At 41.6% G+C, this 245,687-nt stretch overlaps 6 protein-coding genes across 22 annotated transcripts; 3 read left to right on the top strand and 3 right to left on the bottom strand.

The window, feature by feature from the left end:
* Positions 1–2,272: 2,272 nt before the first annotated feature.
* Positions 2,273–8,300, bottom strand: TADA2B (transcriptional adaptor 2B). Its single transcript, XM_061587421.1, has 2 exons — positions 7,176–8,300; positions 2,273–3,698 (listed from the first exon to the last, which is right to left on the bottom strand). The coding sequence occupies exons 1-2, from the start codon at positions 7,443–7,445 to the stop codon at positions 2,706–2,708; spliced, it is 1,263 nt and encodes a 420-aa protein (XP_061443405.1). The 5' UTR covers positions 7,446–8,300; the 3' UTR covers positions 2,273–2,705.
* CCDC96 (coiled-coil domain containing 96) lies at positions 7,027–10,508 on the top strand. Its single transcript, XM_061587407.1, has 2 exons — positions 7,027–8,819; positions 9,537–10,508. Exons 1-2 carry the CDS (start codon positions 7,743–7,745, stop codon positions 10,080–10,082), a joined length of 1,623 nt encoding a protein of 540 aa, XP_061443391.1. The 5' UTR covers positions 7,027–7,742; the 3' UTR covers positions 10,083–10,508.
* A 3,099-nt stretch (positions 10,509–13,607) lies between these two features.
* KIAA0232 (KIAA0232 ortholog) lies at positions 13,608–66,217 on the bottom strand. Of its 4 annotated transcripts, none has more exons than XM_061587384.1 (12): positions 65,993–66,217; positions 46,661–46,702; positions 34,494–34,631; positions 32,275–32,341; positions 30,413–30,497; positions 25,850–29,120; positions 22,427–22,535; positions 19,907–20,008; positions 19,516–19,578; positions 19,182–19,280; positions 16,869–16,966; positions 13,608–16,093 (listed from the first exon to the last, which is right to left on the bottom strand). In XM_061587384.1, the coding sequence occupies exons 1-12, from the start codon at positions 66,038–66,040 to the stop codon at positions 15,914–15,916; spliced, it is 4,302 nt and encodes a 1,433-aa protein (XP_061443368.1). In that variant the 5' UTR covers positions 66,041–66,217; the 3' UTR covers positions 13,608–15,913. The 4 variants fall into 4 exon arrangements, with proteins under 4 accessions (XP_061443368.1, XP_061443351.1, XP_061443379.1 ...); XM_061587367.1 differs by having other exon boundaries at positions 46,194–46,702; positions 66,045–66,217; XM_061587395.1 differs by having other exon boundaries at positions 66,045–66,216.
* A 7,327-nt stretch (positions 66,218–73,544) lies between these two features.
* On the top strand, positions 73,545–192,837 carry FAM193A (family with sequence similarity 193 member A). 8 transcript variants are annotated; one of them, XR_009758207.1, is made up of 17 exons: positions 73,545–73,633; positions 80,205–80,349; positions 85,339–85,413; positions 110,699–110,811; positions 112,629–112,877; positions 125,587–125,740; positions 125,894–126,076; positions 129,081–129,332; positions 134,750–134,936; positions 136,000–136,119; positions 150,123–150,387; positions 153,856–154,042; positions 177,624–177,854; positions 182,524–183,301; positions 184,215–184,296; positions 187,174–187,266; positions 190,534–190,620. XR_009758207.1 is itself a non-coding variant. In XM_061587236.1 (16 exons), the coding sequence occupies exons 1-16, from the start codon at positions 73,560–73,562 to the stop codon at positions 190,625–190,627; spliced, it is 3,189 nt and encodes a 1,062-aa protein (XP_061443220.1). In that variant the 5' UTR covers positions 73,545–73,559; the 3' UTR covers positions 190,628–192,837. The 8 variants fall into 8 exon arrangements, 7 of the variants coding, with proteins under 7 accessions (XP_061443220.1, XP_061443230.1, XP_061443259.1 ...); XM_061587236.1 differs by lacking the exon at positions 187,174–187,266 and having other exon boundaries at positions 190,534–192,837; XM_061587275.1 differs by lacking the exons at positions 73,545–73,633; positions 187,174–187,266 and adding an exon at positions 73,839–73,949 and having other exon boundaries at positions 190,534–192,837.
* On the bottom strand, positions 187,564–225,456 carry ECSCR (endothelial cell surface expressed chemotaxis and apoptosis regulator). 7 transcript variants are annotated; one of them, XR_009758213.1, is made up of 9 exons: positions 223,350–223,513; positions 223,074–223,258; positions 208,796–208,843; positions 207,407–207,532; positions 206,591–206,689; positions 202,182–202,218; positions 193,778–193,860; positions 192,785–192,879; positions 187,564–188,463 (listed from the first exon to the last, which is right to left on the bottom strand). XR_009758213.1 is itself a non-coding variant. In XM_061587327.1 (8 exons), exons 2-8 carry the CDS (start codon positions 223,402–223,404, stop codon positions 192,845–192,847), a joined length of 483 nt encoding a protein of 160 aa, XP_061443311.1. In that variant the 5' UTR covers positions 223,405–223,451; positions 225,325–225,456; the 3' UTR covers positions 187,564–192,844. The 7 variants fall into 7 exon arrangements, 6 of the variants coding, with proteins under 6 accessions (XP_061443311.1, XP_061443288.1, XP_061443328.1 ...); XM_061587327.1 differs by lacking the exon at positions 223,074–223,258 and adding an exon at positions 225,325–225,456 and having other exon boundaries at positions 187,564–192,879; positions 223,350–223,451; XM_061587304.1 differs by having other exon boundaries at positions 187,564–192,879.
* Positions 225,457–240,121: 14,665 nt separating this feature from the next.
* Positions 240,122–240,505, top strand: SMIM33 (small integral membrane protein 33). The gene has a single exon (XM_061610445.1). It carries the CDS (start codon positions 240,122–240,124, stop codon positions 240,503–240,505), a length of 384 nt encoding a protein of 127 aa, XP_061466429.1.
* The last annotated feature ends 5,182 nt before the right edge of the window (positions 240,506–245,687 follow it).

Below are 245,687 nucleotides of genomic sequence, written 5' to 3'. Positions count from 1 at the left end.
CATATGTGCATGCACTTTTTTACTGTTAAAAATTGTTTCTTAAATTTCTCTAGTAGATTTCAGTCATTGTAGGTGAGAAGTTCTAAATGATTGATTTTAATGCAACATTAGTTATATTAAAGTATTTATTCACTATAGTTTTGTTAAAAAGGTTTTGCAGGAATGTTTCCTTTCATGTGAAAGTGCTCACTGTAAAAATCCTTGCAGAAGTGTAATAAATATTCACACATTTAAAAATTGTTCAAATTATCAAATAAGTTATATTTAGCACCAGTTGCTCTTCTCAGGCAACATTAAAAGGGCTACCACAAAATGTAAGGCATACATGAGTCTTGCGTAGCAGATGTATTAACATACAAGGGACTACAATCAATTATGGATCTAGAGCTAAATAAAGCCATTTAGATAATGGCACCCATGTAACAAAGTTTAAGAATGTTTAAAAGGGCAGGAAGAACAAGATAATTCTGTCATTCAGAAGGGTTAGTTGTGCTTCAGTCCCACCGGCAACAGGACTAACCTCTGGAAGGAGCAGTATTTACCACATAACACCTCATAGCCTGTGACCAGAGTAGACTTGCTGTCAAAACAAAGCAGCATAATTAAAGTCACTTATGAGACAAAAACTGAACTTGGACAATCTGAAAAGAAGCACATACACTGATAAGGAGCCCTAATGTTTCCTCAGGGACCACAGCATTTGTGTCATTAGTATTTCATTAGCAACTGGAAAGTGGAATGTGCTACAGTTGCTGAACTATGCATGTAGAGTTGAAAAGATTAGGGATTAAAAACAAGCATCTACAATGCCAGACTACTCAAAGCAGATAGGCTAGATCTACAGGTGCAAAAGAGTGAAATGGTAGTGTGAACTGTACTACTATTAACTACAAGTGGTATGTCATTTCTAGACACTTCTAACTACCAGATGTGTAAGGAGCCATACATCAATGAGAAGGCTGTGCTACACCACCCTCTGATAAATTATTGATTGCATTGGGAGGTGAAACCTTTAAAATGCATCGCACCTGCTCGTGTGTAAAAAGAATTCTGTGTAAGATGTATCTCAGCTCTAAATTCACAAGACATAAGGAACTACGTTTGTAATCCTAAACACAGTCGGGACTAAGTCTTTCTTAGTCATCAGGGAACTACTGATGAAACCTACTTAAGGTTTTACTGTACATGAAGCCTGCATTCTTAAGGCCCAGAGATACACTTCATTTGTAGACAAGTTCAGTAACAAGCAGCAAGGCTCACAATTCACCACCAAAGTTAGTAGACCAGAAGCATCACTTTAGCCTCTGGCATTACCACCACAAGCCATTGAACCCCTTTGGCATGCATAGGTGGGCTTGCATACATGCAAGGGTGCTAACTTTTTCCATTTACATCATCCAGGGAAACCACTTAGCACCCCCCAAATTTATAAATCAGCTTATAGGATGGTGCAAGAGGTGCTGTTCTTATAAACAAGGCCCAGCCCGGGGGGGAGGGAAGAGAGAGAAGATCCCTCTATTTGTTCCAATTGCTGACAAAAGAGAAACAAATGTGTGAACATTTGCATTTGGCATAGCTGTTTTGAAGCTAACAGCCCACATCTTTGGATTTAGATGATGAATATGCTACCTGTTAAGAGAAAGAGGCAACTGGTCCTAAATCAGGCCTGCACAACTTGTAAATCAAGCAGCTGCTCAGAAAACCTCAAATTTCTGCTTCTTGCCAAAGACTGAAAAATTGTGCCCCCCTCACAATTAAATTGGTGCTGGGCTTGGTCAGTTTCAAGGGGTGCAAACTTGCCATAAGCACATTTTGTGGCAGTGGATTCCACTGAATACAGTACTGCCTACTGTCACATAATGGATGCAGTCCAAATAATGTATGTGTACAGTATGAGGTTTCTACTTGAATCAAAAGAAACTCTGTGCATGCTCAGATTCTTCACTGTGTTTCTCTAGTCATAGAAAAGGCACACATCAGAGCTCCTACACAACCACCTCTGTGTTTAAAGTTGCAATGCCAGTTATTTGCCAAATGCCATATTCAACTAGATGGCAGAGCCAGTCTACCATGTGCACTCAAGAAAGTGACCAGACAACCTTTAACACCCTCTTGCCTTGAGTTCTTTATGTTTTTGCTACATGTAGCAAAACACATAGCTTTGCCAATGAACAATAAGGGTAGGCTCACAGCTGATACTCAATAAAAATCCTAATTTTCTGTGCTTTTGTAGTTCAGTATCCATGGTTCAGTAAAAGAAGACACATGCAGCCTAATCCTATGCAAGTTTACTTGACAGCGAAGTTCTACTGAATTTAGTCAGATTTACTCCCCAAGTGAAGTGTGCAGAGGATTGCAGCCTCACCCAGCACTATGTCCATAACACAAGCTCAAGTTTTTCACCCTCAGTCTATACAAATAGCTTGTATAGCACAGGTGGCGCTCAGTAACTACTATCACATTTGCTATACTAGTCAAAGTTAAGTGAGTCACCTGTCCCACAATATTTTTCGAAGATGACTTCCTCCCCCAAGGAAGTTGTGCGGATCACAAAGTGGGATTTAGTATTTGCATGATTCAATACAGAAGAATCCAGTTGAGGATTTTAAGCTCTTACTAGAAAAATCCTGTTTTAAGAAAAAGGGACGCAAGTAAACAGACTATTTGTTCATACTGATGCTATTTCAAAGCAGACAGAACAAGATTCAAGAAGCATCTCTGGATATCCAACCGCTTTCAGTTAAGAAGTTCAAAATTCTTTTCTTTAGTACCTTATCTAAGTAACTAGGAAGGCGACTTTTTGACGGAATGCCCTGCCTTTTTTGGAGATGATCTTTAATGATAATGGTTTTAACAGTCACATAACGTGCTGGACTCAGGTTAATAGAGCTACAGAGTACTTTCTCTCGGTCAGATAACAGTTCAAATCCAGGTAGGTTTTCAATTGCAGCAAATTCCCCATCTTTACCATCTTCTTTTCCCCTCTTAGTAGTACCAATATTTTTATTTTCTTTCCTTTTCTCTCGTTTGTGTCTAGCTGCTTCATATTCTGCAGATTCTTCCATTTTTGTTATACCATTCCTCCGATACCGCTGTAGTTCCCTAATCTTGGTTCGAAGTATCTTCTCCTTGTGCAAGTTTTCAAAGAAATCATCAAACTCCTTGCAAGACATAAACTGATAGAGAGACCTCAATTTTAACCTCAGTTCTTTTTCTTCTTTTGTGATCTTGCGTTTTGAAGGTTTTTCTTTGTCTCTTCTATCCTTGCCTAAAAAAGCAGGGACCAGGTTGTAGTCACGGGCAATGTTCTTTCGTCTCTGCCTTTCCTTCAGTTTTCTTACGTACATGTCTACATGAGCTCTTTTTAATTCTATTTCCACATCATCATCATCATAGTTTACTGAAAGGCCACTAATAAGGGTCTCAGCATCTTGGTCATATTCAATCTCATAATCATCTCTAAGTGGCATATATCCCAGTTGTTGTTGTTCAGCCACTGATATGTCGAGAGGTGGCAGAGGCATGGTTAAGCTAGGAGAAAGTGGGCCACCACTTGGGCAGGTGTGATCAGTCACTCTGTTTGGAATAATGTCAGGGATGCAGGCTTTCCCAAGGTTACCATGTATATACATGCTTACATAGTGTTCCATAACTTCCTGAGGTGTTCGTGATGCTCCAACATGAGCAGCCATATCTTCCTAAAATAAAATTAAAGAAATGAGAAACCTTAAGATTACAAGAACATATATGTACTAAATATCAATTTATAGATATGAGTACAGTGACGTTCCTTCATAAAACTAGGGTAATATTCCACATTATTTTCAATTTTACAGCTGCTGAATGCCAGGCCTTGTTCATACCAAGGAAGTATCCCAAAATAGCAACTATAGTTTATTGCATTCACAGATAAAGATTACAGTCCCAAAATGGAGCTTTTGTATCCATTCATTTCCCTATAAATTCACATTTTACTACGTACACATGAACCTGGAGCTCTAACAAAACATAGTAAATTGTATCCAATTGTGGCTTTGTCTTAGTGTAGGGGTTCTCATATTTTCTACCCCCAGGCCCACTTGGGATGGCTGTAAATTATTGCGGCCCACCACTTGCAAAATAGTAGGGGAAGAGTTTTGCCAGTCACAAATGATGACAGATGAAGGCAGTTTGTCCTAATCAACTGGAGGTTACTGACACCATTTTCTACTGATATTTGGAAATTGCTTAATTATTTGCTACAGCATTTTCATTGTGGTAAGAAATTCTGTAAGCTCAGCTTTCTTCAAGCTAAGTACCAACATTATTAGTATTGAGACAGCCTTCCTATTTTAGGCAGAATGTATTGATCCAGAGACTCTACATGGAGGCCTTTTTTTTATATTTTTCCCTTCCCACTCCCACAAGCCCCCATTCACCTTTCACACTCAACTTGTACCATATTCCCCACCCACAAACTACCACATTCATCCCTCCCCCTTGGTCCTTCTACACTCATTTCTTCCTCCTACTACAGCTTTCTTCTTGTATCCTTTCCAGTCCCAATTAATTATTAATAAATATGACCCTTTTATTTCATTTTCTGGTTTCCTTCAACACCTCAGGTCCTTTCCCCTCAGAGGAGGGAAATCTTTCCTCCCATTCCTATCCCTCCCCTGAACTTTTCTGTCTCCTGGTCACTTTTACTCAGTATGCCATGAGCTGCTGTTGTTGACACTGGCCCAACCAAGGGCTATGGCATAGCTAGGGGGCGAGACAGGCAAATGAGGAGCTACTGGGCAAGCCGTGGCACTGAGGTTCACCTGAAAGTGGCCCCAAGTCCACTGGTGAGTTCCAGCTCACTGTTTGAGAAACACTGTGCTACTGGAAAACACTTTTGTTTGCATAAGGTGAGGCATCTGATGTTCACATAACCCCCCAACCCAGCCTAGCCTCCCACATCCCCTCATATGTTGCTCCTGATGATTGGAGAAACCTCTGGAACAGTATGGGATATGGTGCAAAAGACTGCACTAAATGGAGGGAATTGGGGAAAAATTGGAGTCCTGCCTTGCACAAACAGAAGCGCTTTCTACTACCACAGCATTGAGCAGGGGGTTGGACTGAATGGCCTTATAGACCCCTTTCAACTCTACTATTTTGTGATTCTACCACAAAGCCACCATTGGCTACAATTCAATATTCGCAAAATTGCATTGAAGTGAGGACCGGAAGTATTTTATTTACCTTGCTTCTGACTCCAAGAAACATATTTATAACAGATTGCACAACTGTTGCCTCAGAATGCCAAAAGTGTAAGAATTTCCAAGACAGACTATTTTCAGACTGCAATTCTATGGGGCAAGGGGAGAGAGAACTGAAGACAGATTAACCACTTCACCCAGTGCTCTGCTGGGTTTGTGGAAGAGATGGAAGAGTATTCTAGCATTCCTTTGGCTTTTTCCAGGTTTTTAAAAAAACTAATTTCCCTCCTATTGTGAACCAGGGGAGGGAAATAAAGTAAACCAGCTCCTGGGCTGGAGTAGCTTTCTTGGGGAGTGTCAGGGGACTGGGAATGTATTGGATTTTTCAGATCCAAGTCTTCCTTTGATCTGCCCTTTTCAGCCCTATCAATGGAGCGCCAATGCTGCCACAGGAAGGAGGAAATCAGATACCTGGTCTCCCTCTCAAAACTCTCTCTCGGGGATTATAGAATTACAGGGACCAAGTATTAAGATATATTTAACTGTAATGATAACACCATCTCTGCCATCTTTTCGGCGCCTTTTGAAGACTTTCCTCTTTCAACAAGCCTTTTAAGTTGAGATCTATCCCAGTCTGCATCTGTGTTGGAATTGCTTTTTAATATGTTTTTTAACCCTTTTTTAAAGATGTTTTTAAAGCTTTTTAAAAAATGTTTTTAAAGTCGTTTTGTTTTGGTGTATTTTAAGGTCTGTTTTTATGATGTTTTGATGTGTTTTTAGTGCTTTTGTTTGCTGCCCTGGGCTCCTGCTGGGAGGAAAGGCGGGATATAAATCAAATAAAAAAATAAACACAGAATATGTCAATAGGCTCAAGGCAAGACCCTCAAGCAACCTTAATATTTCTTGTTTTAAGAAACAGAAAGAAAACTGAATTCTCCAGTTTTATCTATATAATCAAATACTGGCTTTGGAGCAGATATTCAGATACAAATAAAAAGAATTTCAGTGGAGAGTGTTACTTTATGTTACAATCAAATAATGTTATATCAAGTTTTTAAAGTGATGTTGTTGGGTAATGTTTTTATTGCCATTTTTCAGTCTGCCTTACATAACAAACAATACATACCATACGTAAGTGTGCAGTGATATATATTAGTATGCATGAAATACCCACTAAAACAGTAAAACAAACAAACAGAAAATGTGGTAAGAATGATTTTATTTTTCTTCAGCTGGTAAGTATACATTTGCTTTGCCTGATTTTATCTATACTTCTTTAGAAGTACATTTTACTATACTTGTCAGGCTCCAAAAAGCAGGTCTGTCAGCTCTGCAACTGCAGCACTCTGTCCCAGCTGAATTTTCAGAACCAAAGCATACATGTTACCAAGGTGGATATGACAATGATCATATGCCTTTTGCAAGAAAAAGTTGTGCAAAAACACTCCTGGCCACAGATGCCCCCTGACCATCCAGGACTGCTCCTAAATTGCAGCTTTGGGCCTTTAGAAGTGCAGCTCCATCAAAATCCCAGATCAGTTGTCAATTAGGAGAAAACACTTGGAATTAAATTACTATTTCCTCTTACAAGAAAGTTAACTTGGGAAAGAAGAACTTCTCCAAATAAAATTCACATAGCCAAAAGCAAGTACACAAGGCCACGGGAAAGGTTGGGTCAACAATTTGCTAATTTTCCTCAGAGAATTCTCACAATTTTTACCATTTCCCAAGGCATGATTAAAGAATGGTGCGGAGGGGAAAACTGTAGAGGAGGTAGCCGGTTATATTTGGAACTGGTGAGGACGCCACTTACTATCAATGGACCCTGAAAGGGGATATTGAGCCGTAACACCAGCTGAACAAGGGCCCACTACCCTGAGCTACAGCCATGGGGGCGGGGGGCGCCCAGGAAACCAGAGAGGCGCCCCCCCCCCGATGTGGGGAGAGCTGGATAATAGTTTTGGAAACGACCCGCTTTCCTCTCCTCCTCACCCAGTTGCCGAAGCCGAACTGTTCAATGGCGTCCAGGAGGAGCTGCTCCTCACGGCTGCTCCAACCGCCCTCGGCCTCAGCACCCCAGAGCGTAAAGCGCCCGCCGTCCACCAGCTGGTAGCCGTGCCAGCGCCGATGAGGTCCAATCTCAGCGCCTGCCGAGAAGCACTCAGGACAGAGCTCGATATCGGCACACTCGGTGCAGCGGAAGCGGAGCGAGCTCACCTCGGCCAAGCAATACACGCAATACTTTTTTCCTAGCTCCGCCATTTTGCTTCCCCTTCAAAGGAAAGAACTGGCGCAGCGCTGACGTTACAGATCGCGACGGGCAAGCTGCTCGCCCCCTATTAGCCTCCAGAAAGCTCTGTGGGCGCGGAGGGTTCCCCAAGCGAGAACGGCCAATCAGCTTGGACTCTTAGAACGCGTTTCCCTCGCAACCTCCAACCGAACCTCCCTCGCCTTTGATCGAGCAAGTGAAGTCTTGTTGCCCTAGAAACGGGACGAAACAGGTGGACTGGGAAGGGGACCCAAATCAAGAGATCGCTAAGTTGGATAAGCGAAAAAAGGATGATGGAGGCGGAGGGGGCAGTCCCGCCGATTCCCACCGAACCAGCGGAGGTGCCTGAGCATGCGGCTACGGCAGAAGTCGTGGAGGATTCCCGCGCCACTGGTACCGAGGAGGCGCCACTAGCAGTAGCGGAGGCGGCGGCAGAGGTTGCTGCTGCTGCTGAATTGGCGAGCGAAGGAGAGAGGATGGAACCAGTCGCCGAAGAGCCACCAGCATCGGAGGAAGCGGGCGAGGGCACGGCGGCGGACGAGGAAGAGCCGCCGCCGCCAGACGGAGCAGCCTCCAGCGATGGCGCGGGAGGAGGGGAGGGAGAGGAGGAGGAGGAGGGCGAGGGGGGTCCGGCTCCTCCTCCGGCCATAGTGGAGAGCGTGGTGAGGGAGGCGCCCTCGAACATCTCCCTGCGCGACGAGCTGCCCACCAGCGCCTCCTTCACCGAGGTGGAGCTGCTGGAGCCGCCGCCGCTGCAGGTGGGCGTGGAGCTGGGGCGCAGGATCAGCCTCAGCCTGCGGGAGCTGGAGCAGCGGCGCTTGAGCGGGGCATCGCTGGACGTCGGCAGCAGCTTAGAGAGCGACGAAGTCGAAGAGGCGGAAGCGGAGACCGAGCAGCAACGCGAGCAGCGCCTGGCGCAGGAGCAGCGGCATCGAGCGGAGCTGATCGAGCAGTACCGGCAGCTGGTGGCGGAGCGGAGCCGCCTCCACATCTACAACACGAAGCTGCAGGGCAAGCTGGGCGAGCTGCTGAACAAGGCCAAGGGCAAGGAGCGGGCCCGCGCCGAGCTAGAGCAGCACATATCGGACAAAGAGCAGCGCTACAGCCGCTACTTGGCCATGCTGGACGAGCTGCGGAACCAGCAGGCGGATGAGGTGACCTGGTTCCAGAAGCAGATCGATGCCGCTCAGGGCTCCTGCCATGAGAAGCTGACCAAGGTGGAGAGGGAGTGGAAGGCCTACCAGGCGGTCAAGAAGGAGGTGGCAGTATACACCATGGGGCGGCGTTTGGGGGGCAAGCAGGCGGCCATCCAGGAAGTCGACCAGATCCAAGCCAGAGAGCAGAGCAAAGAAAAGGAGATGACGGAGGTGAGACCAGTCTGCAAAAGGATGACCTAGATAGCCAGGTGCCACAGTGTAATGTGCTTGCTACTGTGATCGTTCACTCTAAACACCCCGCCCCCGAACCTCCGGCAATTTCATATCTCCATCTCCGTTAGTAGAGTGAACCAATGCATTTTAATCGTCTCCCTAAACGTAGATTGAAGGTGCCAGACTAATAAACTGTAAATGTCTCTCCTAACAACTTCTAAAGTAAAATTTGACAGTGGGAAAAATGGAAGGGGAGAGAGTTGGAGGCAGCGGCAAACAGGGAAAGACTAGTCATTTCCATTACCTGTATGTGGGCTTAGTAGCTATAGATGATGGAAGGAAGCTTATTACGGTGAGAGAAAAATAACAGATGACTTCCCAAGTTTCTGGTATTCAGAAGTATTTTAAAACTCAATATGATAGAGGTTTGTTCTTGGGGATCACAGCTGGTAATCACTGACAACATTCATGGGTTTGTAATAGAGTTTAACATAAGCTTCCAGCAGTTCCTATTACATCCCCAGTCACCACCCCCACCACCCCGCAATACTTTCTCTCACCTGGAAGAATTTAATCCCAAGCCAACTGTTCCACACAATCTCAGTGGGGGAATTGTGGCTGCTTCTATTCCATTTTTCCAATTCTTCAAATCTGCTTTGAGTTAAATTCTTTGGTAGGAGATTAGTAAGCTCACTTCAGCTTTTATCATTCTAGGTTCATCTGGAAAATATAAAGTTGAAACACAGGATCCAAAAACTTGAAGTAAGTTTAAAAGCCCAAGAGGAGTTGGCGGAAGGTCTGCATTTGATAGACTTTGAGCAGCTGAAGATAGAGAACCAAACCTACAATGAAAAGATTGAAGAGCGGAACGAGGAGCTTCTGAAACTTCGGAGAAAGATCACTAACACAGTGCAAGTTCTGACTCAAGTGAAGGAAAAATTGCAATTTGTGGAAGCAGAGAATCATGGTAAAAAGACTCAGCTAATGGCAATTGAGGCTCTGGTAGCCCAAAAACGAGATCTCCTGACTAAGACTAAACAGGCTCGGGATAAGCTGCGAATGGACAATCAGAGGCTTTGCCAGAAGTGTGGCTTACTTGGGAATGCACTATTGCTAAGGGACTTTGAAAGTAAGGTGGCTGCTGCTGAAATACTGAATGATAGGCTGGAGGTGCTGAAACGTCATCATGCTGCACTCTCCCTTACTTGCAAAGGAGTAAAGAAAAAAATCAGAGGGGTGAGATCTTTTCTACCACTCTAAACTATTTTGCTTTAAATGTCAAAAAGGGCAAAGTAGAGAGTGAATATGAGAAACTATAAAAGTTATTAAATAGCACATTGTTGTTTGTTCCTAGAATCTTTGTTCCAATATTGTGTATAAATCAGGAGACAAATCAACTTGTCTACAACTGTCAATTAAATTTTTTCAAAGTCAAACAGATAGTTGTGCTTAGTTTAATTAATTTCAAAAGGGTCTGGATCTGAGGATCAGTGTGAAACTATTAATGCCTTGATGTAAAAATAATTTTAATCAACTATTTAGGTGCTTCAGCACCCTTTCTGGGCCCTTTGTTGCTTTCAATGCATTTCCACCAAGCAATGTGGTAGATAATGTACCTTTATTTTTTTACTTGCCTTGTTCAAAAAAAATTAAAGGAAATATGTCATCTTGTCCTTGCCATTTTAACCAACTATCTGTTGTATGTGTATTAGCCTATATTTAAAACTTCAATGCATTTTGTGGTACTAATCTAATGCTATGGTTGCTCTTTACTTCCTTTGACTTTTCTAAGAGAAGCCTTTTCCCTCAGCAATGACAGCTCTTGAAAGTTGAGAAGCTGCCCCTAAGTAGGTCAGAGAAAAGTTGGATGTTCAGTGGAGGGTGAGAGAAATACTCGAGAGATTGTAAGGAGCGCGTGTATATGTTTGAAGGGCTTGGGGGGGGTTGTGAACAGCTTTTGTTTAGGTAATGGGGGTGGAAGAAAGATCCCTTTTCAACCGGGTTGAGGTTGGGAGTGATCTTTGAGTAGCAGAGATCGTTTCCCTAACCCACAGCCTAAGTATTGACAAAGGGAGCCTTTATTTCTAGCTTCAAGAAAGAAACTCAAGTCATGAATTTTCTAGATGTTTTTAGACAAACTCTGTGTGTCAAACCTCCAGTTTCAGGGTAATACTGACACACCTCAGTAATAACAATCCTGTAAGGTAATTGACATCAGTGTGGTATAAGAGGGGGGCCAGGACCATGAATAAGGGCCCCACTAATGGTCTGTTTTTGCACGGGTTTCTAACCTTTGAGCCTGTGGGCACATTTGACATTTTGAAAAGTGTTGGAGTGTTACCCCAAAATGCCGGGGGGGGGAGGCATGGCCATTCACAAGATGTTGGGAGTGACCTCTCTCGCGCGCACGCGCGAGAAACTATCCTATCCATCTGCAATCCTGTGTTCAGTGGGACTTCAAAGTAGTTCTACATAAGATTTGCTTGTCATCCCAAGGAAAGGAAAACGCCCCAAGTCCCCAAGAAAATAAAATGGTGCTCTTACTCTTCCCACTAGCTTGGCCATTCCTCCTGGCTGGTTCTGCTGCCATCAAGAGTCACCACCTTGGGATGTGGAGAAAGAGTGAATAAAGCCGGAAGCCAGTTTTTCTAGGTTTTAACAGTCCTCTCCCTCAACAGTCATCACCAAGCTGCTCCATCAGGCTATAGAAGGGCAGAGAGATGGGACTGTGGGCCCTTTGCATCAACTCTGCTGAAAAACACACATTTGGCTCCTCCAAATTTTCCCATGTGTGCTATTCACTACAAGAGCTCTGCAACTAAGCACCAATAGTGCCTCAGCTTGCTTGTCCCTTTTCCTTTTGTATAACATCTCCTGCTGGGAGAAAGGGCGGGATATAAATTTAATAAGTAAATCAATAAATAATGTGCCTGAGGACAGCTGATATTTGTGGAGCTTGTTTTTGTTGAGGAATAAAATGACAATGCTAACAGCACCAACGAATCTTCCAGTGCCTGTACTGGTGCACAGTAGTTCAAGAGCTGGAAAGAGAGAGCCTGGTGCTTTTTTTTTTTTTTAGCCTTGAGAAAAACCCATCTTGTTGAGAACTTGCTAGGTGCTTTGGCTATTGTTCATGTGTGTATAGTGTCTGAAGGACACTGAGTGACCAGCGTCAGAACACCCAGAGCACTCTTGATGACCAAGTAATGAACTGAACCTGGACTGCACCCAGCATTTCATGTATATGGTAATACAGGGCAAGTTGCTAAGTAGGAAATGATGAATGTAACACTTAAGCACTGTTTGCTGCTTTAGTTAACATCTTCTGAATTCTTCAATATACATAGACCTGCACAACAAAGCTGATATACAAAAGTGGTTCCTTCCCTATTTGTGGCTAACAGGAGAAATTTCAGATACCTATTGCTTGGCACCCTCTCTCATTTCTTTGTGGGAATAACCAAGGCCTGCTCAAACCCATCAAAAAGATAATGCCTAAATCACAGTGTCTGCATTGCTTCTCCTTTCCTTGGATTAATAGGTGTGCAAGGAAGCTGGTGTCAATTTTTCTAGTCTTTGCAGCCATCCATTTCTTAGGAGAGCTTAAGTCCATGAGAGCTACTGATATCAAAGCAGATGAGGTAAAGGGCAAGGTGGGAACAAAAAAAGAAACCACACTAAACAAAGTCTGAAGAGAAAAAGGAGGAAATGGGGAGAGTTGTTTGCAGTGGACCTATGGAGTGCTGAGAGCAGGGAAGAAGAAAAAAGTGCTATGGGATATCAAAATATCTGTGGGATGGGGAAAAGAAAAAGGGTGGTAGCAGACCTGTGATGTGGGAGAGTGAAGAGAATCCACAGAGAAGAGAATATTCTATAGGGCACAGAGAGAAAAAGGGGATTAACATAAAATGAGTTAAAAATAACAAGAATGGTGACAAAAATACTTTCTTACAATTACTATGTGGCCAATCTTGAGTTAATAGAAGTGACTACCAGCAAATTTTGAATTGTCTGCCCTAGGCTACTTAAACAGCTCATCTAACTAAAGGAGTCTGAAAAGAGTGGAAGCACAGTGTTACAAAGAACTTCAAGATGAAATAAAAGGAACCAGTAAGGAAGCTTTACAACTGCAAGCACAAAAGCACAATAAACTAGAGACTCAGATCTTGATGGTATAACTGCTGTGATTTAATCGGTGAACAGAGATGAGATTGCTGGTTATGACTGTGAAATGTGGCACCTACCCTTTGGAATTTTCTCCCCATAAATATTAGACAGGCACCATCTGTTATCTTTTGGGTGCCTACTGAAGACCTTCCTCTTTTAACCAGCCTTTTAAGTAGAGACCTGATTCCAATCTGTGTCTTTATTGGAATTGCTTTTTAAGATATTTTATTAGATGCTTTGTTTTAAGATACTTTAAGGTCTGTTTTTAAGATATTTTAGAGTGTTTTTAGTGCTTTATTTGCTGCCCTGGGCTCCTTCTGAGAAGAAGGGTGGGATATAAATTTGATAAATAAATAGGTGTACAGTAAGGCCCCGCTTTACAGTGCTTCGCTAATGCAGTGGTCTCAGTTAGATGCAATTAGACTAAAGCGCCTCATACGGCGGTTTTCAGGCATCGTGCACCATTCTATTCAATGAGTTCCGCTTTTCAGCAGGGGTCCGGAACATAACCCGCCGTATGAGTGGGTCCCTACTGTATTAGAAGGCTCAAATCAGTAACAATGTTGCTCTGAGCAGAAATTTTGTACGTTGATAAGAATACAGACAAAACAATGGAACTGTTCTTTTATCTTTTATTTGGTGTTAAGTAACTCCACAAAAAACAAATTCAGTTACTCTGGTGTATGTGAAATCAGAACAATACCACCACTTGAAGCAAAAAAGTAGAAACAAATTCAGCCCAGGAATGAAAAACTGATACTTCAGTGCTATGGATATGCAATGCGCTTCATACCACAGTGCATTTCAGCATCTCCACTTTTAAATTATCCTTGCGAAAAAACAAAAACAAACTCACACATCAACCTCCTCACTGGAAAGCTTCAGAATTTTATCCATTCAGTTACAGAACAAATAAATATCTGTTATTGCCCACATGTGTAACGTACATTTTCAAAGGTGTTAAAATATTAAATCATAATGTAACCAAACTGCCTTTCACTGAGATCTATCTAAATAAGCTGAGTTTTAAAAGGTGTGGGTTCTCCCCGCATCCTAATGTTTCCATTTGGGCATTTCTTATGCTAATAATGACTTACTAGTTAAGTTAATCATTATGATTTATCAGTTTCATTCTTTTTGTTTTCATGTTGACAGACAATATTCTCAGTGCATGTGCTATACAACATTGTTAAGGAAGCTCCAGAAGAAAGTAAATTTATAAAAATTTATCCAGAATCCCAAATAAGAAAAAAAACCCAACACTGTAAAGATTTGTTGTATGAATGCTAAAATAATGTAGCTTAAAAGCAATTATTAACATTTCCCTGGAAAGTACAAACGAAGCCAATGGAGTAAAAGTGTCAACAGAAAGCATACATGCAAGCTTACAAGGTGTTGATACCCTAGATCTTAAGTCATGTACTATCAATTAAGAAAAGGCAACAAAACTCAGACTCAGTTCAGCTCACTAGCACAGAATAAAAATTTCAAAGCCAGTTCTGCTTACTATTTCAAACAACTATAATTGTTAGGAGTTTCTTGCCTATCAAAATTAATGGCTTAGCATTTTCAAGTCAATAGTAAACTTTCTGCACTTTCCGATGTCTTAAACATGCTGCTATTGTATAGATCTTTTTTAAAAATCATGAAATGGTATAAACCAATATTGCTCCTCCTGGCTCTTATGATTTGCATAATACGTTAGTAGCACAGGGAGTTGATAGTCTTGCACAGTTACAACTTGACAGATGCACTGACATGTTAAAATAAACTTTAAGAGCAAGTCACATAAAGCAACAATCACTACTGCAATCATACATGTAAGTCGTCATCATGTTCCCCACTCCCACCCACAACACACAACTTACTCCTAACATTCTCTCAGGACACAAAGATCGCTACAAGGTTTACTAAATTAGAGCCACAATAGCAGCTAACTGCAGGAGCCACTGGATTTATTTTGAGTGACACACTAATCTGTGCATACAAAATATTGAACATTGACTCTTGAGATTGTTTCATTCAGGCCAAATCTTTGCAGCTTGTGAAAAAGCTCATTGTCTGCTAAATTTATCCAAGGGGTTTCACAATAGAATCCAAAGTACACTTACTAGTAAGTACCATTGAAATAAGTGTGCTCGGCAATCAAGCCATAGAGTCATTTTGTTTTTAATCTACTTTACAGCAGTGAGCCTTGAAAGAGATGAATGAGGAAGAGATGAGAGGGAAGAAAAGAAAAAAATAGTGTCTTTCTCATGCCAGCAAAAATCCTTGGCTTCTTCAGTTAGCAAGAACAAACAATAATTTCAACTGTGTTAGTTTATATTGAGTTAAGAGGAGAGATCCTAGAAGAGAAAACACAGTTTCTGAAAGTCTCTAAAGCACAGCCCTAGTATTCTTACTCCCAACGTTTTATAAGATCTCAAAGACTGGACAAGCCATACATGCTTTCCTCTCACATTCAGAAAGGCACTGATAGATTACAGTGTTAAGTATTTATCTCCCAAATCTTAAAAGCCTAAATGTGCCAAAAGATAAAATCTCTGAATAGCTGTAGACACTGCAATGCTAGTAAGATAGTAATACTGATAGGGCTACAGTTAAAAATAAAAATAAGTGCAGCTAGGATGCAAAGAGCAGTGATACTACCAAGACAAATCACATGCACGTCCATTCTTGATTTGACAACACAATCTACTCTAGGTCCAAATAGCCAAGGAGCTAACAGTTTGGAGGGAGAAAAAAAGCCTTTAATGGGACCATGTTCAATGGGACTATTGAAAATAAAATATCAAAAAGAGAAAGATAAATACACTTCTGAATCCATTAACTGAAGGGGAAACTTAATTCATTGTTGAGTCAGACCCTCAGGAAGAGTTTTCCATCTCATGTTTTTAAAGCCATCTTTTTTTATTCTGCTGTTCTTATAGGTGAGTTCGAGAGAAAAGCTCATCTTCACAAGGATCTGCCCATCCATTTCCACCTTCTGATGCTGTGCCTTCAGAGCTGGAGCTGTCACTGGAATACAGTTTCTTTCTAAAGCCATTTGATTTTGTTTCAGAACTTCTAGGATCCGCACACCTTGCTTCATGTACAGAGGAAACCTAAAGGTTTAAGAAATCTTAATGTTATTACATTATGATTACACATCTTGACCAGGATCCATGGGAAGTTCTATGTACATAATAGGGGCTTTCCTTCTCCATCACCATCCTTCTAACAGTATCCCGAGGCCTGTCAAATCTATAGTAGGATTCAATATGATGTGAAGAGCTGTGGCTGAAAAGGAAAGAAAGCAATCCTTCCCCTGCAACCGGAAGTGTTTCCATTCACACATGAGCCCTCTTTAGGCATTCTTCTCATGTAAACATACTCAAGTAAGGGCATGCTTACTAAGTCCCCCCACCTTCAGCCCTTTGCACAAGTTGAGGATCAAACTTTTGAAGCAGGGAGCCACTTGTACTTGTGAAGGCTCCCTGTGCAATTTAGAACCCAAACATTCCAGAGCTTGTCCTTGCTTGCATGCTGGTTTTGCACATGAGTAGAACACCTGAAGAGGGCTATGGAATTCTTTGGATCTGAGCCTTTAAACTTTTCATTGAGAATATCTCTACCACAAACTTACAGACTAAAAGGATGATTCTCATCCCATTCCTGATCTTATCGCTATCTTACAAGAAATATGGCATGGCTTTATTCAGCTGAAATAATGTATTTATTTTAGATGAATCTGTCCTATTCTGGCAATATTAGATGACAGTAAATCCTTTTCATTCCTAACCCTACAAAGAGGGGAAATTCTGAATTCTCTCTTTTACCTTATTTCCAAGTATGATTGCTATGGTGAAATAGATGCCATAACCATTTTTTTAAACTTACCATGTTAAAATCTAGAAGATGTTCCTCACTGTGCGGCATTGCTTTTATATCTGTGAATTCTCCAACACCATTCTCCCTCTTGACATTTGTACAGCATTCTTTCAAAGTTTTATTTCAGAGGGGGAGGGGGAAGAGAAAACACAATTCCATTACAAATGTTTTTTTTAAAATAGTTACATTTAATATATCTTTATGATGTGCTAAATAAAAGTCTCTGGTTAGGACAATGACAATGTCAAAAGACAAGCAGAACTGCAATGCAGGCTAGTGAAGGAAACAGAGGTGTCCCTAGCCAGTTCAACTGGTCAAATGACTAAACAGCTGTCATGATTTAGAAATATTACTACTTGTACCTTATTTTTTGATATCTTATTTTCATTTTTGCCCTCTTGTTCAGGCCAGTTCCATGATGCTGCCATGTCGGTGCTTATAATGCCCACTAATTATGGACACGAACATGTGATGGTCAAGACACCGTGATGCTGTCACAGAATCCAGTCTAAAAACACAACGCACATGCATGCACCCAGGAAGAGTTCACAGTGTCTACTCATCAGAGCCACTCATAGCTGTATGGATAGGAGGACAGCAAGTGATATTTGCAACTGGAAGCTCAAACACTATGGCAGCTTACAAAGTAACCCTTTGCCAGATAAGCAGCCACACCCGGACAGAGAAGGAAGGATTACCATTCCAAATCTCAGCAGCCAGCCTGCATACAGAACATATACGTAGGTAACAGGCCGCCCAGGAGATAGTATCTCAACAGCACTGAAACCCAAGGATTCCACATAGACAGTGTGCACTTAATAGCACACATGTTGGATATTGGTGTCTGCCCTCCCCTTGTAAAAGGCTTGTTTCCCCCACAAAGACATGGAAGAATGCATATTAAAAAGTGAGGAGACAACACTTTGTTTTAGCTGACGGCTCAGTGAAAAAAAGAGTTATGGTACTGTGAATGGGAGATGAGAGTTCCAATAAATGAGGCTGCCATGACACTAAGCAAACCCTGTGGCACCTGCCACAAATAATGATTTGCACAGAAAAGGGAGAAGCTGCAACACTGAAGCCCAGTCCTTCCACCCCTAAGAGCAACTGCCACAAGAACAGACAGAAGCGGAGCTCATTATGGGATTTTTGTACTCTCTCAGAGCTTAGCCCAAGACATATTCCCTTCCCCTCATCCCCGAGAATGCGGTCCAAAGATGTCAATCATATTGTCTAGTACCAAAGAGGCCTTATGTAAGGCTGTAGTTAAATGGAATACCACATAAGCAGTACATAAAAAGATCCCAGATTATCTCTTGCTACAGACTGGCAAGACAAGACACTGGAAAGAGCTGCCTCTCCCCTACAGTTCAGGAAAATGTACCATCATACAGACTGGCAAGGACACAAACCAACATTCAGGTAACTGCCCGACTCACTCATGCCCAGGAACATCTTCCATTTCATCTAGCCCTGGTCACTACATTTAGCAACTTTTATTCTCCCATGCTTGTTTTGATGATAGCCTGTTATTCTTCATAGACATTTTGTTATCAGGGCCAGCCTGACATTTTGCTGCCTAAAGCAGTAAATGGTGCTCCCACACCCAGTCAGGGTGAACAGTACTCAAGGCTAGTCAACTTTGTTTTGGCAGAAAATCAATCTCAAAAGTAAAATTACAATGACAGAGAACAATTTGCTGTGCATTCATGACACTCAAGATGAGCTGGTTGAGACAGCCAGTTCAGTCTGCTCAATGGGAGGGCCAGACTTGTTGTCCATTTTCCCCTCCACATAATGGCAGCAGTACTGTTTATCATAGTAACATTAACAGAGAAGGAGGGAGAGTTAGGGCGACACAGAATTGTTGGGACTGCCTCCCTTACTGGTGCTCCAGTAGTAAGGCCATGGGTGATACACAGACCTTCAACCCTGATGGGCTGTTGTGGTGGATAATCCCTTCCACTGTATGCCTTCTGATGACATCTGAGGTGAGTAATAAGGGGAAGGGTTTCTTTAACTGCTAAGCCATCCTAAGAAAAGTGATTCAGCCACAGATTTTATCGAACGGTATTAGTTGTGGAGTGAGGTGTGACAGTACCACAGAGTGGGGGTTGCCACATTTTCACAGGATTCCTATGCCTTTGAAAACAGCATTAATAGACAGAGGGGCAAAGCAGTGCAATTTCCCCAACATTATATCCCTACGCTGAGTACAGTTGCACCTACTGCCACTCTGCCTGTCATATAGCTTTCAAGGGCACAGAAACCTTGTAGGAACAAAATGGTGGTAACCGCAGAGAGAAATAGTTGGCTTCTCACTGGTGGTTGCTGAAGCTGTAGACATCCCTTGTGGCCTGCATGTCATGGCTTGTGAGGAACATTCTTGCTTCTTTATATGTGGGATGGCTGCCTGGTTGCCTGTGGGTAGAAAAGAGAAACATGGGGAAGGTGACACAATTGACATCACCTGTGACCCAGGCAATGAGCAGTAGTAAATGAGAATGGGCACCATCACTTAAGAACCTTTCCATTCTACTTGCCTCTGCCTGTTTCCTTCTCCTTCCAACAACAATACACTTGCCTATTAGCTCTCCCGGTGTCTATATTTGGAAAGTCCCGTTGGAGATAACATGGCTCTGGACACAATACTTACTCTTCAAATGTACAGAGTCTCTCTCCAGTGACTGTTCTGCTTCAACATGTCCTGGTTCTGATTCTGCAAGGAAGAACACATCATAGGAGTTTGGCTGGCATTAACAGAAAGGAGGAGTAGATTGGTTGGTTTTTACTAACAGGGGGCTGCCCTTCCCATTGCCTTTTCCACTGCATGGGGGGCACTCTCTGGTTACTCTGCATCCTGTTTGGGAAAGGTAGTCTAGCTATTAAGTAAGGGAAGGTTCTTCAGCCATTTTAGACTCTTTCTATATTCTAGGCCACGGGTGCAAGGGCTTGCACCTTGTGGGGTACTTACAAGGAATAGATTATGTTCAGGAATCTTTGAGGTACCATCCCATCTCTGGTTGTCCACCCCCCACCCCAATTACCTATGCGAGGTGGCTTGTCCTTTAACCTCCAGCTGCAGCAGAGTTGGGATTCCTGGTGCATGTGTGCGTCTGGAGTCCGGAAGCAGAGCACCTGTAAGGGGTCTGAGAACATAAAAGTTACCCATCTATCTTTCCTATATTTGCTATTAGCATTGGTGCTGTATTGTTCATACAGGCGAGCAGGTGGTGGGTGGGCAGGCAGCAGCGACAATGTGGGAGACAGGTAAGCATTTGAGGTGGGGCAAAAGCAGCAGCCTGGACAGGCACGATGCCAGTAAGCTGCCTTAACAGGGTGGCAGTGAGTGCCTGGGGGGGTGGCATTTTGGGTGTTGCCTGTGTGTGTGTGTTTGGGAGTCCTGGGGGGTTGAGAGTCCATGTGTGGGTATATATATGTGTATGTGTATATGTATGTGGGGTTGGTGGGCAAAGGATGCAGGAACAAAGCCCCTAGTATAAAATATTTCTTAAAAAGGTAAATGCATCATATGTTCATCCAAAATAAGGCAGTTAGGATTCTTCCCATTGTTTCATTCTTTCAATCTCAAGCTGAACCAAATCAGTATCAGGTAAACACAAGTGGGTCCTGCAACAAAACTTTGCAGTGTATCCTCAGTCCCTTACAAAAGTGCTCCTGTTCAGGATTCTTGCCAGCCAAACAGACAGGCTCTCCTTCAGGGAATTATAAGATGAACTGGCCTGACTGAGCCCCTCTCATTCTCCCCGGACCGTTTCCAATTTTTCTTTTCAAACTGGTGATGTTCTTGGAGACCACTGAGTGTGCTCAGTCCTCATTGGGCTTTTTTTTAATAGGGAAAATTATCTCCTTTTGGTATTTTTGAAACATGTCTGTACCTCTGCATATCTTTGATTCACCAAGCATGCTCTCATGGGTGCTACTCTGGCTCAAATCCTGTTGGCACTCAGCCATGTGTATTCACTGTTAGAGGAAACATGAGACCTGCAACGAAGTGTTGGTAGAGTATTCTCCCTTCCTAAGAGGACTAGGTAGCCATTCCCTTCAATCAGGATATTCTCCTCTTTCCCCTTGTCCATTTCAAATTTTCCAACCACCATCCAACACTCCATAGTTACTGAGCATCATCAGTAAATACCTATTATTTGCCCTATTATTTTTTTAAAGCTTTTTTTTTTGTACTTCTGCAAACAAGGTTAGGCAAAATCACCTGCCAGGCTCTCCACACTCTGGTGAGTAAATGAGGTGATCACAATGCTTTCAAATACATGGCTCAAATTAAAAAGGTACAGAGAATGGTGATTGGCTCTGCTTCCTCCTCCTCACCTATGCTAATCAGAGCAAGAAAAGAACCCACTGAGGGCATGGAGGATGGTGTGTAAGCTTTCAGTGTCACAGAAAGAACAAAAAAAAGTAAGTGAGGAAAAGAATCAAACAGAGGTGAAGTAGGAAGCCAATTTAAATGTAACACTCCTTCGTAAGATTGTTTGCACTTCTAATTTAAAGCTAGAAGTTGCATTTCAGCTAGCTGAAGAATCGTTGTTAAAACTGTGTGTGTTTTACAAGTAAAACGTAAGCAGTAGGAAGTAAAGCACCACCAAGTTCAATGAGGCTTACTCTCAGGGAAGCACACGTAGAATTGTAGCCGTACCACAAAAAAGTTTGGTCTTTGAAATAACACAGGACTCCTTGAAATACTGGTTATTCTTAAAGAAAAAAGTATTAAATAGGCCAAAATCCACATGTTCCCATATTCTGAGGTTTATACTAGAAACATTCACATTACGGTTTTTAAACATTTTAATATATAGAATGGCATTAAATGCTAGTCTTAGTCAGAGTAGACCCACTGACATTAATAGACAAAATTAACTAAGGTTCATTAATTTCAATGAGCTTACTCTGCATGAGACTTAGGTAAATACAACCAATAGTCCTCAAAACATGAAGAAAAAAAACCTGTTAAAAACAGTGCAATTAATTGGAAGTTAAAAGTTTAAAAAATCATGTAAAACTGTAGCTATATAACTCCAGTTTTTATCAAACAATACAGTGTTGATAAAATGCTTATAGTATTGTTGTGCTCTGTGAAAAGTTAGACATAATTTGTAGGACACCCCTCCCCGTCTGAAACATCTCAGAACTTGCCCCTAATGTGCCAATGCCTCCCTTTTGTTTTTCCTTTGCTCCATTGTAGCTCCATTCTCTGTCAGCACTCACCACCTCAATTTGCTATTAGAGAGTGATGATGCAGACCACTTGTTAGATGACAGCTAAGATTAAATACAGGTGACCATTAGTTTTCTTGGTATGCATGTAACTATTTGGGTAACCTAATCAGAAGCATCATCCTGTCAAGTGTCTTTTTTACCACACTACTGCAGTGGTAAGAAAGTATGGGAAGCAGATGAATGGCAAAATTTTCCTGAATGTGGCTGGTATACTAAGTTGTTACAACTTGGTACATGCTCATCTGTATTCACCTTCTATTTCAGCCCAACTGTAAAGTGTTCAGTCCATTTTTAAAAAGTTAAAAATGCTGCTACCTTCATATTGTGATGCAGGAAAGAGTGGTGTATAAAGAGCTTTCTCCCACCAGCACTGTTTCGCTTGATTGTAGCTGATTTTCTGAAGATCATTATTCAATATAGGAAACTGTTTTGAGAATAATGGTATTTTAGTTTAAGGCATAGAACACCACACTATGCTACACTTCTGGTTATAGATTAATCTGTCACCAAAATAAGTTTCGATGCTGTTAAAAAATTACAATGGCAAAGTAAGCTTTTTCATAGACTGGCTATATGCACAAGTTCTACTAAAACTTATGCAATGCAATCTTATGCATGTTTACTCAGACATCAGTCTCACTGAGGTTTACTCCCAGGTAAACATGCATAGGATTTCAGAAGCAGAGTATTTTCTTGAGCAGTTTTAGTGGATGATGCTTAATCTTAGTTATGAAAATTCTCTGGAAAACCCAAGTAGTCTTGCTCTGCATTTTTTGGCTGCATATTTTCATATTCAATTGCAACTCTCTCTTCCTCCTACTTTTGCTAGAAGCCAAAAGATTAAAGACTTTTTGGACTGGACAAAAAGCTTAACAAAGCCTGATGCCTAGGCAAACGATTTCCAAGAAGGAAGTGTTGGAGCTCAACACACCATCACTTCCTACAAGATCAAAGGCATGGCATCTCTACAGGCTCCTTATACTTCTCCTCCATATACTCATCTATGAGCAGGTTTCATTTTCCCTTGCAAATTCATCTTCAGCGCAATATTTAAAACAAAATTATACTGCTTTTCGAAAGGAGTTGAAAAATTTAGAGAAGTACATAAAATATGGGACATGTCCAGTTCGAATTATTGATTTTGCTTGAGAGACCGGGATAAAGCAATCATCTATATAAAGCAGGGATAGGGAATCTTTCAGCCTAGCATTCCCTCAAGACCAAACTTCTGGGGGCCACACAACATTAGTGGCCTTAGCTCATTCACACATATCCATCCATACACACTTGCATTCTGTCACCCAATTCTCTCCCCTTCCTTTCATCATCCAATAATCTTCTCATTCATTTTCACCATACACGCACACACACCTATTTGCCTATCAACCATTCTTTTACATCCCCCCCATCTAGATATCTAGTTATTCAGTCACACATAATCTCTATTTCCAGCACTGTGTTGTTCTTTTAAGAAACATCCAAGGGGTTGTCCTTCTAAGAAGCTTGGATGCTGCAGTTGTTCTTAATCGTTTGTTAGACAAAGGAATTGAAGGCAGCTTTAGAGATTTAATTTTGGCGATCTGGGCAGCTGTTACTATCTTCCTTCTCATGTTTCCACCTGAAGAGCCAGATGCAATGGGAAACTTGAAGAGCTTCCTATATATTAAGAAGTGAATTGGGTAATGTTTTTCTTCTCTGCTCCCAGCAGCTTGCTTCGAGGGTGGGGCAAGATTGCGGAGGAGAGAAAAGGTAATGGGCCACACAGAACCCTCTTGGGGATGTGGGGTGCAACATAAAGGATTGCTAAGCTGAACTTGCAATATGGAAAGACATCTGATATTTCTCCTAGATACCAGGATGTGACACTGAAATGACAAGTCAGGAGGAGAAAAGCAGAGGGCTTTTATTCCAGACATTCTGAGGATAAGAAAAATATGAATGTAAAGGCAAGGGAAGAGGCATGGGTTTGGTGCCGTCTCAGCTTATGTAGGTGGGGGCAGTGATTAAGTTTATCTGAATTATACCAGATACCAGGGACAGGGGTCAGTTGCACTTGGGGGCTCCTGATCAGGAACTCTGGAGTGCAGCCAATCCCAGCAAGAGTTGCAGGCAGTGCAGATCAGCACTTTCAGCAGGGCTTGTTTGGCCCAAGTGGAACCAATACCAGTGGGGATATTTGGCACCAAACTTAAAAGGCTTGCTAAAGAGCAACTGGGAGCACAGTTTAAGACTCCCAATTGTTCCACAGCAGCTGTATCTTTATTTGGTCCATACCTGGTGTCATATGACAATTCATGTAGGTGTAGTTTGGGGAAATGGACTCATAAGCCAAATTAGAACCCTTGCTGGGCATAATTTGGCCCCTGGGCTGACAATTGCTCACTGATGTTAATAAGGCATTAAATAACCAGTTTAAGCATTCTTATATGCAACGATAACTTTAGGGCTCAATCTCTATAGCACCCTTATCTCATGCTGGGAGACAGTACATTGTTCATGATCACTGAGCAAGCATCATGGCTGAGCTGTGGATTTAAACTCTCAGTTTTAAGTTGAACATCATATCCAGTGTACCACATTGCTTTGGCTCCCTTTCCTGGCATGGCAGTCTCTGCCCTCACCTCTCTCCTCAGCCTGCAAGCCCTTGCAGCATCCTCCTGTGCTGGGAGGCTCACAGAAGAGCCTTTAACAGAAGCCCCCATTTAAGAATGCTCTCTCTTTTCTTTTCTCCTTCATTCTGTGCTCCTACTTTGGCAGCTTTTGCAAGAAGCATGAAGTTAGCCAAGGGGACATCCCCAAGCAGCAGCCCATTTCTCAAGATGCAAAAGCGAACAGGAGAAGGCTTAGGATGAACACCAAAAATGGGGCTGGGGTCCTGCTCACATTTAAGACCTGTTTGGTGATTATAGGTGGAAAGCCACGTGTGTGGTCTTTGCTGCTCTGTAGTTCTCTGGCTTGGGAGCTTCAGAAATTCTCATCTCATACTGATAAAAGGGGCCATTTAAAAACCCACATGGCTAATACTTAATGCTATCATTCAGTTGGATCAGTACCATACATTTTAGGCAAGTCCTCCAATAAGCGCTGGCTAACTTTTTTCCCTTTCCTTCCAAAGTAGATTTATGCCTGTTTCAATAATTCTCTATTAATCCAGGTATTTTATTTTGGACTACCCAATTTAGACTATTTTAGTGAAACCACTTATTCGTCAGTTTATCCATCCCATACTTAGCTAGATATTTAAGGAGGAGGAAAAACACATAGTAATCAAATTAGGGAAAGAATTAATACCTGCTCTAAAAAATGTTCCCAAGAAAAGGAAAAGAACTGAGTAATTATTTTAGAGCACCTTGGAGTATTTGCACACAACCTTCCAACTGATTGATATAGTGCAACAATGTCACTGCCATAGGAAGGGCAGCAATAACAGGGGTAGACAGCAAGCTGCAAGACCACTCGTACAGTGCCTACTAATGGAGTCTCACTCTCTTAGCAGTTTGGATGTCAATCCTATCTCCCATTTTCCACTAGTGCTTTCCTGAGCACCCTTGAATTTACAAGCACATGAACACTGTTGATTGCAAACTTTATCTTTTAAGATTTTAATTTGATTTATACCAAACATGCCTTTTGCAATGGCATTAAGGGCTTGTTTATCTGGACAATGCTACCTCTTTATTGACAAATATCACACACGCGCGCACACACACACACAGAATACATCTCTGAAGAACATACCTCTTTCAACTCTGCTGAAGTAACAAGATTATCTTCATATGAATTCTCTCTATAATCGCAAGACTTGTCTTCCTCTTCTTGCGGTTCTACAACGTTGCAACTAGCTTTAGAGTTTTCCACAGCCATCACATCTTGCAGGTCTTTTATACCACACTCTAAACAAGAATTATCATTTTCTAATAGCAATATTCCAGATGATTCTTCCTGGGAATCCAGAGATGTCTGTGCACTCTTTTCCATTCCACACTTTTTTAATCTAGGAAGGAACTTTCCAGATTCAAGTTCCGATTTACCATAATAATGCCCTTCTTGTTCTGCATCTTCTTCCAGTGGTTTGAGATCTGCTTGTGGATCATCAAACACTTCTGCTTGAGAAGGGGCAGGAATATTCCCCTCGTCTTTCTCTGATTCAAAGTCAGATTCACTTCCACCACACGGAGAAAGTTCAGATGCAGAAATAGGGCGAAAATGAGTTCTAGGAGAAATTCGTATAGCTCTGTATTGTGTCCTCCCAGCACCACATATTCTAGGATGAAAAACTTCCCTATCAGAATCGGAGCAAAGAATAGATTTGGGTTTAAAGCAAGGGCTGAAGGACGCAATTCTTTCTGGTTCAAATGTACATTCTACATGAAGAACTTGCGAAAATGGATTATTCAAATCAAAGGAAGAGAATGAATATTCAAGACCAGACTCTTCACCTTGAAAATTACCACATGCTTCTAACAAGTCTTCATGGAAGATAAATGAAAAACCCCTATTTAATCCACGATCACCACACTTCAACTGCTCACTCTGTTCAAATGATACTAAGGGTCGCCATAATTGTCTGTGACCTGGGGCAAAGCTGTTTCCTGGTGTCATGAAAACATCTGTACCAGCTATTGTAACTACATCAGAAGCTGCACATTGCAGTAAGTTTCCTTTTGGATGGCTGGGTGGCACCACTGCCCACTCTCCATCACTGTTAAAAGTTTTGAGCTCCCCATACACACCACCAAGAATAAATGAACTTTCTTTATCTTGGTTAACTTCCCATGGTTTGGAGGGTGTAGTATAATCCCCACAATCCACTTTTGATAAATTGTTTGAAGCAAAAGCTCTTTTATCCAAATTCTCTTTCTGTCCTTCCCACAGATGATATTCCGATCTTTGCACTGCTTTGTTAGGATGCTGAAGAATTTCTACCTTTGCGTCGTTCAAACAGCAATAATGATTCACATCAGTTGAAAATAGCTCCTCTTCTATTCCATCTATTTCTATAATTGCTGCAGAATTTCTGTCTGTCATATTTGTCCAGATGTCTTTAATAACCCCTGAGCCATACTCATCTTCATGTGGACTGCTGTCACTACACACTTGTGTAGTTTCATATTCTTTATCATCAGCTTTTTGTTCTAACTGAATACCACAGATAGATTCTAGTTTAGATTTTTTTGTAAAAATTAAGGTAGGCATTTCTCCTAAAGATCTAGCCTGTTCCTGGCAAGTTTCCTCCTGCAAAAAATCTACAATTTCTTCATCTATGTAACCTGAAGTTACTCTGGGAACTACATAATTAATATCATCCGAGTTAAATTGAGGAGATTCTTCAAATGGAATATTTAGAGTCTCATTGTCTGAACGTGTTTCTTCAGAGTATGACCATGGACTACAAGTTCTTGTTGATAAATTAGAACAGTGTTCATTTTCATCAAAGGCACTATTTTTGGTCCATATTAACAATCTAGACTGTGTTTTCCCAAACATACCAACATTGCTACTAGAATCTGTATTTTCATTTCCCAAACTGAGTTTTTCAAAAGGAAATGGTAAGACAGAATTACTGCATTGCACTTCAAACACTGAAAAAGAATTTAAACCAGACCCTTCATTAGTATCTGAAAACAGCTCTTGATTGCCTGCAAGCATGTGAGAATTAAGCATTGTGCTGTCTAAAGGAGGAGAAAGTCTAACAGGAGAATCTCCTCCAAAGCTTTCCCCATCTGCATCACCAGAGCTAGAAGATGAACAGCACTCCCAAAATTGAGCTAAATTACTAAGATCTTGCAAGAACCATCCTTCAGCCCCAGTAGTGGCTGAATCTGCCCATATTGCACTTTCCCCTTGCAACTCCATTCCATCAAACACTATGCAACATTCTGCCTCAAAATTAGTCCCCTCTTTACTTTTCTGCCGAATCATATTCAAAATCCGACTTTCTCCTTCCATCTTGCCTGAGGCACCAGAATCCAACATGGATTGGTCAATATCCACTTCATAGAAGTGTGTTAGTTCTGACAGATGAACACCATCTAAGTGTATATCGTCCTCTGGTTGAGAACACATTGAGGTCCTAGTGAGGCCAATATCCTCATTTAGAACTGCAGGCATTTCCACAAAATGGCCATCGATGAAAGTACCTGCTGCGAGGTATGTTTTATTAATATTATTGTTGCTAACGCAGAGACCTTGCACCGATTCAGCTAATTCTTCTACAGCCTCCGATGTTGCATCACATGCATCTTGCCTGTTGCGGTACGTTGTCTCCAACTTACTTTTTCTACTCAGGGGAACAAAGTACTCTGTAATTGGCTCAGTATACCATAAGGGCTCTTCCTTATATTCTTTCTCATTTCTGCTATCAAAATATAGCTCTTTTCTCTCATAGTTCCCAGATTCTTTTCTTCTAATTTCTTTTAATGGCCGTTTACCTCTTTTACAGAGTTGTTTGATGGATCCACTGCTGCTGCCACCACCATGAAATTTTCTTTCAGCCTTCTCACCAAATTTTGCCAAATGCCTGCTCTGTCCATTCCGTCCTTTTTTACTCCGAACCTCCCTTGTTTTATGCCTGACTTTAATACATTTTGTATTTGCCTTTAATTCATCTTGATTACCACTAGAATCGGAACCTTCTTCACTGGAGCCAGAAGACCAGGATCGGGGACGTATCTTTCCCTCAGATTTATGTCGCACTTGCTTTTTATATAAAGCAGGTTTCTCTTCAAATCTATTTCCAAATTTATTCTCTTTTTCTATTTCATCTTTATCTTTTTTCTGTGTGGCTCTCTCATGTAGAGTGACATGTAGTTTGTTACCATTTCTCTCTTTGGATATTTCACTTTCACTAATACAGTCCTTTGGAGATGATGTATCTGTGCTAGTTGCTGGGGCAGTAGAAGAAGAGGAGGAGCTGGAGTAAGAACAAATTTTGGATTTATTCCATACTGTCATAATTTCTTGCAGGCAAACTGGTTTCTTGGAAAGAGGTGGAAATGCTTCATAATACCTGCGGGGGGAGGAAAAAAAAGATCAATACTAACTTTTATATGCTGGATTTCTGGAGGGAGGTGAGGAAGAAAGTGAGGTTTACCTATTTGGTAGATTGGGTGGCAGTAGCCAGACCACAAAATGGAACCAAAAGAGGCCCAGGAAGGATCAGGCCTCTAGACTCTGGCTCACACTGGTGAAAACAGGGGTATATATAAGGTATAGAAGCCTTTAGATTTGTTATGTACGTCTGACAAGGATTAACTCACCTAGGCCTTTCCCAAGTCTTGGTATGTCTCTGGGTGGCAGAGAAAGCCTACTCAGCACTGGGGGGAGGCTAGTATATTCTGAAGCCTCTGGGTTTCAATACACCTCTATATAACCAGACATGGATATGGCCCTCCCCTCGCTTCCTCACTGCTTACCAGTGGAAAGTGGATGACAGAGAAGGGGCAAGTGGAATGTCTCACAATACTCCTATACATATATTCTGTGTTTGAGATGGACGGGCATCAGGGAGAGCATGATTCATCATACCCAGCCATCCTGGATCATGTACATGCACAGAGGATCCAAGGTGTCACTGTGAGAATGGATGGGTTCTTTCTGCCACCTCTGAAAAGTTGTGTGAAGTGGGAGGCAGCAGGAAGGGCTCCACTCATGTCAGAAGGGGCACAGGGAGACCTCTGGAGCTACTAGGCTCCCAATGTTGTCATCAGATAGAAAGGGACAAAGAAGACAGGCTCATTTATAATTCATCCAGCAGGATGTCTGGACAGTTATCTTGTTATTTCTCAATGGCTGGTGTCCACTCATCACTATACTGCATATCATGAAAAATCCAAAGAGTGCCACTGAAGGTAACATGTTTGGCATGACAAAACTAACATCTCCAGGACAAAGGGTTGTGGTTCAGCCAATCAACAGCTTGTCGCTGCCTTTTCTTCTCATCCTCAGCAACTTGTTTGGTAGGATTGATGACAAACTGTATACCTGGGAAGCCTTAATAAATAACTGCTGTAATTTTGAGATATAGATGCTATTGCTTGAGGATGAAAGTCAATATTGCCCTTCATTTAAGCAAAAAGTAAGGAGGATCTGTTGTAATAAGCTGTGTTGCTCAGGTACTAAATAAAGTTAGATTTTAACAAAATGATTCCTATGCAGAAGGAAACATTTTAATACAAAATAAGAGACTGAATTCTTATTTTAAGGCAAGTAACTGTACTCAATTGCCTGTTTAAAATAGCACTTGCCTTTACATCTGCATACCAGAAAACAGGATACTTAAATTTAATGAAGGATACATACATTTCCACTTGATCCTTTGCTGCAGGAGATAAATCAACTTCAGGAGGCAAAGGGCCCTCAAGCTTTTTGTGAATCTTGTCCTCTGCTGTAAAAATAAAGAAAATCACCTGAAAATGTGATCTCAAACGTTCATGTCCAGTCTATCTCCTTAGTGTCATTATATTTACAATAATATAATTCTGTATGTACTAGCTTAAGCCCTTTAAAAAAGACCTTCCATAAAATGAAATTTGTCCTTTTCCAAATGTGATAAAATATTATCTGAACACACACAATCAGGGTGGGTTTGTTTAAATTATTGATTTAAATACATTTTCTTTTAATAAATGTATCTTCTAAAATATACTCGCATGTTCATGAAGGCATTAAATATACAGGATTTACAAAAAGAGCCTTCATATCAGCTAGGAGTATTTCAAAACTTTTGCTCAAGTAATCCATATTCCTTTTACAATTTAGTATTCTGCTTGGAGACAAGCTGGAGTAGTTACGAAAGTAATGGATTAATAAATTTCAAGGAAACCAAGCCAGTTTATTTACTTGAACTTTCCAGTAGCGATAGCTAGTAGATACAGATAAAAAATACAGATTGGTGGATAGAGTGGATTGGTGGATGGAGTAAAACACTTGGGGTTTGAGAACTGAACTAAACTGAGAGTTCAAATAGTTAAGAGCATTCATTCACCCAGACAGGCCTGGTTGTTTGTTTATTCATTCAATTTTTATCCCACCCTTCCTCCTGAAGGAGCCCAAGGCTTCAATAACATTAATGAGACACAACATGCCATTTTCTGGAGCCAATGCATGGACCCTAGTGGGATGCTGGCTTGCCAGTATCTGGCCCTTCGTATCAATCCCACAACTGTAAATACAATACTTTACTACAAATATCACACCTTAAGTATATAGCCTGAAAAGACAGATATTGAGGATGGATCCAGATGAAATTATTCATACTTAAGTCTCTTTGATTTCAATAATACTAAAGTTGATCATGGCTAACTAAAGTCCTGGTTTCAATGAGACCTAAGCATGAATAAATAAATCTGAATCTAATCCACTGTCATCATCATTCTCTCATTATTCACTTGAGTGATGATTCAGAGGTTAGAACCTATACTTAAACTTGCTTATGTTTAGATTTCATTTTAATCTAGGCTTAAAAAAAAGATAGTAACCTGATGTAATATACACTTATTTTCTTAGTTTTGTTATATTTTTTCAAGTGTATCTGCAGACTTTTAACAACCACCATTAGAAATCCTAGATTACACTGAGCTGATGTGGCACCCTCCAGATGTTGCTGGTCTACAACTTCCATCAGTCCCAATGATAAGGGATGATAGGAATCACAATTCAGCAATATCAGGAGGGCACGGTCACCCCTAGATTACATTCTCCCAATATGGCTTCATAACGTTTTTTACATAGTGTAAGGATCTCAATGTTACTAAGAAATGTCACACATTATGACCCAACATTACAGCTACAGTCCTGAAAGAATTTAGATATAGTTCTCACAAACAGCCAATAAAGTAGATTGTACTATTTCAGGCTGCAGTGGAGACTCACATGACTGAATGCTCTGCCATATAAAAAAACGCCTGTACTTACCAAACCAGTTGCCAGGGAAAAGGCTAGACTTCAATGTCTACATTTGGGGGGGGGGAGCACTTTAACATGTGAACTCTCACCAGCAATTGGAATGTCACGGTGCAAACCCAGATTTACCACCTCACTATTTGTGAGAACTGGACCTTATTCTAGTCTAGCAGGATCAGTACAATCATGTGAGGTATTGGCCTAATGCATCTCAGAAAGGTCTAATCCCTGAAATCATTTATTCTAAACGTTTCTCTCACCTTGTTCACTCTGGAGATCTTTCAGCCTGCAGCAGAGCTCCTCCACTAGAGTCTCGATCCCAGAGCTCTGTACAATGATAAAGCTTAAATTACTACCTGGCATTTACATAATAATTTCAAATATTGGAAGTGATTCACATACATTATTCGCAGAAATCTTTACAACAGCCCTTTAAGTATAGTCTTAGTATATATACACCCTACCCCAAGATAATGCTGAGAAAGAGAATAGTGGCTTGTCTCTAGCCAAATGGTTAACTTCTGTTTGCAGCATGATGAAGTAGACCCTTCCCCAGTATTTGCTCTAATCAAATTTGGAGCAACTGCAGCTGCTTTTAAACAAATTAGAATAGTCATGAATCTCAGTGTAATGTGTAGTTTGACCTTAAAGTCAGGGGTGTCAAACTAAAACAGAATGGATTGGAGGGCCACCTTACCCATTCAAAATATGCCTAAGGATCACACTTCTTTAAAACAAACAAACAAAAAGTCAGTATTTGTTTCAAATTCTGTCCCAATTAAACAAAAAAGGCAATTTCCAACAACCTTCTAATTTTGAAATACTAGCAATATTTCAGAGTTGGGACTACAGATATAGCAGTACAGTGGGGGACAGTGACCAAGCAGCTATATTTTACTTGATCCTCACATCGAATCACCCACTGCTTGTTTTCCTTAACATTTAGTCTACAAACTGCTCTACTTGAGTATTTCCAATCATTACTTCAACCCAATTCTCTAGCTCAAGTCTAGCCTTTAGCACAACCATCTAGATCATTGGTCTTCAACTGGTGGGACAAGATCCACTACTGGGTCATGGCCTGATCTAAGACTGGTCACAACAGCAGTACTACCACCATACAAGTACACGGTAAAAGAAATTAAGAAATGGGTCCCCAAATGCATGTTTGGCTTAAAGGTGGGTCCCATATCTAAAAAGGCTGAAGACTACTGCCTTAGATCCTATGTCCTACTGCAGTGGTGCAGAACCTCTGGCCCCTGGGCCTAATTAGATCCACCAAGCTGCTGAAGTTGGCCTGTAACAACATTCTGGCTAAGCCACACTCATCTGACATCAGGTGCAGTACAGGAAAAGCTGCAGTTGTATAAGAATGTTCATCACCCTGTGATCAAACTCCTGTTTCCTCTGCAGCAAGACTTGCATTCCATTTAAAAAAAAATGGCGTTGAATGCTAACTGCACTACTTTTGGGCAGATATCAAGTCCACTCAAAAGCTCTGATCCTTTGTTCCTTTACAGTGGCCTGCTGAAGACTGGCCACTTTTGGATCTGGTCCTCTGTGCAAAAGTGGTTCCCCACCTCTGCCTGACTACAACTCAGCTTGCAAATACGTCTAAGCACATGCATCCTGTTTACCCTTTCCTCCCCTTTTTATATCCCCTGTGCCAATTTTAAATTGTAAACTCCTTAGGGTAGTATCTTGTTCTCTAATATTCAGTAAAGCAGCATGTCCAATTATGGTGCTACAGAAACAACAGACATCTCTGCAAAGCAACCCAAAAAGCTTATTTAGAGCTATTAAAATTCCACATGGCAACTGAAAATTACATGTAACCACTACACCCTCTACATGCCCCATTTCTTATTGCTTCAAACTGCACAAGCTGCAGATGTGGGAGAAAAAACCTATCCTGGGTGCATTCTTTGTTGCAGAGTTTATACAGAAGTAAATTTACACCATAGGCTTTCTAGGACATTGTTTGCTACTGTGCATGTGACAATGTCCCCAAATTTCAGCCACTCATCATTTACAATTTTCTCTCTGTAAACAATAAAGTCTTTAAAAACAAACAATTGATGTCTTGGGATATTTTGCCACCAGATGCTTTTTTTTTGTCCCAGCTAGCGTAACATACTGGAGTAAAAATGTTTCAATTTAAAAAAAAAAACTTATCCAAGTAAGCAGACTTAAGTGTCCTTCTACATATATGGAATTGTCTTGAAACATTTTACTATTCTAAAATACATTGGGATTTGGCTTGGGGTGGTAAAATATCCAAAATAGTGTTTGTATATGGTTTTCAGTTTTGGTTTAAGATTTCATGTTAAATCAGGTTATTCTGAAGGATTTATTGTAACTGAAGTTAACAAACATTTAAAATCAGGTTTAAATAAAAAGTGAATTAAATTTATCCACCCCAATACCAGAGTTAAGAATGAGAAGTTAAAAAGGATTCAATAGTAGTGCTAATTCTTACTTCATCAGAAGCAGAGCGAAGACACTGAACAGCAGCCTGTTTTTTCATTTCTTCTAGTGTTAGATCAGAACATTTTTTCTTACTCTTCCCCCATTTCTTGTAAGCTCCTTTTTCCCAACCCAGGAAGATGTCATTCTCCTAAAATAAATGAAGGAAATAATTAGTTAACAGAAGTATTTTACTGTATATTGTTTTAAGATGCTGAAGGCTTTTCTAGCAGGATGGCACAAATACCAGGCGAGAGAAAGAAGCACAAGTACATACATGGGTTCCATTATCCTATCTCTTACCCTCCTGACTCTTAGTTTTGTTTATAGTACATATTTATACCCATCCTTCAAATAAAGTTTGCCAGTACAACTTTACAATAAAGGTAAATGGAAATGAACTGCCTTCAAGTCTACACAGATGTAAAAATGCCTACGTGAATAAGCATCAAAGCTACATCAAAGTAAGCTGCAGGAAAGCCTCACTGGGAAAAGTATTCCAGAAATGGAGTGCAACCACAGAGAAGGCTCTTCCCCTGATCACTACCTGATATACCTGTGACAGCAGAGGCGGCAAAAAGAAGGTCTCTAAAAGGTAAGCTCAGTGCCCAGGTAGACTTATAAGGAGACAAGTGATCCATTATATATCCTGCCTGTAAGCGGTGAAGGACATTTAAAAAACTAAATGATCAGGAACCAGTACAGATTTTGGTAGCTTCAGAATGTGTCTCCAATGCCTGGTCCCGGTTAGTGTGGAAATTTTGAAGTGCCTTCAAAAAGCAGCTGGATATATAATGCAGTACAACTAATCTAATCTGCAGAATACCAAAGCACAAATAACTAAAACTAGGCTGTCCCAGCAGTTGGCATACTAGCCAAAGCTGATAAAGGTACTTCATTCCACGGAGGCTACTCGTACCTCCAGCAAGAGCACCAATCAATGAACTCACTCTTATGGGGATAGTGCAACTCCACTTGAACAGTTTGAACATTACCAACCAGGACAGATAAACCACCCACCAACAGCTCCTCCATCTTATCTGAACTGAACTTCGAATGAAGTCTTTATTGTTCAGAGCCATAGGCTACCACAATTAAACAGATATAAAAGAAGATACAAAATACATATTTAAAAACAGATCATATTACAATAATACACAGTTCGACATCATAGAGTGGAAGAGCAGCAGTACAGTTCAAATAAAATTTCTCCTCCTGAGAGGGAGATACGCTGCCCCACCCCACAGAGTATAGATACTACGGTCAGAATAGCACAGGGGAACATCCCACTCACCCCACAAGGTGTTTTAGGTAACTAACTAACTTTTCCTGCAGCTAGAGCAAATTTATATTTATAGTTATAAATATGTCATTGCCTGCTAACAGGGCGCATATCTGCTCCAGGGGAGGTCTATTCAACAAGGAGCGAAGGATGCAGGAAAGAAATTTTAATCGTCAATCTACTGATCCTTATCCAGTCCATTACTGAGCTTATCGATTCAGTACTTCTGCCACCTCACCTAATGAATCTAATATAACCTAGATTTGTTCCCAAGGGTCCTCTCTGGTGCTATGGAGATCACAGTACTCCCTGGTATTCCACGGAACTAGAACTGATGAAGTGGGCTGGGTGAAGACTGGAGCACACATGGTAGAAATCTCGCTCCGAAGCTGAATGAACATGTGTTAGGACAAAATTGCGCCTACCACAAGGTAGCAAATTCTTACTCCACTACATCCATTGCATCCTTGATGAGTCAGCCAGATTTATTCATGTGGTCTAGAATGCCTTTTACCAGCTTTGTTTGGAATGTCAGCTATGGCCGTATCTGGATTGGACTAGCCTGGCCACCGTAGTCCATGCATTGATAACCTCAATATTGGGTTACTGTAATACACTCTACATGGGGCTCTCCTTGGGCCGGGTCCAGAAGCTCCAGCTAGTGCAGAGTATAGTGGCTAAATTGCTGATGGGGCCAGACGGCTGACAGCATGTCTAAAACACTACCCATATCCTACTGGGCCTGATTCAAGACACTTGCGTTGACAAACAAAGCCCTGAACAATTTGGGTCCAAGATACCTTAAGGACTGCCTGAGGCTTTATATCCCAGCTCAATCAATGAGATCATCTGGGGAAGCACTGTCATTGTTCCCTACTTCACTGAGATTTGACAAGCCTCAACAAGAAGTTGGGTATTTATTGTTCCTGGTCCTATGCTATAGAAAATTTCCACTCTTTTGACTTTCAGGCATCTCTTGAAGACTCTTTATGCTGACAGGCATATGCAGCTGTTTAAAACATTTTCATTAGCCACTTTTGTACTGTTTTTAACTGAATTTTGTTTTTTATTATTGTACACTGCCCTGATATTTTATATGGCGGTATAGAAAGTTTTATAAATAAATATCTTATTTGTATTTATAAATGACCAGTAGCATTTGGTATTGTCAGTGTATTGCTGACCACTCAACTTGATCCAAGTTACTAGATGAACTCACTCCACTGTTTCATATAGTTATAAACAGCATGGGGAACAAGATGGAATCCTGTGGAATGCCACAGCATAGGGGCCATGGGGTAGTGCTAAAGAACAGTATTCCCCTAGTACCACTTCTTGAAATTCGCTATCTGGGTACGAACAGGACCACTATAACACAGTGCCCCCAATTCTCAGCATAGTAAGCCTAGTCAGAAGGATACTATGCCAGTGGTATTGAAAGAAGCTGAAAGGTCCCAGAAAATTAGTATGGTCTCACCCCTCCTTATTTGTCTCCCAGCATTAGTCATCCCACGGTGCAACTCAAATAGTTTTTGCATCAAAGCTATATTTGCATTCATTTCAATCAGATTTCAAGTCATCAGTCTCATCCAGGAATATTTGGACATCCGTAACACTTCAGAAAGGGAAATTATCAGCAACCAACTGATAGTTGCTAACTTCTGGATTCACAGAGTTTCTTTAGGAGCAGCTGTAGTTACTTCCTTCAGAGCTGGAAACCCTCCCTTACAAAGTGAAGCATTCATCACTTCTTGGACCCAGCTAGTCAATCCCTCCCTGCTTATTTCTTGTCTTGATACAAGAAAAGAATGGCAAGGATCAAGCATACAAGCAATAGTTTGTCCTCATTCACACACCCCAAACAACTGAAATTCATCTGTAGCATATTGGATTTGATTTAAATCATGATTTAAATAGCTTCTCTGAAGGACCTAATTTTAATGATTTAACCATTTTTATTAATTCTATTAATCATTTTTAGTAGAAGTATATTATTGTTTAATATAATCTTAATACATATTCAGAGATGTAGGTTTCATTAGAGGGCAAGTACACACCAAGCAATTATTCTGAATTGTTTTCAAATTAATTTTCATGAATAAACGGGATGATAATTTAGTACTAAAGCAGAATGAACTTGTAAAGTCATTTAGGAGATGAACCAGCTCCAACTTTCAATTAATCATGATATTTTTGTCATGATGTGCCAACCACCAAACAGGCATTTAAATTGTACTAATAAGATTGTTTAGTCTTCCGGTTAGTTTTCTTCTTCAACAACTATTTCAGTTTTTAAATAAATGTAAAGTTCTTTAAAATGATAAAATTTAGGCAATTTCAACCAAGTCAACCCGAAACTTAAAACACTGGGTGGTACAGTTAACTCAATCTTTTTCACCTTTATCTTCCTTGTTTATTATCTGGTAAATAAATACAAACTTTCCTGCTTTTCCAGTTCCCAATTTATTTCTCAATTTAGAATGAATTAGTCCAAAGGAAGAAAAAAAAATTCTCTACACCTGCAGAAGAGGCTACTGCTGTTAAGAACTGGATTACCACTTCAGTGGTCTCCTCCTTGTTCAGATCTACTCCATCTCCCCAAATTCTCTATTCCTTGATCTTGCCTCTCTCTAAGTGCAAAGACAGAAAAGGCCTTGAAAAAGAGAAAGTGTGTATGCACTTCATATATACCACCTGCAGAATAGAACTGATCCCATCTCCATGAACTGCTAACATATTCATAGAATATAATTAGCAGTTGTGTAATTAGTATTCCCCTCTAGGATGCACACCTTAACGTGGTGAGGGGGTTTGAGAGTGTTGAAGAAGCTTAGAGCAATGCTGTCAGGAGTCTAAAACCAAGGAGTCTATAACCAAGAGGCTTGACTCCTAGCAGGGGCACCAAGATGGAATGGCACCCAAAGCTGAGACACCAGACTAAGATGTATCCAAACTCAGAGGATGGCAATGGTAAACCACCTCTGAATACCTCTTACCACGAAAACCCTATGAACAGAGTATCTAAAATGCAGCACGAGATAGTGCTGGAAGATGAGACCCCCAGGTTAGAAGGCACTAACCGAGCTACTGGGGAAGAATAAAGGATAAGTATGAGTAGCACTGTGACTAATGATGCAGCTGGGTCAAAGCCGAAAGGAAGCCCAGAGGCACAGATGCACAGATGCAACAGGAAAGTCCAGAGTTGTACAATGCACACAATAGAAACATGGAATGTGAGAAGCATGAAACATGGAAAGAAATTGTCAAGCAAGAGTCCCTCATGTCCCCCATGCTCTTTAACATCTACATGCAGCCTCTGGGTGCGGTCATCAGGAGTTTTGGAGTGCGTTGCCATCAGTACGCTGATGACACGCAACTCTACTTCTCCTTTTCACCTTCTTCAGGTGAGGCTGTTGATGTGCTGAACCGTTGCCTGACCGCGATAATGGACTGGATGAGAGCTAATAAACTGAAACTTAATCCAGACAAGACTGAGACACTGTTGGTGAGCTCTTTACCTGCCCAGATGGTGGATGTTCATCCTGTTCTAGATGGGGTTACACTCCCCTTGAAGGAACAGGTTCGTAGCTTGGGGGTCCTTTTTGACCCTTCCTTGTCGCTTGAGGCTCAAGTGGCCTCAGTGGCACGGAATGCGTTTTACCATCTTCGCTTAGTAGCCCAACTACGCCCCTATCTGGACAGTGACGATCTCGCCTCAGTTGTTCACGCTCTGGTAACCTCTAGACTGGACTACTGTAATGCGCTCTACGTAGGGCTGCCCTTGAAGACCATTCGGAAACTTCAGCTAGTGCAAAATGCGGCAGCCAGGTTGTTAACGAGGACCCGCTAGTCTGCGCATATAACATCTGTCCTGGCCCGCCTGCACTGGCTGCCTATTTGTTTCCGAGCCAGATTCAAGGTGCTGGTTTTGACCTATAAAGCCTTACATGGTGTGGGACCACAATACCTTGTGGAACGCCTCTCCCGCTATGAACCTACCCGTTCACTTCGTTCAATATCCAAGGCCCTCCTCCGGGTACCAACTCATCAGGATGCCCGGAGGATTGTTATTAGATCTAGGGCCTTTTCTGTGGTGGCCCCCGAACTGTGGAACAGCCTACCTGTGGAGATACGCCTGGCGCCTTCGGTACTTTCTTTTAGGCGCCAGGTTAAGACCTGGCTATACTCCCAGGCATTTTAATGTTCAATGTGTTTCATTTAATTTTTTTTCCGTTTAACTTGTTGCTGATTTTATTGTAATTTTATTGTAATATTGTATTTTAATCTTGTTTTGTTCACCGCCCAGAGAGCTATTCGCTATGGGTGGTTTAAAAATGAAATAAATAAAATAAAATAAAATAAATAAGAAATGGAACGTATCAACATTACAATACTTCGTATGAGTGATTTAAAATGGATGGGAATGGGACATTTTCAATCAGGCAACTACAAAATATTTTATGCAGGAAATGAGAAATTAAGAGGAAATAGGGTTGCTTTAATAGTGACAAGTGATGTAGCAAAAGCAATGAGGAGCTACAACGCACGGTCTGAGCAAGTTATATCAATGAGATTAAATGGGAAACCTATCAACATAACCATCATGCAAGTCTAAATTCAACAGCAAATGCAGAAGAGGAATTGGAGAGATTTTATGCAGATGTACAGGAAGAAATTGATCACACACCAAAACAAGATGTGCTGATAATCATGGGGGACTGGAATGCAAAACTAGGGAACACAGAAGAACTAGGAATTGTGGGAAAATAGGGCTTAGGAGACAGAAATGAAGCAGGAGAAAGACTTATTGAATTCTGTGAAGCCAATAATTTGTTTCTTGCAAACACATTTTTCAAGCAACCGAAAAGATGACTGTGCACGTGGACATCACCAAATGGTCAATATAGGAATCAAATCAATTATATAATTGGAAGCAGAAAATGGGGAAGTTCCATACTTTCTGCAAAAACAAGACCAGGAGCAGACTGCGGTATAGATCATGAACTAGTAATATCGAAAATCAGAGTAATTGTATTGTAATTTTTATTTTAATTTGTATTCTAATTCTGTTCTTATACATGTTTTATAATCCACACTTGTTCGTATTTTAATTGTGGTTTTATCTTGTGTACACCGCCCTGAGAGCTTGTTGCTATAGGGCGGTTTAAAAATGTAATAAATAAATATAAATAAAGCTAAAGAAGAACAAACCAATCATAATGCCAAAATACAATTTAAATAACATCCCAGAAGAATATAAAAATCAAATAAGGAAAGGTTTGAGGCTTTAAACTAGCTGACAGAGAACCAGAATAACTATGGAGTGAAATCAGAGACATTATCAGGGAAGAATGCAAAAAGACAATACCTCTAGTTAAAAAGAGAGAAAGACCTCAATGGATGACTGAAGAAACTCTTAAAATGGTTAGAGAGAGAAGGAAAGCAAAACCAAAGGGAGATAGAAACACGGTCAGAACCCTAAATGCAACAATACAACAACTAGTACGTAGGGACAAAGAAAACTATTACAATTGTTATTGTATAGAAACAGAAGAGGACAACAAAAAGGGAAGAACAAGGGCCCTATTCCAAAAAATTAAAGAAATGAAACGGAAATTTAAATCAAGAATAGGGATGTTGAATAATCAACAGGGGAACACACTGACTGACAGAGATACAATAAAAGGAAGATGGAAGCAATACACGGAATAACTCTATAAAAGTGATGCCAGCATGACAGACTCATGAAGAACCAGAAATTCTAGAATGTGAGGTGAAAGTTGCTCTTAAAATACTTGGAAAAAACAAATCACAAGGAACAGATGGCATACCAACAAAGTTGCTACAAGCTACTGAGACTGAATCTGTCCAAATTTTGAGTAAAATCTGTCAAGAAATATGAAAAACTAAACAATGGCCCACAGACTGGAAGTATTCCATATACATCCCAATTCCAAAGAAAGGGGATCCCAGGAATGCAGTAATTTGAACTATTGCCTTAATATCCCATGCAAGTCAAGTAATGCTCAAGATTCTACAACAAAGGCTCTTACCACATATGGAGCGAGAAATCCCAGACGTCCAAGCTGGATTTAGAAAGGGAAGAGGCACCAGAGATCATGTAGCAAACATATGTTGGATAATGGAATGGACCAAGGAATTTCAGAATATAGGTTACATCAAAGCCTTTGACTCTGTAGATCATGAAAAACTATGGAATGTCTTAAAAGAAATGGGGGTGCCACAGCATCTGATTGTCCTGATGTGCAACCTATACTCTGGACAAGAGGCTACTGTAAGGACAGAATCTGGAGAAACCGATTGGTTCCCCATCGGAAAGGGTGTGAGACAGGGGTGTATTTTATCACCCTATTTATTTAACCTGTACGCAGAACATATCATATGGAAAGCGGGACTGGACCAAGATGGAGATGTGAAAATTGGAGGAAGAAATATCAATAATTTTAGATATGCAAACGATACCATACTACTAGCAGAAACCAGTAATGATTTAAAACAAATGTTGATGAAAGTTAAAGAGGAAAGCACAAAAGCAGGACTACAGCTGAATGTCAAGAAGACTAAAGTAATAACAGAGATTTATGTGACTTTAAAGTTGACAATGAGGACATCGAACTTGTCAAGGATTATCAATACCTTGACACAGTCATTAACCAAAATGGAGACAATAGTCAAGAAATCAGAAGAAGACTAGGACTGGGAAGGGGAGCTGTGAGAGAAGTAGAAAAGGTCTTCAAATGCAAAGATGTATCACTGAACACTAAAGTCAGGATCATTCAGACCATGGTGTTCCCAATCTCTATGTATGGATGTGAAAGTTGGACAATGAAAAAAGTGGGTAAGAGAAAAATCAACTCATCTGAAATGTGGTGTTGGAGGAGAGCTTTGCACATACCATGGACTGCAAGAAAAATAGAGGAGTTGGAGTCGAGGGTTTGGCGTACCGATTCCACAGCCCTGGCTTTGATCACAGAACATGGTGAACAAACAGAAGATTGCACCTGTGCTAAATTGTGTTGCTTCTGTCTACACAAGACATGGCAAAGAAACACTGGCTCCTCTTTATTTGCTATGTTCAGACCAGTTACTTACTCCTCTCAGGATCTTCTTGTCATATATTTGCCCTTTCTCCTCTGCCCAAGACTCCACTGCCAAAGAAATTTGTCCCTTTTGTTGCTCAGAGTATGCGATACAGGTTCTCAGCTCCCTACACTGATATCCCATCCTTTTCCACAATCAACACAAACATCACATCTTTACTTTTTAAAACTTCCAAAAGGCTCGCCATCTCTGTATGCTTCCAGTTATATCCTACTGAGGATTTTCTGCAAGCAATAACCCCACTGGACGTTGCCATGTTTTATTTTCAGAAGTTCTCTTGGAAAGATGCTACATAGGAATGCTCAGATGCATTCTGGGATGGGAAAAACTGGCCATCTGCCACTAGAAAGAAAAAAAGTAACATTTCCGTTTTCCTCAGCTTATTTTTGACTTCAATTTGAATGCACTTGAATGTTTTTTATTTTCAAGTGGCAGCTGTAAGAAGTTGCAACACTGAAATTTATTACATTAGATGCTGCAGAGTAATTATATATTTCATGCAAAGCCATGTAACCAACTTTCACAAACATACTCCTGTAACCTCACAAGAGAAGTGACTGGGGTGGAGGTGATCCTATCACTTCTGTGCTCCAAAACCTGGTGCTTCTCTACTGCAAATCATCCCCTCCTGAAGCTGCTTTTCCTACGCATGGTATAGTCTTAACTATACACTCCCAGGTAAGTAGCTATTGTTGTGGTTTGCTGAGACATATTTGCATTGAATATATAGTTAGGACCTACATGTAATCCTTTAAGGATTATGACTCTTTCTTTAAATACATTGTATGTTACAAAAAAATGTTTATGAGCCAATAAAGACGTAAAGAAAAGCAACGAAAAATCTTATAATACAGTTCAATAATACCATAAATTAATCCAAGTCCCCAGTGCAGCCAACAGCATTACACAAAGCAAACTTTGTTGCCGATTTTTTAACAATAAATGAGGAAAATGAGCCACTATGTTGAAGTTACAGATGATTTACCTACAGTGGGTTGCATCTGAGTTACACAAGCAGGACACTTGTGCAAGCAAGTTTCTGTAACACTCTGAATACTCCCAGCTCTTTGCTGAGGGTCCCCAAGATTCAGGAGAGGCTTTGAGGTGGAAAGTCTTGTTGCAAGAGCAGCCTTCAGCCTGTATAACATTTGGATGCATCTGTGTGAAGCTGCTGGGTGAAGCCATCAGGAGTTTTGGAGATGACCATCACCAGTATGCTGATGACACCCACTAACTTCAGAATCAGGTGAAGCTGTGTAGGATCTAATGCTTGGGTGCAGTGGTGAGCTGGAAAGGCAATTAGCCGAAACTGAATCCCAAGAAAACAGAGGTCCTGTGAGCGAGTAGTACCCAGGTCCAATAATTAGGTTGGCCTGTTCTAGATGGAGATACATTCTTTTTAAAGGAGCAGACTGTTAGGGTGCTCATGGATTCATCTTTAGCACTGGAAGCCCAGGTCATTTCAGTGCTAGGAGTACCTTTTACCAGCTTGGGCTGTTTCATGAGCTATGACCACTCTGGGACATGGATAATCTTGCCACAGTGGTCCATGAACTGGTAATCTCCTGGATAGAGAACTGTAATGTGCTGTGTGGGGGTATCTTTGAAAATGGTCTGGAAGCTGAAGATTGTGCAAAATACAGCCATTCAATCAGGGCTGTGGAGTTGGTACACCAAACCTTCTACTCCAACTTCACTATTTTTCTACTGTCCGACTCCCAACTCCAACTCCACCCAAAATTGCTTCCGACTCCGACTCCACAGCCCTGTTACCATATATTGTTATAATAATATATAATAAAATTTATTATAGTATTTTTCATTTTGAAGCCGGAGTCAGAACATTTCTACTGACTACAACTCCACCCAAAATTCCTTCCGACTCCACAGCCCTGAATTCAATTGAATGAATGGGAATTTAGGTACAATGTAAGACCAAACCTAATGGAGTTGCATTGGCTAATGGTTTGATACCATGCAATATTCAGCATTCTGACAGTGGTTTATAGAGTTCGAAATAATTCGGAACCTAAATACTTAAAGAAGCACTTTCTCCCATATCAACCTACCTGCGAGTTGATCTGGTGGGGAGGACTCCTTGGTTGTTCCACAGCTGAACAACATCTGTTATGTGACAACCTGGGAGAGGGATTTCTCAGTAGCAGCACCCCCACGTTTGGAATACCCTTCCCCTTCCAGGTATAGTTGGTGTGACTTTGTTAAGCTTTCAATGACAAATGAAGATACATCTTTTCCCCGCAACATTTGTTGCTTGTATTGATATCAGATTTGTTGCTGCCTGCAGCTTCAACTCATTGTTTCACATGCCCTACTGATGCTGTTTAACTAGGAATTACTTTTGGTCTGCTCTGCTCTGAGATAATTCACTTGATGAAAGGCAGGTTCAAAAGGACAGTTAAACACAGCCGGAAGCTTACACACTTGCTGGAAATTAGCCTTCCTATCCATCTGAATTGGACATCCTTGCTCTCTCCCTCTCTATATACTCTATGTATATATGATTATGACTACCAGTTCTGTGAACTTGCATATACCAGAAAACAAATGAAAGATTTTTTCAAAGCTTACATTCCTCATCAAAACCACCATGTTCTTTATAGCTGAACAGATCACATATGAATTGGATCTAAAAATCTGCACAACTCACTCCATGTTGAATCTATACTGTTCTGGTTGGAACAGTTTCATTTGTTTTTATAACTGTATATTGTTTTGTTTATAACTATATATTACAGTGAAGATCAGGTAAGAAGTCTTATTACAAATAATAACTCATGTTGCCAAGGAGATTTTTTCCAAAAATAAGCCCTGCACTACCATGCAAGCTACTTTTGAAAATGAAACGTTCTAAAGCAGTTCATGGCAATTAGTTCATCAAAGTCATAAGATATTGTGTAAGGTCTTTAACATTGGATTGTATTACTGAATAATTCTGATTCACTGGCTGTGGCCAGAGTCTTATATGTGACATATATCTATATAGCCTACTGTGTAATCAATAAAAAGTATAAAATTCTTTCGCTATGGAACTCCCATTATTTTTCTTGACACACCCTCAATCCTGTGTTCACGAGAAGGAGGTTGTTCAGGCGATTTCACATCTAATTCACAGGGTATGCCCAAACCCTTGGCAACACGGAGTTCCATGTGTTCATTTCTATCTGTAATCAAGATTTACTATTTAAATAGAAATCTGAAATTAGTTAACACAGAGAATTTCAAGAATGTATTACACAAGCAAAACATGCACTCATTTTCATTCAAACAATATCCAAAATATGCAAATACCTGTTCCTGCAGGTCGTAGTCATAACTATCATGCAGTAGAAGACTAAGGACATAGCGAGTATAAATCATGGCATCAATGCCACATTTTTCTAGCTCTTGTCCCAGCCAGGTCTGCACAGGGCCCAAAGCATGAAGCAGAGACATTTCAGAAACAGGTACAGGGCCCAGACAGGAGCTTGAGGAGCTTTCTGATGGCAAACCATCCACAACAACTGTATAGATTGGGTGCATGAATCTAGGTGGCTGTCATCCTTAGAACATGATGCATTTTCTGTAGACGATATTCCGTAGGAACCTGGAGATGGATATTTTTTCACTCCAGTAAGGAGGAGAGAAGCTTGACTTCTAGGATAATCATTTATATTTCCTGGCAGTTATCAGTCTAAAGACAAGACCCACTCTTCAGGCATAACCACTGAGTACACTGAATCTTAACAGGAAACACACGTTTATGTGCATTTTTCTACCTTAATTTCACATTGACGCCAGATGTAAATCCCCAGCAGGACCTGTAAGAGGGAAAAAAAGGCTGTGATGCATATGAAGAAAAAATCACAAATTAAGTAAAATACACAAATGTATAAAGATAACTAGAGTTTGTTTCCTAGAAATCTACATTATAAAAAAACAAAGCCTTTCATAAAGAAGGAACTGAGACACGCACCTAAAGTGAATACTATGAGCTTGACAACTAAAGAAAGCCTTGAGAACTTTCAGTTGAGGTGAGGGAGCCTTATTTCCCTCTCCCTAATTCTGGGCAAATCTTTATTTAACCATAATAAAGCAATTCTTAGCTCAGGGGTGATTAAATATTATAATGCAAGATCCATCTGTAAAACTTACTCAGCTTTTTAGAACTCACTTGAACACCTAACTACCTATGAGCACTACTTTCCCAAAATACCACATCAGAAGCTAACTTTGAACAAGTTTATATTTCAGTTCTGAATTTAATCTAGATATATTTAGGTAGCATACATTTAAACTGAAACATATGATAAGAAGAGAGGGAGCATGTCTTTTAAAGGTGACATAACAGTAGTGGTGCGCTGTCAGCCTGTTTAAATAAATGAGTCCCCAGAAAAGGGGGGTAAAACTCATTGTGCAATCTACCCAGAGACACATTGGAACCCATCTGCCAGTATGAACTCAGTTTGACTAAAATATTTAAATACTGAATTAAGAGACTGAATGATGCATTTTAAGAATGAGGGTTTCTTCAAAGAGGTAGGATGAACTATGATGTAGATCACAGCACACCATCATGCTGTATTTTTTTTATTAAAAGTGCGGTCTACAGATATTTAAATAAAATAAATAAATACCCAAGTCCTATGCAATTATGGCATGCCAATTGCTACCCACATGACTACTAGTAACTAGAAGTTGCTCTGTGTAATTAGCAAATCACTTCCTCACTGCAGGTCCTAGTCGTAACTACGTAGTCAAAGGCTGGTATATTTGAGGTTCTATATCAGCCTTTGCCATCCTGGTGCCCTACAACTCTCATCAGCCCCATGCTGGCTGGGGTTGTAATCCATAACATCTGGAGGGTACCAAGTTGGCAAAGGCTACTCAATACAAGTACAGAGCAAAGCCCATCACAATAACCAGGAAATATAGACTGGGCAGAAAAAGTTGGGTCCATAGAAGTTTGAACTGGCAATAAGGAGATGTAGTCAGAAAGGAAACAAAGGCAGCAAGCAACTCAGCAGTCCCATTCCATTCAAAAATTATTTATTGCATTTATATCCCACCAATGAGCAGCCAAAGGTGGCATATATGGTTCTCCCCCTCCATTTAATCCCCACAACAACCCTGTGAATTAGGTTAGGTTGAGAGGCAGTTACTGGCCCAAGTTCACCCAATCAGTTTCATGTCCGAATGGGGATTCACCTGGTCTCCCAGTCCAACACTGTAACCCAGCCTTTCCCAACCAGTGTGCCTCCAGATGTTGTTGGACCACAACTCCCATCAGCCTCAGCCAGCATTGCCAATGGTCAGGAAAGATGGGAATTGTGGTCCAACAACATCTGGAGGCACACTGGTTGGGAAAGGCTGCTCTAACCACTATACCACATTGGCTAAAAATAGAAAGAAACCACACACAAAAAGAGGATGAGAGAAGATAAGAAATTAGAGGACAAACAACATTCTGTAGTGCAGGAGAAGAAAATGGAAAAAGTATAGGAAAAAGGTAAACACAGACAGCAGTTTTGTATTTGAATGATGTACAAATTAAGTGTCTCCGTATTCTGGATATAAGATAAACAGATTTGTGCAAGAAACACACCAACAATCTTTATACTGCATTTACTGAAGGAATGCTATGTAGGAATGCTATGGCGTGTTTAACCACTCTAGTTGTATACAGGCATACCCCGCTCAACGTCGCTTCATTTAACGTCGCCTCGCTATAACGTACATGCTCCATACGCCACCATACCCCGCTTAACGTATGCGTGCTTCGCAATTATGGACACTTAATGGCATGACGCCACTGCCATCTAGTGGCGATTTCAGTGCAGTACATGCAGATAATTGCTTCACTTTAAGTACATTTTCACTTTACATACACGCTCCAGTCCCATTGCGTATGTTAAAGCGAGGTATGCCTGTATCCATGCTCCTCTATCTGGTTTTAGCAAGATTTGCACTCCCAGTAGATGGCTAGTTTTGTTTTTTATTTTTACCAAGAGAAGCCAAAGGTTTTATCTTTTGGTCTTGGTTTTATTTTATGGTGGCATTTTAAACCTAGCAATCCTAGAGTTTGAGCTGAATATAAGGGAAATGAAATTTAATTATGCTCATACACACAATGACAAGATGTACAGAAATAGACGTTAATGTGCTCTCTGGAGACATCTACTCTGACCCATTCATATTGCTCCTTTGTCTTACACATATATGGTTCTCAGCTCTGGGATCACTTTGTTGTTTTAGGGTCTAAAGCTGACCTTTCTCAAGCTGCAATAAATCAACTGCAGTTTCTGTCTGAGACTGAAGGACAGCATTAGCAAGAGGCTGCATTTCTTCATCATAACCATTAACAACATTAATATTAGATTTTTAAAAATCCAAACTCCATGTTGACATTCTATAGAAGCAATGTGTAACTAACTTGTAGAAGCATGTCAGTAATTAACTTTGAGCGTAAGTATTGTTGTGGGCATAAGGTTGGCAGCCCTATCAGAGCCCTGTACATCATACAGCTAGCATATCAATCTGAGTTCTACAAGGCAATTCGCAATGCTCAGGCATCAAGATTCACTGAGTTACAAGTCCTATTTCTCATCTTAATTCGACTATGTGCCAAGAACTAGGGGCTGTGCCCCATTTACCTTCTCTCCTATTGCTTGCCAATCTCATGTTAGAGAATCAACAATTATAACTAGTTTTATACAAGTCAGCTGAATCTCACACTCTCTCTGGCAAGAGAATTGTACTGGACAATGCAGACAGGGGACCACAAAGCAGCAAGTTAGAAGCAAAATAATTCAGAAAAGCCCAGAAAATATTCTGAAGTTACACAGAGGCAGTGCCCAACTTATTTTGAATGGGCAGCACTTCCCCTAAAGGGCCAGGTTTACAATCTGAAGCTGCTCAAATATTCAGCTTTGCCATTGGAAACCCTAGAGGTGGACAATATATTTCAGCAGCTGAGGCTAGCATGCCAAATGCAATACCTCCTGGACATAGTTATCCGGAACAACCTCCTGATTAGTCTGTTGCAATCTGATGTATATGGGACTACCTTTGAAGAGTGGCCAGAAACTGCAGTTAGTTAAAATTGCAGCTGCTTACTCCAGGGCTGACTAATATTTCCCAAGGACCCCACTTACCCTTGGCTAGCCATTGGGGGTTGCATGCCAGTGGCAGGTGTGACCACCTTGCTTCATTCTCTCTCAACTTGATTAACTATTTTATGCTGCTTTTTTATTCTGGTCTTTTATTGTTCTCTCTATGTGAACCAGCCAAAAAATACTTACTGAAGGATGCCATACAAAACCAATAATTAGGAAAGGGACAGAAAATAAGACAGCAATATCATATTACATTTTAAATGTATCTATGCATATTTGTATGATGTGGCTGGAATACAAATATCAGGGATGGGGAACCTGTGGCTCCCTAGATGTTTTTAGACTACAACTCACACAATCCCTGCCATCGGCCATGTAGGGGCCAATGGGAGTTGGAAGTCCGTCATTCAGAGGGCCACAGATTCTCCATCCTTGTATATAATTCTGGTCACCTCATCTTAGAAAGGATATCATAGATCTAGAAAGGTTGCATGGGGGGGGGGAATCAACCAAAATCAGAGAGAATTGAAACATGTTTACTAAAAACAAAAAAGCTAAAGTGTTTGGGGCTTTTTAGTTCAGAAAATACAACTAAGCTGGGGGGAGGGGAGGAGAAAGGAACATGATGGTGGTATAGAGAAAGTTGTTTTTTCTCCCTCACTAAACACTAGAACTTTAAACAGACCAATGCTAATCAAGGAGCACTTATTCAGGCAATTTATTGAATTTGCTTCCACAAGATGTGGTGATGGCTACTATCCTGGAAGGGGGATTAGATGTACTGAATGCATTGCAAATGAAGGACTGTTGGTATGTTTTACTCAGCTTCAGATGCTCTTGGAGAAAGTGATTATCTTGACCCATTCCAGTCTGGGTTCAACTCCATTTCTGAGACCAATTCAGCCTTGGTCACCTCTATCAGGATGACCCCAATGAGAAAAAGGACAGGGCTGTTTCCAGAATGTGAAATTGGAGCACTGTACCTCAACCCCATGGCACTTTGTGCTTTGGAGTTCCAGTGTTTTCATTTTGTCCCTCGTGCTATTTAAGCCACTGGGAGCGATAATTAAGAGATCTGGAGAGAGGAGACACCAGTATGCAGATGGCAAACCAGTTCTATTCTTCATTTCAGTCAAGCAAAGCTGTACAAGTCCTGGACCTGTGCTTGGGTGCAGTTGTGAGCTAGACAAAGGCCAATAAAGGCAGATTTAATTTCAACAAGACTGAGGCCCTATGAGTGGGTGGTTCCAGGGTCTAAGAATTAGGCTGCCTGTTCTGGATGGGTTCACTCCCTCTGAAGAAACAGGAGTGTAGCTTGCGGGTGCTCCTGGATGCAGTACTGTTCATTACATATGTATGTTGGAATCACTGTGAGCATGTTCACCACCCCCATGACCCCTAAAACACATTTCAGAAGAATATTTAAGGGTTTCATTTAATTAGGTCTGAGATACTAGCCAACAGCAGGCAGACACTGGCAGTCATCAGCATGAAGCTATGCACAGAGGTGGGTGGGAATAACACGTGTACAGGAATCTTTTGAGAGGCAGATTGTCAGCAATGAAAAAAGGTAATATTCATTGGAGTCACAGAAAAGACTCTGTCATATATGCCGCCCTGGGCTCCTGCTGGGAGGAAGGGTGGATATAAATCAAATAATAATATAGGGGGCAGATTGCCAGCAGGAGCAGTAGGGAGGGGAAAATAAAAATATTATCTCATATTAATAATATCCACTGTGATTAGCAATTGAAACTAATGATGATGATGATAATTCTGAAGTAAAAAAATTTGGCTAACATGCCCACAAGGTTTGGCAGGTTGGCTGGCTAACAATATTAAAATAAAATTATGTAATCCCTCTAGGTTACAAAACACAAGCTGAGTCCTTCTTATGGTCTATGGCTAGCAAGTGGAAATAATGATAACAACAGTAACAACAACAATAATAAATTCAGAAGGCATTCTAGGCTAGCCCTGGAGTTCTCATTAACCAAGTCCAGCACTTCCCCGCAAACACTGTACCTTCCTTGAACTTCCCTCTTCCTCTCTAGCATTCTCCTTATATGATGTTGTAATTAATAAAGTATGACTTGCTGAGAAACTGTTTCGGGCTACAGCTTGGCAGAGATCTCTGCAAATAGATTTGGGACACGCTAATCCGCTCTGTAGCGATTTGTAGCTGCTTCAACCTGATCGGGACAGGATACAAACAGGCCCGATTCAGTTCAGGATTCAGCCAAATCTGGTGCACAGCCCTATTGTTTATTATAAAGAGAGAATTTAACAATACATTGATTAAAACAGTGCAGCAGATACATGAAATCATGGGTGCACTTAAACTGATATTCTAACACATTCATACACCTAGTCTAAAGCAGCCAAAGTTCCTATACTACGGCTGCAATCCAATACATGTCTACTCAGAAGTAAGCTCCATTGGGTTCAATGGCACTGACAGGTATGTGTGGACGGGATTGCAGCCTACACAGGAATATATCATGAGACTCTCAAGAAGATATAGTTTATCAAAGTTATCTATCCTGCCTATGTGAGGTAAGGATGAGATGAAACCAGGATCCCGACTCAAGGTCAGGAGTCCTACACCTGGAGTGATTTCAGCTCTTTGAGGTCTATCTGGGGCCTCCAGTGGCCAGGCGATAGAACCAAGCCTCAGGATCCAAGGTCCAGTGCTGCACAAAAGTAGTTCTGAGAGTGATGTGGAGTTTTGTGCAGTTTGTTGGAGTTACGAAATGGCTCTCTCAATTAGGCTAAAACCTAATTTTAAATAGACTTTTGGGGGATTCAAAAGTGTGCCTGTTTATGGGTGTGCATATTGGCACAGTGACCAATAAGGTCAAAATGATGTCATGAAGGGGGATTCGATAATGTATAGGTGGGTGTGTATGTGCACAGGGGAGGGGTTTGGTGAGGCAGATATTAGTGTGCAAGGGGGGATTTGTGTGTTGAGGAAGTGGCATCAAGAGAGATCATCTCTCAAGATGACTCCTGAATAATTTTCTGGCTGGTACAGACACCTGGAGTGACCTGCCATTGTTTTACGCATACTACATTTGCATCTCAACAGTACCTGAATCTGACAAGAGGAAACCTGGTTCTGGAGGTCAAGATAAGGATCTCAAGTTTTGCATTCAGTGACCTTTACTGTGCCAATGTCTTTAATAATGTCAGCATCACAATCCAGCAGTTTTAGTTTACATCAGTCACTTTTGCTAAAAAGACGGTCTAAAAAGAAACAGGCAGGTGAGAGATTATCCAGGGTCCAATGATGCTCTTGCCAACTCTGGTCCAAATATGAACACAAAATGGAGGCTGGCCACAGGCCCTCCTAATATGTTGCTTACGTGGCCTCTGCGGTAAAGAGCACCTTTTGCCAGCTATGGGTGTTCCTGGATTGGGACAGCCTGGCCATGGTGACCCAGATGCTGGAAACAGTTCAGAAGCTGCAGCTAGTACAGAACGTGAAGGCTAGGGTGCTATCTGGGACAGCCTACCAGAAGCATATGCTATTTTGAAAGAGCAGCATTGGCTGCAAATTGCTAGTGAGCCAACTTCAGGATACTAAAGCCCTAAACAACTTGGAACCTGAATATTTGGAGAATCTTCTCCCATACAAACCTGATATTGTTGATTAAATTTGTTATTATTTATCTGCTCTGAGAAAGCTAGGGCAATCATAAATGGGTAATAATCAAATATTAAAAAATAAAATAAATTTTACATTGAGGAGAAAAGGTTTTTTCCCCTCAGCAGCACATTGAACTTAAAGGATCGATTTGTTCTTTGCAACACCTGTAGAAAATAGACTAAGGCAGCAATCCAATACACGTCTACTCAGAAGTAAGGTCTATTGGGTTTAATGGAACTTACTCCCAGGTAAGTGTCTATTGGATTGCAGCCTAAGATATTAAAGTAAAATATATCAGGTCTTGCTCTACTATATATAAAGATGTGAGTAATGGAACAAGTTGATATGATAGAGTTAAAACCAGTCACTTATAACAGATACCAGCATAGCAGATAAACTGCATAAGGAGGTTTAGGCTGCAATCCAATACACACTTACCTGGGAGTAAGTCCCATTGAACACAATGGAGCTTACTTCTGAGTAGACATGTATTGGATTGCACTGTAAATTGTTTTTTCCAATTAATACCATTTCAGGAACACAATATATTTAAATGTTTCCACAGAGGGTATTTTATATCCACTTCAGGCTTTAGAAGCCAGAAAAGCAATGGAATGAGGGGCAGCATTATTTTAAAAATGAGAAATGCAAGGAATAAGATAGGAAGAATGGAGGGAATCAAAAATACTCCAAGAGCAATTAAAGATGCTAGAAATAAGTGAAGAAGTCTGTCTTTGGTTTTCTCAAAACAAAGGTTTTTCAAGCTGGGCAACAGATCAGGGAAACTGTTGGCTCATATGGTTAAACAAAGAAAACCTGTTAATACTATCAACATAAACTTGAGCTGGGATGAGGTTAAACAGCAAATTATTTCTGGAGAGTAAAGAATTTTATATACAGACATTGAAACAGACAGTCACGACACCAAACAGAAAAACTTCCAATTCATAATTTCCCAGCAAACCCACATCATAGATAGATATCTTTTAAACTATTTTTATATAATTGGAGTTCTTTTTTACAATTATTGCAACTCTCTCTCATGCACAGAACGGAGAGTGTAAAAATTTCTCTGAGGTTCTATGACAGCTAATTGCCACCAAGTGACCAGATGAATCCATAAACTTTACTGGAGTAGGAAAGAAACAGCACCACCACTAGAATGCATATTTTTGTTAAAAAGGCTGCAGTCTCTCATTCTTCCTTCTAGTCTTTAGACGACACCTCTCTGAAAAGATTGCCTCATGTACAGCTCCTAGCCACAATGTCTTCCTCTGGCCCTCAGGAGAATACAGATATCAGCAGTTGTGTTTACAAGTTAAGAATCACGGCTTGGATATAACCTCCCCCCCCCACGACTCGAGTGTAGCAGCAGAGAGACATGGAAGATAGCAGTTGCCCAAGTGCCATGCTACACTCTGCAATAGTTTCTCCCCTCTCTGTTGGGACATGATAGGGATATAGACAGCTGTAAAATGCATGGCCTGGCACTCAAGCAGCTGCTAGCCATTTGGTACTTTTAGGTTAATGCTTGAAGGCATGATCTCCATGCCTTCCTGCCTTTACCAAAGTGCAGAGCGTACTAATTGGGGCCAGGCCATGCACTCTGCAGCTGTTCTTTCCCCATCTCCACCTCTTGACAGCGAAGGAAAAAGGACAGCTGCAGAGTGAATGGTACGTGCTCAGGTGGCTGCTAGGCTGAGAGGACTGGGGCCAATTCATACAGGAGGAATAAGCTCTTCTTATGATCCCCACAACTTTGCCTTCTGGTCACATTCCCTACATGCCTCTGAAAGGTATATGGCAAGGGACAGAATGGAGAAAGAAGGGGAAGAAAACAAGTAACACCACCTTATTTACATCACTGAATGCAAGTAAGAAAATGACTTTTTCTTAATAGAAAAGATCTATACAGGATCTATATGATTTTTGTAGCAAAAAGCAAAGACACTAGAGCAGCTCCTAGTAATTTATTTTACATCTATCTTGGACAGGAGTGGGGAACTGGATTTAGCCAGTGTGCCAGATCATTATCTCCTCCAAACTTGTAGGCTGCCCACCTGTTAATCACCTGATGTCACAACCCACCTGCCAATCATATGACATATCATATGACTGACAGATGGGTTGCCCTGCCCATCTGTCAAAGCTGGCCCACAGAATAGGGCTGGATAAAAACAGCCCTTGAAGCCAAAAAGATCCCCCACCCTGATTTATTGGATCATCTGAACCCAGCCCAGTGGATTAACCATGGTTTATTAACCACAGACAAATCACTTCCATGTGCAATGGTTGTTATTAGTTGTTAACCATGGTTAGCATTATGTGTGAACTCAGCCCAGAGGCTTAACCAAGGTTTGTGCCCAAGCTACAGGTGTAAGTGAAAGCAGTTGGAAAACTAAACTACTCAGAAGGCTGAGTAGATCTCATTGGTGCTTTTCCAAAGGGCCCAGCTTTCAACTCTGTCTGGCAACAAGCACTCTTCTCCTACCCCCTCCTCTACAACGAGCACTTTTCTAGCTTCATCTCATGGCTTCTACACTGTGCAGGGTCAATTAAAAGGAAATTTAAAGGGACTGGGGACCACACTGGCCAGCTTTCATCTATGGATGGAGTAACAGGAAAATGCCAATGCACAATAAAAAGCTGCCCAACAAGTAATTAGTTTAAGTCACTTTTTAAAAAAACCCATAAACCAATTTTAAAAAAACCTGTAAACCAATAAGGAAGATTTTACCAGTTGACACATTTTAGAAAAATAAGCCCTAAAAAGATGAACTCTTCCCATGTACCACATGGCCAAAACTTCCATGGTTTTAAAATTTCACGCTTCCTAAGGTACCCACCAAGGGTAAAAAAAAATCCCCATCATTTTGCACTAAAAGGCTGTTGACGGTAGCAGGCAACTAAAGGGCCATCTGCATCTTTTGTTCAACCACAGCAAAACAGTTAACAGGGCGCCTGCACTACCTCGCCTAACCTTGGTGACTTGATGTGCATAGCTGCTGGAAGAAAATGGTTTAGGGAGGGAAGCAAGTGATCCTTTAGTACTAGAGGTTCAGCATTTTTTGGATCTGAGCCAGTGACCATTTCTGGGTGATCATACCAAGTCTAAGAACACATAGTTGACCCTCAAGCTAAGGCCTACAGAATTCCCAAGTCTAAGGCACCCTCCCACATGGATGAAGAGACCCAGAACAACCAGTCCCTGGCATCCTTGGAGAACCAGCAGTTGGCTTACTACAGGCTAAGGGGCAAAGTGTGGTGTGATTAGGAGATTAAGCTCTTCACTGAACTGTGGGCATCTTCACACAACCAGGAAGAAATAGTTCATTTCGTCTGCAGAGATGCCACATTCACCCTGCTCCCTGAGATGTGCTGGTGGGGCTACCACAACAATGCCGTCCAGTGGAAAATAAATGCCTGGAAGAAGTCAAGGAAATCACCAACAACAATAAATGCTCAGGGTTTGAGTCCAAGTCTATGCCTTTTTACAATGAGCGGGAAATTATCCTTCTAAGCTGGAGGGACAAGGCCACAGGAAACACATGAGGAAATAGTACCGGTGTTCCCAATCAACATCAGAGGACCTGTCCAAAACCAGCCACAGAGGCAGCAAGTATTCTTTGAAGCAGTTTTCCATCCCTTCAAAGATCACTCCAGCAACCTTTAAAGGGGGATAAAGATCTGACCCCTGGAGCCGAGAAGGTTCCGCACTCCTGGCTTAGTATTTCAGGCAAACCAGGTCAATGTCCAACTCCTGCTTGTCACTTGCCTCTTCCACATCAAGTGAGGTATACTAACAAATGTTTGAAAATACACATGCTATCAGGAACAGATTAACATGCAAAAGTTGAGAAACTTGTTCAGTCCCTGGACAGTTTCAATTTTCTAAAGTCTATGAGGCTCAAAGCTGAAACAGAACTTTTAGACACCAATTCTAATTAAATCTGAATTAAGCCAATTACACCCCCAGCAGCATAGACAAGCTGTTCATAGAGACAGGGCTTGCCAGTTCAGGATAGCTAGTTTTCTCTAGTTACTAGGATACTGGGCAGCCTGATTCCATGCATATTTACTCAAAAGTCCCACTAAGTCCAATGTGTTTAGTGCTAGCGTATGTGTGCATATGAATGAAACTTTACTGTGTATGGTGACACACTACTGAAGGGTTAACTTCATAACATTTAACTGAATGAGCAAATGTATTACTGCTTCTTAGTTATATTATAGAGATTTTCTGAGCTCTTTAAAAGTGAGGGCTTTTTAAACAAAATAATAAATTTATTCAAGTATATCTATCATGGCAATAATAAACACAAGAAGCAAATGAACTGGAAAAATTAAGTGTTATGCTATTTAATGACAGAGGTGGGTGAATTAGAACTGCATGCAAGTCAGGGGTTGCCAACCTTTTTGGCCTAGTGGGCATATTTTGAATTTTTAGAGAGTACTGTGGGCACCAGTTACTACATGGCTGTCAGGGGACTTGACATAACACAAAATTAGAAAGTACAGTTATGGTGAAGCTTTTCCATAACTGTATTTTCATACTAGAAAAAGCTTAACCTGTTGAGGTTCTGCCTGCAGTACAGCTGTTAAATGCACAAGAACCTTGTTTCTCCTCCAATGCCAACCCTAAACCAAAGCCTAGGTTGCCCCATTAAACACAAAGAGACTTAGTTTTGAATGGACATGGATGCTATACTGTAAGTTAACTATACAATGAATGATTGCTTGGTCTTTAGCTCTTGCACAGCAGGAGACATGCCTAAGCCTCTCTGCAAAGTTTCCACATTTGCTTTTTTTTGGGGGGGGGAGGGAAGGTGGATCCTTTAACAGCTACCCACACTTATTCTGTAGGTGTAATTGCAGAAAACATCTAGAGCCCAGCCTGCCTCTGTGTTGGAATTGCTTTTAGTATGTTTTTTAAAAAAAATCTAAACAATATGTTTTAACACTTTTTATTTAAGATGTTTTTAAAGCTTTTTTAAAGAATGTTTTAAAATGTGTTTTGTTTTAATGTATTTTAAGGTCTGTTTTTATGATATTTTAAAATGTTTTTACTGCTTTTGTTTGCCACCCTGGGCTTCTGCTGGGAGGAAGGGCAGGATATAAGTTTAATAATAAATAAAATAAATAACTAGAAGCAGAAAACAACATCTGATCTCAGATGAACCCACCACAGGAAAGATACATCCTAGTTGCTAGGGGAAAAGGCCTAGAAAGTGAGACAGAAGCAGGAGAAATGGACCAAAGAAAGGGAAAAGCAGCAGTTCTTTAAGACCCCAGTGATTCCTATTGCCTGGTGTCCAAACAACTTATCAATCACAGTTCTGACTTCACTCATTAGCTAATAACATTGACAAGCAGAAGCAGTGAGGCTGGCTCATTTCACAGAAATTGCCTAGAAGGGTACCTGCACATTTTCTAGGAGGACTAGAGAGGAGTTGTTTTTTTTTTAAAGGAAGTTCAGAGACTCAAGGCCCTGCTCAGGGGTGTCATCACAGGTGCCCTGGTGTCCATGGGTGGCAGGTTGGCAACCTCCAACTTATGCCACTTACTCCATTTTAACTTCACTTAATACACATTATCACTGTTCACTGATTATACTTCTCAGCTCTGAAATATCACCTCACCCCTGCAGCCAGGGCCAGCATTAGAAAGAAGCCAGGTGAGGCCCTGGACAAGGGACCCAGTGGCCCAGAGGTGCTCCTGAAGGGCCCCTCTTGAGGGTGGGAGGGTAGAGCTCCCATTCCATGGCTGCAACAACCCTTGACCCTGCCGCAGATAGCGGCGTGGAAACTCCCAGGTACCCCCTCCATACAGACTGTGCGAGCTTCAATAAGACCACATGCATGACCCAACTACCTCTTCCGCTGCTGTGAATGCTGTGCGCACACATGCCTACCATCCATCAAGATAGCAATAGAGGCTTCCCTATGGGGCTGGCACCCCGGCTGCCATCCTGGTTGATAGTAGGCATGCATACCCAGCATTCATATGAGGCAATGGGAGAGGTAGGTGAGGTGTGCAGGTGGGCACAGTGGGGCCAGGGCAGGCTGGTGCCCAAAAGCCCAGTCATGCCTTGTGCCAGCCCTTCCTGCAGCTAGTGCAGGAGAAAAGACTTCTAAACTATGAGTGGTGCCTGATTAAGTTAAGACAATTTATTTCAATAGGTCTACTTTGAATATGACAAATGAGATACTATGTTAAGCTACTCTGAATGTTTGACCACACTGCACTGCAACTAAATTGTTTTAAATTGTTCTAAATTTTTAAATTGTGTTTTAAATTGTTTTTAAAAGATGCGTTTTTAAATTTGTATATTTGTTTTAATTTTTTTAGTTACTGTAAATCGCCCAGAGAGCTTCGGCTATGGGGCGGTATATAAGTACAATAAATAAATAAACAAACTAGATTTGGATGTAATTCCATCACAACATGGCTAGTGCTAGTTTTATAGTCTAAAAGCCTACAAGTATATAGGCTCATTTTCTTCATTACTTGCTTATATACCCCGCTACCATTTCCTTCCTCACCTCTGGTCTTCAATGACACTGACAAGGTTGAGGGCTGGAAAAAGATGTGTCTTATTGCAATGGTGGCGTGCTCTTTGTCTCCCCCTTCAAAAGGACAGATATGTATGTAATAGCACTCGTGTGCATAAATAGGAGCTTTCTGAAGGAAACAGGCTAGAAGCCATTCCATTAAATTGACATGACTATCCATTAAACTTGCCAGTTCTACCAGAAAACACAAAGAAGCAAACAATCACAATTGCTCACAATCATAAGGAAAGAGCAGCGATGTAGTAAAGGAGCACTGTCAAACTTGTCAACATTGACCAAATATTAGTTTTCCTACATGATGTTGACATTAAAATACGAGAACCACCATTTTCAGACATGTATGTAGAAAATGTGGCTGAGAGAAGAATAAAGATGCATTTCACTGACATGTCTATTTACACTAGGTTTTGTTTTACAATACAGTAAGGCTTAAATACAATGGTAAATCCATTTTACTGTGCAGACAACAATTTTGAAAATGTTATACAAGGGCTTTTTAAATCACATTTCTGTCTTTCAAAAATTTATTATTTATTTATTAAATTTATATCCCGCCCTTCCTCCCAGAAATGCATACCGGCAATACAAGAAAGGATCAAATGTGGTTTTAATGTAATGTGTGGTAAAGGTCCAAGTCCTGGCTCAATTAAACCCTAGTGGTAGCAGTGGAGATTTATTATAGCCAGCATGGATTTTTTGCATTCTGCAATTTTAAATTGAAAATACCCCCCATGCCATTCTGATGCTTCCCATAAGCTCATTTTAAAACAAAACCTTACAAAACGTATAGTCCTGAACTCAGAAATGTTTGCTTAACAACCCTCTAAATTTTCATGGCAATACACAAAACAGTCAGAGAGAATAGAGAGTTCAAAGTGTAAAAAGAAAGACAAAAAAAGACCCCTTTGGGACTTTTTTCTGTCAGAGTTCTCATAATTTATTGAAATTAATTAAAAAACAGCCATGTTCACAGAGCACCTGTAATCCTATTACTGACCTTATCCCATAGTCTGACTTTCATCTTCTGCACTTTAAAAAATGCATGTCTGTTTTTTAATTAATTTAAATTTAGCGCTGAAGTTAATGATAAGCCTGGGCATGTTCAGTAAGGACAGCCAGTGTGGTGTAGTGGTTAAGGTGTTGGACTACGACCTGGGAGACCAGGGTTCGAATCCCCACACAGCCATGAAGCTCACTGGGTGACCTTGTGCCAGTCACTGCCTCTCAGCCTCAGAGGAAGGCAATGGTAAACCCCCTCTGAATACCGCTTACCATGAAAACCCTATTCATAGGGTCGCCATAAGTCAGAATCGGCTTGAAGGCAGTCCATTTCCATTTTTCATGCTCAGTAAGAACCAACTGTCAGTATTTTAAAAGCTGGAGCCACAGCTGCTGGGCTTGCCTAATCAGGGGGCCACACCCACCACACCAGACCTTTATTTCACTTTAGATAGTCATGGCTTCCCCCAAAGAACCCTGGGAAGTGTAGCTTGTGAAGGGTGCTGAGAGGAGACTCCTATTCCCCTGACAAAGCTCCAGTGGCTAGAGGGGTTTAAGTCAGCCACTCTGATTGAAGCTCTGTGAGGCGAACAAGTCATGTGTTGAAAAATGGTCTTGATTCTTCTGGATATTTTATAATTTTAAAGTTTTTTTAAAAGTTTTAAATTTGTTTATATGTGACCTATTGTATTTTTATGTTTGAATGTTGTGCACCGCCCAGAGAGCTTCGGCTATGGGGCGGTATAGAAATCTAATAAATAAATAAATAAATCTCCTAGAAACTCTCAGCACCCTTCACAAACTACACTTCCCAGGATTCTTTGGGAGAAGCCATGACTGTCCAAAGTGAAATAAAGGCATGGTGTAGATGTGGTCAGGGACAGCTTTGGTTTAAATTTCGGTTGAAGGCTACATGTGCGTGCTGTAGAATAAAAAGGTGGGGGAAACCCTGAAAAAGAATGATACTGTTCACAATGTTTTCCTTTTGGAAAGGAAAGGCGCTTCCCCTCTACCCAGTGCCCACCCACCCAATTTCCTCCCCACCCCTCCCCCTCGTCAGTTTCACCTATCCTAAGCATGATTGCAGGGTAGTAAATCCCATTGAGCTCAATAAGCATGCAAATGATCAATCCACTCTCAGCAAACTTGGACAGGATCCCACTTCTTAGCTACTGGATTAAAAAGTAGGGAAATTAACTAATATGCAAAAAACCTTACAGTTTAAGAACATACCTATAGCCAACAGATATTTCTATCAAACTTTAAAAAGCAGGGAAATTGGGCAGCTATAGTGAGCAGGAGACCTGACCTCCTCTCTGAGATATTGTACTGCCCTACAAATTTGTAAAAATGCAAACACAATTTGGGTTAGTCTTTCATAGTCCAATCCACTTCCTGTGTAGCTTGGAAGAATTTGGTAACATGTGCCTCTGAGCATAGGGTGAGTGGTGGCAACACCTGTAATCAGCCCAAAGAACAGAAACAAGACATGTGCTGTGCTCATCTTGTTTCAGCAGGGAAGAAGCAACAAAATTAAGACAGTTGATATAGTTCAGATGGTCACTTTAAATCTGTTTGATTTACTTTGCAATTTTAGTGAAGTTTCCTATGGTAAATTACTTTCTTTTGCTTCTGTTTCTGTGAGTATGTGAAGTACAGCAACATTTTACAACACTAAAAAAAGCACCAAAAACAATTGTGAATAATGGCACTGACTATTCTGCAGAATAGTTTCCAATGGACGTGAGGAGTGTCTCAGTTTGCACAAGATAAAACAGTGGGAGGTGAAATATATTCTAGCAAAATTCTAGGTGTGCTCTATGTTTTTAATTGACCATGCCCACTTTTATTTAAGTGGAATACTTTAAGTATAGCAGGCTGAAAACATGCATCTTGGGCAGGCCAAGTTTGTTTTTTCCAACAGGTAGAGCCATTGCTTAAGTAGCAACATATTGTAATCAGTCTGATTTTACAGCAAACTGCAGTTTCAGATTCAACTGTTAATGCACCCAAAATAGAAAAAGAACATAACCTCTAGTTTGAAACACAAAAAGCTGTCTTCACCATCATACGACACTGACCAATCAAAAGGCTTTGAAATGAATAAAAATAAATTTGACACAGATTTCTAGGATGAGTAATGAAATATATTTTTCTAGCTGAGATTCTCTGTAGAAACAGTAGTAACACAGGAAAGAAGCAAAGTAAGAAGAACACCAACAAACATACAAAAATATAATTCTCCATCTTTGGAGATGGCAGGTGTTGCCACCACTCACCCTATGCTCAGAGACATGTTACCAAATTCTTCCAAGCTACACAGGAAGTGGATTGGACTGTGAAAGACTAACCCAAATTGTGTTTGTATTTTTACAACTTTGTAGGGCAGTACAGTATCTCAGAGAGGTGGACAGGTCTCCTGCTCGTCTGGTACATTCACTATAGCTGCCCAATTCCCTGCTTTTTAAGGTTTGATAGAAATATCTGTTGCCTATAGGTACGTTCTTAAACTGCAAGTTTTTTTGCCTATTAGTAAATCAGCATTCACCTTGCAAATACTTCTATAAGCTGTTCTGCAATGAACTAGGTACTTCTCTGGGGCAAATAAAAATTAGTTATTCCTCAGAATTTAGTTAAAGATGGAAATACAATTTTAAAACTTTTTCGTTAGGTTTTTTAAAATCCTGTATTTCCACAACAGCCACAGCTTTCTTTTCACCCATTTCTTACCGAAGTCTTAAACAGTAAGATAAAGAACTAAATACAAGTGTTTTAACTGTCTGTTCAGATTTGTTACTCTGTTGATGTAGAATATTCTGCATATGTTCAGAAACAAGTGCTTGCTTAATTCCTAAAAGAGACAGCCATGAGGGCTCCAGAGTGCCTGAAACCCATGCCATCCATACCTATAAATGCTGCTTCTGAACTTAATCTGGTGTGTTGGGTCATACTGTCGTTGTCTACTTAGTCTTAAAGGGACCAAGGCCCTCATACATACTCAAAGACATTTTACTGCTACTTCAGTAGCAGGGATTGAATACTGTACTGTAATATATGGACACAGATTCTGAGACAGAACAAGTTAATCTGTCAGAGGCACCCTTTTACTCCACATTAGCACTGGGGCCTAGCAAGTCCTGGTTTAATTAGGGGTAGGGATGGTCGTTTTTAGTTACAACCCCTAATCTAAACAATACTTGTAAACAGGTGTCAGCTGGATAAGAAAACTATTTCACGGATATGTAGAAAAATCCCTCCTTTGAAATCTCAGGGCAGAAGTGAAATGCCAAGTATTTTTCCCTTTAGATTTTTCTTTTCAATCCTGTACAGTGTCAGAATCACTTTCCCCTCTCCCTAAATTCTGAGATTAAAAAGTTCTTTAAATAAAACAAATTCTATAAGCTTTTCCACCATCATTTTCAGAGCAGCCACAGCAGTCCTCCTCAGGACTTCAAGCCACATTCTAAAGGAATGTTAAAGCAGCTCTATTACAAAACACCAAGCTTTGCTTTAAAGCAGCAGCACTCTTTACAGTGTATATAATTCAATCAACTCAAGTTATACACTGCCCTTTTGACTCATACTTTTATGTGTTTAAACATACCAATAATTTGGATGTTTGGCACAGGTACCTAACCTTTTCAACATACTGATGTGCCATAGGTGATTAACAGCACAAACATACCTATGTATGTTTGCCCGAACTAAATCCCACTACGTTCAGTAGGGCTTACTCCACATTGACTGTGTTTAGGATGTCAGCCTACATATATGTTTTAAGGACAGGCAAACTACTAAAATTATTTGGAAAGGCTACATTAAATACACACTTAACTTAAACTATCTGTAAAATATGCTACTGATTTAACTAATATTTTCAAAACCAATATAAACCAAGGATTACATAACCTAAGTTTGAAACCAAAATGGTTCTGTAGTTTTCTAGTCAACTCCCAAAGAAACTGGATAATAGAGGAAATGAAAGACTATTAAGAATATTAAGATTCTACATACTTCGGAAGTTATAGTAAAGCTAGATAACTATACTACCTCCACCGCACTTAGCACAAGAACCGCATATAAACAAAATACCAAATACATGAGAGCACTCAACAATACTTTTTTAGCAATCCCACCAGATGCAAGGTCTGCAAGATCAACGCGGGGCCCCAGTCAAAACGAGTTGCACTCCCACAGAAAAGTCTCTGGCCCGTTTTTACCCTTATCTGAGTCGGCACCGTAGTGCCATATCAGCAACGGGGGAAGAAACAAACCCACAGGAACGTTGTTAAATGAGTGCAGAAGCATTTGTTATTTGCGGAACGAAGCCGATAAAATCCAGAACAGAGAAAAGGCCACCTGCTGAGGTAACAGATGCCGAAATAGCCTCCCCTCCAAGCCCACCCTAGCCTCTCGTCCCAGTTTGCAAGGTCTAGTCACGGCGCGGATAGCGCGAAGTGGCGGGGCCCAGCTACTCATTTAATCACCCTTCCCCTCACCCGGGTCTTCTGACACCGCTCGCTCAGAGGGCAGCCGGGGAAGCTCAGTCGACCGACCGGCTGTCGGTCACTGTGCCCTCCGAGTACAGCCGGGCTGCCTCCATACCAACTCGTCTCTGAAAAGCCGGCGTGGCCCCAAGTCACTCCACAGCAGAGGCCTTCAGGTCAACTCAGAAACCAGACCAGGCCGCCCCGGCTAGTCCTGCCTGTCGCCCTACCGCGCTGCAGGCCTCAACCCAGGTCGAGGCGGGGGGGAGAGAAGACAGCCACGACATACCACAGTGTCCCCCTCGACGAAGCGTAGCAGCCTCCCCCAAGGTCGCATTTACCTGCTGGGGCCTCTGGCGACCCGTCCCGAGTCAGGCGGCGGGACCGAGCCGGAATTTGCCCGGAGAGGCGTTACGTAAACCGGCGCCGGCCCCGCCGAGGGGAGGACCAGAGGAGTAAGGCGGAGCACTCTCTTCTTCCACTGCGCAAGCGATTTAAAGCAGCTGACTTAGCCCATATCCTTCCGCCTGGCCACCCTGAATGTAAAGTATTTGTGGCGGAAGGAGGAGGTCGCTTTTCCTTGGGCGCAGCTGAACTCGGAAATGGGGAGAGACAACGGCAGGACCTCTTGGCTTTCCTTTGAGGGTTTTGGCTATGAGGGAGGGATGGCATAAAGCGATCCGATTATTCATCCTCTTACATTTCGCCTTTTTTTTTGGTCAGTTTCTGCCACATTGATGCAATTTAGTATAATCTAAACAAACTTCAAAGGAATAACCTTTTCTGAGATAATTTCAGAAGGATTTTCTTGATAATTAATTTCCATTAACAAAATGCAAGTGTAGAACAACATAGTCCATAAATATTAAAATAGCTAGATTATTTAGAATGGAAATACTTTTTTTACTTCAAGTCTGCACAGCGTGACTACACCCCACCAAACACGTATGGTCCCCCCACCCCTTACTAAACCACCTGGTTTTGCTATAGGACTGGACAAGCAAGCCATGGTGAGTTTCATCAGCTTGTAGTCTTACCCTTTCTAGAGTTGCAAGTGCTTAACCTCATTGATTTAGGCTTTAATCCTGAACCTGAACACACTAACCTGGGACTAAGCCCCACTTAACTCTGAGTAGATATACAGAGCTTTAGAAGTTGCCTTATGCCAAATCAGACAGCTGATTGACCAAACTCAGAAGTATCTATGCTGACTGAGTGTGTAGCTCTCTAACATTTTGGACAGAAGTCTTTCCAAGTCCTACTTGGAGACATTGGGATTTTAACCTGTATATGATTGCCCTGTATATTGTACAAGCCTGATCTACTCTATTTGAATAATGCTTTTCATCATTCCAGTACTTTACAAATAAAACCCAGTTTCTCTTAAAAGGAACGTTACCAGCTTTTCTTTCTTCAGTAAAATAAGTTAAGTGTAAAACTATATAGTTTTCCAGACTTTCACTAATTCTTGTTGATTGGCATCTTGCAAACAATACTGTTGCTGGGTATAAATTCTATCTTACGTTTAGGAATAACTGGAAATTCATTTTGTACTGTAGTCTGCATTGCTTTCCTATCTTGCCCCCTGGCTCTTGCTCAACTTTTATTTCACAGTTTTATTTTATTTATTATCACAATTACATTTATATGCTGTTTTTCATAATGGAACTCAAGGTAACATTCATAGGGTTCCCAGGTAATCTCCCATCAACCATTGACTGGACCCAGACCTTAGCTTCAGCAAGAATGTGCCTTGAAACCATTCTCTGGGCCTTGGAATTTCTTTCTTTCTTTCTTTCTTTCTTTCTTTCTTTCTTTCTTTCTTTCTTTCTTTCTTTCTTTCTTTCTGGCTAATCAGTGGGCCTCCAGATGTTGCTAGAGTACAACTCTAGTCATCGACCATTGGCCATACTGGCTGAGGCTGAGGGGAGTTGGAATCCAGCAACATCTGTATGGCCATAAGTTAGTCACCTCTCCTTTATTACAAGATCCCCCTTGCTGGATCGTCACCTTGTAGTGGTGAGTGGGCTTGCGTGTTCCAATGAACCCTGTGAGCGATGCCGTCGGGAGTCATGTGCTCCCAGCAGGGTCACCCATGGTGGTAAGGTCGAGGGAGAGGAACCAGACAAAGAGCGATCCAAGAATGTCCTCAACAGCAGAACAGGCGGAGGATAACAATGTGTATGTTACAACGGCTGTGAAGGCGGATAAAAGACTTTCAATCGTCGTGGCACCCATGCCATTGGATCAAAGTCTTTTTCTGTCAAGACTGTGTGTTGATCATCATGCGCCCATCTACCCACATAAAACAAATTCACGCACAGGCATCCTCCAACCAAATTATCTTGGAAGACAATCTTACTCGGCCACGAGTGATCACCAACCAATTACAAGATCACGCCTAGCCCCTCAGTGACTTCAACATTCATATTAATAATTCTAAAATTAAATAAAATGTTTGGCTTAATCAAATAATTATTTACAGTTCACTCATGCACCAAGAAGCACGGAAGTTAATGCTAAGGTACTCGGGCTTAACATAGGTGTCATGTAAGCAATAAATATGTTACAATTTTATGCATTATGCTCAAAACATAGCCTCCTTGCACTCCCACTTTCCTTTGTTCTTTCAGCCCCAATCCTCTTCCTTTGCAGGCTGAGTTATTGATGGAACGTTTATTTGAAAACATTTATAAACAGCTGAATATTTTAAAAATCTCTAAGCAGTATAAAATATAAAAACACACAATATCATTAAAACAAAAATACAACCTAAAACCAATAAAAGAGTAGTATAAAACCATGTAAAATCATATAAAAGCAAATAAAACAAAATCAAAAGATTCAAGCACATAAAACAGGATCCAATCGTATGGGTCAGGGAAAGCCTGGATGAAAAGACAAGTCTTTAGTCTTTACAAGCAGCTAGTATAGCACAGTGGGGAGGAGAGCCTAGCTGGGAGCCCAGAGTCTGTGAGTTCAAACCCCCACTCATGTCTCCTGGGTGTCAAGGGCCAGCTAAAGATTACAGTGAGTGGCTCAGGGGTTACGTGCCCTGCCACCTGTGCAGCCGTGGGCATAGTCCCAAGGAGCCCAGTTGCCCCTCAGCTGGCAGTTGGGGTCAAGGAAGGGGCTGGCTTGTGCAGCTGTGGAAAGCTGAGCAGGCCCAAGCCAGTTGGGGAGGACTAGCCTCGGAGGCAATGGTAAACCCTCTCTGAATACTGCTTACCATGGAAACCCTATTCATAGGGTCGCCATAAGTTGGGATCAACTTGAAGGCAGTCCATTTCCATCTTTTAGTCTTTACAAGACATCTGAGGCAACTGATGATTGCTCCATCACCTATAGCAGAGAAGAGCATTCCATAGTATAGGACCAACAGCAGATAATGCCTGTTTTTGGATCACCACCCTATTATATTCTGTAGGATGCAGTGCTACAAGTAGAAGTTCTCCAGATGATGTAAGTCAGGATTGGGGACCCCTTGGACCCCAGATGTTTCTGAACTACAATTCCCATCACCCCTGGCTATTGGCCATGCTTGCTACAGCCGATGGGAGCTGTAGTTTAGCAACATCTGGAGGACCAAAGGCTCCCCACTCCAGATCTATTTAGGGACAGGTAGTCTTTCAGGTAACCTGGCCCCAAGTAGTTCAGGCTTTTAATGTTAGCAACAAGACCTTGAACATGATCTGCTAACTGACTGGCAACCACTGCAGTTTCCTCAACACAGCTATAATGTGTGCGCACTCAGGTGCTCCACACAACAATGTAGTCACAGCATTTTGCACCAGCTGCAGCTACTGGACCAATCCCAAGGAAAGCCCCACATAGAGTGCATTACAGTAGTCCAATTGTGAGGTTGCCAACACATGCATCACAGTGGGTAAACTATCCCTGTCCAGGAAAGTACACAGCTGGCATTCCAGTATAATAGAATTCAATGTCTTGCCATCAGAAACAAGTTTATAAGGGAGATTGGTTGTTAAGTAACTGCGCTTCTATTTCAAGCAATTATTTTGCAATCCACATTGCGTCTGAGGTCTACAAAATAGCAGCATGGGCATATAAACAAAAGAAGAGTAGAGTCTTGCTTACAAGGTTCTTCTACAGAAGAGATGTCTGTAGGAAACAAATGGTTCTGCTTTCTTTACAGCACTGAGAAAGAAGTTGTTGCAGTGCTATCCTATATATGTCTGCTTAGAAGTCCCATTGAATTCAGTGAGACTTACTCCAAGGTAAGCATGTTTTAGGATTGCAGCCTTTGTGAGCTTTTGAATTAGATAAAATAGCAAAAAGGAAGTATCAGTTCCCTTTATTTTAACAGAAGGAGAGTATACCTGGGTTCTTACATGTAGTGACATGTACAAACAGTGCAACTATGAGGAGAGTGACACACATGGCCTTTCATGATGTGAGATCTTTCTCTTCCATACTGGTGGTGGTATCCATCAAGACCCCAGCCCAAGAGCAACAGCCAAGGCTCTGATTAAAATGAGGAGGGCCCAGCTGGATTTACCAGCCAAGTGGCTTTGGAGACAGATTCTCAGGACCCCTGCTTGAAGCAGCAGCCTAAGCCCTTACTTCAACTCTGATGGGCAGCCCAAATCCATGAAGTCAGTGATACTGGAGAATTTCCTAGCCCCTAATATGATGATCAGGCCTGACCCAGATAATCAGGGGCTTTAGAGCTTGAGTCCCCTGGAGTCTGTACCCTCTCAAATGGCACCTCTCAAGGAAGTGATCTATCCATCTCAGGTGTGCACACCCCTAACTATCAATGTATGCAACATTCCTAGAGGAACTTGTTAGAAAGGAGACATGCTGCTTCAAGTAAGAGGGCTTATCTTCTATGACGGGGTGTAGTCATCCGGGATCACGGGACGATGTATACCTGTTACTTTTTTGGGAGCAGAGTCCCAGCCAAGTCCCTATCTATGAGCCAATCAGCATGAAAAGGGAGCATGTTAGCCACAGAGGTGAGTCAGCCACTGAGAAGACTCTTCTTAGTAGCTAACACACAATCTCCCCTTTCATGCTGATTGGCTCATAGGAACATCTGGGGTAGTGAAGTGGACTTGGAGATGACATGGAGAGCAAGGGAGATGAAGGAAAGTGGAAAAGGGGGCATGGCTGTGAGAGGGGCATGGCATGACTCTCATAAAGAGACCCTGCACTTCTGAATTTGTCACTATACTACTGTTCTAAGGTCTTCCATCCTTCAAGAAGGGGGTAGAACTTTGGCAAGGTCATCGGCCTTAAGTCCACTCTAAGACTCTGATAGAATAAATTGCTCACTTGGTGGTGTGCGTCTTGCTGCATTATGCTGCGTTGTTCTTCCTTAAGGACAGGACAGGCTATAGGTGTTCTTAGTTTACATGTATTCAGTAACACATGAGATGGAAAAGTTGGAACCATCGTTTGCAAAAGTGAATGGAGACCCACATATTAATGCAAAGATAATTTGTGACATCTTATGATCGGGTGTCTACCTGAGCCTGTCTACCATATATGCAGCTATTTGATATAACAGGTTTTTTTCTTATTTAGAATCAGCAAAACAAAGGCTTTAAAAACATTATATGACATCCAAAATGAGTAAGCTTCCGCCAAAATAGCAGACTGAAAGCCAGTCTCAGGGAAAAAAAAGTTGGACAAGGTGGTATGCGGCTCCTCCAGTGCAATTGTTATGAGGATAACAAGGACTAGGATTTATAATAGGGAGGACCAAACAACCCAGATGCTACTTCCTGATTCTGTAAGTGCACTGCAAGTTAATTAATAAATAGATTAATATTGTAGCATACTTTTGACACAACTACATCAAATCAGTAGTTGATTATCCATATTCAGATGCCAGTAGCTAGAGACGGGCAAACTATATGGTTTGCAGTTCGTGGTTTTCAAAGTGTCAATGGGAGGGAGGGAGAAAGTAAAAGTTGTATTTTGTTATTTATATCTCAGGTGTGTTAAAGAGAATGCTGACAAAGAAAGAAAGATGCAACAAAGCAGCCAGAAAAACAAAAAGCTGCTTTGGAAGGTTTTACCTACTACACTAAACAAGGTATGAGGCATATACTGATATTAATATATTAACCATCGCTTACCATGAAAAGAAGACAATTCATATAGCAGTGAAAGTGAATTCACCTTGGAAAAATCAGACTGTGATGGTGTAGACACTAACACTGAATATGCAAGTCTTAAAACTGTGTAGAAAGGTAGAGGCAAAAATGCAAGGTCTGCTCTTAATGTACCTGTGTACATGAGCTCCTCACAGAGTTTCATGTTCTGATAAGGCAGGGTTCCCAATGGTGCTGAGGCTTCTAAGTGTGTTCAGTGGAACACACTCAGAAACCCACTCCAGACCTTCATGCTCACTGTGTTTGGGGACATTAGGAATGGGGCATATTTGTGTGCCATTGCCCATCTACACAGGTTTAACCTCAAGTGAGTGCCTGAAGACAGAAGTTTGTAGAACTGTATTGGAAACAGTGGTTTAAGTGTGTAGCTGTCTTTTATTCCAAATCTAATGCTTATTTGTTAAATTAATTGTTTAAATAGCAAATTTAACAAAGAAAAAACAAAAAAGAGACAGAAAAGTAAAGGGAAGGAGAAAAATAACAAAAAAAACACTGTCAGTTCATATTAAGGATACAAAAACCATCAATACATCCATCTTAAATTAAAATGTAAATTGATACAGTATAAGCTCTCCAGATGTCCACATAGGTGTCCACATGAGAATGATGTTCATAGGAAATATGTTCAAATGCAACAACATTGGCTACTAGCTTATGAACCTAGGAGACACTCTGCCCCAACATTCCCTGTATGGTTTTTAAATTGGCTTCACTTTGGTTCACTTTGCAAAGAGGCTGCTTGACACCTAAAGGAAAAAGTAGCTGAAAGAGTTAAGTTTGACATATCAACTGAGATGATGTCGCCAGTCACATGCACAGGATGTGACCTTTGTAAACCCAGTCAATGTAATCCAAAATGATTGTAATCATTTGACCCTCTGGAGATTGTTGAATCTAGATATGATAATCAAACTAGCTGATGGGTAATTACCACCACCAGTCTCCACAATAGAAAATCCCATCACCCTGACCACATGACTCATACTGTACTAGGAATTGAGAAATGATTCCTCCCTGATCCAGTTAATGTTAGAATTTAATTTGAGGCCTTTGTTCAGAAAGGTGTTAAAATCTGGAGTCTAGACTCCTACAGCCACTTTTGTTCTGTATTCTAGTTATCTAGTTCCCCTATGAACTCACTTGCTGAGTCATTTGTGTGGGTTCTAGCTTTCCAGTTCCACTCTGCTGAGTATCACTGCGTTATGTGACCGCAAGGAGCTGCAGGCCACGCAGGATGCACTGCCATTTCATACTGGTGTATGATTTTTCCTGCCACACAGGAGACTTTGGAGTGGGCACCCCCAGTTACTTTTTTTTAAATGTTTTGGTTATTTTGGTTATGCATAGATGCCCATATCTGTGCTGTGTGCCCAGGTGGGATGCACTGGCATCTCAAAAAGGACACCTTCCCCTTTCCTCAGGTGTATGATTTGTCCTGGCCCAGAGCAGATTTTAGGGTGGGCACCCCTGGTTAATTATTTTATGACATCATCATGCATTTATGAGTATTTTGGGAGTCTGATAATTTTGATTCAATAACTTTATAGTTGTCCTTGAGGGGGAGAGTCCCCCAATCATAGATTGGGTATATCCCAACATGTATTTTGGGGTTCAGGGAGTTGTGAACTTTCCTCTCTTTTTTTAGTGTTTCCTTCTCTGAAGCAAATAAGGAACTGGGAACTAGTAACCAACTTGAGTTATACAAACAAGTTTATGCGGCTGATGTCTGCCATCTCAGCCACCATGTCAAAGTCCATAAATGAGGTAGACGGATTTGGATTCGGCAGGTAATAAAAAAAAAAAAACTAAAGCAAAGTATCCTCAAATAAACTCAAAACTTCAGAACTCTCTCTGATTATTCGGAGTGGAATATTTACCTAGGCTACAAATAGAAAACTAGCACCGGAGGGTTTTTTACATGTGAGAACATTCAAAATGATATCCCCTTCCTGCAGCCTAAAGTCTACCTCAGGGCTCTACTACCTCGTTCTGTGGCACTAAACCGTCTTCCTTACAACCCACGGGATGAGTTTGGTTTTGAAACAGAAGCCGCAGGAACTGTGTGACGTCAAGAATAAGTCTCAGTGGTACCACTCCGCCACTGTAAGTAAGTAAATACATAAATAAATAGTGCTTCCTCAGCTACACGATTTGTAGCGGATAAATCTTTCCATGAATAGAACTGGAGCGGCCATGTAGAACTTTGCGCGGGGTGATATGATCATAGCACCTGGAAAAAGAGGAACGACTGCCTCAAGTGGAGCCGGCAGGAATTGCTCCATCCCGCCGCTGCTTCGTCTTCCTCCGCAGTCTCTTGCCTCGCTTTCTGGCCTACACGCGCGTTGCCGCTGAGGACAATTCCTGAGGTGAGATGGGGTGCCGAAGGCCTTTTGAGCCTCCCGCTTCACCTGCATGCCTGCCGCGGTGCCGGATTGAGAGATGGCCGGCATTTTTTTCCTCCTTTCTTTACAAGCCGCCGTTGAAGGGTGGAGGAAAACTCTTTAGCCGCCTCCCCCCTTGGAAGAGCTGAGCCTGCTTATGGGCGGCCTGGCGTAGCTTCCTTCCTTTCATCTCCCCAGGCCGCTCTTGACTTTGGGCCTATAAGGCCGGCCCCAGGCCTCCCTTTGTTTCTTGCCTGTTTTACGGATGAGGGAGGTCGTAGCCCCGTTACGTCTTTTCTCTCTCTTGCCCCCCCCCCCGTTCATTTCTGTGCAGAGAGTCTTCTAGAGTTTCCTTTTTGTTCCGAGGGGAGTTTTCTAAATGGTTGTGTGTAGTTTGAGGTTTCGTTTCGGAGGCTTGACATGCGAAGAACGCCAAAACCTTTAGCTACTCGAATTGTGTTTAATAATTTTGCTGCTCTGAAGAGATCCTCAAGTATATTCATCCACTAGACGTCTACTCTAGACAATGCTATAGCTTGGTTTATTTAAAAGACTTATTGCTCGCTGTTCATCGGGGTGCGAGGTAAAACTTTGATTCTCCAGAGAAGAGACCTCTTAGCACCTTTTGCTAGTACAGTTTGGCTTGAGGTCTTGCGGGTTGTAATGTTCTTTATAGTTTTTGTCTAAACTCTTATCTTCAAAATAGTAGAGGCGACTGTTCATTGAAAATAAGGTTTTAACACTACTGTGAGGACCCAACTCAAATAAAATAGGAATTCTGCAAATGTGAGGAAGTATATAAGGGCCTCAAAAGATCTCATCTTATTTTTCCTGTGTTTAAATTACTTTTCATCCCTCAGTCTTGATGAACAGTACTTTTCTCACTAACGTTTTCAGAAGTAATGTTCTCCTTTGATAAAGTAAACTTTCATGGTTACATGTGGAAAGCAATTCTATGGTTCCGAGAAGATTACATCTGTGAAAGCCTAAATGTTTGTGAAGGAGAAATGCCTCCCTCCCTCGGTGTCATTCAGAGCAGAAATCCCCAGACTGCAGTGACAAATAAAAGCTGCTGTGAGCCTCCCAAAAGGGTGCTGTCTGGGACATCTTTGCATGGCTTTGCTTGCCTTCTTTTCAGTTGCAGTCCTTTGGGGGCAAGTAATTTTTCCTGTATCTCTACACTGAATGTCACTCAGTCATTCTTGACATAGGCACAGCAAAAATGTTTCATTTCATAGCTTTTACTTTTCTATGTGAGAATTGGCTTCTCTGCATTGTTCTGGATTTTTCTTCTATTCGGATAGCGTTGTCAGATCAGTGACTTCTAAAAATGAGGCGTAAGCTTCTCTTGGGGCAGATAATTCCTACACACCCTAAGAGTACATTTTTAGATATGGGTGAAGTCTGTTTCCAGTTTTAATTCAGCAAACTGCTTCAGGTATCAGAGTTATAAATATTAATCTTGCATTTTGGTAGGGATCCCCCCTTTTTTGTGTAGGAGAGAGGTGTGAACTGTGCAGGGCCTAGTCTGGAGACTGGTGTTAGTCTGGAGACCAGTGTGCTGTGTCAGGTTTGAGAAGATGGCCTGAGCCAAGTAGGTACACTAAGTGTATCATAGCTGCTCTGGGAATTGGGAATTGGGAAGTGGTGGCCAAAGGGAAAAATGAAATTGCTGTTGACCAGCAAGGACATTGTGCTTCCATTTCTTATACACACATAGAAAAAATTCATTCTTCTTAATGTAGTATATATGTGCATTGTAAAGGGTAATTTCCAGCTGTTTGTATTGTGTTTCCAAGTTTAAAACAGAAGTGTGGGGTATTTGGACTGCCATTCCAGACTTTAAAATGATGGGCTAGGCTACTATAGCTTGGTGGTAAGTGATAGTGATAGAAACAGTGTGTAGAGAGTTGGAGCAGGAAATGGTTTATCATTAGGTTTTCTTCTAAGGACATCTAGAATGGTGATTACAAGTGTGACATACAATATTCTGCAAATAGTGATATCTTTGCATCTGCAGTTCTATAGCAACAGTCCACATGAATGTTCACAATAAAGTTTGTTCCTATTTCCCTTCATGCCCCTAATTTTTCCATATTTCCGAAAGAGCCCAGATACTTCATGTGTGATAGTGCCTTTGTTTCTGTGATTCAGTGTTGCAATGAAATGTTGTTTGTTTGTTAGCTACTGTTTTCAAAATGAAACTCAAGGCAACTTACAACATTAACACTGATACAAAAACAAGAATACAATTAGCCTACAATATTCATGAATTACGTATGCTTTTGTATTGTGGCTTTATTATATAGTTTTATAATATTTGCTGTTTTATCTTCTGTAAACCGCTTAGAGATTTATATATAAAGCTGTATGGAAATGGCTTAAATAAAACAAACAGAAAATTGAACTCCAAAGGCCTGGGTGAATAAAAATGTTTTCACCTGGTGCCTAAAAACAAGCAATGATGGCACCAGGCATGCTTTCTAGGGGAGAGCATTCCACAAATGGAGAGCCACCACTGAGAAGGTCTGTTTTTGTGTTGCTACCCTCTGTACTTTGCTCAGAAAGGGCATATGGAGAAGGGCCTCAATGAATGCAGCATCCGGGGTGGTTCATGTGGGGAGAGGCAGTCCTTGAGCTACTTGGTTCCTGAGCTACATAAGGCTTTATAGGTCAAAACCAGTACTTTGAATTTGGCCCAGAAACTAAATTGGCAGCCAGTTGCAGCCATGTCAGAATTGGTATTATATGTTCTGACTGTCTTGCCTTGGTCAGCAGTCTGAACTCTGAATTCTGCACCAGCTGCAGCTTCCAAACCATCTTTAAAGGCAGCTCCAGGTATCATGCATTGCAATAACCTAACCTAGAGGTTATAGAGGTTACTAGAGCATAGACAACAGATGCTAGGCTATCCCTGTCCACACAGGCTCATTCAGATTACATATTCCCTAGAGAAATGTTCCAGAAATGCTCACGTTTTGTGATACAGCAATAGTATAGGGCATATTTCACTCAAAGTAGCTGACTATAGACATATTTTTTATCTGTTGAGAATTGAGAATAAAAATGGGTCTGTAAATTCCTGGAGTTCTTCCAAAAGAGCCCTGATATCATCTTCAAATGCTTTTTGTGTACTTGGATTTGGTCATTATTTTGTATATCTTCTTATTTTTGTAAGCGCTTCCTTGAATTTGCCTATTATTCTACTAATATAGTAGCCATTCAACATTTAAGGTGTGATGGAATTTCAGCCAGACCTCCATGAAATGGCTGAGAATGCTTGCTTGTAAATTTTCCAGAATTAATGATAAAATTGGGAAACCAAACTAACTTTTTACTGTAGTTTAAACTCATTAGTTAATTTCTTTAGGCCTGCAGAACACCTTGCAACATAAAATGTGCATTAATTTTATATTTTCATTATTTATTAAAAATGTGTTTATATTACCATACAGTCTACAACATTATATCTCAAAAGTAAGGTTAAGTTTTCTCATTTTTTAAATCCATTTGTTGGAGTTGACTAAGTTAGCTCTCAAATATCTTTTAATTCAGTTTCAACACAATTTAATTTTAACTCAAGATAGTTGTAACCTTATCCAACTCCATGAAAAAAACCAATTCTGACAAAGGTATGGACCAATAAACAAAATTCCTGATTTGGAATTATGTGATAACAGGATTTCTGGAATCTGGAATAAAGTAAAAATGCTAGCTGACACAACTAAATACTTTAATATAGTTTAGTTAAGACTTACATAAGAAAATACTTGTTGTTATGTGCCTTCAAGTCGATTACAACTTATGGCGACCCTATAAATCAGCGACCTCCAATAGCATCTGTCATGAACCACCCTGTTCAGATCTTGTAAGTTCAGGTCTGTGGCTTCCTTTATGGAATCAATCCATCTCTTGTTTGGTCTTCCTCTTTTTCTACTCCTTTCTGTTTTTCCCAGCATTATTGTCTTTTCTAGTGAATCAGGTCTTCTCATGATGTGTCCAAAGTATGATAACCTCAGTCTCATCATTTTAGTTTCCAGTGATAGTTCTGGTTTAATTTGTTCTAACACCTTATTATTGTCTTTTTCGCAGTCCATGGTATGCGTGAAGCTCTCCTCCAACACCACATTTCAAATGAGTTGATTTTTCTCTTATCCACTTTTTTCACTGTCCATCTTTCACATCCATACATAGAGATCCTGACTTTAGTGTTCAGTGATACATCTTTGCATTTGAGGACCTTTTCTAGTTCTCTCATTGCTGCCCTCCCTAGTCCTAGCCTTCTTCTGATTTCTTGACAGTTGTCTCCATTTTGGTTAATGCCTGTGCCAAAGTATTGATAATCTTTGACAAGTTAAGTGTCCTCATTGTCAACTTTAAAGTTACATAAATCTTCTGTTGTCATTAGTTTAGTCTTCTTGTAGTCCTCCTTTTGTACCTTCCTCTTTAACTTTCATCAGCATTTGTTTCAAATCATTACTGGTTTCTGCTGGTAGTATGGTATTACCTGCATATCTTAAATTATTGTTATTTCTCTCTCCAGTTTTTGCACCTCCTTCATCTTTGTCCAATCCTGCTTTCTGTATGATACGTTCTGTGTATAGATTAAACAAATAAGGTGATAAAATATACCCCTGTTTCACATCCTTTCCGATTGGGAATCAATCAGTTTCTCGATATTCTGTCCTTACAGTAGCCTCTTGTTCAGAGTATAGGCTGAGCATCAGGACAATAAAATACTGTGGCACCCCTATTTCTTTTAAAGCATTCCGTAGGCTTTCATGATAGACAGTCAAAGGCTTTGCTGTAATCTACAAAGCAGAGGGTAATTTCCTTCTGAAGTGCCTTGGTCCGTTCCATTATCCAACGTATGTTTGCGATATGATCTCTGTTGCCTCTTCCCTTTCTAAATCCAGCTTGGACATCTGGCATTTCTCACTCCATATGTGGTAAGAGCCTTTGTTGTAGAATCTTGAGCATTACTTGACTTGCATGGGACATTAAGGCAATAGTTCGATAATTACTGCATTCCCTGGGATCCCCTTTCTTTGTGATTGGGATGTATATTGAACACTTCCAGTCTGTGGGCCAGTTTTCCATATTTCTTGACAAATGTTTGTCAAAATTTGGACAGATTCAGTCTCAATAGCTTGTAGCAACTCTGTTGGTATGCCATCTGTTCCTGGTGATTTGTTTCTTCCAAGTATTTTAAGAGCAGCTTTCACCTCGCATTCTAAAATCTCTGGGTCTTTATCATACGGTTCCTCCATGAATGAATCTATCATCCTTGCATCTCTGTTATACAGTTCTTCAGTGTATTGCTTTCATCTTCCTTTTATTTCATCTTGGTCAGTCTGTGTTCCCTTGTTGATTATTCAACATCCCTATTCTTGGTTTAAATTTGCCTTTAATTTCTCTAATCTTTTGGAATAGGGCTCTTGTTCTTCCCTTTTTGTTGTCCTCTTCTATTTCGGTACAGTAGCTATTGTAATAGTTCTCTTTGTCCCTACGTACTAGTCGCTGTATAGTTGCATTTAGGGTTCTAACAGTGTTTCTGTCTCCTTTTCCTTTTCCTTTCCTTCTGTCTTGAACCATTTTAAGCATTTCTTCAGTCATGCATTGTGGTCTTTCTCTCTTTCTAACAAGAGGTATTGTCTTTTTGCATTCTTTCCTGATAATGTCTCTGACCTCACTCCAGAGTTCTTCTGGTTCTCTGTCAACTAAGTTTAAAGCCTCAAACCTGTTCCTTATTTGATCTTTATATTCGTCTGGGATGTTATTTAAATTGTATTTTGGCATTATGATTGGTTTGTTCTTCTTTAGCTTTACTCTGATTTTCGATATTACTAGTTCATGATCTGTACCTCAGTCTCTTGCTTAACAATTTCTAACTTTCCCTGGTTCGTGCTTCCCACATTCCATGTTCCTATTGTGTGCGTCGTACAACATAAATACTTACTGTTATCTTAATTTTTAGGCTACGAGTAATACATGATTCCTATAGTGAAGATACCTACAGTATCTTGCTTCAGAAGTGTTGCCAGTCGGAACAAGAGATGGGTCAAGTTGCCGAAGCATGGCTTGAATGCCAGAAAAGAATAGATGATTATGTTGATGAACAGGTAAGTAAATTATATTGACTTTTTGTCTTAATTAGAAGGTGCAGATTTATGTTAAAACTGTAGGGCATTCACATGTCTATGTGTGTGCATACATCAGTTTATTTTAGTTTATGTTTATGTTATATATGTTTGGTTTTGTAGGGGTCAGCAGGTGGCAAGAAAGGTAAAAAAATGGAGGAGTTGGGGATGCTAGTTGCATTCTTCCTATCACTTCATAGCCTGGCGTGGAAACTTGCCTACTGTTGACTGTCTTCATGAAGCATTAACTGAAGACTCTCTCTGTGGGGGGGGAGGGAGGGGGGATATTTGTGTGTGTGGTCGGTTGCTGGGCAGTCGTGTGGATACATTGTTGCTCCCAGATTGAAAGGGTTTCTGTATGTTTGAAGACTGCACCTTAAATTTGTGGCAGTGGTAGCACCTTTACCACCTCTGTGTGGCCTGTTGTGGTTGCTGCCCAGGGTATCAACTTGTAGAAATGATTAAATATGTATTTCATTTTATATTTATACAGAATTTAAATAGAAAGTAATAATAAGAAAACACTATACAGTATTGATAAACCAGTAATAGAACAGTAAATAATGGGCAGAGCAATCCAACTCAGGGGAAGATGGCGTAAGTGGTGCCGGTGAAACGGAAGCCATCACATCCAGTTGCTGTTCAGGAGCCTCAGGGGTGGTTGAATGCTAGCTCAGACGTGACCTGTGCACAGGGACCAGAAAGTATAAAAGCCTTCTCTCTTAAATACCCCTACTGGGGAGTAAGCTCTCTTCATTGACTTAAGAACATAAGAAGAGCCTGCTGGATCAGGCCAGTGGCCCATCTAGTCTAGCATCTTGTTCTCACAGTGGCCAACCAGGTGCCTGGTTGTATTTATTGTACTTTCTTAGACCGATCTTTTTCCTGGTGTAACTTTTGCCTGAATTGGGATCTGCAGGAGCGCTCTAAACATGAGTTAGATGGGGCCTAAGTCAACTCACCTTGGCCCCTCCTCTGACACACCCCTGGAACACCCCTTATTGGGAGCTTATACCAACTTCACTTATGCCAGTGTAGCCTGGTTGAACCAGGACCTAGCTGGCTCAGCTGGAGATTTGCTGCATCCAACTCTCCTCAGCCCAGCATAAATGCAAGTTGTATTGCACTGTGAGCAGTTAAAAATTTAGCAATGTAACAACTGATGTTATCAGGCAGTTAAACAAATAGTGGTGGTGGTGGTAGTAATAGTAATAATAATAAATTATTATACATAAGATGATATTTGAATAATTTTATTACATTTATATACTCTTATTTTTAATTTAGAATTTATAATTAGAAACTTGAGGGAGAGCTTAATTGTTTTTTTTTTAAATATCAAAAAAGGATTGTAACTGTTTTCCCTGTGCTTATTATTCTAAAGTTCTTTAAACATTGCCCAATCTTGTTCAGATCTATTTCTTTTTCCTTTGTTGAACCCAAAGGATCCAGTTGATCTTACTCAAAGCTGCCAGTTCCCATAATTTAATGTACCAATTCCTTAAATACGGATGTTCTTTATTTCCCCAGTATGTTGCATATAAAATCCTTATGTGGATTTTATCCTTATATGGATATTAAAATAATATGAAATAGCAGAACTATTCTTAACCACTTTTTTCATGAAACGTTATTTTTTGTGTGAAAGAAATGTGTCCAACAAGATATTTTAGTAGGTCAATCATGGGAGAACCAAAAAAAGAAGAACCATGCTCAAAGATCCTGAAGAGTAATGGCATTTTTATTAATGCCCAATGCCTTTTGGCCTTCAAAAACCTGCCTAAGGGTATATATTAGTGTATTTTTCTGTGGATTCCTTAGAGTTTGCCTTGCAATGATTTTAAAATGGATGTTTTTGAGGTGTTTACAAGGAAGCATGGAAGGTATGTCTGTGTATGGAAAAAATTGGTGTTGCTAATAAGCATTTTCTATGAGAAATATGATAATAAGTGTTTTGCAAATACGTAATTCTTGAGATTGTGTTTTAGTTATGCACTTGTGAATGTGTGTACTTGTTTTAAGCATGGTTTATTAATTGTTAAAAATTTTGTTGAAAAGGCCTGACTGGGCCAAAAAATGTTCGGCATTACTTTAAAAATGCATTACTTTTCAATGTTTTTGAGATTGGTTCTCCTTCCCCCCCCCATTGGATGCTTCCTTTTTTTCATGTGTGCAGTAATAGGAAATGACACATCTGAGATGTATTGGAGCATTTTAATAACTTGTATAATTTTTACCAAATTAATTTAAGTACTGTGTTTTATTAATCAGTGTATGATGCCTGTACCGTCTTCACTTTTGCATGCTAAATAGATTTTAAAAATACTACTTTTGAAATGTCAGAAACACTGAATTGCTCTTGAAAGAAAGATGTATAAATAATGAGATGTATAAATAAACAGAAATTACCAAACTTCACAGTGGCCTCTGAACTTGTTTGCAAGAAAAACAAGTTGCAAGAGAGTTTTTTTTAGTTCAAGAGTTTTTGAATTAAATTTAATGTGGATTATACCAATAAAGAAGAGAGCTGGTTGGCAAAGATGTGAGCGCTGGTACAACTTCAAATTCCCATTCAGCCATGAGGCTTACTGGCTCACCTTAGGCTAATTGTGCTCTTACTATTGCTGGATATTTGTGAGGTTTAGAAAGAATGGAGAACCATGTGTACAACCTTGAGTTCCTTAGAGGAAGAAATAAGGAATGAAAATGCAGCATTTAAAACCCATTTAATTTTTTTTCTGTTGGTTAGATCAAAATCAACAGCAGTACAGAAGGTTCTCTGAGATGCTGTAGTCTAGAATTCTTTTAAAAGAGATCTTAAAATTTTCCAGTAAGATTGTTTTATTTGAGCTAAGGACATGTAAGGTGAAGCTACTCCTGAGTTGGGTGAACAGGATCCAGGTATGGCTTAGATTTAGACCATTTTGAACATTCTTCAATAAGGAGATAATTTTGAGTGAAAAAACCATGGTCATATCTTGCAGTTTGGCAATATCAATATTGAGCAGTTCATTTATCTTGTGTTAAAATTCATACAATTCATGAAGTTTTAACAATACTTCATTAAAGTATTGAGCGTGGTTTCCTCAAACATTAGTAATATCTTTTATGTATAGATATTTTAAATGTCTCATTTTAGAACACCTAGCAAGTTGGCATTGATAGTAATATGAAGCTGTACTCTTTTAATGAATAACCATGGATAGATTTAAGAAAGGCTCAGAAGTAGCCTTAAGAAAAGTTTTTGCATGGATTTAAGCTGTTTTGTAGGATGAGGAGCTCCATACAATACTTGTATTCTATAACTTTATGGTCTGAATAAGGTGGTAATAGGAGTACAAAGTCAGGCCGTTGGTCCATCTACCTCTTTACTGACTCTACACCAGCAGTGGGGGGGCCCTAGCCTGCAGGTCTCTACATTTATTTGTTTAGTAGATTTATATTTCGCTTTTCAACTAGAGTTCTCAAAGCAGCTAACAGCATTTATAAAACACAAGATACACCAAGAACCATATGCTTACAAAACAACAGCCAGCCCCTCTGAAGCGGGAGCTGGCATCTGGTATTCCTTCCCATAGGGCAGGTGGTGTCTGTTGGCTGGGGGAGGGGGGAAAGGGGAGTTGATACATCAGGTCTCCCCATCGGCTATTTCAGTCAAGCCGTACCCACTTGTTGCCAATAGAAGTTGGGTGTGGGACAGGTAAAGCTGCACCTGCTAAATACACTAACTTCAAAAGGAAGAATCTGGAACACACCACTTCTGATTTTCCCTTTGCAGCTACGACTTGAAGTAGGCCTTTTATTTTCTGTCACCCTGTGTAGTGTCAGAAAAAGGTGCAAAATTGTAACTTCAGTTTGCAATTTTAGATGAAGAACTGGGAGTGATGTGCTCCTGATTCATCCTTTGCAGCCAGGGTTACAATCTGCAGTTGCAATTACAATCACCTGACATCGTATGCTGTCAGATGATTGACAGCTGGGTGGCCACCTGTCAACAAGACCTGCAGAGGGTTGGCCATTTTTACTCTACACTAACTGGCACAGCATTCAGACATGTGTCTCTCCAGCCATATCTAGGGATGCTGGGTACTGAATCTGGGACCTAATGTTTAATTTATATCGTGTTGACTGGATATCTACTCCAGACAACTTAGAAAACCACAGGAAAAATTCATACAATCGGCATTTGTTTATTTGTTATCTTCATTGTGCAGATGCAGAAGAGACAAACTGAGATGTCAGGCAGGGTAGGAGAAGATTTCCCAGTTACTTTTACCCAAGAATATGGAAGTATCAACATGACCCCCACTTTTTCCAATTCCAGTATTCCCCAGTGTGATAGGCTGAGAGTTTCCTTGTGTGCTGCTTTCATGCTTCTGGTGAATATCCTCAGAACATTCAGACCTAAGCCCCTGGTCTGAAGAAGTAGGCAATTTAGGTGGATGGGGTGGTTATCTACTACTGACTTCGCTTCCACCAAGAAAAAGAATTCAGTTGATATTTCAATGACCCAAGGTTGAGTGAGGATGCTCAGCTGTTCAGAGCACATGAAACAATCATGGGGGGGAGAGTCCTGTTGGACTTGATAGAATGTATATCATGGTGTGCTGCTTCTGAGCTCTATCCCCTTTGATCTTATAAAACACATTATTTTGTTTTTTATTCATTCTATATAACTGAGTAGCCATGTAACTGTTTATATAGGGTATTTGTAACCAGTTTCTCAGTTTTTTTGCCTGAAAATAGGTTTCTACATTAGAAAAGATGGAAAGTAGCTCAATTCTATATAATGAAGTTGATCAATTTTTTGTTTGCATACAAATATCATAGCTTTAGCTGATAATATAAATCTTGTTATGGCATTAAGCTGCTAAATTCCTTAAGAATCGGATACAGGCATGTATTTTCTGAAATTGGTAAGGTAGAAATCAGGCAGCGTTAATCAGTGAACTTAGCTTAATTTTGTTCCAGGTGGCAGTGAGAACAAAACAACGCTTTCTGAAAGAAGACTGGGAAGTTTTTAAACAGAGGCATTTCATAGAACAGGTAAAATGATATATTTTCATCAAACACAGCTCAGTTGAATGCATGTTTACTCAGAAGTAAGTTCTACTTTATTTGGTGAATCTTACTTCTAGTCAGATGTGCATGGGGTTGTTGCATTAATTGTATATAAAGAACTGGAAGATCCTTTGGCAAGATGGTACTTGGCAAAAATATTTTTCTTTCTTCAAGTGTTCCTATTGTGCAAACAGCTGACACTGGAAGTGGATTTAGAACATAATGCTCCTCCATCATTTGTTTTCCATTATTTTAAAAGAAAACCCATAACATGTACAGATTCTTATAACCATTTAAATATCCTTTATAGGAAATTAAGTAGCACAATACTAGGTTTTTAATATGTTCTGGTTCCTGTAACTTTGGTTAAGATTTTGTTAACTGTTTACAATTTTTCTACTAAGATATCTGCAAATATGTTACAATTGGAACCTGAAGACTTACTAATGAAAATTCCTAATAACCTCCTTGTCAGCTCTACGCTGCATCAGCAGTGTCAGGGGGGGCTGGAAATTCCTGGGTCTTTGGCAGGGAAGGAAAGTCTCCTTAGCCAGCAGTCGGGTTGTAAATCTGCCAGGCCTATCCGAAGCGTACTTGCCGAGTCAGAAGTCCAGAAGCGAGGTCAGTGGAGGTCCGGGATCAATTGCCAAGGAGGTCAGTCAAAGAGATGCTGCAGGGAAACTAGGTCTACACAAAGCCACGCCTGACGTTGCAGTCAGCAACAAGCTGCAGCCAAGGTGTGCCTTATAAAGAGCAGGATGGACAGCAGGTGTGAGCCCTCAGCGTTTGGGCCTTAAGGAGACAGGCCTGCCTCTCTTCTGCCTGACCTTCTGCTGTCTACGTTCTGCAGGTGAGGGGGGAGTATCCTGTTCACTGTCTGTGTCTGGCTGCAGGGCCTCTGCTGTATCTGGGGTGCTCTGCAGCTGAGGGGGAGAAGGAGCTGGATTCTCAGGAGGCTCCTCCGTGTCTCCTTCTGAGTCTGCTGCTCCTGGGTCTGCTGCTGTTACTCCCGAGTCGTCCTCATCTGAGGAGTCCTCTGACGGGGCCATGACACTCCTTCACTTCCACTTCTGTAACAGACTCACTTTAATGAGTTGTATCCTCTGACAAAAACTTCAGAATGGTCATCTGATTCATAACTTGGCAATACTCCAGTGGGTTCTCAAGATAAGCAAAATTCCTGATGTTCCGTCATGTTTCTTCTGCGATCCATAATGATCAATCTCTTGGAAGACGGACTGCTGGCAAGTGATAGGTTGCACCTCAGAAGGGCTGGGAAAAATGTGTTCAGCCACAGCATGAATACATTCATCAGGAGAGCTTTAAACTGAATCCTAGGGTGGAGAGAAATGTAAACTTCGTGGTAATGACTAACAAAGGCTGTTGCACAGTAAGAGGAACTGAGAGAATGGCTCTAATGAGGCCTAGTAATAATTTTCATTAAAATGTGGGAAGGAAACCAGGTCATAAATCACATGGTCTTCGATGTCAGTATACTAATGCCCAGAGTATGGGCAACAAACAGGATGAATTTGGACTGTTAATACAGGAGAGTAAATATGATTGGATAGGTATAACTGAAACTTGGTGGGATGACTCCCATGACTGGACTATAGCATTTGAATGATATAACTTCTTCAAAAAGAACAGAAGGAATACAAAGGGAGGCATAGTTGTGCTATATGTTAACGACATATATCCCTGCACAGAAATACAGGAGCATGAGCTTGGTAGCCCCACCAAGAGTATCTGGATTAAAATAAATGGGGCAAGGAATAAAAGGATCCTGGTAGTTGGAGTCTACTACTGACCACCCAATCGGAGAAGATGAGAATGAAACTTTTGCAAAGCAAATTGCCAATGTTTTGAGGAGGCATGATGTAGTAGTAATGGAGGACTTCAATTACCCTGATATCTGTTGGGAGACAAACATGGCCCCTCCAAGAAATTCCTGACTTGTGTGAGAGATAACGTTCTCCTACAAAAAGTGGAGGAAGCAACTAGAGGATCAGCTCTCTTTGACTTGATTCTAACCAACAGATGACTTTGTGTCCTGCCCAGAGTCCAAGAGACGAGATGGAGATGAGGCTGGAATTAATTATTGTTTTATTAGAGTAACATTTACATCGAAAGCAGTGCGCTTCATAGACCTCTCTATGCTGACTTACTACTGACCCTAACTAGAGTACCTAAGCATGCTCTGCAGCATGTGAAGTAAGTTGACTCAGCACCCCAATCCGGGGGGTGCCGCCTTAAATAGGAAAGGTCTTTGCCCGTAATCTCTGATTCCTTCATAGTTCCACTTCTGACCGACCTGCTTCTTGCAGCATCTCGCGCGGGGCGAGCCTCCGCCTGCTCATCTGACAGTGCAGGCTCGCTAGGTGGTGGCTCGACTTCAAGGGGCAGGGAACAGCTGGCGGGGAAGTGTTCATAGTGCCAGGCGGGGAGTCGGGGTGGTGGATGTGGTGCACGCGTGAGGTCGTTCCCCAACGGCTCTGTTGCGGTGCTTGTAGGTGGAGCGAGCTCTGCGTTGACGGGAGGACTGTCTGTGGGAACTGGTGGGCTGTGGACTTCATCCCCTCCCTCAATGCCCTCGAAAACCTCATCCACCTGTGGTTCCTTTCCCTGATCTATCTGGGGAAGCTGGGGCTCAACCAACTCCTCTTCCTGCTCCTCCTGGGGGAGTTGGGGCTCAACACTTGGTGGATGAAGTGGCAGTTATGGGACCTCTGGAGGAAAGTGACCACGCTATACTTCAGTTCTTGATTTTAAAGGAAGCAAAAGCTGAGAGTAGCCATGTGTGTACCCTGGACTTCAGGAAAGGCAATTTTAATAAAAGAACAATGGTAAGTAAGGTTCTGTGGCAAGTGACCCTAATGAGAAAAGGAGTCCAAGATGGGTAGGAGTTTCTAAAAAAGGGAATTCTAAATGCGCAATGGCAAACAATTCCATCAAGGAAAAAAGGTGGAAGACAGTAGAAGACGCCAATGTGGCTTCACAGAAAGCTTAGAGCTGACTTGAAAACAAAAAAGGACACATACAGGAAGTGGAGGGAAGGCCAGACCACAAAGGAAGAGTACAGACAGGTAGCACGGAATTGCAGGGATGGTGTCAGAAAAGCTGAAGCCGAGAATGAGCTGAACTTAGTGAGTGATGCCAAAAGCAACAAAATCCTGAAGAACAAATCCTGCCAGATGAATCTTATCTCACTTTTTGATCGGGTAACTTCTCTCTTAGACTCTGGGAATGTGGTGGATATAATATATCTCGACTTCAGCAAAGCTGTTGATGAAGTGCCCCATGATATTCTGATTAGCAAGCTAGCTAAATGTGCGTTGGATGGAACAACTATCAGGTGGATCCACAGTGTGCTACAGAATCATACTCAAAGAGTACTTATCAATGGCTCCTTCTCAAATTGGGGTACTGCAGGGCTCAGTCCAGGGCCCAGTGCTCTTCAATATTTTTATTAATGACTTGGATGAGGAGGTGTAGGAAATCCTTATCAAATCTGCAGATGACACAAGATTGGGAGGGATAGCTAATACCCTGAAAAACAAACAAAATTCAAAGTGATCTTGATAGGCTGGAGCATTGGGCTGAAAATAACAGAATGAAATTTAACAGGGATAATGCACAGTTCTACACCTAGGAAAAAGAAGCCAAATGCATAGTTATAAGATGGGGATACTTGGGTAAGCAATAACACATACGAGAAGGATATTGGGATTGTTGATCACAAGCTGAATATGAACCAACAGTGCAATACGGCTGCAAAAGGTGAATGCTATTTTAGGCTGCATTAACAGAAGTCTAGTTTCCAAATCATGTGAAGTATTGTTTCCCCTCTATTCGTCACTGGTTAAGCCTCATCTTGAGTACTGCGTCCAGTCCTGGACACCACACTTTAAGAATGATGCAGACAAACTGGAACAGGTTCAGAGGAGGGCAACAAGGATGATCAGGGGACTGGAAACAAAGCCCTATGAGGAGAGACTGAGAGAACTGGGCATGTTCAACCTTGAGAAGAGAAAACTTGAGGGGAGATATGATAGCTCTCTTCAAGTACTTGAAAGGTTACCACACAGAGGAGGGCCAGGATCTCTTCTCAATCATTCCAGAGTGCAGGACACTGAATAATGGGCTCAAGTTATTGGAAGCCAGATTTCAACTGAACATCAGGAAAAATCTCTTGTTAGAGCAGTACGACAGTGGAACCAATTACCTAGAGAGGTAGTAGGCCCTCCAACACTGGAGGCATTCAAGAGGCAGCTGGACATCCACCTGTCGGGTATGCTTTAATTTGGATTCCTGCAATGAGCAGGGGGTTGGACTCGATGGCATTGTAGGCCCCTTCCAGCTCTATGATTCTAAATTTTATTTATATTACTAAAGTCATTGGGCTGTATTCAGTTAAATTGTCGCACTGGAGGAAGCCAGCGCAACGATTTCTGCTAATGTAGCGGGACTTCCCACCCTCTTCTCCCCTGTATGTCCTCCTAATCTGCTCTGGAGGGCTGGGGAGCCCCCAGAACAGTGCGTGGGGCGAGGAGTGGGAAGATTGTTTTGTCAGACAAGCAGAAATGGCTCTGCTGACTGAACAATCTGCTTAGCACTATGCTCAATACAATCCATTAACTTTAAGCTAATGGTTTTGCAAGGACTTTTTTTTTTGCAAGCCCCAAAAAATGAGAAATATACCTCTTCTAGACTTTGTAGCCCAATAAGTCTATTTTGTCATTGCAACTGTAGTCCTTTGTAATGCACCTCTTGTACTGCCACTTTTTGTTTTTCCTCTTGTATTTCCCTTTTTATTCCTTTCATAATTGTATCTGTTCCATTCTTCTCCTCTTAGGCTGCAATCCTAAGCACACTTTCCTGGGAATAGGCCCCATTTGAACACAGTGGGACTTGCTTCTGAGTAGACATAGGCAGAATATGTTTGGCAGTAGGAAGATGTAAGATTTCAGCAAGGGTCCTTTCAGTGGCATGTGAAGGGGCAGAAGCAAAGTTATAGGGAGCCAAGGGTTGAGTTAGAAGGAAGAAAAACAAGGAATAAACTAAGTTATAGCAGTTTGGAGATAAAGGGAAGAAGCAAGGCAAGCCAGTAGTTAGAGGGTGAATCATTGGTCACGGGAGAGGCTTCTTAGACTAGGAAAAGGTAGTGGCATGCTTGAATGCAGCAAGGAAAGGGATAGGTTGATGGAATGGCAAGCAGATGACCACTGTTATATTCTCTTCTAGTGCCTCGACATATACATCCTTGATCATACTCCTTCTCTGCTCCTAGTTACCAATAATGGGGGAGATGGTAACCTGGAGTAGGGTGATGATGTGAAGGAATTAGATGAAGACAGCAGAATAGCTAAGACAAATTTGAGGGGTGGGGGAGAATTGAGAAATATGACACAAAGGGCAAGGTGGGCAAAGAGATAATTGTGGATAAAATTGAAGTTGTCATAGGAGGAGGAGGTGAGGTCCTGGGTGGAGAAAAGCCCTGCACCTCAGCACAAGCACCCTCCAGATGTTGGACTAAAATTGCCATCACCCTGAACCATCCTCGAAAAAATGTTGCTCAGGTTGTTAAAATCAAGTTTAATAGAAGAATGTAAAACTGTATTGGTTAGCAAGGATAAACTCGATCACAATGTCTATTCTTCTGAGATTTCTGTTTTTGTTTGTAATCTTACCTCTCTGTATTGAAAGGATGGCAGAAAGATACTGACGGTTTTAATTGGCAAGGCAAGCGACCAGAATTGACACACATGTGCTCAAAGATATGAAACAATGTGGGGACTTGTCAGTGCCTAATCTTAAAAGTATATTATGAGGCCATACAACTTTCACGGCTATCCTTACGGTAATACCTAGGTGAAAACCAATTATTATATGAGTTGGAATAACAATTTGTGAAGATATCTCTGTCTTCCTCTTTGTGGTGTGCAAAAAGAGAAAGAGGCTATCTTGTCCCATCACAGTTGTTGAAACGTGGAATAGAGGGCTAGACTGAGCCCAGGAATACCAAGCTGGACATCTGTTATTAGACATCCTAGGTTTTTAAGGAATGTTCAGCTACAGTTCATGAATTGGGAAGCAAGAGGCGTCTTGAAAGTTGGAGAATTGATTCATCAGGAGAATATGTTAATGAGACAGATTATAAATAGAATGGAATGGTTTCCACCTTGGTTCTAATACTTCCAAATCAGGAACTTTCTGGGGGAATTATTGGGAACAAGGTTCATTCTGAGGGATAACACCACTTGGGAGAAAGCAGTAGAAACAGGCATGGGGCTGTTGTCATAAAATATCAATGGACTTCAACTAAAAGAACTTATTTTGAGGAAAAGATGGCATAATGACATTGGTAGGCCAATTGCTAATACAATGTGGACTGGGACATGGAGACAAGAGCTCCTATTCTTTATCAATTTGGGAATCCCAGTATAAATTAATACTGAAGTGGTATCTGACTCCTGAAAGAGTAGACAAAATGCATGTGGTAAATCACTTTAAATGTTGAAAGTGTCAGTTGCCAAACGCTAATTTATGCATATGTGATGGGACTGCCCAGCAGCTACATTGTATTGGTCATGAAACTTGCAAGTTATATCAAATATAATTGTCTATCCCTTAAGATCTGATGTAATGTTGGTTTTATTTCAAATTATTCCTGAGTTACCAGAAGTTGTTAAATCATTAGTACTGATCATGATAGTGGTGGCTGAGACTGTTTGGGCTTGAAGCTGGAAATCGCCCCAACCACTCACAGAAAGTAAATGTCTAGGCAAATGCCTAGAATTAGCAAGAATTATGGACAAGATACCTGACAGTATTCAGAGAAGAGATGGGAGAGCAAGCAAGTCAGTTTTCCTGGAGAAATTGTCATGTTTTTTTCTATTCCGGAATAATAGGCACGGAAACATAAGTCTGGAAAGATTTTTATTTCAATAATTAATTTTAAGCTGAAATATTAAGCGTTATATCTATTTTTGTATTATATATTTTGTTCTTTTTTCTTATACTTAATGTATTATTGTTTGTATTCTGTGAATTGGTAAAAAAAATAAAGATAAGGTGGGCAGAGAGATAATTGATTGTGGATAAAATGTAAGTTGTCATTGAAGTCCTGGATGGTGAGAAGCCCTGGATCTCAGCACAGGAGTCCTCCAGATGTTCTGTCATCATCCTTGACCATTGCGCATGCTGGCTGAGATGGGAGTTGGAGCTCATGGACACTTGGAGGTTGTTCTCCCCTGCCTTAGAACAGCAACTGTAGATAAGAAATGGGATAGTTAGAATTGGTGTGGTTTTGAGTAGAGCAGGCCATGTTGCTCGGTCAGATAGATAACAGAGGAGAACATGAATTTAAAGTAAGCAAAGTTGAGGCAGGTCTCTTAATTTTGTCTAAATTTTGTTTTCCACAAGCCTTTTAAGTCAAGACCTATCCCAGTCTGTGTCTGTGTTAGAATTGCTTGTTACTATGTTTTTCTTAATACACTAATGTTTTTAACCCTTTTTAAAGATGTTTTTAAAGCGTTTTGAAAAAAATGTTTTCAACATTGTTTTGTTTTAATGTATTTTAAGGTCTGTTTTTATGATGTTTTAAAGTGTTTTTAGCGCTTCTGTTTGCCACCCTGGGCTCCTGCTGGGAGGAAGGGCGGGATATAAATCAAATAATTATACAGCCACAAGAGTGGCTGTGTACTATAGCCAGTGTGGATTTTTCACATTCTGCAGTGTTAAATTGAAAATACCCCCATGCCATTCTGATGCTTCCCATAAGCTCATTTCAAAACAAAAAGTTACAAAACGTATAGTCCTGAACTCAGAAACGCTTGCTTAACAACTCTCTCAATTTTCATGGCAATACGCAAAACAGTCAGAGAGAATAGAGAGTTCAAAGTCTAAAAAGAGAAGGGAAAAAAAACCAGAGCCCTTTCGGACTTTTTTCTCTGAGAGTTCTCATAATCTGTTGAAATTCATTAAAAATCAGCCATGTTCACAGAGTACCTGTAATCCTAATACTGACGTTGCCCCATACTCTGACCTTGATCTTCTGCAGTTTAAAAAATGCCTCGCTGAGTTTTAATTAGTTTAAGAAGTTTTGGCTGGAACCCTATGTTAACGCGGGGCATGCTCAGTAAGAACCAGTAAGTTGCTTTGAGTTCTGCTGTTGAAAAAAAGTGACTAACAAATGCCAGTAATAAATAAATAATAGATAATAGATAAGAACCAACTGTCAGTGCCTCTGAGCATATGTTGAGTGTGGCAACCCCTGCAATCAGCAGAAATAATAGAAACAAGACATGTGCTGTGCTGATCTTGTTTTAGCAGAAAGGAAGCAACATTATTAAAACAGTTGATATAGTTCAGATGGCCACTTTAAATATGTCTGATTTACTTTGCAATTTTAGTGAAGTTTCCTATAGGAAATCATTTTCTTTTGTTTCTATTTCTGTGAATATGTGAAGTACAGCAACACTTTGCAAAATTTACACTAATAAACTCCAAACATAATTGTGGAATAATGGCACTGACATCTGCTGAATAGTCTCCAGCGGACCTCAGGAGTGTCTCAATTTGCACAAGATAAAACAGTGGGAGGTGAAATATATTCTAGCAAAATGCTAGGTGTGCTCTATGTTTTTAATTGACCATGCCCACCTTGCCTTAAATGAAGTGGTTTAAACATAGCAGGCTGAAAACATGCATCCTCTTTTTTCCAACAGCTACAGTCATTGCTGAAGTAGCAACATATTGTAATCAGTCTGATTTTACATCAAACTGCAGTTTCAGATTCAACTGTTAATGCACCCAAAATAGAAATAGAACATAACCAACCATTTGAAATACAAAAGGCTGTCTTCACCATCATATGACATTGACCAATAACAAGGCTTTGAAATTAATAAAAATAAATTTGACACAGATTTGTAGGATGAATAATGAGGGAAATAAATTTTCTAGTTTAGATTCTCTGTAGAAACAGTAGTAACACAGGAAAGAAGCAAAGTAAGAACACCAACAAACATACAAAACTATAATTCTCCATCTTTGGAGATGGCAGGTGTTGCCACCACTCACCATATGCTCAGAGGCACATGTTACCAAATTCTTCCAAGCTACACAGGAAGTGGATTGGACTGTGAAAGACCAACCCAAATGGTGTTTGCATTTTGACCAATTTGTAGGGCAATCCAGTATCTCAGAGGGGAGTTCAGGTCTCCTGCTCCCCTGGTGCATTCACTATAGCTGCCCAATTTCCCTGCTTTTTAAAGTTTGATAGAAATATCTGTGGGCTATAGGTACATTCTTAAACCATAAGGTTTTTTGCCTATTAATAAATAAATAAATAAAGGTGTTCAAAGGCCTGAAAGCATGAGTGGAGATAATTAATGAAGGGAATAAGTCAGGGCTGGGATTAGGACAGTGGTAGTCATAGGACAAAGGAGCAAGACGAGTGAGCAGTGAAAGATAGAAAGAAATGGAAGATTAACGTTGAGAATGGAGAGAATGGGCAGAAATGATGGAGGAGATAATCGGTCATAATGCTCCTGAGAGCTGCTGTGTCGATAGGTAACATTGCAAAGGCCAAATTATAGGGGAGAGTTTTTGCTGGAGATTCTGTTACAAAGGAAATTGATTAAACGGCGGAATAACATGGTGTAACATCTTAGACTACAGCTGTTGCTGGAGCATGCTGCCTAGTGCCTTAGGGTGGGTCTGGCCCTCCTGAGACAAGATAAATGATGTCTGGCTTTGGCCAGGGAGGCAAAGACAACATGGCAAGGATTTTTTGGGAGGAGCACTGTAAGGTGCCAGGTCTCTCAATTTGGATATACTGTCACCAGACTCTGGCAATTCATTCTCGGGATGACCATAGCAGTTTGCTAGAAGATAAAAGCTATTTGTGCTTTAAGCCTGTTATCCACTTCCTCTTGGGTGTTACTAAAGCAGCTAGCTGGAAAATGTACTTCTGGGGCTGGGAGCAGTTTGTCAGGTGACACAACAACCAATGGCATTTCACCATTAATTCATAATTCCTTTGGGCTCTTGAGTGCAAGCACAACATCTCCACACTAGAATGGCTTGCTTACTCATTCATCTGCTTACTAAGTGAGGTCAAATGGAGATTAGGGGTTGAATCCAATGAAGTCATTGTGCATCTGGAACAACTTTTGCTTGTGTAAGGGAACTTCCCCTCCCTCTTGCCCAAATCTGCTCTGCGATTTCCTCCAGAGCAGATTTGGGAGGGGGCAGGGGGCACATGTAGGGAGACTTTCCATTACCCTCAGTGCCAACAGTATGCCTAGCTAATCTTATTGCATTTCCCCCCCCACACTTAGCATATTTCTCCATGGGGGATGATTATATAAGCTAACAATATTAGGCAGATATCATGACCTGGGAAGGATAGATTCCCAAATAATTGAGAGTTGGACCTCGACTGATTACCTAATTTTAATCTTGATATGATCTTAGACCCATTGCACCTAGTCTGGTTGCAGCAGGGTCTCAAAATTTCACTAATTTCATCAGATAGGATGATTTCAGCTTTAAATTTTACAGCAAGTGTCAGTCAAATCATGAAGAGACAAATATTATATGTTGTACATGAGACTGCTGCTGTACATGGGATGTTGCTAAGTACACATGACAGCTTCTCTGCAACGTAGCTAGGTCCCCGCATGGTTTTCTAGCATAGTCTTCTGGGCACAATTCAAGAAGCTGTGTTTGATCTATTGCTTGAGTTGGTGGCCTCCGTTATGTCCTGACCTTATTTCTATTATTAACTGAAGATTGCCACTTGATAATGCTATTAATGCATAATATACAAGCAGTGAGGTATACTTGATTTGCTGATATTTTGGTAGATTTGTCAGAGTTGCAAGTGTAAGTTGGTTTTACTGAGGAAGAACTTTATGGTGAGAACTAAATATGTGTTGTGTTTGTATATATGTGGTTCTGTAATTTAAACTATTACTTTCGATGTAATGCTTAGTTGGAGTACTCAGTTGTTGCCCTGAGCCTTAGACCTTAGGTTCTGCGTATAGATTAAATAAATAGGGTGATAAATTATACCGTCTCACACCCTTTCTGATGGGGAACCAATTGGTTTCTCCATACTCTGTCCTTATAGTTGCCTCTTGTGCAGAGTATAGGTTGCACATCAGGACAATCAGATGCTGTGGCACCCCCATTTCTTTTAAAGCATTCCATAGTTTCTCATGATCTACACAAAGGCTTTGGTGTAATCTATAAAGCACAGGGTGATTTTCTCCTGAAATTCCTTGGTCCATTCCATTATCCAACATATGTTTGCAACATAATCTCAGGTGCCTCTTCCCTTTCTAAATCCAGCTTGGACGTCTGGCATTTCTCGCTCCATATATGGTAAGAGCCTTTGTTGTAGAATCTTGAGCATTACTTTACTTGCATTGTATTGCTTAATCTCTCTTAATTTATCTCTTGGGACTTGTTTTCCCCTCCCTGCAAAATATGGTCCTAGCACTCTTCTGGGAAGTAAACACAGAACCTTTCCAGTGGTTCTTATAGTCCATGATGATTTTGCCCATGTACTTTTTCTACAACCAGTTTTCGAAGTATTACATTGAACCCTTGTGTATGTGTACAAGAAATATGAATTTATGATGTAACTTGTAGCCTTTTAGGCCACAGAGCACCCCCAAGGTACTCTTAATTTGTTATAATGTATATCAAACCTGCACTATTTTGTATAATTGGTACTAAACTAGGTGTTGGGGTGCCTGTGGGGTTGGCAAGCGGAGTGAGCAAAGGGGCAGAGTCCCCCTAGTATTACAGTAATTTAAGAGAACTGCCAAAAGCAATCTGGGTTCCCCACACTGAACCCAGAAAATAGCCAATCTGTGATGCAAGGGTTTTGCACAGTTCACAACAAATTCACTTGAATGTACCATATCACTACCATCTTCATCACTACCAGAATTTCCCATTTCCATGTTGCTGTTTTTGCCCTTCTTAACTGCAGTGTTGACTCTTAAGAAGAATGTTCTCAAGTGAGGATGGAATTTGCTGTTCTTCAAAATAAATTCCTCAAAAGCTTCATTTGGGAACTAGTCATGCAATACTTGATGAGATATGGAAGGGAAATTGATGGACCAAAGCCACAGAATAATTTGATGTACAACAGAACCACATGGAGAAGATGAGTTTCCATTTACCCCTTTGATTTCTGCAATGGAACAGTCTTGACGAGCCTAGCTTTAACAGAAAATACAAGGGAGGCCCTCTCAATAAATCATGAACCACTTGATATAATGCAACATTATAAAAAATACAAGTATTAAATATACAGTCCCCAAGCTGCTATAATCTGCCACGATGGATCTGAGCTCCAGTGGGGTCCTGGTCTTAATCATGAAGCCAGAGTTCAGTACAATCTAAGTATGCTATTAAAAGTAATACTCCAACAGTAATGAACACATCTAATTGATAACTGAAGCAAGGCTGGAATAGCATGTATCATTTCTTCAAAAATTTAAAATATGATCGAACTTGTATTGCTAAAGTTCTTCCTTATTCATATTATTATTATTGTTATTATTGATTAGAATTATCAGCTGTTTGTTATCCAGAGGTCTCCAAGCAGCTTAAAACACTGTTAAAAATGCATATAATTATTTTATTCTTTCCAAATTTTAACAAACATTTGTCAATAAATAAGCAAAAGAAAACAATGGTCCACAGACTGGAAACGTTCAATATACATCCCAATTCCAAAGAAAGGGGATCCCAGGGAATGCAGTAATTATCGAACTATTGCCTTAATGTCCCATGCAAGTCAAGTAATGCTCAAGATTCTACAACAAAGGCTCTTACCATATATGGAGTGAGAAATGCCAGATGTCCAAGCTGGATTTAGAAAGGGAAGAGGCAACAGAGATCATATTGCAAACATACGTTGGATGATGGAACGGACCAAGGCATTTCAGAAGGAAATTACCCTCTGCTTTATGGATTACAGCAAAGCCTTTGACTGTGTAGATCATGAAAGCCTATGGAATGCTTTAAAAGAAATAGGGGTGCCACAGTATTTGATTGTCCTGATACATGGTCTACACTCTGGACAAGAGGCTACTGTAAGGACAGAATATCGAGAAACCTATTGGTTCCCAATTGGAAAGGGTGTGAGATGGGTGTATTTTATCACCTTATTTGTTTAATCTATATGCAGAACATGTCATATGGAAAGCGGGATTGCACCAAGATAAAGGAGGTGTGAAAACTGGAGGGAGAAATATCAATAATTTAAGATATGCAGATGATACTATACTACTAGCAGAAACCAGTAATGATCTGAAATGAATGCTGATGAAAGTTAACGAGGAAGGCACAAAAGCACGACTACAGCTAAATATCAAGAAAACTAAACTAACGACAACAGAAGATTTATGTAAATTTAATGTTGACAATGAGGACATTGAACTTGTCAAAGACTATCAATACCTTGTACAATCATTAACCAAAATGGAGACTATAGTCAAGAAATTAGAAGAAGGCTAGGACTGGGGAGGGCAGCAATGAGAAGAACTAGAAAGGTCCTCAGATGCAAAGATGTATCACTGAACATTAAAGTCAGGATCATTCAGACCACGGTATTCCCAATATCTATGTATGGATGTGAAAGCTGGACAGTGAAAAAGTGAATAAGAGAAAAATCAACTCATTTGAAATGTTGTGTTGGAGGAGAGCTTCACGCATACCATGGACTGCGAAAAAGACAATAAGGTGTTAGAACAAATTAAACCAGAACTATCATTAAAAGCTAAAATAATGAAACATATTATCATATTTGGACACATAATGAGAAGGCATGATTCACTAGAAAAGACAATAATGCTGGGGAAAAACAGAAGGGAGTAGAAAAAGAGGAAGGCCAAACAAGAGATGGAATGATTCCATAAATGAAGCCACAGACCTGAACTTACAAGATCTCAGGGTGGTTTATGACCAATGCTATTGGATGCCATTTGGATCATCATAAGGGAAAAGACAGTATGCGGTTTGATGAGCAACACATTTGACAATAGCAATTCAGATTATAATGTAATGCTTATAGCATTCTGTAAGCATTTTTCATTTCTTTTGACATGAGTCATCTTCAGTAATTATAATTGAGATCTCATCCTTTCAAAAGAAACCAAAGGTTTGGTGTTGGGATATATTTTTTTCACCCTTAACATTAAACAGTTGTTTTTTGCAGTGCTGTACTTATCTCTAATTAAAAATCCAATTTCAAGAGTTCAGAGGGTAAAAATACTAAAAATGAGAGACAGGAATTCCAGAGGAAAAATTAAGCCTCTCTTTTCACTCGTGATAAAAACAAACATTATGTCAGAACCATTTTGTAGCTACATAACAGGCATCTAAACATTAATAAGGCCTTTTCAAAACCCTAAAATTATTCTTCGTTGGTCATGACTTGGCTGAAACGATTAGCACAGTTTATAAAGATTGTATTATTTTCTGAAAATGTAAATTTGACTTTTCCTAAACAGATCCATTTAGGCACTGTGTTGTTAAATACCTTTCTTTATCATCTGAGAGTTACAATATTCAAGTTTATACAGATCTCATCCCCACAAAATGACAAATTCCAATTTGGGCTGGAGAAGGGAGGGGCTGCAAGCTCTCCTTTAAGTTATTTACTGATCTCAAGCCTCCCTCCAGAGAGCAGGGGAAGAGGAGGCGTTGAACATATGCTTCAGCTACATGCTCAAGTCACCTAGGCAAACCTGTGTTTTGCTCATGAGTCAGACAGCAGGAAAACATTCTCACATCATTATTTAGACAACACTTCATTTCCGTTTCAGTGAAAGAATCTATAACATCTCATTTGGGTTTGTTTTACTCACATGGGAAAGGCTTATTTTGGAAGTCCATTTCTGATCATGGGGTCTGTCACAGCACAGCATTGTCCACGCAATGCACAGAGGCAAAACTGTGAGACAGCGGCACAAAGAGCGTTTTCCCACAGTTAGATCTGGCTCATAAACCAGAATACACCAGAGGAAAGGGGAGGGAAACTCATTCAGTCAAGTCTCCGTTTATTAGGAGAGCACTCAATCAATTCACACAAGGGGGTATATGAATCAAAAAGGGGGGTGCAAAAACAAACCAACGTTTCCTTTTTCCTAAATATACTTTTAATAAACCAATTGCAAAAGCTTGGACCTCCTTTTTGGTGTTTTAGGCAGTATGCTTGACTTCCTCTAAGCTTTTCACCAGTAGTTTGTTGATTTGTGTCATTGGTAAATGTGAATTGGGGTGCAGCACCAGCCATGGTGTACATTCTGTCAATGTGTGCCCTTCTATTGCCAGTGGTAGTCTGCCCCGAGGCAGAAATGCTGTTTTAACCATGCTGGGGCCTGCCCAGAACCCTGTTATTGGAGAATCTAATGGGAAAGTAGCTATTGTTATGCTGTTTCCCATGTAGATAGTTAACATTAGTTCATCTGCTTGATTCCTCCTGACCCATATCAGGGTGTGGCCATTTGGATAAGCTTTTGGAAAATCTCTCATGAAATAATTGGGGTTCTCTTGTATCATTTCAATAATTTGTTTACCAGTCAAGCCTACCATCTTCAGCATTATGAATTTTACCCTTTTATTCCTTATTTTTCTTTGTTTTTTTTCTTTGTTTTTCTGTTTTCTATTTTTGTTTTATTTTCTGCTTTATTCATTTAGGTTCAGTCTCTCCAAGGCTTGAACTGGGGCTGCCACTATTAATACCAATACCAATATAGGTTCAGCCTATCAGAAACTGAACTGGAACTTTTTCTTAAAAGCCGCCGAAACCAACTTAATGGTTTCAGCCTGGCCAAGACTGAAACTGGGCCGCCAATATTACATGTTCAGCCTATCCAAGGTTTGAACTGGGGCCGTCAAAACCTATTCCTAGTCTGTCCAAGACATAGGGCAGGACCTCCATTCGCATCCAGTCACACAATCTGTTTGGGTGTATGTTTGCATGAGGAACTCCATCCTGGGTCAGCCTCTTACAAGGTGGGCATGCCTTATCTTTACCGGGTCAGCAGGTTTCCCCTAGCTGGCTAGACAGGTCGTCTTCCCCCTTTCAAACACTCAGCAACATGCACTCACAACACTCAGGCCTGCGTAAGAGCTCCTGCAATACCATCAACAACAGAACTGCAGTAATGAAACAGGAACAAAGAAAGCCCCACAATGCCCCCCCTTTTCCCCTTAATCCATTTGCTACAAGCCTGTATCAATATAACATAGGAATGGACTCTTATCGCCAATGGAAACAGGAGCCCAGAGGAACTGGGAAGAATGGACAGCCAGGAATGAGATTTTGGAATGGATCTCTTACCAAGTGCTAGGTTGTGAGGCGCCTCCGCTATTCCTTCATCCCATCTCCATCCAGTCTCTGTGTTTCATCTGGTGTCCCAGTCACATTCCACTTCTGCCACCAGATGTGACGGGGAATTTTGGGGTCTGCTGGACCGGGGGTCCAAAGAAATTGAAAACACAGGCATGCAACACAGGTAGGCCTTTATTAGTTATGTGCGCACGGTCAGTCTCTCATCATGTTTGGTGGAGCTCTGCAATGTGGCACTGGTTGCATAGGGTTTTTATACATTTTAGAACAAAAATATTAGCATATCCAATCAAGGGGTTATACATGATCATTACATAGCTGTTACATAGTGATTACATAGTGGTTACACTGTCTACATTAACTTCTAGCCAATCAGGTAATTTCTCAGTAATTTTAATACCAGCGCATTTCAGCTATGAGCTAGCTACATTACAGTGTTATTTTGTCCCAGGCCTTGGAGAGCTGGAATGTTCAGTACAAGTCCTGTTCCATTTATCATATCATACCTGGGGGGGGGGGGTCGGTCAAGCTGTACCAAGTATTCCAGGCATACTAGTCTCCATGGATACCCGGCAAAGGAGACAGCACCAAAGCGAGAATGAGAGGATGTTAGCTGAGAGAATGAGGGAATTTTTATAATAGAAAATATTAGAAAAATTCTAGTTCTCTAAAGAAATATATTTGTATATAAAAACAATCTTCCTTCAGTGATATCTAATTCACTGTTCTTCAACCTTGGTTGTTAAAACAAAAACCGGTTGTGAAGAGCTCCAATAGAATCTTTCCAAACTGAGAGAGTGGTTGGTAAAATGGCAAATGCAGTTTTATGTGAACAAGTGTAAAGTGATGCATGTTGGGGCAAAAAACTTAATTTCACTTATATGCTCATGGGGTCTGAACTGACAGTGACTGAGAAAGGAAAGAGGCCATGGGGTCATAGTGGATAGCTCAATGAAGAAGTCAGCCCAGTGTGCAGCAGCTGTGAAAAATGCAAATTACATGCTAAGGATCATTAGGAAAGGTATTGAAAATAAAACTGCTGAAATCATGCCATTATGCAAATCCATTGTGTGAGCGCATTTGGACAGGGTGAATTGATTTAAATCATGATTTCAATCGCCAAATGAAACAGTTGATTTAATCAAGCTTGTCACTTAAAGTTCTTCACGTTTCTTAAACAATGGTGTAAATCTGATTACTAAAACATGTTAATTTACAACTCAGTATAGCATTTTACAATGAGGGTACACTGTGTAATTCTTTAGATAGCTTGATTTTTTATCAGTTTAGGAAATAGTACATAATATTGCCTATGTCAAGCTGCAGATGCTTTTTTTTTGAGTTCTAGGGAAGCTGAGTTGTGCTGAAGTAAAACAGGAACAGACATAGGGCATTTTCATCATGGTCTGTCATGATGTTCCAACATAAGGGGCGTGTTATGCAACATAAAATAAGAAAATGACACCCAGTGGCAACTTTTAACTGCATCTTTCTGTGCTGTAAACTTGGCTTATAGATTCTGAACCTAGTTAATTGATTAAACCAGCCATAAGGAGCTAAGCTTTTCTCCCCCTATTAATATCCAACATAGTAAACAGCTTATTGAATTAACAGTAACACTAAAAGACAGTCTTGACAAATGATGCATTCCCATAATGCATTACAAAGTGAATTATTCATTTTACTAACCAGTTGATCCATGTTGTTCTTCAGACCTGTACATACTTTCATCTACTTCATTTTCTCTCATTAAGCAGGTTTCATTATGGTGTTTCATCATTCTTGCAACTAGGCCCTGCATCTCCTTCTTGCACTGTTTACACTTCACACATTTTCCTTTCTTTCCTAGAGAAGGAATTTTTTCAAAATATTCCCGGATAGGGCCTCTCTTATGCCCAGAAGCCATGACAGTTCTTCTGTGGCAAAAGTGTGGGGCAATATAGGAACTGAAGCTGTGTCTATACTATAATGTATTTCCAGTCCTCTCCACTGTTTCTTTCTATCTACTCTGCCTCCAACTCTCCTTTTCTATATTGCCTCTCCTTTGCCTTGTGTGGCCCAGCTCCATGACCACATAGGCTCAGAACAACAACAGTCCCATTCTCATCCAGCCTGTGTCTTTGCACATGTAACGTTAGTTAGAGTAACAGAAACTGAACGTCCAGAACTGCCAAGAGTCCCTGTCATCTCCAGGTGGGGCGGGTGAGTTTCCTTTCAAAAACCCTAGAGACCCACTACCAGTCAGTATAGATAGTACTGAGCTAGATGGACCAGTGGGTCTGACTCAGTATAAGGCAGCTTCCTGTGTTCCTTCCTAAGAAGCGAGAGATTGTAGTTTGGCTGGGCAGAGACATTTTCATGAGATGAAAAACTGAAGTGAATGCCCATGTTTGATTGGTAGGTAATTCAATGTGTGTGAGAGTAATAGATCCATTAATTTGTTGTAATGAAACAATAAGTGTATGTTTAGCATGTTTGTAATAAGAATTGAATGAGAAATTTAGTATTTTATTAAAGTTGTTTTAAAAAAATGATTTAAATTTTTAAAAACTGGATTTTTTGACATTTATTTTTGAGATCACTGATTTTTATCCACCCTGCTTGATGGGCCACTAGGCTGATCCAGAAGGCTGTTCTTATGTTCTTAGGGTGATGTCAAGAAAATGGCTTCTCCAATTAAGAAAATGTTTCCTTCCTCAGACCTCTGAGTAAAATCTTACCTCTGGGATAAAATTTGTTCTCACTAAATGGAATGATCTCCGGCTAGTTGAGCCCCTGTGTTATCTGTGCTTCAAGCTCAGGGAATGAGGCCTGCTAATTAGGAACCTGGGTGTAGCTGTAGAACTGCCAGCCCACCATGGCATTGGAAATTTGTGGTTTTATAAGCTTATGATTCATCAGTGAGACTCACCCCAGTTGCTGTGCTTTGAACTATAAAGTTAGCTCTCATTGTTCTTTCAGTGCCCCACACTTTTGCTTCATACCTCTGCAACACTTTGCATGCTGTGTCCTTTGTTCCTGGTAGAGTGAATGCTCCAGTGCTCTTTAGGATATGCATTAGAGCTAGGACCAGTTAACTTACTTGTTTTATTCAGTTATACAATTCCCAACTGTATTCTTTTTATTTTCTAACTATATTTCTTATTGGTGTTACGGTTCTCTTTTATGCTAGCTTTGGCCTTCTTGGTTCTAGCAAAAATCTATCAGAGCCTGGTCAGTTTCTCCATGGAAAGTAAGGTTTGGTGGTACAAGGGAGTCCAGATGACCCACACACCCCACACAAGTGTTGGCAGTCCTCCAAGAAATAGCCTTCAGTAGGCTCCGAAAAGGTAACAGAGATGGTGCTGTCTAATATTTAAGAGGAGGGGATTCCAAAGGGTAGGTGCCGCAGCACTAAAGGTCTGCTTCCTATGTTGTGCAGAACAGACCTCCTCATAAGATGGTATCTGCAGGAGGCCTTCACCTGTAGACCACAGTGATCAGCTAGGTATATAAGGGGTTAGATGATCTTTCACGTGTCCTGGTCCTGAGCTGTATAGGGCTTTGTATACCAAAACCAGAATTTTGAACTTAGCCTGGTAGCTAATGGGCAGCCAGTGCAATTCTTTCAGCAGTAGGGTGACATGTTGGCAATAACCTGCCCCAGCAAACAGTTGTGCTGCTGCATTTTGCACCAACTGCAGCTTCCAGACCAACCTCAAAGGCAGCCGCACATAGAGCGCATTACAATAATCCAGCCTGGAGGCTACCAGTGCATGGACAACAGTGGTCAGACTATTCCGGTCCAGAAACGGCCAAAGCTGGTAAACAGCACTCCTAGGCATTGAGGTCATCAACGCTTCTAATGATGATGGATCCAGGAGCATGCCCAGACGATGGACTTGCTGTTTCAAAGGGAATACGATCCCATCCAAAGCAAGCAATTGACCAGTTATCTAAACTTTGGAACCACCAACCCACAGCGCCTTCATCTTGCTAGGATTCAGACTTAGTTTATTGGCCCTCATCCAGCCCACCACTGAGTCCAGGGATTGATCTAGGGCTTGCTTTCCTGCTTCAGATGTTACAGAGAAATAGAGCTGGGTATCATCAGCGTACTGCTGACATGTCGCTCCAAATCTCCTGATGACTGCTCCCAAGGGCTTCATATAGATGTTAAGCAGCAGTGGGGACAAAATGGTACCCTGTGGCACCCCACAGCACAACTGCCAGGGAGCTGAAAGACAATCACCTGGAGCTGTTCTCTGAAAACAACTCTGGAGGTAGGATGGGAACCACTGTAAAACAGTGTCTCCGATACCCATCTCACTAAGTTGGCTCAAAAGGATACCATAGTCAATAGTATCAAAAGCCGCTGAAAGATCAAGTAGGAATAACAGTGTTGCACTCCCCCTGTCCTCCTTCCAATAAAGGTCATGCATAACCAGGCCTGAACCCAGATTGGAATGGGGCAAGATAATCTGTTTCATCCAAGAGTATTTGCAATTACTACATCACAACCTTCTCGATCACCTTCCCTAAAAAGAGGGTATTTGCAACTGGGCGATAGTTGTCACAAACCAATGGATCCAGGATAGGCTTTTTCAGGAGCGATTGGATCACTGTCTCTTTCAGGGCAGCTGTGACCACTGCCGTAAAGATACGTTGACCACACCCTGGGTCCACTCAGTCATACCCCAAGCTTTAATAAGCCAAGAAGGACAAGGGTCAAGAGACCATGTTGGTCACATCGTCATAAGCACCTTGTCAATGTGATCAGCCCGCATCAACTGAAACTGATCCCACGAAATTGCAGCAGGCATTGCACTGGATACCTCAATGGGGACTACAGTAATGTGGATGGGTCATCATGTTTCCTACGGGGGCAAGCAACTTTACCCTCAAAGTGCCTTGCAAACAATTCACAGTGGGCCTCCGAAGGGTCTAAAACTCCCTTTCTTGGAGTTGATGTCAACAGACCCCTGACAATACGAAAAAGCTCCACTGGATGGCTACTTGGGGATGCAATGGAGGCAGAGAAGTAGGCCTTCTTCGCTGTCCTCACCGCCACACAGTTGTAGTATATCTGCATTCCCTGTAAAAATTCTTGTCCTCATATTGTAGATTGGCAGTAATAGGGAACAAAGGCTGAGAGAGAGTGGCTTTCATAAGACCACCTAGTGAGTTCATGGCAGATAGGAAATCCCTGTTTTAAATTTCTTAAGTCTCTTATCTTCTAATCACCCTCCTCTTATTTATGCCCCTAAATGACTATCATATTAAATGAGACCTAGACCTTCCTGGTGCAAATAGTGCCATCCTTCTTCAACCCCTTAATTACACATAAAACTAGTGATTGATTACAGTTGTTCTGCAGTGTTTTCAAAAGTCATCTGATAAGCTGCATCAGAAATCTTGAACTGTAACCCTTTCTCTTCAGCGTTACATATTTTGTCTTGCTACAAAACGTTAATAGATGGTGAAATAGCTCTGCCTCATACGGCATCAAATCATTAAGCTGTTATACTGCACTTTTCACAGAATGTGGAGAGAAAGTTGCCCAAACATGATTGGCAATTTTCTAAAGAGATGAAAAGAAAACATTCCATCTTCACAGACCGCAGTAATTGGTGGATCACTTGTCACACAATTTTCTAAGTGCCTTTACAGAATGGACTTGTCACATTTGTTTATCAAGTTACCAACAGGACACAAAGCAAATGGTATGAGAGTTGATGGATGTGAGCACTCATGCCTTGCCCATTTTTTCTTTCAAATATACTCTACTGGATTCTCTTCATTACATCTCCAGTTTTATTTGAAGGTATTTTCTGTTAAACATTGTTGTATATTTTTGCTTTAGGATGCACGAAGACATCTTTTGCGGGAGAGTTTCTAAAATCTACCAGGATCTTCTAGTCCGTAATGAGTGCTTTCTGATGAAGCTCACCATTTTCTGCAGAATTCGGGGAGATAACCCTGACTGCAATCCTAATAGCCTTTCCAGAACTGATATTAAAAAGTGGTGTTCCTTGCTTTTTTACTGTCATAAAAGGAATCGAGGTGCTCTTTGTGCCAGCAGACACTTCCCTCATGTTCTTTAAGTTTTTTGGAGCTGTCCTTGTTAAAATCGAAACAAAACCAAATTGGTCAAACACAAGCAGGCAGATTCTGATGTAGCAACTTGAATCTACCATTGTATTGTCGAATTGGGTTAATAAATTCTTTAATTGCAGCGTACTTACAGCATCAACATTGACTGTGCTAGTCAAATCAACAGGACTCAGCAAAAATTACTTAAGTTACATATTCTTCAGGTTGTAAAGGAATACTTGTGGAATTCAGTTTTGATTCCGGAATGAAATTCCTGATTTTTCAGAAAGTTGTCATGAAATTGCATCAATTCTCTTGCATAATCTTAAATTCAAAGAATGGATGTGAAAGCCTCAGTGGGCAGTAGTAGTCAAAGAGTCCTAGTGCTTGAAAATTTGTGAAAGAAATGTAAGAACTTTTTGTAAACTATCCAGTACTATGCTGTGTTTCCAACTGAACACCTTCAGTTGCCTTGCAGAATTCTTCACGTCCGACAAGAATATCTTGCAGTATTGAAGAATGTTCACTCAGTGCAATGAATGTGTTTGATGTATCAAGAAAAGCTGCAATAAAAAAATAAATACATAAAGCAGTCATATGCCCATTATGTCATATGGCCAGTTCTGCATACTTTACAAAAAAAGAAAAGCTGCCAGTTCTCTGAAGACCACATCAGGTATGGGGTCTCAATATTTATGAACATATTTATATACTGCTATTTCATTTCAAAAAACATCAAAGTGGTTTACAACAAATGAAAACCATACAGTAAAAACCATTAATAATACAGTGAAGACAAAGGTCAACTACTGCAAAAAAGATGTCTTTTTAATGGCCCGTGTAAGCCTGGTGGAACAGAAACATTTTTAGCAGGTATTTAAAGGTCAAAACAGAAAGCGCCTGCTGAATCTCTGTTGGTAGAGCAACTGGGCTGATAACACTGAAGGTTTGATTTCGTGGTGATGTTAAATTTATTTATTTATTTATTGGATTTCTTAGTCACCCATCTGGCTGGCTAACCAGTCACCACAAATGAGCCTCACCAACTCGGGATGACCAAGGCTGCTCCTGCAGATGATCTTGGTGATTAAGATGGGATATGAGACTCTGGACCCAAGGGATTTGTAAATTAATGCAAGGACCTTGAACCTGGCTCGGTAATAGATGGGGAGCCAGTGCAGATGTTTTAACAGTGGTGTCACATATTGGCCGCCATGTGTCCTCATCAGCAGTCTGGCTGCTGTATTTTGCACCAGCTGAACCTCTGAACCATGCCCTAGGGCAACCACACATAAAGCACATTGCAATAATCCAGCCTTGAGATCACCAGTGCATGGATTACAGTGGTCAGGCTATCTCTGTCCAGGAGCAGCTATAGCTAACAAACTAGACAAAGCTGGTAAAAGGCACTCCTAGCCACAGAGGATACATGGGCCTCTAGTGACAAGGATTAATCCAGGAGTATCCTGAAGCTATGGATCTGCTCCTTCAGAGGGAGCACGACCCCATCCAAAACAGGTAACTTGCCTATCTCCTGGACGTGGGAATCATCTGCCTAAAAACCCCTCCATCTTCCTAGGATTCAAGCACAGAGCGCGGTTCCCTACTGCTGCTGCCCGAGTCTTTTCGCCAAAAGTCCTCCAGCAACGCCGCCGCTGCCTCCAGCGCTCCCAGTCTTTTTTTGTATCTAGTTTCTTTTTTGATCTAGCTGTTCTTGGATTAGTGGAGTAAGAAAAAGTGAACCAGAAGATGGACTCCTAAAAATATATCTTTCTTGAGATATGTTCAAAGAAACAATTCTCCTTCTCCCTGTCCTGACAAAAAAAAAAAGCATGTTTAGACTGACACATGAAGCCTGATCTTGCATTTACTCAGGAGAAATTCTGCTTTGCTCACTGGGGCTAACTCTCAGATATATGTGTATAGGGTTGCAGTCCCAACTATGTTTGTTTGGAAATTAGCCCTTTTGATGTCAGACTTAGTTCCAAGTAAAGTTTCAGCCTGTTTCTTATTAAAATATAAGTAGCTGCATCTTTTTTCAAATACAAATAATGACTAGCCTAGCAAATTTCAAACAGCTTAGTTTCAGGGCATGCTGCTGGTAAATAGCCAATACATCAGTACAGTAGGGCCCCACTCATACGGCGGGTGACGTTCCAAACCTCCGCATAAAAGTAAAACCTGCTGAAAAGCGGAACTCCATCAATAAAATGGTGCCTGACGCCCGACCAATGCCGTAAAAGCAGAACAAGTGCCGTATGAGTGGGGCCTTACTCTATTTGAAAGCCGCCGTATTAGCGGAACACCGAAAAGCGGGGCCCTACTGTACTGATAAATAGCCAGAAATCAGTTTAATAATTGTAGGCTCACAATTAGCTACAAAAAGGCAGCTGCAATAGCTTTGCTATTTTAAAAACAAACCAGAAGGCTTTGACATGTCAGTGTGAAAGTATTAATCAATTATTATGCATGGGTATTGAATCTTCATTAAGTTCTGAACCGAATGTTTGTAATATTTTTTTTATTTAAGAGCAGGCTCATATTTAACCTAACTACAGACATGAGTCTTGATGAATCCTTGTCACCTGAGGGTAACTTATCCTCTCCCCAGGAAATGTAATTTGTAAGCCTCTGAAGGAGGCTTTGGTTTGGTTTTTGAAGAGATGTGCTGACTAGCATTTGCTATTTCTAACTTGAGAATTTTTTAGGTACAGTGTGTGTATTATCATATGAGGGTATTTTTAATTGAGTCTATTGACTACAGGTAAACATTGTACTGAAAATAGCTCATAGTACTTCTCTTCCTAATTCTAGCGAAACAGCAAGAAAGCAGTATCTGAAGAAAATAACTTTACAGACACAATGAGACATCTGTTGTCATCACGACTAAGTATTTCTGACTGTCCCAATTGCAATTACAGGCACAAGTAAGTAGATAATATTTTACTATTATAGTAATTAAATACTACTTAAATATTATTTTATAATAAATTATTAAACCTTCAGACATTGTTGTTTGTTGTTATGTGCCTTCAAGTTGATTACGACTTAAGGCGACCCTATAAATCAGTGACCTCCAAGAGCATCTGTCATGAACCACCCTGTTCAGATCTTGTAAGTTCAGGTCTGTGACTTCCTTTATGGAATCAATCCATCTCTCCTTTGGCCTTCCTCTTTTTCTACTCCCTTCTGTTTTTCCCAGCGTTATGGTCTTTTCTAGTGAATCATGGCTTCTCATTATGTGTCCAAAGTATGATAACCTCAGTTTTACTATTTTAGCTTATAACGATAGTACTGGTTTAATTTGTTCTAACACCCAATTATTTGTCTTTTTCACGATCCATGGTATCCACAAAGCTCTCCTCCAACACTACATTTCAAATGAGTCGATTTTTCTCTTATCCACTTTTTTCACTGTCCAACTTTCACATCTGCACATAGAGATTGGGAATACCGTGGTCTGAATGATCCTGACTTTAGTGTTCAGTGATACATCTTTGCATTTGAGGACCTTTTCTAGTTCTCTCATTGCTGCCCTCCCCAGTCCTAGCCTTCTTCTGATTTCTTGAATATTGTCTCCATTTTGGTTAATGACTGTGCCAAGGTATTGATAATCCTTGACAAGTTCGATGTGCTCATTGTCAACTTTAAAGTTACATAAATCTTTTGTTGTCATTACTTTAGTCTTCTTGACGTTCAGCTGTAGTCCTCCTTTTGTGCTTTTCTCTTTAACTTCCAACAGCATTCATTTCAGATATTACTGGTTTCTGCTAATAGTATGGTATCGTCTGTGTATCTTAAATTATTGATATTTCTCCCTCCAATTTTCACATCTCCTTCATCTTGGTCCAATCCCGCTTTCTGTACGGTATCGGTTTCTCGATATTCTGTCCTTACAGTAGCCTCTTGTGCAGAGTATAGGCTGCGCATCAGGACAATCAAATACGGTGGCACCTCCATTTCTTTTAAAACATTCCATAGGCTTTCATGATCTACACAGTCAAAGGCTTTGCTGTAACCTACAAAGCAGAGGGTAATTTCCTTCTGAAATTCCTTGGTCTGTTCCATTATCCAACGTATGTTTGCAGTATGATCTCTGGTACCTCTTCCCTTTCTAAATCCGGCTTGGACATCTGGCATTTCTCACTCCATATAGGGTAAGAGCCTTTGTTGTAGAATCCTGAGCATTACTTGACTTGCATGGGACATTAAGGCACTAGTTTGATAATTACTGCATTTCCTGGGATCCCCTTTCTTTGGGATTGGGATGTATATTGAACACTCCTGGTCTGTGGGCCATTGTTTAGTTTCCATATTTCGTGACAGATTTTTGTCAAAATTTGGACAGATTCAGTCTCGGTAGCTTGTAGCAACTCTATCGGTATGCCATCTGTTCCGGGTGATTTTTTTTCTTCCAAGTTTTTAAGAGCAGCTTTCACCTCACATTCTAATATTTCTGGTTTGAATAAATGACATAAAACACAGTTGCTGTGCTCTGATGTGCATATAAGCAGCCTACAACATATGGTGTCTGTGTGGATGTGCATCTGGACACACATTGTCATGCTAACTGAGGCACTATTGATCTGGATGCATACTTTAATGAAAATGGGAATGCAATTAGTATTAGGATACTGGCTGCTATGTGTGATTGTCCAGTACTACAGCTGGATCAAGGCTAGTATGTTTAATGTAACTTAATAAAAATTGTTTTGCTGATGCTATATTTTAAATTCATAAACAGATGTACTTGTGATGACTGCAGCCTTTCTCATATTCTGATGTGTGGAATCATGGATTCACGGGCTACAGATGATCTCCATAGTAATCACCTGCCACTTCAGATTGATCCTGCTCCTGATTATTTGTCTCAAATGCACTTACGTGGTATGTCATCCGGAAGCTCAGGGTCCAGGTCGAGTTCCCCTTTCACTGACCAGCAGATAGACAGACCAAGACTCATTCTTACAGATAACTGCTCTGGATCAACTTTGTAAGTGTGGTCTTGTTCTTTTGATCATAGCAAAATGTTAACTTTTAAGACCAGACTCTAAAAGGCACTGGAAAGAACATCTGTGTGTATTCTGGGATTTCCAGGTGTTTACCTCTTTCCAGTGGCAGTTCTATGTGCTACCTGACAAACTACTGATGTTGAGGAGGGAGTGCAGCATTGACGCAGGAATGGAACTACATGTCAGAAGACAAAGAAGATGAAATCCTAGTGTAAACATAGAAGCATTTACATACACTTAAGGCTCTTCTGGACCCGATCTTTAGAAATACTACATATTTTAAAATTTATGATGACACTAAGATTGTTGTTTGTAGCAATTACAAGAAAGCTATGAGAGCATCATTTTTTGTGTTTGAATAATTTTCCCCAGGTAGCATGCCATCACGTGGGTTATAGCACCATCTAGCATCCGAAGGCAAGAATGTACTGAAGTCAAGACCTGGGCTGCTCATGCCCCTCTCACTCCAGTTCATTCTTGTCTTGGTCTGAGGCTGTTTGTTCTTCCTATTTTGTGTATGTAGGCTGTATTTTGTGTGTGTTGTTTGGGGTTAGTGTGTGAGTTTTTTAGTCTGTTCTTAAGGGAGTTTTAATAATTAGTGGATTATTTCAACCCTTCCTTTTAGGTTGCTGGCTTGTGGCTGAGGCTGGCAAGCCTTGCCTTTTGTTTAAAACTCATTGATTATTTTCACACACCCTTTTTAGGTTGTCGGCTTTCTGCTGCGACCTGCAAACCTCTCTCTTTCTTAGGGTTGTGGGGCCGTTTTCAGCTCCTTGCCTCTGAGGAAGTAGTTAGGGTCCTCTCCTCGCTTAAACCAACCTCCTGCATACTCGACCCTTGCCCAGCGTGGCTCATTATGAGCTGCAAAGACAAACTGAGCAAGGGGATCAAGGCAGTGGTTAATGCATCCCTTGACGAAGGTCATCTGCCATCTGCCTTTAAGGAGGCAGTAATAACTCCAATTCTGAAAAAGGCCTCCTTAGACCCCCAGAATTTAAACAACTTCCGCCCAGTTTCAAACTTACCATTCCTTGGTAAGGTGGTCGAGCAGGTGGTGGCAAACCAACTACAAGCGTACTTAGAGGAAGTGAATTACCTTGACCCATTTCAATCAGGTTTCAGACCCAGACATGGGACAGAAACAGCGCTGGTTGCTGTGGTGGACAATATGAGAAGGGCACTGGATAGAGGGGAATTTACCCTCCTTGTTCTCTTGGATCTGTCAGCAGCCTTTGACACTGTTGACCACGCTATCTTGTTGAATTGCCTAGAGAATCTAGGTATTGGAGGCACATTTTTACGGTGCTTCCATTCCTCTTTGGGAGATACCAGAGAGTGGTGTTGGGAGATGAGGTCTCTGAGCCCTGGCCCCTCACTTGCGGGGTGCTACAGGGCTCCATCCTCTCCCCAATGTTATTCAACGTCTATATAAGGCCGCTGGGAGATATCATTAGGAGATCCGGTATGCAATTCCATCAATATGCAGACGATACACAGATTTTCCTCTCATTTAAATCCTCCCCACTGGCAGTGATAGAAATGTTATCTAAGTGTCTGGAGTCGTTGAGGGATTGGATGAGCAGGAATAAGCTTAGGCTGAATCCTGATAAAACTGAGGTACTGTTGGTGGGTGACAAAGACAGGTTGGGGATCACTGATGTGGTGCTCAACGGGGTACAATTGCCCCTGAGAGACCAGGTCCCGAGTTTGGGGGTCATTTTTGACTCCCAGTTATCTGTGGAGGTGCAGGTGACAGCCATTACTCGGGCAGCTCTTTATCAACTTCTCCTCATACGTAGGATACGCCCTTACCTCCCGAGCTGCCTGCTCCCTTCAGTAGTACATGCTTTGGTTCTGTCTCGTTTGGACTACTGTAATGCTTTATATGTGGGTCTTCCCTGGAAAACGGTTCGTAAGCTGCAGCTAGTGCAGAATGCGGCGGCTCGCCTGATTAAAGGCAGCCACCGCCGAGATCATATTACCCCAGTCCTCAAGGAGCTGCACTGGTTACCGGTGGCTGCTCGGGCCAAATTCAAGGTCCTGGTTTTAACATTTAAGGCCCTATTTGAAGCTGGCCCACTCTACCTAAAGGGACGTCTCCACTCTCACCAAGGGTGTCAGCTAACAAGATCGTCCATGAATGGTCTACTCCTTATTCCCCCCATAAAAGCAGCTAGATTGGTGAGGACCAGGTCTAGAGCCTTCTCAGTCGTGGCTCCCTAACTTTGGAACTCCTTGCCAATCAACCTTTGCCAGGCCCCCTCCTTGCTGTGTTTTCGATGGGCCTTGAAGACCTGGCTCTTTAACCAGGCATGGGAGGGAGGTTAGGCTGGCAGATTGCAGTTCTAGGGGGGGTTAATTTTTTAATGTTTTCTGTTTATGTTTTTATGTGGAATGTATTTGTGTTTTGTTGTACGTCGCCCAGAGTGGCAGATTAATCTCTGCCAGATGGGCGTCTAACAAATCTAATAAATAATAATAATAATGATTTCTTTTGCAGACACTCCATGCAGGGCTTGTGGCCACGGCCCCACAGATCTCGCCTTGCTCCTCGCGGGGTCTTTTTACCTTTTTTTACTTTGGGCTCGCAGCTGTGGACCCAATTTCCCCCCTGCCTGTTGGGAGCTCGCAGCTGCAGCTTTATTAGGCTGCCTTTGATGCTGCGTGTGGTTGCCTTGGCCTTGTGGTGGTGGGCCCGACTTCTCCCCTTGTCTGGGTGGAGTTTGTGGCTGCGGATCCAACCAGTGGCCTCAGAGTTCAGGGTCTTTTGGGCTTGCGGCTGCGGGCCCGATTCACACCTTTGCTGGTTTGGAGTTCGCAGCGGCGACTCCAACTGGCAGCTTTTGACTGCAGCTGGCGTTTTGGCAGCGCTCCCTGCCAGCTCTGTCTGATGGGGCCTTGTGGCTGTGGCCCATTTAGCGGCTTTTGCTCACCACTTTCACTCTGGGACTCGCCGGTGCGGCCTGACTCCTGAGGCCTCTCCATTAGCTGTAGGGTGCTTGGGGTTTCTCTCCCCCTGTGGGACGCCTCTTTTCCCGCCCTTTGAAGGCTGCCATTTTGCTTGTCCTTTTTCTTTCGCCGCCTGCCCGCCCACCATTTTGTGTGATTTTTCCTGCCTTTTGTTGTTGTTTAGCCTTCTGTCTGCACCTTTCTTCATTTATTCTCTACCCTCTTCCTATTTCAGCCGAAGGCAGGGAGGGTATAGATTGCCTCATTCTAGATTTTTTTTTTTTTTTTAAAAGCGGTGTGAGACGACCAAGAATTTGAGAATTCATTGGAGCTGTACTGCCCCCTTCTACCTTGTGCATGTACCTGAGCTCCTACTTCATCATACTCAGCGCTAGAAGTGAAACTGGGGCTGTACCTCTCCCCTTGTCCGTGGCCGTGTACCCGTGCTCTCTATTCACATCACACTCCTCTTCCAGTGCATGTGTTTGACTAAAGATACCGCACCCCTCGCTCATGTGTGTGTATAACATGGCAGATCAAGCTCCAGCTGCAGGCCAGGCACTGGCGGTACAACAGCAGTGCACAGTCACCACCACGCCTCGTCACAAGGCTACTAGGCACAAGACTTCCAAGCACCGTTCCATGGCTGGCCAAAACTAAACACACTTCTACCCAGCTGGCTGCTAGACGAGCACACTATGTGTCTTCTCCAACCTCGCCGGAAGTGCCGTCTACCTCGGCCACTGTTATTGAGCAGGAGACTGGTCAGGAGAGATTAACAGCCCTCTTTCACTCACCTGCAGGGTCATTGGTGGAGGACTTCGAAGGCTTTCCTACTCAGACATCCTTGGACCATCAGCCCACTTCAATGGCTAGCGCCCAAGGTTCTTACCAGTCTGATGCGACTGTCTCATCTCTGCCTCAACAGGTGAATTCAGTGACTCTGGAACCTCAGGTGGGCACACAAGTTCCTCTGCTGGGGTTGCAGTTGACTCCAGAATTTGTCTCTCAGCTGAAGGACACCCTGTTGGGTTCTTTTTTTGAAAGCGCAGTCGCTGCCACTGGTGAACCCTCTGGCCCAGGCCGTGCCAGCCTCTCAGGGATTGGCTTATATGCAACTTTGCACCAGCTCTACTATGAATCGCTGCCATCCAGATGAAGCTTGAGTAGTCTCACCGAATCCCATTGATGTTACCAGAGGCAGAATTGGAGGCAAGGTGATAGATTCAGGGGATCCCTCATTCCTACTCAAGGCTGATGGAGATGAGTGGAGTGATGAATCAGAGGTGGAGTATACCTCTTACTGCTTGTTTGACTCGACAGACTACTTTCCATTATTTTGCAGAACACTGGAAACTCTTGGTCTCCAATCCCCGCAGGCCAAACCAACCTCTTCCCCAGTGAAGGGGGCCAGGATTCTGAAAACCCCCAGATCATAAGATAATTATCTCCCCATTCCAGACCCCATTGATAAACTGGCTAAGGAGGAATGGGATCAACCCCTGGATGCTCAAAGATTTTTGGCCCTGGCTAGTAAACATTATGCCTTGGCTTCAGACTTTATGAATTGCCTGAACATTCCACTCATGGATGGGCCAATTTTGAGTTTGGTATCCAGGTCTCTCCTTCCAAAAGAAGGGGACTCTCAGGTCAAGGACCTGTCAGAATGGAGACTGTACTTCATAAAAACCATGAGGAAACTGCCCATACCATCCAGGCTTCTTGTGCAGCTTTGAATTTTACCAGAGCTTCCATGATGTGGCTAGACAAACTTCTCGACGACCCCAATCCTGACCCTGCTAAACTCAGAAGGGTTCTTTTGAAACTTCACAAGTCAGCTGCATTTGTGGCCGACACCACCCTGGACCCGACTCACTATGCAGCACAGGCTCTGGCGGCCAAAGTAGTTGCATGGAAGACACTCTGGCTCCGGCACTAGGATGTAGATATCACGGCCAGAGTCAATCTGTCTATGGCTCCATATACAGGGGCAATGCTTGTTTGGGGAAGAGGCCCTCAAAGCAGTTTTTGTAGACCCCAAGGAAAAGCAGAAGCCGGTCTTAGACGCAAACAAAAAGGAGGACCGAAGGTCGTTTAGGAGATTAGATCCATACCATCCATTTCAGCCATTTTGAGGAACGCAGCCTGGTGGGAGAGGCTGCGATTTTCGATGCACCAATTTTCAATCTTCTAGTGGAACTTGGCCCAAACAACGATTCCAGGGCCAATCTGACACCAGGGAAGACAAGGTTCCTTGTCCTCATCATCTGGAAGGGGAGCTCGTCAGCTGAGGCAATGCTGACGCCATTCACGTCAGAGACAGATTACTGCATAATGCAGAAAAGTGGCTACGTTTGATGATGGACTCTTGGGTCAGAGGCCTCATAGGACATGGTTACAAAATAGTTTTGGTTAACCCCCCCCAACAGGTTTCTTGCCTACCCTCTGCCCCATTCTCAAGAGAGGCAAAGGACAATGAAGGAAGCCATAAGGCACCTTCTCGAGATAGCAGCCATAGAACCAGTACCGCTAGCTAAACATTCTGCGAGGGTCCACTCTGTCTTGTTTGCAGTTCCCAAGAGAGATCTTTTGTGGAGTGGTGTGCTAGACCTCAAGTTTCTCAACAGGTTTGTGAAATACAGGCACTTCAAAATGGAGTCCATAGCCTCGATCATAGAAGCTCTGCATGAGGGGGACTTCTTGGCCTCCATCAACCTGAAGGAGGCGTATTTCCATGTTCCGATCTGCCCTGACCATAGATGCTTCCTCAGGTTTGTGTTTGGCCAGCAACATTTTCAATATTGGGCCATGCTGTTCTGTCTCTCGTCAGCTCCGAGAGTGTTTACCAAGGTAATGGTCATCCTGGTTAATCATCTCTGTCTCCAGGGGGTCCATATTTATCCATATCTGGATGACCTACTGCTCTGGGTGGAATCCAGGGACCAGGCCTCGATTCACGTTTGTTGCACCGTCAAAACCCTGATGGACCATGGATTCTTGGCCAACTTCGAAAAGAGTCACCTAGATCCTACGCAACATTTACAACACTTGGGAGCTACTCTAGACACAGCTCAGGTCATGGTTTTCCTATTACCAGAGTGGATTACAACCATCAGGGACGTGGCACGACTCCTGTTGCATCGCTCGAGGGCGGACGTGATGTTGCTGGCGAAGGTGCTGAGCGTATTTGTATCCACCACATCGTATCTTGGGTTCGTCACCATACTCATCCACTCCAATGGGCCTTACTGCTGTTTCAATTGGACATTGCCAATTCCACGCATCAGGAAATTCGTCTACCCCTCATCACTGCGTTGTTCCTTCCACTGGTGGTCTGCAACTCGGAATCTCCAAAAAGGAACACCATTTAGAGAGCCAGACAGGACAGTAATTACGACAGATGCCAGTCTGATTGGTTGGGGGCCCCACTGCAACTCCCGATTTGCTCAAGGTACCATGTCAGAGAAGGGTCACTGCATAAACTGACTGGAGCTGAGGGCGGTCCATCTGGCCCTTTGTCATTTCCAGCCGCTGTTCTATCTGATCCACGTGTTGATCTGGACAGACAACATCTGTGTAAAATTGCATTTGAACTGGCAGGGGGGCACCGGGTCCCAAATCCTCCATGCAGAGGCCACTCTGATATTCAGCTGGGCTGAGAGTTACCTGCTATCTTTGAGGGCAGAACACCCCAGCAGGGTTCTGAATGTCACTGCAGATTGGCTCAGCAGATAGCAAGTGATTCCGGGAGAGTGGAGATTACATCTGGCAGTGTTTTGCCTCCTCCGGTTCGACACCTTGACAGTGGATCTGTTTGCTACGAGTCACAACTCTCAGCTTCCCCAGTACTTCTCAAGGAACCTAGAGACAAGGGTGGAGTCTGTGAATGCTCTTCTGTCTCTTTGGCTGCTTCCCTTTCTCCAGCACTGTGTCACCATTTTCCATCCTGGACTCTACAGAAGGTGCTGAAAGCACTGAAGCACCCTCCTTTTGAGCCTCTCAGGGTGGTGCCTTTGCGACTGCTTTCCTTCAAGGTCCTTTTTCTGGTGGTTGTCAGTTTGGTGAGAAAAGTGACAGAGTTGGGAGCGTTGTCATCAGCCCATCATCTCTACTTATTCCATAAGGACTCAGTGGTGTTATGCCCTGATCTGTCCTTTTTACCTGAAATAAGCTCTCGTGTTCCACTGTAATCAAGACATTGTACTTCTATCATTTTGTCCTAATCCCGTTCATCCACTCAAGAAAGCTTAGCACTCATTAAATGTTCGCAGAGCCCTCAAATTTACCTGGTCCGTAATGGACGAATTGACTCCTTTTTTGTATCCTTTCATCCAAGAACAGGGAAAAAAGTAACTAAATCCACCTTGTCTTGTTGGTTGCACACCTGCATTGCACTGGTCTATGAGTCCCTTAAGCTTCTGGTGCCTTGCAATATTGCTGCACACTTGACTTGATTAGCGGCCACTATGGCTGTGTTTGCAACCAATGCACCTCTTGCAAATATTTTCAGAGCTGCGGTGTGGTCTACCCCAGACTCATTTATCAGGCATTATAAGATACACCGATATGCCTCTGTCGATGCTTCTTTCGGGAGGTGTGTCCTGCAACAGGTTGCTTCTTATATGTAGGCAGCGGGTGGTCCCTCCCTATTGGGGCTGCTTTGGTACATCCCACATGATGGCGTGCTACCTGGGGAAAACAGACTGTTGGTCTCACCTAAAAGGTGGTTTTCCTAGATATCATGCCATCACAGCCCTCCCTGTTGGAGGCTGCCTGGGTGTATTGCATTGTATCATCTGGTCTTACATAGTTTTACTAGTACAATTTCAAATTTACAATTTTACACTTTCAATAGGTCTATAATGTGTGAATGAGTCAAGACCTTGTATATGTTCTGGAGTGTGCCGCTCCTTCGTTTGGGCAGTTGCCCTTATTTTCCTTGCTGTTTTGCCTGTTCTGTTTATTACTAATACTCCGATATCTCTCACTTCGGTCTTGTCACAAACAAACTGGAGTGGGAGGGGCATGAGTAGCCCAGGTCTTGACTGCAGTACATTTTTGCCTTCAGATGCTAGATGGTGCTATAATCCCTGTGATGGCATGATACCTGGGAAAACCACCTTTCAGATGAGACCAACGATCCGTTTTCCTAAAAATGCACAATAAACCCTTGCATGCCAGTTGGAAATTCTAAATGCAAAACAAAATACTGAGCTTTTGAGTTAGCAAAATATTTTTTTTTTGTATTCATACTATAGAAACGCTCTAGCTTTATTAGGCAGGTGTATCTTTTTGAATGCTATCAGAAGGTAGTGTGTCCACATCTAACATTACTGATAATGTATGTGTAGACAAACTCTTACTGAAAAGACAGAGGTGTTATGTGTCCCGAGTTCTGACATCCAGGAGGTGGGGATTCAACATTGTCATAGCAGGCTCAAGTGGCCTCAGTGGCTGGGAGTGCCTTTTTCTATCTGTGGCTGGGAGTGCCAGCTACAGCTCCTTTCGGGCAGAAATGACTGGGCCACCGTACTCCATACTGTCATAACTTCCAGCTTGGATTATTGCAACGTGCCCTATGTGGGGTTGCCCTTTAAGGCCACTCAGAAATGTCAACTGGCCCAAAATGCAGCAGCCAGATTACTGGCTGGGGTTCCATTTTGATCTCAGATGATCCCTGTTTTAAAAAAGCTGCATTGGTTGCCTGTTTGTTTCTGCATGCAATGTAAGGTGCCATCTACTTCCCTACAGACCCTCTCGTGTTAAGATTAGCAGAGGGGGTCCTCTTGGTAGTTCCATCGCCCTCAGATGATTTGAGGTGGTGGAAGCCCTTAAATTGTGGAACTCCCTCCCCACAGAAGTGTAGCTGGCAACCTCATTGTACAGTTTTGGCAAATGCTGAAGATATACCTCTTTGCTGTAGCCTTTGACACCTGAGATGTATATTTTTAGGACCCACTTTTTTGTATTGTATTTTAATTGTTTTTAATAATGTATTTTAAATTATTATTACCCACCCTGGGACCTAAGGGTCGATAGCAAATTAAAACAACAACAACAATAGAAGGAAGCTTGTAAGTTACAAGGATCCCTGAATGAAAGATGCAACTACACTTAAGGGATGGGGGCAGGTTTTCCCCTTGTTTTAACATTGTCCTGTAGTGCATTGCTTTGACCTTTCCTAATATATATTTATATTGTATTTGTACTCGACTTTAGAGCCCAAACTCTATAAGCCATTTGCAGTTTGTCTACAATATAATAAAAGCAGTAATATATAAAATAATACTTCATAGAAATTACAATCTAACTAATAATGGATAATATTGGGGTCCTTTGTGAGGGAAGGATATAAATGTAATAATAATAATAGATTTATTTATTATTTGATTTGTATCCTACCCTTCCTCCCAGGAGGAGCCCAGGGCAGGAAACAAAAGCACTAAAAACACATAAAAACATCAGACCTTAAAATACACCAAAACAAAACAACTTTAAAAACATCTTTAAAAAAGGGTAAAAAACATTTTAAAAAAAAAATATTAAAAAGCAATTCCAACACAGACACAGACTGGGATAGGTCTTAACTTAAAAGGCTTGTTGAAAGAGGAAAGTTTTCAAAAGGCGCCAAAAAGATAACCTGCCTAATATTTAAGGGGAGGAAATTCCACAGGGTAGGTGCCGCCACACTAAAGGTCCGTTTCCTATGTTGTGCAGAATGGACCTCCTGATAAGATGGTATCTGCAGAAGGCCCTCACCTGCAGAATGCAGTGATCAACTGGGTATATAAGGGGTAAGACCGTCTTTCAGGTATCCTGGTCCCAAGCTGTATAGGGCTTTGTACACCAAAAGTAGAACCTTGAACTTGGCCTGGTAATAATACTTGAATAACAAAAGCAGAACTATTATCTTCAATATAGTATTACTAGGAAGCTTATCCCTGCGCACTTTGCATGACCCCCACAAATATGCATGCATACACAAGGACCCCCAACCCCACACCCACCCAGGGGCTCCCAAACACACATACACACATGAACACAGGGACTTCCAACACTTCCGCCCTCCGGGACTTGAAACACACACGCACCACGCACTCTTAATCACATACACAGAAACTACCAAACACATACACACACACCCAGGCAACTCGCCACCCCTACCCTGTTTAGGCAACTTACTAGCCTCCTGCTTGCCCAGGCTGCCGCCACCCCATTTAGGCAGCTTTTGACAGCTTAGAAAAATATTAGATAGATAGATAGATATTGAGCTCATTGAAAGTACTAATAGCTCCCATTTCTGTTAGTGCTGGTTTTGATAAACTATTTTAATATAGCCAAAAGCTATAACAAAGATCTTATCAGTGATTCATCTTTGCAAATAAATACATATCTTACATACGATTTAGTAATGCATAAGCTCGTAAGTGTAATACTAGTTGTATGAGATCCTAAAATTGTGGATAATGGTAAAGCCAGCATAAGATTGTATCCATTATTAGTCCTACTCAGAATAAGCCCAATGAAAATGGATATTAGGTCCATTTATTTCAAGGGGTCTATTCTAAGAACAGTTTAGTTGGATACAACCCAAGTTCTAGAAGTGAGAGGTTTGGAATTTCCAAGCTAATTACAAGCTGAGCCCAACTCCTATGAAGTTTGGGCTTTGTCAATTATTAACTTGTCCCCAGCACTAGCCAACACTGAAGCATCTTCGTACCCTTCTCTTTCTTGCTGAGATTTGTGTGGTGGTGATAGTGCAGCAAGAAGGGCAGTGGCAGCATTGTAATGTCCCGGGCATATCCCTTTTATATTCCCAGGTGTCTTGATACACACAGAGCTGATAGTGGCTAATTAATGCTAGGAGAACAGCTCTTTTTCGTCCCTGCAACTGCTGCCATGATGGACTTATAAGGGGATTGAGGTGGGCTGTATTCCAAGCCTCCTCATGTTCCCCAATTGGGGATAGGAGTGGAGAGATTGAGAATGGCAGGGGAGGCATGTGGGTCTCATTTGTGTTTATGGTGACATAGGGTTGCATCCCAATTAATACATCCAGTTACTGGAAAGATTTCTGTTTGCGCTACAAGATATCCCCCTATCCTCCACCTGTGCATGCCCTGCACATTCCCAAAATCTGCTTTTGGAGGATTGGGGAAACCCCTAGAATAGATTTAGGGGACATGCGGGTGAGGTAAAGGGGAGAACTCCTATTGTGCAAGCAGACTTAGTGCTGCTTTGGATACAACTCATAATTTGGGAGCATTACTAAACCTGGAACTTGGAATAGGCCCAAGATTAAAATAAACTAAGTATGGCTTGATGTGCCAAAACCCAAGTTAACTCATTTTACATGAGCCCATCTCCAAACTGAGCCTAGGAAATCTCACCCATTGCTAAGAGATAGTAGTGTAAAGTGCTTGAATTTTTTTAGCTTAAAAACTGTGACCAGTGACAGAATTGCATGTGTGTGTATTGCCATGGTTAGTATCTAGAATTGCTGGTGGGAGATTTTGATGAGGAAGCTGTTGATACCATCCTCTCTTTCCCATAACGCTGCTACTCTGCTACCTCCCACACCTTTCCTCTTGTTTCAATTTGTTGTGCATTCCTTATTTTTTCTTCCTATACCTGTTTCTCCAAACATTTGTTTCTGGGAAGGTCAATAAGGAGTAGGAATGGTAAACTTGTAGCCATTGCCTTGTGCTCTCTAATTGTGTCACAAATCAGTAAAAAAGCAGATGAGGTCATTGTTTGGGTAGAAGTTGTTTTTTTAATTGCATCCTGCTGAAGCTTCTGCTGTGGCTCTTCAGCTCTCCAAAATAGGTTCAGAATGACCAATAGACTTTGAGTATGTTTTGTAGGTTGATAGCATCATTTTCCATCATTGATTTGTGACATTCTTGAGACACTGTGAAGCCTGTGATCATAATTGGGCCTTTCCATGCAAATATAGCAAGTCTGTATTGATATGGTGGTTGATATATAGTTCTGCTGCTCATGCATGGCATGGACCAGCATGTCCCCAAAGGCTCTGGAACTGTGCAGAAATAATGAAATTTGAAGTATGGGGCTTATCCTGGTGTAATTCAATGAGGGCAAAACAGCAGATTTCTTCCTGAGCTACTTCAGTTACATGGGAGCAGAAACTGATCTTTAAGTGAGCTGTAAAGAAGCCCCATACCAATCTTATACATAGCAGCAAGCTTTCAGACATTGCCTGGAGTCTGTATCTGGACTGCCAAGGTGACATTCATAAGGAGCTTGAGTGTACCTTGAGATTTGCCAGTATTCAGCTGTGATGCAAGTCCTGTATTGAAGCCATAGAACTCTGCCTCACAGGGGCCAAAGTATTCATTGCTGAGACATGGGACGGAAGAGGACAATATCCCAACTAACCCTTTTCCCACAGCAGAGCTATCCGTTATGCATGTAGCTTGTATCATGGTTTTGAATAGATACCGTCTAGGCCAAAATGCAGTATGACATCCTTTTTAAATGGAAAATCTGGATATGCTCTAAGTGTCTATATTTGGATTTGCACCCAGAGGTTTTATTTCTGTTACAAATTTCTATTACAAATTCCACTGAAGTAGTGTTAAAATAACAAACACCAACTCCTATTTCTAGATGAAAATGTTACATTCTAAACTAGTGGGAATTGTGTGGTATACTTTCATTTTAGTTTTCTAATACTTGGCTTAATGAGCATGTTGCAAAAATACAACTTTTTCTTCACAGTAATATTGAAGATGAAGATGTTTCACCAGTATCAGAAAAACCTGCTGATATTTGTTTGATTAATCATTCTGATAGTGCTGAGGCTGTCAGAAATGTGAATGAAATCCAACGACAGTTAAATAATAGAGTCAAGAACATGGCATTAAAGTATGAGGTACCAATATTTTGAAACATATTTCATACATTTATTATTTACATTTATATACTGCTGTTCATCCTGTAGGATCCCAGGGTGAACGCATACGGTAAAACAACAAAACAATTTAAATGTAATTTAAAATCACGTTAAACCTGAACTATTTATCAGTCTCTCCAGCAGAATTGTAGTACTAGTAGCAGTTCATCAGAAGCAGATGCTGAAGAAGCAGATGAGGAGAATGCTAGTAATTTATCAAGGACTCACGAAAGTGATTTAATGCTTGGAAGAAATGTGAGAAGGAAGGATGAAGCCAAAATAGACAGTTCTCTGCCATCATACTCCACTCAGCAGGTAAAGCACATTTAGTTCTTAGGACCAGTGTAAGTGAACCTCAAAATAATGTTCTTCTGGAATTGTTTCAAAATTCTAACACCGGACTTTCTCTGGTTTTGATCTTCTCAGAATCTCTCCACTCCCTAATGCCCTTATTGAAGTCTTTCGGTGATAGTTGTCTGTAAAGGGTCGTTCTCTTATAGATACAGGTTTGCTGGAAAGTGTTTAGATAACTTCATCTAAATGGGTGCAGTCAGCCAGGCATCAATGTAACAGACTTATATAGCCTTGTTAGTTATAGACTATTAACAGACCTTGCCAATATGACCATATTGCACCAGTACTATCCCATCTGAACTAGCTGCCATTCCATTTCCTGACCCATTCAAAGTGTTGTATTAAACTTTAAACCCCTAAATGGCTTAAGATCCAGTTACCTGACAATTCACCCCACATGCCATCACCAAATGAAGAGGAAGAGGTAGGTTCTAGAGAGTAGTATCTTTTCAGTGGTGGTGCCCCATTTGTGCAATGCGTGCTCACTTGGAGCTCAGGTTATGGTCTTTTCAGTTCCAGGTGAATATCTTTTTATTTTCCCAGGCATTTACTATTTTAATCTTAAGAGCTTATGGTGCTTTTTTGCTGCTGGTGGTTTTATTTTATTTATTTATTTATTTATTCAATTTATATACCGCCCCATAGCCGAAGCTGTCTGGGCGGTTCACAACAAGTAAAACATCTGATATACAATTAAAACCACATATCAAGCAATTTAAACATACATTAATAATATCAAAAAAATTAAAACATTTTAGCCTTTATGTTGTGCTTCACTTCTTATAGTGTTAATCTTATGGTTAAACGACAAGAGAATATTTGTTATTTTGAGTGTAAAAAAAAGATAAAATAATAGATATTGCTCGTTTACCGTGGTTAGTTGTCTGTTCTTTTGATGGATAGTGTGCCTTTTAGGGATTAGCCCATGGTACAGCAACTCAGCAGGAAACCTTCTGTAACATAAACCGATAAGGGGACAGATCCCCCCTTTCAAGATCCACTTTATCATTGACTTCTTCCTCTTTTTTGCTCTTTATATTCAATTCATTGCTGAGATGTCAACTTTTTCCCTGTATACAACTGAGAAAATCCAACCTTTCCTGTCTGCCCTCTCAGCTAAAACTCTTATTTCATGCTCTGTTCACCACTTTCCTTGACTACTGCAATCGTCTCCCCTCTCATGTCTCACCTCCAACCATATTTCTGCTGTCAAAATTATTCACTTTAGACTGTGAGATGCCTCTCCATAAATCCTTACACTGTCCACTTCCATATCAAGCACAAGTGCCTTAATTTCATATCCCACCTCGCAGCCTTGCACACATTTTGTTTTTGCCCTTATTTCCTAAGATAGCTCTGTCACTGGATTCCAGTCTTTTATCTCTACTGAAATTCAGAAAATAATACATCATCCCTTGGACAGAACCCCACAATTAGCCCTACTTAATGTATTTACGGGCAATAATACTGACCTTAAAAATAAAGAAGTGATTCATTACTTGCTTGTGGCATCTCATTAGCAATTGCCAAACACTGGAAGATCTTGGAGGATATTAGTTTAGACTATTGGTATCAAAAAGTCTGGCAGCTGGCCATAGCAGAGAATATTAACAGTTAAAAGCTTCAGAGTGGGCAGGAGAAAAAAGACTACTCTGTAGGGGAATGGTTTGATTTATTACTTTTAAGAACACTGTGGAAACAATAGACGTCTACCCACATAGTTGCTGTGGATATGAAATTCTTGAAGTGCATAGTTGTGATTGGGCATAATGATTACATATAAGAGGGAACAGAGGCTGAAACATGTGTCTTATTTTTATTTGTTTTCCGCTTGGAGATTGATGACACCAATGTCATTTTTTTCAGTTTGTTATGTATATATGGACTTGCTTTCTAGCTTTCTTGCCTTTAGTCCTGGAATAAGCAGAATCGTCTCGATGATATGGGTTGGTTCAACTCGAAAGGCCCACTCGAAAGAGAGGGTTACTCTTGTTCTTTGGGAGGGAAGGCTGTTTTTTCTGTTTGGTATCACTTTGAAACCAGTAAAAATTTATATTAAAAAACCTAATCCTTTATCTCTGCTACCTTCAGCCACTTTGAAGGTCTTTTGTTCCCTTAAGTGACTCCACCCATTCTCCCTTATGATTCCTTTTACCTGGAACTCCCTGTCATAATACTTTGATAGTACTACCATTTCCCTCAAGTATCGCCTCAAAACCCATGTTGCGTAGGAAGCCTTTGACTCAACACCTTAGTCCTCTTTCCTCAGCTAAAACAAAATGTAAGTCATTGTAATAGCATTTGATCCTATTCATTATTTGTTACCTTTGCCTCTTTCTGCTCCCATCTCCTCAGGCAGGTGTCTTTCTTATTACGAATATTGTTCTATAGAGCATCATGTATGTATAATCTGTAACTATGAATTCAAAAGTCAAGAAGATATTTTAGTTATACCAGTATCCTCTTAAAACAGATGCTGTTAATATTTAGAAAAATGAATGCTGTAGAACTCTCTCTCGGAATCCCAAGCATGTATTCTCTAATACTAGTGAAGTCCTACGTTTCGGTCTAACGTCAGTAGGAGTAAGTGCCATTGAACTCAATGGGAATTACTTATGAGTAAGCATATGGTCATACTGTTAATGTAACTTTCAGGTAAGGAAGTGGACTGTCACTGGAAATGTGATGTCCTTCAATCACATTTTATGAACACTGGAAATCAATCAGGATTCTGCCACCTTATATCAATAGAGTAGGTTGGAGACCCAGGTGCTAACGGAAACAATTGAAGTGGTTTTGACCTTGTTTTGTAACATGTGGACATATATTGTACAGGACATGTGTAATTTCTGTCATTTTTTAAAATACTAAATTGCATTTAAGTAATTTATTCTTCTAAGATGAAAGGAAATGTTTCACTAACTTTGCTGTGTGATTAAAGTTGCACACTCTTCATTTTTAACAGGCTGATCAAGGGCCAGTTTGTTGTGAGTGCCATATCTGTACACAGGAAGCCTCAGGCTCCTCTTCTTCAGACACTGAAGTGAGATGTCTTCCTGCTGGGCATCGGTTTAGAATCCCAGAAAAACCTGCCCATCCTGCTCTTCATCTTTATCCTCATATCCATGGACAAATACCACTTCATACTATTCCCCATATATCTCCTCCACTAATCCATCCCTCCTTATATACAGCTTCCCCCTTTGCACAGAATAAGGTAAGTCTGTCAAAGTGGTTTTCAGAGTTCAAGGAAATTTCCTGTGCAACTGCATCTGTTAACACTGAACAGATGTTATCAGAGAACACTACCAGTGAAACTGTAGTCATTAGACAATATTTTATAGGTTTTACAAAAATCAGATCCATAAGCTGTTTTCAACCCAGAAACACATGAAGCTAATTGAAGTACAAAAATTAAGTAGTTATATTTTAATAATAATAATTTTATATTAAGATTGCCATATTGTTCCAGCGTACAGTGCTACGATTACCTTTTTGTTGCAAAATATTCTGGAAAAAATGGGTGGTGTTCAACCAGTGCATCCCATCAGCACAAGGATTTCTGCTTGCACAATGGGATTCTCACCCTCTGTGTGTCCCGCATCCTCACAGATTTGCTCTGCAGGGTTGGAACCCCTGGAACATTTTAAGGGGTCTGTAGAGAAGGAGAGGGGAAGTCCCATTGTGCAAGTTGAAATCCTGCTGATAGGACCATGACTGAGCTGTACATTGGATACAACCAAATGCATTCAAGGCTCGTTGGGTATAAGTGTTTATACGCACACATGTAGCAGAGTGCAGATGACATAGAAAAACGGGGGAAGAATTTGATCCTTTCTGCAAAAACAATGTGGTCCTGAGGATAACCTGTCATTGATCATTCCTTGCTCTCTAGCTCTTTTTTTGAGCCAATTGGCACATTTGGAATTTTGAAAAAGTGCTGTGGGCACCAGTCACAAAATGGCTGTCATAGGGGTTGGTATAACACAAAATGGCTGCCACATTTAAAAGAGCAGAAAAAGAAACACGGTCACAGAAAAGTGAAATGTGAGCGTGTTTGAGGGAGCATGTTCAATGTAGGATAGGCCAAGCCAAGTGCGAACAGGAACTGAGTAGGACTAGCAAACAGTCTCTCATGCATTGTTGATTTTTGAGGGAATATATATATATACTGAAACCTTCTTGGGTGCCATGGGAGGTACTGGCGGGGATACTGGTGCCTGTGAGCACTATATTGGTGATCTCTGTACTAGCCTGCTGAATCACTTTTCAAATTGGTCAATCATAGTCTTAGGACCTTCTTAGCTGGTTTTCTTTAACGAGCTTGATCCCCAATTAATGTTACATGTTAATTTCGGGGTGGGGTCCCATGTCTGCTCCACAATAAGTAGGACTCCAGCTCTGCAGCTATGCTGTTGAATTCCTCCATCAACAGAGGATGCTGATTTGAATCCCTGAGGCCATCCAATGCGTTTCTTAGAACATGACAGCCCAAGCTCCAGTCCAGCACCTCAGAGTGCATTCCAACATCATAGTAACACTCCTGGATGTAGCACTTGAAAGAAATACCACATTTGGAGCACCAATGAACATTGTAGCAGCTAAACCTAGATGTTACCAATTGCCAGGCTATCTCTGTCCAAGGGGTCTGTAATTAGCTCTAACCAGCCTCAGTAAAGAGTGCTTCATTGTTATGGAAGCCACTTAAACACCTAGAGTGAGGTTTGGATCTAACAGTACCCCTAAACTGTAAACTTTGCCTTTTATGGGGAGCACAAACTGTGCAGAATAGGTGGAGCACCACCTCCTTTGTCAGTCAAATCACCTACCAGCAATACCTCTGTCTTATGTGGATTGAGCTTCAGTTTAGCTCTCATTCTCTCTATGGTTGCCTTCATAATCTGTTCAGCACATCCATCACCTCATCTGCATTTGATGAAAAGAAGAAAAACTGGGTGTCATCAGTATACTTCACTCAGATGAGCACATGCAGCATTTTCTTGAAGATCTTAGACAGCAATAAAACAATCCATGCAGAACTCTACAGCACACGTGATATGGGGCAGAGTAGTAGTTCTCCAGTACCACTGCCAGATAGAAACAAAACCACCGACCATCTCTGACATCTCCTAGTAACAGACTGTTTAAAGCCCTAAACTTTAAAGGTGAACTAGCACTTTGAACTATGCCTGCTGCATTTTTATAGACTGGATGAAAGAGAAAGAAGCAAGTGATTATGGAAAAAACATTATAGGAGCAAAAACAGGAGCGTGTGTGAGTTTGGAAAGGAAGATGAAGAGACAGGTACTGAGCATGCAGATAGCTGGTTCACAGTCACTGGCTAAAGCGTGTGTGAGATGCTATTGGAGGCAACACTATATTAGGGCCCCGCTTTACGGCGCTTCGCTAATGCGGTGGTCTCAATTAGACACAATTAGACCAAAGCCCCACTCATACGCCGCTTGTTCCGCTTTTCAGCGGGGGTCCGGAACGTAACCCACTGTATGAGTGGGGCCCTACTGTACTGCAAAGCAGGTGTCTGGGGAGACAGTGGGCAGTGGATGCTTGGAACTAAAGAAAGGAGAGGCCAAGGAGAAGCTGGGACAAACCTTACAGTGTGGGTAAGGAACTATGAGTTGATGCTGGAGAGTGTTAATAAGCCTCCTTCATAGACACATGTTTCACATACACAATCTCTACGTGTCTCATGAATTAGGACCTTTAGACAGTGGCAATAATGCATCTTGACAGATTTATCCAGTAACTTAAACAGGTCTTAAAATGGAGATGTTTATCGCGTACACACAGAGAATCAAAATATACAAATTTCTTTGGTGTGAGGGAATTGGCTAAATATATTTAACCGTGGTAAACTAACACAAACAACATATATACAAGAAGAAGTAAGAACACAAGGCATGAAGGAGGTTGAGTATGTATTTGCATTCTGTGGAATTCAAATTGTAGTACAATAAAATACAATATAGGAAATGAAGTAGTAAAATACAATTAAAAATAAATATGAATAATATGATTGATGTGCTGCAAATCCACAAACATGCTAATGGACCACCTGGATGAAGCTCGCAGACCACAGTTTGGGAACCCCTGCAGTAGCTTGCTCATTCTCTGGGCTTACATTGCAGACTAAGCCTCAGTCATGTGCAGCTGGGTTAGGGAGGACCAGAGAGTGGCATCTAAAACAGTCTCTCACAGGGACGCACAGGGAGGAAATGTGGAGGCTGCAACTTGTAGTGAAAGCATCTCCAGAAGACAGGATAGAGAGCAAGGAGTCACATTTCCTGTCCCTAGTGGTCAGTCCTGAAGTAGAACTAGGATGTGTTGAAACCCCTGGGTTATAGGGCAATCCTAAATGAAGCCAGCGGAATTCATGCTGGCTTAAAGTATGCCACATCCAAATCTCATTCGGGAGCCTCCGGGAGGGGTAAACGCCAAGTGAGCTGATGCCAGCCTAGCAGAGTGAAAAGAAGCAGTCAACACGCAGGGAGCCAGCTCAGCCAGCATTGCAATTGGAACTGTGTTCACCTGTTGACAAACACCTTTTTGGGTGTGTACAAATTCTTGAGACCACTCAGAGATAGCTCAGGGGAAGTGTTCACAATTTTCAGCACCAAAATGCAAACAAATGGGGAACAGGGCATGTATGGGGTACCTAGCAATTGTCGTCATGGCAGCCAATTGGCGTGCACAGCAGACACCCCAGACATGCCCACCACACCCTCTGTTAATCGCAGTGCCACACGTGAGCAGTGTGATCAAGTAAACAAATGTACAAACAAAACCAGCACACCCCATGCCCCACATTGCCACCCCACAAGCACACCAAACACACAGGCTGCCACCACCTGCACACCTCCAAAGAAAGTGCAGCACGCACTATGACGTGGTAAATGACATTTTTTTGAAAGTACCCTATGACACAACTGAAGGCACAGCAGAGGCAGCAAGCAAGAAGGAAACACACGTGCATCCTGCTCCAAAAACCCCAGAACAAGCCATTAGAGGCAGCAAGGATGACCTGGCCATGGGTAGCAGGAACCTCCTCCTCTGCAACAACAGCAACAGTGTAAGCACCTGCTGCTCTCCCCTGATTTGGATGCTGTAGCTAGTTTGCTCCCCCTCCGCCTGGATCAGGTTGCAGATGAGAGAGGCATCTCCTGAATCTCTGCAGCCACTACAGTCATGCCTTGGTGATCTGGAGGACACTCTGGTGGATGACGTCTGACTGGCCGTGGGTAGCAATGATGCTCTCATACACTGCACCCCAGAGACCCCACAAGGACGTTGACATCTTCCCCAGCTGCACTGCTACTGCCCCTGCCCCATTAGCATTACCATTACATGTTTGTGGCAGTGGCTACCTCTTGCCATAGATGCCTAACTTCACAGTACCCATTCTCCACCTAGGCCAATAATGCTGCCTGTGTCAAGGGAGGAGTGAGCAGGGCAGAGCACATGGGCGGATCAGCTCTCCCTTCTCCAAATTGTGCTCATCCTCTTTGTCAACTTCGTCTCTACCCCCACCATCACCACTGCTTTTCCTGAGTAAAGATGGCTAGAAATCAGAGAAGTTCAATGGGGTGGAGGGAAGGAAGGAAGCTCTGCCTCTTCTGAGGAAAAAGGGCTGAAGGAAATTGGAAAGTGAGATAAGTGGTGGTGGTTAGCAGCAAACAAACTGGAAATAGAAAGGAAGGGAATAAGAGAGCAAAACTTACAGGAGGAAGAAGAGAATGTAAAAAGACCGGGGGTGGGGGGAGGATAAAAGAGACTGGCAGTTTGAGTGAGTGGGGATAAGGTACAAGTTAAGTGTGAAAGTAGAAGGGGAAGAAACATTACAGGAGATGAGTAAAAATGAGAGACTTGTGAGGATGGAAAGGAAAAAATAGAGCAAGCCTCCATTTAGAGCCTCTGGATCAGCAATTTGTGCCTCAAATCACAATACCTCAAATCACAAGTCACAATACCTCCAGAGCAAATATCTGTACTTAGCTTGAGGAAAGCTGAGTGATGGAACTCCTTGCCACAGGGAAAGTGCTGTGGCAAAGAATTTAGCCATTTCCAAAGATTAATTCAATATCGGCAGAAAATTATGCCATTAATTATCAGCTGATTAAGACAAACTGTGCCTCTGTCGCCATTTTGTGACTGGCTGTGCCCTTGCACCACCATTTTGTGACTTGCAGGCCTCAATAATTTCCAGCTGTCCCAAGTGAGCCTTAGTGTTGGAAGGTTTGGAAACCCCTGTTTTAGATCTATAGCCACACATGGGCTGCAGTTGTGGCCCTACTGCTCTACTGATGGTACAATGGCTGTGTGGAAATGACATGATAAATTGTGGTTCATTGTAATGGGAAAGAGCTTAGGTGGTGAAACAAGCTGTAGTTAGGAAGTAAAAGCTTCCAAACTCATTGCAGCCATGCTGGAGCAGATGAAGGAAAGCACGTGGACCCAAGGATTGCCTGGCTCATTCTAGTCATGATAAACTGTAGTTTATCATCCGAATACACCCATTGATTAGGGGTATTTACATAACACAGCTTATTGCAGCATTTTTTCTTTTTATGTGCCTAATAATTTTGATGGATGTAAACAAGCAAAATACTCTTGTTGTAGGCCCTGGTTCAGAATCATGCAAATAATCAGCAAGTTCTCAGTACATCATTCCAAGATAATATGTACCCAAATGATTTTGGGAGTACTGCAGACTGGAAGAGTTCTAAATTTCTAAGTATTTGGGAATCTGAAGTCATGAATGAGAAAAACTGGACTGTCTCCACCTTTTTGCAAGATGAACTTCCTGGTGAGAGTATAATTCTTTACTAAGAAAAGTGGCATTTGTTTCTGGATGTTCTAGTAAACTGAACTGGATTTACTCTTTATTCCACATTTGGTCTGTGATATTTATAGATATGCTGGGGTTGTCAGAACTGTGAAGTTGCATAGATATAATATAGGCTTTGCCTTCAGTGGAAATTTTAGTAAAACTAGTGGGATCTGCAAAATGTTTTTAAGTGTAGACTGCTGCTCTTTAGTATTGCAGCCACTGCATTCCCTTCTATTTTCACCTAAAATTCAGTGTATTCCTAGTGTGTTTGTGTTTCCTGAGCCTATGGCCAAAGGGGTTGAAAAAAAAGAAGTCAGCATCAAAGACGAGTCCTTGCTCTGATTTGCTTCTTACCTCATGTGCATTTTTTAACATTTAAATATGAGTCAGTATTGGCTCTTTAATGAGCACAGGGCTTCAACAAAATCCCATCCCTGCTGTCATATTTTTAGATGATTTAGTACTTTATAGATTGTGGTTTATTATTTGTTATAATGAATTTTATTACTTCCTTTGGAAAGTGTAACCTGAAAGGCAGTCCATAAATACTGAAATAAGTTTTGGGCAGTCATTCTGCGTACAAAACTATCAACTTGAAATAGCTTTTGTGATTATTAGGAATGTCGTGAACATTATGATTACATTTGTCGAGATTTAAAAACTTAATAATACCAATTCTAAACGTATTTTTGATCATACATATCTCTGTTACAGCAGATAGTATAAGAAGTTAACTTCAGTACGTTGCATAATCTTATATTAAATAGTATTGGTAATACAGGGTTAATGAAGTTTCTGTGAGACTGAACCTAGGTGTCATTAAAGCAATATTAACAATACTAAACTATTGAACCTAGTTTATGTCTCTCTCTCTCATTTAAAGGAAGTGATACACTAGCATCAGTTCTCTCAGAACTGAAATCTAATGTTTTTCCTGTAACATCTAAAAATGAAGGAATGGTAGTCACTGATAGCAAAAACAGAGAAAATATTTTAAAGAAAAAATATCTGTATCATTGTCAAGATGCTTCTTTTATAGACACTAAAAAAGTAGTTATGGCGACATCTTCGGCAACCTCTTCAGTTTCATGCACTGCTACTACAGTACAGTCAAGCAACAACCAATTTAAAGTTTCATCTAAAAGATCATCATCACTGGGTAATTACTGTTTAATATACTTCTTATCCTGCTCTTTAGCCAACAGAGTTCCCAGAGCAACTTAAAAATGTAAATGTACTGCCTTCAAGTCGATTCCGACTTATGGCGACCCTACGAATAGGGTTTACATGAGGCTGAGAGGCAGTGACTGGCCCAAGGTCACCCAGTGAGCTTCATGGCTGTGTGGGGATTCGAACCCTGGTCTCCCAGGTCATAGTCCAACACCTTAACCATTACACCATTTTAATTCGCAATTACACAGTAAAATCACAGTACGAAATAGTAGACCAGCAAAGCAGATAGAATTCCAGCATTAAAATAAATTAACTTGATTAGCTGTAAAAGTCCTGGGCAAATTATAGTCTTCATCTGGCACTGACTAGAAGACAGGCTCTGCACCAGGCAAACCTTGTTGGGGAGTGAGTTCCAAAGTTGGAGCACCACAGCTGAAAAAAACAAACCTGTTTCAGTAACCACCCGCATTACTTCTGATGGTTGAAACCTGCAGAAGGGCTTCTTGAGGATGATCTTACTGTTTTGGCAGATTTGTGTGGGAGAAGGCCTCTTGCTGGTACAGTGTTTTCAGAACAGAATCATAGTGGTCAACCAGAGACCTATGGGAAGCACACAAGCTTCTGGCCTATGGGAAACACACAAGCAGATTCTGAGTAGAACAGCACTCTTCCAGCTTGTGATTCCTAGCAACTTGTATGCAGAAACCAACTGCATCTGACAGTGGCAACAGAACATAGCCATCATGGTTAATAGCCACTGATAGCCATCCTCTATGAATCTGTCTAATTTAAAACCTTCCAAATTGGTGGTCCTCATTACCTCTTGTGGGAACAAATTTCATGGTTGTAACTATATACTGTGTGAAGAAGTACTTTATTTGGTCTGTATTTAACATTCAGCTTCATTGCATGCCCCAAGTCCTAGAATTATTGAGAATCCACTTTGTCCACACCATGCATAATTTTATACACCTCTGTTATGTCCCCTCTCACTCACCTTTTCTCCAGATTAAAAAGCCCCAAATGTTGTAATCTTTCCTCAAAGGGGAGTTGCTTCAGCCCCTTGTGTTCACAAACCACCCTGGTGGTGCATCTCTGGCTCCAGAGGATCCATATCTGTCTCTACTTGGATGGCCTCCTGGTATGGGCAAGCACCAGATTGTTGACATCCACTCACTCACACATCATCCTTGCAGCTCTGAGGGACCGTGGCTTCTTGGACAACCTGGAAAAGAGCCATTTAACTCCAATGCAAAGTCTTCAGCACCTTGGAGCTATATTGGACATAGCTCATGCAATGAGTTTTCTTTCCCCGGAGCGGATCTTGGCCACCATTGAGACAGCTCACCATCTGATGTCTCAAAGAGCAGCGGGCATGATGTTCCTTGCCAAGGCATTGGGCCTTTCAGCTCTTCCATTCACATTGTTCCTTGGGCCCGCCATCATTCCTGGCCACTCCAGTGGGCTCTTCTGCCTTTTCAGTTGGACACTGCCAATTCCAGGCACAGAAGGATGCAGCTGTTCCCATTCCTGCGGTCCTCTTTTTGCTGGTGGTTGGTGGAGAATCTGCAGAGGGCATCCCCTTCCAAGAACCAAGAGGACTCTGATTACAACCAATTTTGGTATACTAGTACTGTTGTGGTGGGACATTGCAATTCCCTCTTTGTTCAAGGTATTTGGACAGGGGCCAAGCAAGTTCTAAGCATAAACTTACTAGAATTGTGAGCGGTGCATCTGGCCCTCCTTCATTTTGATCAGAAGTTCCATCTGACCAATGTTCTCATCCAGACCAACAACATAAGTATGAAGATGCATTTGAACTGTCAAGGCACTTGATCAAGGGTTCTTCAAGCAGAATCAACTCTCATCTTCAACTGGGCTGAATGTCACCCCTCGCTGAGGACAGTGCGCAAGTTCTACCTCAGGAGTGGAAACTGCATCCCAAAATGTTTCATCAACTGCATTGCTGGTTCAGTCCTTTAGCGGTAGTAGACCTCTTTGCCTTGTCTCAGAATGCACAACTCCTACGGTTCTTCACAAGGTATCATTGAGTGGGCACTGAGGTAGTTGATGCACTCTCAACTCCATGGCCAAAAGGGCTTCTTTACGCCTTCCCTTCCATCCCTCTCCTGGGACTGACCATCCATCAGGAATGCACACAGATGATCCTTCTGGCACCCTGTTAGTGGCATTGTCCGTGGTACTCGAATCTGTTGGCACACTCAATTGGGGATCCATGGTGGATACCTTCAAGGCCAGATTTCCTTCCAGGTCCAATCTGCCAACAACATCCCGAGCAGTTGAGGTCTGACAGCCTGGATGTTGAGTGGCACCATTTGAGACTTTCAGGGTTCTCTAAGGATATATCGCTACCATTTTGGCTTCCAGATGGCCTTCCACTGTTCGCATTTATCAAGGCACATGGTTGGCCTTTGCCAAATGGTGCTCCAAAAAGCAGGTTTGTCTGTTGGATGCCATGGTTAAGCACCTACTTGATTTCCTCCATGCGGGACTTTCGATGGGGCTATGGCCTAACTCTACACAGGCATGCCTAAGCAATTTCTTCCATTTTGTTGGCATGGCCAGATCAGGCTCCCCTTGGAACACAGTTGTGGTCAAGCAGTTCCTGAAAGGGACGTCTCTTCTCTCACCACCTGTGGCTCATCCATTTCCCACTTGGAGTCTTCAGAAGATCCTGCAGGCTTTGCAGTGCCCCCCTTTGAGCCTCTTCAGTCTGTTCCATTATGTCTGCTCTCATTCAAAGTCCTCTTTCTCATGAGAATTACTTCATCCTGCAGAGTGTCAGATCTGGGGGCTTTGCCCATCATCTGTTTGTGTTCCATGAAGACTCTGTGGTGTTACATACTAATCCTGCCTTTCAACCCAAGGTGTCTTCTTTTCATTGCAGTCAGAATATCATATTACCCTCCTTTTGTCCTCAGCCAGCACACCCCCTTGAGAGAACCTGGCATTCTCTGGATGTATGTTGAGCCCTTAAAGTATACATGGCCAATACTCAGGCCATTCATTTGATGGAATCTCCATTTGTCTTCTTTCACCCAAAGACCTTGGGAAGGAAGGTTATCAATACAACGGTGTCATATTGGCTGTGTGCCTACATAACTCTGGCTTATGAGTCTATTTGGATTCTGGTGCCTTGAAATGTTGCAGCCCATTCTACTATGTTGATGGCTGATATGGCTGCCTTTGCAACTAATGCTGCTATTGTGGATATCTGCAAAGCTGCTGTGTGGTCCACACCAAATTCCTTCATTAGATACTATACAGTAGATACATCTGCAGATGCTTCCTTTGGTAGGCATGTCCTACAACAGGTACTGTCCTAGGATAGTCTGGGCTCTGCATACTGGGACTGCTTTGGTACATCTCACCTGATGGCATTCTACCGGGGAAACCAGACTGTTGGGCTCACCTGAAAGGTGGTTTTCCTGGGTATCATGCCATCAGGACGCTCCCTGTTGAGAGGGGCTGCCTGTCTTGTTCCGGATAGAACTTTTTCAATAGTGACTTCCTTCGTCAAGCTACTGCTAAGGCTCTTCTTCCCTTTTAAGGATGTTTGGTTTGGGGAGTCAAGATGTATGTTTTGTCTGTTGCTTTTCCTTGCATTCCTTTTTATCCTGAGAGAGCATGGATCTGGTATACAGTTTGTCTGGAATGGACTTGGATGAATACTGGAAAGAGCGGCTGAAGTCTTGATTCCTGTGCGTTCCTGCCTTTGGACATCAGGCAGCGTTACTACCCACCTGATGGCATGATACCCGGGAAAACCACCATTCAGGTGAGACCAACGGTCCCATTTCCCCCCAGTTCCTTTCCTAATGATTCCCAAGATGGAATTTATCTTTCACAACTACTACATACTGAGTTGACATCTTCATCATGCTACCCACTTAGAACCTCAAAGTCTCATTCCTGGTCAGTCACCACCAGTTCAGACCCCATGAGTGTATATGTGAAAGGATTGTCCCAATGTACATCACTTTACACTTGCTTTCATAGAATTATACTTGCCCATTTTACTGCCCACTTACCCAGTTTGGAGCAATCGTTTCGGAGCTCCTTGCTGCACAACTGTCAAGTCCTGTCCCTTAATGGCATGAATCACTTGTATTGATGTATCCATGTCACATTTGCTGTTACCCAAAGTTTGTGTGGTTTGATAGTGAGCTGTTAAAATGATGGGCAGAACAATCCTGTGCTGATGCTGGTGTGAGAAACTCTGTGGCAGAGCTACCACTACTTCCAAAGCCTGCCCTGCTGGTTCACTGTGACCACACACCTGAATTATACTAAAAATAGCCAAGGGATAACTGTACCACTAGGCTTGGGATCCAGCTTATGCAGAAGGTAAATCTATTCCAACAGTTTCCAGTCACCAGTTCTAACACTGACCCTTCAGTGACCTGCGTTTATTGCCTTATGTCATTGAACATCTGGAAAAGAATAGCAATTAGCTGATTTTGACCATTATAAATATATTTTCTTATTTTTTAAATTTATACTCCACCCACAATTTTCTGAGCCCAGTATACTGTATGTAGATTGGGTCCTCCAACCCACTAGCAAAAGAGGATACAGATTTGCAAAACATTTGCATATGGTTTCCATAATATGCAAATCTTTTTTAGGTCCTCTTTTGCAGGTGGGGTGAAGGGTCCAAAAATAAATAATCTTCCCCACACATAACAAAATGTCTGAATGACAGAATCTGAACAGGTAAAGCTTGTTCCATAATTATATTTCCATACTAGAAAAGACAACATGGCACACACCTGTTAAAGGCACAAGAACCCTGTTGTCCCCACATTTCAACCCTCAACTAAAGCCTATGATTCAATCATTTATCAACTCAACCTAGGAGTAAGCCCCATTAAACACGAAGAAACTTCTGAGTAGGCATGTATACTATAGTATTGTAAAATTAACTATACAGTGAATTCTTAATGAGCTCTTACAAAGCCTCTTTGTAGAGTGTTTACATTTTGCATTTGCCATGGGTGAGGGAGTGGAGGTGGAATTAACTTCTAACTACAGTTAATGACTACCTGGTCTTTAGCTTCTGCATAGCAAGAGACATACCTAAGCTTCTTTGCAAAGTTTTCACATTTGTCTTTTGGGGGAAAAGGGATTATTATGTAGTAGTATTTGCAGAAAACAACTTCTAGGGAGCACCTAATCTCAGACAACCACAGGAAACATGCATCCTGGTTTTTTTGAGAAAAGGAAAGGCCAACCAAGTACAAGGACTAGAAAATGAGACAGAAGCATGAAAAATGCACTAAAAGGGAAGACTGCCTGCAGCATGTACAACTATCTGCCTGTTGGACAGAAGTCGTGGGTGTGCTCTCGGTGCAATGAGCTCCTGGCTCTCTGGGAAGCAAAATTTAGGTTGCTAGGTAGGATGCTGAAAGCCAGGACCTCCAAAGTGGCTTTCTCTGAAATGCTACCGGTTCCACGCGCAGGACCAGCCAGACAGGCCCAGCTTTGCAGTCTCAATGCGTGGATGAGACGATGGTGTCGGGTGGAAGGGTTTAGATTTGTTAGGCACTGGGGAACATTTTGGGACAAGCCGGGCCTGTACAAAAGGGACGGGCACCACTTGAACCAGAATGGAACCAGACTGCTGGCACTTAAACTTAAAAAGGTGGCGGAGCAGCTTTTAAACTGACTGAGGGGGGAAACCCGACAGGAGCTGAGGAAGGTCCGGTTTGGAATAAACCTCCCCCCGGGATAAAGACCAAAGAAATGATGAAATTTTAAAAGGGGTAGGCCTAGAAGTAGGCATTGTGAGAGCAGGGGCACAGGATATAAATTCAGAAGAGCAATATTACCACAGGCCAAACCACAAATGCCAAAGACACTTGAAGAGAGACACTGCTTACAAGTGCCTGTACGCTAATGCTAGGAGCCTCCGAACCAAGATGGGAGAACTGGAGTGCTTGGTCTTAGAGGAGAGCATTGATATAGTGAGCATAACGGAGACCTGGTGGAATGGAGAAAACCAGTGGTATACGGTTATCCCTGGATATAAACTATATCGGAAGGACAGGGAAGGACATATTGGTGGCGAAGTCGCTGTATACGTGAAAGAAGGCATTGAATCCAGCAAGCTCGAAACCCCCAAAGAGGCGGACTCCTCCACAGAATTGTTGTGGGTGGTGATACCATGCCCCAGGAGGGATTTAATACTGAGAACGATCTATGCGGTAGTAATGGGTGACTTCAACTACCCGGACATAGACTGGCCACATATGTGTTCCAGTCACGACAAAGAAGCAAAATTTCTAGATATTCTAAATGACTATGCCCTAGACCAGTTGGTCATAGAGCCGACCAGAGGGACGGCAACCCTGGACTTAATCCTCAGTGGGGACCGGGACCTGGTGCGAGATGTAAGTGTTGTCGAACCGATTGGGAGCAGTGACCATAGTGCTATTAAATTAAACATACATGTAACTGGCCAATTGCCAAGAAAATCCAACACGGTCACATTTGACTTCAGAAGAGGAAACTTCACAAAAATGAGGGGATTGGTAAAAAGAAAGCTGAAAAACAAAGTCCAGAGGGTCACATCACTCGAAAATGCTTGGAAGTTGTTTAAAAACACTATATTAGAAGCTCAACTGGAGTGCATACCGCAGATCAGAAAAGGTACCACCAGGGCCAAGAAGATGCCAGCATGGTTAACGAGCAAAGTCAAGGAAGCTCTTAGAGGCAAAAAGTCTTCCTTCAGAAAATGGAAGTCTTGTCTGAATGAAGAAAATAAAAAGGAACACAAACTCTGGCAAAAGAAATGCAAGAAGACAATAAGGGATGCTAAAAAAGAATTTGAGGAGCACATTGCTAAGAACATAAAAACCAACAACAAAAAATTCTATAAATACATTCAAAGCAGGAGACCATCTAGGGAGGCGATTGGACCCTTGGATGATAAGGGAGTCAAAGGTGTACTAAAGAACGATAAGGAGATTGCAGAGAAGCTAAATGAATTCTTTGCATCTGTCTTCACAGTGGAAGATATAGGGCAGATCCCTGAACCTGAACTAACATTTGCAGGAAGGGATTCTGAGAAACTGAGACAAATAGTGGTAACGAGAGAGGAAGTTCTAGGCTTAATGGACAATATAAAAACTGACAAATCACCGGGCCCAGATGGCATCCACCCGAGAGTTCTCAAAGAACTCAAATGTGACATTGGTGCTCTGCTGACTAAAATATGTAACTTGTCCCTTGGGCCCTCCTCTGTGCCTGAAGACTGGAAAGTGGCAAATGTAACACCAATCTTCAAAAAGGGATCCAGGGGGGATCCCGGAAATTACAGGCCAGTTAGCTTAACTTCTGTCCCTGGAAAACTGGTAGAAAGTATTATTAAAGCTAGATTAACTAAGCACATAGAAGAACAAGCCTTGCTGAAGCAGAGCCAGCATGGCTTCTGCAAGGGAAAGTCCATTCTCAGTAACCTATTAGGATTCTTTGAGAGTGTCAACAAGCATATAGATAGAGGTGATCCAGTGGACATAGTGTACTTAGGCTGTGTATAAGGAATAGGTTAAGAAGCAGAGAGTAGGAATAAATGGACAGTTCTCCCAATGGAGAGCTATAGAAAGTGGAGTCCCTCAAGGGTCAATATTGGGACCTGAACTTTTCAACTTGTTCATTAATGACCTAGAATTAGGAGTGAGCAGTGAAGTGGCCAAGTTTGCTGACGATACTAAAGTGTTCAGGGTTGTTAAAACAAAAAGGGATTGCAAAGAGCTCCAAAAAGACCTTTCCAAACTGAGTGAATGGGCGGAAAAATGGCAAATGCAATTCAATATAAACAAGTGTAAAATTATGCATATTGGAGCAAAAAATCTGAATTTCACATATACGCTCATGGAGTCTGAACTGGCAGTGACCGACCAGGAGAGAGACCTCGGGGTTGTAGTGGACAGCACAATGAAAATGTCGACCCAGTGTGCGGCAGCTGTGAAAAAGACAAATTCCATGCTAGCGATAATTAGGAAAGGTATTGAAAATAAAACAGCCGATATCATAATGCTGTTGTATAAATCTATGGTGCGGCCGCATTTGGAATACTGTGTACAGTTCTGGTCGCCTCATCTCAAAAAGGATATTATGGAGTTGGAAAAGGTTCAGAAGAGGGCAACCAGAATGATCAAGGGGATGGAGCGACTCCCTTACGAGGAAAGGTTGCAGCATTTGGGGCTTTTTAGTTTAGAGAAAAGGCGGGTCAGAGGAGACATGATAGAAGTGTATAAAATTATGCATGGCATTGAGAAAGTGGATAGAGAAAAGTTTTTCTCCCTCATAATACTAGAACTCGTGGACATTCAAAGAAGCTGAATGTTGGAAGATTCAGGACAGACAAAAGGAAGTACTTCTTTACTCAGCGCATAGTTAAACTATGGAATTTGCTCCCACAAGATGCAGTAATGGCCACCAGCTTGGATGGCTTTAAAAGAAGATTAGACAAATTCATGGAGGACAGGGCTATCAATGGCTACTAGCCATGATGGCTGTGCTCTGCCACCCTAGTCAGAGGCAGCATGCTTCTGAAAACCAGTTGCCGGAAGCCTCAGGAGGGGAGAGTGTTCTTGCACTCAGGTCCTGCTTGCGGGCTTCCCCCAGGCACCTGGTTGGCCACTGTGAGAACAGGATGCTGGACTAGATGGGCCACTGGCCTGATCCAGCAGGCTCTTCTTATGTTCTTAACTGCAGGCCTATCGCGCGCACAGCAGCTCTTTAGGACCCGAGATTTCTATTGCCTGGTGTCCAAACACTCATCAATCACAGCTCTGACTTCACTCATTGGCTAAAAATACTGATAGGCAAGAGAAGCCAGGCTGGCTCATCTCACAGAAATTGCTTAGAGAGGTACCTACATATTTTGTTTCATAAGTTTATTTCTAGGGGAGCTAGATACTTACTCTTTTTTTTACATGAAAGCTCAGAGTCTAGAGCCCCTGCTGGTAGTGGGCCCATTACATCAGTACCCCCATACCCACCTCTTGGTGGACCTGACTCCAACTTACCTTTTTTAAAAAACAACTTTCTGTTGTTGTTCTCGGAAAACTGATGGAAAGCATTGTTACAGAGAGAATTACCAAGCATACAGAAGAATAAGTCTTGCCGAAGCAAAACCAGCTTCTGCAAGGGTGAATCCTGTCTCAGTAAATTTTTGAGTGTGTTAACAAGCATGTAGATACAGGTGATTGACTTGACATTGTGTACTTAGGCTTTCAAAAAGCTTTTACCAAAGTACCTTCCCATACATTCCAAGTTAAGTGTAGCAGTCATGGAATAAGAGGAGAGGCGTCTTTTGATCAATAACTGGTTAAGAAACAGAAAGCAGGGAGTAGGGATAAAGTGGATAGTTTTCTCAATGGAGGGGTGTAGGAAGTGGAATCTTCCAATAAACAGTATTGAGATGCTTTTTGGCTTGATCATAAATGATCTACAGTTAAGATAAGCAGTAAGGTAGCCAGGTTTACGGATGATACTAAATTGTTCAAGATTGTTAAAATAAAAAGGGATTGGGATGAGTTCCAAAACCATGTTGAAGAGCAGTAAAATGACAAATGCAATTCAGTGTAAGCAAGTTGAAAGTGATGCACGTTGGGCCAAAAAAATCCTAATTTCACATGTATAAGAATAGGGTCTGAACTGACAGTGACTGAGCAAGAACAAGACCTTTGGGTTGCAGTGATAGCTCAATGAAGATGTCAATCCAGTGTGCAGCAGTTGTGAAAAATGCAAATTCCATGCTAGATACCATTAGAAAAGAGATTTTAAAAATGCACAGCTCATAACGACTAGAAGCCATGCTTTTGGTGCAGTGGACCCAAACCTGTGGAACTCTCTCCCTTGGTGATGTTTGGTTTGTGATGAGTTCATTGTTTGTTTTATGTATGGCTTGTTTTTATGTACACCGCTAGAAATGAAAATTACTGAGAGGTATATAAATATTTTAAATAAAATAAATAATAAAAACCTGCCAATATCATAATTCTGTTACACAAATTGATGATAAGGCGATACTTGGAACACTTTGTACAATTCTGGTTGCCTCATCTCAAAAAGGATATTGTAGAGCTGGAAAAGGTTCAGCAAAGGAATATCTTTCCTATGAGAAAACGTTGCAACATTTGAGGCTTTTTAGTATAGAGACAAGGTAAGAGGGGACATGATAGAGACTTATACAATTATTAATGGTGAGAGAAAAATGGGTTCAGAATTCAGACTATATTAATCTGCTCCAGTGAGCATATGGATAATGACCAAAGAGCCAGAACCACACTAAAAAGAACGTTAACTGACAAATGGTGAAAAATTGTACATACTCATATACAAAATAAACAGTAAATGATACATAGAATTGATACAATAATAAAATTATATGAAAATGAACACATGAATTAATGAAACATTTACAATGAGGCTACTACAAGCACGAAACAGAAGGTGTGTGTGTGTGTGTGTGAGAGAGAGAGAGCAGTTATTTTCCTGGCACTCCCCCTCCTGTCCAGCTAACTTAAAGGTAGTAAGAAAGTTTCACTATGTTACAAAGGCATACTTAAACAATAAAGAAAAGGTTACTTGAGATTTTAAAGTAATAGATAGACTTGGAGGTTTTGTGGAATAATGACTCAAAGTTCCATATGTATCAGACTTTGTGCAGTGAAGTCTCCATTGGACGATTCCTGAGCAAAAATAATCCATGATGATTCGGAAAAATAAAAAATAGACTGAAAAAGGAAAGCCCTAAGAAAAATCTTAACCTCTGTGAGACCTGAAAGCAGGACAAGTCTATTCTTAGGGAACAGACAAGTTTGCCCAAAGAAATCTGCTCACCATCTTCCAAGCCAGCATTTCTTCAGGGAGGGTGTATGCCCCCTTCCTGGGCATTCAGGTTTCTGAGGTACCAGAGAGATGAGTAAGGCAGACTCAGCCGTAGGTTTACTTAAAAGGAGACAGTTTATTGAGTAGCTTTCAACCCACAGGTGTACCCAATACACAATAGGACAGGCTGCCAGGCCCTGCATGGACATGGACCAGACTGAACACTGAACCGGGCAGCCAAGAACCCTTTTATAGGATACATGTTTACAGCACAATAATTACTACAAAGGGTTAAGTAATAGCTTTCCCAACATAGCCCTCCCAGTGATGGGGCTCTTTCCCAGGATCATACAGCATAACAATAGCTGATAAGCAAAGCCTCTAATTGCCTGGCGAGGCATTAACTGCTCCAAGGTCTACACTATCTGGTTAACAAGGCACCTTCCCATCATCACACAGACACTCTTGGCACAGCATCAGAGCTTTGCCTGTTAGGAACCCCAGATTAGAACCCAGGTGGCTCTGAGCTCACATTGGCCGTACTGTAGGGTAGAATGGCAGGATAGAAATAGTTTAAATAAATAAAATATGGTTGGCCACTTTGTAAACAAAATGCTGGAATAGATGAGCCTTAGGCCTAATGCAGCAGGCTGTTACATTCTTATGTCTACATTTCTCAAAAAAAACAAAAACCCCACACAACACCAGCAGAAAAACAACAGTTCAAACATAGACAACAAAAAAACCAAAGAATTAATAACAAAAGATAAAAATTGACAACCACCAAGCAAAATAAAAGCAGGGCTAAACCAAAACTGAAACAGTTTCATTTTAAGCCCAAAGCTGTTGGAAAGATCCACTATTTAGCTTGGCACTTGCAACTGTGTGGTGTTTGAGTCTGGTGGGCCTCTCTGGGGAGGGTATTTTTCAGGTTGGGACCACAATTTACAAGGTCCAATTTCTAGTAAACATCTGCCAAAATACTTTCAGCAAATGCACTTAGGCGGCAATCCAATATAAACTTAGTTGGGAGTAAGTCCCATTGAACCTAATGGAGCTTACTTCTGAGTAGACATTGCAGCCTTAAAGTAGGGGTGGCATTCACCCTTGGCCAGCTCTCGGGGGGTGGATGTGGCCAAAAATGGGTACAAGTCTATAAACAATAGGGGTCTTATCTTAGAAGAAGAACCAGAAACATAAGACCCAATCAGATATAAAAACAAAACTTGCACTGTACTCTCAAATATAAAAAAATCAACACATGAAATAATTAATGATGAAACATACAGATAAGCTTATATAATGTACTAAACAACAGAATGCCAGTGTAAAGCCTTTTCGCCTATGCACCATGTTTTTCAAGTTTGTGTGTGTGATTAACTTCTGGTTCCTTGGGAGAAATACTATTTTATGTTGAACTCCAAATGTCTCACTCGTTGGGTGATAAGGAAAATGTCTTTTGCTGTGACTCTGTACAAAACTTGCATACTATCACAACAATTTATAATGATAAACAAAGGTACCACTCAAGTGCCAAACAAATATTTAATATCACCAGCCCATCTTCACATCTCTTCCAGCTTAACCTTCATCAACCCAAAGAGAGAAAGAATGCAGCTGAAGACAGTGCTGAATTTGTCAGCTGCAAAACCACACCTTTAAAATGGATTATTTTAGGAGTGTGGTTTTTGCAGCTGACATATTTAAGGGATTCTTAAAGTTACATAACCTATAACTAATAGAAACAGATGCTACAAAAATGCCAACAAGTCAAATTTTTCATCCAGCCCATTAGGGGTTACAGTTCATAAAGAAGAAATTCAAAAGGCTTCTCACTGACAGAGTAAAATGTGGAGACCTTGCCCCTTTATAAGTGGAAAATAAATCTGTTCAGTCACTAGAAACTTTAGATCTCCAGGAAAATTACTACTTTTCAGAAAATTTGTTAGAGCTAACAGTCTTGATGCTCCACTAATATTACTTTTATGTTTTCTAATCCATACCTGAACTTACAAGATCTGGTGATTCATGACAGATGCTCTTGGAGGTTACTGATTCATAGGGTCGCCATAAGTCGTAATCGACTTGAAGGCACATAACAAGAACAATCCATACAGAGATTTACTTGTCTGTCCTGTGTACACAAAAGAGTAATGACACAAAATTGCATAAATTACAATCAATATATTGCCACACAGTAAAATCTCTCAGAATAAAAACCTCTCTAGGATAGGTAGATTGTTGAAGATCTGTGAATAGACAGAGGAGGATGGTTCTCTGTAGTTCCCCTATAGAGCTAGGTATACAAGTGGTAGCATAAGCCATGAGATTTGATAAAGACAGTCTGTCTGATAATTCTATTTTGATGTTTCATTGCTATGTGAAATTCAGTATCCTTGAGACCAGTTCTCATCTTACCTCTCAAGCCACCTTTTCTCATATATTTCCTACACAGGCTTGCTGTTTGCTTCCAAACCCAACTTCACCCTAACTTCGACACCATCCATAGCTTTGCCTTCTGCTTTCATATCCTGATATATTCCTGCCTGTGGTCTCATCTCTACTACTCTGCCCTGTATGACAATCTCCAACTCGTGCCTGAATTATTCTGCTCTTTCCCGTTTATTGCCTCTTATGCCTGGAAATGCCAGTTAGGAGACCTTTGTAACATCCTCCTTCCCCTGCCTGTGTCTCTTCTTTCATGCTTGGAACAGAATTTTGTCCAGAGCACTCATTTTGAATTCCAGTTATCTCAGTGTTGAGAGTTACCATGGCCTAAACATGCACATTTATTTTATTTGAGAAAATGTATATACTGCTTGATTGTAACAAAACCTAGAAGCAGTTTGCAAAAAACTTGGAACAGGATTGTTCCAAATGCCAAATTGATTGACAAATGGCTTATTAAAGCCAAGGCCTCAGTTCACTCAACCAGTCATTTTAAAATACAGAGATTCATTAAATTAACTGCTTTAAAAAGCAACTATTTGTGAAATATTTTATCTGTATTTGCAATTTAAACTTAAAAAACAATTAGATTATAATTCTATTAAAATTTGACTGCCATTGAAGTGAAGATACTGCTGGTGTAGAGAATATGAGTTAACTTGTCTTTCTTGTATTTAGGTGATGTATTCCACAGTATCATTTCAGAGGATCCCAGATGTTCTGCATTACCTGCACCACAAAACAATCCCATTAGTTTGGCATCACTTCCTTCTCTTTCCCCTGCGTCAGCTCCCCATTTCCCAAGTCCTAATGCTTCATCTTTCTCCAAAGTTACCACGACTGCTCTTGGCTTTGTGGATCCCCATGCAGGTCTTTATCCCACAACAGTTGCACCTCCTTCAACTACAGAGAGCTTGATTAGTGCTCCACCAAGTGTTTGCAGGTGAGATTGTATTTGTTTTTACATTTTTATTTTAAAATAGAAATAAAAATACAAATGACTTTTATTGCTATTATCAAGATACATACAATAGAGAGTCATCACATCAATAATCTGTAAATTATATCCATAAAAATGTAAATGTTCTGCCTTCAAGCTTCCGACTTACGACAACCCTATGAATAGGGTTTTTGTGGTAAGTGGTATTCAGAGGTGGTTTACCGTTTGTGAGGCTGAGAGGCAGTGACTGGCCCAAGGTCACCCAGTACACTTCATGGCTGTGTGGGGATTCGAATCCTGGTCTCCCCGGTCACCACACTGGCTCAAATTATAACCATGAGTTATATTAAATTATAAAACTAACTTGTCTTACAGAGTTCCTAATGAAGTATATGGATTGATTTTATCTTGAATTTCATTATTCCAATACACAATTTAAAAAACCCTCCATTTTTCAATAAATCAAGTATTGGATTGTCTGTTGGCTTTTGTTCTAACTAGATTTGTCATTTTTAATTATATGGACTGTATCCCAAACCTTAATTATCCATCAAGTGAAGGAGATTTGTTTTTTCCAGTTATTATGAATAACTATACAAACAGCTATTGATAAATGTATGATCGTTTGTATGTCCTCTGATAAAACCAAATCCTTAACATAACCAAACAAAATAACTAATAAATTCATTGGCAGAACATATCCAGTGATTACCTCTATCTCTTGGGTTATTTATATCCAAAAAATTAAAATTATTGGGCATGACCAGAATATATGGTCTATATCTGCGTTTGTAGCACTGCATTTCCAACATTTGTTTTTGTATCCCTGTAGATACCTTGAGGAATGTAACTGTCACTCAGCTGCTAATACCCAGTTTTAGGGCAAGGTTCTTGAGAGAGTGATGGCGGTTCAGCTGCAGGCACTTTGGAGGAAACTAATTATCTGGACCCATTTCAATCTGGGTTCAGGCCTGGTTTTGGCATGGAATGGACCTTGGCTGCCCTGATGGATGGCCTTCTCCACAGAGAGATGGATGTGTGTAACCCCAATGCTCCTGCTGGAAGTTTTAGCAGGTTTTGATACCATTGACTATGGTACCCTCCTGAGCACTATCTGTGATTGGGGATTGGAGGCACTGTTCTACAATGGCTCCGATCCTACTTGCATGGTCAGTTTCAGAGAATAGCATTGGTGGACTATGTGTCTATACCCTGGCAACTTAGTTGCAGCATGCAGCAAGGCACTATTTTATCTCCAGTGCTATTTGATAAATAGCAGTCATCAGGAGGTTTGGGGTACACTGTCATTAACACACTGCTGACACTAGAGCTATTTCTCTACGAATTCAGAGTTGGGAGAGCCCATGCACAAGCTAAGCCTCTGCCCATATGCAGTAGTTGGCTGGGTGAGGGTTTAGACTGAAGCTGAATCCTGCTAAGACAGATCTTGTTGGTGAGTGGTTCCCAAGTCTAAGAATTGGCGACATTGCTTGCTCTAGATGAGGTTGCACTCTCTCTGAAGGAGCAGGCACATAGTTAAGAGTGCTCTTTGAACCATCTTTGTCTATGAAGGCCCAAGTGGCCTCTATAGTGAAGATCACCTATCACCAGCTTTGGCTGGTGCATCAACTGTGCATTAACATCAAGAGATGGAACTTGGTTAGTTTTGCCATGGCCTGATGATTATCAGCTTGTGATGATACGGAGCAGGCTTTTTCACTGGTGGCACTGGTGTTGTGGAATGCACTCCCTGCTGAAATACAAGAGGCCCCATTTGTATTGGCATTCTACTGGCTTTTTAAGACACGCCTGCTTACACAGGCATTCCATTGATCTCTTGACCTTAGTCTCCTGATTGAATTTGTTTTAATTATTGTGCTGTTTTAATGGGATTGTTTTATTGTATACTTTATTCATGGATGCTTATGAGCTGATGAGATTGTTTTATGTTTTTTTAATTCTGTATTTTAACAATGTCGTGCAATTGGTTTTTGTGTTTTGAAAATCACTTAAAGGCCATCTGGGCATTAAGTGGCATCTAATGTAATTAATTAATTAGTTATAACGATGATCATAGTAATAATTGTTATTATTGTATTTCCCAATGATTAGGTTAAGTATAGATTGGATCCTTGATAAGATCCTCAAGTCAATTAAAGCCAGTGTTAGTACAAGTAACAATCTAACATTTGTATATTGCCTTAATTACAAAGGCAAGATAGATGACTTAGAAATAAATAAGTCTACAGCTGCTGCTATGGTGTCCTGTCCATTTTTTTAAAATATGGAATAGCTCATTATGATAGATTTTGGAGATGGAGGGAGCTATATGCTAATGCACTCATTTTTTTATTTGGCGCATTTCTGTCCTGCCATTTTCTTTAGAAAGGCATCAGGGTACAAGCCTTAAAAATGCAAAACCCATTCCAGCATCACTAAAATGCAAGTAAAATTAAAAATTAATGACCAACCAAAACATGTACTGGCATTGTTCCAAAATAGTAGTTGAAACCTATCTGTGTGTATTTTTTTTCTTTAATAATCTAGTCTTTAGGTATATCCCTAGTATCTGGGTGCAACTAGAACACACAAAGTGCTGGGTACAAAAGACTGCCTTCTAGCTGTTACCATGCTTACTTCAGACATTTCTGTAAACACATCTGCTTGCTACTTCTCCATGTTCAGGGATTAAGTCCTTCTGGAACATGAATAACTGGAAGAATTTTGCTGAAATTGTGTGAGGGAAAAACTCTTTCTAATGTGACTCTGGAAAGCTCAGTGTCAGTCTAGTGGTATCTGGTCCTACTAACATGCTACCAAAATACTCAGGAGCCAACAGAAGGGTAACATTCAGATTGTTGAGTCGGGGGAGAGGAGTGCCCTTGTAAAGTACTCAGGGAGAAATAGACAAATCTGCAAATAATGTGTTTTAAATAGAAAGAATACTAAAACAGCATCTAACTGGTTATTTATGGGGCTTTCCCCGAAGAGGGGGAGAAGAAGGGAGGATAGTGAGGTGAGTTGATGGCATTGTTATGCAGTAGAGCTTTGATTTGGATGTGGGGGCGGGGGGAAGAAGGGGAAAAGTTGTAGTATGGCAGAGAAAAAGACAGTGAAATAGGATTTGTGGAGGAGCAGGTGATTGCTACTTATCCTTTCACTTGGGCTCTGCATGTAGAAGGGTCGATGATCTTATGATACAAGAAATGCACTAGCTAGGCACTCACGACCTCAGGAAAGGGGGAGAAATCAAGGACTAGAAGGAAGAAGCAGTGCAACTCAGGAAAGGAAGAAAGTATGGTGTGTGTGGAGTCTGGGCTCAAGCACGTTTATTATGGCATAAGCTTTTGTGGAATAGAGCCCACTTCATCAGATGCATAGAGTGTTATGCTTGGTTGATTTTTTGCCTGTTGCTTTCTAGATTGAGTTAAGACTCCAGGTTAAAATACCATTTTTTCTGCTTTGATGTAGTGACCCTGATTGTGAAGGCCATCATTGTGAGAACAGCAGTATATATGATCATCAACAGTATGATGGTGAGGAGAGCCAAGATGAAGATAGCTGTTCAGAGCATAGCTCTAGTACCTCAACATCCACAAACCAAAAAGAAGGAAAATACTGTGACTGTTGCTACTGTGAATTCTTTGGTCATGGAGGAGTAAGTAGTCTGTCTATCACAGATTTTGTTTTTAGATGTTGCCACTTGTATGTTTCACTTTACTGTTACTTTGGCTGGGTTTGGAAACCATACTGAATTAACTAGAATTGCCTGACTTAATCAATTCTCACTTCATGTTGGGCATTGTGGAGAGTCAAAAGCAGGTGGAGAGAGAGTCTCTCTGCTTCTGAACAGAAGGTCCCAGGCTCAATCCCTGGTCTCCAGATAAAGCTCTTGTCTGAAAACCTAGAAAGCCGCTGCCAATCAGAGTAGATGACACTGAGCTAGATGGACCAGTGGTCTGACTCAGTATAAGGCAGCATCCTGTGTTCCAAAGCCTGATGGATGGATGGCTCTGCTCTGCATCAAAAGACTTGACATGGCTTAATGATAATGTGATGATAGAGAGAGAGAGAGTGGCACTCTTGGATAGGTTGGGGAGGTCAGATATTTTGTATTTTGTAAAATGTATTTTAAGAACTATATTCAACTAAGTACTATTCAGAGTAGATCTGTTGAAATTAAAGTTAGCTATGCCTATTAACTTTAATGGATCTACACTAAGTAGGACTAGCTTTGACAACCACCCATTGTATTATGTATTTATTTACATACCATACTCTTGCAAAACATCAGGGCAGTGTAGAAAAGAAATGGACTGCCTTCAAGTTGATTCCGACTTATGACGGCCCTATTTATTTTATTTGTTTATTTATTTGTTTCATTTTTAGACCGCCCATAGCTAGTAGCTCTCTGGGCGGTGTACAAAACAGATTAAAAATACAATATTATAATAAAATCAATCACATATATCAACAACAATATTAAAATAAAGCGTAGACATAAACATTAACATTAAAAACATTAAAAAGCCTGGGAGTATAGCCAGGTCTTAACCTGGCGCCTAAAAGAAAGCACCGTAGGCGCCAGGCGTATCTCTTCAGGTAAGCTGTTCCACAATTCGGGGGCCACTACAGAGAAGGCCCTAGATCTGGTAACAATCCTCCAGGCATCCTGGTGAGATGGTACCCGGAGGAGGGCCTTAGATACTGAACTAAGTGAACGGGTAGGTTCATAGTGGGAGAGGCGTTCCACAAGGTACTGTGGTCCCACACCATGTAAGGCTTTATAGGTCAAAACCAGCACCTTGAATCTGGCTCGGAAACAAATAGGTAGCCAGTGCAAACGGTCCAGGACAGGTGTTATATGCGCAGACCGATTGGTCCTCGTCAATAGCCTGGCTGCCGTGTTTTGCACCAGCTGAAGTTTCCGAACTGTCTTCAAGGGCAGCCCTACGTAGAGTGCATTACAGTAATCCAGTCTAGAAGTTACCAGGGCGTGAACAACTGAAGCGAGATCGTCACTGTCCAGATAGGGGCGTAGTTGGGCTACTAAACGAAAATGGTAAAATGCATTCCGAGCCACCGAGGCCACTTGAGCCTCAAGTGACAAGGAAGGGTCAAAAAAGACCCCCAAACTACAAACCTGTTCTTTCAAGGGGAGTGTAACCCCATCTATGAATAGGGTTTACATGGTAAGCGGTATTCAGAGGGGGGTTACCATTGCCTCCCTCTGAGGCTGAGAGGCAGTGACTGGCAGTGTACAGTGACATATAAATTAAAAACAATCCAAAGCAGTCATTAAAATGACTCAAGATATATTTTAAGCAACTGCGTAGGCTGGTCGACATAAAGTCTTCAAGAAATGCCTGGAGGTCAAAAGCAAGGATGCCTGTTGAATCTCTGCTGGAAGAGTGTTTAGCAGCATGGGACCGGCAACACTAAATGCCCGACTTCTGGTTGGCCTCTGTAACATGGGACAACTAACAGCACTCCTGTGGGTGATCTCAGTGATCAGGCTAAAACACGAGTGCTCAGGTAGTCATTAAGATTTCCTGGACCCAAGTTGTTCAGGGCTTTGTATATTAACACAAAAGTCTTGAACCTTGCCTGGTAGAAGATGTTGGAAGATTCAGGACAGACAAAAGGAAGTACTTCTTTACTCAGCGCATAGTTAAACTATGGAATTTGCTCCCACAAGATGCAGTAATGGCCACCAGCTTGGATGGCTTTAAAAGAAGATTAGACAAATTCATGGAGGACAGGGCTATCAATGGCTACTAGCCATGATGGCTGTGCTCTGCCACCCTAGTCAGAGGCAGCATGCTTCTGAAAACCAGTTGCCGGAAGCCTCAGGAGGGGAGAGTGTTCTTGCACTCGGGTCCTGCTTGCGGGCTTCCCCCAGGCACCTGGTTGGCCACTGTGAGAACAGGATGCTGGACTAGATGGGCCACTGGCCTGATCCAGCAGGCTCTTCTTATGTTCTTATGTAGAATATGGGCAGCCAGTGCAGATGTTTTAGCCTGACAGTATACGACACTTCTGCAATGTGTCCCCATCAGCAGTCCAGCCACTGCATTCTGCACTAGCTTCTGAACCAGGCCCAAGGGCATGCCCGCATAGGGCATTGCAGTAATCCAGTCTTGAGATTACTAATGCATAGACTGCAGTGGCCAAATTATCCAGATACAGCCATAGCTGGCGTTCCAGACAAAGCTGGTAAAAGGCACTCCTGGCCACTGAGGTCACTTGGGCCTCTGCTCCTTTAAGAGGGAGTGCAGCCCCATCCAAGAACAGGCAACTAGCCTGTCTTCTGAACATGGGAACCAGCTGCCCACAGAGCCTCCATCTTCCCAGGATTCAGAGTCAGTTTATTGGCCCTCATCCAGTCCACCAGTACATTAAGACACTGGTCCAGAGCTTGCACAGCCTCTCCTAATTCAAATGTTATGGAGAAGCAGAGCTGCATGTCATCAGCGTACGGATGACACTGTGCTCCAAAACTATAACTGACATCTTCTAGTGGCTTCATGTAATGTTAAATAACATTGGAGGTAAAATAGTGCCCTGCGGAACCCCATAGCGCAGTTGCCAGGGAGTCAAAGAGCACTCTCCCAATGCTACTCTCTGGACTCATCCATGCAGGTAGGAACGGAACCCCTATAGTACAGTGTGTCCAATACTCATCCCACACAGTTGATCTAGGAAGATACCACAGTCAATGGTATCAAAAGCCACAGAGAGAGTGAGTAATAGTAACAGCATCTCACTCTCTCTGTCCCTCCCTCTCCTGCTACAGGTCATCCATCAGGGCTACCAAGGCTGATTCAGTCCCCAAACCAGGCCTAAACCTGGACTGAAGTGGATTCAGCTATTCAGTGTTATCCAGGAACACTTGCAGTTGCTCCACCATCATCCTCTCTACTGCTTTCGCCCAAAATGGAGTATTGGCAACTGGCTGGTAGTTGTTACACACTGTTGGGTCAAGGGTGGGCTTTTTACAGAGCAGCCACACCACACCACAGGTGCCACCTCCCCATCATGCAGTCACACGTTCAGAACATCCTGGGCCCACCTAGCCACCCCACTCTGGCTAGCTTTAACGAGTCAGGAAGGGTTGGGGCCCAGAGGGTATGTGGCTAGAGGCCGCATCATCTGGAAATGGTCCCATAATATGGGCCAACATGGAATTGTGCACATCAACTGGATTTGCTGCAATTGTGGCATCTAAGTCGCTAAGAAGTTGAATGATTTTGTCCTCATAGTGTATTGCAAGCTGCTTGCTGCTGGTCACTCTGTGTTCAAGAGGCCTGCTTCCTTGAATCCAAAGTAATCAATCTCTGGACAACATGGACAACTCTGCTGGCAGGTCAAGGATGTGATGGATATAGTACAGTATTTGTCCTAACATATGTTTGATTGGCCTCAAAGCGCTCCCGTTTTTGTCCAGCCTACTTTATCAACTGTGCCTCCTCAGAAAATCAGGAATAGTGCAATCTGCACAGCACCAAAGGGGACCTTCAGGAGCTAATGTGGTGATGGTCTTACTCTTCTCACCATTCCACAGTGAAACAAAAGCCTCAACAGGATCACTTATGCTCTGGAATACCTCCCAGAGTTATCAGAAATCCATCATCCTCTGATTGCAGACCATCCAGATTGGTCCCCCATCCCTGCACACAGGAGTAATTGGTGCAGTATGAAACTTCACCATGACAACAGGGTAATATCCAGCCCACGTACTCCAGGACCATCCCCCTCCCCACTTGGAGCAAAGACCAAGTTAATGCTCTGTGTACTGGGCTGATGATGATTTGAGAAAGTCCCATGGAAGCCACAAAATCATGTGGTGGACTTTGGTATGGATGTGAAACCAAGGACCACTATCCTGGGCTCTTCCAGCACTACAACGGAGACCACATCAGCCAGCCTGGCCATGGTTGAGCAGCAGGGTGGATGATACACCAACAGTATCCCTAGCCTGTCTATTTGGCCCAGTACCAGATGCAGGTCCTCTAGTCCTGCACCAAGAAGGAGGAGTTTCCTGGTGATGGAGAATGAACTCATGTGGACTGAAGCAACAGGAGGTCCATTCTGCACAACATAGGAAGCGGACCTTTAGTATTGAGGCACTAAACTTCGGTATTCTCTTCCCTTCAGTATTAGGTGCCATCTCTCTTATCTTTTCGGTGCCTATTAAAGACCTTCCTCTTTCAACAAGCCTTTTAAGTAGAGACCTTATCCCAGTCTGCATCTGTGCTGGAATTGCTTTTTAATAGGTTTTCAACGTTGCTTTTTAAAGATGTTTTAAAGATTTTTTTAAAATATATTTTAAAGGCTTTTGTTTTTAAGATGTTTTAAAATGCTTTTAGTGTTTTTGTTTATAAATTTAATAAATAAATAAAATTTAAAAATCTAAGCGGTTTACAAAAAATTTAAATTTCAGTAAAACTGATTAAAACACATCAATATCTATGTGTCTGGATAGGCTTGGCTAAACAGAAGTGTTTTTAGCAGAACATAGTGAAAGTGCCTGGCTGATGCCAATAGTTAGGGAGTCCAAAGTACACGTACCGCCAGTAAAAAAAATAATTTTTAAAAGTGCAGTACAAGTATTATGGAGCATCTGTAACAGCACCAGTTCCGTAGATCGAAGTGGTTGAGTGGTCACATATAGGGTAAGGCAGTCTTGCGCTGGTTAGGCCTCAGTTCTGGACACCACACTTTAAGAAGGATGTAGACAAACTGGAATGCATTCAGAGGAGGGCAATGAGGATAACCAGGGGACTAGAAACAAAGCCCTGTGAGAAGAGACTGAAAGAACTGAGCATGTTTAGCCTTGAGAAGAGAAAACTGAGGGGAGATATGATAGCACTCTTCATGTACATGAAAGGTTGTCACACAGAGGAGGGCCAGGATCTCTTCTCAATTGTCCCAGAGCACAGGACACGGAATAATGGGCTCCAGTTACAGGAAGCCAGATTCAACTGAACCATCAGGAAAAACTTCCTAACTGTTAAAGCGGTATGACAGTGGAACCAATTACCTAGAGGTGGTAGGCTCTCCAACACTGGAGGCCTTCAAGAGGCAACTGGACAGCCACCTGTCGGGTATTCTTTAATTGGGATTCCTGCATTGAGAAAGGGGTTGGACTCTGTGGCCTTAAAGGCCCCTTCCAACTCTATGATTCTGTCATTCTGTTCTGTGATTCTAAGTAAACTAGACCTAAGCTGTTAAGGGCTTTATATACCAATAGTAACACCTTGAAATTGGCCCAGTAATAAATCAGCAACCAGTGCAGATTTCTGAGCAGAGTTTTTATATGCTGACAGAGTTTCACTCCATCAGCAACCGGGCTGCAGCATTCTGTGCTAACTGCAGTTTCCAGGTCAAGTGCAAAGGAAGCCCCACATAGAGTTTATTGCAGTAATCCAGCCTTGAAGTGACCAATGCCTAAACTTCTCTAGTCAAGCTGTCATGTCCAGGAACACTTGTAGCTGTTGTACCAGTTGCAGCTGATAAAAAGTGTTTCTATCCACTGAGGGTACCTAAGCCTCCAGTGACAACCCCCAGACTGCATACCTGCTCCTTCAGGGAGAGTGCAACCCCACGCGGGGAGGCACTTGACCAATTTGTCATACATGGAAACCACTCACCTACACTACCTCTGTCTTGCCACAATTGAAACTGATTGTTTTCCTTCGTCCAGGCACTAGTACAGGGCTGCATGGCCTCTTCTGATTCAGGTGTCATGGAAGAATGCAGCTGAGTATCGTCAGCATACTGATGGCACCTTGCCCCAAAACTCTGAATGACCAGTCTTAGTGGCTTCACTGAGATATTAAATAGCATTGGGGATAAAATATTTTCCTGCAGCACCCCATAGCGTAACTGCGTGGTGGTGGACAGCTTCAGATGGTCCATCCCTGGAGACTAATGAAATCCACTGGATTCCTGAATGCCCTGGGGAGTTTCCAGTAGATAGAGCAGATGACCCTGGTGAAGCCTTTGTTGTGCTGTGGAACAGAGAGACATGTCATTAACATAGTTGCCCCAAGCACCCCCTCCGGCATTGTGGAGTCTGGTTGCACCTTGGTACACCATTGAAGTAAGGGCAATGAAACAGGCTGGATGACAGCTAGAGCACAAGTGGCAAAGGACATGCTGTGAGGCTGATCAGGCACAAGTAAAACATAACTGTGCCTACTGTGTGGTGGTGAGGGTGGCGAAGAAGGCCCACTTCTTTGCCTCCATCGCATTCTCAAGTGCCTGTCCAGTGGAGCTTTTTTGTATTGTCATGGGTCTGTTAATATCAACTCCAGAAAATTGAGTTTTAGACTCTTCAGAAGCTCACTGTGAATTATTTGCAAAGCACTTTGAGGGTAAAGTTGCTTGTCTCTGTAGCAATCTTGATGCCCCATTAGTCCCCACTGAGGTGTCCAGTACAATGTCTGCCACAGCTTCTTGGGATCAGTTTCAGTTGAAGTGGCCTGATGACATGGACAAGGTGCTTGTGATGATGCGGCCAGTAATGTGTCCTCTTAACCCATGCCATTCTTGGCTTATTAAAGCTTGCCGAGGAGGTATGACCAAGTGGATTCAGGGTGTGGTCAATGCATCTTTGCAAGAGGGAGTGGTCCCAGCCACCCTGAAAGAGGCAGTGATTCAACCACTCCTGAAAAAGCCCACCCTGGACCCATTGGTTTGTGAGAACCACCACCTGGTTGCAAATACTCCCTTTTTAAAGGTGTTTCAGAAGGTTGTGGTACAGTAATTGCAAGTACTTTTGGATGAAACAGATTATCTTAACCCGTTCCATTCTGGGTTCAGGCCTGGTTATGGAACTGAATTGACTTTGGTCGCCTTGATGGATGACCTTTATTGGGAGAAGGACAGAGGAAGTGCAACCCTATTGTTATTACCTGATCTCTCAGCGGCTTTTGGTAGCATTGACCATGGTATCCTTCTGAGCCGACTTGATGAGATGGGTATCAAAGGCACTGTTTTACAGTGGTTTGATCCAGTCTCCAGGGTCATTTCCAGAGAATAGCATTGGGTAATTGTCTTTTGGCCCCCTGGCAATTGTGCTGTGGGGGCTGCAGGGTACCATCTTGTCCCCAATGCTGTTTAACATCTATATGAATCCCTTGGGAACGGTTATCAGGAGATTTGGGGTGAGGTGTCAGCAGTACGCTGATGATACCCAGCTCTATTTCTCTATAACATCTGAATTGGGAGAGGCCGTGCAAGCCCTGGACTTGTGCCTGGACTCAGTGGTGGGCTGGATGAGGGCCAATAAACTGAGTCTGAATCCTAGCAAGATGGAAGCACTGTAGATTGGTGCTTCCCGAGTTTGGATAATTGGTCAGTTGCCTCCTTTGGATGGGGTCATACTCCCTCTGAAACAGCAGGTTTGTAGTCTGGATCCATCTTCATCATTAGAGGTCTAGGTGACCTCAGTACCTAGGAGTGCCTTTTACCAGCTTCAGTTTGTAAGACAGCTGCAGCCGTTTCTGGACTGGGATAGCATGTCCATGCACTGGATTACTATAATGGGCTCTATGTGGGGCTGCCCTTGAAGTTGGTCCGGAAGCTGCAACTGGTGCAAAATGCAGCAGCAGAACTGTTTGCTGGGGCAGGTTATTGCCAACATGTCACCCTGCTGCTGAAGGAATTGCACTGGCTGCCCATTAGCTACTGGGCCAAGTTCACAGCTGTAGTTTTGGTGTACAAAGCCCTATACAGCTTGGGACCAGGATACCTGAAAGATTGTCTTACCCCTTATATACCCAGTCAATCACTGCGCTCTGCAGATGAGGGCCTCCTGCAGACAGGAAATAAAAAAGAACACAAACTCTGGCAAAAGAAATGCAAGAAGACAATAAGGGATGCTAAAAAAGAATTTGAGGAGCACATTGCTAAGAACATAAAAACCAACAACAAAAAATTCTATAGATACATTCAAAGCAGGAGACCATCTAGGGAGGCGATTGGACCCTTGGATGATAAGGGAGTCAAAGGTGTACTAAAGAACAATAAGGAGATTGCAGAGAAGCTAAATGAATTCTTTGCATGTGTCTTCACAGTGGAAGATATAGGGCAGATCCCTGAACCTGAACTAACATTTGCAGGAAGGGATTCTGAGGAATTGACACAAATAGTGGTAACGAGAGAGGAAGTTCTATGCTTAATGGACAATATAAAAACTGACAAATCACCGGGCCCGGATGGCATCCACCCGAGAGTTCTCAAAGAACTCAAAGGTGAAATTGCTGATCTGCTAACTAAAATATGTAACTTGTCCCTCGGGTCCTCCTCCGTGCCTGAGGACTGGAAAGTGGCAAATGTAACGCCAATCTTCAAAAAGGGATCCAGAGGGGATCCTGGAAATTACAGGCCAGTTAGCTTAACTTCTGTCCCTGGAAAACTGGTAGAAAGTATTATTAAAGCTAGATTAACTAAGCACATAGAAGAACAAGCTTTACTGAAGCAGAGCCAGCATGGCTTCTGCAAGGGAAAGTCCTGTCCCAGTTACCTATTAGAATTCTTTGAGAGTGTCAACAAACATATAGATAGAGGTGATCCAGTGGACATAGTGTACTTAGACTTTCAAAAAGCGCTTGACAAGGTACCTCACCAAAGACTTCTGAGGAAGCTTAGCAGTCATGGAATAAGAGGAGAGGTCCTCTTGTGGATAAGGAATTGGTTAAGAAGCAGAAAGCAGAGAGTAGGAATAAACGGACAGTTCTCCCAATGGAGGGTTGTAGAAAGTGGAGTCCCTCAAGGATCGGTATTGGGACCTGTACTTTTCAACTTGTTCATTAATGACCTAGAATTAGGAGTGAGCAGTGAAGTGGCCAAGTTTGCTGACAATACTAAAGTGTTCAGGGTTGTTAAAACAAAAAGGGATTGCGAAGAGCTCCAGAAAGATCTCTCCAAACTGAGTTAATGGGCAGAAAAATGGCAAATGCAATTCAATATAAACAAGTGTAAAATTATGCATATTGGAGCAAAAAATCTGAATTTCACATATACGCTCATGGGGTCTGAACTGGCAGTGACCGACCAGGAGAGAGACCTCGGGGTTGTAGTGGACAGCACGATGAAAATGTCGACCCAGTGTGCGACAGCTGTGAAAAAGGCAAATTCCATGCTAGGGATAATTAGGAAAGGTATTGAAAATAAAACAGCCGATATCATAATGCCGTTGTATAAATCTATGGTGCGGCCACATTTGGAATACTGTGTACAGTTCTGGTCGCCTCATCTCAAAAAGGATATTCTAGAGTTGGAAAAGGTTCAGAAGAGGGCAACCAGAATGATCAAGGGGATGGAGCGACTCCCTTACGAGGAAAGGTTGCAGCATTTGGGGCTTTTTAGTTTAGAGAAAAGGCGGGTCAGAGGAGACATGATAGAAGTGTATAAAATTATGCATGGCATTGAGAAAGTGGATAGAGAAAAGTTCTTCTCCCTCTCTGATAATACTAGAACTCGTGGATATTCAAAGAAGCTGAATGTTGGAAGATTCAGGACAGACAAAAGGAAGTACTTCTTTACTCAGCGCATAGTTAAACTATGGAATTTGCTCCCACAAGATGCAGTAATGGCCACCAGCTTGGATGGCTTTAAAAGAAGATTAGACAAATTCATGGAGGACAGGGCTATCAATGGCTGCTAGCCATAATGGCTGTGCTGTGCCATGCTAGTCAGAGGCAGAATGCTTCTGAAAACCAGTTGCCGGAAGCCTCAGGAGGGGAGAGTGTTCTTGCACTCGGGTCCTGCTTGCGGGCTTCCCCCAGGCACCTGGTTGGCCACAGTGAAAACAGGATGCTGGACTAAATGGGCCACTGGCCTGATCCAGCAGGCTCTTGTTATGTTCTTATGACACCATCTTATGCAGAACATAAGAAGCATACCTTTAGTTTTGTGGCACCGACACTTTGGAATTCTCTCCCCTTAAATGTTAGATAGGCACCATCTCTTTTATCTCTTTGGTACCTACTGAAGACCTTCCTCTTGCATCAAGCCTGTTAAGTAGAGACCTTATCCCAGTCTGCCTCTGGTTTCGAATTGCTTTTTAAGATGTTTTAAACGTTGTTTTTTTAAAGATTTTTTTAGATGTTTTGCTTTAATATATTTTCAAAGATACTTTGTTTTAATTTGTTTTAAAGTCTTTTGTTCTTAAGATGTCTTAAAGTATTTTTAGTTATTTTCTTCGCTGTCCTGATCTCCTTCTGGGAGGAAGGGCGGGATATAAAATAAATACATAAGCTGGCGGGGGGGGGCAAAAAACACTCTCCCAGCGCTACTGTCTGGACTTGGTACTGTAGGTCGGTCTGGAATCACTAACACAATGCGCCCAATTCCCATTCTGTAGTGCTGATCCAGGAGGATACCATTCAATTCAATGGTATTGAAACTGCAGTGAGATTGAGAAGCAGGAACAAAGTTGCACTCCACTGTCACGCTGTCTCTACAGGTCATCTATCAGGGTGACCAAGGCCAGCTCAGTCCCATGGCCTGGTTTCAACCTAGATTGGAATGGATGTAAATAATCCATAGAATCATAGAATAGTAGAGTTGGAAGGTGCTTATAAGGCCATCAAGTCCAACCTCTTGCTAAATGCAGGAATCCAAGTTAAAGCATACCCAACAGGTGGATGTCCAGTTGCCTCTTGAATGTCTCCAGTGTTGGAAAGCCCACTTCCTCCCTAGGTAATGGGTTCCATTGTTGTACTTGATGTTCAGCCAAAATCTGGCTTCCTGTAACTTGAGCCTATTATTCTGTGTCCTGCACTCTGGGATGATCAAGAAGAGATCCTGGCCCTCCTTTGAGTGACCTTTTAAGTACTTGAAGAGTGCTATCATATTTTCCCCCAGTCTTCCTTTATCAAGCCTAAACATACCCAGTTCTTTCACTCTCCCCTCATAGGGCTTTGTTGCCAGTCCCCTGATCATCCTTGTTGCCCTCCTCTGAACATGTTTCAGTTTATCTGCATCCTTCTTAAAGTGCAGTGTCCAGAACTGGACGCAGTACTCAAGATGAGGCCTAGCCAGTGCCTAATAGAGAGGAACTCGTCCTTCACGTGATTTGGAAACTATACTTCTTTTAATGCAACCTAAAATATCATTTGCCTTCTGTGCAGCCGCATCTCACTGGTGGCTCATATTCAGCTTGTGATCAATAACAATTTCAAGATCCTTCTCACATGTAGTATTGCTGAGCCAAGTATCCCCCATCTTATAATTGTGCATTTGGTTTCTTTTTCCTAGGTGTAGAACTTTGCACTTATCCCTGTTGAATTTCATTCTGTTGTTTTCAGCCCAGTGCTCCAGCTTATCAAAATGACTTTGAATTTTGTTTCTGTGTTCCAAGGTATTCACTATCCCTCCCAATTTTGTATCATTTTGCTATCCTCATTGAATAGCTGAACCATCATTTCCTTCTTTCTTTTTTACTATAGATGTACCTGAAGAAAGCTTTTTTGTTGTTTTTAGCATACCTTGCTAACCTCAGCTCATTCTCAGCATTAGCTTTCCTGGTGCCACCCCTGCAATTCTCTGCTACCTGTTTATACTATTCTTTTGTGGCCTCGCCTTCCTTCTATTTCCTGTATGTGTCTTCTTTCATTTTCTGGTCACCTCTGTGCTTTTTGTGAAGCCACCTTGGTTTCTTCTGCTGACTTTCGCCTTTTTTCCTTGTTGGCACTCCTACTCATCTTGGACTCTTTTTCTCATTAGAGTTGCTTGCAATGGGACCTTACTTATCATTCTGCGTTTATTTAAATTGGCTTTCCAGAAGTCCAGGGTACACGTATGGCTATATGTCATCAAGAATAGTTGTAGCTGACCAACCGCTATTCTCTCTTCTACCATCTCCCCCAAGAAGGGGGTATTTGTGACTGGTCAATGAGTTATTCCAATCCAAAGGGTCCAGGACCAGTTTCTTTAGGAGTGGCTACACCACCACCACTTTCAAGGCTGCAGGGATCACCTTATGCATTGAAACATTAACCACACTCTGATAGATTTGATAAGCCAAGAGGGTCAGGGGTCAAAAGGATGTGTAGCTGTCAGCACCTTGTTCACATCAGCACACTGCATAAGCTGAAAATGATCCCACAACACTTCATCAACTCCGTCTTTGGGTACTTCATCTGAAACTATAAGAGCTGCAGAGTCAAGGTCACTCCATAGTTTGTTTATTTATTGTATTTGTATACCACCCCATAGCTGAAGTTGAGCGACTTTATCCTCAAAGTGTGTAGCCAGTTGGTCACAGTGGATCCTCAAACGTTCCAGAGTCCCTCCCCCACAGTGTGAGTCAGTAACCTCTGGGCTGTCCAAAATAACTGAGCCAGCTGGCTACTCAGGATGCAGTTCAAGCTGCAAAATGAGCCTTCTTCACAGCCCATATTGCCGCATCATAGACACGATTGTGTGCACTAACCAGTGTTTGGTCAGCTTCAGAGCAAGACTTGCGCCACTTGCGCTATAGTCTTCATCCAGCTTGCTTTATAGCCAAAACTTCCCACAATACCAAGGAGCCACTCGCTCTCCACAGCGCCAGTGAGGACTCTTGGGAGTGGTCATGTCAGCTTTCTCCACTGGAAAATCCCCCAGAGCATTCTGGAATACATCAGTCTGAATACATCTGAACAGGCCCACAGGAGGGAATTGCCCTTCCAGTCTAAAGAGAGATGAGAGCTCAATGCGGTGCACAGGCTGCAAGCATCTGCAATCCCCCTTCAGACTTTCCCTCCACCAGTCATGCCTACCCCTCCCCTCAGTCACTGACATAGACTGTCCTACTGTGGCCCCTTCAAGATTTCTTCCCCCCCCATGCACATTCTGCCTACAATCCACTCACTTGACAAAAGGTGCTCAGCCATTAAAGAACCCAGCCACAGACTTGTTATAGCTGGTACAAACTAAAAGGGCACATCACAATTTATCTCCCCCTCAACTCCTTTCACAGGCATCTCACCCTATCTCTTACCTGCGGCATTACAAACATACTATGTTCTCTGTTTCCCATCTAGGAAATGCTAACTCCCCATGTCCCAGCAGTCTCTTGTGCTTGCATTAAAAAGAAATGGTCACATTTTTTATCATCGGAAAGTATTTGTATTTGAAAGAAATGGTCACTTGTGATAATCAGAAAGGCATCTCTTCACAATTTTTAACAAGTGTGTGCATGTACATTTAGTTCTTTAACAGTAATAACTATTAATTATACTTCTTACAGTACTCTCCAAACAAACCTTTTTTTGTTAAGAAAGGCAGGGAGAGAGCATTCTGGCCTCATCTGATGTTTTTTGAAGAGGCAGTTTGAGCCCCTCTGCTGAGCAAGAAGTGAAGAAGCCCACCCCTTCTCTCTTTTCTGCAGGGGGAAAAGCCACCTTCTTCAGCTGATGCTGAGCAGCAGCACTTAGAGAACAGCAGCCCAAAAACTCCCATCATGCTTTCCTGCCCTGGAGAGGAAAGGGTGGGGTTGGGGACTTGCTGGTTTGGCCGGGGAAGGGGATGGTGGATCAAGGCACTTCAGATGCTAAACCACCTCCAGCCTTCCACCCAACCTTGGAGCACTGCTCAGCTTAAGTGGAATGATTGCCTCCCACTTAAAATATATACTCCTGCAGTGGTTTTGAATGTTCCATGGCTTTGGGGGAGTTGCATCCAAAGACATAGTTAAATTAACTAAGAACACATTAAATCTCTCTGGGACAGGTAGGGGATAAGGAGGGTGTCTCTTTCACCATTTGCTTGGCCTTCAGTTTTTTATGCAGAGAGCAGTGTGCACATGCCCAGTGGCTTCTACAGCAGTTTTGTCCGTTCCAGCAAGTCTAAGGCTCCTAGCATTAAATGAATTTTAGAAATGGCAGTGGCTTGTTGTACTCCATGCCCCCACAGTGGTCTGCTAGGAGAGTGATGTAGCACAGATACCGTACTGCTGCTCTTTGCCCAATGCTCAATACAACTGGTCAGCCACTTTACTGTTCACTCTCATGCAACACCCCTACTTGACACATAGCAGCCACAGTCGCCAGCCCTTCCTATTCTCCTGCCCAGAATAAACAGGGGGAAAGAGCGGTTATCCTTTGATGAGAAATGTGTCACCAGGCCTGAGGTGCCTCCTGCCAGTTCAAACCTCTAATTCTTCTCATTATGCACAATAGATGAACTCCTGCAAGCCTTCCGTTCCCCTCCTCTGGAAATCCAGTCTCAGCAGCCTTCACTTTTGCACCAGGCTCTGTTGCCTAGTCTTTTTTCCCTTGAAGTGGTGCAGGCTGTGATGGTAGACGTTGCTACTGAGCGTTCTAGAGGGGGAACACCCAAATGTGTCATGTCCAAGCCTCAGGAACCTCCAGGAATCTCTGATGTGACATCCCTTCAGCCCATGCACCCTTTGGTGGCAGGGGTAGGTCTGCCTCTCCTAATCCTTTCCATGTAGCCAGAGGGAAAGCTGCATTAAAGGCTAACCCAATTCTTAGATCCTCTAGACAAGCCATGTATGACGTACAATCAGATACTGTGGAAAACAAGATCTTGAGGAGGAAGAATTGAATGATGGCTCATTGCTGGATGACTTGGATCTCCATGGGGTTGTTTACTGATGGTCATTTCCTTTGCCTCTTTTGTTAAGGCAGTGACTGCTTTAGATTTAAACCCACTACAGCAAAAACAACAAGAATCTCATGTCTAAAAGCACTAGTTCTGCCAGTTGCCAAGTGATCCTCAAGGTGCATTCCCCTTTAAGACCATGATCAATCTGAATGGGATTCACCCCTACAGTGTAAAAAAGGATGAATTGTGCAAATAAGTTTATGTTTTAGAGGATGATTTTATCAAATAGCTCAAATCCAACCGTAGATGAGGCCATCACAGCTCTGGTCTCTTGTGTACTCTCACCCACAGATGGAGATGCCCACTTGAAAGATGCCAACAAGCACAGGTCAGATCTAGAAGTTAAATACGCCCATGAAGATACCACCTTGTCTATCAGTGCATCTGTCTCTGCTTCTGTTTTTGCCAGGGTGACTCTACTTTGGCTAGATGACCTATTGAACAATCCAAACCAGAACCTGGATAGGACCTTCTCAAAACCTCCCAGGCCACAGCCTTTGTAGCTGATGCTACAATGGACTCTCCTCATTTCTCCTGCCATACTATGACAGCCAAGATGGTCACCTGTAGAAACCTTTAGGATACTGATGTCTCTTCTTGCACCAATTTAGCAATGGCTTCGGCCCTAGATATCTTGCCTTGGGCATGTTTCCATTCGTGCCTGCTCCAATGGCTGCTTCTTCATTTCCAGGATGACATAGCCTACAGCTATCACCGTTATATTCTCCTGACCAAATCTGTAAAAGACCCCCTCAAGTGATGGAGGCTGGACCAGAACTTAACGAAGGGCGTACCTTTGCAAAAAACCCTTCCCAATTGACAGTCATGACAGATGCCAGTCAGAGGGGTGCCCACTTCCAGGGCCAATATGTCTAAGGTATGTAGTCAGCAGTGGAAGCCCAAAGATGCACCAGCTGGGTAGAACTAAGTAATGCATCTGGCTCTCTCACTTTCACAGTGTCTTCGCCTTGCCAGACATTCTAATATGAACAGACAATATCAATACAAAGGCCCACAAATCCGGCAAAGGGGCAGTCACTCCCAGACTCTCCAAACAGAGGCAATGTTGTTATTCACCTGGGTGGAATAGCACACATGGTTCATCTCAGTAGAATACATCCAAGGTGACCTAAACACAGTGGCGGACTGGCTGAACTGCCCAGGGCTCTTTCCAGGAAAGTGGGTCCTGAATCAAGACGTCTTTTTGTCCCTTCATTGGATGTTTGGTCACTTCCAGGTGGAACTCTTTGCATCCCATCAAAATGTTTAGACCAATGGTTCTTAACCTTTTTTGGGTCACAGACCCCTTTGAGAATCTGATGAAAGCTATGGACCCCCACCCTAGGAAAATGTGCATAAAGATAAAATTTTGCATACAGCTTATTTTATTGCACTGGAAATTGTTTTGGGTTTTTTTGCACCTGGTTCACAGACCCCTGAAGTCCACCCATGGACCACAGGTTGAGAACCCGTACATTAGACAAATTGTTCTATGTCTGTCTCTGTCCCATCCTAGACTTCAGTTTTAATATGTCTTGCTTGGAGATCTGTGACATTCATGAGAGAAGAAACAGTTGTTACCATAAATGGTATAACTTCACGGATGTCAAGAGGCCTCCATGATCCACCCAGAATATGTTTTTAGCTTCATTCCACTCTATGGTTGGTTCAGTGGCCAAGAGTGCCACATTCTTCTGTTAGTTCTCAGTCTGTTCCTTCTTCATGGCCAAGATGGCCTTTGTTGTTAACTTTTGTGTCATCTGTTGTCCTACTGGCTGTTTTTTTTGCCTATATTTAAATATTTGTTTTGTTGAGACCTGTTCTTTACACTTTACCACAAAACGGGACTGAGCCTCAACAGAAAGGGAGAAGTTGAAGCTCTGTTGAAGCTTTGGTGTTTCCTGTCTCCAAGCTGTAGGGGGAGCTACACAACCCTCTTGACATCCATGAAGAAATACTGTTTATGGTAAGAAGAACAACTGTTCCTTCTTCATCCCAGTATACACTTGCCAGCCTATGTTGTAAAGTATTTTACTGATGAAGCTACCAAAGGAAGTATACTAGTGCCAATTGATTCTATATTCACTAACAGGCAAAAAACCTTGTGGTTTAAGAACATAGCTATAGCCCACAGATATTGCTATCAAACTTTAAAAAGCAGGGAAATTGGGCAGCTATAGTGAATGCACCAGGGGAGTAGGAGACCTGACCTCCTCTCTGAGATATTGGACTGCCCTACAGATTTGTCAGAATGCAAACACAATTGCTGTGTAGCTTGGAAGAATTTGGTAACATGTGCCTCTGAGCATATGGTGAGTGGTGGCAACACCTGCCATCCCCAAAGATGGAGAATTATATTTTTGTATGTTTGTTGGTGTTCTTCTTACTTTGCTTCTTTCCTGTGTTACTAATGTTTCTACAGAGAATCTAAACTAGAAAATTTTATTTCCCTCATTATTCATCCTACAAATCTGTGTCAAATTTATTTTTATTAATTTAAAATCCTTTTTATTGGTCAATGTCATATGATGGTGAAGACAGCCTTTTGTGTTTCAAATTGGAGGTTCTGTTTCTATTTTGGGTGCATTAACAGTCGAATCTGAAACTGCAGTTTGATGTAAAATCAGACTGATTACAATATGTTGCTACTTTACCAATGACTCTTACCTGTTGGAAAAAAGAGGATGCATGTTTTCAGCCTGCTATGTTTAAACCACTTCATTTAAGGCAAGGTGGGCATGGTCAATTAAAAACATAGAGCACACCTAGCATTTTGCTAGAATATATTTCACCTCCCACTGTTTTATCTTGTGCAAATTGAGACACTCCTGATGTCCACTGGAGACTATTCTGCAGAAGTCAGTGCCATTATTCCACAATTATGTTTGGAGTTTTTTTAGTGTAAATTTTGCAGTGTTGCTGTACTTCACATACTTACAGAAATAGAAACAAAAGAAAATGATTTCCTATAGGAAACTTCACTAAAATTGCAGAGTAAATCAAACAGATTTAAAGTGACCATCTGAACTATATCAACCGTCTTAATAATGTTGCTTCCTCCCTGCTAAAAGATCAGCACAGCACAGCACATGTCTTGTTTCTATTATTTGGACTGATTCCAGGTGTTGTCACCACCCACCGTATGCTCAGAGGCACATGTTAACCAAATTCTTCCAAGCTACGCAGCAAGTGGATTGGACTGTGAAAGACCAACCGAAATGGTGTTTGCATTTTGACCAATTTGTAGGGCAGTCCAATATCTCAGAGAGGAGGTCAGGTCTCCTGCTCCCCTGGTACATTCACTATAGCTGCCCAATTTCCCTGCTTTTTAAAGTTTGATAGAAATATCTGTGGGCTATAGGTACGTTCTTTGCCTATGGGTGAATTTCCCTGCTTTTTAATCTGGGAGGTAAGAAATGGGATCCTGTCCAAGTTTGCTGAGAATGGATTGATCATTTGCATGCTTATTGAGTTCAGTGGGATTTATTCCCCTGCAATCATGGTTAGGATAGGTGAAACTGACCACAGGGGATGGGGAATAATAATAATAATAATAATATTTAATTTGTGTGTCGCCTATCTGGCAAATAGCCACTCTAGGCGACGTACATTAAAATGGAATAAAATACAATAATATCAAAGCAGTCATATTAGTTACAATAAAATGTTGGACAGTCATCAATACCTTCATAAAACATTTACATTTACAGTATATAATAGATGACAATTCATGGAGATTAACCCATCCCAAGGATCTCAAAGGCCTGTTGAAATAGCCACGTCTTCAGGGCCTTGCGGAATACATCCAGGGAAGGGGCATGTCGAAGATCAAACGGGAGGGAGTTCCAGAGAGTGGGGGCCACCACAGAAAAAGCCCTCTCCCTAGTGCCCACCAACCTAGCTGTTTTGGTTGGTGGGATTGAGAGAAGGCCTTGCGTGGCTGATCTGGTCAGGCAGCATAATTGGTGGCGGTGGAGGCGTTCTTTCAGGTAAACTGGGCCGAAACCGTACAGGGTTTTAAAGGTTAATACCAACACCTTGAATCGGGCCCGGAAAACAACCGGCAACCAGTGTAGATCAAATAACACCGGTGTAATGTGATCACGGCGGCGGCTGTTGGTAAGTAAGCGCGCCGCTGCATTCTGTATAAGTTGCAATTTCCGGGTCATTTTCAAGGGTAACCCCACGTAGAGCGCATTACAGTAGTCCAATCGAGAGGTGACCAGGGCATGTACTACGAGTGGGAGCTGTTGAACAGGGAGGTAGGGTTGTAGCCTACGTATAAGGTGTAATTGATACCAAGCTGCCCGGCTCACGGCCGAAATCTGAGCCTCCATGGACAGCTTGGAATCAAGAACGACCCCGAGGCTGCGGACCTGGTCCTGTAGGGGCAACCTCACCCCGCCAAACACCAGGTCAACATCTCCTAACCCTCCCTTGTCTCCCACAAGCAGTACCTCGGTCTTATCAGGGTTCAGTTTCAGCCTGTTCCTGCCCATCCATCCACTCACGGATTCCAGGCACTTGGATACGGTCTCCACAGCCCTCTCTGGTGAAGATTTGAATGAGAGATAGAGCTGAGTGTCATCCGCATAATGGTGGCACTGCAGCCCAAATCTCCTGATGATCGCTCCCAGCGGCTTTACATAGATGTTAAATAGCATGGGAGAGAGGATAGGACACTGTGGCACACCACAATTGAGAGGCCAAGGGTCTGAAACCTCATCACCCAATGCTACCTGTTGACGCCTATCGGAAAGAAAGGAATGGAACCACCGTAAAACCGTGCCTCCCAATCCCAAACTCTCCAGGCGATCTAAAAGGATACCGTGGTCAACGGTATCAAAAGCCACTGAGAGATCCAGGAGGACAAGGAAGGTGCATTCTCCCCTATCCAATGCCCTCCTCATATCATCTACCAGAGCGACCAAGGCTGTTTCAGTTCCATGTCCAGTCCTGAAACCCGATTGGTATGGATCTAGATAATCCGTTTCATCCAAGTGTGTCTGCAACTGATTTGCCACCACTCGCTCAATGACCTTGCCCAAGAATGGTAAATTTGAAATTGGGCGAAAGGGAAGGGAGGAGGAGGAGGAGGAGGGAGGAGTGGAAAGGCAGAGGGGAGGACTGGGATGGGAGCAGGCTGGATGGGGAGGAGAAGGACAGGTTTGATCATTTGCATGTTTATTGAATTCAGTGCGATTTACTCCCGTGCAATCATTCTTAGGATAGGTAAAACTGACCCGGGGGGAAGAGGAGAGGGCTGGAGTGGGCAAGAGAGGAGGAAGAGGAGAGGAGAGGAGAGGGGAAGGAGGGGAAAAGCAGGTCTGATCATTTGCATGCTTATTGAGTTCAATGGGATTTACTCATATGCAATCATGCTTAGGATAGGAAAAACTGACCATGGGGGAGGAGGAAGGGAAGGGAGAAGGGGAAGGAGCGTATTGGAGGGGGGCAAAGGAAGGGGGAGGGGAGGGCAGGTTCAATCATTTGCAGGCTTATAGAGTTCAATGGTATTTACTTCCATGCAATCATGCTTAAGATAGGTAAAACTGACCATGGAGGGGAGGGGCGAGGGGAAGGAGGGTATTGGAAGGGGAGGGGGATGGGGAGGGGCAAGAGGAAGGGGATAGGAGGGAGGAGAAGGGAGGATGGGTTTGATTGTTTGCATACTTTTTGAGTTCAGTGGGATTTATTTCTGTGCAATCATGTTTGAAAATGGAAATGGACTGCCTTCAAGTCGATCCCGACTTATGTTAACCCTATGAATAGTAAACAGTATTCAGAGGTGGTTTTACCATTGCCTTCCTCTGAGGCAGAGAGGCAGTGACTGGCCCAAGGTCACCCAGTCAGCTTCATGGCTGTGTGGGAATTCAAACCCCGGTCTCCCAGGTTGTAGTCCAACACTCACCTGGGGGAGGGGCAGGGAGGGGAGGGGGAGGAGATTGGGTGGGTGGGCACTGGGCAGAAGGGAAGCCCCTTTCCAAAAGGAAAACATTGTGAACAGTATCATTGTTTTTCAGCGTTTCCCCCACCTTTTTATTCTACAGCAGGCACGTGTAGCCTCCCACCCAAATTTAAACCAAAGCTGTCCCTGGCCACATCCACACCAGGCCTTTATTTCACTTCGGACAGTCATGGCTTCTCTCAAAGAATCCTGGGAAGTGTAGTTAGTGGAGGGTGCTGAGAGTTGCTAGGAGACGCCCTGTTCCCCTCACAGACCTTCAATCAGAGTGGCTGACTGTTAAACCAGTCTGGCCACTGAAGCACTCTAAGTGGAACAGAAGTCTCCTCTCAGCACCCTTCACTAACTACATTTCCCAGGATTCTCTGAGGGAACCCAAGACTGTCTCAAGTGAAATCAAAGTCTGGTGTGGGTGGAGACCCCTGATTAGGCAAGCCAAGCAGCTGTGGGGCTTTTAGAACACTGACAGTTGGTTCTTACTGAGCATGCCTGACTTTATCATAGGGTTCCAGCCAAAATTTCTTAAATTAATTAAAAATCAGCCAGTCATTTTTTAAACTTTTAAACTGCAGAAGATGAAGGTCAGAGTATGGGGCAGTCAGTATTAGGATTACAGGCACTCTGTGAACATGGCTGATTTTTAATTAATTTCAACAGATTATGAGAACTCTGACAGAAAAAAGTCCAAAAGGGCTCTGGGGTTTCTCTCTCTCTTTTTAGACTTTGAACTTGATTCTCTCTGACTGTTTTATGTATCGCCATGAAAATTGAGAGTGTTGTTAAGCAAGCGTTTCTGAGTTCAGGACTATAAGATTTGTAAGGTTTTGTTTTGAAATGAGCTTATGGGGAAGCATCAGAATGGCTTGGGGGGTATTTTCAATTTAACATTGCGGAATGTGAAAGATCCATGCTGGCTATAGTAGACAGCGACTCTCGTGGCTGTATAATTTGGAACATAGGAAGCTGCTTTGCACCAGATCAGATTTTGTCTGTCTATCTCAGTATTGTCTACACTGAATGGCAATGGCTTCCGAGGGTTACCTACAGAGGTCTTTCCTATTACTTGCTCGCCCGATCCTTTTAACTGGAGATGCCAGGGATTGAACCTAGGTCTGTCTGCATGCAAAACATGTGCTCTACCCCATTGAACTACGGTCCTAAGATATATATCTTTAAATTTAAACTTCTGAAAATTAATTATATATATGCCTGAATTATGTTTATTTCTTAAAATTAATTTGAAAACTAATATGTCTTTCTATATGTTGCCTTCCAACTCTAAACCTCAAATTTTCACTCAGTTTGGATAATTATGCTGTTTGCCTTGCTGCCATACTCTTACTTTCCAAACTTTACTTGTAAGCATTCATGGGTTTCTCCCATTTTTAGTTCTAACCATTTTTGCAAGTGTTACTATGATTATATGAATTTCTGGTTGAGACGTTTTAAAGATCAAACAATATAATTTTAGCATAAAAGGTAAAGGTGTCCCCGCACTTGTAGTGCGAGTCGTTTCCGACTCTTAGGATGATGTCTTGCGATGTTTACTAGGCAGACCGTATATATGGGGTGGGATTGCCAGTTCCGTCCCCGGCCTTTCTTTACCCCCCAGCGTATGCCGGGTACTCATTTTACCGACCACGGATGGATGGCAGGCTGAGTGGACCTTGACCCCATTTACTGGAGATTCGACTTCCTCCTTGCGTTGGAATTGAACTCCGGCCATGAGCAGAGCTTCGGCTGCGTTGCTGCCGCTTACCACTCTGCACCACGGAGGATCTCTAAATTTGTTTCTCAATTAGGGGGATGGCCCCTAGGGGCCATATGAAGATCTCAGGAGGGCTGTGTGTGTTTCCAAAATATATGTGCAAAGTAGTTTGGTATTTTTAGGAGAACCAGGGTTGAAAGGGAGGCATGAGATTTTTACGTTATCTAAAAGGGGTTAAAAGGGGACGAGAAACAGTGCTCTAAATTAAGATGGTGTTTAATGTCTGGTCTGAAATATTTTCTTATTGAAATTGTGATTGTTACATTAGAGTACTATTCAGGCATTATTGCTTCCAGAGGCAACATGAGTAGAGGGGGACTACAGGGCCAGGCAACTCCTTCCAACCCTTTGCATGAATAAAGTAACCTTCCATTGTGCAGAGTCTTATGTATCTGTGGAAGCTCCCCACATAATTGAGAACCCTGGAAGATCAGGATTGTCATTCATTCAGGGAATCTGTATGGATACACAAGCCTTCCCACTTTCACACATGGGGCTGGAAGGAATCGTGCGGCCCTGCAGCCCACCTCTGTCCATGTTGCTTCTTAAGCCTGAAGAGGATTTGTGTTTTGTAAAGTTCTGTTATTGTATACCTGTTTTGAACTATTTCTGAATTTGAATGCTGAATTTTGAGTAGTTGTGGCATTTTAGGCAAGTGTATCCAGGCACATAGATACTGGTGTGTGTTAATCTTCAGTCTGTTGCTCTTTTAATTGCTTTAAAAAGTTGTTAATTACTTGTTTTGAACTGTTTTTATTGATAATTTTAATGTTTTTTGGAAACCACTTAGAGGTTTTCTACAATTAAGTAGTATATAAATTCTGTTAAGCAAAACAAAACTTTGGAGCTGCATTTACTATGTGTTTTTATATTCTCTATTAGCCACCAGCAGCACCAACTAGTAGAAATTACTCTGAAATGAGAGAAAAACTTCGCTTACGTTTAACAAAGAAGAAAGAGGGACAACCCAAGCATCCAGAGCTGATACAAGATAGCGAAAATGTTGTTGATAATCGAAAAGTAGAAGACTTGCTACAGTTTATAAACAGCCCTGAGACTAAACCCGTAAGCAGCTCACGGACAGCCAAACGAGCAAGGCATAAGCAAAAAAAGGTACTTCTTTACTTGTATTAGAGGGAGCCATTCAATGAAAGGCATGAAAATTATTCAAGATACTTCAGTGAGGATGATATTTTTAGTAGACCACTTTCTCATTTATGTAGGAAAGTTAATTATTCCAAAAGAAATTCTTCTTGCCTCCTGATTAATAATTTTAACAACATGGTGAAAACCTTTTTCAGAGACAATTTTGGGTCTTACATTTTTAACTCTTCTGAAAATTGTTTTAATGAACACCTTTTATTGTTTTATTCTGATGTTCTTATTTTTTGTCATGTGTTTATCAGTAGATTGTTCTCAACGTTTATTGATTAAAAGTCACTTTAGACTGTTTTTGAGAAAAACTGGATAAAAATTGTTAAAATGGAATAAAAAGTAATTCAAATGGTTTGACACCTATGTCTAATGCAAGGCTGAAGGACAAACTGCCTGTTATATGTATATATATGTCGTGAAGCCCCTATAGGTTTGTTTGTTTAATGAAAAGTAGGAGCAGTTATGAGCAGAAGAGCCACAAGAAAGATGGTTAACTCTTTCTCCACTTAGCATTTCCAAACTCAAAATCACAAAACCCTGGCAGGAGTTCCACATATATGCTACAAGAGTAAAATACACATCAAGTATCTTATCCCGAGGACATTTAGACATTTTGGAAGCTGAATAATTTTATCATATTTGTTCAGAAAAGTTAGCTATAGAATGTATACGTAAACTGGATACTGTTTCCTCAATGTACATCTGAATGTGGTATTCAATAATACATACCATTTTTCACAATCCTAATTGGTATTACTATTTTTGAAGTGCGCAGTTCTTTTTATGCCTGTTGGATTACATTCTTGTTCAGTCTATATTGTTTAATCACTGAAGAAGGCCTTGTGTCGAAACACATTTGGTCATATGTTTTAATCTGCTGTTATTGTTTAAACTTTAATTGTACATATCAGATTTAATCTGTTTGTTACCATACATATCGTTTGCATTTTAGTTCTTTAGACTTCATTACCAGTCTCTTCACATATTTTTCTTTGTCTGAGATTTTGGTACTTATATATGTGTTATAAAGTTAATAGACAGGATTAATTAAGGTTCATTAATTTTAATGGGTCTACCCTGAGTAGAACATAGCTGAATGATGCTACAGGGTTGTGTTCAGCTAAGTTCTACTTAGAGTAGACCCATTGAAATTAATGAACCAAAGTTAGATGTGCCCATTATCTTCAATGTAATTTACATGAAGGGACCCAAAGTGTGCTTATTGGAATTTTTATACAAAATCTATTTTATTAACTGAAAGAAGTTAAGGAACATAACATCTATACTAGATGCCCCAAATATCTGGAAAAATGGGAGAGTCTCCCTCCCCTTAAATATTGGGCATCTGTTATCTTTTTGGTGTCTTTTGAAGGCTTTCCTCTTTCAACAAGCCTTCTAAGTTGAGACCTATCCCAGTCTGTGTCTGCATTGGAATTGCTTTCTAATATGTTTTTTTAAAAAACCTTTTTTTAAAAAAACAATATGTTTTTAACGCCTTTTTAAAGATCTCTTTAAAGCTTTTAAAAATGTTTTTAAAGTTGTTTTGTTTTAATGTATTTTAAGGTCTGTTTTTCTGATGTTTTAAAGTGTTTTTAGTGCTTTTGTTTGCAGCCCTGGGCTCCTGCTGGAAGGAAGGGCAGGATATAAATCAAATAATAAATCAATAAAAATAAATAAACTTCTTAAATGATACGGAATTCTTTTCCTTGGTATCCTCCAAATCTAAAGTAAATTTTACTCCTAATACTTTAGAACAAATTTGTTCTATACTGAAGGCCAAATTACACATGATGATAATCACCCAATTGGCAGTTGTGTGACTAATTTTTTGTTTGTTTAGTAAATAGCAGATGCAGCTGATCCAGATCAGAACTGCAAGAGAGGAGCAGAGATTTAAAATTGTTGTTGTAGCTGCTGCTGTTGTTGTTGTTACCATTCTCCAGAAGGTTCCAGTGCGGGTCACAATAATAAAAAATACAATATTAAAAGCAATAATTTGTTTAAAACAAATTATATACACAACTTGAGAGGGTCCTAAATTTATATCTTTCAAGTGTCAGAGTCCAGGATAAACAGGTGCTTTCTCAACCCTATGATGAAAGATATATAATGAAGGTGTCAAATGACCATTGCGGGGAGAGAATTCCACAACTTAGAGGCTGACACAGAGAATGCCTTCTCCTGGGCCACCCCCATCCCTTTGCACTTGCTGTGGTCCTCATCTAGATTAGTGCCCCCACAGCTAATTCTGCACATATAATAAAAATGTAAGAGCTTTTAATATTTTTGTTGGCATACGAAGCCCCTAGTACTAAACAAAAAAACAATTACCCAACTGCCAGTTTCATGATGATGATTATTTGTCATTTGGTCTGAGACAAGAGAGTATGTGTATAAATTGTTCCTGCGGTATTAACTGAAGCCCTCCATCCAGGAGGGAAGGTGATTTCACTGAATGGATGCCTGATTAACTGTATGGGTGTAAGGAGATAAATCAGCTGTTGTAATCCTACTCGTTGATTGAGGTAATACTTTTTGAGCTTCTGGCCCCACCTCATTCTTTTAGTATATCTCAGCCATAGTCAGTACTACTCAGCATAGTGTAGTGAATGGTCCTTCCCAGCCTTCAGCCCTCCCAGCCCATTGTAGGCCTCTCTAACCAGTGGTTTCCAAGCCTGCAGAACTGTCACATACCTGGTAAAATGCCATTTTCCAACTTATTACAATTCTCAAGAAGAAATTAAGGACATCCTTTTCAAGACAGGTGTACTAATACTGTGAACTGGAACAGCAGAATAGATCCTAGGAATCAGACATTGACACCAAACATTCTTTTTTTGTTTTTTCTAATATACCTAAACTTAGAAGGTATACAAAAAATAAAACTTTTTTCCCCATTAATTGGGCCTTTTTCATTTTATTCCAAATGCCTTCATTGTCATGATATATTATAGGACATAGACCGCAAGAGAAAAGCCCTTGTAGCCATTTTTAAGAGTGAAAAAGTGCATATCCATTTCTGTTTGTTAACCACTATCTTTCAATTGCTAAATAAATTATTTAGAAATATTATAAATAAATAATAATGTGACTTTTAAAATCCAAACTTGATTTTTATTTCACTTTTCTCAGGCCTTTGGGAAATGGCTAAAAGAACACTGCATTTTTGTAAACTATTCCACCCACTGGCTTCCAGGGGTGATTGCTTGATATCGTTGCATAGCCATCCTCGTATAAATCTCGAGACGTTCAAGTTAACAGCTTTATTCAATTTTTGTTCAGGAATATTGCAGTCTAGTTTTCCCTTAGTTTTAAGTGGTGACTCATGTGGGTTACTGTAAAGAAGTTTGATGTAATTTGTTTCCAAGAGACTTGCTTTTTTAATTTTATTATTTATTGCATTTATATCCCACCTTTCCCCAAGCAGTTCAAGGTGGCATACATGGTTCTCCTCCTCTTCATTTAATTGGCACAACAACCCTGTGAGGTAGGCCAGGCTGAGACAGTGACTGGCCCAAGGTGACCCAGTAACCTCCAAGCAAAGTTGGAATTTGAACCTGGGTCTCCCAGCACTAACTACCACGTTGATGATGTTATGCTCCCTGGTTAGGAAGCATCCAAAATTAAGGGAAGGGGCAGAAAGATTTGGAGCCTTGTTAACGAGTGAAATTTACATGACTGAAACTGGCAAGCTTAGATTTTTCTGATTGCTAAGTAATCTGACCAAATAAAAATACTAGGTTATGAATTTGTATATTCAGCTGCAAAAAAACTTGTTCCATATACAGATGTATTCCTTTAGCTCTCATTTTATATACATTTTGCATAATTTGGGTTGTTGCTGACTGTCCTTTGTTTTCTATCATGTTTCATGCATTCTCTGTATGAAAAATAAAATAAACATAATTTTAACACGTAATCTAGACATTTTGTATACATTAATTTATAGTGAATTTCTGTCCCCATCCCCAAGAATATAAAATGCTACTCTGGGCATTGGTTGGAGACCTGAATATATTAGTAGATGAATGGGAGGATAGATACCCAAATGATTCTGTTAGGTGATTTTTTTTAGCTTCCGCCTAGGGAATTATGATGAAGCTGCTACACACTTATTGGCTCAGGATGAAATTGATTTATTTTTCTCTTCTGTTGAATTATGAAGAATAGTAAGATAAATGGCACTGGAGTTAATACTGTTTTTTCTGCCTTACAGTTGTGCTGAGGAGCAAGAATACTGCCTAACTAGTTATAACTAATTTGAAAGATACTTTCTAGAAGGTTTACATATTATTTCTTTATTTGAGATATTTTCTTGCTGCCTTTTGCAACATCCTCAAGGTGGCTTTGCCTTGAATACTTGTGAATAGCAAATGAAAGAGAGGAGAAATATGCCCAGTAAAGTGTTTTATAGAAATGTGTTTAATGTTGGAAGTGAAGCCTGAACTATGTCTGTCTTTGTCTGCACAGTCGTCTGTGTTGAAAAGTATATGATGAACCTGTTTCATATTGTAACAGTGCATGCTAAGGTATGAGCTATAATCAAAACTGTATTTTTGTAGCTATATCAACTTACTTTTGGAATCTCTATTGCCATTTTTAAAAAAGCAAAATGTTGTCTTCACAGTTAAAAGAAAAGGGCCACATTGAAACCAAAGCTGGAGAACAGGAACATCAGCTACTTCAACAGCAAGAAGATGAGGGGACACAACAACCACAAGAGTTACAAACCATAAAGGGGGGAATAAAAGAGAAAACTAACATAAACTGTCAGAAAGTAAAAGTACATACTCAGAATTGTCAAGTAATGAAGAAGCCTTCCCCTGACACCCCAGAAAGCATTCAGAATGAATTACTAGATAAAATAGAAACGTTATCTAATTCACTATCTAAACATGTAAATCATGTTGAACAGGTGCAGGTTTCTGAAAATTGCTATGACCATTCGAATCCAATAAATGGTAGAGACTCAAAACTGCTCTTCAAGACTGAGATGACTGTGAAATCACAAGAACCCCTTTCTTTGCTTCTTAATATAATGCATCAACATGCAGAAGATAGAAACAAAGAGCAGATAACAGAAATAAATAATCTGTTCGCTCAACGATTGAAAAAGTCTTCCAAGGCAGCTGATACCCAGACTCCACCTAAAATTAAAAACAAAATACATTCTAAAATAAAAGTGGCAGAACTTCAGTCACTTGCTGTTTCCAAAAAAGAGAAAAAACTAAGCATTAATAAAATAAAGCAAATTAACCCTGTGACACAGTCACCTTTTGTGGAAGGCTCCTTTTTCCCAAGGGAACAGCTGTACAATAAACTCCAACTGCAAGAGTCTCGTCATCCAAAAAGCAAGAGCAAGAAAAATAAGAAAAAGAAAAGCGACAAAGGGAACTTGTCAGTTGGTAAGCCTTTGTTTAATCAGTAGATTTGTTTGTTTTAAATAGTTCTGCTTCCCAAAGTATCTCCAGTCACACTGATGACTATCTAAAATAATCCTGAAACTATGAATCTTCATCTTCTGTGTTTATTTGAGAAATAGCAGAGCACATGCTTTGCATGGAAACAGTCCCATCTTCAACCCATCATCTCCAAATGGGCATGAGAAGAGCCTGTGTCTGAAATTGTGAAGAACCTCAGCAAGATAGATCCAATGATCTGATATTAGCTTTTAATTTTTAAGTGATTTTCATGGAGATTGCAGCTGCGAAGTTAACTCTTTTCTCCCCAGATGTAATCTTCATGCAGATCACTCATGCAACAGCAGTTCTTGAAAACAGCCTTCCATTGATATAAATAGAAAGCTGTTTTCAAATTTGTCACCCAGGGGTCACCCTCCCCTCCAGTGCAGCAGTTAGGCTTGAAAACAGCCTTCTGTTGGCACTAATAGAAAATTCTTTTCAAGCCTAATTGCTGTCCAGGGTGGGGCAGTGAAGGGAAGTTGTGGCTAGATGGGAAGACACCACAGGTTGCATTTGCCTCGCTGGCTGGCAGTTCCTCACTTCTGCCCTAGAGTGTTTTTAGTGGCCCCATTTCGGTGCCCTACTGGTCATTGCAAATTTGCCGTTTGAGAATATAGTACTGTATAACGTAAGAACTGCGTATGAAAAATGACATGGCAAATGTCAACTGCAGTTTGAAAAATGTATTGCAGAAGTTTTCAAATTTAAGAATGTACATAAATTCTAAAGATTAATGTTCTTAAAGCTACTATACCAGATTAAAGTGTATAATTACTTCAGTTAGTGTGTTTTCATTTCTCTGCTAGGGAAAAGAGCCATCTGAAATTAATCTTGTTTATACAATGTGATTTTGCAGATGATGTGTTTTTGCCAAAAGATGTTGACCTAGACAGTGTGGAAATGGATGAGACAGAGCGGGAAGTGGAATACTTTAAAAGGTAAATAAGTGCCACATGTCTTGTTGCTATTATAGCCTGAATAAAAACTCACATAGGCTTGCATGCTGATGAGGCATGGTAGTGCTCAGGCAAGTCTCTGTACTGATGGAAGGAATTCTCTTGGCATTGATATTGAGATCAGCTAAGATTAGTCATACTCTTTCTTCATCCACCCCTAGTTATGCATCCATCTGCCCATCTCTCTCATTCATCCATCTGCGCATCTCTCAGCCAGCCACACACCTATACATGCAGTCCCTCTCTTATCCACGAACACATCCTTCCCATGTCTCATACATACACAGACATCTTGCTCATTATGTTTTATCCATAAAGAGTTTAATTAAAATGACATCATTTATTTATTTTATTTTATTTACTAATCACTTCCCATAAAACATCCATACAGACACTAACTGAGATAAAAATCCTTACTTTATAAAAGGCTTGGTGGGAAAAGGAAGGTCTTAATAGGTGCCAAAAATATAATAGCGACAATGCCTGTCTAATTTGTAACGGGGGAGTTCCAAAAGGTAGCTCCACCAGAGTAAAGGCCCTAATCCTACACTGTATGAAATAGACCTCATGATGAGATGGTATACACAAGAGGTTCTCTCCTGCAGTGATCAGGTGGTTATATAAGGAGTGAGACAGTCTAGGTATTCTGGTCCCAGGCTTGAATAGGGCTTTGTACATCAGTCCCAGCAAACTTAGCCCAGTAGCTAATTGGCAGCCAATACAATTCCTTCAGAAGCAGCATAACATGATGTCTGCCGCAATGAGAAGTCAGTCCTCTGCACTAGGTGCAGCCTCCAAACTATCCTTGGGTGCAGAGCATATTGCAGTAATCCAGCACATGAAGGACAGTGATCAGGTTATCTCATTCCATTAATGGCCATAATTGTTTAACCAGTCAAAGCTAGTAAAAGACACTCCTAGCCACTGTGATCATCTGGGCCTCTAGTGACAGAGATGGATCCTGGAGCACCCCCACACCATGGACCTGTGCTTTCAGGGGAAGTGTGACCCATCCAAAGTAGACAGTTGACCAGTTATCTGGGCTTGGGAACTGCTCATCCACAGGACTTTTGTCTTGCCAAGATTCAGACTCAGTTTTTTGGTCCTCCATCAGCCCACCACTGAGTCTTGGCACTGGTCCAAGGGCTTGCACGGCCTCTCCTGATTCAGATGTCATAGAGAAATAGAGCTGAATATCACCAACATACTGATGACTACTCCCAAATCTAATGACCACTCCCAGCGAGTTCACATAGATGTTAATATTGCCTTATTGTTCAGTCCATTGTAATATGAATAGGAGGGCTGGCTCCAACTTTGAGGAGGTCTTTGAGAAGTGTCCTTTGATGGCTGCATTGATGGACCCCTAGTGATTTATTGGATGGTGGCAGCAGCAGAGCTTTGAACACTGGCATGTTAAGTTCCTACGGTGCCCCAAAGCAATATTACATTGAGGACACTGTCAGAAATTAAAATGGCACCCTTGATGTTGATCAAATCACTCTGTTTAAAAGGGGATCCCAGGCATCATAAGTGGGCCCTCCCAGGGTTCTGGGCCCCAGCATCTGTCCAGTGATGTTGCATGCTGGTGCCAGGCCTGCCTGTAGGGATTTGTATTGTAGAATATCATTTCTATTGTAGATACTGTAGGCTACTTCATCTCTTACATTTTCATAATTTGCCTCCTTAATAAGTAATTTCTCTGAGCATTAAAATCTTTTTTTGCTTGTTGTGTACAACTGTATCCCTTTCTTCAACTGTTCAAACTCTTCTGTGATAAGATCACATTGTAGTGGTTTTTTTAATCTAAAAGATTTGGTTCAGTACTTTGCTTCTCATTAGCAGCAACCATCCTGAGGCATCTCTATTTCTTTTTCAGGCATATTTTTCATGTCATCTTTATATTATTGTTTTCCTCTCCATTTCACAGAAGTGATGCCCTTTTAACCTGTTTTTTTCTTTTTTGGCTGATTTTCATAGCCAGGGCCAACTTTAAAGTAAAGTTGAAGGTTAACTCTGGTTCAGACAGTAAGTCTCTTCTGCAACTTTTTCTTTGGTCTGGCTCACATAACACTTTAAACCATACTTAAACTTAACTGTATCAAAACAAACTACGGGCAATAACCAAAGTTGTTCTTGATTCAGACATAATGCTCAGTAGTGTAGTGGCAAATTTAGAAGTGCAGGATCCCTTCATGAGTCATCAGGATCGGCCTCACAGGACATATTTGACTGGTAGTGCTACCTACCTATCTATCACTTGACATCATTATGGTGGCATATGATTGATAGGTAGGCTGTCCAACCCACCTATCAAAACCCCTTTTGCAGGGGGTTCCCAAGACACAACAGCCTGGTGGCAATCAGGTACTTGGAAATCACTGCACATGGGGCAGTGCTAGCCCTGTGCTTGGTGCTTCCCAAAACACCAAACATAGGGCTAGCAAAGTGGTTCTTTCTCCCCTCCCCATGGGTGGGTGGGGACAAAGAAGCTGGGATTTTATAGGTATCACTACATGCAAGAGAGGTCCCTCTCACAGCTGATCTGCAAAAAAAAAGTTTCTTCCTCCTGTGTTTTGCGTATCAGCTGAGAGGAGGATGTCTCTTTTACACATGGTGTCTACAAAATACAAGGAGCATTGCTTGACAAGCAATTCTTACTCCTTGACAGACTCACTGCAACCAACACGGAGGGTGCACAGGGAGAGAAAGAAAAAAGGGCTAAGAAGAGTGGGTGGAGGGTGAGGTGAGGTGGCATTTCCTCACAGAGAAGGGGACAGAGGACTGAAGAAAGGAAGAAGGACGTCTGCCTGTAAAATACAAGGGGAATTGTTTGTAAAGTGGTTCTCTTTCCCTCAGTGTGCTTTGTACAGATTGCCTGTGAGAAAGTGGCGGGGGAAGAGAGCCTCACAGAGGCTGGGAGAAGACAGACAGAGCAAAGGGCTGAGACAAGTAGGTGAAGAGTGAGGCTGCTTGTATTTTACAAGGGGAAGAAACCTGCTTTTTGTAAATGAGCTGTGATCTCCACTCTTATTAGCCATTTGCCTCCCCCCCTAGCACCCACTTTCTCACAATCTGTAAAAAGCACCATCGAGAGAGAGAAAAATGCTTTACAAGCAATGCACCTTGTATTTTACAAGCAGCCCTCTTTCTTTTAGCCTTCCTCCTTTGTCTCCCTTCTCTGTGAAAAAATGCTGCTTTACCTCACTCTTAGCCCTAGGCTTCCCCCCCCCCCCCCGCTTTGGCTCTCTTCACCCACCGTTCACTTTGGCTGCTGTAAGTTTGCATGCGACTGTTTGAAAGCCCTTCGTTTTAGTAAGATTCTGATGCAAACCCCTTCTTAAACCAGGCTTGGTTGTCCCCACTCTTCTCTGTAAACCTCTCTCTCAACTCCTACTGACTTCCTCCCTCCTCATGTTTCTCTCCTCCCCACAACAGGGTTGTAGTTGTCCAGGGTCTCAGGGGTCTTACTTTTTTGGGAGCCAGGTCCCAGCAGAGTTACTATGTCTCCAGCATCCTATGAGCCAATCGGCATAAAAGGGGAGTGTGTTAACCACTGAGAAGAGACTTCTACCTTCCTTGCATTTCTGCTGATTGGAGCCAATCAGAGTGAAAGGAGTTCTAATTAGTGCCTACTTCAAAAAGTCAGGTTGTGGAGAGAGAATTCTGTAATTACAGAAGAAGAGACAGTGAATTCTGCTAACATCTCATCTGCATTATCCAAGCAGTTTGGTAGCAGCAGGAGATAAACGTGTAGACACTGAATTCAGTAATTCAAACAATATATCTGACAGTGAGAAAGGACAGTCAAGTGACAGAGAAACAGAAAGCAGTATTCAAGGCTCGCCAGATTATTCTATAATCTTAGAAGGGCGTGAGTGGGCATGACATTGACTGTTATGAAGGGACCCTGCACTTCAGAATTTGTCACTACATTAGTGCCCCACAACAACAGACAGTGGGACCCAATTAGCATGCAAGGAGATTTGTAGATTTGTAGTGACTGCTGAAGTTGCTGGATTCTCCATGTCTCTCCTAAGGCAAGAGGAAAGGGCGTAGCTTTTAAAAGCCAAGCATGCTTGGTGCTTGGGAATTGCGGTGGCTTGATTGGCTGTAGAGACAGGCAGAGGGACACTGGGAGGGGGGCACCTGCAAAAAAAGTAACAGGAATTCATCCCAGAGCATTCCTCCTCCATTACACACCAGTCACTGCCTCTCAGCGTCAGAGGAAGGCAATGGTAAACCCCCTCTGAATACCGCTTACCATGAAAACCCTATTCATAGGGTCGCCATAAGTCAGAATCGACTTGAAAGCAGTCAATTCTTTTTTCAATACTAAGCCAGCCCATGACTTGTTTCTAGGCAGCAGGAGAGGAGTGAAATGCCTTCAATTCCAGGAGTTTATACCATTATCTTGCGCATCCACATGTAAACCATAACTTAGCTTAACCATAGTTCAAAGTGACCTGCAAGCAAGACCAGTAATCCCAACGATTAGTCTTCCTCTTAACATCTGAGATAATCAGTCCTCAGTTCTGCCACAAGCTGTGGTAAAGTCTCCTCAGCCCTCTTTTAAATTTAAATAATTCTACTATTTCACCTAGCGTTAGACTAAAATTATTCTTCAACATAGTTACAAATGGAAAGTTCTGTCTTTTGTTTTGGCTTTTCAGAAATTAACAGATTGCTCATTAAATTGTATGTTTATCCACCACTGCTAAGTAGAATTGCTTTCTTTTTATTTTCACCTGTTACATGGTTAGTAGTGTATTTTTTTAAAAAGCAAGTCAGTATCTCTCTATTCTTCTCGCTGATGAAATTGTGGAAGAATTTCCACGGCTCTTAGCAGCCATCTCTTCTTAGCAGCTTGAAGGGCACATAAAATAAAATGTATTTATTTATTTCTGTCAAAGTCACTCAGTTCTGTTGTGTTACTCATGAATACTTTGGTCTTTAGCAACAAAGTACTCTTTATTCAGTTTTGTCACAAGTAACCCATAACTACAGTGTTCTGAACTATTTTAGAAAGACTACAGAAACACAGGATGGACAAACTAAAACTCACAAAACACCTAGTTACTGCTTTTACACATTACAGCAAAGGGGAGGGAGAGTCCATAAGGCCACTGTTGTACTGTTCTGTCTTTGTATTTATGTAATAATAAATCTGTGACTCAAAGGAAAAACACATAAATGTGTTTATTCTGCATGTGTTAACTGTGTACCCTATTGCTTTTTTTTTACACTATACATATGAGGTAGGTATACTGAAAGCAGAGCTTGGAAAAGTTACTTTTTTGGACTACAACTCCCATCAACCCAATCCAGTGGCTGTGCTGGCTGGGGCTGATGGGAGTTGTAGGTCAAAAAAAGTAACTTTTCCAAGCTCTGACTGAAAGCATGATTTGTCCAAGCAGATGGCTCAGTAGGGATTTGAACCTGTACTCAGATAGTGCTGCATAGTTGCATCAATAATTAGGGTCCAAAGACCTTATGATGAAGACTGGGCATCAGGCAATGTTAGTTATGCTAGTGAAGTCAGTAGTGGAACTGGGATCAAATTCCAATGTGGACCCTTGTGCCAACCTTGGGACCTTTTAGCCCAGGGTTGGGGAACCTGTGGCCCTCCACATGCTGTTGGACTAGAACTTCCATCATTCCTGACCACTGACTATGTAGGCTGGGGCTGATGGGAACTGAAGTCAACATGTGCAGAGCCAAAGATTCCCCATCCCTGTTTTAGCCCAATCAGTGTTTGTTCATAGCCTATAGATCTCAACAACGCATTTTTAATAGTGGCTGTCTTTTGAAAGGAACATTGGCTCTGCTCACTGACTCATTCAGTCACTCCTTGCAAAATGCAAGCAAGGGGCTCTTTAAAATGTATCCCAGTGTGAATAATAGCATTGGGACCAAGTCCTACTCAGAGTAGACCCATTAAAATTAACAAGCCTCAGTTATGTCTAAACTATTCTGTCTATTCTGAGTAGGACTAGCGTTGAATTCCATCCATTATTTTTAGAAGAGTTTTTTTTTACTTAGGACTGTTTTAAGGAATTTTTATCTTTTAGAATACTCACTGATGCTATTTGTTATGTCAAATCATTAGTCCTTCCACATAGAGTTGGTGGTAATGTACCCTTTTTTAATTTTAGACAACTCCACTCAAGTATTAACAAGTTATATTTTAAATAGCTAGTAATTGTATTTTCTCTACAGATTCTGCTTGGATTCTGCCAGACAGACAAGGCAAAGACTTTCCATCAATTGGTCCAACTTTAGCTTGAAGAAAGCTACCTTTGCTGTCCACTAGGGGACACAATATGGATATGAATTACTAACTCCACTCCCTGTGTTGAAAACTGCTGTGGCCTTGAGACGAATAACTTCATTTAGACAGTGCTGTGTGGATCTTCACTGATTACCTAGCCTTTCCCGATTATTTTAGAAGACTGAAAAATTGCTGCTTTCTACCTAGATATGTTAGTTTTTGTGAGTGAAGTCTGTGAACGAGACTTATCTGACTATAGTCTGCAGTTGATGGAATTGAAACAAAACTTAGGCTTTTCCCATTTTGCTATGACTTGTCCTTTATACAGAGCAGTGGATCCAACCAGTTCTGCTCTTTCCTTATAGACTTCTCAAAACAAAATGTCAAGAAAACTACTCTTCTAGGACAAGCATTTACTTTTGTTTTCACAATCAGCTGTTAAGAATGTACAAGTTAAGCTATTTGTGTTTTTGATTCCCAGTTTGTAGGTGGCTCGTGAAAAAAAATCTTGCAGAAGAAAGTTTAGCAAACGAGTAGTCACGTATCAAATCAGTAAAATTGTATAACTGTATTAACACTGAAGCCTACCTGGCTAATTTTTAACATATTGTTAAGTAATATTAAAATCATGCCTTTCTTGTTGAAAGATGGAATACATCAGTAATCATAAAAGACTAATATTCTGTTTTGTGTTTTGTTGTTGCAATAGCAGGAGGTGGTGGGAAGCCAGTGTCTAGATATATTATAGATGAGAGAGGCTTCATGTAGTTTTGGTTTGTATGTGTTTGCAAAGCTAGTAACTACCCTGGGGGAAAAACCTTTTGAAGAGCAGGATAAAAATCCCAAATAGACTAGAACTATGCACAAATCCCTAACAAATATAGCTGTGAAAAGGATTGGCTGTTATGATCAGGCCGTTAGTTTCCACCTAACACATAGACAGCAATTCAGAATGTAACAGGCAGAATAAATTAATTTAGAAGGAAGAGATGAAATTGGTATAATACCTAGATTAATTTGCATTCCAAGTATCAGTGTGATCCTATTGCTGACATGCCCATTGGGTGGGATATAATTGTTCTCAAATACCTGTGTGCTGATTGACCACAGTACTATGCTGGTGGAACAATACCTTTCAGCAGAGAGGATGCTACATCTAGTCTAACTCTTATATTCGTGGGATTTCACCAGCACAATGGAGAAAACTAGGCAGAGGAGCAATGGAAGTTGGACATAATGTTATGCTTCCTAGGAGAGTTGGTCCTGTCCACAACTATGGTGTAATGTTACCTCTGCATTAGAGTTAATGGAGAACCCTAGACAACAGACCCCCTTTCCCCAAACCATCCTCCAACCATATGTGAGGACAAGGTTTTTTGCAGCTGTTTGCAGTACATGCAGGAATATAAAAGAGCCAGCCAGAGAACTTTGCTCTCGTTCATCAAGACATGGGACCACATCATTTTGCCACCAACTCTAGAGAGTAGAGTGGGGACTTTGATGATATGAAACTTTGCATAATAGACAGCAGACACAGGAAACACAAAGAATAAAGGGCAGATAAATAGCACCCATCCTTTCAGATTCCCCTTTCAGATACTCTGCCCAGGATTTCAGACGCAAAAATTTACCAGGAATTTCTATCTCACTCCTACAGCTGGGGTGCAATGACACCTCCCAGCACAGATAAGCAAGGGAGAAGGGAGCTTGTGCATAAAAATATATCTGCATCCGTCCATCCCTCTTCTAAGATAGGTATTTTGTGTGGTCCATTGAAATTAAAAGGGGATTGTAGAGGCATACTATACAACAAAACTAACAACTGCCACAATAAAAAGAACTTGGAGCAAGGAAGTTGTGGTTGGTTCATTTTGCTCTCAAGAATTGGTGGGAATATACTAAAAACCTAATATGAGTACTTTTTAAAAGAAAGAATATAGTATTCTTGGCAGCTGAAAACCATAGCTAAGAAGGATCATAGCTCAATAGTACAGTGTGTACTTTGCATGCAGGAAATGAAAGTCCCAGGTACAATCCGCAGTATCTCCATTTAAAGGATCAGGTGGGAAAGACCTGTGCCTGATACCTTAGAGAGCCACCACAAGCCAAAGTAAACAATATTAGGCTGGATGAACCAATGGTCTGATTTATAAGACAGCTTCACATGTTTATATTCCAGATGGAATAGCAATTAAATACCTTACTGCATCCCCCCACTGTGATTAAAAAAACAATGTTGCAAATTTTAAAAACGTTTTCTCATTCTTCATGTGCAATTGTCACTTTTGCAGCACCTGAAAAAAAAGACAAAATTAGTAGACCTCAGAGGTCTAGTTACAGAACACAAAAGATCCTATTCTTTGGGTTATGCATCTAGATCGGTGTTTAAACAAAACAATTAACCTTAAAAAAGTTTTATCTAAAGAACAGTAGAAATATCCTTCTGCTATCTGTATGAGACAACAGTTGATAGGGAATAATGTACAGCCAACAGCAATAACTTCTTGAATCCTAGCACATAGGAAGTTTAGATTCCCATCAAATTTCTGTTTCACCATGCGGAACCCACTCCATTAACACAACTAGCATTTGGGTCTTCCCTTGCCTGAACTGTTTCCATTCAACCCTAGTTATTAATAAGAACTACTACACAACATTAGGGATTAGTACCTGAATTGCCTTATTTTCCTCTGTAGCTTTTTTTTTTTTTTTTTGCATGATAGTATTTAGATTTTAAGCCTCTAGACAGGTATTGTCTTGTTTTAATGTGTTCAATGCTTAGTAAATTTTAGGTACTTTATAAATGATAAAGAATAATTTGCCAGATTTAAGCACAGGTACAAGGTTCCAGGGACACACTTGTGTGGCCATATGAGCACAGATCTTAGGAAGGGTTTAATAGAGATCTAGCTTCTTGCTATAATTATTTGAGTCTGCCATGGTTATTAAGGGTAAAATATAACCCCAAAATGATCTACAAGAATAACAGTGGATAATTGTGTTATATCACAGAAGAGTCATATAAACACTCCTGAAATGTTTATGTTGCATTTATAGTTAAATTATTTTTCCACTGAGAGAGGTTTACCAGGGTTTTTTGCTTTTATAAATGGTGACTCAGATTATTCCCTCGCACTAAGACTCACACATCAAGTAGAAAAATCTTTGGTTCCCTCCACCCTTAATACTTACCTTGACTGTTGCTTATGTTTAAATCCTTCATGGAGACCAGCATGACATTTTTCTTGCCAACTGCAGCTTCAGCATCAGAGCAGCTGCCAAAAAATAGAGGATGCATTGAAGCACATGTTACTTTGTCTTGCTGCTTCATGGAAGGAAAAAAAGTTCCCTGCAGGTGACTAACACTTAAGGAGCAGACAGCTTAGTGGATTAGGAATCATTCATGTGTGGCTAGCTATTTTAGTTCTGTTCTACCAATACTATAAAGAAAAGGCTCAGCAGATTTTGCTCAAAAACTCTACGTATTCTAAAGGTAGGAGAATTCTGGTTATTTTTAAAGGTTTAGCTCAAGAAGCTTGATAGAAAGTTGGGAGCTATTGATTTGGATCCAGAAATAATAAATATATTGGGGCATATCCTGATACTTATTCATAAAAAATGGACATGGACTGCCTTCAACTTTCCAATTTATGGTGACCCTATGAATAGGGTTTTCATGGTAAGCGGTATTCAGGTGTGGTTTTGCCATTTCTTCCTCTGAGGCTGAGAGACAGTGACTGGCCCAAGGTCACCCAGTGGGCTTCATGGCTGTGTGGGGATTCAAACCCCGGTCTCCCAGGTTGTAGTCCAACACTCAAACCACTACACCACGCTGGCTCTCATATTCATAGATTCCCATTAAATTCCCTAATACTTTTTAGCGGAGGTTGGGATCAGTTCTTATTACCTCTCTTTTATTTAACCAAACAACATGAATATTCTCATGGCTGTGTGTTCTGTTGCTTTGCTGCCAGGGAGGTAGGCAATGCATGATCATACCTTCATTGTGCAAGCCCCTTCTGCCAGTCCCATCGCTCTCTTAAAAAGCAAGTACCACCATATAATCACCATTGCTCCATTAATTAAGTGCCATAATATCCAACAGCTGAGGAACAAAGAAACGGGCATTTTCCCCATCTTCAAAGCACATGAGTTTATACTGGATATGAGAGAAGTACTGGGAGGTTTGAGGGGGGAGGCACTGGACAAGACGCTCCCACTCCACTGCACTAGTTGCCACCACCTTAAACCGGATGACTTTCTCCTTATTATCCTATAAATGTAATTAAACTCTTGTCTCAGCCATTAATTCCACAGGTTTAGCCAAGGGAGGTTTGGAAAGCCAAAGCAAAGTTAACAATATAGAAGTGATAAAACTGCATTACTGAGATAATGCATATGAAGCACTTTGAAAAGTGCTACATAAATAATAGGGCTGCAATCCTATATACCTTCAATTAGAGCATTAATAATAATAATAATAATAATAATAATAATAATAATAATAATAATAATAATAATAATAATAATAGAGCAGCCTTTCCCAACCAGTGTGCCTCCAGATGTTGTTGGATCACAATTCCCATCTTTCCTGACCATTGGCAATGCTGGCTAAGGCTGATGGGAGTTGTGGTCCAACAACATCTGGAGGCACACTGGTTGGGAAAGGCTGAACTAGAGAGTAAGTCTGATGGAACCCAGTGACACTTCTGTATAAATGTGCTTAAGGTTGCAATCCATCTGTGATGAAAGCATTATGGATTGGATGTGTAAGGTTTACAATAAACTTTACTGGAACTTAACTCCTGCAGTGCCACTCTGAAGTGCTCCTAAGGTTTGGAGTGTTTTTTATCATTATTCTTTGTCTTCCCACTCTGCAGCTACAAACAAGTAAGAGTTTGTCTGCCCACAGAGGAAGCATGTCCAGAACAGTTATTCACTCAAACAGGGTGAATGGATGTGTGCTGGGTTTGGGGATTTGAGATGCGCCAGCCTAGGCGCAGGGGCAGCCAGCCAGGGTACACCCCATGGTCTGGGCTGTTAGTGGGGAGAGAAAGGGCACGGAGCAGTATTTCCCACTTCCTTTGATCTCCATCAGAACCACCACTTTGTGTAACTGCAGCTGGGGCTGTTTTGCCCCAAAGGCACCAAAAGCACACTTTTGTTAGTTTCCCCCCTTTTTTTGTTCAGCACAGCAGAAAGGCTTCCTCCATGGCTTGTTCAGCTGCCTCTTCAGTCTCCTGTCCTGGCCAGGATGGGGACACATCTGTGTGCAAAGCTTCTCTGCCTTCTGAACATGGTCATTCAGATGAACTTGGGTCCCCTGCATCCAGTGCAATCAGCGAGACTGCTTCTCATGGAGATGCTTCCAGAGGGTGAGTTTCCAAAATTCTTGAATTGGGTCCAAGGTTATATTCCACAGGAAATCAGGGACTCCTTGCATTCCTCCCAGAGGAAGGAAAGGGATGGCTTTGAGTCTAGAAGGGCTTGCAAGTGCAAGCATAAATACGGGTCTCAGTCAAGGATATATAGAAGCAGGGGGACATAGGGGTGGGAGATCTCACAGACTGCATTCATATGACAGCTCTGTGAGATCTCCTTCCCCTTCTCCCTTGCCTTCCAGATCACCACGCAGTACAAGGTCCAGGGACATGAATTCTCCTGCCTCTCACTCTGACCGCACAGAACTCTTCCTCTGGGGAAGGGGGAGCTCTTCCTCCATTCCAGCTGCAATTCTGTCAGAATGCTGCCTCACGTATTGGAGGATCCTCCCCTTCCTGATCTTTCCTCCCATCCTGCTGCTCCCCAAATTAGGTGGTTTGGATGATGGTGATCCCATGTTGTCAACTGTTCACCTGCCTCAACCCTGCCATGGGGTTGGGAGGAGTTGTGGGGGAGCAAGAGGGTGCTTCAGATGCTGACCACTCCCAGCCTAAAGCTACAGGGGAGGAGGGTGAATTGGTGCCTTCTCAGCCTCAGCTCTTCACAACTGATATTTTTCAGCCTCTTATTAAGGCATGCAGAGTGCTTTAGCTTACTGGGGAAAAGATGTCTCCTGCACTTGTCTCCTCTTCAGTGGGTGCCAAGAAGGTTTTTCCCTTGGCTTTGCACAAGCCTGCTACACTTCCTTTTCCTGTTATTTTTTACTCCACTTGGAAAGCAGAATGGGCCCACCTCAACAAGTCTAAGCTAGTGTCTAGAGCGGTTAAAAAACACTATGTTTTTACGGCAATATTATGCAGCAACTTTGCTTTCCTGCTGTGGATCTGCCCATTGTGACTTTGGCTTCTTCTGCTGTTATTCCTTCAGAGGCAGAAGGAAGCTCCAAGGATACCTGCGACAAGCAGATCAAGGTAGATCTTCGTAGAAGCTTTGAAGCTGCCATGGTGGCCTTTAAGGCTTCAGTTACTGCCTCTGTTTTCGAGGGCTGTTCTTATGCGAGCAGATGAGCTTGGGAGAGCAGGAGATGACATGTGCAAGCCTGTCAAAGACGTTTTGAAGATGTCTCACACTTCTGCTCTGGCTGCAGCTGTTTCTTTGGAATCTTTCCGGTATGCCACATGTTCTGTGGTGTCCACTAATGTTCCATAGTGTCATATCTGGCTTCAACAGTGGAAGGGTTCATTCTGGGTCTCAAATAAACCTTGTCAGTCTTCCATTCTCTTGGGTTAAGTTATTTGGGGAGCCACTCCAGGAACATCCTATTGAGATCAGGCAAAAAGAGGACACTTTCAATTGCTAAGGAGGAGGAGCTCAGGGAGCATCAGTCTCAATTTTTTTGTCCCTCTAGGCATTTCTCAAAATCTTGGGGGTACTCCTCATGCAAGCTTAGAGGGGATAGACAGGATAGAGGATCAGTTGCTCAGTGGCGGTTCCTTCAACCACTCCAAATTTCCTAAAAGCTTGCATATCTGTGGGACAGATCACATTGAACAAGTGGGTTCTGGAGACCTTGACCCTTGGATATACACTGGAATTTGCTCAGAGACCACACGGTCTGTTCATTCCTACCTCACACTCAAGATGCCAGAAAAACATGGGAACTACCAAAATGCCATCACTCATCTTTCGGAGATTTGGGCTATAGAGATGGTCCCTCCCTCCCTCTTAGCAGAGGTCTGGGGTCTATTCAGTTTTTTCTTAGTGCCCCAAAAGAATGGTGACATAAGGGCTACACTCAGTCTCAAATGGCTAAACTGCTCTGTCGCCAAAAAGCATTTTAAAATGGAAACCCTGAAATCAATTGTCATGGCACTAAGGAAGGAAGATGGATGACCTCATTAGATCTCTCTGAGGCATATTTCCACATTGCTTTCAGGCCGGTCCATTGTTGCTTCCTAAGATTCAGTTATGACAGCAGGTATTACCAGTATCAGGCATTACTCTTTGGCCTCTCGTTGGCACTGAGGGTCTTCTCCAAGGTGCTGGTCATGGTAGTAGTTGCAGGTCTCAGAATGAAGGGGATATGTACCCATCCTTACCTCGACGACATCTTGGTTCAGGCCCTCTTTATGGAGAAGTGTCTCAAGACACTCAGTTGATTCTGGATTGTTTCCATCATCTTGGCTTTGCGATCAGTGTGAAGAAGAGCTCTCTGAATCCCACTCAGATTGATGAATCTTGGCGTGCAGCTCAATACACAGAGCTTTTGGATGTTCCTTACCTCAGAAATGGTGGAAAAGATGACCACAGCTCTGCACCAGATCAGGGCAATGGAGATAGTGGATTTGATGTATCTGGCTTGGTTGCAGGGGATGCTGGTGTCATCCTTTGATCTGGTTCTCTGGGCACAGTTTAATTCAGGCAATCTACAGCAACTCCTTCTCCCTTATCAAGATGAGATTGCGGAATGCAAGTATCTCTCAGTCCTAGTCCCCCAGTTATCTCAAGCAGGAGCTTCTTTGGTGGTTGGCCCCTCATTGCCTTTCAGAAGGGGTGAGATTAGATGAACCTCACAGGATAATTTTGATGACAAATGTCAGCTTTTATGGTTGGTGTGCTCACACAGGCCAGTATGTGTTGCAAGGGACATGGTCCCTGGAAGAGACCCAATTGTTGAGCCTCAGCTCTCCCAGAAGGGACAGGAAGGGAAGAGGCATGCGTTTCAGGCGCCTCCACTGCCAGAAGACACAGAAGACTTGGGAGTTGTTGAGTCTGAGCGGGACCTTGGGGGGGGGGGAAGTGAGCCTGAACTCCAGCCAGTTCCCACGGATGGCACAATCTCCGAGGACGAGAGCGCGCTGCCCCCAGTTGCTGCTGAGGACCTGTTGGGGGAGGCTCCTGCGAAAGTGCCAACTCCTCCCTTACCAAGCAGTTCCCAGGATGCCACCAGCGTGACGCAGCCCCCTGAGCTCGAGCCCGTTACTCAGGAGCAGGTGTCTTCTGATGAGCCATTAGAGACACACCCCCCATCACCTCGCTCCCGCCGCCATGAGAAACGGACAGGGCAGAGACAGGATTTGCGAAGGAGTCAGAGATTACGATCGAAGATGTTCCCTACTTAAGCTTGCCGCTCACAGTGGGGATCTGCTGAGTCAACTTCTTTCATACGCAGCAGAGCATGCCTAGGGGGTAGTTAGGGACTTTTAGTGAGTTAATGCAGTTTTTTCTTTGAAGTGCAATGCCTTTGATGTATCCATTACTTTAATAAAACGAGATTTAATTGCACCCGCGTCTCAGTCTCGTGGTTCCGGCTCTGGACGGGACACCAATTGAGCATCAGTATCCTGGAATTGTGTGCAATCTGGTTGGGTCTGAAAGCCTTGACCTCAGAGATCAGGTGGTCCCATCTTTGATTCAAATAGATAACATGTCAGCCCAAGCTTACATGAACAAACAGGGTGGGAATCAATCCCAGACCTTGATCTCTGAGGCCGACAGCCTCTTTTGGTGGGTGGAACTCAATCTTCTCTCCCTCATGGCAAAGCATCTTGCAGGAGACAACAACTTTCTGGGGTGGATGTCATTCTGTGGCCCACTATTGGCTACGGAGATCTTGGTTTTATGGACCTAGTGAACTTGTCAAGCCAGGATCCATGGCATCAACCCAAATGGCAGCATCCTCTTGTTCAGGGTCCAATAGTGCATCCTTGGCCAGAGTTCTTCCATCTGATAGCCTGGAGGCTGAGAGGATCTGGCTAATCCAGATGGGTTACTCTGGGAAGGTTCTGGATACCCTTCTTTCCTCCCAAAATGCCTCTACCAATTGGGTTTATAGCACTAAGTGGAAAGCTTTTTTGTTATGGTGATGCTCTAGGCAAGAGATTGTCCTATCTATGTATATTAAACATGGGCTTGGTTTTCTTTAGGCTGGGGTTGATAAAGGGTCTGACCACCAACAGCATCAAGTGCCGGGCCATTGCCATTAGTAGTATTTTCTCCACTTTGGATCGTGGTATCCTGTTGGCTCACTTCCTCTTCAAGAAGGTCCTCCAAGGAATAGCTTTACTTTCTCCTCCAGTTATTAATGGGTTTCCACTTAGAACCTTAACTGGATTTCTGCACTGATGGGCTCCCCCTTTCAGACGATGGTAGCTTGTCCCTTAAATTTGTTAACATTCATTACTGTTATGTCTGCACAATGGGTTTCAGAATTGGGAGCACTTTCTTCTGATCTCCAGGATTGTTTTTTTCACCAAGATAAAGTTGCGTTACATCCTGGTCCCTCTTTCATTCCCAAAGTTAATTCAGTTTTTCATAGATCCCATGAGATAGTGCTTCCATCTTTTTGTCCTAGGCTTTCATGTCAGCAAGAATGTAGGTATCACTCTCTGGGTCTCAGACGTGCTTTCAGGTTTTACTTGGACAGGTATAGAAGTCCAAGGCTCTGTAGTGTTTCTGGTCCCTCTAAATATAGAAAGGTCTCATCTGTGAAATGTATCCATTTTGCATTGGCTCAGACAATCAATTGCTCAGGATTATGGAGCACTGGGTAAGGATCCTTCTGTGGAGATCACAGCCCATTCTCTCAGGGATACTGCTGTGTCTGCTGCCTACAAAGGCAGTTTTCCTGATTTGGATATTTGCAGGGTGGCTACCTGGGCCTCACTTTACACATATGTAAAACATTACAGAATATATTCCTTTTCATCTTCAGATGCCACTTTTGGCAGGAAGATGCTTCACAATGTGGTTTCGCAGTAGGCGGAGTGCAGAGGAAGCCTACCCAATGTATACTGCTCTGATACATTCCTCTCACGGAATGTCTTCTATCCTCTCGCAAAAATGGAAGTTTATTCATGAATTTCTGTTTGGAGAGAAGGATGGAGGACATTCCACCCTCTTCTTATCCCTCTGCATTTACCCTCTGGGTGGGGTTGGGGTTCTAGGGCTTCTGCCTCTGGTTTAAATATCTCACATTCTGTTTAGGTTGTGTCCTCTCTGTAGTCTCTAACCTATATTGTCCCACATTTGGACGAATTGTGTTTTATTTTCTTGCTGTTGGGTTTTCTTCAGGCTGTTTTTCATCTGCTGCCCTGTTGTGGCTTCTTCTTGTTTTCCATTGCAGTGATTCCGTATTGGATCTTTAGGGCGGACCTGCAGGACAGTTTTCTTCTTTCCTTTGCAGTGGGCTTGAGGGGTTATCTTAGCTCTGCTAGTTCAGTCTGGTGGGTGGGATGACTCCTCCCCATGGAGAGAACGCAAAAAGGCTCTAGGGACCCTGCCTGCCATGACTAGCAGGAGGAGCCATTCCGATCAGGGAATGTCCTCCATCCTTCTCTCCAAATAGAAATTCACAGTAAGGAACAAGTTTCAAGAATCCCAAGGCTGCACAGGAGTTGCAAAGTTGTTGCAACAAGTTTCCTCACTTCCCTGCCAAGCTTTTAAGCAGAGGGGGAAATGCCCAGATACTTGTTGGAATCCCTGATCCTGGGGGAGTTCCTAGCCTAAGGGTGGGTGCTACATATAGGGAAGTGTGTCCTCTTTTCTCTTGATGTGCTGCTACCTTTCCCTGGAAGACAATGCTGGGCCTGCCTCCACCTTGGAATCATCCCAGCCTGTTACAGACCATGCCCAGCAGTTCTCCCCATCCCACAACAGGGCAGCAGCCTCTGACAGCCCCTTCTCCTCCACATGTGAAAGAGAGGAAGCCTCTGGGACTCCTGCTTCAACAGAGGAGTCAGGCACCTCTGGAGGCAGAGGGGCTGCTCAATCAACAAGGCTCTGCTCTGTTGTCTCATCTCTCTCCCACTTGTTGCCCTCTTCCTTCACTATCTGCCACTCCTGGTCTGAATCAGGGTACTCAGAGGGAATTGTGGCAAGTAGGGCCCCTAGGGTCAGCAGGACCTCGGACCTGCACTTCTTTGTCTGGCCCTGGCTGTGCCACAGTCGACTATTTCCTTTTTATGCATTCAAACCCAAAGCTGTAGTACAGCTCATCAAAAGGTTTTAGCTAACCTGGTTTGTCAACAAGGACGACTGTGAAAAGCTACAAACCAACTTTCTAGAACTATTGGCAAAAGGAAACTGCAGGAGGCACAGCAGAATTGGCAGCCACTCTGAAAATATAAGTGGCTGAGAAACAAAATTAGCTGCAACCTAGTAGCAACTAATAAGAAAACAAACAAACAAAAAGAAAGCATAACCTGTATCTTACCTGTAAGATACCATTGGATGATGAGGTTTTTGTTTACCTACCAAGAAAAAAAATCCATTAATATTACACATCACAAGATGTGTACAAATAATATAATACTATCCATTTTTATCCTAGCTTATGATTGGGGGGGGGGATTTCAGAATTGACTGTCTATAATGACCAAACAAGATTGGTGGAACAGCTTCAAGAAGAGATGGGCTGCCTTTGGGTTTCATAACAAGCAAGATTACATCACAGCTTGAGTAACATACAGTGTTGCCCTGCAAACAGCAGTGCAGTGACACATTCAGAAATGCAGGGTCCCTTCATGCTAGTCCCAGCCATGCCCCTCCTTTTGAAAATGTGACCCTTGTTAATGTTAGAATAAGCAAACTTGCATGTTCCCTTGTAAAAAAGGAGATGTTCCCTTTAAGGGATATTTTGGGGGATATCCCTATGTACCTGTTTACCATGATGTAAGTTCCTAATGGGTGGGGCTAGTTACCTGGCTTCCTCCTCCTTTGTCCTGGATATTAGCAGATTCCTGCATATCCATCATTGCTGCTACTTTTTATCTCTGGGAGAGGCAGCATGGAAGATGCTCTCTCCTGAGAGCATCATTACCAAAGACTAATGGACTCCTAATCTTTCCATCTAAGCTAGAGCCTATGTTTCCTGAACATATGAAAGATCATGAGTAAACATTCTTTATCTTTTTACCTAAGAAGATTGTGTCTGCTGATACTTGTGTCTGAGGGGAAAAGGTGGGCTGGTTGATTCTCACTCTACTGCTTGCGTTTATATCTCTGCTAAGAAATAGGACCACGAAACTGATCCTATTTCATTTTTAAAATCCCAGACAGTTAATGCCTTCTCCCTAGGAGCCAACCAGCATGAAAAAGAAGAATGTTAGCTACTGAGAAGAGTCTTCTCAGTAGCTGACTCACCTCCTTTCACTCTGATTGGTTCCAATCAGCAGGAAAGGACAAGAAAGCATGTTAGAAGACTCTTCTCAGTGGCCAGCACACTCTGCTTTCATGCTAATTGGCTCATATGATGCTGGAGACATAGGGACCTTGCTAGGACCCTGCTCCCCAAAAACTAAGGGATCCAAGACTCCCCGAGATCTTGGATGACTACACCCCTGCCTGCAAAGCATCTAAAAGTGGAGTAGTACATATGGTTTAAGCTGCAAGATGATCATGTGCCAGAGCAATCATGGACAGCCAGACCATCAGGCTTGTGGTATCTCCTTAAATTCACTCTGCAGTTGGTTCTGTAGAGTTGCCTTTTGCCTTTTCACTGTAAATGGTCAGTGGCATGCAAAAAGAATTACTCCCAGCTGTGGTGGCCACCATAAAACTTCCAGGGATAATGAGTGATGCAACAGGGCAGTCATCTGGTCCAACATTCTGTGAATGTGTATGTGTATGAACTACATTTATACACTACATTTATACACTATTAAAACAATCTACCCAAAATATTTCACTATAAAGGAGGGGTTGCCAAACTATGGCCTGCAAGCTTCAGTCAAGTGGTCTGCGGTGTTGTCTGTAGATTTATGGTTTAAGATGGGAGATAGCACCTCCACCACATTAATTGTTTATATTGATTTTAACTGTATTTTACTGCTTCTTTTATTTTACTCTACATAGAATTCAAATTCAAATAATACTATATATAAAAACTAGTCACCAGATTAGTCAGCCTCCTTAATGATTATTTTTATTTTTAAATGGTGTTTTATGTTTTAACATTGTACACCACTTTGATGGTTTATGATATGGCAGTATAGAAATATATAATCATCAAAATCAACTTTTATACTCTAGCCGAATATTATATGCGAAGGCATTGAGGGGAAGGATCAGAAACCTAATACATTAGATCTGATAAGGGTGTGGGAACAACTAAGCATTGTTAAATTAACTGCTATGCTCAAGGAGGGAGGAAGATTCAGAGAAAGTTTGAAGGGAGTGGCTGATAGTAACACAGAATATAAAAAAGGAGTTGGGAATTTCAGGGCAGGGAACTGATTATATGTATTTGTGAAGAAAAGCAAATAATATACTCAAGAAAAAGAGGGAAAGGGTTTAAATTAAATGAAGAATAAGCCAGACACTAGTTGAAGTCTTTACTATCGTTATTAAGTATTGCATTTATAGTTATTTATCTATAATATTTATTCCACTGAAGTAAAGGTATGATGCATTTAATAATCTGATTTTAGGTTATTTTTGAGAATCTTTTGATGTTCCTTTAGATTATTGTGATAATGTAAACTGAGTATAGTTTGTATGGATTATGAATAATTAAAAAAATATTCTGGGAAAAACACTGTACAAACAACAGAGGCTTTGCCTTCAGATTTACCATCTGAAAGAGACAGGAATTAGGGAAGGGGTGAGTGAAGTGTGTCGAAAGCCTGAGAAAAGGGCTAGATCTTCAGTTGATGTTTAATTATAGGGTCAGATGGTGAAGAGGCTTACAACTTAAGAGAAATCTGAACTTAATATGACACAATAGAGGAAGCCTGTAAAGACAAACTTCACACTATCAGTGTTCTTAGATTCTCTTTTTAAAATAAAGGAAGTATTTCCATAGATACCTCCTCTGTGAATCAAAATGTAGGAAACGTTTCTATTATGTTGCATTTAAAAATGACACAGATACAGGACTTAATATAAACTGGAGCTGCATCCTTTGCATGTTTTATTTATTTATTTATTTATTATACTTCTATACCGCCCCATAGCCAAAGCTCTCTGGGCGGTTTACAGTACCTAAAAACAAATGTTTTAAATGAATATAAAATGAAGCAGCGTGCTCGTATGCATGATGCACTCCCGTCCCTGCTAAAGAAACACAGTTTGTCCCCTGATCTCAGATCAGAGGGTAAAAGTAACAGAAATACATTTTTCCAACGCTGAGAAGCATGAAACAGCAAGATATGGCTAGGAACTCAATCTGATTAGAAACTGAAAGAGAAAAATCAAATATATGCTACATAGAAAGGAAAGCAATAAGATAATGGCAGAGAAGAATTAAAGATGTGGGGTTTTTTTCTCCCAAGAAGTTTGTTTAAGGAGGACTAGTTGGAGAAGATGCCAAATTGAGAGAAAGGGAGAGAGAGAGTGCTACATGTTGTCATTATAAAAATACAGATAAATGACAGATCTGAGAAGAAGAATAGACAGACTGAAAAGAAGTCAGCATACAAAACTTTCAGGAATGCCAATAACGATAAGGAAAGGGAAGCATTAGGAGAGATATAGAAAGTATGTTGAGAGGACCAAACTAGACATTTAACATGCTCATCTGTGCAATTAACATGCACATTTTAAAAAAAAATACAAATAGCAGTCATATATGTATGAGAGAGAAATGAACATTTTAAAGTTTTTCCTCCTCTGCTGCAGGGTAAATTAAGGAAGATAAGCAGATGGAATAATGGAGAAAATGGGAAGGAAGGAATCAATACAGCAAGTGGTCAAGCTGAAAAGATGAGCATATAGGTTAGAGCAGCGTTTCTCAACCGGTGTGCCTCCAGATGTTGTTGGACCACAACTCCCATCTTTCCTGACCATTGGCAATGCTGGCTGAGGCTGATGGGAGTTGTGGTCCAACAACATCTGGAGGCACACCCGTTGAGAAACACTGGGTTAGAGGTTGAGCAGGGAGAAAAAAGGGGAAATGTGGAGTAGGCATGTCAGAAGAATGAGAAGAAGACACAAAGTGTGGATACATACAATTTTATTAAAAAAAAAGGTCCAGACATGTGGAGAAAAAAATAAAAAGAGTGCAAAAGAGACTCAAGTATGAGAAAAGGATTAATAGTGACGTCACATTAAAAATATATGTCTAATAAGGGAAAGCATAATGACAGGACCAAACATGAATGCATAATGAAAAAAATCAACTGTGGAGCAAATTTATACTTTAGGTGCCCACCACATGGATATACATAAACAAAGATGTTGAAGGAAACAGGGTGAAGGCAGTGACTACAAAGAGAATAAGAAAGAAGAATGCTTAATGGCCTTGTTAAGAGGCTGAAAAATGGGAAAAAAGTAAAGAAAGGAGGTGGGGGAACCAGCACGAGACTATAAATCACAAATGGTTTGGAAAAGGAGAGGGGGTGAAGAATTAGGGAATTACTTTAACCAAGACGATTGTAAGAAGGAAGAAGAGTGGTAAATTGGCAGGTGTTGGAAAAGTAGCAGAATCAAGAGACATGTTACCCTAGACAGGCCAGAAAGAACATAGAACAGAACTAAGCTGAGAGAATTAAGAAATGTGGATAGTGAACCAGGTATATGGTAGAAAACGCAGAGAGAACATTAAATGGATAAAATAAAATGGACAATCAGATACAATATAATGATTTCAGTGCTATTACAACAATGACAAGCATTGTTAAATACCTTCCACATCTTTGCAATGACGACACCTGAATCTTAGGCTGACCACACTGACCAAGATAATTACAATCACCACCAGAATGGCAATGAAGCTGATAACACCTGGATAATGAGGAAAACAAGAACCGTAACGGCAGCCATCTCTAGTTTTCTATTCAACATCTGTTGGAATCAATGACAACAGAGAGGGGTGACAATGGGGCCCATGATTACTGATAAGCCAAAAATGCCAATGCAGTCAACAAAAAGGGGAGGGAGTGCAATCAAGGATAGAAAACTTAACAAGCCTGTCCCCAGACAAATATCAGTGTGATTGTCTAGTCTCTGGAAGGGCATAACTTTCTTTCAAGAGTACAGATGAGTGTAATAGGCCATAATGTTTCAAAAATGTCCTTACAGTCTACATATATTTTAGTTAATTTAAAAGTCAAATGGAAATCTTAGATAACCAGCAATTCTCTTAAGCCTAATAACAAATGTCCCAGAAGAAATTTCACTGGCAAGTCTGTAACAATTGGACCAATGCTGGTGGTGACATATTCTTTAGCACTGGAAACTGACCAAGATGTCATGCCAGCATCGTAGCAATAGACTAGTGCGTGTTCTATCAATAAGAGCATAGCAGTATTGTGCAAAGTGATTAACAGCAGAGATTTTGGTGGCATGCGTGCTCAAAATTGATTGTTCTCCCAGCCCTGTCCACAAACGTCCATGAATATTCTGGCACTCTTTAAACACATCCATGTAGATAATCCTTAGCCATCTGTATCATTACTTTCTACTCACATTGTGACACCTCACCCTGATATCCTCACTTACCAGATGCTGCCACTGTTAGTGCTGCTGATTTCTCTTCTGTAGGGGAAGGGACAGTGAGAAATTCTGTCTTTACATCCAGGAGACCTTTTGTGGGAGGAGTGACCCATTTAGATATACCTGTGGAAGCTTAGAAAGAAGACGATATAGAAACATAAAGAGGAGAATCTCTATACATCAAATAAAGAGACAATAAGTTGGCACAAGACCCTGCATCATCTACTGAGGTAGGCTAGAAAGTGGACCAGCACCAGACTTGCTGTAACGTGGGCAACATCAAAGCTGGTGGTGCTGGTGCCCTTTAAGCCAGGGATAGTTTTTTTCCTTCTTTTCAGAGTTTCTTAGAAAGTCAATGAGAAGACTTTAAAACGATTGCTGGCCAACACAGATAAGTTGGTTATATAGGATAGCTTTATATGCATTATTAGAAAGTTATGAGTGATTTTTTTCTGACTCAAAACAGCATTGCATTGTCAAGTTTTTTGTAAAAAATGAATAAGTGTATTGTACAGCAATCATTTTAATCACTTGTCTCCTGAAATTTTATATGTTAACTCCCTTTTGGATTAATAGTTTTTCTTTTTTTATATATAGCCTGATTAGTTATTTATATTGTAGTGGCCATTGGCTATAAACAATGAAATGTGACTAATTGACTCACCAGTGCTACAGATTACTGGCCCTGGAGGGATGCCCCAGTAGCCACAGCACAGCATGGCTTTTCCACAAAAGCTGCACTTGCTGCTCATCCTGTTCCTCCTCCTCCTCTGCTGCCCAACATGAAATGCACTGCACAAACAAGCATGGATGCCCCAAGCAATATGGAGAACAAAGGAGGCCCAGGGCACAGCAGTGGCTTCATTTGTTTCACGGGTGCTGCCAGGGATACATGCCCACACCTTCTCTCCTGTTCCATCATCCTTGCATGTGTTCTGCACACAGATGCAAAATGAAATGATAATTATATATATATATATATTTGGAAATCAGTCAAGGCCAGAAAAACCTCCCTTCCTGACAAGGGAAGTGGGGGGCAGGAAAGGAGAGGACAGAGGGCATGGCGATACAGCATGAGAGCAAGACTGGAGGTCAATCAACCACTGACCATCTAAAAGGCATTTCTGACTGTCATGAATTTAGCTATGTTGGAACAACTCTCTATATAAAGGGACTGCACCTAATCTAACAAAATAGGTTTACGTTACCTTTCTGACAAAAATCAAGCAACAATAGTTTTTGTACATATAAGAATATTTATTACCACTGAGTAATGCAGTTAGAGATGAAAGGGAGGATAAACAGCAATCATTGATTCTGTTCCTTGTAATATCAGGATCACATAAATCACATAAAGTTGCTTTTAATAGCAGAACAACAGCAGAGAGTATCTACCTGCTGAGGATGGATGTGTGATGTTTCCATTTTTATTGGGCACAGAATCTACAGACAAATGGGAAAATATGAGAGCAATTAGGATATATATTTTTTGTGGGGACATTTTGTGGGGTCATAAATTGTCTGGCATCTAAAGTAAAGACCATGTGATCTGATACGCTTCTCTCCATTTTACCTCCCATTGTTGCTAATGCCTACTTCTTTCCACATATCAGCTTAATATGTTAAATATTCAAACTCAATTCAGTAAAAAATTCTCCTTCTTGCTCCTCAACAAAAATCTCAACATATCAGTCCTTTGTGCATCTCAGTTCACATGTGCAGACCTCTTCAGGTCTACATACTGACATTAGACCCCCACAACAGCACCCCAAAGTTCCCTCTATATTCATCAGAGGGTAAGTCAATAACAACAACCAGACTTAGGTCAAATCAGATCCACATATAATATCAGATATTCATGTCCCCATTCAATCACACATTGAGCTTCAGTACACTGAACCCCCTCCCCCCACACACACACCATATTTGTTCAGATCCCCCCCCCGACATCACTGACTCTCTGAGAGTCTGTTTCTGGCTCCTACTTTCTCTTTCATTCCATTTTTGTCCCTTGTTGTGCCATATTGCAGTCAACTCTCAATTTAATCCCCTCTCCAAAAATGCCCTCTCCAAAAATCGCCCGAGCGATGCCACGGGGCGTTCAGGTGATGTCATGGGCGGGTCTGAGTGATGTCATTAAGCATGATACATTAAGCATCAACCACAGTTGCTTGGCGCATACAATTCAAACAAAAACATTTCTCTGGTTGGAAATTAAGATAGAAATCTTAGCTAAAAGATGGAGCCTAGGTAGGGAACATTTAATCTAGCCAACTCCCTTCTGGCAAAAAGGGTTTAAGTGCCTTCAGGCCAGTCCAGTCACCAGAAGGCCTTTGTAGGAAGAAAGGAGCCTAGTGTTGTGGAAATGTTAGATGGGAGCACTCAGGAGTAAAGATGGATGCCCCTGAAGGCTGCAATTCTAAACACACTTACTAAGGGACTAAGCCCCATAGAACTCAATAGTGTAGTGAAATGTGTCTTTAAGTTAGATGCACAGCAAAGAAAGAGTTAACTTTCTCTAGGTCAGCCTTTCCCAACCAGTGTGCCTCCAGATGTTGTTGGACCACAACTCCCATCAGCCTCAGCCAGCATTGCCAATGGTCAGGAAAGATGGGAATTGTGGTCCAACAACACCTGGAGGCACACTGGTTGGGAAAGGCTGCTCTAGAGGGTATTACACACCCTAGGGGACCTAGACTGATTTAGTCACTGGAGTTAGTCATTGTTGTGTGTGCTGTGTGAGGCCTAGCACAGAACAAGCTCAGATGTTTTACTGTTTACGTTTTATTAAATAAAGAAGCTCTATTTATCCTCGGTCTCATCCTGATCAATATAACAAATAGGACTTCTCAGTAGATATGGTTTGGATTGTGTTGGGCAGTATGCCTTGTCTAAAGATCAGGAGGAGGGGAGGGCTAGTGTGCGCCTGTCCAGTTTAAGATGTTCATGTCCTACTTCTTATGTTCTTATTTTCTTATGATTGAATCCTATAACCCTCACACACTCAAAACGTATCCTTCCCTTTTCCTGTTCCTGCTTCACATCACACTTTGCCAAAGCACTACAACTGTATTACCATCAAATTAAAAGGATTGAAAGAGCTACCCAAGCAGGTGACGTCATGTGCCAGGGTTTGGTTTACGATGAGGTCAAAGCTCTATCTGAAAGCAGCCTTTGAACTACATCATTTGATGGCATCTGGTGTGTTTTCTGCATCAGTACAATCTGAAGGGAGGTTAGAAGCAGCAGGAGACATCCCTCCCCCCACCCCCGTAATTGCTGTCTCTTTCTGCTTAGAAAATTATTGTGGATGGAACTTAGCCCCCCCATCCCACCCTGCGTCCCCCCCACTCTCTCTCACACACACATGAATGCCAGCTACTATCACTGTAATGCACTAAGCATGTGTGCTCTCCCCCAGCCCCCAATGTGATGGCTTATCTGGTCTCCAGGGGAAGCTGAGCTCAGAGGCTGCTTAGACATATCCTCACACAAACACATTATCACTCTTTGGACACAGAGCAGACAACTCTGCTCTTTGTTCTTATCCCCCAGGAAGCCAAACTTTCTCCCTAGACCTTTCCCCTGCATCTCTCCCTGATCAGCAAGGCAAGTGTCCCAGGATGCCAACTCAGGGCTCATTTGCTACTGAGATGTAGTGCCATACCTAATAGTTTACCATATATGGAGCGAGAAATGCCAGACGTACAAGCTGGATTTAGAAAGGGAAGAGGTACCAGACATCGTATTGCAAACATACGTTGGATAATGGAATGGACCAAGGAATTTCAGAAGGAAATCACCCTGTGCTTTATAGCAAAGCCTTTAATTGTGTAGATCATGAAAAACTATGGAATGTGGCAAAAGAAATATGGGTGCCACAGCATCTGATTGTCCTGATGCGCAACCTATACTTTGGACATGAGGCTATTATAAGGACATAATATGGAGAAACCGATTGCTTCCCAGTCGGAAAGGGTGTGAGACAGGGGTGTATTTTATCACTTTCCCTATTTAATCTATACACAGAACATATCATAAGGAAAGCGGGATTGGACCAAGATGAAGGAGGTGTGAAAATTGGAGGGAGAAATATCAATAATTTAAGATATACAGACGATATCATACTACTAGCAGAAACCAATAATGATTTGAAACGAATGCTGATGAAAGTTATAAAAGAAAGCACAAAAGCAGGACTACAGCTGAACATCAAAAAGACTAAAGTAATGACAACAGAAGATTTATATAACTTTAAAGTTGACAATGAAGACATTGAACTTGTCAAGGATTATCAATACCTCAGCACAGTCATTAACCAAAATGGAGACAATAGTCAAGAAATCAGAAGAAGGTTAGGACTAGGGAGGGCAGCAATGAGAGAACTAGAAAAGGTCCTCAAATGCAAAGATGGATCACTGAACACTAAAGTCAGGATCATTCAGACCATGGTATTCCCGATCTCTATGTATGGATGTGAAAGTTGGACAGTGAAAAAAGTGGATAAGAGAAAAATCAACTCATTTGAAACGGGGTGTTGGAGGAGAGCTTTGCGCATACCATGGACTGCGAAAAAATACAAATAATTGGGTGTTAGAACAAATTAAACCAGAACTGTCACTAGAAGTAAAATGATGAAACTGAGGTTATCATACTTTGAACACATAATGAGAAGACCTGATTCACTCGAAAATACCATAATGCTGGGAAAAACAGAAGGGAGTAGAAAAGGAGGAAGGCCAAACAAGAGATGGATAGATTCCATAAAGGAAGCCACAGACCTGAACTTACAAGATCTGATCAGGGTGGTTCATGACAGATGCGGTTGGAGGTTGCTGATTCATAGGGTCGCCATAAGTCGTAATCAACTTGAAGGCACATTAACAACAACAAAAAGCATCACAGTAAATGCATGTTCCTTTCCCTGGAGGCTGGTGGGAAAAGGACAGCATATTGAAATACGCTTTTTAAAAAGGAATTAACAGGCTTCCTTTGGCTGGGCAGGGAGTGGGAGGGAGGGCAACACTCAGGTCCAGGACCACATTTCCCAAGCTGTTGTCAACACTCGGATTATTATCTAACTCCTCAGCCATATATGGGATTTGTGGTCTCTATTACTGCTGCTAACGTGATAAGCTCTCTTCCTGTTGACAGGCTCATCTGCAATAATCACTTTAAAGTGTGATTGCAATCGCTCCATCCAATTACGAAGGGTCAGTCTCTAAAAAAGAGGGCGCAGGGAGACTAAGTGGTATTTTTTAAAAACTGTTGTTAAAGACAAGCTTTCAGAAAAAGCTGGCACAGACTTTTATTTTTTTACTGGTTACTCTGTTGCTTGCTCTGTAGTGTCTCTTAGCAAGACCTTCTGGGGGGAAAGGGGGGGCTCCGCTGAATTTCCCCCCACAGATACCCTGGCATGACCTGCATTTTCTGTTGTTCTATGCCATCCTCTGCTTGGTGGATTCTCCTGCCACAAGGCCCTCTCTGTGCTCCAGGGCAGGTTGTGCGACTGCGCATGCATGTGGATGCATGCACACGCAAAACAGAGGGACAGAGACTGTTGGGCGGTTGGTGCCTTTCCCCCCACCGTCCCCACTGAAGCAAAGTAAGGAGGTACTGGAGGAAACAGCCATGAAGGCGAAAGCCCGGGGGGGGATTTGGTGTATGTGTGGCTGGAAGGTACAACATGCATGCACGGTTGGGCAAGAGTCCAAAAAACCCCCCCAAACCCCAGAGATCAAGGGACATAGGGGTGATCTGGCCAGAGATCCAGAGAGCACTCTGAAAAGCCAGAGTCTCTGGCCGGAAGCTGGACAGCTGGTAACTCTATAAGAAATTTTTAATATAATACAAGGATTCCTTCTCATGGAAAGGAAAATAAAATTTTTGAGCAATTTATAGCACTGCATTCCTACTGTGCAAAATGTTAAACTGCATAATTGTCAACTAAGATCACTTAGGAGGACAAAAACAGATCTGATTTCCTGGCTTTTTAATTTTTTTAAAAAAATGCTGCAGTGGAAATTGGTGGCTCATCCGTACTTCCTTATAATCTGTATTGTAAGCCCTTTGTGTCTCCATTAACCCTTGCCCATATGATGTTCTCCTCCAATCACTGCCTTCCCACACTTTCCCCCTCTCTGAATACACACTTTCTCATACTAGGTTAGAAGCATCCCAAACCCTGAGATTTGATACATTAAGCATCAACCACAGTTGCTTGGAGCATACCACTCAAACAATAAATTTTATCTGATTGGAAATTAAGATAGAAATCATAATTAAATGAGGTTGTTCCCAGGTTCAGCTGAAGTGACAGAATCATTCCTTCTCAACTGCTTAGGGAGCCTGCATAGGGAACATATAATCTAGCCTACTTGCAAGAAGGGTTTAAGTGCCCTCAGGCCAGGCCACTCACAAGAAGGAAGAAGGGAGCCTAGAGTTGTGGAGATGTTAGATGGGAGCGCTCAGGAGTAAAGATGGATGCCCCTGAAGGCTTCAGTTCTAAATACATTTACTAAGGGACTAAGCCCCATAGAACTCTAGGCCTTTTAATGTGGCTGCTCCAAACTTCTTTGCAAACTTGACAGTTCACTGCAGAGAGAAGTTTGAGAAATGAGTAAGAGTTAAGTGAATTCTCTTTTATCACTATTGGGCGTGAAACAAACCATCAGGCAAACAACAAGGTGAATCATTAGTAGGTTTAAGGGGGTTGAGCTGAGTGCATGGAACCATGTGCTTCTATTGATGTAAGGAAGTGAGATCAGAGGTAAATGAAATGCAATTTCTAGAAATAGAAGAAGAAAAGACAGTGATGATTTCTTAAATGCAATACTATACCAACCACAAGATTCCTATGAGTTAGGCAGAAAACTCAGGATCCCACAACCAGTCAGGGTTCCTAACCAAAACTGGATGGGAAGAAATAAGCTGAAGATGAACCCTGACAAAACCGAGGTACTGTTTGTGGGAGACAATGGAAAGTTGGGGGATGTTGACCTGGTGCTCAATGGGATACAATTGCCCCTGAAAGACCAGGTCTGCAGCCTGGGGGGTCATTCTTGACTCCCAGCTGTCCATGGAGACTCAGGTCTCGGCTGTGAGCCGAGGCGCTGTATCAACTCCATCTGATATGGAGGCTGCGCCCCTACCTTCCCAACCATCTGCTCCCATCTGTGGTACAGGCCCTGGTCTCCTCTCGCCTAGACTACTGTAATGCGCTCTACGTGGGGTTACCCTTGAAAACGGTCCGGAAGCTGCAACTGGTACAGAATGCGGCGGCTTGCCTGATTAAAGGCAGCCGCCGGCAAGATCATATCACTCCAGTGCTGAAGGAGTTGCACTGATTACTGGTTGTTTTCCAGGCCCAATTCAAGGTGTTGGTTCTGACCTTTAAAACTCTATACGGTTTTGGCCCAGTCTATCTGAAGGAGCACCTCCAACATCATCAGGGATGCCGCTCAACAAGATCAGCCTCAAAAGGCCTTCTCTCTATCCCACCAGTTAAAACAGCTAGACTGGTGAGGACTAGGGAGAGGGCTTTTTCAATTGTGGCCCCCACTTTGTGGAATTCCCTCCCAAATGATCTCCACCATGCCCCCTCTATGATGAGCTTCCACCGGGCCTTGAAGTCCTGGCTCTTCAGGCAGGCTTTTGGGGTGGGTTAGGTTTCATTATTATTGTTGAGATTTTTAATGTTTTTATGTGTTTGTATGTTTTTATTTTGTATGTCGCCCAGAGTGGCTGGACAGCCAGCCAGATGGGAGACTAATAAATAAATCCTGGCAGCCAGTCAACCAATATCACAGAAATCTCCATGCAGCACAACCTGATCTGGGGTCTGCAGTTAGTGCAGAATGCTGCAGCATGATTGCTGACATGAGTGAGACCCTGTCAGCACATTATGCCTCTGCTCTGAAATCTGCACTGGTTGTCGATTTGCTACCAGGTCAAGTTCAAGGTGTGCTTTCCATGTTACAAGTGCCACATAGTACTTGTTCTGCTTGTGTAAGAAATCGATCCTTTAGTGTGGCAGCACCTACACTTTGGAACTCCCTGCCTATTGTTAGGTAGGTGTCATCATTGTACTCATTTTCTCACCTGCTAAAAACATTTTTGTTTAGGCAAGCCTACCCAGGCACGTAGAAGCTACTGTGTTTTTATCTGTTTATATACTCATTATTAGTTTTATTATTTTGATTTTTTATAAATACCTGTTCTTTTAGTGGTTTTGCCAATAATTTCATTCCCTCTGTAAACCGGTTTGAGAGTTTTTTTAATAATAAAGCGGCATATAATTGTTGCAAGTAAAATACTTTAAAAAATGTCAGAGTCACTGTGGTCCTTAGGTCTCTTTCCTCTTTTAGGAACAAAGAAAGCTGCCTTATATCAGCACTGGTCATTTGGTACCATCTACCTGAGTACTGATGACATGGACTAGCATTGGCTCTCCAGGATTCCTGACAATGGTCTTTTCCAGAGATTGGATTTTGGACCTTTGCATGCAAAGCATGTGCCCTACCACTGAGCTACAGCCCTTCCCCTATTTCAAGAAGTATCTTTTAAAATTGTTCTTTTCAATACACTACTGAATGCACAACATACTTAGGGCAGATCCACACTATGCATTTAAAACACATTCAACATACATTGGAAGCACATGAATCCCACCACAGAATTATGGGAATTGTAGTTTGTTAAGGGTGGTGGGAACTATAACTGTGAGGTGAAAACTACACTTCCCAGGATTCTTTCGGGGACGTCAGGTGCTTTAAATGCAAGTTGGATGTGCTTTAAATGTATTATGTGGATCTGCATTACTTCATGCATTTTATCTGCATATAAACCATTTTAATTAATTTTTTAAATGGAAATCAGCTATACAATTTACTTTGGCTACTCACCATCTCTCAGCTAAATCTGCCCCTTAGGGTGAAAACAACAGAGGGGGGCCATAACCACCTCAAGGAAGAAGGGCACACTTAAAATGTAGAGGATATAATAATGTACAACAATAGTGTGAAATCAGATACATATTGAGACATAGTATGAAGAAATATTTATATAAGTATCAGAGCTTGGAAAAGTTACTTTTTTGAACTACAACTCCCATCAGCCCAATCCAGTGGCCATGCTGGCTGGGGCTGATGGGAGTTGTAGTTCAAAAAAGTAACTTTTCCAAGCTCTAGTATGACTGTCAAATATGTTTATTATTTACACAACCTGTAAAGATATTTACAGTGCAATCCTATGCATGTTTACTCAGAAGCAAGTCCCAATGTATTCAATGGGGCTTACTCAAACAGGGAAGCATGCACAGCACTGCAGCCACAAGTGATCAGGAACTTCACTCACCCAACCCAAAATTCAGAATCATGCCACTTTAAGCTGTTTTGTAAGTGTCTTATACTTGTTTTATGGTTTTTGGATTTTAAATGGATTTATTTCTTGATATGAGGTGCCTTGGTTTCCAACCCTACCTCACAGGGTTGTTGGAAAGATTCCATAAACATACACACTGGAGATGTAAAAAGACACTCCGTATAATAGTTTATTGTCAAAACCAGATGGTCATTGCAGAACTTTTTTAAAAAATCAGTATTAGTTTCCTACCAAATAAAAGCAGTGACATCAAGTAAACCCTGCTGAACTGCTTTTAAAAAAGGATTGGAGGGGGAGAGAAAGACTGACATCACAATCCTTTGCTATGTTAACTCAAAAGTCCCATTGATTTACAGCACAATCCAAACATGTCTACTCAAAAGTAAGTCCTACTGAATTCAATGGGGTTTACTCTCCGCTGTGTGTGATTAGCATTGCAGCGTTACTCCCAGAAAAGTGGGTATAGGATTAAAGCTTCATATTGGGAAATTTTTCAAAACAGGCTATGAATCAGACAAATAAACTGCCCTCTTCCATAGCCCAGGAAAATTTAAACTCGTTTGACTCCTTATAATTAGAAAAGGATAACACATTGTAATCGCATCATAAGCTGCAGCATATACAGTTTTTAAATTTTCTGTTCAAAAATGATTTGAAAGATAAAATGTATAATATGCTATTTTTTGCAAGAAATTAAAAAACCTGCATGTGCACTTGTATTATAATCATAACTGAAATTGTTTATTGTGCATGCCTGCCAAGATCCTGCTGTGTTCTTCTGTTCTAGATCTCTGTACAGCGAAAATACTCTTGATGCTGCTACTGAATTCCTGATATGTAGACAAGCAGGAAAAGGAAGCTATTTTCAGAACTTGCAATGGGTTTTAGCTGTTGCTTGAAAGTCAATAAATCCCTTGTCAATCACAACCCTGACTTCACTTATTGGCTAAAAACCTGAAAGGGTGGGGATTAGAGCAGCCAGTATTTACAGAAGTTGCGGGGTGGGCAGCTGTCATTTTGGTGTATATTGCTTGAACCAGACCACCTAGGAACTTAATTTTTTTTAATGAAAGCTAAGAGTCCAGAGATTAGGATGACTCACCCAGAGATCCAGAGAGGACCCCCAAAAACTGGAGTCTCTGGGCAAAAACTGGAGACTGAGCAACCCTATCTCATACCAGGAATATTCCAAAAAGGAGAGAAAAAGCAATTACAAATTGTTGCTAGAGAGAGACCCCTGACTGTGTAGCCTCACTGTTTCCTATGTGAGTATTCTAACTCCATCTCCTTCTTCTGCTTGGTTCCCATTGGCTCCCCTTCCTTCATCCATCCCCCTTCCTCTTCTGTTATCTGAGCCAAAATATGATGAGATGAGAAGCAAGCAGTATCTCAGAGGCTGAAAAATAATAAAAGGGGAGATGCAGGAGATAGCATCAGAAGAGGCAGATTCTCAGAAAGTGAATGGCATCAACCAAAATAAAAGTGAATGGGTTCCAGAAGCTTCAAATGTATGCTTTGGATCTGATGTTGTGGTGCTTTCACAGGCACAGTAGGGAAGGGAATGGGACTCCCTCCTGGTTTCTCTCATCTCTGCCCCTCCCCATTTTTGCTGATGTGTGTGATGGTCAGTTCTGTGCTGGGAAGGGAGGGAGCATTTGTAAACAAGCCAAGCATACTTTGTCGATTCACAGAAGGAGGGGAGACAGAGTCAGAGGCAGGCAAACAGCAAAAGAGCAAAATAAAAAAGGGCACGCCTACAAGTATGGATGGGGAATTTGTTGAATCCATGTATGAAGAATGTGCAAACTGCAAAGCAATCAATTTGGACTGCCAGGGGACAATTTCAATCAGGAAAATATGGATTTTACACAACAGTAAAATCCCTATTTTCAATGAGCTCTGGGTTGCAGTTTGGATCAATACCCTCACAGCGTTAAGCCTTTCTACCCTTTGTTTTTCTGATGGAAACCCCCAGATGTTCCTCTGTTAGAGAAAACCTACATGTACCCCTGTAAGCTTTCTCCATCAATCAATTAGATTTTCCTTTATATGGTGTTCTCTTGTGACCCAAAGAAGTAGAGAAAGGCAGCAGCCTTGCTTTTTGCCTCTATGTGTGAAGATGCCCTCCAAATGTTGCCTTTTTACTGTTGGCAGGACTTTAATTGTCCTAATAAAAACAGGAAGCCTCCTTCTCAGATATACAGATTTCCAGAGGGGTAGATGGGGTAGTTTGATGTAGCAGAAACAAGAAAGACTCTACATGGCATTTTAATTACTAACAAATTTATTATGGCATAAGCTTTCATGGACTGCAGTCCCCTTCAATGAAAATATTAGTCTGGTGTGTGGAAGCCATGAAAAAAGCCAAATCCATGTTAGGGGCTGAAAAGAAAACTGCCAGTATTGCAGTGTCTTTATAGAAATCTACTGTGACCACACTTGGAATATTGTGTACAGTTCTGGTCATCACATCTCAATAAAGGATACAGCAGGGCCCCGCTAATACGGCGGGTTAGGGACCAGGCCCCCGCTGTAAAGCGGAAATCGCTATAAAGTGGGGCCCCATAGACTATAATGGGCCGCATCGCGCGAAAATGACGTCAAAATGACATAAAAATGGCACGCTACAGAAAAAAAACCCCACCGTATTAGCGGAACAAGCGCTGTAAGAGCGGGACCTTTCCCTAATTGAAAACAGCCGCATGAACGAAGCACCATAAAGCGGAACGCCGTAAAGCAGGGCCCTACCATACTGAAGAGCTGACAAAGGTACAGGCGACAAGCAAACTGATCAATGGACTGGAGCAAGTCCCTGCAACGAAAGATTGTAGCATTGGTGGCTTCTTAGTTGGGGAAAAGGCAAGTAATTATGCACAGTGTGGAGAAAGAAGGTAGAAGTTTTTCTCCCATGCACTACTAGAATGCAGAGTCATCCAGTGAAGTTGCATACTGGAAGATTTAGGACAGACAAAAGGAAGTACTTCCTCACAAAGCCCATAGTTAAACGATGACATTCACTCCCACTAGATGTAGCAATGGCCAAACTGAATGCCTTTAAAAGGGGATTAGACAAATTCATGGAGGATAATGCTATCAATAGCTACTAGTCATGGTGACTTTATACTACCTCCAGGATCAGAGTTGGCATGCCTCTGAATAGCAGTTGCTGTGGAACGATTTTGGGAGAAAAGTTTTGCTCTCATGTCACCACCTCCCCCAAATAATCAGCAATATACTTATTTCTGGGAATGAATGATCTTAACTGGTGTTCTTCCTCTATGTATTGTAAAGGAGCCACAACCCCATATCACAATTCTCCTGACACACGCTGAACACCAGATCAAGAGAATGCCCACCCAAATGTGCGGAGCCAAATTATAATTTCAGACAGGCCCATGGTTGCCATGGCACCCATGAAATCCTGAATACACTATATAAGGAGATGTTGGCATGGATATTGAATTCCCCCAACCAGTCTGGGGTAATACACACACACACATCGAGACCACCTTCACTTGCTTTGCTGAGGTAATTCTTCATTACTGGGGTGGATGGGACATCAATAGAATCCCTATTCTGTTTCAAGAGTCCAACATTTATTTTTGAAACTAGGTGATTACTCAATTGGATAAGTAATGAACAAGGTGGAATCCCTATAGATCACAGGGATGGAGAACCTGTGGCCCTCCACATGTTGCGCTATCATCTCTGATCATTGATCATTTGGGGAAGGGCTGCAGCTCAGTGGTAGTGCATCTGCCTTGCATGCAGAAGGTCTCAAGTTCAATCCCCAGCATCTTCAGGTAGGACTGAGAAGGACTCACTGCCTGAAATCCTGGAGAGCTGCTGCCAGTCAGTGTAGACAATACTGGGCTAGATGGACCAATGGCCTGACTCAGTAGAAGGCAGCTTCCTATTATATTCCTATGTCATGCTGGCTGGGTTGGTGAGAGTTGGAGTCCAACAACATCTGAAGGATCACAGATTCCTCAGCTTTGCCCTGTGCATTATGACAACCCCCACCCTTTGAACCTGGCTTAGTGCTCAACTGAGAACATGAACGGCTATAACCAAGACAGATTACCACCACTCCATTCACTGTGGCTACCAATGTCTTGGTAACATATGCCAGACCAGCTAGCTTATACAGTATTAAATCCTTAATGGCAGGTGTCTTCATATTTTATTTATTGATTTTCATACACTTATACCCTGCCTTTCATCATGGAATCCAAGATGACATGTATGTGTGTGTGTATAACTTGACATTAATGTGCAATATCTTAAGGGCTTCTGGCATGGCAGTCAGAACCAGTGTGGTGTAGCAGTGTCAAATGAGGACTAGGAACATCTAGATTTAAATCCCCACTCAGTCATGAAGCTTATTGGGTGAGCTTGGGCCAGTCATTACTTCCCAGAGTTGTTGTGAGGGTAAAATACCTCACAACACATCTCACAAACAATATGTGGGAAAATACCATGTATATACCATCTTGAGCTCCTTGGAGGAAAGGCAGGAAACAAACAAAGGGATTGTATATGTCTCCCTTTCCCTGTTCTGGTATCCTCTTCTCAGCGCCACATCTGTCTCTACCCCACACATTCCTCTCCTCTCACCCCAATAGGTCTCTGCTGAAACCCCCAATAATAGCGACAAATCATGAAAGACAAATCCTGACAACATAACTGTTACTGAGGACCCATGATTTTTATTTTTTTTAAAAAATGGCAAGCAATTAGTATTCCAAAACAGGGGGAAAAGGGTGGCCTTTGCTCCAAGTCCTCCCTAAAGAGATGGTAAAAGAGATGATCCCCTTGGGCCATCCAGCTGGCAACATCACACCATCCTCAGGTGCGAGGTTGCGGGGAAATACCACTCTACCCAGAAGTGGCGGCTGGGTTCCTAGCCCAGCAGTCTCATATTTCACCGTTTAAAGAAGTAGATCTCTCCTCGTTGCAGAGACAGAGGCGAGTGGTCTTGCAATCTCTTCTGAGCTCTGTCACGGTTCTCTCACTGCTGTGTGGTATTTATTGCTGCTGGTATTCCCACACATCATATTTTAAATTCCTCTCTTTAGAAAGCATTCACTTCACTTCAGATATCAAATGAAAAAAAGTGTGTGTGTGTGTGTGAGAGAGAGAGAGAGAGAGAGAGGTGGGGGGGAAAGGAATTCCATGCCAGGGATCATTTGGAAAGGGACTGAAAATTAAAATGTCATTATCATAATACTACAAATCTATTATTTATTTATTTGATTTATATCCTGTCCTTCCTCCCAGTAGGAAGAAGCCCAGTGTGGCACTATCTATAGTGCAGCCATACTTGGAATACTGTGTTTCAATTGCCTCACCTCAAAACGGATAGTGTAGAGTTGTAAAAGATTCAGTAAAGGGTAAGTGGTATTTTCAGAAGTTATGTTAAAAAACCTGATTTAGATTTTGGGGACAATTCCCTACAAAAGTTGCACATGTCAGAGTCTGTTCTCTGCCAGTATGTGTTTTAACCACCACCATTCACACCACACATTTATTCCACTATTGTTCCGCTTTAAACAGTCATGGCTTTCCCCAAGAATCCTGGGAAGTGCAGTTTGTGAAGGGTGCTGACAGTTGTTAGGAGGCCTCTATTTTCCGTCAGATAGCTACAATTCCTTGAGTGGTTTAACTATCAGTCCTTTTTCCAGGAATCTCCAGGAACTGCAGGTCTGCAAGGGGAATTGGCGTCTCCTTACACCTCTCAGCACCCTTCATGAACTACACTTCCCAGGATTCTTTGGGGAAAGCCATGACTGTTTAAAGTGGAATAATGGTGGAATAAATGTACAGTGTGAATGCAGTCTATAGTTGCCAAAACATCCTGACTTTAGTCGTGTATGTATCCCATTTACATTCAGTATACTTTAAACTTAACAAAAAATGGTGCAGAAGGTTGTTGTTTTTCATATCATATATTCATTCAGCTTTTGTTTCAATTAGCAGCTCCATCAGTTTTTCTTCTACAAATAATTAAACATGCAGCATTGTCCTTTCGGTGAAAAAGCCTCTCCTTTGCTGCAAAAAGTATCATTTGTGTATAAAAGGTCATAGTGAATATGTAATCTCTACGCTCCAAAATCTGTTCATTGCACAATACAACAGTAACAGGTTTTTGGACTGCAGTTTTTAACAGCCAGATGTGTCAAAAGCTCTGCACCTCTTTTGCCCAAAGGAAGGAACCAGTTCTTCATGAATACTGAGTAAGACCTGCTTTAGTTTGTTTCATGATAAATTTATAAAGCTGCCTTATACTTACAGAACACAGATTCATCTAGCATAGCACCGTCCACTCCCACTGGAAGCAGCTCTTTCGGGGTCTCAGGCAGAAAGACATCTTTTGCAGCCCTACTGTCTGAGAAGATTTTAACTGCAGATGCCAAGGACTGAAACATAGGCATGCAAAGCGTAAACTCCAAAGCTGAGCTGTTGCCATAATTAAGGCTGCAATCAAAAACATAATTACTAGGGAGTAGCCCCCATTGGAACCTTCTTCTCAGTAGATGTACATAGATTGTGCAACAAAGTATCTTACCTTGAAGAACACAGTCACATATCCAGAAAAACAGCAGAGTTTTTAAAGCTATCATTGTGTCTTCCACATGTCACTCCTCAGAGCCCCGCAACTCTGTCCATTCTGTAATCGGGGAGAGAGGGGATTAAAAACCAGGAGAGAGGTTTGTCTACATGCGTTGATTGTCCAAGAGCTTCCTGTTAAATAATAGAAGGAAGCAGGCTGAATCAACAAGGGTACTGACGCTGTGGAATTCTTTTCTTGCCCATTATAGTTTCAGAGGATATGAGACAGAATTTACTGAACACAAAAGAAATTTCAGCACTGTTGTTTTCAAGAGACTCTGCACTTTAGACATGAGAACTTTATGGGGAATGAAAATAGTAACAAAGCACACAACAATATTTAACTTGATTGAGAGTCCCTATTTTGGAAGATGGACTAATAGAGTTGGAAGTCTGGTACTCCTGCAGCAATATAGTTCTATTCACAGTGGTTGCATTAGGCAAAGCCCATTCCTTTCCCTGGCCAGTCCTCAAAGCTCTCCATTGGTTCATGCTATATATACTGTATATAAATATATATGAATTAAAGACTACATGGATAGAATGACTCTGAAGCAGGTTACTCAACAATATGCTGTTAGTCTCTCTGCCCACCATTTGCAGTGCTTGGAATGAACTGGTTCAGCTGAACAAAATTCACTGAATTAGGTCAAAAATCTCTGAACTATACTTGAAAGTATTTCCTATAACTGCCTGTGAATTGAACACCAGTTAAGTTCATTTTGGAGAACTCTGAATGATTTCTAGTTCATCTTCTAGTTCATCTGGCCTTGTAGCAGCCATTTTGTGTTAAGCCATCCCCTCCCATGGCAGCCATTTTGTGTTAGGCTACAACTTCCAGTGGCCATTGTGTGAATGGTGCCCATGGCACTCTTTCAAAAATCGAAATGTGTCCCGAACCCCAAGAAGGTTGGCTATCGTTGTTTTCAGAGCTCGGAAGTAACTCGTTAAAAATAACGAGTTACTTGTAATTTATTACTTTTCTAACTAACGAATGGGTAATTCCATTACATTTTGTAAGTAATAGAACGACTAGTAATTTCCCTACTTTTCAACCACCATTTTAATGTTTCCAGCGTTACGTTTGGACGTTACTTGGGGGTGAGATCAACCACATGTCTTCAGCTCCTGTGACTGGTGGACACAAGACATGTGCCTCACACTGAGCTTTTGCGCAGCCTCTCTCTTCCCTCGTGCTCTGTGTTAGGAGGCACGAGGGAGGAGGTGAAGAGGCAGGGAATCGTGGAGCTCTGGAGAGAAAAAAATGGACGGTGGAGGAGAAGGCAGCAGCAGAATGCAGGTGAAGAGCTGTGGAGGTAAGTGATGATGGTGTGTGTGTGTGAGTGTGTGCCTCCCGTGTGTCCTGCCGCCCCCCCGCTCATCACCCCCCTCGTGCTCCCCACACCTCCTGTCGTCCCCCTTGCGTGTCCTGCTGGCCCCCATTGCCGCCCCCGCCCATCCCCCCACTGTTGTCGATTGCTACCGCCACCCATCCCCCCCGCCGCTGCCAATTGCCGCCTCCTCCCATCCCCCCTGCACCTCCGATCGCTGATGCTGCCCATCCCCCCAGCACCTCTGATCGCTGACACCGCCCATCATCGTCACCGATGGGGCGGTGTCGCGCACAGACAGAGGGAGAGAGAGACCCCTTACCTGCAGTGGGACAGGAAACCAGAGAGAGAGAGAGACCGAGAGAGAGAGAGAGAGACCCCTTACCTGCAGTGGGACAGGAAACCAGAGAGAGAGAGAGAGAGAGAGAGAGAGAGAGAGAGAGAGAGAGAGAGAGAGAGACCCCTTACCTGCAGTGGGACAGGAAACCAGAGAGAGAGACAGACAGACAGAGACCCCTTACCTGCAGTGGGACAGGAAACCAGAGAGAGAGAGAGAGAGAGAGAGAGAGAGAGAGAGAGAGAGAGAGAGAGACCCCTTACCTGCAGTGGGACAGGAAACCATTGTCCTTATTTGTACACAGCTCTTAACCAACCCCTGGTGCAGGGAAGGGCTGGGGAACATGAGATCCCTGCATTCTCATAATGAGAAATTCTCCAGTTGCATTTATTGAAGTGTCTTCCACCCCATTAGGGCTAGCTGAGCCTTTAGTGTTCTTTGAACCTTGAGTGAAATTTTACCTATTCATATCATCACCTTATCTCCTCCCTCAGCCATAGACAGTTCTTATTCCTTGTTTGGGAGCTGCCACCTCCTGAAAAATGGAAATCCCCTTCACAGGAGAATGGGTGGTTTCCTATCCTCAGGAGTTTTATGTACCTAGAAGTTTAGGAATACCCCCTTAACAAGAACATAATTTCTTTTACTAGGTGTGTGAGTGGGGGCTTTTTTTTTTTTTTTACTGGCAGGCAAATCTTATCTGGCTGCTGGTTGCTGGGAAATCAGTGTCTTCTGTCAAAATCTTTTTAGAAATGTAATGCTGAATAGTTTGCTGAGGATAAACTGTCCTGGTAATATAATTTAAGGGTGAAATAAAATATTTATAATAAATAAATATGCAAATGATGGATAGAACTTCTCAGTGTGCAGTTAGCATTTTTTTTGTACCACTTCATTCTCCCCTACTAATTTTTTAAAATTTATTAAATTTATATCCCAGCCTTCTTTCTAAAGGAGCCCAAGGCAGAATTTAGACTCTTTCTAAATCCTTGCTTCCAGAAACTGCATGCACTAAAACTGAATTTGCCCTGTTGCACCTGCATGCCAACTAGTAAGTGAAATGCCATATGTTGAAAAGCAGGGTGACAGTCTTCACTTTGAATCAGGAAGGTCCAAATTTGAATCTTGTGGAGGAGCTGTTGCTCAGCTATAGAGCATGTGTTTTTCATGAAGGAGTCTCTAAGTTCATGCATCTCCAGTTTTAAAGGATCTTTGCTAGCAGAGCTGGGAGAAAGTCATGCCTGAGATCTTGAGAAGCAGCTAGCTGCCTGTCAGAGTAAATGATACTGGATGGATTACATGGATCAGTGGTCTAGCTCAGTAGAAGCAGATTTATATGTTCGCATTTCTTTTTTAATCAATTTTCTCACTGTACCTTTGATAACTTGAACCTGTTCTTGTGTAAAAACTGCCTAACTGTAGTAGTAAATGGGAATTGTGGAGTGCAATGTGGGCTGCTTTGACCAACTCGCATGCTTCTTAGTACCAAACTAGACTGAAGATGCTGTTTTGGATGCACTTATAAGTGACTAGCTTCAGAGTGGTATGTGTGTTCGTGTCTTGCAGGAAAAACAAGAGTCCTGTTCTTGGCCTTTTGGCCTCTCTGTGACTCTAAAGCAGGGGGTCTCTGTTCATCATGCTACAATAAATGTAGCAATAAATAAATGAAGGAGGGGGCAGAGAGAGCAATGGGCTGCATAACCTCAGAGAGAGGGGCGGCGGCTGTAGGCTGAACAATTCTCAGCGCTGATGTGCCTGTCCCTCCACCTTTATCTTGCTGTAGATAGCCCGGACGAGGTCCAGAACATCCAAGAAGCATGCACAGCAGGATCATGGTAGGCATGCCTTTATGGAATCATATGGCTTCCTTTATGGAATCAATCCATGTCTTGTTTGGCCTTCCTCTTTTTCTACTCCCTGCTATTTTCCCAAGCATTATTATCTTTTATAAAAGATTATTCTTATTTTGTATAATCTTTTATAAGACGTTTCATCTTGATGCAATTAAAAACCATTCAATTGCTTCAGCAGGCAAAAAAAGTCATTAAGTGGTCTGCCAAGACCCTCAGTAATGTTCAAGTAGTGGTGGTGGTGAGTTTGGAAAGCCCTGGTCTATTTCCTTGCTGTCTGGTTGTGAGCTTACAGGATGCGTTTGACTGGCCAGGGTTGGATGCTGGGTTTGAAGAATATAAGGAGAGCCCTGCTGGATCAGCCAAAGGCCCATTTAGTCCAGCATCTTGTTTGCACAGTGACCACCAAGATGCCTGTGGGAAGCCCACAAGCAGGCCCGAGTGCAGCAGTGCTGTCTCCACTTGTGATTCCCAGCAAATGGTACACAGAGCCATATAGCTTGTGATATGAAGGGCCTTTACTCTGATCCAACAGGGCTCCTCCAGCAGCATTGTGGCATACTTGTGTGCAGGGCTGGATTACCCACTAGGCACCTGCATTAGTGCCTATGAAACTCCTACAGGTCTACAAGAAAGTTTGGGTTCTACAAAATAAGTTAATTAATGCAAATTATTGTCTGATGTAGCAGTTTAATAGTGAATTAAATGTCTGGTGTGAATGTGGCCTGAGTCTTAGCAAATAGTGGCAAATTCAAAAGTGCAGGGTCTCTTCATAATAGTGACTCCATGCCCTCTCACAGCTATGCCCACTTTCCATCTTCTCTCATCTTCCTTGTTCTCCTTGTCATCTCCAAGTCTGCACTTCACTACAATAGATGTCACTTGGAGCTAATAAGGGGGGCTGCATGTTAGCCATTGAGAAGAGTCTTCTCAGGGCCTGGCTCACTTTCTTTCACTCTGTTGGCTCCAATCATCATAAAAGGACAATGACTCAATTCAGTGGCTAATGTGCCCCCCTTTCATGCTGATTGACACATATATAGGAATCTGGCTGGGACCCTGGTCCCAAAAAAGTTAGGGGTCTATGACCCCCCCACAACCCTGGATGACTACATCTCTGGTTAGAAGTAGAAAGAAAATAAAGTGTCTTTTTGTACAACATAAGAACATAAGAACATAAGAAGAGCCTGCTGGATCAGGCCAGTGGCCCATCTAGTCCAGCATCCTGTTCTCACAGTGGCCAACCAGGTGCCTGGGGGAAGCCCGCAAGCAGGACCCGAGTACAAGAACACTCTCCCCTCCTGAGGCTTCCAGCAACTGGTTTTCAGAAGCATGCTGCCTCTGACTAGGGTGGCAGAGCACAGCCATCATGGCTAGTAGCCATTGATAGCCCTGTCCTCCATGAATTTGTCTAATCTTCTTTGAAAGCCATCCAAGCTGGTGGCCATTACTGCATCTTGTGGGAGCAAATTCTATGAAGGATTATGTGTATGAAGCACATGATAGCTAAATGGAATCTACATTCAGAGGCTGTATACTTCTGGTTGGCACATCCTGATTTGCTTATGGGCATTTGAAGTAATTTGTTTGGCTGCTGTTGAAGACAGAGTAGTTATGTTCAGATGTAATGCTAAACCATGGTGGCATATTGTGTGAATGAACAGCTATAGGTCACATACTCTCTTGTCCCATGCAATCAGAAGCAAGGGACACATTTGGGAGATATTTGGGAGCTATTTGTTGTTGTTATGTGTCTCCAAGTTGACTACAACTTATGGCGACCCTACGAATCAGTGACCTCCAAGAGCATCTGTCATGAACCACCCTGTTCAGATCTTGTAAGTTCAAGTCTGTGGCTTCCTTTATGGAATCAATCCATCTCTTGTTTGGTCTTCCTCTTTTCCCACTCCCTTCTGTTTTTCCCAGCATTATGGTCTTTTCTAGTGAATCATGATGTGTCCAAAGTATGATAACCTCAGTTTCATCATTTTAGTTTCTAGTGACAGTTCTGGTTTAATTTGTTCTAACACCCAATTATTTGTCTTTTTCGCACTCCATGGTATGTGCAAAGCTCTCCTCCAACACCACATTTCAAATGAGTTGATGTTTCTCTTACCCTCTTTTTTCACTGTCCAACTTTCACATCCATACCTAGAGATTGGGAATACCATGGTCTGAATGATCCTGACTTTTGTGTTCAGTGATGCATCTTTGCGTTTGAGGATATTTTCTAGTTCTCTCATAGCTGCCCTCCTAGCCTTCCGATTTCTTGACTATTATATCCAGTTTGGTTAATGACTGTGCCAAGGTATTGATAATAATCCTTGACAAGTTCAATGTCCTCATTGTCAACTTTAAAGTTACATAAATCTTCTGTTGTCATTATTTTAGTCTTCTTGACGTTGAGCTGTAGTCCTGCTTTTGTGCTTTACTCTTTAACTTTAATTATCATCATGGTCTGTGGGCGGGTAGGAGGCAACAAGGGAAGAGGTGCAGAATGAGACAGGGTGGAGTGGAGAAAACAATTGTTTTAAAAAATGGAGTGGAGGGGAAAAGGAGCCAGAGGGCACGAACATGGATAAAGGAGGAGAAGGAGGCAGCAGCAGAATGGAGATAAAGAACTGTGGAAGTGAAAGATGACATGTGTGTGTTTGCACTTGGTACACAAAGTGGCCTCCACCACTCTCTCTGGCTACTGTGCTGCATTTGCAGTATTTTAACATTTTTGCATCTCAGGGGAAATGTTTGCTTGGATGAGTCTCCCTTAGTTGGTGGCAGGGCAGGGTCCAGCAGGTGGTTAAGTGAGAGAGATTATGCTTGCTGGCTGAGTGGGGGGGGTTGCACTTGGTTTTACATGCAAAGATCTGAGTAGTGGCCTCTGCCTCCCTCCCTTACCAGTGGAGAGACCACCATTGCTATAAAAAGAATTATTCTACTCCGTCTGTATGTGTGTGTGTTTATTTTTAATGTTGTTTTAGGCTATTTAGATGTGCAGCAGCCAAGGCCAGCACCTTGTAGACTTTTTTTAAAAAGTAACTGAAATGTAACTGTAGTGATTACTTTTGAGAAAAAGTAAAGTAATCAGTTACTTTCAGAGCAATTGTAATTGTGACGGTAATTACTACTTTTTTGGGCCATGTAACTGTAACTGTAACTGATTACTTTTTAAAAGTAATCTTCCAAGCTCTGATTGTTTTACTATGTGTGTATTTTCAGGTTTTCTTAGACCTCTTACATGTGTTTTTTACGCTTTAGGCGCTTTGGGTCTTTAAAAATTATAATTGTTGGGAAAAATAAATTACATAATTCACATTCCACTGTGTGTGTGTGTTTTGTTATTAAATAAATAAATTTATATCCCACCCTTCCCCCCTAAAAGAACCCCGGTCAGCAAACAATAAGTGATGAAACCATAAAAACATCTTAAAAATAAAACATCTTTAAAACATCTTTATAACAATTCCATTACATACTCTTCTTAAGTATATTTTATACTTCAGCATAGCAGCTTGTAACATTCTGAGTGCTAAAAAAATTGTCAAGGGTTATTTGGATGAACTTGAACTGAACCGTGAACTGAACTAGTTCATTTTATAAAGGGATGGACTAGAACTAGTTTCTTTTTAAAATTAACTTTCCAAGCTCTGGCCATTGGACACCTTTTTAAGTGACCTATGCAACATTCTCCTCAATGCCTATATCCACCAACCCATTTCCTGTGAAGCAATGAATTTTCCCAGCGCTCTTCCTCAGGCACGATATTCAGGTAAACAAATTTGGTATAAAAATTATCTTGGGCAAGGCACTTGCTCTCCCTGGCATCAGACTGCTCAGTCCTCAAAGCTCTTCAGTGATTCTCCCTCTCTCCCTCCCTCTCTCTCAGTCTGTCTCTTGGGCATATATATGCTGTGTGTTTAAGCATTGTAGGTGTTTGTATGAGAGTGTTATTTTTATATGAATTTAATGGTATAAATGATTTATGTGCATTTTAGTGGTATAACATATTTATGTTTTTTAAATGTAAGTCACTTGGAGACCTTTTAGGTAACAACTGACTAATAACTCTAAATAATAACAACAATAATAATATATGGAAACACTGGCTTAGAACAAGAGAAGGCTAGGAAATGTGCTAGTAGGTGGCAAGGGAGAATTGCCTGGATGTTTCAGTGGATCAGAGTTTTTTATTTTGATTTCCTTCAAAATCATAATAGGAAATGAAAGCGCCTTACCGGTACTCACAAGTTTATTCTTGGAATGTTGACTGCATTGTAAACAGACCAAGTGAATGAAGGCAGATGTCATGGTGCAAACAATGCCTGCCTTGCAACGTTGAGAACTTCACAGTGGCACACACTGGAGAAGAAAAGAAAAGGCACACCTTTTACACAAGGTTCAGTATTTGATTATTTTTGTCATCCTGCCTTTCTAAAAGAAGAACAGCTCTTCATTGTAGTAAACAGAAATACAAAATTTGAAGGAATCACTAAAATATAATAAAAAAGAGCAGTGCCTTAAATCTGTAACTGAAAATGACAATCAAAGCAGGGAACAGCAGCAGTAAAAAATTAAAGTATCTTTAATAGCGTGCTGAAAGAGACAAGTCTTGGGTGCTCACCAAAAGAGCATAACAACTGAAGCTGGTAAAATGCACTCCCATACCCAGGACACTTCCAAGAGCATTTTAAAGCAGACTTCACCAACCTGGTGCTTTTGGACTACAGTCCTCATCAGCCCGAGCAAGCACTATGGAAAATGTGGCATTTTCATGAATTCTAGCAAAACAGGGAGCACTGGCCCAGTTGCCCTAGCAGTGGAAATATATTTGCTTGCCAGTCCCCTGGACCCATTCAGAAGAAGGGCAAAGCGATTTGCTTGACTGGCTCTCATTGTGTCAGTATGTAGGCAAATTGGGTGCTATAATATAATCTCATTCATGATATGAACTCAGATTGGCTGAGCTGCTGGGATCATCTTTTAGAAGAGAATGAAACTCTAAAAAATATACCAAAGTGGCAGCAGATGGAGGCAATAGGCAGTCATGAAGAAACACAAATAGAGGGAAGGGTAGCTATGGTTGGAAAACTTTTCTGCCCACCCCAAATGTTCATAGGCAATTCTTTAGCTCAGTGCTTTGACACAGTGGAGGCAGGTTAGATAGGGCTAATGTGTCACTGCCCTATCAAACTCAGGCTGCCCTCAGCCAGCCGCCACCTACCTGCCTTCTCACTTACAAGTCCAGAGGGTGGCATTGCCAGCCAGCATTCTCCTCCTTAGCCTCAATATTGACCTTGCAGAACTCAGCAGGCAGGAGCATGGGAACAAAGCTAGAATGATTTGGCTCAGCTTGACATTGACTCTAGCTCTGCCTACTGCTGGCCTCCCCACCTTCTGTCCAACCAGTCTCAACGGGCACCAGCCACTACTGCTGTAACATGTGCATTGCTCTCCTCCCCCACCCTTGACTAGTGTATCCAGCATGTAGGAGAGCAGAGCACCAAGGTCAGAAAGCATAAACATAGGTCTGATTCATACTTAATCAGAGTGATACAGATGCCACATCTATGTAGGTGGATTCTGCACTTCTCAGGGAATGTGTAAAAGATGGAACCACATGAGTATTAAGCATACCATTATCTTACCTGTTTAGAATGCTTATGCTGGTGTGGGTGAACCTGGCACAGCACAGAATTCCATCCATCAAATTTAATAATAATAATAATAATAATAATAATAATAATAATAATAAATTTAATTTATGTGTCGCCTATCTGGCCAGTGGCCACTCTAGGCGACGTACATACAATAAATATGGCAGAATACAATACAAAAATACAGTGAAATATATAAATTATAAGAGCAAACAATACATAATAGGAGGCATTTAAAACAAAAGAATATTAAGCCTCCCCAGATGTCCCGAAAGCCTGCTGAAAAAGCCAGGTCTTTAAGGCCTTGCGGAACATATTCAGGGAAGAGATGTGCCGAAGATCTTGTGGGAGGGAGTTCCAGAGGGTGGGGGCCGCCACTGAAAAGGCCTTCTCTCTAGTGCCCGCCAACCTAGCTGCTTTGGTTGGCGGGACTGAGAGAAGGCCTTGTGTGGCTGATCTTGTCAGGCGGCATGGTGGGCTTACTCGTAAGTTATCCCTGCACTGCTCTGTAATTGGGACAAAAGAGCAGCTCAGGAATCGTTTGGGGGAGAAGGGGTCATTTGCCCCTCCTGGGCCCAGAAGTTAAAGGACCAGGGCTGTTGTAAGGTCACCAAAGTTCACAGGCAGTGCATGGGAACGCATGCGCATGACTCCATTGACACGCAGCTTTGCACGGAAAAGGTCTAGGGTTCTCCCTGGAAGGAAGGCTTTCTTTGGCACCAGAAGCCCCCACCCCCCCTCCTACAGCTTGGCTCCAAAGATTATACTGGAGGAGTGTGAATCCAGCCACAGGAAAGCTGGGAACACAAAAGGTTGATGTAGCAGTATACACAGTCGAATAAACTCTCACTAATTAGGGTTACCAGGTCAGAAACATCCCTGAGATTTCAGGGGTGAGCCGAGTGATGTAACAGGGTGGGCCCTAGTGGTGTCATTAAGCATGATATGTTACGCATCAACCACAGTTGCTTGGAGCATACCACTCAAACAAAAAAAATTCTCTGATTGGAAATTAAAATAGTAATCTTAGCCAAATGAGGGTGATCCTGGGTCCATTCCTTCTCACCTGTTTAGGGAGCCTGGGTAGGGAACATTTAATCTAGCCTACTTGCTAGGCCAGTCACCAGAAGGCCATTGTAGGAAGAAGGGAGCCTAGTGTTATGGAGATGTTAGATGGGAGCACTCTGGAGAAAAGATGGATGCCCCGGAAGGCTGCAATTCTAAACACACTTACTAAGCCCCACAGAACTCAACAGGACGTACTTCTGAGTAGATATGGTTAGGATTGTGCTGTTGGTAAGGCTTGACTAAGGATCTGCTGCAAAGATATTGATATCAAAGCAGGGTTGGCAACCTCCTGCCTGGAATGTCCTGTCTGTCTTTTAATGTGGCTGCTTCAAACCTCTTCACAGACTTCACCCTTCACTGCAGAGATAAGTTTGGGGAATGAGTAAGAGTTAAGAAGATTCTCTACCCTTTCCTGCCTATCTTGTGGGCTGCTATAAACATACTTTTACAGCCAGCCCAATTCCAGTGAGTAATAATTGACAGAGAGAAAACACACATGGTTTGGTCTACCTTCACAGGCAGTAGCTTGGGAACAACAGCAATTGAAGCCACACTTCTCAGTACCAGTATGTGAATTCTCTTTGACCGCTATTGGGCAAAAAACAAATCATCATGCATAACAAGGTGCATCACCAGTGGGTTTAAGGGGGTTGAACTGAGCACATGGAACCACTGTTATTGTTTTTATGGATGTAAGGGAGTGAGGCCAGACGTAAATGAAATGCAAATAGAAAAGAAAAACAAAAGACAGTGATGATTTCCTGAATGCAATACCATACCAACCACAACAAGATTCCTACGAGTAAGACAGAAAACTCAGCATTCCTATGCAAAAATCAAAAGTAAAAAAACTTCGCAGCCAGTCAACTAATGTCACAGAAATCTCCATGCAGCACAACCTGACCTAGGGGCTGAAGTTAGTGCAGAATGCTGTGGCACAAATGGTTTCCAACCCTACCTCACAGGGTTGTTGGAAAGATTCCATATATACACACACTGGAGATGTAGAAATACATACATTCCATATAATAGTTTATTGTCAAAACCAGATGGTCATAGCAGAACTTTTTTTAAAAATCAGTATTAGTTTCCTACCAAATAAAAGCAGTGACATCAAGTAAACCCTGCTGAACTGCTTTTAAAAAAAGAATTGGAGGGGGAGAGAAAGATTGACAACACAATACTTTGCTATGTTCACTCAGAAGTCCCACTGATTTACAGCACAATCCAAACATGTCTACTAAGTCCTGCTGAATTCAATGGGGCTTACTCTCAGGTATGTGGGATTAGCATTGCAGCTTTACTCCCAGAAAAGTGGATAATGAATTAAAATTTCATGTTAGGAAGGTTTTCAAAACAGGCTATGAATATGACAAATAAGCTGCCCTCTTCAACAGCCCAGTAAAATTTATACTTGTTTGACTACTTATAATTAGAAAAGTATAACATATTATACACTCACTCAACTTCTGATGTGCAGACAAACAGGAAAAAGGAAACTGTTTTCAAGATTTGCAATGGGTTCTAGCTCTTGCCTGGAGGTCAGCAAATATCTTGTCAATCACAACCCTGACTTCACTTATTGGCTAAAAACCTGAAAGGGCAGGGATTAGAGCAGCCAGCTTCTAACATAATTTTTTTGGGGGGGGCTGACAGTTTGGTGTATATATCTTGAACTAGACCACCTAGAAACTTAATTTAAAAAAAAAGAAAACTAAGAGTCCAGAGATTAAGGTGAATCGCCCAGATACCTGGAGAAGACCCCCCCAAAACTGGAGTGTCCACACAAAAACTGGAGATCTGACAACCCTATCGCTAATAGAATATTCATAGACAAACATACAAACAAAACTAAACAAAACACTGTGGGCATGGATACATTTCAAATATATAAACAATCTTTGAAACAATAATTTATGACTCAAAACAGTTCCAAATTTGTCCATTTCAGCTTATTTGGTCTACAGACCATAAACACCAAATACAGTGTAGCATTATCAGTACAACCATAACAGGAAAAACAATATACATGCACACAAATTGTTCTATTTAAAATGAGAGTGTAAAAAATGCATGCAACAACCAGAAATAGTCAAAAATACAGACAATTTTGATTCAGAACTCATCTTCCATTTAGTAACTGTGATGTAATTTTGTCGGCTACAGCAAGAAACTTTGTTATGTTGTCTGTTATCCTAGGATTGGAATCTCTTCAAAATTGAGACATATTCATCTGAGTTCCTCAAGTGTAGTGAAAGTACTGGGGAGATAAAGTGGTATCTTAGGGCTTCTACAAACAGTTGTTTTTTTAATTTTATTTAACAACATGTATATACTAATTGATTGTAAAAAAGCCTCTAAGCAGTTTACAAAAAACTTTTATTGCGAGTGTATTCTGTTCTTGACTTAGTAATAGAGTAGTGGATTTATTCTGCTTTATTAGTTGTTCCGCTGTGCTTCCCCAGTTCTACCATATTATTGTTTTCTGGAAGGGCTTTAGAGCAAGAAAAATGGGGCAAAGACCCCCAAACCTTTGCAGGCATAAATAGTATTGAAAGTGAGATTGAATATGACTGCCCCAACTGCATCCTGAGCACAAATCATCACGAATGTTTAATAAAAATCCCTACAGAAATTACAGTATAGGACAAAACTGCTGAGTGCATTTTGACACTCATCTGCATCAGTGGCTATTGTACAGCCTGCAATCCATTTTCTTCAATATACACTCATGAAGGAATTATTTTTAGCTCCTTCATCTTCAGAAAAATAACTGATGTTCCGACTGTCATTTAGAAGTGCTTGGTGCCAGCTAGCTAATTTGGCAGTGATATGAGGTTTATGTCAGACCATTGCATTTCAGTGGCGATTTTAAGGTGTCAAAATTCACCAAACACAAGTGCAGAGAGCAACAAAGGATTATTGAGTTTACAAATGACACATTATTGACTTTTGCCTCACAGATGGAAGCTTAATCTCTAGGTTTCTAGATTATGGTTTTACTCTGATTGAAATGCAAATTCCCAGTCACCGCTGATCACAAATACAGCCTCTTTATTAAGCCCCTTGAGCTGAAAAGGAGCAGATCTTCTTTCAGCTTTCCCATATGTACAAAAATATTCATGATATTTATCAACACTCCATCTCACTGCCAGTCTCCTCAGAAGCCAAGCTGGAGGTAAGGAGTGAGACTGGAGTGTGTGATAGAAGGTGTTTGAAAGATCACCAGCTGTGTTATATGTGTTATATGTGTCTTTACATTCCAGAAAAAAAATTCAGCTGCTGTAACTTAAAATTAAATTAAATTAAATTAAAGCTAATTTCATATAGTTGAGACAGTTCTGAAAGCAACAAACAGAACTTCACTCAAGCTTGCTCTAGATCCCTATAAGGATACCGTTAATCACCTAAAAATATATATGAACGTGACCTCACAGCGATAGAGATGCCAGCAGATCCAGCAGCATTGACCAAAAGGGAGAGCTTTTGGATATACTCTCTGGACACATTGGCCCCACATGGCCTGAACCTGGAGGACAGTACCACCACTACTTAGCTTGTGCAAATGAAGCCCCTCTGAGCGTTCCATCCTCAAAGCTCTATAACTGCCACCTTGGTAACAGCATTTGTATGTTAGCAGCTGATGAAGGTGGAAGCTGAAACGTTTTGTTAATACAATAAAAACCTTTGTGTGTGTGTGTGAAGAATTCTATTTTGCTATATACAGTTGCCACATTTGCAGGCAGTTACAACTTCCCTGTCTATTCCAGGAAACCACAAAAGGTCAATTGATGTGTACATGGACTAATAAACTGGGGGACTTTGCAATATAGACAATGTAATAGTTGCTTTATTTACAAATATGTTTGCAGGGCAACTGGAGGCAAATAGACACTCCTCTAAGCAAATATAACCACTGTGTGTGTCAGATTCCTGAGGAGCAACGTCTACAGTCAGCTGCATCCTGGTTTAGTTAACTCCAGTCCAGCTAAACTCTCAGTGCTCTCTCTCTGCCTCCTCACCTGTTGCTGGTCGTTCTCATGACTTGCTCGGCATGACAAAACTGCCTGCCAGGCTCTGATTGAGCCCAACTGAGCCCAATTCTCTCCGCCCAGCTATCAGCCTCTAGTCTTTCTACTGCTAAGAGAAAGAGGCAGTCTGAGTACTAAAAGGCTTTGTCCTGACCGTCACTTTTACAACTGCACAGCGCATGCATCGGTCACACCTGGCTGATTAGGCACTTCTACAGGAATCCAGGTAAAGTGAATCTGCTCTTAAATGCCTGTGAGTGTGGGGCTTGATGGGACCATGCTGTGATGTGGATGAGGGACGTATGGCAGGGACATATGGCAGGGACATACTCTGCTGTTTCCCATCTGTTATCTCCCATATAAACCATGATGTGGAGATCAGCCCACATTAGAATAATGCTACAAGATCAGAGCATGGAAAAGTTACTTTTTTGAACTACAACTCCCATCAGCCCCAGGTAGCATGGCCACTGGACTGGGCTGATGGGAGTTGTAGTTCAAAAAAGTAACTTTTCCAAGCTCTGTAAGATGCAGTTATTCCGTTGTTTTCACAAAATATTACTCACTTGCTGCATGAACTCATTCCTTCATCTTTACTGTGGCCACATCCTCCTCACTTGCTGACAAAACCAGTATCTTTTATGTTTGGATACGCAGATTTCCCCTGTTCTGTTCCTTTCTTGTGGAATCGGTCTGTCTCATCCTGCACTCTTTCTGAATTCCAGATTGACTAGGAGAATGTCTAATATTCCAGAATCAGACTATGCATAGATGGTCATGGCTTTCCATTCCTTCAGTCCATTTTTTATCTGCTACCATTTTTTTTCGTGTAAAACAGCAGTTTTTACTCCAGGGCACATATTATTGCATGAAGAATGTGTTTTCAAAAAAATATTTTATCAATATGTGCAAATGTACAGGTGAAAACTACAAAAAAAAATATTGATGCAATCATAGGTAGAATCATATAAAAGTAGCTTGCTTGTACAAGTTTGATTAATGTGCATATGCACATTAGAAACAGGATGGGGGGAATTGAATGAACAAAAGTAATTCATAACTGTGATATGCACTGTCTCTGTATAAAAATTGGAAATAAAAAACAGAACAATGGAGGATTCCTAATGCATTGGTTCCACTTTGGAAATATGACCAGATGGTTCAGAACTTTCTCCATGGAGAAAAATCAGATGGGAGGGAGAAGCAGATTTTGGAAGTGCCTTTACTGATTTTTCTTGTCATACCGGTGATTATATTTCCCGAAGGTCTAGTTATCAAAAGAAAAGAAGCTTTGCAAGGTCTTAGGGATTTGTATGAGAAAAGATAGGGCTGTATGTCAGTGACAGAGCACATGCCTTGCATGGATACGCTTCCAGGTTCAGTTTCCAAGATCACAGAATCATAGAATCATAGAGTTGGAAGGGGTCTATTGAATTCACTTGAATCAGGCACCTGGGACAAGGGCCCCGCTTGCGCCACTCTAGTTCTGGCCCTGCTTGCTGGTGGTTTTGAGGTTCTGGCCCTGTCATCCCTTCCTTGATGCCTGTTTATTAAACTGCTTCTTTATCATCATCATCTTCGGTCTGCTGGACCGATATGGCTGTTGAGATTTTATCTCTTTCTGTAAAGAAGTCATAGTTACAGGTCTTTCTGAGCACAAAGGCCCATTAGACATGAAAAGGCCAGTAGTCCAAATGTAATTCAGAAGCTTCCATACTATTTATTAATTGATTATTTAATTTATATCCCGCCCTTCCTCCCGGCAGGAGCCCAGGGTGGCAAACAAAAGCAGTAAAAACACTTTAAAACATCATAAAAACAGACCTTAAAATACATTAAAACAAAACAACTTTAAAAACTTTAAAAACATTATTTTAAAAAGCTTTAAAAACATCTTAAATAAAAAGGGTTAAAAAAACATTGTTTAGGGGGGGAAAAGGTTTTTTTAAAAAAATATTAAAAGCAATTCCAACACAGACTGGGATAGGTCTTAACTTAAAGTTAGTCATATATGTCCCAGTTAGTCATATATATCCCTTGAATCTTGCCATTCTTGCTTTTACCACAGCTATGAAGATTTTGATTTAAGGCAGAATCTAACATGTTCCAGCAATGGTAACAGCCAGTTGAAAAGTGAAGAAGCTTATTTATTACTGAAATGTATTCAACTCTTTCTAATGCAGCCTTCATCAACCTGCTGCCCAACCAGTTGTGCTAGGTGGGACTATTGAGAGTTTTAGTCCAAAAGATGTGGAGGACACCATGTTGGCGAAGGCTGTATGATGAGGCAGATGTTTTAGCAGAAAGCACCAGGGAATTAGGGCAGCAGAGCCTGCAACTCATCTGACAGATACAGTTAACTGAAGCAACCGATTAACATTAAACCATGTTATATTGCATACATTTTAAGACAGTTTTTCTTTGTTGCAGGTGAATACTCTTCCTTCCTAATGCTCAGCAATGAATTTTTCTGTTGCAAACAATCATCTAAGGCAATATGATGACCAAAGTTTTGTTGACTTCACCCCAGGATCTGTAACAAGGAAAGGAGATAGCCTTGCCATGATCTTCATCATTGTTGCTGTTTTTGTCCTCTTGGCTATTGTCATCATTGTAACAGTACATTATGGTCCACAACTACGTGCAATCCAGATCACTCTGTACCATGAACCTATGCCACAGGACTTGGATAATGGGATCCAATTAATATACTGGAGGAAACAAGGTTTGCACAGAAAATGCAGCTTGCAATCTGCTCTGACACTGGAAAATGACCACGCTTCTGGCCTGAACACTCAGTGTGGAAGAGAAGAGCCAAATATTATAGAGATCACTTACCTGTGAAAAGGCCCCTGGTGAAATTTTTGGTTTCTTCTCCACCCCTAGGGAGCTATATCTGTCATGGCAAAGCCCTAGTTGGCCTCTGGTATACAGAGATGACTCAGGCAGCTGGCACAATCCCTCTCTCTTTTCCACTGGTTTAAACCCAGTTGGGTTGCTGGTTCACTGGGAAGTTAGGGTGATGAGACAATAGCAAGGCACAGGAAAGCTCAGGGTGTACATTACAACCCTTTTGGAACAATGATGGCAATGAAGAAAAATTACTTCTCTGCTGTGATTGTGTTCATGCAATGTCTTCCAGTGACCAGAGATCTTCTCCATCTGCTTCCCCAAGATGGATTACAAGAGCCCTTGGTGGCCTACTGTGACTCATTTGTGAAACATTTCACAGATAAAATCACATCCATTCAAACTTGGATGACACTATTGGCAGTACAGATGAGAGTATGCTTGGAAACGTGTGGTGCACCCTCTGTATATTCACCTTTTCCCTATCATGGTTAATATCTGTCTGAGGGGGAATGATTGGCTGGCTTCATTAGGTGGATAGTGGTGTCTTGAGGGAAGGGTGATCCCAGCCACTTTGAAGGTGGCAGCTGTGAGACCACTCCTCAAAATGTCCTTCCTGGAGTGAAGTGATTTTTCTATTGAACACTACCCTCCCTTTCATGGGCAAGGTGCTCAAGTAGGTGGTAGTTGTCCAACTCCAGGAATTCTCAGAGAAATGGATTATCTAGGCTTTTTCCAAACATTTCTATCTAATCCAGATGAAATAGTGGACATTCTGAACAGACATCTGGAGTGTAATAAACTAGATGGTGGGAAATATACACAGAAGCTTAATCCAGACAACACCTGAAATAATACACACCATGAGAGATTTATTATTGGGCTTTTGAGGACCAGCCCAGGCATTCTTATGATGACACATAACTCTCCATAAGAAGTGGTACATAGATCAGCATTCTGCAACCTGTTGCCCTTGGCTAGTGTGTCACCTGTAGCCCTTGGTAACTAAACCTTATCTTGCCACAATTAGCCATGTTTTCGTACCATCAGTCGTGTAGTGGCAAATTCAGAGGTGCATTGTCCCTTCACAGCCATGCTCCCAGGATTCACCGTCTTCTGCAATTGCAGAATTCTAGCACCAGAATAAAACTGCTGTGTGCATCCCCCACTCTCTCTCTCTCTCTCTCTAGAGGCTAAATGTTGCCAGAACAGTTTTGATTTTAAGAATTATGAAATGAAGCCAGGGATGGGACTAGGATTTGGGAGACCAAGGTACTTTGCTATGAAGCTCACTTCTTACTTACCCAAGGAGCCAGTCAGCTTGAGGGGAGCCTTCTGTTAGCTACTGAGAAGAGCTTTCTCAGTGACTGATGCACCTCCTTTCACTCTGATTGGCTCCAATCAGCATGAAAGGACAAGGAAGCATGTTGTTAGCCATGTGAGAAGACTCTTCTCAGTGGCTAACATGCTCCCCCTTTTTATGGTGATTGGATCATACATAGGGACATTTTGCCCATAAAGTTGTTTTTTGGGGGGAAAACTCTCACTTGTCCATCACTGGGTGTCATATGATGTCAGGCACGGGACTGGTGAAGCTGTGGCACTAAATTCCAAAGAAAGAATAGGGGGCACATTTTCAGTGTGTTTTTGATCTTTCCTTTCCAGCCACTGCTTCAGTTTGGCACCTTTTTCTGTTGTCTGCAATATGACATGGAGGGCACAAAGTTCAAGAATTGCCAAATTCAAGCTGGAAAAGAAGAATCAGGAGCACACACCTAGTGCATTTCCGATTCTTCCTTTGCAGCTGTAGCTTGAATTCAAGCTGGGGATGCAAAAAAAAAAAAAGGAAGAATAAGGAGTACATTTGGGGTGACAGGTGATGGATCTGTGGGCAGTCCTACCCACCTGTCAAACTGGCCCATAGAGAGTCGACCGGTTCTGGATCTGGCCTGCTGGCTGGTTCCACTTCTCCATCCCTCATCCAAGTTAGAGTATTTTAGTGCATTATATATTGGGCTGCCTTTGATGCACCAGGTTGGGAAAGGCTGACATAAATTATATAAATAATAAGATCAGCATAAGGATCTTAAAGAGCTGCCTGAAAGGATCAGGGTCTGTAACCAATACAAGATCTCCATGTCCAGTAAATGGGTTGTTCTCTTGGTAAGTCTTGTCATAGGTAGAGATGAATCTAGTGTATTAATTTACCACAATGGAGTACCTTTTTAAGTGAAGGGCCACATTCTCTTCTGGGCAGCCTTTCAGGGGCCACATGCCAGCGACAAAAGTAAGTGGAGTAACAAATGGAAAGGTTACCTTTGTACTGTACGACAGCTTCTACATGAGCTCATCCACCCTTTCTATATTTCCATGGTGGGGAGGGGCATGGCTTGAGAAGAGGGCATGTTGCATGAGGCGAGTCCCAAGGGCCAGACAGAGAGGCCTGTAGGCTCTGAAGGTCCCCATCCCTGCTTTACATTCAGGACTTCCTGCTTGCAGGCAAGGCCCATTTTATGGCTCCTTCTTGATCCCAGCCAAAGGACAAGCTATGAATAGGCTATTATCTGACACCTGAATAATCTTCCCCAATTGTCTCATGTGAATTTCTGTTCCTGTGGGGGTGCAGGGGAGGTTTCAATCACTTCTTTCCTCCTTTCTTTTTCCCTTCTATAGCAAAATAAAATTGTTTCACTGTAAAATGGAAGACTTCCGGGAAGGGTTGCTTTGCCTGTGCTGCCTCTGAGTCGAGCTCTTGTCTCAGAAGAAGCTTTTTCAGCTTTAAAATTAGTCAGAACGCTCTTTTTGACTGGTAAAGATTTTCTCCCGGGCAGGGAGAAACGTAGAGATTAACCACAATGCCTGTTTTTGTGGGGAGGACTGGATTTCATTTATTTATGAGAGAAGGTTCAAACTGCAATGCCGGATGGACTTTCATCAAGCTCTAGCTGATTACAGCGACACGTTTATCTTTTCTTTAAAGAAAAACGGACTCTAACAGGCAGATAAGCATCCTTCTTTCTATTTTCTTTTTTCACTTGGTTTAAATTGGTGCAGCAAAAAAGAGATTTGTCAATGAATCAGCTGTGAAGAACTTCTAGGTGAGTTATGGCTTTTCTCTTTCACTAACGAAATTAAGGAGGAAAGAAATCGAAAAAGCTTATCTTTGTTTTTATCGCAAAAAGCTGTCCTGGAGGTGCATTCTAAAGATACCAACGGAAGAGGGATTTCTATTTCGAGGAGGGGGAAAAAAATTTTTTTTGGTCTATTTCATTTTGACTAATCTGCTTGTTCATGACGCCACTAATTGTTTTGATGTTGGGAACTAAGTTTGTTTTGTATTCCTGAACACATAGAGATAAGGCAGGCTGTACTGTCTACACTGATATAAGCAAGCCTGGAATATTAACCCAATTGTGGCTGAAATAATTTTTGTTTCTGTGGTTTTAAGAATGGCAACCAGGAAAGTGATTGAGACCATGGAAGAAATTATGTTTCAGAAAATAATGGGTGAGATTGAGATAACGAAACAAACCCTGAGACAGGGTGGACAGGAGATGAAAATTGAATTTAACAAAATGACGCAGGAGCTTAAAGAAATAGTGGATTCTGTGAGAGAGGAGTTTGATGGGATAGGGAAGCTACAAGCCCTGGAGATTGGAACAAATGTGAAATTGGAAAAAGATTCAGAGTTTATGGATGTTAGAAATAAAGTTTACTGTTTGGAATTCAACGTTGTCTCTGAAGAAATTAATGAAGATTTTGGTGGTAAAGTTATCAATGTCTTGGATAATTTTCTGGACTGGAATGATGTGATGGAGCTTGACATAGAAAAAATCTATGGAGTTGGCTACAGATATGTGACAGTGGAGAAACTCTTAAGAGATGAGCCAGTGCATTTTGTAAAAAAGAAGAACAGAGATATGACTTTGCAGCAATATTTCAGCAACATATTCAGAATTCTTGACTGGAATGATGTGATGGGGCTTGACATAGAAAAAATTTATGGAATTAACTACAAATATGTGACAGAGCAGAGATGCACCCAGAGCAGAGATGTGACTTTACAACAATATTTCAACAACATATTCAGAATTGATGGCAAAGACATATTTGTGATGGGGGAAATTCCCATCAGACTCTTGTTATATGACTATGGCTATGACAGCAGGATCATCATGGGATACTGATAATGGATGAATGGATACTGAAACCACTGGATTTAACAGGACTATTGAAGATGGAAGATGGAATTAATATTGATAATGGAAGAATGGTTATGGAAATTATTGGACTTAACAGATTTGACGAGATGGATTAATTGATATGTTTACTTGGACTATGGCTATGACAACAAGATTATTATGGGATACTGATAATGGAAGAATGGCTACTGAAATTACTGGACTTAACAGGATTATTGAAGATGGAAGATGGAATTAATATAGATAATGGAAGAATGGCTATTGAAATTATTGGGCCTAACAGATTTGAATCAGATGGATTAAGCGACATGTTTATTTGGAGAAAAATTGAAAGATATATCTCTCAAGGAATTGAAACCTCTCTTTGACTTTTTGTGGAAAGAATAAAATAATGTTTATGAGATTTGATGATTAATTAAGATAACTACTGGAGGAAAGTGATTTTATAATATAATTTTAGAGATAGGATTGTTATATATTGTAGACCTATAACTGATCTGCGACAAATCGGAAGTCAACATCTTATTTTATTGTTTAATTGTTTTTGTTTTGTTTTGTTTTTTGTCTTTGAAAATTTGAATAAAAATTAATGATAAAAAAAATGGAAAAGAAAAAAAGATAACGAAAGGAATCCAGTTCTTAAGGCCTCCCCATGCAGGAGTAGAAACTCACATTGGGACAATGCAGAGACAATATCCAAGGAGCAATTAAGAGGCTATTCATCACTCATTCCCCAGCTGGAATTGACAGGAAACCAAAAATGGGGAGATGGGGAAAGACTTTTAACAGTTGCTCAAGACCTTTGCTGAAGGACGCTTACTTGGAAGTAAACATGACAGAAGGGTCTTGGCCATGAGGAAGGGCATTGCTGCATAATAAAGCTCTAAAGAAAGCAATGCCTGGCTCTGGAGGTTATTAGGGGTGGGAAGATCTGTCCATTTCAGTTATCTCTGTTTCTCAGTTTTCCAATCTCA

This window comes from Rhineura floridana, chromosome 1 (genome assembly GCF_030035675.1).
Source record: "Rhineura floridana isolate rRhiFlo1 chromosome 1, rRhiFlo1.hap2, whole genome shotgun sequence".
Classification (NCBI taxonomy): domain Eukaryota; kingdom Metazoa; phylum Chordata; class Lepidosauria; order Squamata; family Rhineuridae; genus Rhineura; species Rhineura floridana.
This window is presented reverse-complemented; position numbering and strand designations above follow the sequence as displayed.

Excerpts from the sequence above, each read along its gene's own strand:
- FAM193A (XM_061587236.1), top strand. The coding sequence starts at position 73,560 with ATGCGGCTGATGTCTGCCATCTCAGCCACCATGTCAAAGTCCATAAAT. Across the intron at positions 85,414-110,698 it reads AGAGGCATTTCATAGAACAG|CGAAACAGCAAGAAAGCAGT; the intron begins GTAAAATGATAT and ends TCCTAATTCTAG. Across the intron at positions 177,855-182,523 it reads CAAGGCATAAGCAAAAAAAG|TTAAAAGAAAAGGGCCACAT; the intron begins GTACTTCTTTAC and ends TTGTCTTCACAG.
- SMIM33 (XM_061610445.1), top strand. The coding sequence starts at position 240,122 with ATGAATTTTTCTGTTGCAAACAATCATCTAAGGCAATATGATGACCAA.
- TADA2B (XM_061587421.1), bottom strand. The coding sequence starts at position 7,445 with ATGGCGGAGCTAGGAAAAAAGTATTGCGTGTATTGCTTGGCCGAGGTG. Across the intron at positions 3,699-7,175 it reads AGTTCGGCTTCGGCAACTGG|GAAGATATGGCTGCTCATGT; the intron begins GTGAGGAGGAGA and ends ATTTTATTTTAG.
- CCDC96 (XM_061587407.1), top strand. The coding sequence starts at position 7,743 with ATGATGGAGGCGGAGGGGGCAGTCCCGCCGATTCCCACCGAACCAGCG. Across the intron at positions 8,820-9,536 it reads AAGAAAAGGAGATGACGGAG|GTTCATCTGGAAAATATAAA; the intron begins GTGAGACCAGTC and ends TTATCATTCTAG.
- ECSCR (XM_061587304.1), bottom strand. The coding sequence starts at position 223,215 with ATGCCTATGTTTCAGTCCTTGGCATCTGCAGTTAAAATCTTCTCAGAC. Across the intron at positions 202,219-206,590 it reads TCATTGCAAAGATGTGGAAG|GTAAACAAAAACCTCATCAT; the intron begins GTATTTAACAAT and ends TTTTCTTGGTAG. Across the intron at positions 193,861-202,181 it reads CATCCAATGGTATCTTACAG|CTGCTCTGATGCTGAAGCTG; the intron begins GTAAGATACAGG and ends ATTTTTTGGCAG.
- KIAA0232 (XM_061587367.1), bottom strand. The coding sequence starts at position 46,424 with ATGCACCCAATCTATACAGTTGTTGTGGATGGTTTGCCATCAGAAAGC. Across the intron at positions 34,632-46,193 it reads ACTACGACCTGCAGGAACAG|GAGAATGACATCTTCCTGGG; the intron begins GTATTTGCATAT and ends CATTTATTTTAG. Across the intron at positions 16,967-19,181 it reads TACAGCTTCAGCAACCACCA|AATGCTGTACAAATGTCAAG; the intron begins GTGAGAAGCCAA and ends AAACTTTGAAAG.